A 288,358-nucleotide genomic window follows, 5' to 3' on the forward strand; every position below is an offset into this window, starting at 1 on the left:
GACAACATAGGACATTGGGGAGAAACTGATCTCACCAAGCTGTGGCATCGTAAGAAGCCTTTCCCACGGCCAGTCCACACCAGTTCAGGTGGTCCCCACTTGGGCTGAACGAACACAGACATGCTTCTACTTGGCATGAGACCTGAGGTGGCTGACGAGCTGTCAGCCCAAGGTGAGAGTGTATCCACTGTGCCTTCATTTGTCATTCTCTACCTTATTTGAAACAGGGTCTCTCGCTGAACTTATTGACAGATCAGGGAGCTCCAGGGATCCCCCTCCCTCACCCCATACTAAGGTTACAGTCATACACCGCTACACCACGGACACTGGGGATCTGAACTCAGGTCTTTGTGATTACGCCGCAGTCACCTTAGTAACTGAGCCACTTCCCCAGCCCCCACATTTTGGCATCTCCAAAGACACAAAAGGCTTACCAGCAACTGCTTTTCTTCATAAACCCAACTACGGCAGTCTCCAGAGGCACTCAAAAGACAGACATTACCCAGGCTTCTTAAGGGGTTTGAACTCGTGACATTCCTAAATCAAGGATATCATCTAACGAAAGCCACGAAAACGTCTGTTATGGAGGACACCACACGACATCGAGCCAGGTTACCTTACCTAGTTTCTCAGTTTAGTGGAAAGAGGTGGGACAAAAATGGGTGAGGCTGGGGCCCTAGGCCTTGTTTGTTTCTGGCAGGCATTTTCCCCCTACCATCTTCTGGCCTGGGTTTCTATAGCATCCTCCCAACTAGCAACCACAGCCTAACAGCCAGTTACACTGGCTCTCTGGACTGTGTGGCTGGCTTCTCCCTAAGTGAAAACACAATCCAGACTTCCCTTCAGCTGACTGTGTTCCGTCAGGATTCCTCTGATCTCCATTGCTTGGCCTGTCCCAGCACGGTCTCATAGCCTTTGTTCCAGCACACTTACATACTCAGGGCCCTGGCTCTTGATGCTTTCTCTGTGCGTAAAGATTTGCTGAGATTTTCCAGGGACCTGTTGAAAAGCCAAGTGTTCTCTATTGGCCATTGTCCTAATGGTCTTTGACATCCTTCATTTGTTCTTGTCTGTTCAAAGTGTTAGCTCATTGCTTTTGTATTTATTTATAGCCTGTTTTCCCATGTCTATATGGCTCCCCTGCTTTTCCCTCCACATTCACATATTTTATATGTGTATATGTGCTTGAGTGCAGGTGTGTTCGTATATGTGTGTGTGCATGTGTGCATTGTGTGTGTATGTGCATGTGTGTATGTGCATGTGTGTATGTGCATGTGTGTATGTGCATGTGTGTGTATGTGCATGTGTGTGTATGTGCATGTGTGTGTGTGTGCATGTGTTTGGCAGGGGTTGGGTGTGGGTGTGTGTACCTGGCATTACTACCACTTACTTATGCTCAGGGTTAGGGATGGAAATAAAGCTGAGGCCCTAAAGAGGAGCTGTAGTCTGAGCCCCAGACCATGAGGGACCGCAGGTTGGGCAGCTGACCCAGATGGCTTTGAGAAGCTGAAGGAAAAACTATCCCCAAGAAACAGGCCAGCATGAGGGATGGCCAGGAATCTGGGCAAGTTGACTGATGAAGCAGATGTTTACTGAGCATTGACATCCAAGGGGACACATATTTAGCTTTTCTCTTAACATCTAATTAATCAGCCAGAGAGCTGTGACCAGCTCTAGATATGGGGGACATCAGGACATCTAAGAAAAACAAAACCAGTTCTGGTGAACTTCCCAGTTTCCCAAGTGAGCGGAATTCTGGGGAGAGTTGCCCTTCACTCACTGTCAGTTCATGATCCTTCCATAATATTTGTCTTTCTGGTTTCCAGCGCGTCTGCCTCCTGATGGCACCTGCATGTTCCTTTAAGGTAAAGCTCAGATCTCCAGCATGGATGGCTGTGAACAGGCTCCTTCTCTGTCTCTTCTCTACCCTGAAGTATGGACAAGTTCTCCCTGGGAAAGCCTTACCAAGGGGACAGCCTGAGAGCTGGTCAGATGGAGGAGGGCTATGCATAGGCATCTGGAGGCAGCCCTCCTGTACATGGGCTGATGACTGATAAATCCATGAGGGTTCTTCCCTGTCGCTCCTCCAGCTGGGGAGAAGTGGGGGCTGCAGGCGCTGTCCCCACCACCTTTCCTCTTTGAAGTTGATGTCCACTGCGCTTTTGCCTTCCTCTGCACCAGCTGTGTTAGCTGTCTTTTGTCTAAGGGAATGTCTATTGCCCTGGGGTCTTTGCACAACCACTTGTTTATTTTGAAAGCTTCCCTCACTCCATTCCATGTCCCCAAGGATTACTCCTACCATGAAATTGTGACCTTCTAGAATCCCTTCTATGGTCACCCCTCAAACTTCTTTCTAAACACTCCTTACAGATGGGAATACCATTAGCCCCACAAACCCCTGCTGTGGGTTTCTTAGAATTTCTTTTCATCATGTGACTGCTGTGCATTTCTCTTTGATTTATTATTCCCTCCTCTTTTCCTACTAAAGACTATAGTCTTTTGTTCTTCATTGCTCTTCCTCTCTCCTCCTCCTCTCTCTCCCCTCCTTCCTTTCCTCTCTCCCTCCCTCCTTCCAGGATCTTGTGATATATCCCAGGCTAGCCCAAATTCACAATCTCTCAGCCTCCACCTGCCTAATAAAACCCCCCAGCAAAGAAGGGAAAAGAAAAGGTATGTCCATCTGTAAGGAGGGTTTAGGAGTTTGAGAGGTGACCATAGGATTGATAACTAGGTCACAATTACAGGGTAGGAGTAATCCTTGGAGACGTGGAATGGGGTGAGGGAAGGTTTCAAAATAAGCAAATGGCTGTCAAAGACCCCAGGGGGAGAAAAGTCCTTTGACTGTTCCCCAAGATCTGGAGAAGTGCCCGGAACTCTGAAGTCCTCAGGGAGACCTTACGAGTACAGGAGCTTTCAGCAGCTGCAGGAGGAAGAGATCCTGGGACATGTCTGCAGGAGAAGAGCAGTCCATCAGGTTTGTGTTTCTCACTGGCCACACGGTCACGTTTTTAATGGGGGAGGGAGGAGAGGATGCATCATGGCACGCATACACATGGAGAAGTCAGAGGACAACTTACCAGGGTTTGCTCCCTCCTGTACCATGTGTGTCCCAGGGATCTGACTAGGTTGTCAGGCGTGGCAGCAGGAACTTTCACCCATGGAGCCTTCTTGCCAGCCCCCAGAGCCGAGCGTCACAGCTGCCTGAGGAGTCTGATATTCATGAAGCCCTTCCAGCCTCCGTGACTGTGACTTTGGCAGTAACGAGATGTGAATCTCAAGTCTCTGTCATGTCTGTAGGGTGTTTGACTAGTCAGAGACCGGATGAAGGGAGCCATAGGGATGTGTGGGTGACCAGGGCACAGGGAGATGGCTGACATAGTGACAAGCCAGGTGGGGCCAGAGCAGCCACAGTAGATGGTGGAAGTCACCTCAGGCGGTGACCTTCATCTGCCTTCTTCTCCACAGGAACTGTCCTTGCGTGTCTTGGGGGGCTCTGCGCACACCTGGGCGACAGTCCACCTGCCAGTAATCTGCCTGGTACTGCAAAAGGAATCAAGCAAACTGCACATCAAATCTAAAATGCTAGAGGTGACATGGTCTGAGGAAGGGGTGTCCCAGAATATATACTTCCCTCTCTAAATTTCCATCCAGACCTCAGAATTACGTTAAAAAAATCTTTTTCCATTTGTTTCAGCTTTCCACCCTTGATAAGAAAGTTTATTTTTCTCTGGTGTAGAAGAGGATCTTTCATATGGAATTTTTATCTTACTGTTTTAAAAACAAAAAGCAAAGGTTGTGCTTAGTTTATTCTTTCATCTCCTTTATTTTTCCAGTGGCTTCAGTTCCAGGTAGTAAATATGTCACTGTAAGTGCTTTGAGGCCGTTCAATAACAAAGGTGGATCTGTTTAAACTTATGCCCAGTGATAGATGTTTGGTTATTTTATCTTATTTGGAAACGGTACAGCTAGCAATAAATTAATCTAACTTAGTATAAAGTATCAAAGATATTAGGGTTATTTTTTTTTTCTATTGCAGACTGAACCCAGGGCCTGGGACACGTTAAGGCAAGCTACATTCCCTAACTCTGAGAACTATTTTTAAGTGGATAATAACAAAACACAGTTTTAAAACATTTATTTTAAAACTTGTTTAGATATTTTTTTTATCGTGTATATAGTGTGTGACTGTGTGTGGGTGTGTGTACGTGACTCTGGGCACTTTAAGAGGACAGTGGCATCAGATCCTGGAGCTGATGTTCCAGATGGTTGTGAGTCAGTAGAACGGGTACTCAGATCAAACTCGGCCTCTGCAACAGCACTAAGTATTCTTAACTGATGAGCCGTCTCCTCGGCTCCCTGTTTTGAAATACTCATCTCACATCTATTTAGATTGTTTTTAACCATTTATGTTTGGTGTACTCTGGAAAATCCCAGGAGACACTGAACATCTAGTCATTACTTGATTCTTCTTTTTGATGGGTATTAAGTAGGAATGACAGAAATTTATCTTACTAATAAACCTAGATAGAAAAAATATAGCCTGGGTTATATTTAATGCCAACTACTCTGAAGATATTTCATGCCTTGCGTTTATTTTGGGCTTTAACATTGCGTTTGTTTTAACACTGAAACCCACTCATAAATGGTGGTAGTCCTTGACAGCCAGGAGTCTGAATAAAACGTGGGACCTTAGAGCATGGCACAGCAAGTTCAATTCAGGCTCTGCTTTCTGTTTCACAGGAAGGGAAGGATTCTTTCTGCCCACATATCGAGAAATCTTCTCTGTGTTTGGATGTTCCTTCATCATCCTTAAAATCTGACAGAAGAGACAAAAACCATCATGAATCCGAGGAAAGAAAAAAAAAATCCAAGAGAAGATGAGACAGCTAAACCCAGAGAGAACAGAAGAACCCAGGGCTGAACAGATAGCCTGGCATCTCCCACTCCTCCACAAAGAACCGCAGGGCAACTGTGTAGGTGCATCTGAGTGCCCACACTGGAGAGCTGGAAACTGTTAATAAAAGGACTAGGACCCAAAAATAAAGAGAAGACCCAAAGAAGAAGTTTCAAACAAAACAAAACAAAACAAAACAAAAAACAACTCAGAACTCGCCCCACAGAAACACAAAGGATCATAGGAATTACTAATGCACATTATTTGGAAACCTAAAAGAAACAAACGATATTGTGTAGATATAGGACCCACAAATTGAGCCATGAGGATGTAAGAATGCTGAATGATTCTAAAACAAGCAAAGAGACTGAAATCAGAAGTAAACGTTATTCAACAAAGAAACTCCAAGGCTTCCTGATGAATTTTGCTAAGCATTTGAAGAAAAGCTAATACTAATTATTCTCAAACTATTCTAAAGAATCAAAAAGGAATCATTCCAAACTCATTCTATGGGGCCAAGATTATTCTGTTAGCACAAATCAAAGCCAAGCCAGGATATAGCAAGAAAAGAAAACTGGAGATTAATATCCCTAGTAAAAAGATCCATGCAAAAATTTTCAGCAAAATACTAGCAAATCAAATTCAACAGCACACCAAAAGAAAAAAAAATCACTTAGCATGATTAAGTTGTTTTTATTCCAGGATGCAAGGGTGCCTTAACACGTGCAGCTAACAGACCTACCACATCAACTGAATGAAAGACAAAACTCTTGTATCATCTCAATAAAAGCAGTTAAAAACCAGTGCCCTTGGGCTGAAGCTGTAGCTCAGTTGGAAGAGTGCTTGCCTAGCATAAAACTTGGGGTTCAGTCCCCAGAACCACATGGACCAGATGCAATGATGTATGACAATGATCCTCGCTCTTAGGAGATGAAGGAAGCCAGAAGTTCAAGATCATCCTTGACTATCAGTGAGCTTGAGGCCAACCTGGGCTACATGAGACACTGTCTCAAAAAATAAATTCAAAATACCTTTATTCTTAAAGACCTGATGGAATTAAGTGTAAAAGGCTTACACCCCTATACAAATGCTCTACGAACTTGCACTCAAAATTATATTTTTTAAAAGATTTATTTATTATAGTTATATTAGTACACTGGAGCTGTCTTCAGACACACCAGAAGAGGGCGTCGAATCCCATTATACATGGTTGTGAGATACCATGTAGTTGCTGGGAATTGAACTCAGGAACTCTGGAAGAGCAGTCAATGCTCTTAACCGCTGAGCCATCTCTCCAGCCCCCTCAAAATTATATTGATCATGGAAAATATAAAGAACATAAAATAAAGAAATCTTTAAAAAAAGAACATTTTAAAAGATGGACAAGGAAAAGTATTTATTTTTTGTATACTATATAATATTGCAAGTTTTATCTAAAGCAATTAATCAGGAGAAATAAAAGACATTCAGATAGGAAGGAAAAAATACCTGTGCTTGTATATCATATATTCTGATATATAGAAAAAGCTAAAGTTTTTACTTAAAGACTTTTAAAAATCTGCATATAAAATACGGGTGCTTTTCTATACATAATAAATGTGGTGAGTGGGCTGGACTTGAGGAAGCTCGTCTTTCATTCTGGCTCGTGAGAGGCAGAGGCACATGGAGCTCCGTGATTCTGAGACCAGCCTGATTTGCATCACAAGTTCCAGGTCAGTCGTGGCTACATTCTGAGACCCAGTCTCTAAACGAACAAACAAACAAATAGTAATTTGCTGAGAAAGAAACTATGATGTAATCTCATTTACAATTGTTATAAAAAAAAAAAAACTTAGGAATAAAGCTAAGAAAGAAAGTGAGATGTTTCTATGACCAAAGTGACAAACACTGATAAGAGAGAGATATCGAAGAAAACCAAGACTGAACAAAGATCTGTGTTTATAGATGAAAAGAATCAATATTGTCGAGGTTGTCATACCTCTTCCAGCAGCCCACAGATATGATGAAATTGCTGCTGAAACACCAAATATGTTCTTCACAGAACTTGCAAAAAAAAAAAAAAAAAAACTCTAAAATTCATATGGAAGCACAAAACATGCCAATAGTTAAAGCGGTATGTGTAAACTGAGCATAGCTGTGGGGGAGGGGTCATAATCCTAATCTCAAGATGTACTGACAGGCAGAACAAAAGAACAGGTGGGGACCAGCTGACTAAGCCCACACGTCTGACTGATTGTTGACAATGGTGCATGTGCACACACACACACACACACACACACACACACACACACACATACGCATACATGGACTCATCCACAAAATCTGAAGGAAAAACCCATATGCAGAAGACTGATGTTTTATTCTTTTTAAATTTTTTTATAGTTTATTCTTATTTGTTATAAAACCTTAGTTTAAAATAGACCAGGCACCCAAATAAAAGACCCAAAACTGTGGTATATATATATATATATAAACCGCAAGGCAAAAGTCTTTGCCTTTGACTTGCACAGCCTGAGAGGTCATAGCAATGTCCAGCTCTTCCTGTAACCACTAGGTCCCTGTGAAGGACTTAGTATCATTAACAATAGTGAATTGCCCAACCAAAAGCTCTAGTCTGTGCTAATCATTAAGGGTGGCAAGAATTTGTATCCCTGTCTCTTTTGTTTAAAGAAGAAAATATTCTAACTGGATTCCACATCTTGTGTCTAAGAAAGCAAAAATGTAGCTTGACAGGAAGTTGCTAAGTAGTTCTAGTTTGTCAAAGATTCATCCTTTGGCCATAAGAATCCTGGAGATCATCTAAGGGCACCGTGAGATTTATTCATGGTGGTAAGAAGCTCTAGCTACAAACAGCACCTTGGCTCAGATGTCTAGAACGAAGCCTGTGAAATCAGCATCTATGACTTCACGGTTGACTTAGCCAGAGTCCTCCCAGATCCATGGAAGTTAGTGATAATCTTGTCATGAAAATAGAGAAAATGTTTTTTATAAAAGTCAAAACTGTAATCATTATTCTTTCTGAGTCCACCCTGGGGAAAATGGCTTAAGATGACATTTTTTGGCTTATGGGGTTTGGCCTCCAGAGGACTCGCTTGCTGCATGTCATCCCATTAGTGTAGACCAAACTACTCATCTCTTCTTCAAAGACACCAAGTAAACTTTCTGGTATGACTAGGCTGTGACCCAAGGCTGCTCTTTAACCATGGGAGCCCTTCACAAAAGAGCAAACCATGTCTTGGGAGTGAAAACCAAATGTTTTCTCCACAGTCTGTCTTCACTGTGGCCTGGATTCTGAGTCTCAAACGTATCAAGGGAGACAGGTTGGTCTTAGTATAAAAATCCTGGTAGGACGCAGGATCCTGAAGGGGCTATCCTCTGGCTTGTGAGGCATGCAGGCCCTAGCCTTCTAGTGATAGTCTCTAGGACAAGATGGTGTGTTACAGTGGCTGTTGTAGAAATGGGAGGACCCAATGTGAGTTCAGTTTTTGGAACAAGGTAGTCACTGAGATAAGCCAGCTGCCCCACGTTGGATGTAAGCCCTGTGAGTACTGTGAAATGCTGTAGCCAGAAGTTGGGCTGTCTGGGCTTGGTGGCAGTTTCACTTACCATTATTTCTGTGCAGTACATTCTGGCCCACCACCTCCAGTCAAGGTTGAGGTGACAGTCTTCTTGCTTTTCTTTGTGACAAGAAAAGACAGTCTGGAAGTTCCTCCACCTTGGGTTCTTGCTGATGCCATTTTGGGATTCACAAATGCAATTTCCTTGACGGAGAATCCCATGGGAAATTATTCACACCTATTCTAGAAATCCTAGGTCAAGACACCCTGTTTACTTACCTTAGCATCTATCAAATGGTGCAAACCTCCCCACTCCAGCTAACAGCCTACCTTATCTTTTATTAAACTGCTTGTTTGTGAAAACCTCCCCCTGTAGCTACTAAGAAGGATAACAGGATGTGGCTTTTGCCTTTAAAATCTCCATGCTCTAAATGCTCAGGGCTACACTTGGATCCCAAATACACATGTGTAGTCCCAGACGGCCGGAATAAAGACTTTCAATTGGCAATTAACTGTGTCTGAGTAGTCATCCCTGGTGGGCTAATCATGACATTTTAGAGGCCCCAGCAAGCTTCCCAGAGACTGGATCCCAATACTTAGGGTCCTTGGGATCCCCAGGAGAAGGTAAGAGTGTACCAGCTGGAGAAGACTATTGAGGGTGTTCAAGGACCCCAAAAAATCCTCTCTGGCCAATTTCTGCCAAACACTTTAGGGGCACCTCAACACTGCCACACAAAAGAAAAGAAAAAAGGTAAATCTAAAATCATCTGGTCTGAACACTTCTGGAGGCAAGTTTTGTCTTATGAGGCACCATTTGGTTAAGACACCAGGGGGGACATTGGGCACAACTGTAGATTCTGTGTCTGGGATCCAGGTGAGACATCACCAGACACCCCTGGTCTGTTTGGGTGTCTGAATGTGTGGTGGCCACCCCTGGTTGTTTTACTGCATCTCTCTGTATGACTCTGTCTCTTGTGTGTTCCTGACAGTTTGGTTTGTTGGAGAAACTGCTCTAAAATGGAAGTGGGAGTGAGCTTTCCTAGAGTATCTGGTTCATTAACCCACTGCCCCCAAGGCAGTGCATGGTTTCCTTGTGGGCTTCCCATAACACCCTCTCGAGTTCTTTTCTGTTCTGACACCTCTTGGTGCTGTCTAGGATTCCCATAACTATTCAGTCAGTTCCAGGGATCGAACACAAATGCTCAGAGTTGGTGGCAAGCCTCTTCATTCATTGAGCCATCTTTTTAGCCCACCAAGACTTGTTTTCCTTTAGAGCTCTGCCTTCCAACATTTTAACCCCAATATGTTTTCACCGTCTTCAGCTCAGACTACATCTGTGTTCCCTAACTCCTACAGCAGGTGTGGGGTCTGAGAAGATCGATTTTGAACACATTTCCCTTTCTTTTTCTAGGTAGAGTCTGTTTATTTCTCAAGCCTGAGGAGAAGCAGCTCCGTCTGGTAAGGAAGGGTGTGGTTGGATACACTGCCCCCCAAGGACAACAGCAGAGCCACCGCCACTCTGTCACTGGTTCTAACTACATGGCCATCGGCAATCGAGCAGTTCTCAAAGCAAAGCCGGCTGCTTCCTAGTCTTCCGTTCAACGCTTTCTGTTCTGGTCTACTTCACTTAGAATCAGAAATGTATTCCTTACATTTCTTTAAATAAAGATTCATGGGTCAGCAAAGATACCACAAGATGGGAAGGAAGCGGCCCGAGCACCACCCATATTTGACCCTTCGGGAACTAGGGAGGGTTCTTCGCTAGTCCCTGGCCTTGAGGCGATGGCAGCTGGTGCACTAACTTCACTAAGTGGCTTCCTGGCTTCACTAACACCTAACAGCTGGGAGGTGAAAAAGGTCCCAGCCATGTTCATTTCAGAAGCTATGGCTACTGGTCCCCATGCCAGTGTGGCACAATTGTGCCAGCACAATAACTCAGTAGGTGAAGGCACTTGTCACCAAGGTTGATGGCCCAGTTCAATGCCCAGGATCCACAGGTCGGAAGGAGAGAACTGGCTCCTGTTGGGGTTTGGTCTTTTGCTATGTATCATAACAAGGCTAAATACTGGCCCCAAGGCCTGGTCGCCCCCAGGGATGAGAGAATCTGCATGTGAACAAGTGATGCTTTGTAGTCTTGCCACTCAAGTTATCTCTGATTGGTGAATAAAGATGCCTGCAGCCTATAGCTGGGCAGAAGAGAGATAGGCAGGGCTTGGGTTCCTGGGCTTGGGGTCTGGAGAGAAACCACAAGGAGGAGAGAGAAGAAGGTGGAGAGAGAAGACACCATGGGGTAGGCGAGCTATGAAAACATGGCCGTGAGAGCCGGCCAACTGGAGTTAAGAGCAGCCCAGATGGAACATAGCAAGTAATAACTCGGGGTTATTGATTGGGAAGTAAAATAATAGCATGGTGGGTGAATATCTGCCCATCTCTAGTGCTGATCAAGGCTTATTATAAATATAAAAGTTGTGTGTCCTTTATCTGGGAACTGAATGACTTACGGTGGGGTAGAAACCCTGATCTCAGATTAAATAATTACAACAGGCTCCCATTAATTGTCTTTGGCCACCACACACACACACACACACACACACACACACACACACACTGTGGCACGGGAGCACACATTCATACAAATAAATAAGATGCAACAAAAGATTAACATATAAGATAAGCCAGTTACAGTGAGACTGACAACTCTTCCCCACCAGATCTACAAACCCGGCTCCGAGTGTCCATAAAGAAAGCTTGTGGGGTCCAAATGTAGGAGAGGTGGATGCTTGGTAAATGATCTGTCGGCTCCATGGCTCTCAACCTAGTGCTTCTGGGCTTTTCCCAGAGCTCACAATCGCCCCCCTTTACTGGAATGCTTCCATAATGACAAAGTGTCTTTATTTCTAAACAAGTGTCTCTGATCCAGTTCTTTGCTTTGGGCTAGAAGAACCTGCAAAGCCCATCAGATCATATCCAAACTATGGTGTGTGCCTATAACAGCCATGGAAAAGGTCTCCCACTAGACACATGTCCTTGGAATTGTGCTTACTGATGACCAAAGCACCTGTCCCATAATAACTCCAGGCTAGCAGCTGCTGTTAATAATGAGATTTACCAGAGGTGGGGGGAAACACTTCCAATATTTGCAGCCAAATTTAAAGCAAGATTTATTAAATATTAAATACTGACCAAGAGATGGACTTCAGTCAGGACTATTTCCTGGAACGTTCTAGCTGGAATGGCCCCAAACCTTGTGTTGCAGGAGTTTAATAAGGACAAACCTTTAGGCCACCATACTTTCCCATGAGGCTTTGTTATTTTTTTCCAAAGAACTACAATTCCCAGCATTCCAGAATGTTACCTGGCCCTTGGTCAGGTGGGGATTACAGGTTAATTTGAGGTATTTCCCGGTGCTACCTGTCCTCATCATGGGAAACTATGGTAAAGTCTCCACAGTCCATGGCCTTAAGCCTACAATCGCACATGCAAAAGCCCCAGAACTATCCAGGTAAAGGTCCCATCCACTCCCCAAGGCTCTACTATCAGGCTGACAACACTACACATCAGCGGTTGCCCCGCCTACTGTAGGAATATTCGAATTCATGGCCGGTTACTCGGGAACTTCAGATAACCAAGGCGAAAGCTTCAAGGCAAACTGGGACCGGTGCCACTGGGGCCTGGAACTACTGCCTACCGCTTCTACTGGAACAAACGGAGACAGGGACAGGTCAAGGGGGCAGGGCTGGGAAAATGGGGTACAGATAACACACCTCACAGAAAAGCACTCCCCATTTCAAAGTTGGAGATAGTCTCTGGGGCTTTTGCGGGGTGATGGGTGGAAGATTCTCACACTTGGAAACTTGGTCCCCAGGCTCGGAAAAGGACTGGCAGAGTGGACAGTCTCTCCACCTTGAGGTCTTCCTCTGACCTGACCTCCCACATCCCTGTTAGCACAGCAGCTTGACAAGTGGAAATGCTGAGAGGTAAAGGGAGGAAGGAGGGTGTCTCTGCCTGCCTCGCCCCGGGACAGAAGACGAGGCCAAGGCTTTGTTTACACTGGGTATCAAAGCCCAGCAGAGGGAGGGAGCTTCTCCTTCCTGTGAGGCTCAGCTCCTTCCTTATAGATTTACTTTTATTCTCTCTGTAATTAAAACAGCGTATGTTTTCCATGTACACTGAGTGTTGACTGTGTGGGTGCAGTACATGCAGAGGCCAAAGTTATTGGTTTCTCTCATCTTGGCCTTGTCTTGAGACACAGTTTTTCACGGAAACCTATCTAGACATTTCAATGGGGCTGCCAGGCCAAGGAGCTCTTGGGATTCAGTCAACTCCGTTCCTGATTGTTGGCCTCACAGGTAAGGGTCACACAAGTGCAGGGAATGTCTGGGCTTCTGGAGATACAGGCATGGCAGAGACCTTCCTGAGGTGTAACAGAACAGATAAACAGAGAGCTGGGAACTTAGTGCACTGGGAAGAGCCCTGGCCCTGCAAACATGGGGACCTGAGTTTAAGTCCCAGTACTGAGTAACACACACACACACACAACATACACACACAACACACACATACACACACAAACACACACATACACACACATACACACACATACACACACAACACACACATACACACACAACACACACATACACACACAAACACACACATACACACACAAACACACACACACACACAACACACACATACACAAACACACACATACACACACACAACATACACACACACATACACACACATACACACACAACACATACATACACACACAACACACACAACACACACATACACACATACACACACATATACACACAACACATACATACACACACAACACACACATACACACACAACACACACATACACACATACACACACATACACACACAACACACACATACACAAATACACACATACACACACAACACACATATACATACAACACACACATACATACACAACACACACATTCACACACAACATACACACACATATACACACAATACACAATACACACACAACACATACATACACACAACACATACATACACACACAAACACACACATACACACACATACACACACAACACACACATACACATACAACACATACACACAACATACACACACATATACACACAATACACAATATACACACAACACATATATACACACACAACACACAAACACACACATACACACACATACATAAACACAGTATACACACAACACACATATACACACAACACACACATACATACACAACACACACAACACACACATTCACACACAACATACACACACATATATACACAATACACAATACACACACAACACATACATACACACACAACACACAAACACACACATACACACAATACACACACAACACACACATACACACATACAACACACACATACATAAACACAGTATACACACAACACACATATACACACACAACACATACACACATCGTACATATACACAACACATACATCCATACACACATGCACACACATTCACATGCACACAAATACATACAGTACACACATATACACACAATACAAATACATACACATACAATACACAAACATGCATGTGTGTGAACACACACATATACACATTGCACATACACACATCTATACACACATATACATGCACACACATACACAAACATAAAAAATATACACACACAATATACACATTCTCACATACATGCAATACAAACACATACGCAGAATACACACACATGCATGCACGTGTGCGCACACATGCACACACACGACTTCGTGTGGTTGTACATGCCTAGAGAAGAGCTGTCCTACACAGTTGAACACATAGCTGTAGGTGGCAGCTTTTCTGAGTTTCTTGGCATTTGTACCTTGGGACTTGGGAGATGTACCCCATCTCACAGATCTGCATGAAGTGTCTCTGCTGTGACAGACACAGATGTCCCTTCCATGTAGCCCATCTGGCTCTGCTTGCCTCAAGGACCCTAACAAAAAGGCTGGGGCCACAGTTGGGTGTAGAATGCCGGATCCAGATAGAGTGGCCAGGGAACCCGCTGAGGGATTGATTTCCCCTGATCTGTCTTGCATTGCTCAGGATCGCAGGCCCTGGTCTAAGATCCTGAACAGTCCCCATTCCTTTCTTATGAAGGGCCACTCTGACCAAAGTCTAATGCCCTGAGGAGGTGGATGTGCCCTATCTGGTGACCCTTTCACTGTTGCTCATCGGGTTCCTCTGTTCACATGCATGGCTCCCTCAGTTTCAGTCCCAGCCAGTCATAGAGGACAGAGCAGTAACTCCTTCCCATCAGCTTCTTCCTTCCCTCCCCAGGGACTTCTCAGTACCCCCCCATCCTCTCTGCTCTGTAATCTCACTAAGACATCATCTGCAGACACTGGAGAGAAGCCTCCAGGTGGGCATGCCATTCTCCATGTGACCACCAGGGGCACTCAATGTCCTGACATGCCTGGTCATTGCCCACTCAGTAGCCATCTGGGGGCTGGAAATATTGAGGATCAAAATAGCCTTGTGGACAGTGTTTAGATCTAGAATTTTTAGAACAACATGTATGTATTAGGACCAAATTTATTTAACTGTCAAGACGCATGTATTACCTTTAAAGTGTTCACCAAATAGCAACAGGAACCGGTGTGGAACTGAAGTCTACAGCTGGAACAGGTGACATAGTCAGGGTGGCCAATATGAGTGCTGACCACCCCCCATCTTGGGATCACTTGGGCTCTCAAGTGAAAGGGACCAGAATGACTCAGTCTGGACAGAGTCCTGGCCTTGGATTTCTGAAGGTATCACCTCCTCATATCCTATGACCCCTCGTCTCCTATGACCTCTCACTTCCTATGACCCTTTCTCCTATGACCCCTCACCTCCTCTGACCTCTCACCTCCTATGACTCCCACCTTCTATGACCCCCACCTCCTATGACCCTTCACCTCCTATGACCCCTCACCTCCTATGACCCTTCACCTCCTATGACCCCTCACCTCCTATGACCCTTCACCTCCTATGACCTCTCACCTTCTATGACCCTGTCTCCTGTGACCCCTCACCTCCTATGACCCTTCACCTCCTATGACCCTTCACCTCCTATGACCCCTCACCTCCTATGACCCCTCACCTCCTATGACCCCTCACCTCCTATGACCCCTCACCTCCTATTAAGGGTCTCCTATGACCCCTCACCTCCTATGACCCTGTCTCCTGTGACCCCTCACCTCCTATGACCCCTCACCTCCTATGACCCTGTCTCCTGTGACCCCTCACCTCCTATGACCCCTCGTCCCCTAGCTTGTACCATCACCGAGTACACAGTGCCCACCTGATGCTCTCTCCTTTTTCAAAAACATTCCTATGTGCCTGGAGCTCTCCAAGTGCTTTGAGGACTTTGTTTCCACACTAACTGGTGTGGATTTGCGAAGATTCGCCATCCTCCACTAGACTAGGTACTTCCTTCTGGGAAAGTGTTCAATGGTTTTCCCTTTTCCCCTTTTGTATCTGGGCTGCTTTCCCCCATCTTTTATTTTATTTTGCCTAGAGGGCATCCCAAGCCGAGCTTCTGTTTAACTTGTCTCTTATTTTGATACCTCTGTCTCCTTTTGGATTTGCTCCTTAACCACCGTGTGTGCGTGCATTGTTGTGTACATGTGTGGACCTGTGTATGTAGATGTGTCTGCTGGTGCACATGCATGTGGGTACTGTCTTTTAGAACATCTTACTCACCTTGAAGTTCATCAGATTGATTGGCACCGCCCGGCCAGTGAGGATCCGTCTGCCTGTTACCCTAATGCAAAGGCTCCAGGAGCCACCTGCCATTCCTGTGCTTGCTTTTTAAATATAGTATTTTTATTTATCTCTGAGAGTTTTATGTATATTTAAGTATATTTAGCTATATTCGCCCCCCCCCGCCCCTTTCTGGACCTCACATATCCCCTCAGATCGAAAAACAATAACCTGAGCCCACATCCTGTATATTCATGGATGTGGACCTGTGACTGTTTTGGTGGGTTCTAGAACCCTTGTGCCACTGTGCTTGAGCAGTGGGCACTTTACCTACGGAGCAGTCTTCCCAGCCCTGCTTTGTTTTGAGACCGATTCTCACTAGGGCCCCTGCTAGTCCGTAACTCATAAAGTGGCTACTCCTGGTCCAGCCTCCCAAGCTCTGGATTGCGGGGCATGCTATCATGACTGGCTCCTGTGAGGTCTTTTTCCCTTGGCCTCTTAGCTTTCTCCACTCATCTCTCAATATCGGCGATTTACACTTTTGCTTTTTCTTGCTCTGTAAAATATGCTCGGGCCAGTGAGATGGCTCGGCAGTGAAGGTGACTGCCACCAAGCTTGATTGTCTGAGTTTGATTCCTGGGACCCACGTGGTGGAAGGAGAGAAAGAATTAAGTAAAGTTCCCTACGGTCTCTACATGGGTGTCATGGCATGTGTGTGTGTGCACTCATGCACACACACACACACACACACACACACTCACATAAAAATACTTTAAAATATTATAAAGCCCGATTTTAACTCTCAGAACAAAGAATGGTGCTTCACAAAGTGGTGTCCTGTTGTCTGGAGGATAATGACAGATTTTGTTTTTGACATGTTCTTCTTCCTTCACCTCCCTCCCTCCGCCAGCAACACCCCCCACCCCATCCCCTGCCACCAGTCTCTTTCCTGTTGGGCCCTGTCACATTGATGCTGTCTGGCTGGAAGAATGCACCTGTCAGCACTCCCACCGGGGTCTTACTGCAAAGATGTTCCATCCTGGCCTTAGGAAAGTCCCGGCTGAGGGAAGGGAAGGGTGTGACTATCAGTCAGTCCTCTGTCTACTGATAGCAGCTTCTGCTTCCAGCTCCGTTGCTCAGAACTCTGACCTCACCTCGATCCTCCCAAGGACTCACAAGACAGGTTCAAGTTCGGTCTTGAAGTTGACGCTGCTAGGATGCCAATAAACCCGAGAGATGCGCTAAGAAGGGGGCTTGTAAATCTCCTAAAATGACGGATGACTGGAGTCTGAGCAAAAATCCTAATGGGGGTGACTTTCCTGAATTTAGGCAAAGCTAAATGTTTGTAGAATGACTTCCATTTGACCTTTTCCTTAGGAGGTAAATGACTCCTTCCTCCCCTGATTCAAGCCACAATTCATAAACCATTCTCTGAAACAAACAGAAAACGAACAACCCCTCTTCTACAGCAGTCACGGAGTGAGGCAATGTTCCTTACATACTTTACATATGCTACCCAAAATTACTGAAAACTCATGCTTACAATAACTACGTAACTGGGATAGAAACCCAGGGCCTTAGCTATGATAAAAATGTGTCAGCATTCTTGTTTGTGTAACCAGACTTTTCCAACAGTTCTGGAACCTTCCTTTTCTCTTATAAATACAAACAGTGACTGTATGTATCTTCTTCCATAAGTACGATAGTAAAAAATGTTTTTAACTTCCTACTCCCCCCCCCCCCCACTTCCTCCATTCATAGCCTCCAAGTTCCAAAGTGCAGGACTTACCTCTCTATCTCTAAATTAAATAGTTACTGGGCATCTGTTAATCCAAATGTGAAGTTCTTTATTTTCTATGTTAAATACTTAGTAACAAAAACACCTAATAAGGAATACAAAGGACCTGGAGAAACATCAGGTGTTTCTGTGAGTGAGAAAGAGACTGTATTCCTTGGTGTAATGGTTTTAATTGTTAACCCAACACACTCTAGAATCACCTTGGGAGGGAGTTTCGGTGAGGAATTATCTAACTCAGGTTGACCCGTGGAGGTGTCTTAGGTTAATCGATGTGGGACGTTTCAACCCACTGTAGGCAACACCATTCCCTGTGGGGGTTGGGGTGGTGATGGTGTCCTAAATTGTATAAACACATCTTTGGAGACTTAATTCATGAATCAGGCAAGTACAATTAATAATAGAATTACAGTATGCTGTGATAAAGGTTATGTGAACATGGTCTCTCACAAAATGCTGTTTTATCTATTCAGTTAGAGCAGTGGTTTTTAACCTGTGGTTCAATATCCCCATTGGGATGCCGGACAATCCTCTCACAGGGCTTGCATACCAGATCTTTACATTATGATTCAAAACAGTAGCAAGACCAGTCAGGAAGTAGCAACAAAATATTTTATGTTTGGAGTCATTACAACACGAGAAACTGTATTAAAGGGTCACAGCATGAGGAAGGTCGAGAACTGCTGACTTAGAGGAATGCTTTTTAGCTTCGGTGGCATATATAATTGTCTGCATCATTGCTAATGTTCTTTTGGGTGGGGGGTGGATGGGGAAGCTCTGTGATGCTTTTTATTGAGGCACGTATGGTATAATTAATGGGTGGGTTCTCTGAGGGAGGAATCCCATCCATGTGCAGGGCAGAGCAGGTGATTGTGAGACTTACATGTATGGTGCTTAACTTTTATTGTTAATTTGACCGGATCTAGAATCACCAAAGAGAACAGGGCAGTGTGGGACTTTTCTAGATCAGGCTAATTGAAATGGGAGGGCCTAACGGAACCGTGGGAGGCACCATGCCATGGACTGGGATTCCAGATTAAGGTGAGCCCCAGCACTTGTTGCTCTCTGTCCTCCGGGTTTGGACACAACGCCACTTGTGCCCTCAAATGCTTTGCCAAGACAAACCCTTCTTTAAATGCTTTGGTGAGGTATTTTGTCAGAGAGACAAGAAAAGCAGCTGGTGCAGTGCATCTCGTAGCTCAGGAAGGCATGCAATTCAAAACTGACAGGCTCATTTCTGCAATTTTCCCTTTAGGATTTCAGGGTCATGGCTGATTCCGAGTGATTGAATCCACAGATAAGGTGGGCCTACTTTCTAAGAGGCCCAGACACCCTCTCCAAAAAAACTCAAATAGTTAAATTCCGAGTTAGGATTCTGCTTTTTCTCAAATGCTAGTCCCCCGATGCTAACAACAGTTTCCTGTTTTACACACATGGGTGGTTCAGGCGCGAAGGGCTCTGGAATCTTCCATTTGTTCATCTAGTGAAAACCCTCATGCTCAGAGCTATGTCCCCGAGCAACCCTGGTCCTCCTGCTCTGCTGCTCTGAGGCCTGTGCAACCCCCCAGTGTGTCTCGTGAGTGTTGCCACCTGCTCTGCAGAAATACACCAAACGGATTGTACCCATTGCTGTTTTCTAAAATTTTTTAACAGTATATTTTGTTCTCCCGTCTCCCTTCACACCTGTGAGATCCTTCCCATCTCCCCATCCACCCAACTTTCTCTCTGTATCAAAAAATGTAATGGGAAAAAAAAAAACCAAAACATTAAAAAACACAAGAAACAAACAAAATAACCAAACAAGAAAAAGACTTATTAGAACAAAATGTGCCCCAAACAACCCAATAAAATGAAATCAAAAAAGTCCACAAAAACACCACTGAGTTTGTGTTGGCCAACTACTCCTGGAGAAAACTGGCCTTATGTGTATCAGATGCAGGAACCTTCTTGGTTAGGGTGACACCCCGAGTGCTGGGGAGCCTATGTGACTTGAACCTGTACAGGTCTTGAGTGTGCTGCCAGAGTCTCTGGATTCGTATGTGCATCAGTCCATTTCCTTGCAGTCAGTCATCCATCCCCCCTAGCTCTTAGAATCTTCTGCTTCCTCTTCCGCACAGATCCCTGAGCCTTGATGGGAAGGGTTTGATAAAGATATTTAGGACTGAGCTCTCCCGCATCTCTCACTCTGCAGACTGGCCAGTGGTGGTTCTCTGTGTCAGTTCCCATCTACAAGAGGCTTCCCTGAAGAGGACGGAGTGAGGCACTGACCTATGGGTATTGTAGTATAGTACTCAGAGCCATTGCATTGCTAAGCTCCTTTGGCAGAATAGTAATAGGTTCCCCCTCAGAGTCCATGACCTCGATAGTGTCAGGCTCTTGACACACTAAGAGTATCAGGAATGTAGGTTCCATTTTATGGACTGGGTCTTGAACACAATCAAAGCTGGTTGGTTACTTCTGTAACATTTGTGCCACTATTGCTCCAGTGTATGTTGGAGGCAGGTCTCTGTTGTAGGTCCCAGGGTTTGTACCTGGGTAATACTGAGGGATCCCTTTCTCCTCCAGTAGTGAGCAGAGCACCTTCAGGCACTGTCTCCATGATCTATTACTTAAGTGAACACCGTCCTTTACTATTGGACCATACCATCACACTGTGGAGGACAACCAATAAATAGTCTGTGATGTTTGGGGGTTTTTATTGGACCCCTTTGATCAACAACTCAACAAGATGGAGCCCATTCCTGGCACTGGTGACATAAATATCTAGTTGTGGCCTTGTCTTCTTTATTATTTGTTGATTTTGTATGTATGTATGTGTGTATGTATGTATGTATGTATGTATGTATGTATGTATACACATATACATGAAGCTTTATAGTAGTTTCTATGTGCTTTTCAAATGGCCTTTAGTGTTAAGTGTTGCTCCACATTAATTTTAAAATTAATTGTTTTGCAGTGCTGTACACTAAACTCAGGGCCTCATACATCCTAGGTCAGCATTCTACCATGAAGCTATGTCTCCAGTCAGGGTGTTGTAAATTGCCTTGAGCTTTTACTTGTTAATAGGTTATGCAATGCTGGCTCGGCCTTTTCTCAAACCACTCTGAGACAGGATGCCAATGGCCAGTCAGTCACCCCGTACACGGTCCAAGTGGCCCCTTTCTGACTCTCAGGCAAGGTTCTCTCTCAGGGTCACTGCCACCAACCATACCAACTCTCCTGTATTTACCTTCCTGCTACCTTCTGCTAATGTTTCACTTTTAGATCTTGGACGGTTTCTACCCTCAGACTGAAACTCAAGTTCTCTCAGCATGCACACATGGGATTAGCCTGTGTCACAATGAGGTGACCTTGTCTCAAACCAAAACAAAAAAAAAAAAAAAGTGGACACGTGTTTGTGTGACTTTCCGTGTTTATATTTCCTGTAGTCTGTGGTCTAACTGGAAGACCTTTGCACCAGGATGTTATTTGAAATATTTTCTGGCCCCTCACCTCTCCTGAAACATCAGACTACTACACTCTTGCAGCTTTCCTTAGCACAACATAAAAAGTAACCGGGCTGCTGTTTCTGGTTAGGAATGAACAGAGGTGGGCACAGCTGTGCATATGAGCGTGAGGGGTGTGCCTGCCTTCTGCTGTCCCATCTCCCCAGAAAGTGAACATGAAAGAAGTTTCCAAAGGCTAAAATTACAGAACATACATATCTCATTAACAAAGCAGTCAATTCCCTTTATTTTTAAAATTTTATGTACACATATGAATGATCTGTATAATGTACAATATAGAAAGCTTTATATATTTGATAATGTATAGAACATTTCACAATTACACTAATCTCTTACATAACATTTTGACATCCATTTTTAGTTTTAATTTTTTTTTGCACAAGCTCCTTGTCGTTCAGTTTGGTGAAGTCTGCCATACACACCGATGTGCACCGAGCTCTCAGAGAGTTAATAATTGAGGATCTGGTCACAGGTGGAGGGACAGAAATCTAATATCTGACGATGAGAGGAAGACGGTCACGGAGACCTGGTGCAGGAGGAAAGGTGCCCTTTCTGGGGATAAGATTTAGCCCAATGTTTGTAGACTGCAGCTTTATCCCACAGTCACAGTAATTAAAAAAAAAAAAAACATTATAAAAACTAGGAAGAAAGTTTTGTCTTTTTGATTCACAGTCTTGTAAACAGATAAAGGAACAAAATGTGCTTACATACATCAAGAAGAAATTCTTGTGTACCCAGGTGGCTGCCCCACAGAGTGCTTTCTCAGAACGTGATATGTCAGAATCATGGACTCTTCTCCTAAATAACAATCTATTATAGAAAAAGGAATAACACTGTCGTGAAACTAGGAGAGAGGCAGCGGAGTCTGTCTCAGCATGTCGGCTGGAGGAATGTGGGCAGTACTGGCCTTTCGGCAGTCGCTGTCTCTGAGTGCTTCAAGTCTGATAGCCAAGGTCTCCTGCCTCATGGTCTACAGGAGGCGGCAGGTTAGACATGGCTGATGAGGATGTACCTGCAGTAAGGTAGCCAGCAACTCCAGGTCCTGCAAGAGACAGAGAAAAGCAGGTACTTTCCACATCAGTCAGGTGAGCATGGGGTCCAGTGCCAAGTGCAGGTCACTGGGAGCTCTAAATATTATCTACATGTGTAACTATCTCGACAGGCAGGGACACAGTGCCTATGTTCATGGCTTGCTTTTATTATATGACATGATTAGAAATTAGAAATAATTTCAAAATTCATGCAGCAACACCAGTGTAGAAACTGGGAATTTTCCCTCTTTTCACACCTTGGACGTTCAATTTTACAAAAAACAAAACAAAACAAAACAAAAACCCCAGGGTACTTGGGAACAAACAGACAGTAGACACCCTCCCACCCTGGCTCAGCCCATCTCAAAGTGCTGCACAACTGGATTCTCTAAGCAGCTTCCAGGTCATTCTAGGTAACCTGTTTTCACTTGGTGCAAAGAAAGGCCACTTCAATAAGCCACACCCAGTGAACACAGTTCACTAAGTAAGTTCTCTCAGAAGAGGAAGGCTCTGGACGTTCATTTCCAGGTCAAAAGAATGCTCCAATGGAGACGTTAGCACTTTAGTTGTAGTCTCCATGTGTTCTGTGACTGAAAGTCTCCCCTGCATGAAAAGGTGGCACTTGGAAGCAAGCTTGTCAGCAGTCCTAGGGCTTTGGTCTCTGGGGCTGACTTTGAGCACCACAGACATTTGCTTACACCACACAACGGAACAAGCTCTTGCAAGAGAAAACTGGTTTAGCGCTGCACAGGGGCAGTGCTTAGCTGAGTCAAAGGAAACATGGCAAATGTGTACACTGGAAGGTTAGGGCAGGAAAGGTGGTGTGAGCAGCATGCATTGAGCAAAAGGTTTCTCTACCTGCTTCAGAGAGCTACCCAGAAGTTAGCAAGCTGCCTGGCAGAGCAGCTCTAGAGCCCACTCCTGAGGTGAAGGGGGCTGCTGCCAGTTAGAAGGGAAGGAGAGACACCTGGGGGGAAAAAGAAATGTAAGCAGCAAGGGAGTCGTGAGGACATGCACACAGCAGAGCAATTTGATGCAGGGTAAGGCAACAGGGCTGATGTAGGACAGAGGCCATAATTCACTTCCGTCTCATTTCTCAGCTTCTGAGCACCTGACTGGATGGAAAATGGCTGTCACACACTGTGCAAGTGCTGGTGAGGCCACAGGTGACTGCCTGCATGAGCAGAGTGCCTGGGTCCTTGGAGTCATGTACTTTTAACCCTTACTAAAAGGAATTTCCCCTCCTTAGGTCTTGGGAGCCTACACTATCAACTCTCACCTTCCACTAATCAGCAAACCAGGCCTCTCACAGACTACTCAGGAAAAAGACCACCAAACAAACTGGTCCATCAGTGCAGCTCAGAGCCAAAGCACCACACCGCTCACCAACTTCAGATAGTCCCAGATGAGCAAAACCACAAACACTACAGAGGCACATAGTTCCTAAACAATTCAGACTGTGGGCTATGATGGTTAGGATTGTCCCCTCACATATGAACCTCTGAGCGTGCCTGTGGGGGACTGTCTCAATTCTGTTAACTGAGGTGGAAGACCTGTCCACTGTGGGTGGCACCATTCCCTCAGCAGGGCATCTGATGATATAAATGAGCACTAGTACGCATACACTCATCTCCTCTGTTGACTGGGTATATAATGTGACCAGCTGCTTCAGGCTCCTGTTGCCTTGATTTCTCTACCATGATGGACTGTGCCTTCAACAGCTAATATAAACCCTTTCTTCTTTAAGGGTATTTTTTCATGGCAATAGGAAGAGAAACCAAGGCATGGGCTCAATTTGATTCTTATCAAAATTGGAGGTTATGGCACCAAACTCTGAATGCTACCTATTAAAGTAGGCAACAATGAAGTCACTGGAGAGTCTTGGGCAAACTCACAAGGGTGATGGGGTACTGATACACAGTAATACTTGGTGATCACCATAGTCATGCAAACAAAAACTTTACAGTTGTATATGCATACAAATGCTTCCTAAACTTAACTATCTTACACAGGCAAAACAACGCAGAGACATGAAGGGCATTCTCGACTGAAAACAAACAAAAAACTGAAACTCCTAGACTATAATCAAAGTTGTAAACGATGAGCTTACAAAGACGCCAGCCATCTAATTACACTCCCATCCCTTATCCCAGGGAAAGTGAACTTGAGTCCCAGCAAATCTGAGATGATATCTGCTTTGTGCCTCTGGTTCCTAATGGCTTCCTTGAGTGAAAAGAACAGCTTGCATCTCAGAAGCAGACGCAGCAGTTGTGTTTTCTGGGGTTAAGTGGGAAAAGAGCGGAAGTCCCAGGGCTTCCGAGAACACTAAGTGTCAGGCAGTAGAGAAACTACGTGGACAGACTGGGGTTGTTGATATTATTTTTATTATTATATTTTGAGACAGGATTTGTAGCCCTAGCTATCCTGGAACTCACTCTGTAGAACAGGCTGGCCAGAAAGTCAAGAGATCCACCTACCTTTCTTTGCCTCCCTAGTACTGGAATTAAGGCATGTGCCACTACCACCTGGCAAAGATTGGGTTTTAATTAAATTCTGATTTAACATAGCATACATCAAAAGGCATTTGGCAGTCCAAATGATAAGGAAGCATCCCTCAACTGCAGGGCAACTCAGAGGCTGATTACCAGGTTAGGTAATCCTTTCAAAGGAGTCGTGTAGAATTTGTGGGAAAATCTCAAGTAACTAACATCTCAAAGGAGAACGTTACAGACTGGTGGATGAGGTGCATAGCTCACAGCCCAGCCTGTCCAGTATGAACATGCTCACAGGCTTCAGCACAACACAAGTCCCAGCCCTTTCTGGGGAGAGGGTTCTGTTATACCACTGCTACTTGGCTGTGCATGTCCCGACATGTGTCAGTTGCAGCTCCTACAGCAAGCATCCCTCACTCATCCAGGGATGTGGGTGAACGGAAAGGCACTGACAGGACTCATCTCTTCTTGCACTCTGCTCCCAACTCCAGGACCATAGCAGGTCAGGTCTCTGAAGAGAAATCCCATCTGCTCTAACTACAGCCCTGAATAAAGAAGCGGGGTCAGGGACACATCTGACTTGAACTTGATGAAGGCTGGGTATACAGGGAACAAGAAGCATCATGTGCTGCTCCTGAAGAGCCGCCCCCAATCTGAACAGTGCCACTGCTGCAACAAGCCCATTCTTGGCTAAGACACCTGGGCCCTGTTTCCCTAACTGCACCATACACTGAGACATGGGCTGCCAATTTATGAATTTAGGGCTCAGCCCAAGTCATGAGGAGCGACTGATAATAAAGTGGTCACAAGAGGGGAAACAGTAGTGCCCAGGCTAAGTAGGAAACTGAAAGAGGGGAACCATTTTCCAAATCTGCTGGATTCTATGAGAGCAATCAGGATTATTAAGCAGTGGAGCTGTGTGGGGAAAACTGGCTGTTAACATTTTTCATTCCTTTCTCTCCATTAGCAGCTATCTTCCTATATGCTACCAACTCCTATTCTTTAGGTTAAATTCACACTGAAGAGCCTTATAGGAGGTGGCATGCTTTGCCGTTAGTACAGCAACTCAATACTGTTTCTTTTCAGGCCAAAGCCAGTGATGAAAAGGATGGCTTTAAATGACCAGGCAGACAGCCTGTGTGTCAGATGAACACATGTCCTGAGCATCATGTAGTGTCTTCTGAGCCCCTGGCAGTCTTATTTGGAACAGCACTGACAGATTTTCCCATGGGAAAGACTCTGCACTGAGATGTTTAAGAAGAAATTCTGTACACAATTATTTGAAGCCTCTCTGTTTAGACGGGAAAGGGATGAGGCAATCAGGTTTCGGGTGCAGACATTCTTTCCCCACATTCAAATTAAACAGTTAAGCAGAGGCACACTGCACATCTAACCTACAGTGTGCCTAACTCACCGGATCCAAGCTACAAACACCAACAGCACACTCCAGCAGAGCTTATGACATGCTCACAGCGCCTTCACTCGCGGCAGCTGGATGCCTAGGTGATGGTGGGACTGCTACTGTGAGTCTGGGGGGCTTCTTCTTCTTAAGGTCTGACTTACCTGTGAGGTATCCTGCTGTTTGGGAGTCAGAAATGAACAAATCGTGTTTCTGGTCTTTGAAGGCACTCCAGACTGAAGATCGAGAGAGTATTTCATTCACCTGGAGAAGTAAAGCAACCCCTACTTAGTATGATTCTAGGATTACTAGGATTACTAGTCCCTAATTTCTTGGTTCAGAAAAGAGTGAATCTAATCAGGAAACTCGACTTCCAAAGCCAGAAGGCTTTGGAAAGAACCAGGACCTGGTGCCCATCACACACTGACTCCCAGGCACTGTGCAGGGCATACCCCACTGAACCTAGGAAGAGTTGGGGAGAAGATGCTGAAAATTGGAGTTACAACCTTCAATCAGCCTTTCAAAAGATGGGGTGTGACTTTTGAGGAGATCATGAACAACACACATGAGAAAATAAGAGACAAAACATCAGAATATCACACATGACAGAACTATGGTGTGTGTGTGTGTGTGTGTGTGTGTGTACACATGTACAAGACTGAGAAGGAAAGTAAAAGTGTACAGAAAACACCAACTGAAGAGGCTATCAGGGTTTAAGTATGTAGGTGCAGACCCAGAAAACACAATGAATCGTCTCTCAGTCAGATGGAAAGCTCACAGCCAGGTGTGTGCACTGAAGCACAGCTCTTCATACATCAACATCATGACAGGAAGCATTCCAGGCTGGACAGGAGGCAGCAGTGCACGGGGATCTGAGACAGCACGGAAAGAGTTCTGGCTTTAGAAGCTGGTGTCCATTTGTTCCCCTTTGAAGTGGAGGGTGGGTAGCAGGGCCACTTGGCTAATGTCGTTCCTGGACATGCCAGTGCAGGTCAAGGGAAGACAAGCGGAACACAGAGAGCACCACTTGCTGTTCAGAACACCCAGAGACACATCAGTTAAGGACTGAACTAACATCTGCTTCCTGTCTTTAGTGTCATTTTAAATGATGCCAATACGGAGAGAAAGCCAGAGGCATTAAAAAATGTCTTTTGGAGACATAGAAGCCTAATTTCAATAAGGGATAGTTAGTAAAATAAGCACAAAAAGAGCATTTAACAGAAAGGACCCAAACCCTCACTGGGATGAACGGGCAAAGAAACTGTAGCAATTATATACACAATGAAAAACTTAAATTAAAAAAATGAATACATCCCACAACATGGACGAACTCCAATGTTAAAACACCTATTTCCAGTGGTCTTAGGAACTCAAGACACTGCTCAGTAGCAAAATTATAAAGTAGCAATGAAAATACATTTATGGTGGGGGGTTGCTAAGACTATAGGAAATATGTTTTCTGATGGTTGTGACCCCCAGGTTGAGAACTGCTGATCTATACTAACCTGGGACGACTATTGGGGGTGGTGACTGTCTAAAATGCCTTACATGAATAGGAAAATCTGCTCTGAACATGTGGATTTCAGGCCTTTGGAAATGGCTTGCAGGAGGAATCTGAAGAGTTTGGAAGTGTGGATTAGGAAACCCCTGACTGCTGAAAAGAGAGCACAGTGGGATACTCTGGTGGGACAAGAGGGAAGACAAGAATGCGGAGAGAAATTAGGCAGTCGGAGCCGAGCACATGAGCTTTCTGAAGAGAACAAGGACTTTGTCAGGAGCTGGCTGGGGTATTTGTGTGATGTTTTGGCCAAGAATTTGGCCTAATCATCCTGCCCATGTCCTGAGAACTTGAGTGAAGCTTTGATTAAAGATAATAGACTAATTCATACGGCAGAGGAAATTCCCAAGTAGGAGAACTTTCAGGCTGACACTAAAGAGGTTAGTACCACTGAAAAGAAGTTTCCCCTGCTGGACTGGAACAACAGAACACGTCCCTGGGCAAAGCTCAGAGATCTATCTTGTGATGCTCCAGATTTATTTAAGGAGAGAGCCTACACTGGATGGGTTTCCTGTTCCTCAAGAACAACCCCTGCAAGTGTTTCCTCAGAGTCAATGCACAGAAGCTGAAGCAGTGTGTTCCTTGGGGAGGGACCATCCTGAGCTGGTGGCAGAACCTGGCAACATCATCTATATAGGACTGAATTTGAAGACACGAAAGAAACAAGATTTAAGGAGGTCATTAGAGTACCTATGGCCAGATAAGGTCCTTACGTGGGTGTCCCTACAGCATCCCTGGGAAGCCACTGCCATGAGGCTGTGAGGACAGAGCCTCAGATGCAGTGGAGCCTTGGATCCATGGGAAAGTTTCAGGAGCAGAGAAAGTGAAGCAACATAAGCTCTTTGGAGGCCAGAACATCTTACTACAAGCCTCTGAGGCTGCAATGGAACTGGGCGTTCTGGCTTACGATCTAGAATTTCAAATTGCTTTGCTCTCATCATTCCTTGCCAAGCTTGTGTCATCATATGCACAGCACTGGATTTTACCTTTATAGAAACAGAGCAGGTACTTTAGACTCTCAAAGTGTTAAAACTGTTCATGTAATAATGTGGTACTAAGTCTTTGTGGACAAACAGAGGAAGATTATGGCTTTAAAACGATGTATTTGCAGCAAGGTGACAAGGGGTAAAGTTGTGGTGGTTGGTGTTGTCAATTTCAATGCACACCCTGGAGATGGGCTCCTGGACATGTCTGTGGGAAACGGCCTGAAATGGCTTAACTGATGTGGAGAGACCTGCCCACCCCGAGTGCACCACTCCCTGGTGGGATCTTGGACTGAAGTAGGAAAAAGTTACCGAGCAGTAGCAGACACTCATGGTTCTGTTTCCTGACTTGTGAATACAATGTGCCCAGTTGCTTCAAGCTCCTGACACCCTGATTCTCAGCCACAATAAACCCCAAACTGTGAGCCAGAGTAAGCCTTTCTCCCCTAAAATTGCCAGAGGAGTTTATCAAAGCAACAGGAAAGCAAACTGACACACCATTCAGCGAAGAGGATGAAATCTTCAGATGCAACAGCAACAGAGGGGCTGGAGAGATGCTCGGTGGGTTAAGGTGTCCTCTGCTAAGCCTGACAACCTGAGTTCAATCTTCAGGAGCTTCATAGTGTAAGGAGAGAACAGACTCCTGCAAATTGTCCTCTGACTCCCACATGTAAGTTTTGGCACATATGTACTTGTGCAGCAAGCACACATAAACCCCTTGTTAAAATGAAATAAAAGTGAAGATGAAAAGTGAATCCTTCAAAGGCCTGAAATCACCGTATGTACGTGCAGCTGAAATAAATTAACACAGAGCTGTTCTGCAAAGGAAAAGCAACTAGCACTTTTAATGCAACCATTTAAAATGATGTTCAGATCTTTTAAATGGCACCTGATTCTATACTAAGTGTTTCAAATTCTTCCATACTAACACTTCTACTTGTTTTCTTCTTGAAAAGAAGAACATACTTTCACTGTGCACAAAAATAATCCCCTTGAAAGTCTTTTGGGGACAAGATTGTGATTTCCTGTAGCTGTGAAGTATTTATGCAAGACTAACACTGGCCACCCCTGTAAGTGACTTAAATACAGGGTCTTAGTTCACCGAGAGCCAAGCTCCTGACTTTTTCAGTCAGGAGCACCACGGTGCCTCTTGTAGACTCACCTGTTCTCCATACTGCAGACTTCGAGTCATGGCCTTAAGAGCTTTAACAATCTGGGCCTTGGTGGCAGCAGGACTGTCGAGGCTTTCAAGGCCCACGCCTTCAAGCAGCTTTAAGAGGTATGGGACCAACTCTGCTTTCAGAGCCTGGAATCAACAGTCAGCATTTATATGAGCACAATGAAGAAAATGTCCATCAGCTACCAAAGATGTAATATACCGCAGAGCTAGGCATAACAAGACCTTCATGTGGAACCAGGAGGGGCAGAAGCCACAGTAGTAGGGCTGCCTGCACTCAGAGAGTCACTGTAAACAGGCAGCAGCCCCTGAAGAACTCTATGACCCTTGGATCCTCCTGCAACACTCTCTGCAGTCATCACAGAGCTGTCAGCCTGTTAAGAGCTAAGTAACAACATGGTGTCCCATAGCTTTCTCAGAATCCAGCAAGGTGGGAGTAACTGGTGTGCTCCGAGAGATGGGTCTGACACTGGCTTCACTTCAGACAAGAAGGGTGAATAGAGTGCAGTCAGTGGTCAGGCCTGCGACCAGAGCCTTTGCAGCCGACTAGCTCATACCAGTCACCTCAGATCTATGCTGTTTACAGAGGGCGGAGGGCTGGGTTGGGGGAGAAGTTGAAGAAGAGGTCAGGGGAAGCAGAGGCCCATGTACAGATGTTGGGGTTTGTCTCCAGTTTAAGGACAGATGATACTTTGTCATCTGGCACGGTTTGCTGTCAAAGGTAGAAGATGAACGGTAACTGAGAAGATTTTTATTACTTTCATATTTTTCGTGGGGAAAGTGACATGACAGCGTATCTGCACTATGCAGAATGAGTGTATCAAACTAACTAGCAAAATTATGCTTCCAAGTGTCTTTCATGGTGGGGACATCTAACTGCACTCTCAGTGGTTTTGGCAATATGTGGCACACTATCTGCTGCAGTTGTCGTGGTGCAACAGACCCACAGACTGAAGCTTTCTACCTTTAACCAACACTAGCCCATTTCCCACCCTGGCCTCATGTCCAGGATCGTGATGGCGGCAAAGGCAAGGCTCTGTGGTATTCGTGCCCAGAGTAAGAAAGCTTGTTTTTTGCCTGACTTTACACTGCTCTTTCCTTTCAATGTCTGAGTACACTGATACCCATTAAGTCCATTTTCTCCTGAGTGAGGGGCTTCTTTAGGCTCAACCTGAGTCTAACAAAACAAGGAATGAGTGAACAGACCCAAAGAGAATAAAGTAATTCTTACAAAGAATCTAAGAGTGAATGCAAAGAGAAAAAAGAAAGGAAGTTGGTGAGCCTTTAACTTTTCTGTGTGAACAAAACACAAAGAAGCACCCACAAAGTCCTAAGGCCTCCCACACAGAACATCTGTCGGCCTGGCATGCCTACTTTTTTGAAACTGTTCATGGAGAGTCACTTACCTGTGCTACTAATTCACTCTGCTCCTTTTGGAACATTCGATTTATTGCTTCACAGGCCAGACCAACAGTATCTGCTCGCTTTTTCATTCCATTCATCAGTGGGCCAATGGTCTCCAAAGATGCCATAGCTCGAACACACAGCTAAGAGCCCGAAAGACAAGGATACTTGTAGAGCAGTCTATTATACAGAGCAAGGTAACTTCTACAGGAACAAAATGCAATTTAAAAACCTACTTTGCTATTTATGAGGGAATTAAGTTCCATCTCTACCAATCATCCCACTGAAGCTGACAGAAAAACTTGTGGTAGAATGAATGGGGTCTTAGACTCTGAAGTGCCATCAAAAGAGAGCACATAAACTGTGAAGCTCTAGGCTCCCGAGTGAACTCAATACCTCATTGTCAGACAGGACGTGAATAACCCGAATTGCACTCTTAGGAATGGCGTTGTTTCTGTGATTCATTGCCTGGATAACTTTAGGAAGATGGCCCAATGGCGGGACTTGATCTGCTAACTGAGGCTGTGCACTGAAGAGACAGACTGTGGCCATGGTCAGTGTTTCTAGAGTCTCTCCCTGGGAAGAACAAATAAAACAACAGAACCAATAAACCATAAAGCACTGAAAAAAATTCCTAAATTGCCTGAATACATTTGTTCCAAGCTAGGGCTCCAAAAGTGTCATGTGCTGACACCTGAAATCCAACTCACACATCCTAAGAGAGCAGCAAACTTTGTTTCTCTTTGATGAAAGGCACAAACCTAAGGACCTAAGAATGTGCCACTGCATTCTAAGAAGCCCTCACTGGGCCATGAATACTGTGTTTTTACAGCAGAGGTAAAAGATCACTCCTAAGTGGCTATGTGAGAACTGAAGAGCGAGTAACACACTTGCTACTGTGACACAGCAGCAAGAATTCATGAGAATGCAGAAGCAGCTGGTGTTTCTGAGTTCTATGAAAATTTCTACCACACGCCAACAACCCCTTGACTAAAATGCTTCAATCCAGAATTGCTTCAGATCTTAGAATATTTACATAAACATTACTACCTGGCTTTGGGAATCATTGTGATACTTAAGGGCTCTGGTTGTAGAGCATCTGAGATTTTCTATTTTCAGAATAAAAATGTCTGACCTATATTTAATAGATCTAGCTACCATTAAAAGTAGATCTTTTGATTGTTGATCATTCTCTCTCTCTCTCTGCCTCCCTCCCTCTCTCTAACACAGACACAGAGAGAAAGAGAAAGAGAGAGAGAAGGAGAGAGAGAGGGGGGGGGGGAGAGAACGCTTCTGAAAGGAACACAGAAATCAGAATACAGCCTAGAAAGTGACACAGGAGGACATTCTTACGTATGTTCCCTATCTGAGCTTTTGAGGGTCGCTACTCTGGCAGTGAGACTGGGGACTAAGCGCAGGACTTCCGACTAAGAGTTTCACAACCAAGTTACATCCCTAGTGCTGAGGATTTTCTGCTACAAGAAACCAGGCGACAACAAAACTACCAGCACCAGAGAGACTCAGCTATGAAGAGAAACCCTGGTAAATACTTGGCACGCTAATCCTAATGTTAGGCTGGTTTGTGTGTATAAGTGCTTTGCTTACATGCACGCCTGTATATCATGTGTGTCATGTGTGCAGTTCCTGCAGAGGCCAGAGAGGAATGAGATCACCAGGCCCTCTGCAAGAGAAGCAAGGGCTCTCTCTTAATGTAGAGCAATCTCTTAGGCCCATTTACAATTTTACTTTTAAGTTTTATTTCACTAAGCTAATGGTAGTTACAAATTCCAAGGACTTCCATGTGGCAGACATTAAGCCAGGTATTCCATGCACATGAACTCATTACAACCTCAGCCTCATGGGTAGGTATATTCATGGCAATTGAGGCAGATTCAAGAAACCACAGAGCCAATCCTGGTAGACTGGGGTGGTCCAGAACCATCTAACTAAATAGCCTAGGCTCTTAATTTAGCCTACTCTATGGCTAGTCTGATTAATTTAGCAATGACTGGTCTCTGTACTTTTTAATCTGTGTTGATTAGCAAATGTATTTTAATACTATCTGGAAGGCTGACCTGAACACCAAGTCCTGCTGACAGGTTCTTTGACAAAGGTTATGTTTGCCAGACACAAAAACTGCAGAAAGAGCCTTCAGCTATGTATAGGCAGAAAAACCTTTTAGAGTGTTGACAATTGTAAGAAATAGTATTTTCTCAATATATGCAGCTAACTTTGTTCCATCAACAGAAACTTACCGAAGGGTTTCATTACTCAACATCCCCCGCCCCCTCTCCCTCCCTCTCTCAACATGTGCATGTGGATTCAAATGCAGCTGTTCGCATGAGTTTTGCTTTGGACACCACCCTCAGAGCATGCATATGTGCATGCACATGCTAGGTAAATACTCCATCACTACAGACCCCTGGCCCAGGAGCTGCAATCTGAGAGGCAGCTGATGCTGCCTGGTTGGTGAGGATGAGGTTCTGAGGGAAACATAACTAGCATATTTAGCAACTATCCGTGGATGAAGCTTACATGTGGACTGTTCTTCTCCAGGAGCTCAGTTAATTTTTCTAACAGTGCAATAAGAAACTCTCTGGGTTTTCTCAGCACCCAAGCTGGCTGAGCAATAAAGATTCTCAAGAAAACTCCTCCAACAGCGAGTTCACCGTCTGCTTCTCCAAACACCACAGCAAAATCTTCAGGCAACTTTAAAGAGAGGAGAAAGAATCACTAGTAAGGCATCTTAAATTATCACTGACCTGTGAAATGAGAAATGTAAGACCATTAATGAAATCATCATACAATAAACTAGTATAATAGTAGCCATTAGTATTGTGTTTTAGACAGAATAAAATGATAGTAACTACAAGATTTCCTTTAAATGTAGCTGACAATGATGCCTTTAGTCATTTAGTTCAAATGTTAAGTATTACTACTTTTACTTGTGTTGGGAGCCTGGCTTTCCAATGGGCATTCCCAGTGTCTTAAGAACAGAGTAACTGGTAGCTACAGGCTGACAAACTGACTCTAGAGGAATTTAAAACAAACAAAACAAAGCAATAACAACAAAAACTATAAAAAGTGTGATTTACCTTCCAGTTCACATCAGGGTTGTCCCGCTGGTTTCTAAAGTGCCTTGGGGGAAAAGAGGGTAGGAACACTAAACTTTAGTAAACTAACCTTCAGAACACGCTGCAGGGGGACAGGTAGAGCAGGATCACGCCCACCCTGGGGATTCCATCTTTACTTACTCTAGCATCATCTCTCTCACAGTTGTAGAAACCTTATCTCTGGAGCTGTCGTTCCAGATCAACTCTGGATTTTCATGGGTTCCCTCAAATATATGCACAGCAGCTTCAGGGTTGTCTCTCATGGCATCCATGAACACACTGGGCAGAAATTTCATTAATATAATTCGAACCTAGAGGAGGAAGTTCAGAGTTTTAAGGGCTACTAGAAGCATCTCAGTATCTGACTCACTCCAAGTTGGCTACGACAAGGTAACAGTGTCATCTATGTCACAGGTTAGATCAGTAACAGCAAAAGACCTGAAGAGGGAGATAAATCTTGACCAATGCCAAGGTAACCTTAGCAAGATGAGCGCCATACTTATCCATCCAGTGAGTTACTTCTCTGCTCCCTGCAGTTAAGAAACCTAAAAACACTCCAGCCAGGCACGGACCTTATGCCTCGTGTGTGCTGAGGTCAGGGGACCGACAAGAGTTCAAGGAAGGTTAGGCTATGTAGGGAGCCCCAGGCCCACCTGAGCTACAGTGTCAACGACGGTCATAAAATAGAAGACTGACAACCAACCAAGACATCCACCCAAGAAAAAAAAAATCCAGAAGCCCTTGTGTGAAGTTCCAGAATACTCTCTCTGTACAGGTTCACGTATGTATGTGCAATACAACCATCAGTCTAGCAGTTGAATGAATGGCCCATTGTTTCATCGGTAAGCAGTGGTTTGAAGTTAGAGAACCTTTCTGGTGCAGAAAATTTAACTTGGTCCCTAACCTGTTGCGCATAGTTGATTGAAGATTGATGCACAGCAGACTGTACCTAATTCTCCAGTCTCTGTCTGTGCTCCTCGTGGCTTGGCCTACACACTGTTGTTGAGATCTCATCCTCAGCTCCTCCATGCTGGGCTTACAGGTACATAGGGCCTACACATCTTTTTATCAAGGTGCACAGTAGGCAACCTTACCCACTGAGCCATTTCCCCAGTTCAGCCCAATTCTTCTCTTGGAGAGGGTAGTAAGCAGCTATCACCCTGCTCCACACTCTCTTGAGCCCGAGTTTTAGCCCAGGCTTCCCTAAACCAGAGCAGCAAGTTCAGCTTCCACAGAAAAGCATTTCCTGTCCTTGTCATCCCAGGCACATGAAATCAAATTTCATGAAATAATTACCAGAGAAACTTGATATTTTGTGCTTACCTTTGGACCTATTAATTTATCTGCTGTCATTTTGGCAAAAAGTTCTGCTGTCTGGGATCGAACCTGGGGGTGTGTTGAATTGCAGAACATATCCAATAAATAAATCAAAGCTCCTATGAAAGAAAGAAAGAAAGAAAAAATCAATGCTCAAATGCAGAGTGACTTTCTTACCACTACAGCCTCCATTAATTTTCATTTAATTTCAACTCCTTACATCTCATACTTTTGATCTGTCTCTGTCTTTTGATAGGGTCTCATTATTTTGCCCAGTTTAACCCAAAGTCTTTGGCTCAAACAAGCCTCTTGCCTCAGCCTGTGTTGCTGGGAAACAGGGCCACCACAATGTCTAGCTAGTTGTTTGAATTTTTAGACATCTAACAACACTTTTATGTGTTCTACTTCATTAGACTGCAGAGCAACTCAAGAACTCCAGCGCACTGAGCCGGATGGATGAGAAAGAGTGACGTACATTACCTTTTGCTATGGCTTCTTTGATTATCTTTGTATTTGATGCTAAAGCATAGAGAGTCTCCAGAACAAGCTGACGGCCTGCAGAGCAAAGGACAAGTCACAGAATCCATCAACCGTCAGCTTACATTACAGAGCACCGTGTGTGTGGACTCAGCTTTATCACGGTCACATTATTACACCTCACCCTCATGTCAACCAGCAAGACAAGTGCACTCTGGCTGTGCTGTGACGAAACTGAGGCCCAGTCCATCCAGCCCAAGGTCTCATAGTGACCAGTTAGACTTAACTGTTCTTCCCACCGATGTCTGCGTCCCTCTCAAGTCCACACTCATGACCACTATGCCATGCTGTCATCCTACCTCTGTTTCCTGAAAGGTCCCAGTCACTACTTCCCAACATCCAGGACACCCAACAAGGCGCCTAAGATTTGTACCCGTTGTTACCATCGTAGGAGAAAGAAACACCTGTAACTCAGAGCTGAACTCTGAGGACACAACAGTGTCCTTCTCAACCACGGATGCATGATCTGTTCACAGTCAAGTGGGAATGACAGACAAGAGGCCAAAGGAATGAAGAGTTGACTGCGAGAGGCTGACAAGCACTGGCTGAGATTCAAGAGCTAACAATGCTCCTTAGAAAGTGAGGACAGGCCGAAATATCTAAACATCAGGATTTTACTTTTAAGAATAAAGTACAGTCCATGTTATGTTTTTGTCTCATATGTACTTTATGCTTATTGTAACTAGTAAGTTTTCAATGCATACTATCAAACCTTTAAAAAAAATTAAGTACTGACAAAAAATATATTCATATAGTTTATGCAAAAATGCTTTTAAAATCTTACATTTATCCCTGTTTATAAAAATAAAGTTGTTTAATTAAAAAAAAGAATAAAGTACAGGCTATGTCATATAAATGAAGCAGCAATAAATTTATATTTTGTCTTTTTAGAAATTTGAATGTGTATTAACGTTTTGCCTGCATGGTGTCTGTGCACTGTATTTGTGCCTGGTGCTCAGAGGTCAAAAGAGGGTGTTGGATGTCATGAAACTAGAGCTACGGGTTGTGAATTGCCGTGTGGGTGCTGGGAACTGAACCCAGGTCCTCTGCAAGAGCAGCCAGTGCTCTAAACTGTTGAGTCACCTCTCCAGCTCCTAAATTTGCATTTTAAAATTATGATGCTTTTACTTTACGTACTAGCTTGGTTTTAAGTCTTGCAAAGCTTGAAAAAGAAGAGAAAAAAACCACCTAAGCTTGTAGGTATGACAATAGTATCTGCAAATATTTTTTTTAAGGTTGCTATTTTATTGTTTTTCTTCTTCTTCTTCTTCTTTTTTTTTTTTTTTTTTTGAGACAGACTTTCACAGTGTAACCCTGATTTGCCTAGAACTCAGAGATCATTTGCTTCTGAGTGCTACCATTTTTAAAGCTATTCCTCAAAAGAAAACAGTATTTAAGAAAAATACAACTCCATTCAATGAACCGACCATGAAGAAACAACTAACACTACAAGACCCTGGAAGGCCCAGTTCTCAGATTGAACAGAGGTAGAATTAAAGTCCATACCCGATCCAGAAGTTACTGAAGCTGACTAATAATCTATCACAGTATTCATTTTGTGATTGGAGCTGTACTGCAAATGGCTGAAACCTCAATAACCTTCCACAAAGCTAGGGCTAGAACCAGCACAATGACCAACTATTGCGGTGGGCAACTGTCCTACTTTCAAGGAACCTGCATCAGTACAAGCTGGACTCAGGAAATCAGGCTGCCATATTCTACAATCTCCTTGGTGATATCGCTATGTGTATTAAATAAGCAAGCGATAATGGTCATAGGATTAAGTGTAAAGTAATCACTACCTAAAGCATACTTCCTAGTTTCAGTTACTCACACCTAGACCTGCTCAACAAACTGACACCCCAGGCTGCTTTCTTGAGGTTTTAGATTCTTTCACTCCTCAGATTCTACTTCTATATGGAAAATGTAATCTCATTCACTTACACAAATCTTAATTAGAAAGACAAATCTAGTATGGTGAACACTACTTCAAATATTCCAGAACTGAACATGGATGACATGTGTCTCATTCTGTATCAACTGTAAACTGCTGTCCCTATGAGCTATCATGTTGTAGTTTCCAAAACCACCTGTGCATGTACTTACTGGATGGCAAAGAATGTAGAAGAGCCAACAAATTGGACAAAACCATGGATTCTGCAATGTTATTGACACAGTCTTGGTTGGATGTCACTATATTCACAACCTGAAAATTAATTAACAGGACATTAAATAATTGTGATCCTAGATGAATGAAGTAACGGTTTTATAAAAGCAACAAACTTCTGTTTGGAAGACAAAACAATTTTTAGAAGAGTTTTATTTCAAAAGATTGGCTATTAATGTGATCATCTGAGAACAATTCTGTCTGACATTGAATGCCCCACTGCCCCCCGAACTGTGGTCACAGATGGGGAGCAGTTAGGGAGGACTGGTCTTTATTATGACTCTCTTGCTTTAGGAGGAAGTGTCCTTAGTAGTTAACACAACAAGCTGCTCTAATCTCCATTATAAAGAAATCGATGTATTTTCTTTCTCTAGCCACCGTTGTATATAACTAAAATGCCACCTGAACCACTTTTAGCACTTCAGAACACCGTGTTCCAAACCTAATAATGTTTGCTTAAAAATTACAAGATGTAGCAGAGGACTGCCTTGTCTAGCTTCAGTGGGAGGAGATGAACATGAGCCTAACCCTGTAGAGACCTGATGCCCCAGGAAAGGGGAATGGGGTGAAGAACTCTGGGAGGGAGGACTGGAAGGGGCTGACAACATTTGGGATTGTTTTAAAAGTTACAATATGGCTGGTGGTGGCACACACCTTTAATCCCAGTACTCAGGAGGCAGAGGCTGGTGGAGATTCTACAGAGTGAGTTCCAGGGCAGCCAGGGTGACACAATAAACCCTGCCTTGAATCCTCCCCCCCAACCAAAAACAAAATAAAACAAAAAACCCTGAAGGAAATAAACAGTAAAGCATGTTTTCAACATAAAGAAAATACTTGTTAATGCTTTATGACATGCTTAACAACTACTCTGTTAAAAATGTGATGAGATGAGATGAGAAAGGGAATCTCAGGACACATTATACAGTGTTGTTTGCTTGTTTTAAAAGCTATTTCTCTACCTGCTCCTGCAGGGTTGCAAGTGAGGTTTTCAATAATAAACCATGTGTCACAATGACACTGCCTCTTAGGATGACCTCAAGCCCTTACTCTGAGTTGCCTAGACAAACACTACCATGATCAGAAGCTTCCTGATCTTGTCAACCGATGCAACCTAAACCTATGGGACTAATGGTTTCATTTCTTCTCTGAGAGCCTTACCTCCCAAGGGCATGTGATACCCTCACTCGGAGGTGTCCTAGTCATAGTACATTCTTCTGTGGGCACCAAGACAGGAAACTGCCTTCTCCTCTTGTTGATCTGTTGCTACTAACACATGGCACATAACACTCTACAAGACACCCAGGCCATGTCAACTACAGACAGAACCACCCTGAATGACAGTGGCCAACATTTGCTCTTTAAAGCTATGCTCATAGTTATATTAATTCAATTTTAAAAATACGTGATTTTGGCCTAATAGACAAAAATGAATAACAGACAGGCTTTCATTAACTTTAGATAATGATTAATCAAGTCTCAAACCATTGACAGTGAGTGGTAGGAAATACAACATTCCCTGATACAAAACACTTTTACCTCCAATGCCAGCTGCTGCACGTGACCAGCTCCATGGACTCGGAGAAGAGAAAATATTAACTTAAAGTGCCCAATGCATTCACTTTCAGAACCTAGGAGATAAGAAGAAGCAGCTGTTTTATTTATAAGAATCACAATTGCAGGCCTTTGGCAAACACAGCCATTGACTATGAATTGTCTCTGAAAACTCTAAGGGCATCTGGAAGCTGTCCAGGGTGTTAAGCCACAAATAGCAGAACATTATAGTTTCTTGGGTTTGCTTCTATGCCTACCTCTAGCCCCTGATTGAAAATAAAAATTTCAAATAATCAGTTTAAATACAACTCACAAATGTTAAATAGAATATGGTGATTTTACTCATTCCTTCTACCCAGTGGTCCTTACCTACAGCCCACAGGCTGCATGAACCTCAGGACACACATAAATGCAGCCCAGCACAATGTAAAGTGAACCAAAGCACTGTGGGGCTTGTTGGTGGTGACTTTTGAGGAGAGGGGTGACAATGACGATGATGAGCCACTTATTTTCATGCATGTGCACTTTGAAGGAGATAATGATCAATGTTCAGACTGGGCACAGTTGTGTCTAGACCTTAGGATTATCCCCTCCCCCAACCTAGCTGAACTTCGGGAGAATCTGACATCATTTAGCCTTTAATTAAGACTGGAACAGAACTCTGCTTCATGAAGACAACGTAACAAACCATTTGATATGCACGCACCAAGGATTTCTCCTACGAGAACAATGATGTTTCCACTCTTACCCACTTCAGTCCCAATCCACACGCCTGCTGGCACCCTTACCAGGTAAGCAATCACACTGCCTGCTACCGCACAGCTATCAGTGTAATCATTTGAGATTCTAGATGTCTTTATCCCCCCCCCCAAAGTGTGTAAACATTCAATAAGCTGCTTTTATTCAGTTTCAAACCACTTGTCAATCGGTTAGAACAGTCACTACTAATCACTGGGACTCAGGAGAGTGCAGAGAGCAGAGATCCTAACACAAGCCAGAGGCGGGATCAGAGCTAAGATCCTGTGCTTGTCCTGCCTGGCTACCATTCCAGTGCAAAACACAAACTTCCTGTGCTCAAGTCTCACTGGGCCTTACAACACCAGTAGGATTTTATGATGTCAACCCTAAACAATACAGAATGATGCGCTCTTTGGATTTTAAAAGTCTTTAATTACATCTTAATGTACCTTGTGAATGAATAACTTTTCTAATATTGTTACTGGTTATTTGAAAAAAACTGGCAAATGCCAAAAAGCCAAAAATTTTAATATTCACTGAAGAAGGTAATACATTTTAACTGAATTTATGTTGTGTAGGGTCTCTTGTTGGCATGTTAGAAATGGAGGATCTGTTAAGACTGTAGCTTTAACCTGTACCGTACCCACCCAGAACCAGGTGCTTTAGTGGTTATCTGCAACCTTTTAAAGACATTCAAGAGAAGAACTCTGTCTTTTTTATTATTTCATTTTTTACACATAAAAAACTTGAGGCAACTTTAAAAAAATGAGTATCCATATGTTGAGGGCCAAAGAGGCAACATGGAGGTCATCTAATAAATAAATAAATCCAAGCATGTAAACATGACATGCCAAACTATAACTGCAGTTTATTCCTTCCTTTTCTTTCTTTTTTTAAATTTACTTTATTTATATGAGTACACAGTCCCTGTCTTCAGACACACCAGAAGAGGGTGTCAGATCCCATTACAGATGGTTGTGAGCCACCATGTGGTTGCTGGGAATTGAACTCAGGAACCTCTGGAAGAGCAGTTAATGCTCTTAACCACCGAGCCATCTCTCCAGCCCAGTTTATTCCTTCTTAAACATGAATTCTCAACATGGTTCCCGACGTCTCTCCCAACCTTATTTAGAGGTAGGAGACACTAAGAAGTCAACTTCCTTTATTATTATATCACAGGGATATATCACAGAACAGCCAGTGTGATTTTTCCCTGACTCTCCACAATAAAATTGAGAATGTTTTGGAACTCTCTGGCCGCTCTGTTATAATGGTGGTGCTATGAATCATGGGTACAGACAGCCACACACCTGGGTTGTATTTGATCACATTTCTCAGAGCCTCCAAAGCCATTTCCACTCTTGGTAAGCGGTCTCCGTGTTGCTCCGACTCCAGTTTTGCAGCATGAGTGATGGCCATGAACGTGTGGAGGTACTGGGCCTGAGAGCCTATGTAATCCAACAGACTTGCAGCAAATGATTTTGGAACCTAAGCCAAGCACATAAACATATAAGTGAGAGTGTCCTCACTAATAGCCCATACTGAAGGTTTTAAGACAAGAAGAAAGAACCTCAAGAAATGGAAAGGGTGTGATTAAACTGTAAATTCAAATCAACACAGCTAAGCATACAGCACTCCATCAAGGAGTGGGAAAAGGCAGAACCAAATAAAATGTACCTAACTTTCTGAGGATTTACACACTTTCACCTGTATCTTGGTACAAGTGATTAGAATATCTGTCCCCTTTACCAATCTAATAAGAGTATACATAATGAAATTCAGGGATTAACTCTCCAAGTTACTAACCACTTTAACTTATTTTTTTGGCTAGCTAGTTAAATATATTAATCCTGTCAATAATAATATATACATTACAATTTGGTAATTCCCATTTCAAGAACAAATTCTAAAACAAAGCATTATTTCTCATCCATCTTGGTGGTAAATGTCTGTAATCTTAGGTACTTGGGGGGCTGGGGTAGAAGGATTTTGAGTTCAAGGCTAGCCTGTGCCACAAAGCAAGAGCTATCTCACATATGTGCATACACACATCCATACACACATGCTATGATTTACTTCTCTCTTTACACGCTAACCAATTACAAAATTCTTGCTTTCCCCTCAAAGCAGCAAATAAAGAGTAGCTAAGATACAAGTGGCTAGTTATGAGCTTCTTAAAATCCAAGCATTCAACAGTCTGACCCATGGTTCTCAGCCTTCCTAATGCTGCAACCTTTTAATCCAGTTCCTCATGCTGTGCTGACCCAGCCATACAACTATTTCTTTGCTAGTTCATAACTAATTTTGCTATTACAAATCATAATGTAAATATCTAATATGCAATCCTGTGAAAGACTGTTCTGCCCACAGGTTGAGAACAACTGATCTCAATGAAGAGGCTCATTAGCTGTTAATAGTTCCATACCTACCCAGGACAACTCCTAGGAACTCAGCTAGTAAAGAGGTATTAATTCCAATCTGTAAGATATGAAATAGTCACTAGACCTCAGTAAGTATGAGCAACAGCATCAGACAAAATTAAAAGCCAAGCACTTACCTCTAGCTGGAAAGTTGGGACTTCATTATAGACTCTAACAAAAATCTCGCCCACAATAAGTTCTTTGGCATGTTCACTGTAGACAAATTCTGCCCCATAAGTTTTGTCACAATCACCCTTTTAAAAAAGAAAAACAAGACTGTTAGATGTAAGAATCTAATTTCCAGTTTGTAAATCTACCCTGCTTTGTCTAATAATGCACTGAATATGTCAAAAAGGACACTCACTTTGAGACAGGGCAAACATGGCTGGAACAGGGACAGTGACAGAGAGAGCACTTTACTCCTGCCAGACTATCAGGGCTCATCCTGAAGTCTCAGAAGAGTACTTTTATCAGAAGAAGATAAAGCAGACCAAGACTCTACTCTTCTCACTCCTCCAGTGGACACTTGGCTCAGCCATGCTACAGGTGTGTGTAAGTACTCGTGTGTGCAATGCAAGCACACTCAGATTGGGTGTTACAAGTAATAAATTGAATTAAAGTGCCCAATTCTCCCATTGCATTAATATCTTAAACAGATGTTTACTGTTTGGAAGTAGTGGCAATAAGGAAATCCTAATGTAGTATTTTAGAGATTTAATTCCATGTGTGTGCCTGTCTGTGTGGGTTTATACAGGTGAGTGTAGGTGCCTTTGAGGCAGATGTATCAGAGATCCCTGTGGTGCTGTAGTTACACAAATCATGAGCTGCTTATAGGGTTGGGAAAACAGTTCTGGTCCTCTGAGGAGCAGTGGGTGCTCCCAGCTGCTGAGTCATCCCTCATTCCCTAGAGGACAATTTCATACAACACCAGGCTATCCTTGAAATACCCGGGTAGCTAGAGCTGTTGACCAAACATCTAATTGGTGAATAGCATATTGCTTCATCAAGACTCATTCCACCAGAATAGTCACCTCAGAAAATATAAAACATTAACATACCTTTTTAATCATATTTTCTTGTTGTGACTCAAGAAACTCAAGCAGTTCTGCTCTTGTAGAGTTGTTCCACATCAAATATGGGTTCTCTGTGTTGCTGTTAAGCATCTTCAAGATCTAGGGAGACAATATTACTGTTCAGTAGGGGGCCTGAGGTAACAGACCTTGGTTAGTACCCCTGTAAGTCTGATGAGCTTCTGATGCTCTCCATCTTGCAGTTAAAAGAACAAGTCTACAAAAGCTGGCATTGTCACAGCTCTGTGACACTGGGAGGAGACCTGATCCCTCATCAGGTGTAATTCTCCCAGAGAAAGTACAGTATCTAAATATTTAGTTAGCAGTGCTTCTAAAACAGCCACATCATACTTCTTTCATACATATACTTGAAAACAACAGGGTGGGATGAGGGTGGCAGCTTGAACTGCCTGTCTCTGCCCTGACTCGAGGTTCCAGCGGAGCTCTGCAGGGTGATGTGCTCCCCTTTGGCTTTCTTCAACTCTAAGTATAAACACATATTCCACACCTCAAGTGACTGAATGAAAAGTGTTTTTATTTCTCATTTCCAAAGCTCTAGGTCAGGAAGACAGCAGTGGTGGGTTGAATGAGAATGGCTCCATAGGCTCATAGAGTTAATGTCTAGTTCCCAGCTATTGGAACTGTTTGGGAAGGGCTATAACCTATTCTAGGAAAATGCATGATTTTATAATAAACATCTCATTAAATATAGATATAAATTATAAAAGACTTGATTTTGAAATAAAACATTTTAAGGCTGCAGACAGTAATCATAAACTTGCTGGTATTTCTGAGGAGGATGTTTGCAGTCAGCAAAAAGCATCAAGCTAGAGTAAAAGATCCAGGGAAGAACACTGCTAGTTCCTCCATGTGGAACTGCACAGCACTCCCATACGTGGATAACTACACTCCCATACAGACCACCACGAACACAATAAACTACAAAACCAGTGAAGGCTTAAACTCTAAAAGTAATTAGAATTTTAGAAGCCTGAAGACCTTTTTCTCACAAAAGCAGTAGACAACAAAAATAAAGATTAAAAAGAAAAAAGAAAAACTGGTCCTCTGTTGTATGCTACCTGGATGCCCATACTAACATCTGTGCACCATCACCATTCTGTTAGTTTTCTAACACCAAACACAGGGTCTGACTGCTCATTTAATATCTTTTGTTGTTTTATTTTTGAGACAGGCCTCATTCTGTAGCTAAGGCTGGCCTCTATTTAATCTTTCTTTATGAACAACCTAAGTGATGCACTAAACCTTTTAAAGTCTTGCGGCGTCTTACCTAAAGCACTCAGCATGTACTTAGTGCACCTTTACAGTTTAATTCTTCAATGCTGTTTTCCTAGACTGCTTCCCAATGCTCTCACAGAGAGGACACACATGCTGTGAGGTCACTGAAGTAGTGTTTATTTTCATCATGAAATATGTATCAATACTGATGTAGAAATCCATTATGTAGCAGTAAGAATAAGCTATGGTCTATAAGAGACATCTAAACAAGCTTGATGCCTGACTGAAACATCATGGTAAACCCATTTTCTTGTCTGAGGCCCTTGTGACCCAAGGCTGGTAAGAATTATGGTAGGCTCTGTTACTGAGAAACATGAAGTTATTCTCTGTCCCAGAGGTTAGATTCTAAGGTTTGCTGTTACTGCCATACACCCACAAACACTGCTTTTTTTGGCCAAGAGGACAGCATGTGAATATTCAGTTCTCAGGTTTCCTAGAGCAATAGAGATCATCCTGGTCCTTTATGACCTAAGGACTTTCATTATTCACAAACCGGGTTAGTGCTAGTCCATACCTCAGTAGCACTAGCTACAGCTAGCTTCCGAGCAATGTAGGGGGTCAGCATGCCAGCTAAACTCTTCCTTACGGTTGGATTTTCTGGGGTTGCTTGGTCTTCAGGCAAATACCCACCAAGGCGACTCAGAGCATGGACACTGAGTTTGGCAAGACTGTTGGCTACTTCCTGTTATTAAAAAGATAAGACTAATTAAAGTACGCACATATGTCTCCTTACATTAGTGATACAACAGAAACATTTTAATTATGAAAATGGAAACAGCCAGCACAGGGGTATCAAATTAGCACTACAGAGCTGATACATTCAATATTTATTTTGTTTTCAAGCAGGAAAACCCTTAGCGCCAACATGTTCATCTGTACCCAATGCAGTGTCTTACAGAATCACTTGAAGGCAGGAGGAAGAGTTAGTATTAAGGTGTGTATATGCTCGGCCCAGGAAGTGGCACTACTATTAGAGTGTGTGGCCCGGTTGGAGTAGGTGTGTCACTGGGTGTGGGCTTTAAGACTCTTATCCTAGCTGCCTGGAAACCATGTGCTAGCAGCCTACAGATGAGAAAGGATGTAGAACTCTCAGCTCCTCCTACACCATTCCTGCCATGCTCCTGCCTTGAGAATAATAGACTGAACCTCTGAACCTGTAATCCAGCCCCAATTAAATGTCATCCTCATTAAGAGTTGCCTTGGTCATGATGTCTGTTCACAGCAGTATGACCCTAACTGAGACAGATGGTAAGGTAGGCCTGTCTGCTAGATTAACATGATGGAAATATATTCTGTGAATGACAACACATATAAACCAGGAAATAAAGATAAAAAAACAAAAGCAACTATGAAAATCAGACAAGTACAGATGTGGTGTGGAGAGCTAGTCCCAACACCCTGAGATATAATATCTCCCTATTATATAAACTGTATAAACATAACTCTGAGATTATAAAACTGAGATTATGACTCTGAGTAAGTGAGAAAATATTGTATTATCTCTGTTTCTTAGATACTTTTGCCTTAAATTAAATCCCTCAAGCACAAGTGGCTAAAACCAGAAGTGGTTGGCTATGGCAGTACATAGCTATAATCCCTGCACTGGAGAGCTGGAGGCAGGGGGACAGTCTGGGCTGTGCAGTGACTCTGAGGTCACTGCGGACTATTTTGTCATCTTCAGAAGCAGTCAACAGCCACCTTGAAACACAGCATCTCTGAATGGCTCAAGCTTTGCTTCCCAATGACTTACTAAAAGTCTACATGGGTTTGGGCTAAAGTTACCTGCTGGTTTGTTTCTTCATTTTTCTGAATGCCACTCTCTTCCAATGTATAGTCATAGTTAAACAGATAAACAAGCAGATACCACAAAATTCCAGCCTGAAATAGATGTGTCTGTAGCCAGAAATCCACAGCAAACGAGCTGACACATTCTACTGCCAGGGCGGCCACCCGCGGGATACACTGCAAGGAGAAGAAAGAATGACTTGCAGGGTGAAAACACTGCCAAGGGAAGCCAGCAATGGACACAGCCCGGCTAGCTATCTCTTTGTACAAAACATCATACAGTGTGCAGACTCAGAGTCTGCTTTGTTGACTTTCATCTAAAGGCAATAAAGCATCCACAGCAACACTCAGGTTTGAGCTTCACACCACCATCCTTGCTTCTACTGAACCTGAAGGCATCAAGCAGAAGCAGCTGAGGAACTCTCATCAGGTTTCCCAGTCCCAGCTGCCTCACTCCAAGTCTGTGCCTCCATCCCTTCTACTCAACAGAGCTGAAGTCTCTCTGTCCAGTCAACCACAGCATCTTCAGAGCTGGCTTCTCAGCAGTTTTCTGGAAATCAGCATGTTCTTAGATCTCCGAAGCCTTCATGGTCAGCAGTGACCACAATACAGGTTTTACAAAGTCCTGCCCTTCCTCTCTTTTCTCCTTTGAAAATTCAGTAGGACTCAGTTCTTCTAGTGTTATCTTTGTGTGCCAGAACAGGGACAAACCCATCGTGTACAGCAATGTTTCTACAAGAATACTTAGAGACACAGTGCTTTACTCTTTTTTAGGTAAGCACATGGCTGTAAATCAAGCACTGGCTGTTTGAAGGTCACTCGTGGTGACTGTACTCAGAGGGGACAGTGTGACAGATGTGAGCTATACCTTGCCAAAATACAGCACCCGGCAGAGGTCCTTGATGATTCCAGGCATCTCTGTGATCTTCTCCCGGCACTCTTCAAACTGGGCAGCCACGCTGTAGCATCTGCTTATGTGCCCACACACCTGTAGACAGCACAAGGACAGAAGCAGTTACATATGCAGGCAGCCTTATGTAAGACACGACAGAACTAATCAACACAGATGTGAGACTGATGCTTAATATTATATGTGATGCTATAGTATTAAACAGGACATTTTGGTTGAATTAGCAGAAATCTTAAGATTTCTTATAGGTACAGAAGTCAGCATACCATGGACAAACACATCATAGCCTATTTTTGTGCCACCACTAAGCCAAGAATACTTTTATTCTTTAAAAGTGTTATTTTTGAAAGTGTTATTTAAAAAAAAAAAAAACAGTATGTTGCAAAGGATTATATACCAGAAAATGAAAACCTAATGCCTTATTTACTTTTATTCTAAAAAGAGCTCCTGGGATTTTTTTTAAATTGAATATTCTCTGTTTTTACATTCTCCCCCTCCCCTTGCTTCCATGAGATGCTCCCTCTCCCAACCACCCTCTCCACCTCAGCTCATGGGGTTCTTAGTTAAGGTGTTTTTGTGCAATTATTAACAGGGCACCGTACTGTAAATTCCTTTCATATAAGCTCCTTCAGCATTGGAGCTGCAACTCAAAGCCAGTACGCAACTGATTTATAACCTAAGCCTAGAGAAACGAAGGGCCACACAAAAAGCCACTCTCTCTAATGGGCTATCTATCAAAGAACCAAGCTCTTTGAACCTCCACAAACGGTAGCCGGTCGATATTCTTGGTGGAGGCCCGGGGAGGAAACTGGAGTGGTGCAGAGTAAATGGAGAATGACAGAAAGGACGGGTGTGTGGAGCTGGTGATGGAGCCTGAGGTCAGCACGCTGCTCTCCTCCTTCTTTAAAAAGAGGAAGGTTATGCTGCAAGGACAGTTAGTGTTCCTGCCGCAAACCTGCTTGAATCACACCCACAGCCCACCCTATGGTGAGAAACTCATAGGGTGGGAGGCTAGAAGGCAGCAACCTGTGTTTTAAGAACAGCCAGCTGTCTGTCACAGAGCTTAGCCTCACCTGCACCGACATGTCACTCGGCTTACTGGAGCGATTCAGAACAGCCACACAGCGACTAAATGCCTCCTGTAACACCTGTCAAGAAAGAAGTAAGCCATTAATTCTCGGTGTGACTTGAAGCGTAAAAAAAGCCTTTTCTAGCAGGGATAAGAACCGTTACCCTTTTAATGTTACATGTTTGTAACTAAACACTAACTCAGTTGACATCTGTTAAATAAGCAGGTAAAAAAAAAATGGCCTCGGGGTTTGCTGCTTATTAAAAGCATTCCCAGGCACTACTTTCTACTTAACATTATCTTCACCCCTGTGAACTCAGTACTCTCTGACTCCTATAAAACAAGCTCTCTTTTTCCTTTGACTTTGGCACTAGAATATAGAGACTATGATGCCATGCTATCTGCTGGGATAAAGAAAAAGGAAAAATGGCACTAAATGCATTTGTACTGAGATTCTGTATTATCAAGAGCCACTTAATGTGCTTGGACAAGACCCGATTACCTCTAACCCGTTCTCTCTTCTGAGCTCTTCAGCGTTGAGGGCTGAGCAGTTGACTGTGTGGAAAGCCAGCTCTGCAGCCGCAGGCAACAGTGGTGACTCTTTTGAGAAGAGGAGGTCATCTGAAGTCTCCATTGTTATAGTCCTAATTAGCATGGGGTATCCTGCATATTTATAAGGCTGTAACTCTAAAGTAATAGAAAGACAGTGTTAAGGTCACACCACAGCTCAGTTATGCTACCTCAAAAAATGAACAATCCCCATATTAAATGTCTCGTAGTTTACCTTTGCTTTTCGGTGAGCTCGTAATAAATTACAATGTTTTCCAGTAAGTTAACTGCACTTTGGCATGGAAATGACTAATTTTGCATAATATCTGCTTCTGCCATCCAGTGGCCTTTTTGTTTCTCACCAGATTCCATGCTGCAAAACACAGCAGGTCCTGCGATCACACTGCCATGCAGCACACAACTCCCTCCCTTAAGAATGAGAGGCTGTGTGGGTGCTTGCTCGCACTCTGTGATCAGCTTCTGAGAACAGGCTCCCTGCCTTATTTTACTACTTGTTTTAAACATTCACAGACCCTGAAAGATGAACTGCTACTAGAAATACTAAATAGACAATGTGTTAGCCATTTGCCCAATTTGGTTTTGATCAGTAGTTAGAGGTGAAAGCTGTTATCCAGACACAGTGTTTGCAAAAAGAAAAAAAAAAAACTATTAAATGAGGCTAGGATGTGCAAATAATTAGTCATGACCTTTTTTAAATTAATTTTTATGTGTATGAGTTTTGTCTGCATTTACAAATGCATATTTATGCATGTCTGATGCTCTTGGAGGCCAGAGGTGGATTGGATCCCCTGGAACTAGAGGAACAAATGGTTGTGCCACGGGGGCTCTGGGAATTGAACCTGGGTCTTATGGAAGTGCAGCCAGTCTTAGTCACTGAGCCACTTTTCCAGCCTCCTGGGCCATGATAATTTTACGCACCTCTGTAATTTCACTTGTAATGAGAATAAAGTATTTCTGTATTTTTGAAGCTGATCAATAATTACCTGCCTTAAGTTATACTGTTTGAAGCTGACTTAAGAAGAAACAAAGTAAACATGTATGTATGTTTAAAACAAATTATTCAAGGTTTTGATGCAGATTTGTAACCCCATTCTTAGTTCTGGAAGCCATATAGCTAAGATGGTTTATGTACATGCTCTCCTCAAGACATGCAAAGTATATAGCAAGCTCTCCTCAATGATCCAATTGCTAAATTCTCAGAGGCCCCTTCCAAATTCCAATTGCAACTCCTCTCATCCTAAGTTCCCCAGACATCACATGCTGTCCTCAAATCCCTACCATGAAACTCTCACTTCCTTCTCTCTCCACATCATCTTACATTGTTCTTAAGCCAATAGACTGTAAGAAACTAAACAAAGAATCAAATATTTCAATATATCTTTAGATACTCTGGGCTTTAGACAATTCTGAAATGACACTTATTTCACTGAAACGAGTGTTTTTCTAACTATTCCAAAGGACACAGCATCTTGAAAATGATAGTATGAAGTTGGAGCTGTGCAATGGATAATCTCAAGTTCCTTCTGTGTTCTAATGCTCAAGCATACTTGGTATTCGTTCTCCACCATCTGAGGCTGCTGGAGCCAGGTCAGGCAGTCTTTACATGTAACTGAGGTCATTAAATGGTCTTTCAGTTTCTGATTCTAGTATCTTATATATAATTTAATGTACTTGCTGCTGGATGGTAAAACACAGAACTAACCATGTAGCACCACAGAAAAGAAGCGTCATTTGAGAAGAAATAATGAAACCTTGTTGGCAATGCAAAATATTGAAAACCACAGACAGGCGAGAAGGCCCACAGCAAGCATTGCTTGAGACCTTCCTCTGGAAGACAACTGCTTCCCTGATCCCAAAACTCAGTTCCAAGAGTCCTTTGTAACAGTAACCCCCAATCTGATAGAATATGTTGCAGAACAAGTAACTCAGTAAGATTAGCTAGAAAATAAGCCACAATCTATCACGACAGAGGATTTACCTTCTTTATGACGGTTGAAGAGGATGCTCTGTGTTTTCAGAATTAAAATTATATTCTCTGGGTCTGGCCCATCCACTATTTTTGTTGACTTGGTACATAAAAATTCATATGCCTTATTTACTTTTTCAAACATGTCCTGTATGTAATTACAGACAAATAGGTTTAATTGGATTTTTTCTAATTCAAACTTAAGAAATAGTTGGTACTTGGTTATTATAATTTACCAATTTCTTTGACTATTTTACCTTTGCACTAATGAATTCATCCCAAGTGCCATCTAGCTAGTACACTGTAAGAGGGCACTACATTTTCCCCCCAGAGTAAGTATCCAAGGATTTCAATTTTATGTAAGAAAAAAAGGTTGCATAAAAATTTAAATATTCCATTAAGTATGTGTGAACACACATACACTAAGGGCCTAGGCATGTACCATAGTTGGTAAGGCGCTTGCCAAGAATGCATGAAGCCCCTGGGTTTAAAGTCCAGGACTGGGTAAGCTGGGCCTGTGACCCCAGAGGACAGGAGCAACAGAAGTTTAAAGTCATCCCTGGCTATATGAGAGCTAGAGAGCACCCTAAAATGTCAGATCTTGTCTCAAAAAACAAACAAAAAACTCCCCCAAAACAAAAACAAAAAAATAAGAAAAACCCCAAAACTTAATATATACGAGACTGAACCAACGCAGGAAAATTATTGGTAAAAACTGCTGTTAATAGTTCCATTTTCATCTGTGAGGGAGGGGCAGGATGGAGGTGAGAGGGTGACTTGTGAGTTAATTCTTTTCACTTTCATGTCTCGGATTCTGTGGCAAGTACACTGACCTCCCAGACATTCTTGGTCTGGCCCCCAGTGCTCCTGTGTACTGAGTGTTATCCCAAGCACTGTTAAATTCTGCTGTCTTATTTAATCTGCAAAAGAGCTACTGCAGCGTGCACCCTCAGTGTCTTCATGAGGAGACAATAAATGGTTTACATAGAAAGAAAACACTGCCCCGCAGCAGTAGGAACCCTTATGTGAGGGCCATACAACTGTCAGTTTCTCTACAATAGTTTTATACAGCATTTAAATATCTAAAAAGTTAATAAGCCTAGCAATTTGATAATGTCAAACTTCCTATTTTATTTTTCTGAGATGAATTTGGATTGTTGTAAGTTCACAAAACAAACCAACAACAAAAACCCCTTCAACAAAACAAAACAAAACAAAAATGAACCTAAAAGCCAAGCAGGCCTTAACTTTTAAAATGTTTACATTCATACAAGCAGCATCTTTCAACATCAAGTCTTCCTTCTCAGAAATACTGTATATTTCCAATTTCCTAATTCTTCACTTAGGATAAGATATCGAGTATCAGCCAGGCAGTGGTGACACACACCTTTAATCCCAGCATTTGGGAGGCAGAGGCAGTCAAATCTACAAGTTAAAGGCCAGTCTAGTCTACAGAGTAAGTTCCAGAACAGCCAAGAGAAACCCTATCTCAGAAAAAAAAAAAAAAAAAAAAAAAAAAACAAAACACAACAACAACAACAAACAAACAAATTTTGGGTGTTACTAGGAATAAAAAAACCCAAAAAAACAAAAAACTAAACCTCACAAACATTACTTAAGCTATATGGTGATGACAGACCTTAAGACATCAGAGTTGAGTCTCAAACAGAAATGATTACGGCTGGAGAATAAATTTGCCCTAAACGTACTAGTCACAGGTGCAGCCCTTCCACCAGACGGAGGAGCCCACCCAGAGAGAACAGGCTGGGGCTAGAGGTACATAAGAGGCAGCACATACCCTTCCTTCTGGGTTCTTATCAGGGTGGTATTTCTGTGCCAGTCTAAAGTAAGCTTTTCTAATCTTGCTTTCATCATGCCTGGAAGGAGAGAAATTGTTTGTAAATACAGTAAGGCACATATAAAAGGACTTACACAACCATCTAATGTGATGTTTGTTAATACTCTCACCTCTATATGTCAGGAACTATATTATTGATCCCACATTTGAATTGATCATACATTAGGCATCTAATTAAATCCAGTAAGATTTAAGTTAGAGTATATTTGTATGTTATCTTTATAGGTGAAATAAAAGCTAAAAGTTCACTAAGCAAGATTCAACTTATTTTACAATAAAGTTTTAATATTATCTATTTTTAAAAATTACAGAATTATATTTGGGATTTAGTAAAATAAGAAGTATATTTTAAAATCCAACAATTTGTCAAATGCCACTGTGAACGATATAATTTTGGTACTGTATCAGTACTTAAGAAATCTTTACAGGACTTTATTCTGTTGTTTAAAAACATGCCTATTAGGCCACTTTCTTCTACTGTGTGCAGTCACCATAAACCTTCCCAGGATGCTCCTAACCCAATGTAGTGCCCTGGGCAGACTTCCAGCACACCTTCCCCAAGCACAGCACACACTGTGTGAGGAGGAAGTGGGATTCAAACGTGTGCATGACAGCCATGTACCAGGTGAAGGCTAGGCACACTGCACAGACAGTTCTAGTAACAAAATGCAACAGTTACCCACAAGAACAGAGAATGTAATCTAGTTAGTAAATCTGTAATGTCACAGTCAGTGCCTAGAGTTCCAGATGATTTTTATGTATCAGTAAGTATGGCTTTTTAAAATGGCATTTCATCTTTGATATTAATGTCTTAAGCTGAAGCAGACATCTACTACTATAATACTGAAATAACTCACAGCCCCTGGCCCACAGGCAGATTAAGCACTTCATAAGCATCATCTATGGACATCATAGGTGGCTTCTTTTCTACTTCCTTCTTCCAAGCGTCAAGGGAATCTTTCAGAAGCTTAACCTTAAAGACAAAGGAGTAAAATCTGTATCCAGTAAAATAATTCAGACTATAACTTCAGATTTACACAACATTTGTGCTGTACTTATTTAAATCCACGTGTCCAGGCTACCCAATCTTCACAATGTGGGCAGCCATGTTACTTATTACAGAATTTCCTTCTGTTTAAGTTAAGCCTCACAATTAGTAAAGGATAGACTGTACTAAGAAAGCAAGTACACTGTAGAAACTGTCCTTACAACTACAGATATGCAGACACTCAAACAAATGTAGGACAGCACTAACTGTGCTGCCCAGCGATGGGAAGACAATGGCTAACACCTATCTCACACCTGTACACTAAAGGAGCACACAGCCACAGCTTCACACAGTTGTAAGATTCCTTTTTTTTTTTTCCCTTGATGTAGGCCAGGCTGGTTGCAACCTTCTTGATTTAGCCTCCAAAAGACAAGGAAACACAGGGGGGGCCAAAAGCTAATTCTTTAAAATCTGAAAAACACTAAAATTCTGTAAGAACATTTCCCAGTGAATAAAGAATGGAGCTGACATTAAGCATCTGTTCCATTAACAAGCTTTAAGTTTCCCATCATTCCATGTAGACTTCTTTTCAACAAGTGCTGGGCTTGTCTTTATTTGGTCATGACACTGTGCAGAGGCAGTAACTTGTGGTACCAACGGCAAACATTCTCCTATCTTTTAGATGGTAAGTTCTGCTGCAGAAAAAGGAGCAGGCATGGCCATCCAGACCTATTTTATTCCAGCTTTTTACAGATGTGAGGACTCGGGTTAGAGGAATCCTAACGCCACCCCAGGACTGGTCTGAGCTGTCACACATACAGGAGCTATGTTTATGTGAACACTCAACTGTCAGAACCTCCTTTACAGACAGCAGCTAACATTTCTATCATCACCATGTTAAAAATGAATCAAGACTTGGTGAATTAACATCCCATAAAGGCAGGGAGTAAAACTTGCCTTAGGTCTGTCATAAAAGATAACAACTGTAAAATTTTAAATATCTTCCAGAGTTCAAAATCTACCCAAAATGTATACTGTACTAGCAAACTACTCAGTACCCATAGCTGAAAGACAGTGTTCCTCTGACTGTCTGTGTGTGTGTGTATGTGTGTGTGCTTGCGTGTCCTCCCGCCTCGCTCTCTCTGAGACAGAGTCTCACTGTTGTCTAGGCTTGCCATGAGCTTTGGTTTAGGCAACCTTCAGCCTGGTCCTCCCAAGCATCGGTTGGGACTGCAGGCCTGTAGCACCGTGAATACCTAAAGCCACTATCCTTTTTAATCACAGGAGGAAAACCCATTCAGAAGTGTTTAGAACTATTTTTGCAGTTTAAGAAGAAACAAACTGAACTTACTGGGTCTTTAATTGGCCAATCTGGAAACCGGAGTGTATCACAAAGTTGTTTGAGGTAATAAATATTACAAAATAATTCATTTTCTAGCTGTGGATAATTGATAACTGGGATAGGACAATATTGATAAAGTGCTCTTGTATTGCTTTGCAGGCGAGGTGTGAAGTCAGCAAGATGGGCAGCAATCTTCTCGATCATGAGGCGCCTACAATCACAGAAGCTTCGATTCAGACATTCTGAAGAATTATTTTACTTAAAAAGAAACATGGGTATTCATGCAAGAAAATTACATAAATATTCAGAACTACTCAACTATAAAGTGAGATTAAATGTTACTCAGAGTATTTAATCATACCGCACAAACTCAGTCACTCCTATTAAAAACTCAAGCCATTACAAGGTCAGATGGTGTTTGCATGTATATCAGGTGGCAGGATGGCCAGGGACTAAGGCTTGCTACTGCCTTCAAAGAAGCACATTATATGGTATTATTTATCTGGCCCTAAGCTAAGCAGACCTCAATTTGATAAGAAAAATCTTTCAGACAAAGGAACTCAGACAATTTAAAGAGAAAAATCTTATACATAAAAATTGCTTCTAATTTATTCATATACCTATATGTTTTTCCCAGTAAAAAATGACTGACACATAGACTGCCACCATTAAAAATGGTGGCCAGCATAAAACAAGCCTTAAGGTTAGCCTATCCCAGAAACCAATGGTAATAAATAGATGGCATGGAAAATGGAAGGCTGGCCTGGGAACTCAAAGACCAAATGTTATGTAGCTAAGAGGTGAGGGCTCCCAAAAGAAACCTATGAACAACCGTGTCCCCACGGACAGGTGAGGCGTGTACTCTATACTGCCATGCACTTCTGTGCCTTGCCCTCTTCTGTGTTTTCATAGGCTTCTCCCATGGAAAGTCTTTCCTTGTAATACATGCTTGCTAGAAAACAATCAAAATTCTTATGGGCATCTCTAGTTTGATCCATTCTATGTGTGTAGGCAAAATTTGTAGAGTACAGGCCTATTCCCAAGAATCGAAAAGCCGTGTCTTGATTGTATTGCCATTAGGGTAACAGGTCACACTCTTATACAGAAGCTCTACTAACAGTAATCTATCAACTCCCATCACTGACGACGCTTCAGGCCTTGGTAAAGCCTATTAGCTGAACTGGAACATAAGGACACTGGTAAGACTCCTCTTGTAACTGAAAGCAGGCCAGGTGAGCAGCAGCAAACACAGCATAACCACAGCCAGGACTCACTCACCTCATCTCACTGCTCCAGATTGCTTCTGGAGTGTCAAATTCACCAAGGAAAATCTCAGAAAACTTCTCGGGTTCATAATTTTCTAGGTAGCAAACCATTGCTTCAGGAAGGATATGTCCAAGTATACTTCTCTGAAAAATATCTTGTCCTTTAGTCTTAAAAAGCAACAACATCAAAAAAAAATGGACAAATGTAGTTAGAATAAAATCACCTTTAAAGACTTTGATAAGTCAATAACTTGAGCACTTCAAGAAAAGGAGCACAAGGCCAAGTATGGTGGGGCACAGTTTAATCCCAGCACTCACAGGGCTGAGGAAGGTAGATCCCTGTGAGTTCAAGGCCAGATAGCCAGGGCTATATAGAGAGACCTGTCTCAAAACTCAGGAACAAACATACAAAAACAGTGGCCCATCTAGAACAAACCACTTCTGTGCTCTAGGAAGTTGGAGGAGCACAGTGAAATGTGACACCAAGGGTAGTAGTAACAGGCAGCTTTGCAGTAGCCTTAATGGTCTCAGGGTCACCTGCATCACCACACAGGAGTATGGATGATGAGCCAACCTATGGCCATGGATAACCATGATGGACAAGGAAGAGCAATAGAGACATCTATCATCTACCTTGTACTATTCTAATAGTTACAGCTCCTACCTATACCTGCCATTTGCAAAACCAAGTAAGCCTAACACCTTTTGAAAATTATGTATTTAAGGTGTGTTTGTTCCCCATCTTTCCGTCCGTCTGTCCCAGTCTGCCTGTGAACGTCAGAGAACAACTTGTAGAAGTAGGCGCTTACCTTCCACATATGGGTCATGGAGACTCAGCTCAGATCTCCAGGTCTGGCAGCAAGCACTTTTACCTGCTCAGCCATCTCATCTCATCTCACTAGCCCTAAAATCCAGATCTTGAGAGGCTGCTCTCATACAATGTGCATAGAAGTTAAAGGGTGAAGGGGATTCATTTAAAGTAATTACGACTAACTGGATCAAGAAGTCCAAATCTGGCTCATAATTTAACATGCTACATTTTAAACTCTTTTCTCTTAGGATGGGTCTAATGAACACAAATGACTTTCTTCTATTCAGGTAACATGGTTTCCTTCTCCAGGACAGCAACAGAAATGGGAAGCAAGTGTATACCACTTGGTGTAGAAACAAATTCAAAAGGAGGCATTTTCAGACTTTTTGCCAACAATAATGATAAATTTACTGTTAAACTGCTGGAAAAAAACCTGCTGTTCTGCTTTCTAGAGTTCTATTATTTAGTAATCCCTATATATAAAATACTGCCGTAATTACTCAAGTATCTCAGTGAATAATTTCTGAAATAATAGTTTCAGAACCTTGGGAGACATCTCCAAAGGTTATGTGTGTCCTATACAAGCATGAGGATTTTAATTTAATGCTCAGAACCCATACCAAAGCCCAGCACGGGAATGGGGAGAGATGACACAAGGACGGACAGACAAATGAGGAGCCACTGAGGAGCCAGCCCAGGAAAAACATCAGCCTTCAGGTTCAGTGAGAAAGCTTGTCTCAAAACCCCAGGTGGCTAGACAAGACATCTCAGGTTGATCTCTGGCCTCCACATAGGTGCACAGGAGAGCACACACACAGGCACACATAACCCCCATTCCCAGTTGTTTTAAGATATTACCTATCTACTGATGCACAGAAGTAAAGGAGAAAGAATGACTAATACTTATTATGTATCACTATTTTCTATCTACTACTAAAGACAGATTCTATTCTACATTTCTATATTAGATATACCATTTAAGTATCATATTTCTATTCTGAATACTCAGTGTATCTATTTCTATTTGAAGTGAAAGGCTGCCACCATCTGTTTCCCTTTAATAGTGCTAGGCAAAACTGTTACTCTCGGGGCACCAGTGGCTATTCTGTGAAGCCCTCATTACCGTCCAGTGTCTAACACTCAAGTAGTGCAACAACCTTCAACAGTGGCTAGCTTTGGGTAAAATCTAAAAAGTAAATGCTCTAGCAAAAGCCTAGCAATTTTGAAACAGCTGCCAATAACTATGAGACAATGAAGTCTCTGTAAACTACAGTAATAGGTAAGGCAAGAGCACTGGCAGCCGTGAAGACAGTGCTGCTTCAAAAGAAAACCTCAAAGCACGTCTGCCATGGGGGCTGAACAAAAAAGCTCAAGCATTAATGAATCTTCAGAGATTTCAGTTTATGATTAAATGTTTATTAAAAAAAAAAAAAACACCAAAAGCAATCAAGGGGTAATTCACAGTTGTGATTTCAGTGTAAGTATAAAAAGGCTAAAGTATACTGCAAAACATGTCAATGAATTACTAAACGTGATGCCTACTCTCAAGACTGATTACCAGGACCTGCACACACCTATGAGTGCTGAGACAGCACACCCAGGGTCTGTGCTCAGGGGTCAGCTAATGTGCTTACCTCCTCAGACTTGAAAGCCTGTTTGGTATGTGTATATTTCAAAAACCTAGAAAGAAAAATAGAGTATCTTTCAGACAGAGAAGCTGATTAGTCTTTAGCTTTAAAGAAGTTCTAGTCTTTAGATTTATAAAGACTGGACAATTATTAAATTTTAAAATGGTTAAAAAAAGTTAAAAAGACAACTCATAAATCCATATTCCCAAATTAATTTCTGATTAATGGAAGGCCTAAAATGTGCCACAAAGATTTTGATGATCATCTTAAGGTTACATAGTAATATTAAAAATATTCATTTTAGACAACAAAATATAAAACTCCATGAATAACATAAATGTATATTAAGTATATACAGACATATAGTAAAGTGAATTTCTAATACTAGTTCTAATAAACTGGCATAATTCTGAGTAATTTCCCACCTTTTCTTCTACTTTCCAAATTTTTAGAAATTTTAATTAAGATAACGAAAATAATGAAAAGGCAATGCTACAAAAGTTCCTATTAAATGTACCCACACATAACTGAAGTAATGTAAGACAGTGTCTTCATGGTCTTACCGGGCAACAGGAAGCACATTGGAACCTGTATACATCATGATAAAGAAAAACACTCCACTGAGATAGAGGCGAGGTAACTGTGGGTTATCCTGCATAACGTGATGTAACAAGATAGCAACCTTCTCAACAAGGATAGGGTCAAAGGTCAGCAGTAACTGAAAAAGCAAATAAAATGTTTGGTGAGTTATGCTGAGGTTATCATTTCTTACATCCACGGGATTCAATAGACATGTACCAGATTGGAAACTGACTTTAAAAGGTCTCATTCTACATTCAGTGCAGATTGTAACACGGTAAACTGCTGGGAACTGGTCAAATATGGTCAGGGAAAAGCCTGAGGGTGTCCAAAGCTAGTTAGTTTTGTTCTGCTGTTACATGCAAAGCTGCTTGTTTGTGAGTATTTCTAAGGCACATGCATATGTTGTGTACATGTATGTTTATGTGCATACATCCATGTGCATGTGTGTCTGTGTTGCATTAGTTTCAAGTAAATCAAACTATGAAAACCTCTCTGAAGGACACTGGACTCGAGAAGACCAAAACTGAAAAGCAGGGCTAAAGTGTAACTCAGAGGCTCTGAAAGACAACAGGCTCTAAGACATGGTGGGGCCACCTCAGGCCACTGACTACATCCAGGCCGCTTTAATGTGTGCTAAGCCATTTGAGTTTTACTTATTATTTACATAATAAAGGTGACATTTTAATTTTCAATAAATACTTGCTATACTGGCTGGTTTTGTGTCAACTTGACACAAGCTGGAGCTATCATCAAGAAAGGAGCTTCAGTTGAGGAAAGGCCTCCATGAGATCCAGCTGTAAGGCATTTTCTCAACTAGTGATCAAGGGGGGAGGGCCCAGCCCATTGTGGGTGGTGCCATCCCTGAGCTGGTAGACCTGGGTTCTATAAGAAAGCAGGTTGAGCAAGCCAGGGGAAGCAAGCCAGTTAGTAACATCCCTCCATGGCCTCTGCATCAGCTCCTGCTTCCTGACCTGCTTGAGTTCTAGTCCTGCCTTCCTTTGGTGATGAATAGCAATGTGGAAGTGTAAGCTGAATAAACCCTTTCCTCCCCAACTTGCTTCTTGATCATGATGTTTTGTGCAGGAATACAAACCCTGACTAAGAAACTTGCTTCCAAACAATCCCAAATTTGGAGTCAATTGCTACTAGTAAAACAAAGCCAGCATATGCTGTAGGGTGTGGCACTGCCCCACTGACGGGAAGACAGTCTCAGTGAGATGGGGACAGAGCGCAAGGTAAGCACTGGCTCTTGGTGACAGGCCAATAGTCTAGACTCAGTTTGAGAAAGAACAACTGTTTGTCTTGTAAGTCACTATCTTAAACTTCTTGTTCTATGTCCTATCTGTTCAACAAGGCAGTCACACTGCTCTACTCTATGATGAGGTTTAGGAAGGAACAAGCAAGGACAGTCATCGAGGATTTTCTCAAATGTTAGGGACAGCTTGAGATTAGGGTTAGGGAAACAGCAAATCTTGAGTTTTGTCTTACATTATCAATCAACAACAGAGCATTTCAAGTTGTCCTGCACAAGAAAACCAAGACCATCCACTCACTGACTTAAGTTGTGTCGCCATGTGGTCAATACAATGAACATCCTACATGAAATAAGACATAGGACCCTACCTAAGCAGGATACAGTGCTTGGAAAACTGCCTGAGTTACCTGTGTTCCAGCAAGATAAAGTGCCCCTACAGAGGAAAAATCTAAGGGAAAATTACTTTTAAGAAATATTTTGAACCCAGTATAAAATAAACAGGCAGATATGCCGTCAGAAGACGCTAAATTTAGCAGGAAATGGTAGCACACACCTTAATCCCAGCACTCAGACAGCAGAGGCAGGCAGAGCTCTGGAAGTTCAGGACAAGCCAGGCTTACATAGTGAGTTCCAGATGAGAGCATTTCTTGTGAGGGATAGGAGCTAAATACACCACATTTTTCCTTTTTCTTCAGATACTACTAAAAGTTTTGATTAGTCAAAATAGTTTCCCTTCATTGACCAGGTTTTATTCTATACAATGCTTAAATATTTTTCAACCATCTTGATCTCAAGTTTAATGCTTCTTGCATTTACTTTTTAGCTTCCAGTATTAGGAGCCTTGGAAGAATGTTTGAGAGACTTTCTGGGTACTTCATCTTCATGCTGACAGGATCCAATGAACACAAACCCCTCTCTTTTGGTATTACCTCAGATATATATTCACTTAAGCTTCTGGGATTGGCTGGTAACAGTTACAAAAACTTAAAGTGCACTTTCACTTAGAAATATATACAGAAATATCCATAATAAGAAAGTATATGTACAGGCATACTGTGGTGGTTTGAATAAAAATGGCCTCCTATAGGCTCATAGATTTTAATGCTTAGTCACCAGGGAGTAAATTTTTTTAACAGAATTAGAAAATTAGGTGTGACTTTGCTGGAGGAAGGGTGTCAATAGGAATGGACTGTAAGGTTTCAAAAGCCCTTGGTAGGCCCAATTTCCTCTCTCTGCTTGTGGATCAGGATGTAGCTCTCAGCTGACTTTCTAGCACCAAGCCTGCCTGCTGCCATGCTCCCTGCCATGATGATAGTGGACTAAGCTTCTGACACTGTAGGCCAGCCTCAAACTAAATGGTCATGGTGTCTCTCCAGCAATAGAAAAGTAACTAAGACATATGCTGATGCTTAAATAACAAAAACTGGTCAAATAAATATAAAAGATGTTAATTATGTTCTCAAGTTCAGAAATCAGTGATTTCCACGTAATGTAACACATAAATGTAAGAACATATAAACTGTCACTCTCAGTGTAAAATGACAATTATTAGTTAATGGAAAAATGAATGCATACTTCTAAGAATGGAGTAATGAGTAGACAGGAAGTTTACCTAAAATCTCTAAAGTTTGTGCTAGTCTCAGGTGTAGATATTGTAAACTGGAAAAGAACATCACAATGCAGAAAGAAAGGAAAATTTAGGATACTCTATATTTCCAACTCTAAGCCTTGAAATGGTTACTTATAAACAAAACAAAACAAAAAACCCCACAAACAAACAAACAAACCCATCAACTAAAACCAGTCAAACTCTGAGGAAAACATTATTAGTAAGGTGTGCTGCGCCTGTTAGAGAAATGACCATGCACTCATCTGTGGGCTGCTGTATCCCCTGCAGCCCCAAGGCAATCTGCAGCACAAAGGAGAACAGCCTTGCAGTTCCCACAGTAATGTGACTTTGAAGAACAGATTCTAAGTAAAATCCCTCTTGGATGAATCTGGAATCTGAAGATATCACACATTTAGGTTCCTGGATAGACAATCTTCCCCAGTATACGCAGATTAAAAATCCAATTTAGAATGTAGAACCATGGCTACAGAGATGGCTCCACAGTTAAGAGCACAGACTGCTCTTTTAGGAGATCTGGATTTGGTTCCCGGCACAACCAGGTTTAAGTCCAATCCAAGGGACCTGATATGTTTTTCTGGTCTCTAGGCATACCATGGATGCACATGGCACACAGGCACATATGCAAGACATATGTGTAATATGTACATGTTACATATGTACAGACATACATGTAAAAATAAACAACTGGAAAAAATAATAAGTGAATAAATGAAACAAACAGAACTTGGGGTTCAGCTTTATGAAAACGGAATGGATTATACTGAAATAAAGACAAAGGTACAGTACAGTCATGTGATTTTTCCAATACTGTCTGGCTTGGTAGCACACGAGTGACCCACCTGGATGACATGGGGAAGGCAGGTGCTATCTGACAGCAGTCTTTTCACTCTGGGTAAAGGACGAATGATGGCATTGTCATGATCCCTAGAAAATATTTTCTGCAGTCAACATTTAATGTATTTACTGGAAATTGTATGTTCAGAGCATATGGCATTCTACTAGGCATGAAGCAAGTTACCTTCCTCTTTTGTAAATGAAGACTAAGCTCTCATACAGCTGGGAACATGATTAGGTATTTGGTTTAAATCTACTGGCTGTTTAATATGACTTCATTTCCTTCCATAAGATTTCCTTGAAAAACAGTACCCTAGAAGAGCCAAAGACTCTTATTTATTATTTAATTGATTAAACTTTGTGTTGCCTAACACACTGTCTGTGGACAGTCCCCCCAAAGATCTTATCAAGCTTTGTCAAATAAACTTAAACCTTAGCTGAATGATGGTCAGCACTCTTTAAATACAGCCTTAACTAATACACTACTATTTCTAAATATTAACTGCATGGTTTTGAATCTAATCTGATTTTTTAAAGATCTGTAGATGAACAGTGTTTTATGTATTTTTTAGTAATTTCTGTCTATCAGATATCTTTAGAATAGCACTAAACAAAATGATGTGTATACAGATATTTTATGAAGACTGAAATATTCTAGGTAAAGTTCACAAATGTGCGTGTTACAGGAAATAAATCCTCGCGTGGAATGGTCGTGTGGACTGAGCTGTGGGCTGATTATCCCATCTGCACTGCAGGCCTGGCTAGTCTGGCTCAGGAGGACCTGGTACCCACCCTGACATGGACTACAGTTAGCTGTTTCCTGCCACCCCTATCTAACCAGTATAAATACAATGGCTGTCATCACTGCTAGAGCCCAGATGGTAATACAAACTATGCAAGATTGTTTTCTGGCACCCTCCAGAAAAGGTTGTTTTCAGTTTTTACCACATCAATATTACTTGTCAAGTATTTCTTTATAACTGTTTCAATAAAGCAGTATTCCAAGTCACATAAAACACCTCTGTTAAACTGCTATAGTAACCCTGTAACATTACAGAGTACTTATCCACACAATGGGGAGGTGAGGAAATCAGAGAGTCCCTGTTAGTCATAAAAATATTAATGATATTGTACCTGCTCGGAAAATATCCACACATTGTGATCAACATGTTCAGTATTAAGGTAGCAAGGTCAGTTTCATTCAGAACAGCCTGCCCACTGGCTAACAGGCACCATTTAAGCTGAGGTATCGCCTGGAGAGGTCGCCATCCATCCATGCCTTGAGCCCAACATCTGGTTTTTGCATTCAACATTCCTTTGGCCCATAATTCTTGCATCTTAATTGATTGAAGGCATCATTATTACAAACACAATAGCAAGTGAAATGTTTGCCAATGTTTTCTAGATCAGTACAGTACATAAGAAGCATGGAAGACGGCACGTATGCATGTGTCAGCATACAAATACACTAGGAACACACAGCAGCTTTTCAGGAACTCAAAGTTGACTATTAATATAAGAATAAGCACTCAATTGGCCAAAAGAAGAGCACAAAGACCACCGGGAAACGCAGACATAATAAGCAGAGTGGACAGTAACCAAGAGAAGGCTTGGCTCTCTTAAAACTGTTTTGGTCAAATTCTGACTGAGCCTAAGAGAAAGGACAGGATCACTGTGAGGAAGGAGGATGCTCTTGCCTCCAGAATAAACAGATATTATCCACTGATCTTTGGTACATATTAAAAACTTGATCATACCATGTGAAGCCTGAAACTACAATGTTCCACATATTAAAGTTTTAGGGGCAGGGAACTGGGACTTCAGTAAGCAGACCAGATCAGAATAAAACATTAGTACAGGCAGGGTAAACACTTTCTGTCTCTTCCCCATATTGCTAAAAATCTATTTGGTACCAAACTTATTCAGTTAAAAATAAAATAGTATAGTAATCATTACTGTACATAATTCATTGAAAACATTGCCAACACTACCTCCTGAGAGGCAGTCCTATAATAATGACTGCCTTATAAGATCTGACATATCACTGTACACAGATGTACATTTCTAGAACCTTAAGTCACAGAGTTATATGACCACTGGCACTGAACACAGTAATCAGTTTAAAGACACTGCCCATCTGGGGACTGGAGAGATGACTCAGAAGATAAGAGCAATTCCTGCTCTGCCAGATGACCTGGTCCCAGCACACATGTTAGGTGGCTCATAAAAACATATCCCTCCAGTTCTGGGGCATCTGATGCCCCATTCGGGCCATCTTAGGAACCTGCACACACGTAGCATACATTTACAGACACTTACATATACATAAATACAAATAATATCTAAAGAAGCTACTGTACATCTGTATGAGTGCTAAATAAGGGGCCTGAGAAGGCAAAGACCTGCCAGATATGATGCTGCTCATCTGTGTGTTGGTATCAAGCCTGGGCCACATGGTAAAATCTGAAGGGTCTTTCTCAAAGAAAAAACAACAAAGTAGGGGTGACAAGAAGTCTGTACATGGCACACACCTCATGAAATCCATACGGCCCACTCCTTTCTTTGTCTGCATTGCCAAAATACCACTCCTTCTCACTCTCTCTCTTCATATCTGGAGAAGCTTCAATCACATTGCTCTATGTTAGAAGAAAGTCCAGTTATTCCTAAGGCAGATGCCATAAAACAACTTGCTTAGCATCAAACTTTGAATTCCTTCAGAAATAGGATCAAATGCCCAAGGAACAGCCAAAGTTATTTTTTTGTAAACAAACAAACAAACAAACAAACAAATTAATTCCTAAATTCACTCATCTATTTAAATTTAAGGATACCTATATTCCCTATGGTCATTAATAAATTCTCAGGGCTCTAAAATTTAAGTAGCAAAGAATACTGAATTACATAATCAACAAACATTAACCTAAAACTATGATGCCCAACATATTAAAGTTTTGGGGAAGGGGGGGCAAACTGAGCTTCAGTAAGCAGCTAGGATCAGAGTCAAAACACCAGCAAAGGTTTCAGCAGGTTAAACAGTTTCCATCCCTTCCCTGCACTGTAAACAGAGAGCTGCTGCTGCTGCACACACTTAGGTTCTACACAGAGAACTCTAACTTCACCAAGAGAAACACTTCCTAACCTACTCCCATGAAAAGCAGCGGAGTCTCAGCCCACTGCAGCTTTACTCAGCCATGGGTATCCAACTCCTCAAACATCCTCAAGTAAGGCAGGAGGGAAGCGATTGATTCCCTGTACCTTACCCACCTCCATCTTCTATGCTCCTTCCTTTCCTTTGATTATAGATATAAGCTGTCTACCTGGGGGTAGAGCATCATCAACTATTTTTTAGCTCAAACTGCTGCCAACTTCCAGAATCACAGACAAAACTAATTAAAATTTTTTCTCTTAGCAAGATAGACACTTCTTACAGTTTTTTTTTTTTTTTTTTAATATTTTGGGAGGTTAGAGTTTTTATATGTTTGTGTACCATGGTTTCTAAATACCCCTGCAACAATCAGCTTTCAGAATCAAAATGTAAATAAAACAAATGGCTAAATAAACTGTAAGTAAAGCAAAAATCACTTCTTGGCTCTAAGTGGTTCTGAGTTTTCAGGTGACTGACAATGTGCTTAGGCTTCTGCTCCTCAGGTTCTGTGCTGCCAAACAGAAAAGTGGTGGTCACCGCCGCCCAGGGCCACTGAGGGGTTAGAGCGTGAATATAGTCCAGATGTAGTTAGTAAACTGTAACGGTATTTAATAGGTGTTACGATTTTATTAGTCATACCTAAACCCCAAAATGCCCCATTCTAAAGTATTTAAAAGGCTTTTTTTTGGTCATAAATATCCTGAACCAGAAAAATGTACTAAACTGTATCTGAAAACATGAAACATCAAATAGGCTAAAATATAGATCTCTCTTTAAATCAAGTACCAAAGAATGCCTAGTGGCTTTGTCCTGTTCTGTGGTTTGAATAATGCTCCCAGTGGCCTTCGGGCAAAACATATTCTTGATGTTTGTCAATGATGATGTTCTAGTTACACATCCAATAAAATCAACGGAAAGGTCACACTGCATTAAAACCAAGCCACTTTATAGTGATACATTTACTTTACTATAAAAGACAAATATTATCAAGTAACAAAACTAATTCTGATGGTAATGATTCCTTTTCTGGCATTACTCTCCCAGCATTAATGCTACTGCAAGTGCTAGAGAAATGTTTTACTTGCTATGGACATAAACCCATTTGCAGATTTCAAAGAGTCTTGTGATTCTAAAATTGTATCTAAAGAACACAAAGCTTGTAGAAGCTAGAAAGCAAACATACTTGCAAGGGGACTGTCGCTCGGCTCACATGGAGATGTGCAAGAGTAAGCAAGTCCACAAGAATTCTAATGCCGTTTGAGTCCATGAGATCCTTAACATTTTTCTGAAAGAGGAGAGCATTTTTGCATCATCTAAAATCTTTCTCTTCAATAGGTGCTGTAACCTTGTGCATTCTCTAGGATGAGCACATGTAGGATTTCTTTAGACATGCTGGCATGCAACTATACTTACTTGGCACTTGTAGGATTAAAAAGGCAAAATTATACTATAAAGAGATCATGTAAGAATTTCCACTTAAATATGGTCTGAGTATGCACTTCCCTCTCTAAGACAAAGTAGCATGATAAACCCTACAGGTTATCCAACAGCCAGGAAGAAAATGGTACATTAAAAACTTCCATGTTCCACCTTATGTGGTGCTGCACACACACTGGGTAAGTGCTCTACCTCTGAGCCGCACCTCCAGCTCCTCCCATCAGTTTCTGTAAACCTAAAGGACTAGGCTTCATTTAGCACCTGGAACACCAGGACAGAACACTCAGGAACAATGGCAAACCGTTCCCTCTATAAACTCAGTTTTCTCATCTAAAGAACCACCTCTGGGTGATCTGACTGACAGGTTAGCAGTGCTTGGACACATGCCTTGCAAACGACAGTGTATTTGCAGAGAATACTGTACCTTATTAAGGATCAGCTTGTTCAGGAAGAGGATCAGTCTATCCCGTTCAAGTTTATCAGTACACTAATGAAATAAATTACAATTTAGTCAACAATGGATAAAAGATCCAGAGATAGCTTCCCAGAATCAACTGACAGCTCCTAAGAAATATCCGTTCTGAAATACTAAAGGAACAATTACAGCTGTCTGTCAATTACTCCAGTTCTTAAGTGTTTTACATTACATGCTGTTTTGTAGCACTAATTTCCCAGAGGGGAAGATATTCTCATGTCATTGCAGAGACTCCTATACCAGCTTTTGGAGACATCAAGTGAGACCCTCAGACTTGGCAAATGGTGTCCACTAAAATGAACATCAGTGAAAAGGAAAAGACGTCTGCTTAAAGCACAGTGTGCTCTGAGTCCTCCAGCACCCTGGAACGACAGTTAGAATTCTGGACCACACAACAGGCACAGTGGTGCCAGCTCTCATTCTAGCATTTTGGAAGGCCGAAACAAAAAGATCCCAAGTTTGAAGCCAGCCAGAGGTATACACTGAGTTTGCAGCCAGTGTAGGCCACTGAGAAAGATCCTGACCACCACACCCGTCCCCTACCACTGCACACACAAACCAAAGAGAACAAAGAGCTCAATGGTGTTGCTCAGGCTAGTGCTAGCAACAGGGTTTGCACCCTGGCTGTGCTGCTTGCTTCATGAACTTTCCAGAAAGCGATGGCTCAGAGTTGACAACAAACATGGACGGCTATTCTGAAAACTGGTGAAATGGCTCTGCTCCATACAGTTTGTTAAAACAGAAGAACATAAATACAAGAATACATCGAGTGTATCAGTCAGGTTCACCCCACCCCAATGCTCAAGTGTTGAATGGTAAGCTGCATAAATAAAATATAAGCTAACTTATTCCATTTCAAAAACCACTGGTGTTCTAAGCAACTTTATAGTCTTGACACTTTAAAATTTAATGTCAAAAACATTTATGATTTTTTTTCCAAAATGAAAAGCCAATGATCCAAAGATCTAGGAGTTACTATTTCTATTGTACACTTCTTGCTCTCACCCATACTTCAAGTTGGCAAGTACATCACCAAAGTTGCTCAAAATCAAGAGCTGAAAAAAACAAACCAGAACAGATACATTTTTAACCCCTTTGTTAATAGCTATAATAGATATTACAGAGAAACTCATGCAAAAGTCACAGTGACAATGCCATCTGCTTAGTTTTGACGCTCTCTACCAGCACCCTTCCCCCACAGTGTCCTTACCCTCTCTAACATCCCAATGATGTATTTCGTATCTGTGAAGGGCCCTATTTCTTCATAGCATCTGCCGTAAACAATAGCAAGGGCTTGTAAACACAAACATTTCATGTTAACTTTTGGAGTGAGCAGGAAGCGGTGGTAGAGCTCATTGAAAAATTCATACCTAGATTTAAAAAGAGATTCAATAGAAACAACCAAGAAACAAACAGTGACAACAAATCCATGAAGATACGAAAAGAGACTCACGATCTTTTTATTGATCCGCTTTCTTCATTTTCATCCTCCTCCAACAACAATCTCAAGTAATAGTCTCCTATTTTGATTTCCTCTGCCAGGCACTCATATTTAACCTTTATTAACAAATATAAACACCAGTTTAGATTATGAGATTTCCTTCTATTTATGGTTTAACTTTTTTTCTTTTCTTTTTTTTAGTATGGAGTTTATTTGAATTGAGGATAACATTTATTTTCTTTTTGATTTTTTGAGACAGGATTTCTTTGTGTAGCCCTGGCTGTTCTGGAATTCACTCACCCTGTAGACCAAAGCTGGCCTTGAACTCAAGAAATCCATCTGTCTCTGCCTCCTAAGCCCTGTTATTAAAGGCATGTTCCGCAATGCCTGGCTGAGTTTATCATTTAACCAACCAACCAAACAAACAAACAAACAAACAAAAACAAGTAATACACTGTGTGTGTGTGTGTGTGTGTGTGTGTGTGTGTGTGTGTATCTAAGCAGGTGTAATGGCCAGAGGTCAACATTGAGTATAACCCTCTATAGGCCTCCATCTTAAGTAATTTACCACCTTGTCTAGACTGGCTGTTCCTAGAGCTATGGGATCTGCCTGTCTCCACCTGTCCTGACCAACAGTGGAGGTGCACACGTGCACTGCCAGGCTTGCATTGCCCCTGGCCCCCTTATGTTTTATTATATGTATGAATATTTTGCTGACACGCATGTCTGTGTACATGTGTGCAGTGCCTGTGTAGGCCAGAAGGGGGCAATGAATCCCTCCAGACTAGAGGTACAGGTGGGAACTGTATGAGGTTCTAGAAGGACGGCCAGTGCCTTCTCTCTAGTGACACACTTAACATCTTAATGTGGGTGCTGGGAATCTGAACTCACCTCCTCATGCTTGCATGGCAAACACTTCCCACTGAGCCATCTCCCAAGCCTCCATTATTCCTATACTATGACAATTTCAGATAAATACTGGCATGTTCTGCATAGCTCTGCATCATCAGTTTGGGGTTTCACAGTTGTGCACAGATGGGGCAGTCTTCTCTACAGCACTGTCTGCCTGCCTGCCTCCCTCACAAAGCTGTTTCAGCTTGTCCTTCATGCCTGGTCAACATGTCAAGGCATGATATCAACATGGTAAGCACATCCCAATACCTCAGGAGCCCTTCTCTGACTGTCAGGGAAGGTGATGTGTGAGGACCAGGACCCCAAGACCAGAATCTGGAAGAACACCAGGACACTCACAACTTAGGCTGCTTATCACAAGGAAAGAATTATGGATAACTTAAAAATTAATTCCCTGATCACATTATCAAAATTCTCTATATAAAAAGCCTAAAACAACTGCTTTAAAAAATGTACATTAGTATTTTATATCCACTTTCCTTTTCTTCTGCAGATTCTGAATATTCATTCACTCTTCTGTATGCTGGGGACTTAGCAGCCGTAAAACAGAGTTCTGCTTATATTTAAGGCTGCTCCACAAGAGGAAACTCATGCCTGGTACAGTGGATCTAGCCAAGGATCTGAGGCTAGGCAGATCATAGGCCCCACACATGAGCCTACTATGATTCTTTTGCTACGTGGACACGGTACCAAACTGTCTTCTAAGTATGCAATTCCAGAAACTGAGTTCAGGTAACAGGGTATGGGGGGGGGGGGGGACAGAGATGGTGATACAGCCCAATGGACAAGGGAGCTCTAGACAATTCTCAAGGTCATACTGTAAGATTTGCTAAGATCAAAAGACTACAAGACAAGCAAGAAGTACAATAGCATAGCTCTGGAGAAAGACTGTCATATATCCAACCTGAGGATGAATATATGACGAAATCTAGGAAAGAAGGCCGAAGCCAGAGACAAAAATCTGACGAGCTTTCAGCAAATGGGGGATGGGAAAAAAATACAACAACAACAAAAATCACAAGATGATGAATCAAGGCAATGACTATAAATAAAAAGGCCCAAGAACTAATTAATCCCCAGGGGTGCTGGCTAGCTTTATGTCAACTTGATATAAACTGAAGGCATCTGAGAGGAAGGACCCTTAAAAAAAAGGTCTCTATAAGTTAGGGTTGCAGGCAAGTCTCTAGGGCATTTTATTCATTAGTGATTTTTGGGGGGTGGAGGTGGGAGGGAGCCAGCCCATTGCAGGTGGTCCCATTACTTGGCTTGGTAGTCATGGGGTCTATAGGAAAGCAGGCTGAGCAAGCCATAAGGAGCAAGCCAGTAGGCAGCACTCCTCCATGGTCTTTGCATCAACTCTTGACTCCAGGTTCTAGCCTCAGTTCCTGTCCTGACCTCCTTCCACGGTGGGCTGCAATGCGGAAGTGTAAGCCAGATCACTCTTTCCTCCCCAATGTGCTTCTGGTCATGGTGTTGTATTATAGCAACTGGAACCCCAACTAAGATACCAGACCAGCTTGTGGTCACAGAGATAGGAGAGAGGACTAAAGAAAACTGAAAAGATTCAACAGTGAAGGAAACTCAGGAGACTGCAAGTGGCTTGAACTGAAGTGCAGAAAATATTTTCCAGGAGGGGATGAGTACATTTAAATTCTACACTTTAGAAGCTGGATTCAAGGTCAAAGCCAGAAGGATTAAGTGTATCATCAATGAATCTGTTACACTGGTTTCAATTATATACAATCATGCATCACTTAGCAATGAGGATATGCTCTGAGAAGCATGTGGCTGGGTTATTCTACTTTTCTGCAAATAGCCCAGAACATGCATAATACCAAACAAAGATGGCTCTGATGCTGTGGGTCAGTGTTATGTTCCATGAAGAAGCAAAACAACATGCGGCACATGACTGCATGTGTCACACAGATCATACTCATTTAAATACTCAAACACAAGATTGAGTATTTTTTAATTTTTGTCTCAAAGATTAAAATTCCCCAATATTTCCTGGCATATTACAGGGAAAAAGTAATGACACGGCCATTCAGACACTGAAATCTCCTTTGGAAGACAGCACATGCTCGTACTTTTTTGGTTGTATGCTATGAAGACAAAGCTGTACCTCAAACTCATGGTGGTTCCAGGAGATGACACTGGCGCTGCCCAGCTCCCTGTCGATGTTAAATGTCCTCATCTCAGACTCAAGGGTATCTTTCAGTTCTTCTCGTGTTTTAAAATTCCAAATAAGGTTCGATCTAGCATGGTCTTGACTAAACCTAAACATACATGCAATCAGAAAATGGTAGGAAACAAGCATTTCTCAAAATCTATCAACAGCCTGTACTGCATCTTACAATAAGCAAGAAAAGCACAAGATTATTAAACCTTACCAAGAAAAAATAAAATCTGTATTAAGCAAGCAGAATAAAATGTCACTGGTAGAACCTTACAATAAGCACACATTCACTAAAAAATTCTTTTATTTTGGAAGTTTTCAATATAAATGGTGAAAAACATAAACTTAAAGATATTAGATAAAGTTGTATGAAATTTAAACATGGCTAACAAAAATTCAAATTAGAAAACAATATTGTCATATATCCAATTTCAGGCTGTGTGGAATGAGCAACCTATGTGGCACTCACAAATGACTCAAAGGGCCTCTGCAGAACGGCTGGCAAAGCCATTATAGCAGATGTGGACAAAATCTAAGCTGGGGTGAGTGGACTTTATATCTGCTACTTGTCAGTCAGCAGCCCCTTAGCAAGTGTCACTTCAGGGTTTCATGTTTTCGAGGAACAACAGAACCAAGGATTCCTGAGGAAGAAATCCAAAGCATACACTTAGGGAAAGCCTACAGCCAAGAGCTAAGATGAAAGTGGTGTGGGGTGTTTGCAAACCAAACACCTGTCTTAACTGGCCAAGATAAAGAGAACTTGCCACCTTCCGGGCTGACATTCTCAGTTACCCTAAAGAACTTTCACAGAGCATGCAATCGTCTCTGTGAATGAGCTTCTCTGGGTCAATGTTTGGAAGGCCACAGAGTATCCAAGGCTGTTGGCACGGATCATTTCTCACAAATCTTCTTGGGCTTTTATCATCCACCTTTTTTTTTTTAAACTTTTTGTTGATTCTTTATGAATTTTATATCCTGCACCTCAATCCCACTCATCTCCCTGTCCCTTTGAATCTGCCCTCTGCCTCTGCAATAGTGCCCCCCACACAAAGAAAAAAAAAAACCTTGCAATAGAAGTTGTAGTGTGCCAGTGTGTTACACAACACATCCTTCTGTACAAGCATCTTTCCATGCAATTGTTCACTGCCATGAGTTACTGGTCTGGTTTGAGGCCTCTGTTATCCACCTCTTTCAAGACTCCATTTCTAACAGCTGAAGGTAGGTATACAACTAATTCTATGCCACAGAAAAGTGCCTTGTGCAATCATCTCTAAGCGTTAATAAAATTCTCAAGATAACTTATCAACGCAGATGACTGGTTTAGCCTTCTCTCTATAAGAGCAGGTCAACAGACTGATCTCGACAGAGTAAGAGTGACATCAGGCTGACCAGTGCTGGAAGAGGCCTCAGGTTTACCTGTAATAGAAGAGATCCCAGTTTGCTTCTATTTTTATTCTTTGCCTTCTCTTTCTTAGAACTACTGGCTTTTGATTTATGTTCTGGAAAAGAAAACAAATATACTACGTAGCAGTCTCCATGCCACCACACAGACTCTTCAGAGCTGGCAGCAGAACCTCAACCTCACATGGAAGAAGCATTAATTTCATCAAACTCACAGAAGCTAGCTTAACAAAACAGTCCATAACATCAATTATACCAAATCATTTGTTAGCTTCTGTTCTTACAGATGCTCAAATAGCATCATATAACCAAAAATTACTGTTTCAACATCAAGGCTTGTAAACCTTTAAATTGCTCACCAGTAAAATTTACAAGTAAAAAACTAACTTGCTTCAAACAATTACATGCACCTAACAAAAATTCATGAAAAACATAACAGATGTAAAATTATGATATTAGACTCTCCCAAAGCCAAGAGGCAGGAGCACGCACCGAAGCGGCCAACAGGGAAGAAAGCAGCATTACGTCCGAGCAATGGAAAGTCAGGTGGAAACACTAAAGCAGGTCAAGACAACACCACACGCCAGTTCAGCACACTTCACACATGTAAAGGGCTTAACTCACCATATGGTTTTTGTCCTGAATTTAATTGTAAAAAGGAAAAAAATTAAGATGAAAATATAAAAAGGAGATTATGAATCTAAATCTGGCAAGCTGTGTCTATTACACAAATTCCACAAGAATGTCACTGATATAATGCATCTTCACAACAGAAGAGCTTGCCAGCCACTTGTGTTTCCAAGCTTACAACTCCAATTGTAGACAACTGTAGACCTCAAAACTTCCATAAAGCTCAGGGCCCTGATCCAGGGGTAGATACATATGTAAGATTTGCAATTGGAAGGTAGAGATAATCTCCAACAATCCTTAAAGGCTGTCATGGCCCTGGGAACTTGCTCTAAGTATAACCATACATATTTCAGACATTAAAACTAAAACCCTAATGCTCAATGTAACAAGCCCAGAGTACTGAATGGCTTAAATTAACAACTTGGAAGTCTAAACTTCATTAGTGTGGCAATTCAGATAAAGCAAGAAAACAGAATTCTAGTATTGAATGAATAAAAGAAAGATAAAAATTAATCTGTAACAAAATTTTATTTGAAATACAATTTACTAGCTATGTATGAAAATGTTTACAAATTTTAATTCCACACACCATCAACTAACACAAACTGACTTTAAATTCAAAATAATTTAAAGTTTAGTGTTTACAATAAATTAATTCTTAGAATTTCTCATTAGAAATCAGAGGCACTTCCAGTGGGCATGGTTGTGCTTGTCTGTAATTAGACTTTCAGGAGGCTGGAGAGTTAAGTAATAAGTTCCAGTAAGGCCACATCTTAAGAAGCAAAAACCAAACTAAAGCAACAATTCAGTACTTTCATTAAATTCACTCCTTTTATACAAATGGACAACAGTTTAGAATGGTAAAAATATAAATTTCATACTAGTACAGAATAATTTCTCATAAAAATGTATGTACAGAATTAGAAGGTAAAAAATCCTAGGTAAAAAGAAAATCCCTAAACTGAAAACAAAAATTTACATGTATCAAAACAACAATAAACTCAAAACTGGCCCCATAAACATCCTAGCAAGAGAGGCTTAGATAGGTCTCTTCAGGATTAGCCAGTCAGATCAACAAAGGCATAAGACCTCCATTGCTGATTTCATTTGTTTCTATGCATGGACAGCCACAAAGCTGAACCACTGTTTCCTTCATAAATAAATTATCATTATGCACACAAAACATATGCATTTACTAATAAAAAGTAATAATCTTCCCAACTCAAATATTTTTGATCATGTGCTCAAAATTTTAAGCAGCCTGTGCAGACAATGCTAACAGATCAGTAAGATAAAATTGATATTAAAATGCAAATTTTATCCTCTAAATCACTATTGTAACAACATTTTTCTAGATAAGTAGCTTTATGTTCAAGCTTATGTTGTGTAGATATTATATATGAAGTTAGATACTAAAAACTTATTTGATTGTATTACAATATGGTAATTGCATTTAAAAACTTGAAATAACTGTTACTTTAGAAATGGGCTTAATTAGCTGAAGCCAGAAACTTGTAATTTTCAAAACTAAAAAACAATCAAATCAATTGTCTATGTATGTCCCCTGCTCAATGCTGCAGAACTGTCATGAATAGCTGCTACAGTGCTTTAATCATCCAGTTTAAATGTTAAACTCTGTAAGACAGAGATGGGAAGTGATGCTATTCCAATTTTAAAGAGGAAAAGAACATTTCTGAAAAAAACCACAATTGAGTAAGTAGGTAGCAAGGTGAAGGGGGGTGAGGCTCCGACACTAGTTAGCAAGTCCAACCTCCATGTGCTCTGGCCTGAAGCCTGTGGGGCGGCTCTTCACACCGCCATCACTGAGGTGACTTAGCACTACCCTGCTACACTCAACTCCTAAATAACTTAGACTGATCCGCATTTTAGATTGATAGACAACATACTTATTCCCTTATATTCAGACAGACTGGAAATCTACTTGCGGGTAAAAATTAACTGGTTTTCTTTGAATAGTTAATAAAAGTAACCTCCATAAATAAAGACACTGTTAGATGTTGTTAGAAAGACTCAGAGTTGGTTTATTCTTAGCCCTACACATCCATGTTAGAAGTGTGTAGGCTGCAGGAACTTCTGTGGCACATGCTAGAAGAAACTAAAACTCCACATCTGACTTTGGCTCAAGGAATAATATCACAAAATGTATATATAATACATTTAATTAATAAATGTGTAAGTGGTATCTCTAAAACATATTTAGATCTAAATAAAACAGGCAAGCATACTGTATTTTTATACGTGCAAAGCAAAATACAAAAACTGGAATATGTAGGAAGAAACTTAAGAGAGTAATTTTATATTACCTAACTAAAATCTTAATCATTAGTTCCCCAAACTTGTGACTAATAAAAATATGAATTAGAACTGAGTGAGGTTAACTTTTTTAAGGTTTGAGTCATCTGTCAGAAATATCTGAATTAAAACTTGTAACTGCAACAAGTCTGACCTAGGATACATTCCCTTTTTACCTCTTTTTAAAAATAGTTTCTCCTTTCCTCCTCCAAACCCTCTCATGTACAATTTCTTGTTGGCACGCTCCCTCTCCTTCTCCCTCCCTCTCTCCCTCCCTCTCACTCTCTCTCTCCCCCCTAATACCCACATACCTCTTTCTGAGCAATGCCCATCCTATCCCTCCAGTGCATCAACACAAGATCAACCTTTTCTTTGGCAAACTTCTCAACTTCTTTGGCAGCTTTTCCAGCTAATCTTTGCCACTCCGGAACTTTATTAAATTTTCCATATTGATCCTGTAATATTAAAGTCATTACATAGCTACTTTCATATTTGTTTTAAAACTATATACAGCTAGATCACACTATTTCAAATAAAATAAAAAATGGCACGCAAGAGTTCAGTAAAGAAGCAGAAGTGAAAACCTGTATAATTAATTAATTTCCTAACATTCCCACTCAAGTTACACAATGATTTGTTTCGAAAAGATACAAATGGGGTGAACACAAATTCAGGAGTAGGGACTTCAGAAGACGATGTGAGAAATGTCACACAGCATCACGAGAAACGCTTATGTAATGTACTCAGGAACAAGGCATTAATATCTGCCTGCCTGCCTGTCTGTCTGTCCATCCATTTGTCTATCTAGAGACAATCCCACTCTGTAGCCCTGGCTGTTCTGGAATTCACTCTGTAGACCAGGCTGGCCTTGAAGTCATCGAGCTCTGCCTCTGCCTCTGCCTCCCAAATGCTGGGATTAAACCAAGTGCTGGGATTACACCAGCTCAGGACATTAATAACTAACAGAGATACTGAAAGATGAAAAGTTACAAGTAACCTTTATTCAGTATTTATCCCATTTATCAGTAGAGATCAACTTCGTATTCTTTATAAAATACCACAGACAGTCAAAATTTCTAAAGAAAGCCATTCTTGAATACAGTATCAGTAATGGATTAGAGAAAAACACACCACTATTAGTACAATTAGACTGTGGTGACAGTGATACAACTCTGCTGAGTTGTAAAGCTAATTAGCCATACAACTTGAAGCCATCAGCATCTTCGGAGATGCTCAGGGTGGCTCTGTTTCAGGCTTAGTGGTCCAGAGAAGAGGGCCGCACAGCAGCACCTCAGCCTGGCTGGAGCGTGCTTACCATTGCTATTTTCACATTGTCTCTGACATGCATTCGGTCTGCATCCTTCTCCGGAACTGGATCTGAACTGTCCAGGTATGCCAACAAGCCTGGTGGCTAACAACAATACAAAATCCATTTTCAAAATAAAAGAAAATTCAACCTTCAAAGCCCAAACTCAGAACTTTAGTGTTTTCAGAAACTACAGTTTGGCCATTGGGGCAACTCTGTGTGGATGTCCGAGAGTTCACACCTTTTCATTTACATGTAAATAACATCATTAAATTCTGTCAGATAGGCATTTTAAAAAGGCTTTTCATTTTCTCAGCAGACTCACCAAAATGCGTTTCAACAAGTTGGTGGAAGTTGTGTTATCAGCTGTCCAGAGTCCCACTAGGTGTCTACTTAGCTGTCTGAAAAAAGCAGACGTTGAGAAAGGTTTCTGCTTTAGCTCAGCTAGAACAGAAAGGAATTTTAAAGAACAAATTTCATAATTATAAGAAATATGTTACATATAAATAATTCATATAGTAGAAACTGTCAAAAATATATAATCAAGAGGAACCTGAGATACTCTTCTAAATATTAATGAATTTCCTCCAATTTAAAGTGCTTCCCTGATAGCTACACTACTTTGTTTTAAAGCATTACTCTCTTTTATTACATTGATTTACTGCCTCTGTGTGTGTTTGTATGCGCATGCGAGTGCATGTGTCAGAGGTCAGAGAACAATCTGTGGACTAGGTCTCACCTTTCATTATATGGGTCCAGAAGACGGGACTCAGCTTGGTAGACTTGCTGGCCACTGCCTTTTCCAGGTGAGCCATCTGACTGGCTTGAATTTTTAATGGTATGAATGTGACACAGGTTCTTACCCATTTAAAAAAAGCAAAAATTAAAATATGTGGATGCACACACACCAACTAATCTGACTCAATACAGTTGATTTGTGTAACAAATACTAACAAACCATGCATCAGTGGTTTATGCTACTACTTATAAAATGGAAACTAATTTCAGAATCAAGTGTGCTCTGGGTAGCTGAAAGGCCCATGTATCAGAAGCCATAGAGGTAAAATGGTGGACCTCAGACAGCCTGGAGTAAACAAGACAATTTACATTTACTGTCACCTAAGTGACAACTGGAAGAAAGGCGGTTCATACTTTAGGGTGGAATTATGTTTAAGATTTTTTTCGTCTTTTTCTTTCTTTCTTTATAAAGTAGAGTACCTAACTGACCATATTTACTTAAAAATTAACACTGTGAATGCTTCCCATGCAGGGCTGTGTGACACAGACAGTCACAGGAAATAAACAGCCTGGCCCATGATGAGGATGTATAAGCTTCTAGATAGTCTTTCCTACACTCCCATCCCACGACTGTGAGTCAAGACTCTAACAACAGAAACAGGAACCAGATCCTCCCACCACAACCCTATCAAAAATCATCCATGAAAAGGGACAATGGTCATTCTAGTGTAAGCCTTCATGGAGTTACATGGATCAAAGGAAAATGGAACTCTTATATAATCCCAGTGCTCTTGCTTTATACAATGTTCAAATCTGTTCTTAATAGAAAGCTAATTCATGGGGACTCTATCAACTTACCTATTCGTAAGCATGCGCTGATCTGAACTGATTGTAAACATCGCAGTGTGTAAGTGTCGAGGTAAGGCGCCCTCACTTAGGGCGAGCTCCTGCATCTTAGTAGCAATCTCTTTGTCACCTTCCTTTGGAAAAAGGGAAAGATGGTACCTAAAACAGTAATCTAGAACCATCTCTTTCAACTTTATTTTTTCAAAGATTATATTACAGATGGTTGTGAGCCACCATGTGGTTGCTGGGAATTAAACTCGGGACCTCTAGAAGAGCAGTCAGTGCTCTTAACCAGAGCTATCTCTCTGCCACCTTTTAACTTTATAACACCAAGCTTTCAACTTTACACACACACACACACAAAGAGAGAAAGAAGAAAAGTAACACCAGGGACTGCAGCTAATTTTAAAGATATTATTTGTCTTTAAAATGAAGTTTATTTTCCAGCTAAATTTACCTTATGAATTATACTTTGCTGAATTTAAGATTTAAAGTAGGGTGACTTCTAGAGTATTAACGAGCTAGTAGCAAAGAAAGGTGGCTTAGGGAGAATACCAATTCCTATCAAAGACACATACAAGTCAGGCTTGCTTTTGCTACAAGCATGTTTAGGTCAGTTATGTGGTTAAAGAACAGTGGTGTAGGAAAATTCTTTATTCCAATTCTTGTGCTCCCAACTTTTTTTTAAAGGTTTGTATATTGTTTGAGGTAATTGCCAAGACTAATAATTATATCTTTTTGAGACACCAGCTACAACCACTGGCTATACATTTAGGTGTGCTTTGTGTGTAAAGCCTGCTCAGTGCCTTGCTTCTAAGAATAAAGGTTCTAGTGCTGCAGTGGCAGAATGCTGGGAGAATGGCTGAGAGAACGCCATTTGACATCAGGGTGCTAACTGTGACTGTATGCCATAAGCTCTGCAGAAGTCCAAGACATGGTATGCATTTTTAGAAGCTAAAACTGTGCAAAGAACCTGTTAGCTCGAGAGGGAGACTTAGACATCAGCAACGTATAAATACACTACACACATGCACACACCAGAAACAAAAGTAACCTTTCATCCTGTAACTAGTGTGACATTTACATCTTTCTGTCTGTCTTGATTTTGCCTATAAAATACTTAAGGGTAAACTAATTCTTTGTTTTTTATCATTTTTTTATGCATGCCACAACAGCCATGTTTTGTTAAGAACAGAGCCTGTTACATTTTATCCAATTGCTAGTATGACATAGATACAAGCATTCACTTAGACTGATGTCACGATAAACATAGAATCAGCTACTGTTTAGTAACTTGGTTTTAGCTTTCAAATTTTTTTAAAAGATTGAATTTTATTTTATGTGTATGTGTGTTTTGCTTGCATGAGTATCCATGCACGTATGCATGGCAGAGGGTAAGAGATCCCTAGAACTGAACTGAACTATTTCTCTGAGCCACCATTTCTGTGCTGAGAACTGAACCACTCTCCTCTGTGACAACAGTCAGTGCTCTTAAGCACTGAGCATCTCTTCAGCTCATGGCTACCAACTCCGGTGGAGCGCCTTCTGCTGTGGCTCACAATGACATCCTTCCCCCATTAGCTCTTCCATAGCAGATCTCTGCAGTCTCAGTACCTCAAGCTCAGTGCCCCCACCAGCATCAAGGAAAGAAACAGGGATAAAAAGCTGACTTTATGTCACAGCAAATAAACAAGGTGTGAGTGCAGTAGCATCTGGAGATAACAGCACACATTCATTCTCACATTCATTCTCAGTGTGACCTCTCCCTCAAATGCTGAATAAAAATCTAAAACTATTCTTATCCAGAGAATAAGAAGTTTCCCCTCAAAAACTGACTGGCGACACTGTGAACTTCAATGAAAATAATCAATCAACGTTCCAGAAATGATTCTCTCACCTCTATTATTGCCTTCATAACCAATCCGGCTCCCTTTACAATCGCCATGGAAGGATGCTTTAAAAATGGAAGAAAGATCAGTGAATAGAAGAGTTTTATTCTGACACATTTAGCTGTTCTGCCTAAGGAACAAACACAATTTGTGCAAGGTGATAAGCCCCAAAGTTAGAGAAAGCAATTAACTAGGAAAACAGATTAGGAAAAGATACAGCTCAAACTCAGGTTGGAGTCTAGTTTTAAGCATGTCAGGTTTATGACAGCTTAGGAAACAGGCAACACCAACATGAATAACAATATATAATTAATAGCACGAGAAGCACACATATTTAATACAATAAGCTCTACAGTATCATAAAATAACAAATGTTTTTCAGTGCTTATAAACAATCTGGCAAAAACTCAACCTTGATTATGTGGACATTTGTAAAGAAAGAAAACTTTAAGCCTACCAAGGAAAAAAGTAAGCTTTTTACTCTATTTAAGCTAGCAAAGTATACACAACAATGGCCAATAGCATGAGAGCTCTACATAAAACACCAAGAAGCCTGTGGGTTAAAACTCTGACATGGTGATGCTCAAGGTTACACTGTCACAATGGAAGCATGCACATATACATGTGCAGCTGTGGGTGGAGCTCAGTAGCACAGTGCTTGCCTGACCACAGGGAAGGCCCTAAACTAATGATTCTGTAGTTTGAAGGGTAGGGAAGCAACAATTCTTAATGAAGTCTTTCAGACAGTGCAGCCATTAGACACAGGACATGCAAGCTCACCTGAAAGAGTTTAAAAAGGGTCCTTCCATTGGAGGCTACCATCTCTAAGAGCATATCAAACTGCTGCCCTTCGGTTGTCTCACTATATGGAGCACAGAGGGCAAAGGTAAGGAAGTCCAAGAGTGAACTAATTACTAGGGCACCAGTCCCATGATCCTGAAAGAAAGCATCACACTGCTTAGAAACAGACACAGGGAGCTTCAACCCCAACATAGCAACGACATGCTCCTTTTCTTCATTCTGGGTGTCAGACAGAAACAGTGACTCAAACTTTTCAACAGAGATTCAAATGTTCATGGTGTTTGAATACTTATTTATTAGTTAATATATTAAACCCACAGTTTATCATTTTCTAAAGAACATAATTAAACTTAAGATTAATTATTTAACATAGTTAAAAATCTCAAGAGAATAACCCAAATTTCTCAAATGTGCATTCTAAACTAAAGTTAATGTGTAACTGACTGGAGGGAGGCAGAGGGGGGAAGAAGACAGAGAAACAGACAAAGAAATTATGTATGAGGAAGAAAGGAAGGAAGGAAGGAAGGAAGGAAGGAAGGATGAAAGAAAGAAAGAAAGAAAGAAAGAGGGAGGGAGAGAGAGAAAAGGAGGGAGGGAGAAGGGAAGGGTCAATCAATCACAGGGCACAGAGCTGGCTCAGCAGTTAAGAACATAGGTTGTGCTTCCAGGCAACCTGGGTTCAATCCCCAGCACACACATGATGGGTAAGCTCAAAACTATTTACTCCAGTCCCAGGGGATCTGATGCCCTCTTCTGGCCTCCATGTGGCATAAACATACAGGCAGGCAAAAACACCCATACACATTTAATAAAAATGGGAAAAAAAGAAAAGCAATCTAACTATATTTGTAAAACTGTGGCAATTTGGTTGTGTTCATAAAATTGCTATACTTTAAGAAGTTCAATGCCTGAGGGACTGGTGGTCAGTTATAGTGAGACTTACTTTTAGAACAATTTATTTCACAACATTTTTTCTTAAGGAAGAAAAAAAAATCTGAAATATTCCTACAAAAGTCTGAGGACATTTCTGGTACCCGTTTCCATTTGCTAGTTAGCTGGATACTATTATTAGCAATCTTCAATTACTATATTAGCTAATAAGTTCAGGAGTATTTTGTTACTAGTTACAAAATGAACCATAACCGACTGAACACAGGGACCCCAATGAAGGTGCTAAAGAAAGGACTGAAGGAGATGGAAGGGGTTACAACCTCATGGGAAGAACAACACTATCAACCAACCAAACCCTCCAAAACTCCCATGGACTAAAACACCAACCACTGAGCACACAGTAAGAGACCTATGGCTTCAGGTGCATATGTAGCTGAAGATAGCAGTGTCTGGCATCAATGTGAGAAGAGGCCTTTGATCCAGGGAGGGCACATTTTCCCAATGTAGTGGAATGCCAGGGCAATGGAGTGGAGAGGGTGATTAGGAGGGAGAGCACCTTCATGAAGACAAGTGGAAGGGGAAGGGGGATGGGAGCGGGATGGGGGAAGGGGATAGCATTTCAAATGTAAATACAGAGAGTATCTAATTTTAAAAAATGGGGGAAAAAAGAAACAAGCTCAATGGAGCTAATTTCTATTTTATATATGTATACTTTACATAATCTAAAAAATCTTAAACTACAACTTCCCTAAAATAAAGATAAACTACATAAGACTGTTAACACTACATCAGTAAAGAAAACTTAGAAGAAATAAATGCTTACCCCCAACTACTACTTATTAAAAAAAAAAAAAGAACAATATCCATTTGAGGGATGGGCACTGTGACAAAAACAAGTTTACGCCATACTTCTAGGAAGTCTCTGTATGACATCTCCCATGAAGAAAAATTAATTACAACTTACCACATGGGAATTAAATTTCTCCAATAAGTTTTCCAGAAACTTCTTTGAAGAGAGAAGAGAAGCTTTGTTTAGCTGCTCTTGTCTTAAGTCATAGTCATCATGCATGGGCTGTTGATTAAAGAGTGAAATTCATAAGCAGTGTCCTGTGTTGGCGTCGCAGAAAAGGCATTTATGAAACATTCACTGCACATGGAAGTAATTAAAAACCACATCCTTTAAGTCCACACAGGAGGAAAACTTGTGATGAGCAGCAGATACAGCTCACAGCTTCTCGTGTCTCCTCAGCTGATAATGCCCCAACAAGTAACTGAACATGATCTTTCTATAACAATCACAGCACAAGCATGGCTTTCTCAGTCACAGGCCTTCTCACTAAGAGGAAGACAATTCCTCATCCCAAGACCTTTATAATTTAAATCTGAAATGGTGAAACTTAGAATGTAAAGTGCTAAAATTGGCAAAGTAGCAAATACTTTTCCCCCTTCAAGGTGACTGTCCTTTGGCTGCGAATGCCTGCATGGTGATCAGAGCAGAACTCAGATGCTAACCTGACTGAAGAAAAGGAAAGCAGGTGACTACCTCTGAGCCTCAACTTCCTCAGCTGTAAAACGGGACTTCTGGGACTAACCGTAGCCAGTCCTATACATAGCCAATGCATAAACTCTGTTGTTTCACAATATTTTTATGTTCTAGTTTAATTCTTTAACAGAATTATTTGGAATAGTTGAGATAATAACTTTAATTCATTTGGGGGAATAAATACATGGCATTACACATGTGATTGTGTATGTTTATCCTTTATCACTAAGACTGCCTATACAGCTTTACATACGGATCAATCCCAGATAGTACACAAAACCCTGAGATAAGTGAGGAACTTGGAAGCACTGAGTAGCTGTCACTCCCTCCACCCAGTGTCACTGAGCTAGATCTGTGTCACTTGGCTTTCACATGTCACTTCCTCAGGCACTGCCATTATCACAGCTCCCCAACTTTCTTTGCAGGACAAATGGGTCTACCAGCTCCAACCTTTCTCTCTCCTCTCTGTTCCACCAGAGTGGGTTTTCTAAAAGTCAAATCTGGTCGTGTAACTGTTTCTTGTTAAAAAATCTTTCAGCTGATGTTATAAAAAGGACAAACCCAGGTCTTTGTTCTGATTTAGAAGGTTTTTACACGATCGTTTCTGCATAAGTCTCTAGCTTCAAGTCCCAATTACCCACCCTCGCCATCCCACACACACCTACAATCACTGCCTGTTGTGTGTACTTCTCATGCATGTTTTTGGACATGCCATCTTCCATGCTAGGCAAAGCCTATCCAGAGCTAAAAGACCCCTACTCAAATTCTGAAACACAGACACACCAAGACTCCTCCCCATCACCACCAAAGACTAAGTGCTGCACCTCAGGGGTGCCATGGGCTCCGTTTCACACTGCACATGTGAGACTACCTCACTAGCCTGCCAGCAATTCAGATGAAAGGAACTGCATCCATAAAACACTAGTTAGTGCACAGGATATGCTAATAAATGTAAACTGCATAAACAAATGACCATGAGAACAATTTAGGAACTACTGTGGATTTATGGGAAGGGAAGCCTGCAGTCAACCTAAGAGTACTCACACACATGAGGGCACAGAGCATATCCACAGCCGCGTGGATGACTCCATTGTTGCTTCTCTTGAGTGCTTTCACTACCTTCATTCCCAGGCGCTCCCGAAACCTTCCACAACAAACACCAAGTACAGAACAGAATGTCATGCTTATTTTTATTTAAATTAGACATCATCTTATGTAGCATGTCTACATGCAACAGTGGACAGTGGCATGGTGTCAGTTACATGTTCTAAATCCCACCTCTGAAAGGCACTTTCCTAACCCTATCTGCTTTACCAGGAAACCGTTCTAGTGTTAATGAAAGGGCAAATCATTGATAGAATCCAGTAACACAGAAGCCAGTGGTGTTACCAGTGACTACAGAGCTGATATCCCACATCAGCCCTATCTACCTTCCTTTACCACTGCTGAAAGATAAAACTACTAAATCATCATATAGAAGAGATTTAGCCAGACATAAAAGAAATAACTCAGTATTTTCTATTTTTAGTTGTTCAAAATCTTTACATAAAGTTAGATTCTAAAAGCAACATGCAGTTTTTTTTGGTTTTTTGTAGTCATGAAGATTAAACCCAGAGCCCTAGTCATGAGACGGCAAGTCCTCTACCAGGGCTAACTTACTTTGGAAGCTGAGTAAAGGCCAGGAAACCAGCTTTGGAGGCTACAAGCCTCCTCACAGCTTGGAACTGGCTCTCAAGTTCTGCATTTGAAGCAACGACATCTCCTTCTTGAGACAACAGTGCTGTTATGGCATTATTGATTAGCTTTTCCTTGTTTTCTGAGAAGAGACCCTAGGTAAGCAAAGTAAATATTTGAGGTACAATTCCATAGCAGAAGCTAGTGCCAATGAACAGAGAAAATACAACTTATCTTACATCCTGTGTTACTGCATGCAGAACCCCACTATAGGAAATGTTAGCGTTGAACCTGAATACAGCATCTGCAAAGTTGCCATCTGCAAAGAGATGAGAAGGGTCAAAGGGGAGATTTAAAACTTTGTACTCCCAGTTTCTAAGCTACCACTCTGCGGTGTGTAAAAATACAATTACATTTCAAGCAAGTACTTACTGGGAGGTGCAGCTAGGAATCTGAGGTGAAGGCTCTCAACTTCCTCGTCTATAGGCATGCTGAGTAATCCCCATCGCTGGCCTTTGTGGGTCGGTGTCATCTTAACACAAACATCTCTGTTACCAGAGGCTCTTACTCCATCCAGCAAACTTGCTAACAAGGAATCTCTAAGCGAAGTCAAAAGCAAAAAGCTTTAAGTTTGATACTTGAAGAGACTTTGGGTCTAGAGTGCAGCACAGGCCTTTCTGTGGGTAATGTTCTAGGGGACTTACTGGGGGTCAGCATGAACGGCAGAGTTCCAGGCTCAGAGCAGCCCTTCACCCCACTACTGCTGTATGAGCTGGTATGAGGTAGAGAAAACCAAGGCTTCTGTGCTTCTTGGTTTAGCTTGTCTAAAGGTTATCTAACTTTAATAGCTTTCCTTGGGCCTGACATACAAATCACAAAACACACTCCATTAAAATCTTTCACAATTGTGTATAAATTAAAGCAGTTGGACAATCATCATAATTCAGTTTATACATATTCTGACCACCACAAAAAATGCCTCTGTAGCTATTTAGAAAAACCCAATCGCTGATGCAACACATTTACTTTTGATTTTGTTTTAAAACATCCAAAGAGCAGAACCATGCAGCATGTAGTCTCACATGTCATGTTCATTACTGCTTTAACAGTTCACCCATGTTGTTGTATATATTAGTGCCCAGGGTCTGCATTGCTGCAGACCACCCACTGTGCGGAAACATGACATTCTGAGTGCCCACTCAATGTTCATAATATACGCAATCTTCCTAGGTTTCGGCAATTCTGAAATGTTGCCATGATTATAAGTGTTTCTGCTAAGATGGTCAACGTGTCGATACCCAGAATCACAGATGAGACAAACCTCATCTGGGTTACATCCATTTCTGGATATGAACTTCAACACAGGCCAGATTACCTAAGGTCATTTAAAGTATGCAGTAATGTCTTCTCCCAAATTAAATAATTTCAAAGTTCTAGATTATCTTTGTTTCTATCCTTCATTGACCAATTTATTTGCCCTGCACATACTGTGATCTCAAAATTATAAAATAAAAAAGGTGCACACACATTCATGCATACACACATAGGTAACCTGACCCTACCTTTCTGTTGAGGAGTATTTCCGAACCTGCCCTTTTATAAACTCAATGGTAAAAAGTTGTGGATTTTCTGAGTCACAAACCAATGCAAATACCTAAGAAAAACAAAATTCAAATAAAAAGTTTACCCAAACCCCCAAATGTTTAGCTCTATAGTATTTCATTGTAAAAACCACACATCATTTTTTTTGTAAAGTCAAAATTCACAAAATGTAACCTGCTTATGATGTCAGAATTTAGGAATCGTTAAAAAGTTTCATTCAAATTTCATATGCAACTATGGAGATAAATGTTCCAGTCTTTGTATATCAGGAAGGTCATGTTTATATTCTCTATTTTTAAAAATTTTTTAAATTCAAATTATTTATTTTATGTATGTTAGTACACTGTAGATGTTTTCTTGACACTCAAGAACAGGGCATTGGATCCCATTACAGATGGTTGTGAGCCACCATGTGGTTGCTGAGAACTGAACTCAGGACCTCTGGGAGAGCAGCCAGTGCTCTTAACTACTAAGCTCCAGCCCTCTCCACTGTCTTCAAATTAATAAATAAAAGGTTAATAATAAAACACAGATCATGCCTGTTTCCCATTCACTTTTGTTGTTATAGCTAATTTTTGAAACAGGACCTCTTGTAGACCAGGCTAGCCTTGAACTTCATATGTAGCTGAAGCTGGCTTAGAACCCCTGGTCACCTGCATCAACCCCTTAAGCACTAAGCTCTCGAGTGTGAGCTACCATGCCAGCCTGTTTCTTATTCCTTAGAAAGGAGGAAATATTAAAACAGAAACTTAAATTTATCAATAGGAAGCTGGCTACTTAAGCCAAGCAGGCTTACTTACTTCTCCCAAGGGCTTCAATGTTGCAATGTTGTAGGTTGCTGGATCTCTTTCCACTAAACATGTTTCCGTGACTGCTAGAACTCTTTTCACAGGTTCCTGCACATAGTATATGGAAATATGTTTAAAAGTTATTAAAGAAAACTGTCAAAACACCAGAACAATGTTTTATATTTGACACACAGCTCTTACCGAATGTCTAGGAGATATTTTTTGGACCACGAACTCTGCCAAAGATGTGATAGATTCATCATTGCTGTATTTTCCAAAGCGTAGATTCAAATATTGCTCAAATTCCAGCGGTTCTTTCCTGACCCGCAGGGAGATGCCTATGTAGCTGCCAGCGTGTTCTATCGCACTTTTAATGATCTCTTCTCTTTGCTCTGATGCAAATAAATGCTGCACAGATTTTTAAATTTCTAAGTCAGAAATCAAACAACTAAAACAGGGCCACATTTACTTAATACACATGAAAGAGATTAATATAATTTTAAGAAAAAAGGCAAAAGAATATACAGGGTAAATAAACTGTATTCAGTTAAAAGGCAAATACTAAATTAAAAACACACAGTCTGCAATATGAAGCCATAAGCCAACTCGGCCAGCAGGCATTATCCTGTAACTTCTGAGTCTGGTTATCAATCACTCACTACTTGTGCCAAGCAGCATATCGCCTTCCAAGGAAGAACCCCAAGCCTATGTAGGTGGGTATTGTGGGGAAGCATATTATTTTCAAGCAAGGCAGCTCTGTGCTGAACTAAAAAGACAGTGGTTTTCTTGCCAAATTATGTTAAAGAATAGTTGAATGTTCATAATCACTGGGCAATGTTGCTACAAACCAACAGTCAGTACTATGTTACCCAGCTAAGGAAAGGAGTTGTACTGGGCGCCTGGAGATCAGAACTGCATTAGATACACTGCAAGGGCAGGGCAGAAATGACCCACTAAGATTTTTGTTTTAGCCAGAAAAGAAAGTACAGCTCTTTTTGCTGAGATACTCGGGTCAGATCATGTTTATGACTTTATTCCTACCAACTGAGCCATAGACACAAAGGAATTAATGGGATTAAAGATTGACTAACTAAATCTGTTACGGTATTACACTTGTAATAAATGATTCATTTTGGTTAGTAGCTTGTAAAAAACTATAGAACAATTCAGTATACGAGAAGGTCTGGGTCTAGGACCCCTACATTTGCAGATGCTGAAGTCCCTGAAGTGGTACAGTGCTTACTTGTAATCTGTATGTTCTCTGTACACTTTAAACCATCTCCAAATCCTTACACTATTAAGTACAAGTGTTACACTACAGTCGTGTGCTGTATTGTTTAGGATATGGCCACTGAAAAGTTCAATCAATGTCTAGTGCAGATACAAACTTTTCCTTAATATTCTGATCCCTCGTTGGTTGACGTGTGGTTGGAGAAACCAGGATACTGAGCTAACTGTACTTAGGAGATAATTTACATCAACTCTTCTTCCTGTCATTAAGCAATAAAATGTACTGGCAATAAAAGGAATGTCCTCACAGATATTAGTTCACTGTATGGCCTGGCTGAGTAACTGTGACAGGTTGTCACATGACTGAATTAGGTACACTTCCCACCAAGAGGTTAATCACAGCAAAGGTCTGCAGTTCAGAAAGGAGGCAGCATTTGGACAGGAAACCTTAACTTACTTTAAAATGGGGGGGGGGGGGGTTTTTCTCTTTGGGTTTTCATGTTTTGTGTCTATGCTCAAGTGTAAGAAAATATCCACCCTGTCTGTTCCTAGATGAGGGAAACCGGGATGGTAACCATCAACACAGAAGCCTGAGGCAGAAAGGTTAAAATGAGTTTGTCTGCATGACCATCTCCTTTTGCATCGAGGTGACCGCCTCTGCTCTGCTACCTGGGATACTGTAGCCACAAAACACTTAATCCTGGGAATGTGTTTCCTAGGCATGAAGATGGCTACAGGAACTAAGACTGTCAAGGGAATGTGTAATTGGCCTTTCCAGTTATAGACACTAGTGCTTACATGTGAGGTTGCCAGCTTAAATTTTATCAAGGAAAGGAAGATTCTGCAAAGATGATCCTATCCACATTACTATGTAAGAAACAGAATTTCAGCATCTCACACAGTGCCTGGTATCTTCCCTTTTCCTATTAACTCAAAATTACAAAACCATTCTGCCAGCTCCAGACATGAAGTGCCAATGCACACTCACATTTCAGAGTATAAGCAGCTCAACAGAGGACAGTCCCTATAACTAATATTTCTAAATTATAGTTTTCAAAGCTTAGAAACTTTCAGGTATGATATGATGCTGGTAAAAACTACAGCACCATTTATGGAATGCTACTAAGTATTGTATGGTGTGAACATCTTATATAAACTACCTCACAAGTCATCAGACAGGTACACATGCATACCTGCACACACATATTCTACATAATGTGCATATTATTCTTTTAATTTTAGAGACAGCAACGGGACTAACCTTAGGTATCTGTGACACCACAGCCTGCCAGACTCTTAACAATATACTCCCTCCCAGAAGATAAGCATACAATCAAGTGTGACAACAGTACTTTCTTCAGACTGTTATACAGTCATTTGTGTGGAGACCAGAGGACAACCTCATGTGTTGCTCCTCAAGCACAGTCCGATTAAGCCCCAGCCTGTCTGTCTCTCCAGTGCTGGGACAGATGTCCCACCACACCCAGCTATTATTTTTAAACTGTTCCCTGGAGATCTATCCCAGGTCCTTGAGTATTTCACTGGCTGAGTCATCTCCCCAGACTCCAGTTATATCTCTTTGAAAAAAATCTTCTTACAAAAACTACTTACCAGTCTACTAAATCCTCCATAGAGTATACAAAATCCTCCCTGATAGTCAGAAAGATCTACGAAGCCTTCAATATTCCTATAGTCATAGGAACACAGCACTCTGTTGGTTACAGGATTTATTTGGTCAAAACCTCCAGGAGTTACTTCCAAAATCACAGGTCTCCTTGTGTCACTCCAGTGATGCTTATAGCAGTTATATCTCTAGAAAGAAGCACAACATTGCCTTTAGGTTCAGATTTATGCATGCCATACAATCAAGTTACACTGACTGTGGAGTCACTGCTCAAAGAACCAACAATCTAACCAATGAAAGCTTTAACAGGTACTAGATGAGCTGTCAGGTTATGAAGCTGGGGAGACAGGGAAGAGCATAGGACTGTTGATTTCATTAAAAATGTTCATACTAATGGAGGACATTATATTCTTCCTTAATTAGCAAAGACCTAAGTTTACAATGTGTTGTGAAAGAATTTTAAACTACCCTTTAAGTGGAAAGAGGAAACGAGAAAATCTAGCTGGCAAAAGCATTGTGCCTGTGGTGCCAGACACTCAGAGGATGAGGCAGGAGGATTGCTTGGGCCCAGGAGTTCCAGGGCAGCAGAAACAACAGGACCAGACCCTGTTTCAAAAAATCAAACAGAGCAGAAAATACAAAACAAACAAATAAAAATGACCCAACCAATAAACCATACATAGCATAAAGCCCTGCCCCAAAAATGAGGTCCTAAAATCACACATAATATACAGCCATGCCCCCAAAAGAAACATTAAATAGAGAAATGTACTCTGAGTGAGTTTTCTAAGGAAAAGAATTTCAACTTTTGACTAGATCGAATTTCTGGGGAAGTCATAACATTAACTTTAAAGACTTTATGTTGGCCCAGTACATTAACATACAATTTATCTATACCCCCCCAAAATTTCTGAAGCCAAAATTTATTAGAGGTATGATTTCTTAACACAACTGAAAGGTTATCTTTGAGTTCTGATCACAACGGTAAGCACAGCACTCTGGGGATAGTGAGATCCCTTTGCAAATCGGACTGGCTATAGCGGCTACTCGCCATGGCACAGTCCTTTTACTCTTCAGTAGTTTTCTTTCTGTGCTCCTATCATTCCATCAGCATGTAATGTGTTTAGACATGCTTCAGTACAATGTTTGTGTTGCTCCTTCCCCCACGTCTACCTCATCTTCCAGAAAAGGTTTAATGAAGGTTACTAAGGAAAACGACGTGGCACAGAAGGAAACAGATGTGAATTAGATGAAGTGGAAGACAAGAGAAAGGGAAAACAACCTGCCAGTTGTAAAATGAATATCCTCCTCTACATTCTGACGCCAGTTCCCTACCCCATATGAAGAAGGCACTGCACCATTCTTAAAAGTAAAAATGAACTGGTTGGTTGCTCAAAAACACTGTTTTGATACCAAAAGAAATGGTCTTACAGGTGTTCAGCAAGAAGTAGGGCACTGCAGTCATGAACACTCCCACTGACATCTAACAACAACGACATTCCCGGGACCAGCTCACACCCATGGCCTCAGCATCCTGTTCTACAGTTTCATACACAGAACAGTTTCATAGAAAGAATTCTGTGAAAAGATAAAAGTGCCTACATCATTCAAGAAGATAGTCAGGACCCTGATGATGGTTGATAAAGGGCAGATCAAAATCATACTTCTCCAGCAGGAAGGGCAGTGAGAGAACACCAAATATGGTGGTGTTTGTCTTTTCTTGTGTGTGTCTGTATTTATATGCTTGATGGCTTCATGTGCAAGTGCTTGTGCCTGTATATATGCATGTGGAGGCAAGAGATCAGCATTGGCTGTTTTTGTCTCTGTCTACCTAATTTTGACATGGTCTCCCAATGAATCTGGAGCTTACAGACTGACTACCCTGGCTGGCCAGAAATCTCCAGAATGCCCCATCTTTACCTCCTAGTGTTGGGATTATAGGCACACACCTGGCTTGGCTTTTTAGGTATTGGTGGGGAAGGAGGATTCTGAATTCAGATCCTAGGGCTTGCACAGCAAAAACTTTTATCCACTGAGCCATCTTCCCAGCACAATGGTGCTTTTCAATTAGGCTTGTCAAAACACCCAAACTCACCCTACAGGATAGTCTCCATTTCTCTCAGCTGATAGCATCTGTTGTTGGAAATGTATCATTATCTCTAAGAACTATTGTTGAGGCCAAGCCTAAGGGAATTTGAAAGGCTATAATTTAGAGTATATCAAATGTGAAAGCAGGACACCAAATTTAACTTATGTAATGGAGCTGCTTAGCTCAGCATTTGAAGTGGAGGCCCTGCCCTGTTCTAGAAAGGTGCAGGTGTCATATCCTCTGGTAATGTTGTTTCTACCTCAATTGTATTCTACCGATACAAAAGGGAGCTAACAGATAAAACTGCTGAGTTTTGGAAGCAGTTGTGATCCAAAAAGAGACACAGAAAATTCACCTGAGATCATTACAATAGGCTCACCAAGTTGTGACTTACAGAAGCCCAACAGAAACTCCTCAATGACAATAAACAAGCAGCTGGTCAGCTGACATGAAACTATTTGAAATGGCTCCGGGACAACCAGCCATGGATTAGCATTAAAATGAGCAAAGTTTTGGGAGCTTAAACCAACAGAAAAATGCCCAGCAGGAGAATAAGGGTTTGACAGGAGAAGGCCAGCTCTATTAGCATATCAGAGTCCACTTCCTAAACCTTCAGCAAGAGGCAAAGGTTTCCACCGGTGCTAGAAGGTAAGGATTTCTTTTCCCCATTATAAAAGGAGAAATAGCCATGCTGTGGTACAGGTCTGTGATCTCCATTACCTGAAAGGTTGAGGAGGGAGATCATCTGTGTGGGCTACTGAGAAGTTCAAGGCCATTTGTGAACACTTAATTAGACCTTGTCTCAGTTTCAAACTTTAAAACCTGAGGACTGCAGCTGGAATAGGTGGTGGAGAAGGCCTTGGGTTTAATTTCCAATGCCAGGGAAAAGAAATAGAAATAAAGGTAAAGCCTGTACGTGGTTAAGAAATTTATTTAATATATCATGAGAAAACCCAAAAGTCCTCCTATCTCTGCTCCGTGGAAGTCTCTGGTTTAATGAAGAGGCCTGGCTGGGAAAGTCAGGACTCCATTAAGCAATATGGTTTTTCTCAAAGCTGCTAGCACCACACTGGGTTTTCATACAAACAGACAGAATGTGGGAGGATGCAGAAAGACAGGACAGGACCAAGCCTCCCAAACCGCAAACTGCTTCAAGGCTACCAGCACTGCCACTGTGTGGCGAGGACGATAAGAAGCACCGGAACGGCTGCACAGCTTGTAGACTTATTTATTCTGTGTGCGAACACCATCCCTGCATGTAAGCCTGTGCACCGCGTGTGTGCCTAGTGCCAGTGCACCTCAGAAGTAGGGTATCTGATCCCTTGGGACCTGGAACTGGAGTTTTGGATGGTTGAGAGTTGCTATGGAGGAGCTAGGAACTAAACCCTAGTGCTCTGTATGAGCGATGGTGTTCTCACCTGTTGAGCTAGCTCTCTAGCCCCTACACCATTTTTAATGCTCTGGGTTTTTAAGAGGATAGTTTTTTCTTATCTGACAAAAATAAATCTAAAATCTGTTTCTTGATATTTGATGGTTCCTTTTAAACCACATTCATGTCTTTCTCCTGTTGAGAGGCATTAAGGTTGTGTTTCCTTTTGTTTACTGTAACAGGAACACACAGGTTATAGAATGATTTCTACAATGAAAACAACATTTACTCACGTAAGAATACACCAATAAATGTCAAATCTTACCCTTCCTGTGATTTTTCCCTCTGCAAAGTCAGTTCTAAATCTCTAAAAGAGAAAACATAAGCACAGTTTGTGAGGACAGACTGGTTTTCCACCCAAACCAGGTAAAAACCACAACTCAGTGATTATGATACTAAACAGGATGTTTATAGTTTAATGATATCTAGTAAAGACTGTGACACTTTACTGATGAGCAAAACAAATTAAACAGACAGTGCTTCACCCTGCATATATATATTTGAAAGACTAATACACTTAAATATAAAGGATTTCCCTGTTTTAGTTTAAATGGGAAAGAACGTTTCAGTATCAAGTTAAAGGCTAATATAAAGCAGAGGGGTGGGCCCAGGGGCAGAACTCAGATCTAGACCTAAGGTAGCCAATGCACTTTCAGAAGAGGCCAAGTTTGTGACAAGGGTCTTCTCACCAAAGCTTCCGTAAGCAGCTCTGTTCTGTGCTCTGTAGAAAACTTCAACGTTTCTGACTTTTTTCCACTGCCTTTACGAAATGTGAGGTTGAACTCTGTTCCTTGTCCTTTCCCAACAGGGCTGATGCTGCAAATGTCTCCATAAGGCCACTGGCAAAAAGAAGGAAGCCTTTAACTTCTGCTCTGAGGTAGTGAGTGCACTGTTTGTTTTCATCGCTTGCGGTCCGTATTCTTGCTTTACAAACACGCAGTTTGAGGAGTGAGAAGCAGCACTCAGAGCAACTCTACAATTCAAGTTCTTAGGTTTTTAATGATCAGAGACAATAACAAAAATATCTATACTATGATGTTACTGTTAATATAAAACAATTTAAGTAAGTAAAAAAATTAGGGAATACATTTCATGACTGTACTCATTAAGAAAGACAATCTACAAATCATGCCAAATTTAGACTACATTTAAGCATGTTGACTTATTCATGTTCAATTAGTCTTGCCTTTACAGACAAGTAATTCTAGTTCTTTGGAAAGTCTGTGACATAACTAATATGATTAATAGTAACAACTTTAGAAAGGGACGAATTCATAGAGCAGATGGCTAGAAATAGTAACATGTGAAAGTCATTCCCTCGAGAGCCTAGCATGCACACACCACACACACACACACACACACACACACACACACACACACACACACACACACACTCTTTACTTCTAGTCCTGAACACAAGGCATCATGTATACACATTTGTCTTCAGACTAACATTTCTCTTCTGAACTGCTGATTTCATCAGGTAAAATGGGCTGCAATCTTGACTATTAAAGGTTCACGTAAACCCCCAACAACTTCTATTAACATTACCTGATTTGTTACTTCTAAGGTATTGGGATTATATGTAGTCACTGCATGGGTTCCAACTGAAAAGACTCGCTTATACCTACAAGGAAAGACATGCTTACATTTAGTTTTAAGCAACAATTTTTTATAAAAATACATATAATACTAACACAAAATGAATACATTTTTGAACATATTTCAATAAATAGAAACATGTTGGCTGACCAATAGTTCAATGGTGATTAAATATAGTTTACTTTTATATTTTCAAATTTAATGTCCTAAAATATTATCAGAATTAAAATCTATCCACCACTTATTTTAGTAGGAACTATTAATTATTCCTGCATAGAAAATATGACCTTGGGGCTGGAGAGATGGCTCAGTGGTTAAGAGTACTACTGGCTGCTCTTTCAGAGGACCCAGGTTTAATTCCTAGGATCCGGGTTCACTTCTTAGCACCCATGTGGCAGCTCACAGCTGTCTGTGTGACTCCAAATCCAGGGGATCTAACATGCTCACACAGACATATGTGTAGGCAAAACACTAATGCACATGAAATAGAAACAAAGGAAAGTTACATTTATTTTTGAGAGAAAGAAAGGAAGAGAGAAAGAAAGAGAGAACAAATGCCCAATGCACAGTGATGTTAGCACAGACTAAGTTGGTAAGCCAGGATGCTAAAAAATTCTAAATAGGACATTTCTCTTTAAACAGAACACTGTAAATGGCTAATTCTTTCAAAGTATCCTTTTATCAAAGCCATGATGGGAAGGAAGGGAAGTATGGCCAGCAACTGCTTGGCCCACACATAAGGAGCCGTTAATTCCTACTTAAGTAACTACCTGTTGAGTCTCTAAGCTGCAACTTTAAACACAGAGGAAGCAGCTTTCACTTCTCACTTCACTGCCTTTACTGAAAATAACACACCCAAACAAGAAAAGCTACTTCAATTATCATAACACTGATGAAGAGGAGCTTGTGCCAATAAAAGCAGAAATTTAACTAGGAAAAAAAACATTTAAAAATAAAAACAGCTCTTTAGATATAAAACATTACAATGAGTGACACATTAGTATAAGAAATGTAAGGGAAAAAAAACTAGGAACAAAAAATTTCCCTGCCATAGACATGGAATAAAGGGGAAAAAATCCTCTACATGCCTATGCAAATAAATGTCGAAATTAAGAACAATCACTGCAAAGAAGATCGTCAGAAGCTGTGAAGATGGACAACATCCAAGCCCCCACCCCTGACTCAGCAGTCTCCAGTGAGACCCAGCAACACTGGTTCTTTAAAAAGTGAAGGGTAATGGAAGCATCTTAACTCTGATACTGAAACTTGACAAGAAACACTGAGACACTGGCCTGTTTTTAAAGCAAAAGTGAGTAACAACCAAGTAGTTTCAGAGAAACAAAGTTCAACTAGGAAGGAAAAAATAAACCTCTTTATATGACTAATAACTATTGAAAATACTCATATTCAGTAATACTTGAACTGTAAAAATAGGCACTAAAATAAAGCAAATAGTTTCCAGAGCTCTAAGTCTTTCTGCTTTTAACTGCTTTTTACTTTTTAAAAAGTATACAAAGGCTGGAGATGACTCAGTGGTTAGAGCACTGACTGCTCTTCCAGAGGTCCTGAGTTCAATTCCCAGCAACCACATGGTGGCTCACAACCATCTGTAATGAGATCTGATGCCCTCTTCTGGTGTGTCTAAAGACAGAGTATTCCTTCACATAAAATAAAATCTTTTTTCAAAAGAGACAGTACATTAACCAAAAGCTACTACTAGACAAGAGGAACCCATTGTGTTCATTCATCAGAGAGAGTAAAGGAAGTGCACTGAAATCGCCTACAGTATTTAGAGTTCCGACAGTGACGCCCTATTGCTAAAAACACTATGAACTTGAGCCAACAGAACATGGAAATATCAAACTGGTACTGACCCAGAAGTTTCATGACTACTGACTAGCTTTCAAAGTGTTTAGAGGTGCCGCATACACCACAGAGGAGGAACAGTGAACATCACGCTTACCTAGCTGTGACTGTGTGAGCCACGGTGAGTGAGTGGCCTGGCAAGAAATGCCCACGGGCACAAGAGTAGCGCAACTGTCACAGGAGTAACCCAACTACCTTCTAACTGGATTTAAGACCCACTCCACAACATGAAACCAAGAACCTGAGATTTCACAAGTCATAGGCTCTAGAGGAGAACCTACTACTACTACTATTCTACTAAACAGGCAAAAGAGTAAATTGGTTTTTTTTTTTTAAGATTTATTTTATTATTTATTTTATGTATGTGAATACACTGTAGCTGTCTTCAGACACACAAGAGGGCATCTGATCCCATTACAGATGGTTGTGAGCCACCATGTGGTTGTTGGGAACTGAACTCTGGAAGAGCAGTCAGTGTTCCTAACCACTGAGCCATCTCTCCAGCCCTAATAAACTGATTCTTAACGATGAAATGTTACACATACAGATTAATGCCATCTCTCAACCCTCATGAGAGAAGCATCTATTTGAAGAAGATGATGATTAACACAGAACCCACAATGGATTATGGTGCTGAGAGCAGGAGACTGGAGCGTTCAGCCCCAAATGATACTTGTATATATCAAAGCCCCTTCTCCCAAGGTTCTGGGATTATTGTGGGATAGGGGGTGGAAAGAATGTAAGAGCCAAAGGTAGTGAATGGCTACAAGGAAATGGTGGTGTCTTGCAGACTCAACAGTCAGCTCCACATATAAACTCACAGCAATTGTAACATATACAAGATCTGTGTAAGCTCAAGCCATACCAATATGGAGAGCAGAGAGGGGCATCAAGTCACTCCATCCCCATCCAAAGAGACCACTGATAAGAAAATGAGTCAGTTTTCCTTAAGAGCATAGCCCCTGGTAATCAACCATACTTCAATGAAGGGCACACATCCAAGAATATATGAACAACACAAATTGAACTTGATGGGTATTAAAAACAAATAGTAACAGATTTGTTTCTTTATTGTCCATTTTTTCTAATTAGCACACCACATAATAACAATGCCAAAGTTATTCCCATATGGGCAAAAAGAAAATGATAGTATGTGAATTTTTTATCATGGATAAAATTTATACTAAATTTTCCCCCAAAATGTTAAGTCTAAATTAGAACAAGAAACTAAAGAATATTACTTTCTTCAAACAACATACTCTCCCTAAGGTGAAGTCAGGTGACTGGTGAAGTGGGCAAGGACTTATCCCCATAGCTAGTCATAAAACATCAAAGAATTAGTCAATTAGTGGGAACTGAAAGAAAGAAATATGTGGCTTCTAAAATTGATATTTGACCTGAAATATAAAATGAAATCATATGTTCAATAGAAATAATTCAAAACAGCTATTTTCTAGAATCACCTTTGGGTGTGAAAAATCAGAATCTCTGCAATCCAGAGGACAGCAGTGCCAGGGAGGTGGCTGTGGCTAAGCACTTGCCTTGTGAGCAAGTACTGGGTGGAGATGGCAATCTGCCTGTATGTCCAGTCCTGGAAGACAAGGGATCTGCAGAGCTGGCTAGAGAGACTAGTCCTAACAGCCTGGTCTGGGTCTGACTGAGAGACCAGACCCTGCCTCACTAAGATGAAAGAGAATTGGAAGCTGATTTCTGATATCAACCTTGGACCTCTACATGAATCCCGCCCCCCCCCCATGTGAATAAAAACAACCACTAAAACTACAGAATTGATTTCATTTTGTGAGTGAAAAAAATTGCAATTATAGGTCTAAAAATGTCCCAAGATTTAGCTTCTAGGTGCTTTATCTGAGATCAGTTAAAAATGCTTACTTCTATGTGGTCTTTTTCTCATCTTTCCTACCTTACCAAGCCCCTTCTAACATCTGCATTAACTTTAACTGAGCTCAGTTGTTTAAAAGCACTTTCTGGTGTGGTGGAAGCATTCTCTGTCTACACCATGCCTATTCAAGGAGGCAGGAGTTACAGGAAGCTACTGAGAACTTATCATGGATAAATGCAACTGACTTGTATGTGTAATTTAAACTTAATTCATAAATTCTGACTAAAAAAATATAATCCTGGGCTGGAGAGATGGCTCAGTGGTTAAGAGCAGTGACTGTTCTTCCAAAGGTCCTGAGTTCAATTCCCAACAAATGATGCCATAAACATAAGTTAAAGGAATATAAAAATATTTCCCTCAAGTGAAAAATTAATACTCATTACTGACTTGATCTATGGCACTTGTTTTCTTTTTATTTGGGAACTAAAAATATATACTATATAACTATATGCCTAAAGGGAACAGACATTTGGTTTTTATAATTCACGGACTAATATAACATAATAACTTATTTAAAAACAATTTCTGCTACCCATTAGTTATACTATTAAAAACCAGGAAACTAATGGCCAAGAAATAAAAGAATTTTTTTCATATACCTAGATTTTTAAAGGGAAAGCTTTATACGCTTACATAAAACATATTTGTGTATAATTTAACCTCTGTAAATAAAAATGCTATAATATCCCTAAATCTTCTAATATTTATAAATACTGTTATCAACTTCAAAACAACTTTAGTATCTGGGCAGTAGTGGCACACACCTTAATCCCAGCACTTGGGAGGAATGGACAGGCAGATCTCTGAGTTCAAGGCCAGCCTGGTCTATAGAGTGAGTTCCAGGACAGCCCAGGGCCACACAGAGAACCCATCTCAGAGCAAACAAACCAACCAACCAAGCAACAAACAAAACCAACTTCTATTATGACATGATTTCTCTATTCCTTTCTCTACCAGAGCAGGGCACTGTTTTACATCACCAAAGATGAGACACTGACCTGGGGTCAGTGACCTGAGAGTAAATATAAAAGACGGTTGGTCGTTTCCTCCAGAGAGGCAAGAATTTTGCCAGTCACTATCAGGAAGCTCATTTCAGCCTGGGTATTAATCTCCTCAAACCATTGTCTATGTCGATGCAGACAAACACTGGATGTCACTTAGTGTCAAACTGCCCCACGCAGAGAACTCCCAGCATCTAGTTTTGTCACAGTAGAGAAAACCCAACTTTCCTTTCTTAGGGAATCAGTATGGCAAAGGTTACTTGTCATAAAATAACAGCTCTCTTGAGACCTTTTGACCTGTGAATACTGCTTTTTAAAGAAAGATCTCTTTTAACTAGGTCCAAACCCATGTCTCTGTGTGGGTTTGTATGTTGTGGATTTATATACATGAGCGCTGGTATCTGTGGAGACAAGTGGCATCAGACTGCCTGGATACAGTGAGAGGTGGTTGTGAGCTGCCCAAGATGGTGCTGGGAATCAAACTTCCATCTTCTGCACAAACAGTGTATGCCCTATACCACTGAGCCATTACTGGAACCTTGTATACTTCTAAAGCTTAAAATATTTCTTTCACTGGCCTCAAAAAAAAAAAAAAAAAAAAAAAAAACAAACAAAAAACAAGCAGTCTTATTCATAGTTAAAATAAAGTAGTTTATGTCAATGAGAGTGGGGCCCATAATCTACATAATCTACAACATAACCTTTCATCCTACTATAAAAATGGTGGCAAACATGACTTGATGTGGAGGGAGGGGACTGACACCCTGAGGGGGACTCCACCTTGGCAAAGGAGAAAGAGAAGGTGGAATGGGGGGGAAGATCTGTGTAAGGGGGCACTGGAAGAAGAGGGGAGACATTGATATTGGAATGTAAAGTGAATAAATAAAATTTAATTTTTAAAAGGTACCAATTACAGCTATCTACTACTGGTGCAGGGAACTAACTCATCTTCCATCTAAGTACAGTAATTTCCCCATTCTGTAGATACTGACAATCGTTCCTCTCAAGTAAGCAAATACGTATTTACTCCGATTTTCAGTTTTGGTCCAAGTTCCTTCCATCTTTCAGCTTCACACAGAGCATGCCTAATTCTTCTCCCAGGGAGACTTTCACTGCAAGTTTTTGCCTGTTATACACTGAGCACTCAAGTCATCTTAGGATAGGCCTGAACACTAGTTTCTCAAGATCTACAGTATTCTCGCAGAATCTAGGATTTTTTTTCATTAGTAAATCCCACAGACTCCGGTTACCTGAACCAAAACATTAGTCCATCTAATAATAAAACTAAGGACAAGTGAACTAGAGAGCTCTGAAGTTAGAAGAGTGGGAGTGAGCACTGCTAAGTCCTTACACAACCCCAAGGAACTCGGAACTCACTTGGGGAGATGAAGGAATAAAGAAGAGATACACAAGACACACAGAAAGCTGGGAGCTGGGTGGTCTGGGCTTTCTGATAGAGAGAAGCCTCAGTACCTGAAAGCTCAGCAAGTTTATTGTACAAAGTTGAACAGAGAGGTGGGTACTGGATGCAATTGGACAAGGTGGTGGCCCTTTTATACAGATGTTAAGAGGTAAAATTTTATGGTACCTAGATGGATCAAGGAGACAGGTTTACATATTCTTGGCAAGAGCTGTCTTTGTAGAGAAGACTTCAGACTGTGAATACCCAGGGTAGAGAGGCATGCTGGACAGTTTCTGCATTCTGTCAACACTGCCCTGGGTTCTCCAAGGAGGCACTGCTATTCCTCCTCCATGTGTCTGGGGCTAGGACCACGGCATGGCAAGCTCACATAGACAGCACACATGCACTCAAGACTTCACACCGTCAGGATTTCCTCTGCTTCCCACAGAGCACTATTACAGGAGGCACCAGGTGCAACAGTGAAGCCACCAACTCTGCAGTCCAACTGCCTGCATTCAAACACTTCCTGGGCTACTCATCAGTCACGAGCCTTCTGATAACTCCCTAAGTCACAGTTTCCCCATCTGAAAATGTGGGTAACATATATATCTACCACATAACATAAGAATTAGAAGAAATATTGCATGTTAGGGACTTTAAACCTATGTGCCTGCCACGTAAGCAAATAACCACTGCTAGCTCTTCCTGCTGCTGGTTTTTTCTGCTAAAGAAATAAATATTAATTGGGAGGAGAATTTTAAAATTCCTAGAAAACAAAGTGATTATAATTCCATGCCTTAACTATTCCTTTACTGAGCATGACAACTTGACACACTCCTATTGTGCACACACAAATAAAAGGAGTGTGCAGATCGTTCATTCTGGTTATACCATCAAGGACGCTCAGTTTCTGCTAGAGATCCACCGGACCGAAGAGGGCTCATTCTCAGGAGCTGTATTCCCCAGAAGAGAAACAACAGATTAAGACAAACTACAATCTCTGCCCCAGTAACTCAGCAAGAGCCCTCCTCACTTATAAGGGCACCTCATGAAACATAGCATTTTAAAGGCCTTAGGTTCTGAGTCAGGATCTGTGGCCAGAGTCTTTCTCAGATCAGATGGTGCAAAATTCAGTACACTGTAAAGTATACGATTGTTGTAAAGATGTGATCCAGTTTATACTAAATTTCCTATTGCCTGGTCTCAGTTACAGGGAGTTCTACAACAAAACACAGGGAGAGTGCAGAATGGACTCATCTGGGGCGGAGGCCAGTAGCATCAAAGCTAGGATACAAGAGAAATAAGCCCCTCAGGACCTCTGCTCCTTACAACTGCCAGGTGTATAAATAAACACTGAGGAGCAAAGAAAACCTGTCTCCTCTCTTGTCCAGCGTGTCCTGAACAAAGAATAACCAGTTACCAGCTTCACTTTCCTCATCCCTCCCCCTCCACCCACACTGTTCTGGGGTCAGTCAATATGGCTATCTCTAATGTGAGCATCTGTCACTGAATTTCACAGACCAAGTGCCAATTTTCCTACTGTACTGTGCTTAAAATCCTGATGGATACTAAAGTCCCACTCACATTTACAGCACCTGCTCTACCACAAACAGTGGAGTGTTCCCTAAGCACTCCGCACTTGTAAACTCCATCTAGAAAACAACCCAACATATCACTTTGAAGTTTTCCACAGTGAGTCTGAACTTCCACTTTAGCTAAACATCTGTACCTTCCTTCCGGCCTAAAGCAGCTTGCTTAAGCCAAAGAGGAAATCTTGTTTTCATGGAAGAAAAGTGCTTTTTACTCCCTGTAATTTTCCTTCCTTGCTCTCAGAAGAAACATGTAATTAAGTTGTGTGTGGACGTCCCAAGTGGGAGCAGCAAGCAGAGGAGAAAAGCTGCTTTGCCAGCCCCGGAGTCTATGATCACAACCAACAACCCTCTCCTGATAAAAGCAGGAAGCATCTGGAAGTGAGGCACAGTGGGAACAACATAAAGGGACAAAAACGGGTCACACGGCATCTCTGAGGCTTGATCTGGAAGGTTATCTCTAAGTGAGGCATGTGAAGAGAAAGGAAAGGAATGTGTTCATTTGACTGCCACAATCAGTACATTTCCCTGGGTGGCAGAGCTGGATAGCAATGTGTATGGGTCTAAAATCTCCTAAAACAAGCCCAACTCTAACAAAGAAAAGAGAAAGAAAAAATAAGAAAAGAAACAAAGAATAGAAAAAAAAATCACATAGAGAATGTGGTTTTTAAATACATTTTTAGAGAAAAGGTTCAACAAGCAACTAAAAATAGAATTTTTGAATCAAGTTTTTATTTATTTATTTTTTAATGGTAAGAGTGTTGAAGAATAATTTAAACCCAGATTCAACTTGGTCAGAAAAAAAATAAGTATAATGGATTTCCATGCTGCACAATGCACACAGCAAACTGAAACCACTAACTGAGGAAAGGAGATTGAAGATAAAGCCCTGATGAAAGGAACCCCAAGCAAGCGGAGGTCTTCTGATCATGGCTGGAAAAGCATCAACACTGCCGAGGACTGGAGCCCTCCAACGGACAGACACTCAGCACCACGCCACTAAAACCCCAGCCACTTGCTGAAAAATTGATACAACAATACAAGAAATGAGAATAATCAACACAATACTGAAGTTGCAGCCTCATCCCTCCCAGTCTCAAAGGGTACCAAGCTACAGTAAATCAAACTAACATGTTAGGGACTTTATCACAGATGGGTATCCAAATCAATGGAATCAAATTGAGAATTCACATATGGTCAAATGACTTTTGACAAGGGTGTTAAACACTAAATGGGCAAAGAATGGTCTTTTCTTTTCAACGAGTGATTCAGGTACCAGTAGATCTTCCTTCAGTGCACACCATATAAAATTAATTCAAAATTAAAGTTATAAAAGTCATAGAAGGAAACGGGGGGGGGGGTGCCAACATTGTAACTTTAGACTAAGCAACAGCTTCTTATAAATGACAAAAAGAACAAGAGACAGAAAAGGAGACAAGCTGGGTTTCATCAAAATTAAAAACTATACATTATAGAACAGCAGCGGGGGAGTTGGAAGGCGTCCCTCAGAACTGGAACAATGCATGCCAACTACTTATCTAGTATAGAATTTGTATTTAAAGTAAACAATTTCTACAGCTGAGCAATCAGAGACAATATAATTTTTAAAATGGGTGAATGAGATTCACACTACCTTTTATACACCAATTTTCTCTAGCTTTGCTCAACAAAACTATGAGAGGAGACATACACTATATTCTACAGGGTAGAAATTATGCTCCCTAGCATGTAAGTTCATAGAGCAAGAAATTAACAGAAAACAAGTCCACGCAATCAAATCTTTCAAAATTAGTGAGTTTGCTAAGGTAAGTCAGAAACACTAGTGTTCAAACATTGGGCTACCCAAGAGACCACAACACCATCAACCAAAACATAAAAATCGAGGAGTAAGAACAAAAGCTATGTGCACCTGCTGCATTTTACTCAGGACACACCTCGGAAAACTGTGGTCTGTAGTCACCTGACTGTTAAAGTGAGACACTCAGACTCACTAGCCAATGTGTCTCAGAATGAGCAGACTATGCTGCTTTCCTAACAGTCAAGGAGCTCCAGTCAGTGAAGATCAATGTACTTAAGGCATAATTTCAAAGCCTTCATTCATTCTACATCACCTCATTAAATCTTCATAATAACCTATGAGGAATGAATTACCATCATCCTATAGGGAGGGAACCCAAGGACATCTAAAATAAATATAAACATGAAATGATAATATTTTCATCCAGAAAAAAGTTCTAATAAAAATTTTATTCAAATAATTTAATAAATACAGTTTCTAAAAGCTCCAAACTTCAGCAGAGGCAAACGGTTGCTTCCCAGGCCAGACTCTGGCACTGAAGTTGACAACACTGTAGCACATGCTGGATGACAGCCACACCCAAGCTCACAATCCTTGACTTTCTCTTGTTCCTTTTCAATTTTTTAAAAAGAAAAATCTAGAAAGATCAAAAGAAAAGGGGGCAGCAATGCATTTCCAGCATGGCATGTGCATTTAAGATGTGCACATAGCTTTCCAGAGGAGAAAACCCAAGAGCACTGCTGGGTTGTGCTCACCATTGAAGAACTGACACTGGACTGAAAGGATTCTTTATGGAGTTCAGAAAAGTAAAAGCAAAGAATACTTACTTTCCTCTCCACGAGTGCTTGGTTGTGTAGAAACACGCCAGATCCTTATTTTCCCTAATTATGTTCATTTTGTGCTGAAACCTGGAAGACAGAGGTGTGGGTTCCCTTAGTACAGTGTTATACAGTCTTAATTTTTCCTGAATCCCTCATAGCAAGGGACAGCATTTCTCAGTTCCCTAACTCTGCACTGCTGTAAGGTTTAAGGACACAGGACTGCCCAATGCTACGTTCAGCACTGTATCTTGTCTTCCCAAATGATTGTCTTCCCAAACATTTCTTTTTCCCTGGACCCACTGACTTTGCTGCTCAAGAACAAAAGGTGTCCTTGGTCAACATCCTGAGTACAAGTAATCTAGTGAAGGTTTTCAGATAAAGAAACTTCATTCAATACTGTTAAATCGTCAGACAGTGCCTTGATATGTGATGAGCACCTAAAATTATCAAACTCAAACCAATTATAGATGGTTTCTGTTGCACAGCTAAGGGTGGCCACACTGCTATCCTTGGCACTTTAGGGAGCAGTTTTTCCTAAGTAAGAATTTACAAATAAGAACTCTTTAAATTAGGAAAGTAATACATGTCCATGATAATAAATCTAAACTGTTCAAAAGGTTATCTTTCATTCTAGAATCTAAAAGCATGCACTGTGGCCTCCCTTCTTATATTTAGAAAAATCATCTTTTCAAAACAAACAAACAAGCTGAACATGGTGGTGCAAACCTTTGATCTCAGCATTCAGGAAGTTGAGACTGGCAGATCTCTGTGAGTTCCAAGTTAGCCAGAGGTATACAGTGAGACCATGTGTCAAAACAAAACAACCCACCACAAGAGTGTCATACACCTCCAAAGAAGGAGGTGCCTTTCCCCATAGAATTAAAATTGAGAAAATATTTAAGGCTGCATAGCATTCCATTTCCTAACTATGTAAGAATAGCATTACCAAAGCATCGTTATAAACTGTTTATAACCAGACTGTATCAAAGCAATAAAGAGAATGAAGCTGAGAGTTCAGAGACGTTTATAGCATCTGATTAGGGTTACTGGATCTGTGGTGATCCAGTGCATGCACTGAGAAGGCAACAGTGCTGTATTTTATTGTAATCTAACAGCACACAAACCCAGAAACCACTTATTCCATAGAGCATGGAAACAACAACTGAATCCAGGTAACTTTGAAAGACGGTATCTAGGCAATTCCTCACGGAAGGCTGGTGATATTTGAAGACACAGCACAATTTATTTATACAAAAGCTAAGTTCTGTGGAGACTGGTTTCTCAGCTGTGATGTGGGTCCTTCTCTCTGACCTTATTAAAAATTACTGTAGGATACTTACCAAAATGTAAATAATTCAAACAGGAATTATAGTTTGCTTAGGCTTGCTCTACATCTTTATGTATGGCAATTCCTTTTTTGAAATTCATGAATTCACCCTTAAGTATAGGATTCTGTTAGTCTAGTCACAAACCTCGAACGGCCATCACCAACTCACAGTCCTTCTCATCATCCCAACAAAAAAGCAGTCAGTATTCTCAGCACTTAGAACACAGGAGATCTCTAAGTGTGAGGATCTACAGTGAGTTCCAAGTGGCAATCACTCAAACAAACACCAAAACAGATACCACTGACAGGCACACCCTGGATCTCCTCGTCCCCAGCACCAGCAGTGGGAAATAGACTTTCTGCTAGTAAAAGGGGCCTATACAAGGGGCCTTTCCCTATATAAGGGGCCTTGCCAAGCAATGCTCTACTGTGTGGATATGTATTTTGTTCACTTATCCACTGAGGGACGCTGGTGTTGTTTATACCTTCTAGTTATTATACACAATGCTACTATGACACGTGTGAGTTGTTGTGGGAATGTTTTCATTTTTGTGAGTATATAGTGCAGGGACAAAGAGTCTTTACTCTTCCTCTTTGTTTTACACCACCAATGATTTGACCCTCTACATCTTACGCTTCATCTCTTTCCTCTAACCACTGTTCTGGACTGCTCCCGCCCTCCCTTCTCTATACTCCCTATTCCTTTAGTCCCTGCTTTCCCCTCAGTACTCTTTATAGTCTAAAGTCTAGTTTGTTATTTAATAATCCCATTAGTTCACTAATATATCTCTGGAGTCTACAAGAGACTCCGACACAAAACAGTCACACTGTACAAGTGTTGGTATCAAGAACTGGCTTTATAGTTTCAGATCATTCCCAAATCCAGTGATGATGGTGATGTCACCCATAAGGGGACAGGGACCACGCATCTGTTGCCATGGCAATCACCATGTATTCCCAGCATCCACCTGGCTCACCTCCCACCCTGACCTTCCAGAGGTTATGTCACTGCCCAAATAAATAATAGACCCTTCCTGACCTTCGCCCCTTCTCTCTCCTCCCCCTTTGTCTTCATCACCCCCTTTGCCCCCTCCCCCCATAAACCCCTCTCACATGGAAATGTACTGGCCTGTTGTGGTTTGTCTGGTATGAGCAGCAATTCCAACACAGATTCCAGATTGGTGCTGAAATCTGGGAATCACACATGGACCACAGCTGCCACCACTACAGCTGCCACCACCACAGCTGCCTTTACCATAGCTGCCTCAGCCACTGCTGCCACCACCACAGCTGCCTCTGCCACTGTTGCCTCCGCCACAGCTGCCTCCGCCACTGATGCTTCCACCACAGCTGCCTCTGCCACTGCTAAATACACTAGCCACGGGGACATGACCCACCTGCCACAGTACAGCACTGCTGTTGCAGCCACTGATGCTGCCACGTGGATTTCTGCCACCACAGCTAGACCACTGCCACCCGCCGCTGCAGGACTCACAGACTTCTAGAAACCTCAAGGGCTAGTTTCTGCCTCGTGGGTTACTCAGTCTGACCGGCCCATACCAACCATACAGTTCTACCTTTCCTGCTATCAGACTGCAAAAATTCTTGTAGATTGGTAAGGTTTTTCTCCAGTTGGCAGGAAGTGCCCTGATTTCCCAAATAGGGCCTGGCCAGCCTATTTGGGCTAATGAGTTGGCGTTCTATGCTCACAGTCCTTATGACCAGCCTCCTAGCTGAGGTACAAGATAGTACTTTGACTGTTGTGTGGCCACACCCTCTTTTGGACACACACCAAGCTCTTGCAGTCATTCAGGGGTCCAGGTGATGACGTGGACATCTGGCCTAGCTGAAATTTCGTTACTGGATTATTCTCACTGGTACGAGTAACTCCCCAATGGGTGCTTCATTGTATTCTAATATACCTTCAGGCTCCCCATTGGGATGTCTCCTGGAAAATCTCAAATCTCTGAAGTTAATGCCTGACTTGCTGAAGAAAAAAAAAACTGAGATATTATCTCTAAGGACTCAAACAAACAAACAAACAAATAAAAACCGCCCTAGACCACACATATGGTAGTTTCCCTTAAGTACACTACAGATAAAGACTGGAATGATAAAGGAGAATGATGGACAGAAAGGAAAATGGCTGACACTGAAGAATGAGGTTTGGATTCTTGGTCCGCGTTCGGGTTAACAGAATGTCTGAGTCCATAACAAAGCCCTATTTTGGACAAACTGAAAAGGAAAAAAAAATGTGTTTGAGGAGAAATTGGTATCATTTTTGTATAAAGTAAAAACCGGAACAAAACCCTTAAAGACCTAATAACAGGCGCACACTGGAAACTCAGCACTTGGGTGCCCAAAACTAGAGGATAATGAGACCAGGCTGGCTACCTAGTTTCCAGGTAAGCCAGTACCACATAGCTAGCTCCATCTCAAAACTAACCAATAAAAAAAAAAGAAGAATATTTAAATTATTAACCCCATAAAACTTAGGGTATGAGCCATGAGTAAAAGACACGATCCCTAATAAATCTACAAGAGACCAAAGGCAAAATAATCTTGCAATTAATGACAACAGAGATTTATGAACTCTTAAACATCTAAAAAATGAGTGTCATTGACATTGGCTGGTCCATATTGTGCAGTGGAATGAAATTTCAGGAAGGGTGAGAACACATGGGGAGGATTTTTGAGACAAGGACAGATAAGACAGGTCTAACATGTGCTATAAAAAATAAAAACAAAAGCTACCAGGATTGCTTGTTAAAGGAAAACTACATTCCTAATGCAGATTAGCATGCTGGCAGAAAAGAGCAACAGACTAGAAAAGTACTTGATTCCTCTAGCTGGGTCCAGAGAGATGGCTCAGAGGTTTAGAGTACTGGCTGTTCTTGCAGAGGGCAACCTAAGCTGTTTTCTGTAGAGGACCTAAGTTCAATTCCCAGAACCCCAAGATGGCTCACAACTATCTGTAACTCCAGCCTCAGGGTCTAATGTCCTCTCTGACCTCCATAGGCACCAGACACACAAATAAAAAGAGAAACAGATAAAAATAAATCAATCTAAAAAACTTAAAATCTGATAACTAATTTCACAACATCTCAACATTCTCTGGGCAATATTCTGGGAGCAACTGCTCCTGCTGCTGAACTGTCCTCAAAGCCAATAAAGCAAAGATGATCTTTATGAACAGGAACTGCTCTTGGCACCAAAGGCTATGCTCACGTAAGTATGTTTGAGCAATAAGAAGGCAGGCAGGAGACAGGGACCCATACAGTCAAGTCGACTTATAAATAACATAATTCAGTGCTGATATCAGTCTCTGCACGGCTTCAAAATGGAATCATAATATCCACTAAAGGACATCTGAAAGCCAGGGAGAGTGTGATGTCTTAAGATTCATTCCGAAGTGGCCCTTACCAAGTACCCAGTTGTTAGTGATTACACTAAGCATCTACCACACATTTATCAAATCCTGTTGCCCTGATGTCTCCCATTTTGTTGACAACTAAATGAGAGTTGGAGAAATTCAATTACATCCTAAGGTTACACAGCTAATTACATGGATCGATCAGGCTCTGGCCCAGTCTCTTAACTCTTTATCCTATACACTCAATCCAAGCTTTCCTGAATCCCCTCATCCTCAGGAAACCCATTTTCACCATGTAATCATGTTATAATTTGACAGCATATACCTGGGGTAACTCAAAACTTACTTCAAGTATTATCTTTACCTGGAAAGAATCAAACACATGTATGAAATAACGTTTCAAAGTACCAGTTCAAACAGAGAAGACAGAGGCTCCAGAGCTGCTGTTATACCACCTGTGAATACAAACCATGAAGCTCTTCCACCTAAACTAGCTACCCTTGGAACTGTCCTCAAAGTATTCCAAACAAGCATGTGACAGCAATCTACCAGAGCATGACGTCAGGTACTTCTTAAGGAGATTTCAGAAAAAGAGTAGTTTAACTTGAACCTTGAAAAAAATAACCATATTTTGGTCTGAGGCTGGGACCTGCCTACAAGAAGGATGACTTTAACTTTTCTAAATTTTCAAGTTTATTTATGCTCTCAGGAAAATCTTTTTAAAGACACTTTATCCAATGAATAACAGGTGGCCTGAAGATAGCATTAACTCTTTCAGACTATCAACATACTTCTAAACAAAGAACTCAAAATACAGTAATACCAATTGACTAAAAGCAGAAATATACAGACACTTCACTCAGATATAATGGTAGGAAGATCACCTCAGCCGAGGCTTTTAAAAAGAGAAAAGAGGTGAAGAGGATGTGTTGACTATTTTCTATCCAGGGGAAAGTTAGAAAAACTTCAATCAAACCACAGAAATTGAGTGGCAGCAAGTCTGGGGCTGCTCAGAGCACTGTGGTCAGGTGATTTATCTGAGAACCTTGGCGGCTGTGGCACAGATCCCATGCAGGTCCATGTTCATAACATAAGCACCACGTCAGCACACATCTACCACCAAGGTACTGCCAAAGGTAGATGAAGTAGCTATCCCTCAATGGCTGTGTGACCTTGAACTACTCTGAACAAATGTCAATTTCTCTGCGTTACAGCCATCTATAAAACAGGATGAATACCTGTCCCAAAGGGCTGTGGTATGGACTAAAGGAGACAACGTGGATACTTAGAACAAAAACTCAGGAATATTAATTATCAATTATCATGCTTTAAATACACCACTCCAGGTACACAAGTTCTTGTGCATTTCTATTTTCTCCTTTATTTCTAAGTATCTAATAGCACTTGTGTACATTAAGGCATTAGGGGCAGGAGTATGTATGGTTCTCCCTCTACCTCTTATTAATTCCAAACTTCCTGTGATTCAATGTAGAGCAACTCAACCTATCTGCTGTGTCAGTTACAGAACCAAACAATTCACAAGTTTTAAACTGCACTGTCTCAGTCATGTGATGAGATCTTTTAACTCTCTCTGTCCTACAAATTTATGCTGTACACGATACAGGGGACTTTAGTCACCCAGCCTCTGCTTATCAGATTGCCTGCTGTGATGTGGCAGTGTGCTGTCAGGTAACCCTTACTTCACAATGAACTGGACACCCAGGAGTAGAGAATGCTAGCAATGCGGACGCTCCCTCCACTGAAAGGAGAGGAAGAGTGTACGCTAAGGATCATCCTTAAGCCTATGGTGAGAAGAAACCTTCCACCAAAGACTGAAGGAACCATCAAGAGCTTTGCTGCCGTATCAATTTCAAAAGCCACAGTCACACTGAGAAGTGACCAGGTGAGATGGAAAAGGGATCACGTGGATGTGTGTCAGCATAAGAAAAACACAGCTGGGTGTCTGGGAGCCTTATTCCCAATAAAGAAATCAATATGTATCACCCAGAATTTCTAACTTCAAAAGTACACTGTTCTGTTAACTTAATCAGCATTCATAATTCTTAGTTAACCATTTGTAAACTTTTGAGGGGAAAAAAAGAAATTTCATGAACAAATTTAATGTCCAGTAATTATCTCTTTTCTATTTTTAATAAGCTCTAAGGAGTTTAAATATTAGTTAATGGGTGGAAACATTTAAGCAATCATTATTTATTATTCATGAAGAAAACTGCAGAGCTCCTGGTACTTGAGGCTGAAGCATCAAGCAGCATCGGTAAGAGTCATTTATAGGCTTGAGCTATAAATAACTGCCCAGCTTACAGGATGACAAACAGTAGGAGGGGAGCCTGTCTGGTCAGCCTTTGCCCATTAGGCGGGCCATCTGCTAACTATCAGCTAAATTCATTCCTTCAAGAATTTCATATCAGGGCTGGAGAGATGGCTCAGTTAAGAGCAGCACTGACTGCTCTTCCAGAGGTCCTGAGTTCAATTCCCAAAAACCACATGGTGGCTCACAACCATCTGTAATGGGATCAGATGCCCTCTTCTCTTCTGGTGTGTCTGAAGACAGCTACAGTGTACTCATATAGATAAAATAAAGAAAGCAGTCTTAAAAAAAAAAAAAAAGAATTTCAAATCAAGTCTTACACTTGCCTTTGATGAGTTTATCTGTATGTCCCCTGTAATTAAACTACGCTGAGGTGTCTCCACTGACTGACAGATTAGCTTCAATGTTTTTCACTATATACCCGGGCATAACACTACTAGAACTTTTTGCATAATCTCAGGCAATTATTTGGATAGAAATGTAATAAAGGTTAAAATGCCAAGGGCAAATTCAGGCTTGGCAGACATGGTGGTATGTACTTGTAAGCCTGAAACTTGGGATACTGAGGCAGGAGAATGAGTCTGAATAAGTAAAAGATAAAAGTAAGATCTTGCCCTAAAATTGATACAAAATAAAAAAGGGTTGGGACTGTCAAGGACACAGCATGCCCTAGGTTCAACTCTAATGGCGTTTTGGCTGAAATCACTCTTTTCTATGAATTCTCTGCTTCACGATTTCGAACAACAATCTTGCACTTTAAGTTATTACTGGCAGTAAGGTTGGCACCTGTTTACAATCATCTATGAATAAAATTAGAATGGTCCTAAGATAATGACTGGCACAGACACACACAGATAAAGACACAGACAGACAGGCAGGCGCATGCACGCACACACGTGCACACACACAAAAACCAACAAAAACCAAAACAACTGAGTCCATTTATCAGGCCCCTGAAGCGACCATCACAGGTGGAGCCTGAAGCAGACAGTGAGTGGAAAAGGCTGCGTGTACAGCAAAATTAAGAACGTGTGCATGGCTTGTGTCAAATAAACTCAAAGGACTAAGTAGCTAAGGATGATGACTCCGTACATTAAAATTACAATTAATGAACAAAGGAGTAAAAAGGTTTTTCACCTGTTAAAATCATATATTTTACACAACTATCTGAAAGTAGTTTTATTATATAAATATTTATATTGAAAATGTAAATGTATGTTTAAATATTTATATTTAAATTTTATATAAATATTTGTATAAAAATTTATATTAAAAATTATATTGTATAAATATATAAATATGACAATTTGAAATAATCCGGGAAGAGACTAATTTCCTCATTCTGAGTTTATGAAATGTAAGTACAGAGTTTACTTTCAGGTAATGAACTGCAAGTATGAGTTTGTTTTAAAATGCATCAAAAATTAGGACGTATTGATGGATGGACAGAAAGAACTGTGATAAAGCAATGACAGGAAGATATCAACTGCATCAGCTGGAGGGAGACATGACAATGTCTGATACAAAGCTCACCAAGATGGCTGGAGTGAGACATGCAGTGTGCTGAGGGGAAGCTTCGAGTCTGCCTTACTCTCCTGAGTAAGCTTTCCTACAGTGGAGTGGCCATCATTCCCACCAAACACATCGTACATGGCAGACAGCCACAGCACCGAAGCGAACTTGTAAAGGTGACACTTCAGCTTGTCTCATGAGTGTGTCCACTGCCACTCAGGTAGCAACTAACTAAAGGGAGAATCTCATACACTGGCTTCTTAAAAATCAAATTTTCACAATTGGATTTGAAATTTGCATTAATTATAATTAGCTTAGTAGTTTGAAAACAGAAGTTAAAAAATGGCTAACAACATTAATTTTTACCCAGATTAAAAGGCTACATCTAAGCTGTTTTAGATAAAATGTGCTGCTGTACTCAGGAAACTTGCCATGTGACCTTTAATCCCAGTTTTGCTTTGCTGTTCTTGTGTTTAGTCAGGGTCTCTCATTAAGTTCCTAGGCTGCCTTCAAACTTAGAATCAGGTGATCCTCCAGTCTCAGTCATCCCTACAGCTGGGACATAAGTACTACACCCAGGTCATTTTTGTTTTGTTTTAATGTGTGCCTAAGTCCAAGTTAAAGTATTTTCTTCAGAAAGAACCAATCAGTATGTGTAACATGTATGTTACCTACAATAACCATAAAATAGCAAGAAACGCATTGCTATGGTTTCAGGATTCCTCACTTCACGCCCCTTGACTTGAAGAGCTTAAACCCCTAGAGAAAAATGCTGTCACATAATAGGGAAGCAAGTAGTAATGTCTTGTTTGACAGACAGTCATATACCCCAATAACTGTCCAGAAGTTACAGTATGCTATTGTATTATTTGCCACATCAATATTAATAATCTTAGTTCTGCCCCATTCCCTCTTAAAAAGTCAAAATAACTAGAAATTTCTTCATGAAATAAAAGGGGTTAAAATACACCCCAAATCTAAGTTAATCTCATTGGGGGAGGTAGTGGCGAAAGCAGTTAATAGTGTGTGGGTACACAAGTGGGGAGACGAAGGTCAATCTCCATAGATTACTCAGAAACTGCCTCCCTTTTAAATTGAGACAGGGTTTCTCAGTGGCCTGAAACCCACAGGTTACTCTAAGCTGCTCTGTGAGAAAGCCCAGGAACCCACTTGTCTCCAGCATTGAGATTATAGGAGCTACCACACCTGACTTTTTAAAATAGGTTCTGGGTATTGAACTTGGGACCTCATGCTGTGCTGAGCTACCTCACAACCCCACCACAGCAGCTGATTTCATAGCCTTTCCTACTCAGCAATATAAAGGAGCTGATGGAGAGCTGTTCTAATCATGCATATGTTGATTGCAACTGAAGCATCTATCTCTTGTATTTTAATCAGACATATGTTGGTTCCATCTGAGAAAACACTTCATTTCTAGATAATGTATCTATTATTTAAAAAAAAATAAATTTTCATGTAAGATGTATTGTGACTTTGCCCTCTCCAAACTGAAAATTTTCATCTGAAATATCCATCTTTTCAGAAATGTGCCCAATTCTTCTCAAATCTGTGCTAATCATTTATATTCTAGTTCCTACATACTTTTTAGACTTTTTTCAGACCGTTTCTAATTCATTGTTTCTCAAATGAGAATATTAATTTTGCAAGAACAACACACTCTAGATGAGAAAGCTCTTCTTTATCTCAGCTAGCAGGCACTTTAAAGTTTAGCTCTACCATGCTAAGAAGGCCCTAGTGGGCAATGGAGAGCTTTACTGGCTAGGATTCAACTTGTTTTCCCTTTTTCCAAAAGGGGCTAATTTCTAATTTCCTTAATTCTGCAGCAAACACGGTTTGAATTATGTTTTAGTTAGTATCCCATACCTAATAAACACTACTAAAACACAGTGTTTAAGTGGCAAAAATTTCCTTTCACCCAACACTAAGCAACAGTAACAATTTTTAAGTTTGTTCTTTCTGAAATGTCTGTATTATTTCTACCTCTGTCAAGGGGTTTATAACTTGCACAGCTCCTTTAAATTACAATTTAAAATAGGAATATTCCACTTTAAAAAATAAAAGTCAGTGACTTAAAGGTCTGGGAGAAATGTGGCTTATCTGCCCTAAAATTTGATAAATATTCAAAATATATTCTGAATCATGACTTACAAGTTTGAGGGAGAGGAATTCCACAGCAAAAACTCCAAAGGAACACCTATAAAAGTATAACTTTCAATAAAGTGGGTATAGAATTTTAGATCTATTAGAGAAAGCCTGCTCCATGCAAAATCTGAGTAGTTCTTTAAGTTCTGATAACTATAGTTAAAAGCAGAGCATTAGAATAATCACTATAGAATGCGTTCGGTGTTTTCTTTCCTACCTGTTAGTCAGGCGCAAACCAGTCCTCACCCAGGACATCAGTTAAATACATGAGCTACTTACTACTCAGGGGATGTGATCTACCAAAGTCAAAACAAGGAAACCCACTGCTTTCTGACCCTGTTTTACAAATCACATTTCATGAGTAGTCCATATGGCAGTATATGGGCTGCTGATAAAGTTAAGAGCACACGGAAATTAGTGTAAGTATGCCACACTGAATGCACCTCTTCACAGGTAATTGTGTCTTCAGTCAATGAACATGACCATTACCATACCCTGGCTTCAGCTAGTTGCTGAAAGAATATTCCCTGTATCCGTGACTTGGGAATTCCCATGACTATGAATCAGCTTCTATAAGAGGGATTGCAGCTGGCACGTACTTAGCAGAAGTACACTGCTCAGAAGGAAATGTATTGAAGATATTGATTAAAATTTTGAACTAGTGGCTGGAGAAATGGTTCAGTGGTAATCTAGAATAGTGGTTCTCAACCTCCCTAAGGCTTCAACCCTTTAAAACTGTTCACCCTTCCCCCCCAGCAACCATAAATTATTTCTTTGCTACTCCATAACTCTAATTTTGCTACTGTTATAAATGGTAACATAGTATCTGTGTTTTCTGATGGTCTTAAGTGGCCCCTGCGAAATGGTCAAGACCTTTTGACCAGATTGAGAACTACTGGTCTAGAAGTCTGGATTGAGTTCAGCTTCATGTACCTGTATCAAGGAATTCACGACTGCCCCAAGCTCCAAATCCAGGGGATCCAATACTCTCTTCTGGCCTCTAAGGCACTTCCAGTCAACTGCTTCACAGTCACAGACACACACAAAGTTGAAAACCTGTCCTCAATGTCTAAGTGCTCATAGGGGAAAGCCTAGTCATAATAAACTACCCACAACTTAACCAATTTAAATGTAAGAAACAAAATATCTTCTACAGGGCTTAATTTCCCAGCACTAGAGCTGCTATAAAGTGAGAGATTATACTTACCTTCTTCAGTTTGGAAAACAATACTAACAATGATTCCACTTGTGGTATTTAAGTCACCAAGATGACAAATTTGTACCTTTCCATGTTCCTGTCACAAACTGATCCTATACAAAAGTGCATATCTCTGACAACGTTGTTGCTTAGTGTGGTGTGACCATACTTATTTGTATATTGAAACGCATACAGTCAGTTCTGCCACACTGCCATTTTGATAATTTATTACTAACTTATTCCAATATGGCTGGCACACTGGGCTGGGGCTATAGTTTGGAAGCAGAGAATCTGCCTGGCATATACTGAACACTTGGAGGAGCATGATTCCAATTCCACATTGACTGATGTGCTATTTCATAAATCTCTGGGAAACATAAGGTAAAACATAGATAAGTACTCAGCTGAACAGCTACTAAGAAATTCTCAAAGCATGTACACGAATGTCACAAACCCAAGAGCTACAACCCATGTGTGTACCACAGAACTTCACACCCCATCTCATTTCCTTTCAAAAACTTCACAGAAACTTCACTGTGACTCCCTCCAATGTTCATGTCCACAAGCAACTAACAAAATGCTGGAGTACGGATCCGTGCCAAACAGTGCCACTCCCAAGTTCCCACTGCTTTAGATGTTACTGTAAAGCTCACAGTTCTGTGGCCCTAACCTATTTTTCATCAAAGTCCTGTTTTTATTCAATTTTACATAGCAAAGTGACTTTTGGGAAAGCTCGCAGAGTGCCTTTTGACTTTATATACCAGAGAGGTGTGGCTCTTTTCTTAACATACAATGTTTGTGTCTTTTTTTTTTTCCAAATCTGTATTATAGAGAGAATATCTTATGTACTGTATGGATGAATCACCTGTCGATTAAAAAGCCTATACCCTATGGATTAGGGAGGAAATAGAGGAGAGACATTCAGGAGAAAGGATTCTGGGATAGAGCCAGGCAGATCTGCCCAGGAAGATGTGACGAGATGGATGCATGATGCCTGAGCACAGGTGACTAGACACATGGCCGAACGCAGGCTGGAATAAATAAGATATTTCAAGTCATATCTGTCAGAGAAGAGCCTAGATATATGGCCAAGGTATCTGTAAATATGTTTTGAGTCTGAGTCTTTTTTTGGGGGGGTGGGGCACGGGGCTGGGAGGCAGAACCAGGTCTAACTTCAACACTGTACTTTTTCCTTTATGAATATTTTTGGTATCCTATTTAAATACTAAAGTTCCAATATGTGTTTTCCTGTCCTCAACAAATGTTTTAGATTTATGTTTTATAACTAGGTCTATTTTTGTGGAGAACTGGCCTGTAATAATCAACACAATGTTCCATAAAGTGAGTTTTGTCTATTAATGTGTCATCTTTTGGTTTCATGTATATCTTTCTCCCTCTTATTTTTAATCTTTCAGAGAGGAGCTCTTGCATACTATATATCTCTGTCTATATCTTATAGACAATATAGATGTCTGTATGTAAATAAGTATACTTGTGTGTACATATGTGCATGCATACATACATACATACACATACAAAATGTACTAGAACTCTTATAGAGCTTTGACCATTCCACCTTGAAATAAAGGTAGGGATTAAAGGTGTGCACCACCATGGCCTGGCTACCCAAACGCTTTTTAAATGTTATTTTTGTTGTTTTTAAATGTACGTGTGGGGATATTTGCAAGCAGATGTAGGTACGGAGACCAGAAGAAAGAGCTGGTTACAGGTGGTTGTAACCTAGCCTGAGTCCTGAGAGCCAAATTGAGGTCTCCACCAGCACAAGTTCACTGAGTTACCTCTCCATCCATATCTCCAGTGTTTTAGTGAAACAGAATGGGTAACTTTGACTGACAGTACATACAGCTCTGCTGTTTTCTCCTTGAAGCCACACATCTGGTAAGCCAAAGGGCATGCCGCATCTCTGCTGTGCTTGTTCCTAGCACTTCTGTTCCATTCCTTCAGTGCCTACTTTGAAATTATTCATCACATCAGGCATTTGAGTATTCCCTGCTGGTAACATCATCCACCTCCATCAATCTGAGTCGCTATAACTGCTTTCTCAGGAATTTCCTCCTTTTAGCTTTTCATCTGCATTTTTTTTTCACTGAAAGCCAGACATGTATAGAGTAGTGGAAACTAAGGTGAGTAATCCCATGACCAGATGAGTATCCCTTTCCTTTGTGAGGTCAAGTGCAGAGGTTATAGTAACCTTATTAGGAATAGAGGTTCTTGTAACATTTAACTGCAGGGCACCACTGGCTTCATTCTTTTGCAAAATGATGTGTATCTGTGGAGAGAGGTGATTTAACTAGAGAAATGTTGGCCTAACCCTCTGTGTGACTTTTTGCTTTGGGGGATGCAGTCTCTGTTCTGAGCATTATATTCTTACCTTCTCCATATTCCACTAAACTCAGTATATTTTATTATCAGTCATGCTGGTAATATGGCCCCACACATACATTAATCCTTGTTATCCCAAGGAGAGAGAAAATCAGAGTAATTTCTCAACCTTCTTAAAAGTTCAGCTGCTCCCCTCCACCAGGTCTGAATGGCAGACACTCAGCAAGGCTTTTTCCATGTCTCCTAGGAGCATCCCCAGTGAAATTAGTGTGTAAACAGCTTCTAAGTTGGCACACTGGCTTTCATCCATTTCTTAGCTGTTCTAGATGAACTCTTACCACTGTAGAAACCCCTCCTCTGGTTTTCACCCCTCCCTCTCCAACTCCTCCTTCAAGTCTGAGCTGAGCTCTGTGTCCTCAGTCCTAAGCTGTCTCTGAAGTGATAAACTTAAGTTAGTCTAGGTTTTTTGTTTGATTGGTTACATACACACACCCCCTATGCTGTAAAGGTTAGAGCAAAGCTTTCAGTCTTAGAATCAAAGCTAAATGGTATAAATGATTTCAGGATAGCAAAGGGCATGTTAAGAATTATTTTATATAAAAAGGCTGAGGAGAAGGTTTTAAACCTCCGGATGAACCTAACAACCTGAGCTCAATCCTGTCCCACGTGATGGAGACACCCATTACAACTAACTACTAATGAAGAACACATTGCACTCCTCCGACCTCCACACATGCTATATGCACATGGCCTCAAACACAGAAAATAAATACAAACTTTTTAAGCGCAAAAAAGTATCCTAATATATAAAAACTAAAACAAACATAATGAAGTAAAAACTGCACTTTAACCCCTGCCAGACATTAGACCAAAGCCTTAGCAACAAACAAAAGTGGGCTGCCATGTACCTACCTAACTTTGTTTACACTTTCCTCAGAGAAGCAGCAGAAAAGTCTGAAACGGACTCACCCCTGTAATTACAAGTGCTGGGGAATGGGGCCAATGTAGGTATAACTTACTCTTTTGATTTCAACTCTACTTTAGTATTTATTGGGAACTAGGTTCCACTATTAACCTTTCTTCGAAGTTTAAGAAACACAAATTATTACCATCTACCTGGGTAACCAAATAATTCATGCTTTCAACCACTGCATAGCTTTTTTTTTTACTGAAGACATTCATGTTTTAGTAAATTTTACCTTAAGAACAAATTAAGAACTTGATTTGTTTGTAGTTAGGCTTGCTAGTCTGACTTAAACTACTTAGACCACATTAGGAAAAAAAAAAAAAAAAGAATATCTTCTTGGGGGAATCCGAATGCTCATTACTGGCCCAGGACTCTGAAGAACCCTGTTTCTTAACTCTGACTCCTTTTTCTCCTTTAATTTGCTGTACTTCCCGTTTTCAAACAAATGTAAACTCAGTGTTTTCTCAAGGAGGACTGGCAGTCCCTGAATGTAATGTGGCATTAGTAGCCAGAGCCACCATTTGCGATATTGCAACTTAAACATTGTTTTACATACACTGTGTGTGAAAAATTAAAAGCAGTTTATGCAGTAAGCTAAATTAAGTTAAACGAGACACTAGAAACAAAAAAACTAAAGTAGAATAAAAGGGAAAAGCTGATCGCGGAAGTGAGAAATCGCTCCTTTGGGAGTTCATCTCTATCTTGGGGGGGGGGGGGGAGTTTATTTACATCATCCTTCCACAAAGAGTGGCTAATTTAGCATCTTACAATAGGGGTTTTTTTTTTGGGGGGGAGGGCACGCAGGTGTACTCATTGAGCGTCCAAGTGCAGCTTCACCTACACCAAAAGCCGCGTTCAGAAGTGAAATCACAGTCCAGCACGGGCAACAGTGAACAGGCCAGGCTACTTTGAACAGGCCAGGCTACTTTGAACAGGCCAGGCTACTTTGCATGAAGGAAAAAAGCCTTGGGGAAAAAACTTGGTGTTTGATAAAGGACCTGGAGGAAGAGAAGAGCAGCTGCTCCCTCTTTCTCATCAAATCGAAACAAAACTGAGACGAAGGGGGGAAAAAAACCAAAATCAAAACAAACAAAAAACCAAGCAAGTCTACGCGGGACCCCAGAGGAAGGAAGGAGGACCGCTAACCTAAGAAAACCGGAGGCGCCGGCATCCAGGAGGGAATCCCGAGGGCGGAGCCCACAGGGGAAGGAGGTGTGGAGTCGAGTCGGGGAGAGTTGAGAAGTGGGGGACAGGAATAGTGATGGGAGAAAAGACTGTCAGGCAGAGAGAGGGGTGGGGCTGACAGGGCAATGCCCCGGACAAATGTCACTCAGAGCCGGGGGAGGGGAGGGTCCGAGCGCAGGAACCGACGGGCGGAGGATCACTGCTTTAGCAGCTTCGAGTCACAGCTTAACGCCGCCGGCCCTGTGGTCTCTTCCCGGAGCCCCCGGGTCCCCGAAGGTGGGAAGCGGCATCGCAGAAACCCAAAGCCGGAGGCGGCTTTACCTTCGCAGGAGGCTGGAGGCGCTCCAGCCCGAGCTCCGCCCGCCGCCGGCTCCACGTCTTGAGTGGGATGAGGCGCCGCCGGCCCCGTCCCCTCTCGCTTTCCGTTTCCCCGCCGGGGCCTGTCGCCGCGGGTTCCTGCGCCGCGGCCCCCACCCCTCCGCTCCTCCCTCTGCCTCTCAGAGGCTCGCTCTGGACGCCGCCATCTTCGACCAGGTTGCGAGCGCTGAACACCAACGCGCGTGCGTGGCTGCCGCCCCGGCCGTCACGAGACCCTATCAGCTGACCTCAGCGCTTCCGCCTCGTGCCCCGCCCTCGGGCGCACTTTATTCCCTCCCTCTGCGGCCCATTCGCCGTCTTCCGGGAAGCGCCGTGTGCGCGCCGCCCGCCGTTCCGCCTCTCGGGAAGTACGCGTGCGCATAGCGAAAGAGAGCCTAGGGCCAAGCAGGAGGGCGAGGCGCCACGCCCCCTGGAGCGTCCCGGGAGGCCACGCCTTCTGAATCGAGGGAGACACGCCTCTCAGCCTGTGTTCTGCCAGCCAGCGGCATTGGCTACTGTAACTCTGGAAAGGAGTGTCTCTGTTGCCTATCCCTAGACTTCAGTGTCCTGGCACATCTTTGGTATAGCTGCATTGTGGACATAACTTTACTTGCTATTGGCACATCCTGAGCTTTAAGTTTTGAGTGTTCAGGGAGATAATGGAGACCGAAGCCTCAGAGGTAGGTCAAAGGTCTTTGCGGGTGGAGTGCTGGACAGGTAACACGGATGGCTTTCTTGTTTTCTGATCCCAGGACCAAGATTTAATTGGCCAGCTACTTAAGGCCAATTAACCTTCAGCCGTCTGAGTTAGGGATTAACCTCTATTTGCAGATAATAAGTTGAGGTCTAGTCATACAGTAGTAGACTTAGTATTTGAGCTCAAGTAAGTTGATTAAACAACTTCTGCTCTCTGGATAGGGACTCACTGAAACTGTATGTAAAGGGGGAGTCTAGAGAGTGGGAGTATCAGAATGAAACAAAGTTGCAGATGGCAATTGTGTCGGAACTATGAGCCTGTCGATGTCTCATCTCAGATGTGAGAGGGCTACCCTCTAAAACGTTGATTCTATGGGGGGAAAACTTGTATGGAAAACACAGTTCTAGGTTTAAATGCCCTGGCGAGCTCAATATTCTTCTTGTGTACTAACCCTGAAAATGTAATTTCTCACAGACCCTGTCTGCGGTTGGATCGTTTCATAGACGGTGGCTATGAGATGAAAAACATGTAAAATGATCTTTAGAGACTTTACTCCTTGACCGATTGACCCATTTTTGTTACTGGAGACTATTGCATTTTTTTCCTTAGGTAAGCTTTCCCACATCTTCTGTAAGATAAAGTGCACTTGAGCAACCAGAAATGGCTAGTTTGGAAAGATGGGACTGAAGTATAGTGGGAAGGGGAAAAAAAAACAAAACAAGAAGCCCGAGTTAAGAGGCCCCTTGACTTATCCCATGGGAATAAAAGCATGTGCTTATCTGACTTTTTATATGTTTTAGGCCCTTAGAGTATCACTGGAACTAGATGTGGGCTGCCCTATTTCTATTTGGTAGAGGAAACTGACCCACAGCGCCCAAGTGACTAATTCATCCAAAAGGTTAAGCCCAGATTTGGCCACATAGTGTAACACCCAGGCCATCAAACTACTAAACCTCTCTATTTAGTATTTGGAACCAATTAAATGGATTTGCAGAGGTGAAAGGAACTTAGGTAACATGAACTGCCTCCCTCCCCAGTAGTGGAAAATTCCATGCCTCTGAACACAGCCTGAGGTTGGAAACTGTATTCTTCCCACAAGCCTTCTCTTGCAGGAATCATTTTGGGGTTTTGGTGGTTGGTTTTGCTCTTCTCTCCTCCTCCTCCTCCTCCCAGCCTTTCATTATCTGCCAGTCCACCTGCCCGTATCATTTTATCCCAACCTTACCTGAGTTCTCACTTACCAGTCTCTGTACAGCTCCCTCATTTCCCTTAGCTGAGTTTACACAAAGGTATCACTCTTCTGAAGATGATAGAACTAGAGACAAGAATCAGGCAAGTAGGAGGACTTGACTCGTCTTTCCTGAGACTTCTGTTACCTTGCTCCCCACCCCCTGAACATTTTGAAAGGGGTGTCAACTTCAAGGTAGACCTTCAAACTTCTCTTTCTGTGTTTATCTTTTTTCTTCAAAGCCCACGATCACAAATATGATTGCAAATACTTTTTCATAATGCATGCCTATCAAATTTTCAGACCAAATTTGTGTGATATAATATTTCAAAGCTTTTAAAATTTACCCCTCACTGCTTTCTAGACAGCAGTAATTTTAGCTGTGTTCTAAGTTGGCATTCAACACAGGAGAGGTTCAAGATCTTAAAAGATCTACAGGGCAAAGCCTGTTTATTGAATTCTCTGCTACTGCTGAAATGGCCTGCCTTATTACATCAATGCCCAGACCCAAAATAATCACTAAGAACTCTACACCCTGCCACAGTGTTTTGAGCTGTATCTTGTTTGTTCACTGCTCCCTTTGTCTTGTTTTGCCATTTGAGGCATGGTTTCTTACTTTGTTTCCCATGCTGGCCTTGAATTTTCAATCCTCCTTTGTCATTGTCTGGAGTTCCTTGGGTTTAATTCATTTTAAATGTTATTAGATTTATTTATTTTAGTTTATGAGTGTTTTGCCCACGTTTCTCTATGTGTACCTCTTGCATGTCTGGTGTGTGCAGAGGCCAGAAGTGTGCCTTGGAACTAGAGTCATGAATGGTTTTGAGCCACCGCCGCCATGTGGGTGCTAGGAATTGAATCCAGCTCCTTTGCAAGAGCAACAAGTACTTTAAACAGCCAAGCCATCTCTCTAGCTCCTGGAATGCTTGGACCACCGACAGTCATGACCACACCCAGATAAACTTTTAAATACATTAACCACCATCCCCATGTGGCTACTGAACATGAAATAAAATTGCTTTGAGAGTAAAAAGCCTCTAGTTTGCTTTCTGCTTATGGTAAAGGGTGTGAGCGCTCAGCATCTTGCTAGGGCTGCCGTACCCATGCCTGCTGCTCAGTGTCATGCTCTCCCACCATGGCAGCCTTTGTTCCTGTTAGAACCATAATCCCACATAAACGCACGGTCTCTAAGTTGCCTTGGTCATGGCGTTCTATCACAAAAACAGAACAGCAGCTAATATAATATGTGTTGAACTAGATATTAGTTGAGCTAGATGTCCAGTTGGAGATCTCTTACCAGAAAATCTGAGATATTCCAAAATTTAACATTGATGTCAGCACCTAAGAAATTTCAGATTTTGGTACACTTTGTAGTTTTCAATTATGGGTGTCCACCTACGAGAATCTACACACTCACATTCTAGCCCCCTTTTAAGAATGAGATCTAGAAGACTTCTGACAAAAGTGTTGCAGGAAAAATAAAACATGGTTCTGTAACAACCAGTCCCGTGGGCTCTCACTCTGAGGGAGCCGCTCTAGCGTGGATCTGGGCGCTGGTCTCTCCACCACACAGTACCCTAAGCGGAACCAAGCCTTGCATACATACATCTCAAGCCGTGGCACCACACTGGATCCTCACGCTCCTGAAGCCTCTCGGCCATTGCTTTCACACGCTGTCCTCCACAGCCCGGTAAAATCATGACTCAACAATCAATAATCCACAGTCCCTCCACACAATAAACTTACAAAAAGTTGACAAAGATATAAACCGCCCACCTAGATAAGATAAACTGACCTATAGAAATCCATCCCTCAGAAAGTATATACAACCTATGGCTACTCAGAGCCGGGCAGACAGAGATCCACCTACACAAAAGCGTTTCAAAGAAAGGACGCTTACCCTGCACTCCTTAAAGCCCGATAAGAAACTTTATTCTGGAACATTTCGGTGGATTATCTATGCACACAGAGACCAGGCTCAACTCCAAATGCAGAAATAATTATATAGTCTCCGATGTTTTTAAAAGGGTCATTCCAATGAAGGATTATCTTTATTTGGTTAATTGATGTGGCTGGCACCATTCCCTGGTCTGGGATTATGAACTGTAGACAAAGGAGGAATGAGCTGAACACATTTCATTCATCAGCGTCTGCTTCTTTGTGGGTTCAAGGTCACCAGTTGCCTTGACTTTCCCTCCTTGACTGTACCTAGAATTATGGGCCAAAATAAAGCCCTCTTTTCTTTCCTCGAGTTACTTACAGCAACAGGAAGAAAGGTAACTAAGACAGCAACTAAGTAAATTGGGTCGACTAGGGTCAGGTCTGGCAAAGATGTTGCCAGTCACTATAGTACGGGCAGCATGGAGTGGGCTGCCACTCTCTGGGGCTTTAGGTAGGCAAAAAGTGAAATATTGTGAGGCCTTTTTTGGGGCCCTTTCCTAGTAAATAAGTAACTTGTTAGTTTTCTGTATTGCCTCGGGTGGTCAAGGAAAAGGTAGTTCCAGTTTTGTATCAGCCTGTCTTTGACTGAGCAATTACTTTGTACCTCAGGAAGAAGTGTATCAGCTCCTTTTTCCACACTCTCTGCTCTCCTTGTTCCTGGCAGGAGATACATGTTTGCCCATGTACATACAGGCCAGAGGCCAGCCTCAGGGGCTGTTTCCCAGGGGCCTGTCCATCCACCTGACCAGGTCTCTTCTAAGGGAGTCTAACTGGCAGGAGAGCCTCCCCAATGATGGATTTGCGAATGCACTCCACCAAGGCCAGGTGTTTCTGTGCTGCAGATTTAGTTCAGTTCCTCCTGCTTGCACTGGGTATAGTACTGAGCAAGCTCTCTCTCCACGTACTGGCTTCATTTCATTTTTTTCGCTTATTTTTACTTTATGTGTGAGTGTTTTGCCTGCGTGTTTGTATGTGCACCATTTGCATTCTGGGTGCCTGATGAGGCCAAAGTCCATCAGACCACCTAGAACAAGAGGTAGAGTAGGGTGTGAGCCACCACATGGTTCAGGGAACCAACCCCCATCTTGTATGAGGGAGACTCGGCTTCTTTACAGATGAGTCACCTCTCTATTCTCCTGATTTAATTTTTATAAAACACACAAAAAATGACCCTGGCACTTTTCTCATGTTTCAGGTTAGGAACCCAACACTTCCAGGAAGGTGTGCAAGTTTTTCTAGCATCGGGTCACTGGAGAACAGTAATGTCTCTAAGCAGGACTCTTGGATTTCAACATCCATGTTCTGTGCCACTGTACTCAGGTAAACATAAACTACAATAGCCATGACCTCCTCTCCATTGGTCAGGTGTAACCACTAGGAATCATCTTCAGAAAAGTTTACATGAGAGAGTTAAGGTAGAAACAGCGTGGTCATGTTTTCCGGCATTTCCCCAGAATGGCATGCAAGGCCTGCAATTTGAATTTCTTTTTTATCAAGATCAGTTTCATAACACATTTAATAATTTTAAAAAAGCATTTTATTTTATCATTTTATTCTGTAGATATTTTGCCTGCATGTATGTCTTCATAGCCTGTGTTTGGCTTGTACCCATCAAGGGCCAAAAAGGGCATTGGATCCCCTGGAACTGGAATTATGAACTAGTATGTGGGTGCTGGGGATTGAACCTGGGTCCTCTAGAAGAGCAGCCTGTGCTCTTATCTGGGGAGACAGCCCCTTCAGCCCCAACCTTTGATCTTGTTGAAATGACTGCTAGGTAAATCAACCCTCACAGCCATCAGGTATCTGCCATCAGGCAAATACAGAATTTCAATAAAAAGCATCTTCAAGTACAGAAAACGTGGCCTTCCTACATCTGTAGTCTACTTTGCTTCATCCCATCTGGAGCCTCAGTTAGGATGAAAAGAAAGTGCAATCAGCGACAAGGGGAAGTAAAACTGTAGAATAAGCTAAAAATCAAAGGAGACAGAACTGTGTGTGGTCGAAGTTGGCAGACCGAGAACAGGAGTTTTATATTCTCTCTCTCTCTCTCTCTCTCTCTCTCTCTCTCTCTCTCTCTCTCTCTCTCTCTCTCTCTCTCTCTCCTACACACCACTGTATCTCGATGTCAGAGTTAATTTTTCGTGATGACAGCTGTTGTGAAGCTGGAATCCAAGACTATGGCAGCAGATTAACAGGTCAGGCCACGGAGGCTGCTCAGCCAGGGGAGCTGCCCGGTCTTTCTTTTGTTCCCCTGAGTCCCGACCCTGACCCCACCTCTTCTCTCCCTCTGCTCAGTGTGTCTTGAGGAAAACATGAAGCTCCACGCCACACCCAACACCGGGCTGAGTCTCCAAGTATTTTAAGAAAGGAGCAGATGGTTGTGTGATGTTACTGCATTTGCTAATAATAGAGGTGGTGGCTTACACGAAACGTGGGCAGGGATTACTGCTTTCATCTTCAAAAGTGTTTAATTGATCTCTTTCTTTTTTTCTTTTCTTTCTCACTAGCTTCATTTTTTTCTTTCTTCCTCTCTCTCTCTCTATATATATATATATGTGTGTGTGTCTGTCTGTGTGTGTGTGTGTGTGTGTGTGTGTGTGTGTGTGTATTCGATATACCAGTTAGTTTCTGTGAGCTTGACATAATAAACCTGACGTACCTCAGAAGAAGAATCTCAGCTGAAGAATTGTCTCTGTCGGATTGGTGTGTGGGCGTGTTTGTGAGCCATTTTCTTGCCTGTTGATTGATGTAGGAGTAGCCCGCTGGGGGATGGTGTCACAGCTGAGCAGGTAGGCTTGGGCTGCTTAAGAAAGATAGCTGGACAAGCCAGAGATCAGCACTCCTCCATGCCTGCTGCTTCAGTTCCTGCCTTGAGTTCCTGCCTTGAGTTCCTGCCTTGCCTTTCCTTGCTGAGCTGTAAACTGTAAACGGAAGTAAACCTTTCCTCCCCAAATGACTCTTGCTCATGATGTTTATCACATCAAGAAAGTGCATGAGGACAACCCCTAACCTCAAAGGAAAACCTGAACTTACAGTCAGTCAGTCATTCAACTACCAGGAGAGTTGAAGGGTGCTCACGGAGTCCACCCATTGCTACTCTCCGGGATCTGCTGGTTTCAACAGCATTGTGTTGCCACAACATTAGATTGCTGTAGCTTTCACTGAGAACTGCAACCAGCCACCTCTGCTGCCTGCCCTCTGTCACTGGGTGCTTAAACATCCTTCACTGCAGACTTTCTGGAAGATGGGAGGGAATGTTGACCTAAACATGCTCAGAGGAATCCCAGCTCAGTAGGTGAGTGTCTGTGGTGATTTGAATGAGAATGTCCTCCGTAGGCTCAAATGTTTGAATTCAGGTACATGATTGAAGTAACAACCCCCTCACCCCCACCCCATAGATGTTGGAGGTGTAGCCTCGGGGTGAACTCTGAGGTTTCAAAGCCTAGGGCCATCCTCAATGCACTCTTTCTCCTTCTTAGTTGCAGTTCAAGATGTGAGCGTGTAGCTTGCTGTTCCATGCCTGTCACCATGCCTGTCCCTTCCTGGTGATGGTAATGGACTCTTAGCTAGCAGAAACCATAAGTCCAAATAAACCATTTCTTCTGTAGGTCGCCTTGGTTGTAGTGTTTTATCGCAGCAATAGGAAAGCAACTAATGGGAGAGTGATTGAAGCAATGTGTCTCTAGCCATCATCACGATCATTACAGTGACACCACTTCCTTCTGCAACCCTGGCCTCTCACCCTAGTCCACAGCACCTCTGATGGAGGGACAACATGCAGCCCTGCTTCCTGAAGGGCCCAAATGAACCACATGGCTCCCCAAACTTCACAAGCCCCTGGAATTGAAGGTTGCTCTTTGGAGCTTTCATTAAAACTTGATTGTGCTTCTTGGGTAAGGCTGTCACAGTTTAAGAATCAGTGAATTTCCTAGTATGGTTGCTCCCACCCTTAACCCTGTTCCCAGTGCTCAGGATGCTGAGGCAAGCAGATTATCATGGGTTCAAGGCCAACCTCAACTTACAAAAAGATTATCATGGGACTATTAAGAACACTGGCTATTCTTCCAGAGGACCCAAGTACAATTCCCAGCACCCACATGGCAATTTATAACTCCACTCCCAGGGAATCCGATGAACACCCTTTTCATGTCTCTGTGGACACTACATGTGTGTGGTACATGCAAGCAAAGCACACATACACATAAAATAAAAATATATCATAATTCCTAGGGAAGAAGAGATCTCAGAAGGACTTACTGAGAGTGGGTGATGGTCTCTGTCCAATGAGAAAGATGGAGATTTTTACAGAGAATTACTCCCCCTGCCCTTGCAACATGAAAAAAAATCACCAAACACCTTTGCAGGAAGCTAACAGTCCCTGGTGGAGATGCCTGGTGTGATACCAGCCCAGCAAGCCTTCGAAAGACTTAGTTCCTGCCTGGTCCTGCTTTCTGGCATACCTCTTCTTCCATGTGACCCACTGCAGCAAACAGAAACTGTCTGTGGCCATTAAACAAGCGCTTGCAGAAACAAGGCTGTAGATTCAGCATTTGGCAGAAGAATGAGCTCTTCTGTGAAAGCCTAGGTTTCATTTCTGTTGGGCCAGCACACAATAGTTCCACAATGGCTTTCCTGGTATAAAGGATTGCTGACATTTCAGACTCTGCTTTTGAGTGTGTGTGTGTGTGTGTGTGTGTGTGTGTGTGATTTCTACCTTTCCAAGTTCTTGTATCATCAAGTACCTAGAATAGTCTGTGATGGAAAAAAATAAAACCCCAAGTAGATGATCGATGGACCCCCACCCTGTTCTGTTCCTCTTTTCTCCCCACCCTTCTTTATAGCACTATATTCGGTATTACTGTTTTGTAAATCATCTCACTTACAGGGGGAAACAGTCAACTGTTCTGTATTCTCTGTGCTGCTGAAAGCAGTGGTTCAGCTCCCATCCAGAGCTGATTTGCTGGGGAAAGGCCTTCCATAAAATAAGTCTCTCTGCTCTTTTACGGCATAGCCCACTGTCTTATGGCTTGTGCCTGCCTAAATTGTCAGTGCTAACATTTTCACAAAGCCAGTTTTCTTTAGGAGAGAATTGGAGTCCAAAATCAAAGGGCTGACGTTTCTCTCTGCTTTTGTGGATGATACTCTGGGCAGGAGGCTTTCTTTAGAGAATAGCAGGTTGTCAGCTCACCATTTTGGGATAAATTGTTCTGATTGTGTAAGGGACACAGTGTCTCTAGTACTGTGTTGGTGGTGGTGGTAGGTTTTGGTTTGATTATTTCAAGACAGGGTTTCTTTGTTTAGCCTTGGCTGTCCTAGAACTCACTCTGTAGACCAGGCTAGCTTTGAACTCACAGAGATCCACCGGCCTCAACACCACAAGTGCTGGGATTAGAGGTGTGTGCTGCCACCTCCTGGCTCTGGACTGTGCTTTATAATGGACAGCGGGCAAGTTTATCTTTCACACTGCCACCCCTTCCGCCCTGGTTTGAGTTCCTGTCCTCTGTGTCACCCCCATGCTTCCATTAGGAATCCCTGCTTACATTCTCCTTCCAGTAGGGATTTCTCTTAAATTGCTTGGGAAGGAAAGTAGCTTACCTCAAAATGCATGCGATTCAAAGAGAAAAGGGACTTTTTTTTGTAGGTTAGTGACGAGGTTGCCTGAGTTGAGGTTTGTGAAGAGCCAGCCTCTCGGTCCATGTTAGTGCTTCGAAGGAGGAAAGGCAAGCATTTTAAGTGTTTTCAGTCAGGATGACTGAGTTCCCATTGGCAGGATGTCAACTGAATCAGAGCAAAAATTTGATGACAAAGGTCGGGCTCCCACCACCTTTGATGAGCAAAGAACACAGTCCACTCTCCACTTAAGAGAAAGTTGCCCCTCCCCAGTCTCTCTTTGCTTAGTTTCATCAACTTAAAATGAGGATAGAGAAATTCACACTTAGTGCATAGAGAAGTGTCTTAAACATATCTTGAGCTGGGGGCTGACCATATAGCTCAGTGTGTACTCTCTCCAAGCTATCTCTTCGGCCTCATCAAAATAAGTCTCAAAAGCACGGAGCTTGAGCCGAGTAAATGCTATTTCTGTTACCAGCGCTGTTTTTATCATTATAATCTGTTTGTTTGAAGGGGCAGTAAAATTAAACTCAGATTTTTGCGGGGAGCGGAGGAAGCTACATGTTTGAAAAAAAATCTGAGACTGGTGCTGGAGGGGTGGCTCAGTGGTTTAGAACGAGTGCAGACTCCAGTTTCAGGGGGGTCTGACCCCCGTGGGCTCTTCATACCTCTGTACTCATGTGGACATAGCCTTAAACACATAAGCATAGCTAAAAATAATAAATACATCTTTTTTAAAAAAACAACAGCCAGATGCCATTTGGGCTGGGAAGATGGCTCAGTTGGTAAAAGGCGTGCTGTGTAAGAACCTGAGTCCCATCCAGCACCCATATAAAAAGGGGTGCCTGTCACCCCAGAGCTGGGCAGTAAGGGCTGAGATGGAGAATCCTTGGGGCGTGCTGACCAGCTAGTCCAGCCAGAGAGCTCCAGGTTCAGCAAGAGACCTTGTCTCAGAAGCTGGGATACAAAACAATAGAGGAAGGGTCTTAATTTCGACCTCTGACCTCCACACACAGGCAACCAAACGCGTACACCATGCACACACACATACACTTGGTAAACTGATTCCATGTAAAGTTTTATAATAGAGGAATATGTGTATACTATATATGTGTCTTCTAACTTTTCTTCAAATAGTGTCAAACAGGTCCCGTGTCTCTGGTTCTTCCAGTTTAACCACAGGTCTTCAGTGGCAGAGGATAACATTTGCTTCATTGTTGATGGAAGCTGAATACTACTCCACTTTGCACATGAACCAAATTTAATTTCTCCCCTATTTGTGGACATGCAGGCTGCTTCTGGTCTAGTCCTCTCACTAACAAGGATGATAGGAACATCCTTGTAGCGGGTCACTTTAAATACCACGCAGGGTCCACTCTTTAACCTTTTATTTGTCTGCTTATTTTATTATTCCTGCAGTTATCTTAATTTTGCCATTTGTATATTCAATGTATTTAATATGCATGCCATATATTGCATATACTCACACACAGCAAAAATAAAGTATGTGAGCATAGTTACGTATGTATGTGAGTGTGTGTGATTGTGTGTGTGAACACAGGTCTGTGCATGTCACAGTGTCCGTGCGGAGGACTGAGGATAACCTCGAGTGGCTGTCTTAGCCTGCCATCATGTTTGTATCAGGACCTCTTGTTTAGAACTGCACAGGCCAGGCTGGGTGGAGGCTTTCCCGCCTCCCCACTCTGATCTCATCACAGGAGCCCTGGAATGGCAAATGTGCATGCCACCTTATCCAGCTTTACATGGGTTCTGAGAATCTGTATTCACACCTGCAAGTAGCAGCCACTTAGACCTGCATCTCCTATCAGGTTTTTATGTTACTCACGTGTGCACTCATCAAATTTGTATTATAAAAACCCTTTAAGTTTAAGCCGCGGTGTCCTAGTTAGTTTTTTGGTTTGGTTTCATTAGGTTTGGGTCGGGTCAACTTCACACAGGTACAGTCATTTGAGAAGGCGGAATCCAATGGAGTAGGCTCCTCCATCAGATTGGCCTGGAGGCATGCCTATGGGGCATTTTCTTAATTGGTGACTGCTGTAGCCGGGTGCAGCCCATTGTGAGTCCTGCTGTCCCTGGGCAGTGAAAAAAAAAAAAAAAAAAAAAAAAAAAAGCTTGGCTTCTGCTTCAGTTCCTGCCTCAGGTTCCTGCACTGACTTCCCTTCATGATGAACTAGAAGACCGAAGACGACAGTTTTCTGGTGTGAGCCTAGTCTTTAAAGCGGCTGCGCCATCTCTCCATTCCTGTAAGCTGTAAGGTGAAGTAAACCCTTTCCTTCTCCAAGCTGCTTTTGGTCATGGTAACAGAAGCATGGGTGGAAGCAGAGTGAAACCCACTTTAAAGAAAGAAGGGTATCTGAACCAAAACAGGGAAAAGAATACTCAAAACTCTGCCTTGTCACCAAGGAGTCTGACTTTTGTCTTTTCTTTTCTCTAGTTAGAATACTGTGGCATCCAAACGCAATGGCCAGTTGATTGCTGTGTGGTCGCCTACTCCAGTTTTGTTTAACATGAGAGTCTACAGGGGGGGGACCTAGGTGGCTTGTGAAAGCATCCCCACCTTTTAGACAGACTAGAAGGTGGGCTTGCTTGTTTTTGTTTGGTTGGTTTGGTTTGGTTTTTTTTTTTTTGAACACTGCAGGGGGTGTGGGAGGCGCAGCGTAGAAAAGCCAGTGCATTGTGCTGGAATATGCCTGTGTGGTTGGGGTGCAGGGATGTGGGTTAAAGACAACAAAACCTATTTGCATTTTGAATCATGTAATGATCACACATGAACACTAGGTGGCAGAACATACCCACAAACCTGTGTCTGAAACCCCAGCGAGCCCTTGGATCCAGTAATGCTTTGTTTGATGACAGGAGAATTCTGAGAAGCACGTCCTTAGGTGAACTCATCCCTGTGGGCATATCCCAGACTGTGCTTGCATGAACCCAGATGAATATCTCCCCTCAGACCACAAGACATCTTGTCCCCACAGTGTGAAGAGTAACACACAGCTCCTCCAGAGTCCTATATGTGCCTGGAGTTTGTCAACGCAGATACAGCCACCGCAGATCCATGACATAGCTCTGGTCAGACAGACTTCCTGAGTGTTCCCTTCCAGATGGTGTTCATACTTCCTTAGGGACATCATGCCTAGGCCACTCAAGGATGTGGTCAGAGATGCTCTAACTCTTCTAGAATTCCACCAGTGTCTTCATCGGTGGCAATAGTCTCCTCAGGTAAAGGCCTTAAAAGCTGTCATAATTTCTTGACCCTTTGGAGAAAGAAGCACTATTTGACATGGGGATTAAGATCACTAACCCAAGGCTGTGTGGGGCCATTATCCACAGCAAACAAACCTAGAATGGAGATCTATTCTCCAAGAGGCCTTTCTGTTTCGTAGCTGGGTCGTTTTACTGTTTCTGGCCAAGAGTGCTGGTCTTTGCTTTGGTACAGTGAAGACATCTGGCCTGCACCTTTTCCTCCCAAGAAGACTTCAGTCACAAGGCCTTGCAGTCTCTCACTGACTTGGCTTTATGAGTGGACAGCCAGGCATTCGTGTTTACACTGCAAAGATTTTCACCTATACTGACGGTTTTCTCTAGGAAGTAACTTTCCCCCAACAAGCAGGGTTTGTGGGGTCTTCATCAATCCCCCCACCCCTGCCTTCCCAGCGCATGCACAAGCTTCCAAGTATGTTCTGAATCATTTGAGCTTCAGAGCTAAGAGGCAAAAGAACAGCACGGTCAGTTTCAAAAACTCTTCCCGGCAAACTGATTGCCTCAGCTAGACTGTCGAGTTTCTACATCTGCTCTTCAATCCAGCTCATTCAAAGGGTTTCAAAGCTGATACAGGCTGTCCTTGGGCGTTCCCTAGCCTCTTCCTCTTCAGCGAAGATCTTTAACCATATCTATCTTCATTCTTGTTCCATGATGTTGGCTACGGCACGGTTACATTCTCCGGGCAAACCCTGCAGTTGTAGGTCTTGGGCATTAAGGGAGGTAGGGCCGTTGGTTGCCTCCCTCTCTTGGAAGCTTGTGTGATATCTTCCATTTCATGTCAGATCCAGCTTGGGTCCCCCAAGCCCTGTCCAAAATGCATGGTGTCTTTAACAATAGGACTTACCTTCAGCCTCTGGGAGGCAGCCTAAGGCAACAGCAATAATCTAGATTGTTTTAGGAGTCTCTCGGACTCCCCCTGACCCACTGGAAAGGGAGTCCATCTGTCATGCCTGAGGGTGTTTTGTCAGTCTGTGGCTTTTGGGAGGAGCACTGTCAGCCCAAGTGATATAAGTCATTGAAACTGTGTGAAAGTGTGTGTGTGTGTGTGTGTGTGTGTGTGTGAGAGAGAGAGAGAGAGAGAGAGAGAGAGAGACGGGGAGGGGGGGTGACGACACATACTTTTGTGTGTGCTATGGCTTCACCCCTAGACAAAGAACTATAAGCAACTAAAAAATACCAGGACTGGGAGAAATGGACTTTTCCAGGGATGAGCCCCATAATGAGTTATTCAATACTAAGTGGCCAGCCCCAGAGCCATCTATATACACACAGACAATGCTAAACAAACCGAGCAGGCTGTATTCCTCTCTGCACGCATATATGATGTAAATGCAGCAAATACAACGTAACAATAACAGTTAAGGAAAAAGAGGGAGAAAGGCAGGGTCATGTGCAGTGTCCGAAGGAAGAAGGGGAAGAGGGAAATGATCTCCCCCTCCTCACTGAAAAGAAGTCAGTGGTGAGCGGTTGCATTGATATGACTCCATTTGAATGGGTTTCTTGAGAGTCTAAATGGAAGTTGGAGACCAGAGTGGCTGTTGGAAGCCACAGACAGGGACATGGGACTAGGAAGGTGGCTTTTCGTGACTGACAGAAGCTAACAAAGAGTGGTACATACATGAATCTGTACATGTGTCATAACACACACACACATAAGTGAGAAAAGCCAATTTCCTAAAAACAAAGTCAGAATAACAGTGAATAGTTTTCTTAATAACAATGTCCCTTCCTTTTAAGAGCCTGGGGTGACATGGAGAGGTTGAAGCCAAATTGCCTTTCCTCATAGTCAGAATCATCGACTCCTGCTCGGTTCTCTACCCCTTTCTGCATAAAGAAAAACAGGCAGGGGGGGGGGGTGCGCTGCCAGCAAGCAGAGCCTACTGTCTGGAAGCTGAAGGTGCCCATCCATATCACCTACAACTGGGCCCGGAGGGATGCCAGGTGAAGAGGAAAGGCTGTCATTGCAATTCTTCAAAAATTTAATTAACAAATGAATGTAATAATGGGCCACTTAATTAATGCATATGTAATGAGTTTCTGTACACTCTGCATTCGGCCAACCCATTTATCTACATGACTTGAACTTGTAACTAAATTTGACCTGCGGTTACTAAAAGTCACATGGCTCCCTCTTTCTCTGATAAGTTCCCAAGTTTATCAAAATGACCAAGCCGATCAATGAAACTCCAACTGGATCTTCCTGGTGGCAATTGTTCTTTCTCTGATATTACTCAAGCCTTCCTGTTTTGTGCTTTGTATTTAAGACATTTTTTTTTTTCTGTTACCCACATGGATATGAAAACAGATTTCCCTCTGTCTATATTCATTTTGAGAGGTGTTGGGTTTTACTTTCCCTTAAATGGAACTTTGCTGCCCATAACCAACCAACTGCAGTGTTGAGAATAACCAACCAACTCCAGTGTTGAGAATAACCAACCAACTCCAGTGTTGAGAATAACCAACCAACTCCAGTGTTGAGAATAAGGAACCAGTTTCAGAAGGATCACCTATCACAGAATGGTGACTTAATTCAGTAAGTCCCTTAGTCTATTTGCTATGACCTTATCCTGAATGCAGATAGGATTACGTATATGTTTGCTTTCCTCCTAAACTCAGGAGTTTAGGGCAAAGTGAATCATACTAAAATACAATACCACCTCGTAGCACACTGGGCTCCTCCTCTATGTCATCTTACTGAACTGCCACACACACACACACACACACACACACACACATATTAAATTGGTATCATAAGTAGAGACGTTAACTGTGTGTACATTACCTTTCATACTGTGACAAAATGCCCTAGGATGGAGGGTTTGCTTAGGCTCACAGCTTGAGGCCGAAGCCCATAGGATCCCCCTGAACCCCCACCCCCCCAGTGTCCTCAAATCTAGATGGACTTGCTACTTGGGTTTCTGTTGCCATGATAAATGCTATGATCAAAAGCAGTAGAAGAAGAAGGGGCTTGATTGGCCTATGCTTCTAGGTCACACACAGTTTCTCACTGAGGGAAGTCAGAGCAGGAACTCAAGCAAGAAGAGGCAAGAGGGACTGGAGCCTCTGCCCAGAGGCCGCACTGCTCACAGTATGCTGGGCTCTCCCTCATGAATCAATCAAGAAAACACCCCACAGGACATGCCCCACAGGACATGCCTACAGGACAGGGCGTCTTCTCAACTGAGGTCAGCTTTTGTTTGTGTCAAGTTGACAAAAATCTAACCAGCACAGTGGATTAGGAAGCCAAGTAGCCAGGAAGTAGGGCTGGGCTATTAGACCTCAGTGACCAGCTCTCGTGACTCATGCTTCCTAGTGAGGCAGTCCCTCTCTGGGTTTTTATAACCTTCCCAAACAGCAGCACCAGCTGGGCAGATACCGAAACACATGACCTTGCAGGGTGTGTGTTTGTTCACGTTCAAACCACAACATCCGGAAACTTGAAATCTACAGCTAAATCTACAGCTGTAACACCCCAGACACCCTACCCTGATAAACTGTCCTCATCTCTGCTCCGCTCCAAGCCAGTCTGCCTTGAAAGCAAGGCTGCCTCGGCTGGGTCATTTCTTTGTGTTCGAATCCCCTGGTAAACACCACAGACTTAGTCCCAATTCAAACTTAGATTTAGATGAATTCATTCTTACTGCTAGCAGAAAGAAGCAGCCTTAAAGTCAGACAGGATTCCCCACAGAAGGGAGCTAAAGAAGGGTTTGTAATGGTGGATATTAAAGGTGGACATTATAATTATTTATGGAATCCATGGCTAGGCAAGAAAATGATTTCCAGTCTGTTCCCATTTCCTGTTGTATAGTAATGAAAACATCTTTCGTCCTGGTCCCAAGTCAGTAAGCAACTTTACAAACTCAGAAAGCAATCTGTTAAATACCTCCCAGCAGGAACGCCATTGTTCCACGCCTCCTAACTCACCTACAGGCCACCAGGATCAGTGCCAATCCAGGGCAAAGGTCAGCAGACCTTAAGGGATGCCTTGTACCATATTAACTGTCTTTATCCATCACTGGGGAGTTATGTGTAAATTATTAGAGGACTGAGCAAGCACTCTGGAGGAAGTATCACTAATTAGGACAGAACAAGCAGTGACACAGTGCCATCAGCTTAGGGCTGGCTGCCACATCCTCACAAACTTTAGGCCTTGCCGGGGAGGGGGGGGGTGGTGGTGTAAGTAGCTGGGTCCCTTACGCTCCTCACTTCTGCCAACTTTCCTACTAACCATTGATGGTCTTATAGATGATTGACTCAGAATATTATTCTCACTTGAATTCAGTCCCAGTGACTACATGGGATTATGCTTTATAATCAGGAAGTGTGTGCTCCATTTTAGAAAGTCGAAGTCTAAATTAGCCAAAGACAGCCGGCTCTATCTACTGAGCTCCAGGCTAGCCAGGACTACAAAGTGAGACTGTCTCCCAAAAAAAAAAAAAACATCCGCTTGTCTTTCTTTGTATCTGTCTCTCTTTGTATCTTTGTATCTTTCTTTGTATCACTTTCTGTCCTTCCCACTTTACATTTTCCTTATCAGGCTCAAAACTTTTTTTGTCATTGTTGTTTTGAGACAGAGTTTCTCTTTGTCGCCTTGACTGTCCTGGAACTCACTTTGTGAACCGGGCTAGCCTCGAACTCAGAGATTTGCCTGCTTCTTCCTCTTGAGTGCTGGGATTGAAGGTGTGCATCACCACTATGCAAATGGCCCACAATTCTCAATCACTTGATTTTCTTAACCTTTCTGTTTTGTTTTGTGTTTGGGTTGGTTTTCTATATACAATTTTGTTTGAAAACATGAATACGTAATTCCTTAAACAATAGAAATGTATGGTTTTTCTTAAAACAATTTTTGAAAGATCCAGCTTATCCTTTTAAATATATTAACTCCATTTTTCCCCAAAAATAAAACTCTTATTATATGTTAATTTTCATATGATTTATACATAGTCCTAAATTTTTTTTTTCTCCATGGTCTGTCTTTTCACGAACCCTGAGCCAGCTGTCCAGCCTGTATCTTATACTTGATCTATTACAAAGGGAGGCAAAAGGTAACCATACAACGGAGAACGGGTGAAGTTTGGCAATAGAACTCCTAGATACCACGATGTTTCAATGTTCTCACCCTAGATGCTATAAACCTAACATTGTATTTACTCAGTGAAAGTGTCAGCCAAGTGGGAAAAATAAAGTGCCTTTTACCTCCTTGACCTGAACCTGGAGAGACCAGGCAGTCTATGTAGGAAGCAAGAAGGATGAGCCCACAGGCCTGGGAAGAAGGACCATTGATCAGACAGACAATGCCTGTCTTCTGTTATGGAAAATCCACTTTCCTTCCACCCTTGTTGGTCAGGACCTGATTGAAATGTCATTCCTGAAGACTCCCTGGTCATAGCAGCCTGTTTGACTTCTCTCTGTCAGCCTCAAGATCAATGAAATGTGTGCCTGGGGGTGACAAGTGTCTTCTGTAATTGTAGGAAAGAAGTTGATATGTACCAAATGACTACAGAAAATAAAAATGATCCCCACTGCCAGCGTTCCCAGGATGCCTTGTCACTCTGTTAGACATCACCCCTTTATGTTAGCAAAATAACAAAGCTTTCTATAGTCAACCATGGTTTTCCATTCTTCTTACATCAGCTCCATGGAGCTGTCGTGATGTACTTGCTCTGTAGACTCTTCACAGGTTAATGAACTACCTTTGAAGCAGTTGACTTCCTGCTGAAATATACTTACTCTTTCAGGTTGTGTTCCACTCTCTCAGAAGCAGATCCTCAATCAAAACAATGGTTTTAATGAGATCTCTGGTGTTCCCACAGCTCCTTCAAGGGAAACTCTATCATTTTAATAACGGTTGTCACTTTAAGATGTGGGATAAGACTGAAACCCACTCTTGAGAGTGTATGGAGAGCTAATGAAAAATCACATCTCGTGTTTGTTGAGTAATAAAATTCAGAATGATAATGTTTTTGGCAGACAAAGATAAATTCCTGACATCCTCCACTGAATATTTAATAAAATATTATTACTTTAATAATAATAATATACTGCTTACTAGGGCCCAGAGCTATTCCTGGTATTTGTAAGCACTAGCTTGTGTATTCCTCATAAAACTCTGAATATGAATTATTACTGTCTGCAATTTATAGACAAGAAGACTTGGATGGAACATTTAAGTAACTCTCTTAGGGTCATATGGACAGTAAGAGTCCAAGCTGGGATGTCTTCATGCATTTGGCTCAACTACCTTTTTCTCTTCTGTTCTCCTTCTAAGTTTCTTTTATTTGTTTTTGTGTTGGCAAAACAAAACACTCGAGGCAGAACAACTCATAGTTTACTTAGTTCACAGTTCTGAAAGTTTAAGATCATGTGCCAACATCTGCTCTAGTGAGGACCACTGGAGGGTTTTCCGGTAGATGTAGAAGAGCAAGAAGAAGAGGGGAATGGGGAAAGGGGGGAAGGGAGAGGGAGACATAACGACACGAGAGAGACTGTTTATAATAAGAACCCATCATCACGGTGTCCAACCCAGTCCTGCAAAAGCAAGAACTCACAAGGGGAAACTCCGACTCCTTTGGTCTTAATGTTTTCCCCTGTTGCTATGGTGCAACACTCGGAGACAAGTCATATAAGTGACAAAGGGCTTGTTGTGGCTCAAGGGCAAAGCCCTTTGTGGCGAGGTAGAGAGAGGTTGAGGTAGCTCGTCACATCCGCAGTCAGGAAGCAGGGAGACATGATGGAGTGCACGTTAGTGCTCAGCTCATTTTCCACAGTTTACGAGATCCCTGCCCAAGGAATGGTCCCAACCGCCACCGAGATGCTCTCTCTCTCCATCAGTTCACATCGCCTGCATATGTAACTCCCCTGCATACATGCCCAGAGGCCCATCTCCAAGGTGATTCTAGATTGTGAGGAGGTGACAACACAGCAACCATCACACCTTTTAACCTAGTCATCTCTGAAAGGCTCTAGCTCCTGTCAGCATGGTTACGCTGGGAGCCAAGTTTCTCGACAATCTTAAATGTGACAGATGATAGTCAAGTCACAGCTGCAAAATTAATTAATGCTTTAGCAACCTAGAGATCCAAGCGTTGAAAAGAACGGCCTCTCCGGACCCAGTGAGCCGGTCAGTGGGAAGAAGCACAAGCCTGGTGACAGAAACCATGCTTTAAGAAGAGCCAGATGGGGGGTCAGGGTCTGTAATCCCAGGACTCCCAAGGCGACATGCGAGATGGAGACAGAAGAATCACCCAGAAGCTCAGGGGCTACGGAAGGACAGAGACCCTACCTCAGCATGGCACAAGGAGAGAACCAAAACCAGAAAGTTTTTATTGGCCTCCATATGTGCTGTGGCAGTGTGCACCTGCATGTGTTTGTGTGCACACACACACATACATACACACACCAGGCACACACACATACACACACACCAGGCACACACATATACACACACAGACACACATATATACACAGGCACACACACATACACACAGGTACACACATTCATACATACACACACACACACACACACACACACACACACACACACACACACAGTTTTTAAAAGAAGAATCCATTCTCCACCCATCATTTCACCAAGAACAGTTACAGAAGTACTTGGCAATAAATCTTTATTAAATTCAAAGAAGGTAGGAGATGTGCAGATTTTATTTTCCCCTTCAATGTATGTATTTATTTTGTACCTCTTTTCTAACACATGAGACCTGGAAAGTAATGTCAATAACAAACTGTTTGGAAGATGTAACAACCAAGGGGTCACATATTGAAGCTTGATTTTTGGTTTTATGGGAGATGCCAAAGTTATTACCTGCTTTAAGATTTTTGGAGACATTTGTTGTTTTAAACATTTTATTATGTCATAAATTTATTTTTTCATGTGTTTGGGCCCAGAAACCATCATCGTAAACATATTTCTGTTCATCTAGTTACAAAATGAATCGTGTGGGAAGTCATGACTTGTGACTGATGGGTTTTCTCGAGACCTCCTTGTTCTTTGTTCTCAGAACCATTTTACCTTTAAAAAGCATCCCCTCTGCTTCTGTTCTTGGTTTCCTTACTAAGACAAGAAGGGGAATTAGTTCATGTATGGGATAAGTTGGAAGAGGTGTTGACTATTATCTGTTGTGGTGGCAATTCCTGGTTGTCTACTTGACTATATCTGGAATGAACTACAGTCCAGAGTTGGAGGGCATACTTGTGATCCAGATCTTGAAGCTGGAAGACACGAGTTACTGACCTGGATTTTGGCATGGAGATTTTGAGGCATAGTGGTCACAAAAAGTTTAGGCCTAGGCAAGGTAGTATGTTCCTTTAATCCCAGGAAACTGAGGTAAGGAGATCTCTGAGTTCAAGGTCAGCCTGGGACAAAGCAAGTTTTAGATCCTTTAATCTGGGCCATACCTGTTGAGAGTAAAAATTAAGAAAAAACAACCCACACTGTCACTGGCTACACTCTAGTAATATGGTCTCCATACCCCCATGGTCCCCATGTGGCTGCCACCCAACTCTAGGAGGTTCGCTTGCCTGGAACCCCTCATATCTTCCCCCTGAGACTAGCTGTCACAAATCCCCATAGCCCAGTAAAATCAAAACTCTAGAGGCTTGTAATGTATCAGTTAGATTTGACAGTAAATTTTCAACTCACAAAACACCCACACAATGAACTCAGAGTCAATTGATATTGATACAAGCTGCCACCTAGACAGGACCAATCGTCCTATACAATTCTATCCCTTCTATGATATTCATAGCTACCTGTGGCTATTTAAAGCCACGTGAATCGGGTTTGCTCTTTCCTTCCTCCATCTTCCTCATCCTTCTGTCTTCTCTGTTCCTCTCTGTTCCATCTCTAAAGCTCTCAGCCCCCTTCTTTTCTCACTGCCCAATCACAGACTCCAGTCTTATATGTCACCTGCCCTCACCTGTGTTTGACAGCAATACATACACACACACACACACACACACACACACACACACACACACACACACACACCTCTGCTGGGGGCCTACATGAGGACAATAGAAGAAAAGATTCTTCTTCATTGACTACACTTACTTGCTAGCGTATCTGTTGGAACCCACATCTACAGAAGACCAGCTTAAACAACTAGCCTCGTAGGATTGAGAAACGACAAAATTCTTGGTCTTCCCATCCACAGCTGCCCATTGTTGGGTTAGTTGGACTACGGACTGTAAGTCCTCACAATAAACTCCCTTAATAGATAGAGACATTCTAAAAGTTCTGTGACTCTAGTGAACCTGACTGATACACCTTTAATAAAGGCTTACAAATGAAACATTTCACACAATCTTTCCTCAGTTTGACCAAAGATAAAAAACAACGAAGACACAGGATAAAGGGCATCTGCTGTTTGTTTTACTGTAGTTTATGGTGATACCTGGGATGGAACTGAGGGCTTGCCTGTGTTAGGAAAGCACTTTGTGGGTGAGTCGTTCCAATCCTAAAGATGTTGTCTATTTCTTCACAATAACTAACCAAAGACTGTCGTCTAATGGCCTAGGCCAGAACTATTCAGTATGGGAGCTGCTAGAGACTCCCAAGTCCTCAAAGGTGGCTACTCCAACTTGAAACAAGATGTACATCACATTTTCAATTCTCGGTATGAAAATCGCCTTTAAAATATTCCATAAACACTTTTGGTTGAAATGTTATTTTATATATGCATTATGTTAAATAAATTTTTATATTAGAATTCATCTCATTTAAAAAAAACTTTCCTGTTACAAATGTGGCTGTGGACTATTTAAGACCACGAGTGTGAGTTTATGCGTCTCAGTCCTACCTAGGGTGCCAACACCAACATTTCACTATTGCTCGAATAGTCTTTTTTTTTTTTTTTTTTTCTTACTCAGAAGCCTCCACAACTGTGAGGAATGAGTGTTAACAATATTAGAACCAGATAGAAAAGGGAGTTGAGAAAACGGGAAGCAAGTAAATCCGGGGGAGAAATGTCAGTTTCCGTATAAAAAGCTGCGGAAGGAATGCGGGTCAGAGCCTCATGTAGCCATTTCTTAAGTAGTAGGACTTTTTCACAAGTTCCCTAACACTCTGTCCATACTATGCCACTAAAGCACTGGATAACTTAATGCTCATCCCCCCTCCCCCAGTGCTTTCCTGTATACAAATGCTAACAATTGCTTCGTGGAAATTCTACACAAAGGCTTCTCAAATGACAAGGAACACACATCACAACAGTGATGATCACAGCTCTAACGATGCTCTTGCCACAATGTCACCATGACAACCGGAATGGTCACATCTGTCTCATCTACCAAGCAGTTGTCAGGAACAGGACGTCATGCCCCCTGTTGTTGAAGTTGCTTATTTTCTGAGACACCCTAGAGTTCATTTGTGTTCTTTGCATGACTCCTGTAGATCATTCTTCACTTGGGATTCTGCCGTGGTGTATGGAAGCCGACTATCTTACTCACCAATATGATAGATAAAGGACACAGTGATGTTGAGCCTGAGAGCTTTCTATACAGTAATCAGAGGTGGCAGGTACTGGGGATTGGCAGATGGGTAGGTGAGTAAGAGCCCTTGATGTCCTAGCATGAGGACCTGAGTTCAAGTCCCAAGCACCTATGTCAAAAGCTGAGTGTGGCCCCTGTGTTCCTGTAACCCCAGTGTTGTGGAGACAAGCTGGGACCACTGGGGCTTGCTGGATGTCGGAATAGCTTTGGGTTCAGTGAGAGGTAAGAAAAATAATAGAGCAGAACATGTGACATCCTTTGTTCTCTGAGCATTTGTGAGATGACAGCACATACCACATGCATACTCACATAAACACACATATGAGAGAGGGAGGGCCCTTTGCGTTTTGTTTTCAATGACTTTGGGTCACTGAGAATGATATTAAAAGTACAGAGTATAGCCGTGAGCGGGTGATATTTAACAGGAGGACCTTGTGGGGCTTGAGGGATGGGGTGCGGATCTGCACCGAGGGCAGAGTTCCGTGCTGGGGGCCAAAGGTCCCGGCATCCCACATCTAGGCAGTTCTGCAAGGTGAATTCTGAGTATAGCCCTGAGCATTGAACATCTCAGCTTATCTCCAGAAGAGCGCATGTGCTTGCAGAGGCCTGATCCCTCCCACCAGGTTTATTCTGAGACCTTTAGGCAACCCCAAGGAAGTAGGGCAACCTACCAAGGAACGAGGTCAAGTTTATCACCAGCTGAATGCTTGTGTGCCCAGAACACATTGCCAGTCTTTTTCCTAATGACTTCATGGGTGGTGCCAGGCATGGAGGTGTCTGATGGGGACCATGACTCATATGTAGTAAAAGCAGAATAAAATTGTTCACAGAAAGGGAAATCCGGATGTGACGTCTGCGCTCATCTTGTCTAGAGTTTTCTACTTTGGAATGAGAAATAGGATTTAAGCCAGTAGGTTGTCACCCCCCCCCCCAGGAGTATTCTCTTTTCTGTGTTGGCACTTACAAAAGTCAGAGAGGACTAAGGGCGCAGTTCATATGGAGTATTCTCTGAGCTTGCGTGAGACCCAGGGTTTTCACATTCCAGCACTACAGTAAAAATTAAATAAGTAAAAAACTAAACAAAACAAAACCCTTAAGTATAAGATATCATAATTTTAAAGTGAATATAATACCAACTGCATAAAAGTAAGGCAGTGGGGCGCAAGGGGATGACCTTATCTCAGGGTTACTTCTCTGTGTGGGAACTGAGCGAGAATGACGTGAGCTGAGCTTAAAGTGAATGATGTCACGGCTTCCGAGAATCAAACACTTCACCCAGAGACATTGTGAATAAGGATATGTGTGTGTGCACCAGAGTTTGTCAGTTATGAAGCTTTGGGTCTGAATTGCTTTTGAGAGAGAAAGACAAACAGACACATACACACACACACAGACAGATAGACAGACAGAGAGAGAAGCATGTTGAATAACTAAAGACATTTTTCTGCAGAGTCTCCACTTCTAGTCTTACATCCCGAGTTACCTGGATTCTAACCTACATCTTGGTCCTACTTTCTCTCCCTTTCTTCTTCAGAGTCACAAGGTGGGTTGGAATCTGGCTTCTTATTTCTTTTGGGACCTCTGTGTGAGACAGCAGAGGCATCCCTTGCCAAAGAGTCCTATCCTAGCCCTGTGAACCACCCACACCACAGCTCAGCGGTCAGAAGACATAGCTAACCAGCCAGCTCTGCACTCTCCCCCAGGGCAGTGAGCTCACACCAACTCTAGGCAAGTTCTAAAGGGCGGGCACGGGCAGGAGAGAGCCCGTGTGGCGTGGCTGTGGACCTTCTGTGGCGGAGGAGCTTCCTGCCACTGCTGCTTCATTGAGAGGCGTTGCTGGAGGTGAGCTGTCTGTTCAGATGTTTCGATACACGTCTCTCTGCCAGCAGGGCCCGTGTCGGATGAGGGCAAGCAGCAGTATCACCAGGATCCCGGATACCAGGCAAAACGTGGTGGCCAGGATGACCCTCAGCACTTTGGAACAAGAAATACACGTGAAATTAATACGTTACAAACACATGAAGATCAAGACTTCAAACTCTAAAGAAGATGAAAATCATACACCATTGTTGACTTTGGGCCTTAATTTAAAGATTAAAAAATGCTTTATTTCACGCACAGAAATATAGTTTATGTAACTTTTGTCTTCTTTGTTCTTCTGGGAGTTTGTTTGTTCTTTCCTTCCTTCCTTTCTTTATTTCTTTCTGTCTTTTCAGAAACAGGGTCTCATATAGCCCAGAGGGGCCTTGAACTACTTATGTAGCCAAAGATGAGCTAGCTTCAACTCGTGATCTTCCTACCTCAACCTCCCAAGTGCTGGGATTACGGGCATGTGCCATCCTGCCCACTGTTCCTGCCTTAATTGTAAATTCCAGAGGAATTTTTGAAGTAGCTTTGGATTCAGTAACGTGTGGGGGACAGATCACAGGGCTAGGGGTCAGGAGGTGACCTAAGCTCTAGTTTCAGCGTGACCTTTGACATTTGACCTCAGCTCTATACTACAAAGGGAAGGAAACTGACAGAAGTATCTCCAAGGTCATCTCATAATGATAACTTCTTTCATAACTCCCTCCCTCTTCTCCTTCCCTCCCCTCCACCCCTTTCCTCCCCCCTCACCTCCATGGAGTGGACTCAAACTTGCAATCCTACTGCCTCAACTTCCTCGCTGAATTTTATGCATTTTTGCATGGCTAAATTATCAATAGAATCTGATCACAAGTTCAGAGGAAAATCTGAATAATTCAAGCAATTAACTAAAAGAGGTGGCATCATCCCATTTTTTTAAAATTGATTTTTTAGAAATCATGTTTTATGGAGAAACTGAGCATAGGTTGGCTTTGGGAAACATTTTTTTTTTTTTTTTTTTTTTTTTTTTTTTTTTTGGCATAAGCACGTAGTAGTATGGATCTATAATTGTTGAAAAAGATCCCTTGATAAGATAATGATTCCGTAGGACACTAGTGCTTCAGTAGTTGGGACAAAAATCACTGATTTAGCCTAACCTTAGCCCAGAGGGAGGAAGGGTTAAAGCTCAGCAGATACTCTTTTTCTTTTTAGATGTATTTATTTTATGTATATGAGTACACTGTCACTCTCTTCAGACACACCAGAAGAGGACATCAGATCCCATTACAGATGGTTGTGAGCCACCGTGTGGTTGCTGGGACCTCTGGAAGAGCAGTCAGTGCTTTTAACCCCTGAGCCATCTCTCCAGCCCGTCAACAGATAAGTTTATGGTCCTAGAAACACAGGATCTTATCAGTCTCATGATTCAGAATCCATCTACATGCATATGACTCCTGAATCTACCCTCGCCTCCAGCTATGATGTTTTGCTTAAGCCTGACCCATATCCAGTGTGTACTTGGCATGTAGTAGCCTCTCCTATCTATGGACTCGCTTTCTGTCGGTTACTTGTGGTAGTCAACCATTGTATGGATATATTAGTAGAAAAGTCCAGAAATGAGTGACTCATACATTTTAAACCCTACAGCTTTTTGAGAAGCATGACGGTATCTCATACTGTCCCATCCTATCCCAGCCATGATAGGGTGCAAGTCATCTTTTGTCAATCAAGTCTACGGTCCATGTCCTGCCCGCCAATCACACCACAGCACTTGGCTTACCAGGCGTTTGTCATGCGTTTCAGTGCCTGTGTTCAAGTAACCCTTATTTTACTCAATACTGCTTAACGATACAAGAGTTGTAAAGCTGGAAATTGGATCCAATGAAGAGAAGCTGTAGTGTGTTTTCCTTGAGTGAAGAATGAAAAATATGAGAGAGAGGGAGGGAGAGAAAGAAGAGTCCATTTAGACATTTTATTGGATTCACTAGTTTCTAATTCGTTTGGATAATTGTTCTATTCTTTGTTTTGTTTTTGAAACCACGTCTCATGTGGCCCAGGTGGGTAGGGACTCTCTATGGAGCTGCCAAGGACAATTGTGAACTTCCGATGTTCTTCCCTCCATCTTCCAAGTACTGAGATTATAGAAGTGCATCCTCACACTGGGCTTTCTGAGGTCCTGGGGATTGAATCCTCAAGTGTTTAATCTATAAATTAAACTTTAACGTTGATGTATATGGACAGGGGGAAAGCGTTGTATGTACAGGTCGAGTATTCTCTGCTACGTCAAGCGTCTGCTGGGATCGTGGCACACAGGCTCTTGGAGAACAGATGCTACGAATCCTCTGGACATGCAATAGGTATTTCAACTTTGAGTGCAAGTTTGAATGCCTAAGCCTCCTCCTCCCAGATCTGTTTTCTCATAGCCACCCTCTCCTTGGACGATGAAAACTTCCTTCTGTTGGCTCAGAGAAGGGTGGGGGGCGTAAAATGAGTCTTCCGTGATTCCTTTATTTTCCAAATAATCTATGCCTGACCTGTCAGGAAAGCCTGTCAGTTCTACTGGGGGGAAAAATCCAGAGACCAGTGGCTCTCTCCATCTCTACCTCTATCTGCTTTGAGCTGCCCCCATCTGCCAGGAGCACAGTAATAGACTTGTTACCTAGCCCCAGCTTCTATTCTTGCTATTCTAATCACAGTCTGTCTTAAACACGGCAGCAAGACGCTTACAAGGCAAATGCTATCATTCAGCTCCTTCAGGTGAGCTGGGCTATGGATGGATGCTCATGTCTGTCAGAGCAGAAGCCAGGTCCTAACGGTGACTCTTCCAGCCTCTCTTCAAACACCCCTTAGCATCCTTGCTTGGTGCTGTTGCTTCAGCTTTTAGCATTGCTGGAAGGCTCATCCCATAGACCCCCAGATAGCGGACACCTTTCCTGTCTTTGTGCAAGTCTGCTCTTTCCAATGAAGTCTTCCCATTTCAAAGTTCATACATCATCCTCCACTCCCTTCTGCCAACAAGTGCTTATAATCCAAATCTTTTTTAAAATGCTTACTGTGGTTATTATTTTTCATTTGTCTCTCATTTCTTCTGACTGTACATTTCCAGGTACAAGAACTGTATCTATTGGTGTCTATGCATCACAGATCAGTACCTGGGACAAAAATGTTGATGTATTAACACTAAAATGAGTGACTAAAATGAGTGTGTGGCCCAAGTGGTAGAATGCTCAGCTATCATGAGGAATGCCTGGTTTGAGTCCCAATACTGCATACATTGGGTAGGGGTAGAGAGGCATCCACAGTCTCATATGTCAGGCGGTAGGGTCAGGAGGGTCAGAAGTTCAAGGACTTTCCTCAGTTACACAGGGGATTTGAGGCCACCCTAAGATACATAAACCATGTCTCAGACACAAAACAACCTCCCCTCTGCCCGTAAACCACCAAAAATAATGACTTAGAACTCATGAACTGTCAACTTTTATGTCAGCTTTTTCCCTCATGTTCAGGAGGCCACAAAAAAAAAAAAAAAATCTAATTTTAGGAAAGTTAAATCCTAACAGACAGTTTATTAGAACTGTGCATGGAGCTAGGTTAAAGTTAGAGAGAACCAAATAGAATTGAAGAACAGAAAGAAGAGGCTGGATGGAAATAAGAGAGACAGATAATGATTTGCACCTCACTACACACATGCACATCCATGTATGCATGCGTGCACACATGCACACACACACAGATACACTTACACACACATGCACATCTTAGATATCTTAAAAGACTATTTTCATGGGGCCGGGAGTGAGGATACCCGCCTGTAATCCTATCATTAGGAATGCTAACTTAGAAGCTCCCTTCCAGCCTGGGCTATTATAGTGAGTCCTACTATATTATATATAAAGTTATATTAATTTATTTTTTAATTATTAAAATTTTTAATTAACCCATTAATTTTGCTTATACTACCAGAGCAGTTCCACAAAATAATTGTCCCCATGCAGTGAGCACACGTCCTGTGCCAGGTAGGCTTTGGAAGGTGCTTAGACCCCATAAGCTCTGCTCCTGAGAAACCCAATATGTAACAGAAGACCCAGATAGACAAGTATGTGATCACGTGACACACTGAAGTGGAGATTTTACCAACGCCAATCCAGCAGAGAAAGTGCAACCAGCAGAGTGTATACTATTTGCAAAAAGGAGGAAATGGAAAGCTTATGAGCTTTGAGATAGATGGCCTGTGAGAGGAATAGGATTTCACATGAGAAACTGTCACACAGGGTGTGTTTGGGACACAGTGAGTGGCTATGTATGGGTGGCACACAGGAGTCAGGGTTGGGGTTAACACTTGATGTGCCTGCTGGGGCCCAGTTTTTATGTTTCCCATTTAGTCTTGTTGTGAAGCACACGGAAGTGATTAGCAATTAAGATGCCTGGAAGCCAGATGCTCTAGTCTGTGTTTAAGGACATGAACTAGGGATGTCATGATGGTGGGGACATGGCAGGTTTGGTAGGGAGCTATTGAACTCTCAGGCAAGATACTTGAGGCTCTGAACTGGAGTTGCAGAGGTGGTGGGGACATGAAGGAGGGAACTAGAAAGCTCATCAATCTGACTTGAAAAGTGTTGGTGACAGACTAGACACCCTGGTCAAGAGGAAAAAGATGCGGGTGAGCTAATCTCATGGGTTTGCACTGTGACTGGAGGTAGACACCGCAAAATCGAACTGGTACAGATGCTCAGAGGAAATGACCTTTATTTTCAAAGTGGGTCGAGATGGGCTCTTCTGCGGATAGATGTGACCAGGAGGTAGCTGCAAACGACAGGCCTGTGATTCTTCACTTAGATGTGTCAGTAAGGGTTGTAGATGAAGGAGAAGGAGGCTGTGGGTAAGCCTGGGGTGAGGACAGCAGCTACGGGATGTCATTGTGTAAAGGGATGGTGGACGGATTGTATCAGAAAGAAACTAGACAAGGGGCTCAAGAGAGCAAACACCAAAACAACCAGCCAACCAACCAAACAAACAAACAAACAACCCACCAAGCCAAAAACAGACAGACAAAATCCCTCAGGAAAGACACCCAGCTTTGTCCCTTATCATTCCATCATTCAGTACTGAGTCTTGAACCCAGGGCCTTCCTTACACATGCTAGCCAAGCGCTCTGCCAATGAGGTACATTTCCACCCTTGAACTCAAGATCATCCTGCCTCTGAGTGCTGAGATTTTAGGCGTGCACCACCATACCAACCTTTCTGCAAAACTTTACGTTTTTTTTTTTTAAATTATAAATTATCTGTTCATTCAAACTATAGACAACTTTAGGAATTTGGCAGAGTTCCGTTCTAGAAGCTGAGAAATGGCAGTGATCAATGTTTCTTATTGCAAACAGGTCTGGTGCGAGCCAGGGCTACAGAGACTCCATCCCTTGGGAACCCACGGAAGCTGCTAAAGGAAATGTGCCGCACAGTCTTTCTCTAGCTGGCTTATAGCCTAGGATGGCCTTGAATTCCACCTCCCGAGTGCTGGGACTACAGGCATGTACCATCACATCTAGTATTTTGGCCACTCATCATCTGATCTATACCCCTAGCCTGCTCTTTCTCTCATTCTAGGCCTAAGTCACTATAGTAGCCTCTTATTCTCCATGGCCCCAGCCTCCTTCTTGCCCGAACCAGTCTTTCTCTGTAGCCGGGCTCTTCCTAAAACAAGAATGGCATCATTCCTTTGTCCAAAACCTTTCAATCACCAGAACAGCACAGCTTGATCTAGGAAGTACTCTGCACCCGCCTCTTCCCATAATGCCCCGCTCTGTCTTCAACTTTCTGACTTGTGTACTTTTCTCCCCTTTCATTAGGACATTTTCCCTTCCTGCTCAGCTCCATTTGCCTGGCTGGTTCCTTTTCTCCCTCGGGCTTCTATGCAAACTTTACCCGATTGGAGAAACCTCTAGGATCCCTTAGACTTAGCTAATTGTTTCTCTGCTGTGTCTTCAGTGCTGCCTGTGTGTCCTTCGTCATGGTGCTAGTGATGGCCTGTATGGCTAGGCCCCGTTTCTTAACCCATTCCCTGCTGGTCGGTCTTGGGTGTAGACTTGGTTGGCAGGGCACAGGCTAGATCATCGTTGCCAATGCCACAGTTTCCTCCACTGAGGACAGAAATAGGCATGGAGTTGAATTACTTCAAGGATTTTATCTGCTGTGTCCTCAATGCCTCTGGGAGCCAGTGCAGGCTGTTAGTCCGCCAGTGAGAAAAGATTTCTTGAGCTCCAAACAAAGCCTGCACTGGCTCTCTGAGGCATTGAGGACACAGCAGATAAAATTCTTGCTTTGTAGAACTGATATTTTATCTTATAATCCTTCTATCCCATAATCCTTGCTCACACCATAAGCCACAGAGTTGCAAAACACGTTCTTGTTCCGAGTAAGCCACATCACTTCTGTGACACACTGTAACCTTCGTAAGGACCCGTTCTTGCCAAACTGTATGTTGAGCAGACGAGATATAGCTAGCTACTGATTACCCTTTATCGGATAAAACTCAAACTACATTTTAATGTAAAGTATTAACTTTAAAACCCAGCTGAGTAATTTTATATTAACAGCCACTTTTATAACAACTTCTGCCCCCAACCCCGAAGTGAAAGGAGAGCCCCATCGTTTGATTGCAGAAATTTTATTCTAATGAAATAAACACAAGCTTTTCAAAGTTCACTATTAAAGTGCATCCCTTTGAACTTCCTAATATGATGCTTATATTTACTGCTTTTTACTTGCCTCACTGCCAGAAGATAGTTATTTACACGGGGAAGTAACACAAAGAAGCCTCTCACCCCATGACTTGGGTTAGTCATGAAATGGTCTAGGTCTGGCTTCCAGTGGAGGCCACTTCTGGGAGCCATGTCATCTTTGTCCACCTTAGAAACACAGGTCTGTCCTGCCACATGACCCGTCAATCTAAAGAGCCGCATAGAACACAGCTTCGTGCATACTTGGCGCATGGCTTCGAAAGGTGCCGGAATCAAATCCTTGAACATTGCTTGTCCTCTGAGCAGATTTTGGTAGCTACACTCACTGTAACAATATGTTTTGTACTTGGAAGCATCTAGAATATTCTCATTTTGTTTCAGTGGCGTATGTGCGTGTGTGCGTGCGTGTGTGCATGTCCCCTCATATCTCCTCTTGTATATCAGCTTTAGATTCTGTATCCCAGGCACTGGAGTTTTGGGAGACCCTCGGTGGAGCACTCTCACCTTTGAGGTGCTGTGTCTGAATATCTTGTCAGGTTATTTATTGACTACAAAGTGCCTTCCAGGAGCTGCCGTATGGATACTATATATGGAACTTTCTGGAAAGCTCGATTTTTTGTTTCTTTGAAAGGAACATGAATGGACACATAGAGGCTTTTATTTTTCAGTTCATCTCCCCAGTATGTTTTAACACACATATAAAATCTGATCGTTTTAGGCTGGGTATGGAAAACTCTTCCCGGTGTCCTCCTGTCTCATCTTTTTGCCTTTTGAGAGAAGCAGGAACAGATGAGCGCTGCTGTTGGGGAAATCAGTCCTTGGCACATTAGCCTGGGATAAAGTGTCTTCTTTTTCATGCTTGTACGCTAACTGGAAGGCTTCATTTGAAACCTGTTTTACATCAGACATTTCCAGTGTGGCTTTAATCCACACCGCTCAAGCCAGACCTCGGAAATCCTTCAACAACAGAGTTCTTTGTGCTAATCACGGATCCCACGGCAGCCCCACAGCTTTGACCTAACTCTTATTCCTGATTACACTGGCAACTGTGGTTTTCTTTTGCAGCAACACTGAAAGAAAGACCAACCAAGTTAGGGATTACGGCAGGTAGAAGTAAGGCTAGATAGATAAGTGTGGCTTACAGTGAGAGGTTCCTAAAAGATACAGCGATCAACCCAAACCCCTTTCCTTCCAAGCAGGGGACAAAGGCTAAAGAACTTTTTGGAAACCCCAGGTGCTTGAGAAGGCACCCTGCACTTCCGGCTGAGCTCTGTAAGCTCACTAACCGGAAGCGTCCTCAGTACCTTGGTGGTTGCTTGTGCTCATGCATTCCGTGGCCCAGTCCTGGGGGATCACGGGATCCAGTAGCTCTGCAAACTTCTCCAGAGGGCAGCTGTGGGTGCAGCCCGGCAGCGTGAGTGGGTAGGGCTCGTTCTGGGTCTCATTCCGATAGTACATCTCCACAAAGTGCCCCCTGGTGCGACAGGCAGAGGACAGAGCTGTTAATTCTGCAATGCTGAGTTGTCCTGTGAATTTGTCCTCCCAGCTGTAGCATATCCATAAGGACCAATGGAAGCGCTCCTGAGAAAGCAGGGATGCCAGCCAGTTTGTGTGGGGATGGAGGAGGGTGGGGGATGTAGAGATTAAGACAGGCTCAACAGGCTTGAGGAGCGGAATTGGGAGGGCTGACTTGTTAGATAAACAGGGCAGAGGATGAGGACCAGCATCCTTCATCAGAGAAGATGCTGATTAGTAGAGCTGAGTGTGACTTTGAATAAGAAAGTGGATCTACTGTTCTTTTTTTATAGAAGACTTATTTTATTTTGTGTGTGTGTGTGTGTGTGTGTGTGTGTGTATCCATGGAGAAAAGAGGAGGGCTCATATCTCCTGGAGCAGTTGTGGACTGCTCGATGTGATGCTGAGAACCAAATCCAAGTCAGAATGTGCTCTTAACTGCAGAGATCTCTCTCAAGACAGGTTCTGTTGTTGTATTTTTAATTTATTAATTAATTAGCTAATTAATTAATTATGAGTACCCCCTAGTTCCTTTGAATCTGCACTTAATCCTTGGTGTAACTTTCTTCACTTCTGTATTGAGGGAATGAACTGTCCTAATTCCTTAGCTCTCATGTATTGAACCGGCCTCATATGAGGTTCTAAGCAACAAGTGGGGGGCTTCATCTAAGACAGGTATTCCCAACTCATCGGTCGAGACCTCTTTGTGATTGAACTAGCCTTTCATAGGGGTTGTCAAGGAACATTGGAAAACACAGGTATTTACATTACTATTTATAACAGTACCAGCATGACAGTTATAAAATAGCAACAAAAATAATTCTATGGCTGGGGGGGGGGGCGCACCACAACATGAGGAACAGTCAGCATTAGGACAGTTGAGAACCATTGCTCCACAGGACAAAGGTTAGCTCAGGGAAGAGGGGCGGGGCTATCTTCATCCTTGTTCCCATTTGGTCTCTGGGTAAGGAGAATGCTTATCTTTGTAAACAAGAGAAAGTTTTGCTTTCCCGTTTTCTGTTAATGACAAACTATAGAAATGGGTAAAGTGTTATTCATTTCTAAAGAGGGGGGAAATGTGGGGGTCTGCTGAGATGCTGGGGCTCACTTTCACCTTCTGTTCCTTCAGTGGTTTTCAGTCACTCTTCTCTTCTTTTTCTCTTCTCGGGGATTATTTCAATATTCTCAGTATGCCCTCTCCATCAGCCGTAAACAGAAGTGAACGACATAGACAAGTGGGGACAGGCCAAGACATCAAAGTTCTCTCGGAGAGAACGTGGATGTGGATTCAATTCCTGAGTTGTTCTAAGTAGGGCTCTCACCAGATCTTACTTCTAAAAGCAAACAGCTAGAAAGTCGAATGGCCTGTTTGTGGAAGTAACTCGCCAATGAAAGAGTCAGGAGAGAAATTCAAGTAGGATTTGATGATCTGTCCCATTGTAATAGCCTCAGATTTCAACTTGTGGATGTCATTGTATGAAATCCTTTAAAGCAGCACTTTAAAGAATGAACACAGTACTGAAAATGCTCATTCATGAGCTATGTTTCTGTTTGTGTGTATATGCGTGTGATGTGCCTTAATCACCAGTAGTCCACCAGAATCTTGATTATCTTTCCAGAGACTAGCATTTTGAAGACTTCCTTGCAGCTTGGTGGGATCAAGTATGTCATTTTAACCAATAAAGGATGAACAAAAAAGGACATGTTTCTTTGGGGCTGAGACACTTGATAAAAGCCTTTTCCACTCACTAGCTACTTTGTATAAGCTGCCTGCAGGTGGGAGTCTCACCAAGCTGTAGGTCAACCAGGAAACAGCAGCCTTGACCTCATGACCAGCTGCAGAGCTTAGAAGCACGAGAGCTTAGTTTCCACTCCAAAGGCTCTAAGAGCCCGATCCGATAGGTAGCCATATCCCTACAGTTTCTTTCATTCTTTCTTCATTCCTTCCTTTCTTTCTAGATTTATTTTAGTTATATGAATATACTGTTGCCATCTTCAGTCACACCAGAAGAGGGCATCAGATCCCATTACAGATGGTTGTGAGCTACCATGTAGTTAATGGGAATTGAACTCAGGACCTCTGGAAGAGCAGTCAGTGCTCTTAACCACTGAGTCATCTCTCCAGCCCCTCACCTACAGTTTCAACAGCTTACATATTACAAACGGCGAGGAACTGGAAACAGCCTCCCTTTGTGATATTATCTTTTCTTCTTTCAGGAGAAAGTCTAGGATGACTTTGGAGTCAGGATCAGGTAATAAACAACTAAAGCCTATGTTAACTTGGACACCCTCCCTACTCCCCCTCCCCCCCATTCTAACTTAAAGCAAGCAATCAGTTTTAACCTTTGATTCTTCCCTGGAGTACAGAGAAGGTTATCCTATTGTAACAACCAGGTTAACACCTTTCTCTCTCTCTCTCTCTCTCTCTCTCTCTCTCTCTCTCTCTCTCTGTGTGTGTGTGTGTATGTGTGTATGTGTATGTGTGTGTGTGTCTGTCTGCCTGTCTGCCTTTGATAAAGTTTGTGTGTGTGTAGGTTTTTTCATGGAAAAGTTAGTAACAGGGGTTTGATTGAGGCTGTTAGAGCAAGTGAGCTGGTGAGAATACTATAGTAACCCAGTAAAATGTCTGACTTTACACCACAATAAGCAAGCTCAGGACTGCACACCCCAGTAAAGCAAGTTCAGGACCACATACCCAATAAATCAAGTTTAGAAGTACACACCCCAATAAGCTAGCCCAGGACTTCACTCCCCAGTAAGCTCAGGACTGTGGTGTAGACACCAGAGAGGAGAGAGGACTGAAGAAAGCTGACAATGCTCTTGTCTTAGATCTGAAGAGACAGCCGACTCCTAGAGCTGATGCTATGATTTTAGTCAAATTTCTCAAGTACATGCTCAGAGTGGCTTTCAGACTCTTCTGTTAATGAGAGAACATTTTCCAAGTTTTTATTGATCTGTTCTCTAGCTTCCTCTGTGGGGTCTTCGCTCCATTGACTTGAGGTATTTGAGAGCAAGAGTAGCTAAATTGACATTTTAGTTCTCCTTTTTCATGCCTGGAGCCCAGTCAGAGGTTCAGGACAGAAAGTGTCTACCTTCTCCTGACCACAATGGACCTACTTTCTTTGTAAATAGTTAAGAGATTGGTTGAGGATAAAGTCTGGATAGTGTTTTAGTATTTCCTTACAGGAAAGAGTCTACCTGCTAAGAGACTCTGAACAGCCTGCATATACATCAAGAGAAGTATGTGGACCAATCTCAGTACATCTCATATGCAAATGAAGGCACGGAATTGGACCAATCAGAGCGTATACCTCATGCAGAAATGGAGAGTTTGTATTTCATCAGTTAGTCTTGCCTTGTAGCAGTTACAATGGTCACTCCGCTGTGCCACCAGGGAGGTGATCTGCCTTTGGCCTAGGTTGACATGGTAGTAAGTTCATATCTAACCAACCTTGTGTTAGCAAAATGTCTGACTTAAACTATGTGAAACTGTCCTAGCTGACACTGCACCCAAGGAGCTGGTACAGAAACTGACCATTACGCGTCTTTCAAGGTATCCATAGAATGTTTAAAATGGCCGAAGTCCCTCTGTCCCGGGTAAACTAGGACATTTGAAATCTCTAACCTGACTTTTCTTTGCTCTTTCTTCTTTCAGAAGCTAAGCTAGTCATCGATGGAGGATCATGCCAGGCCGCCAGTGGACTAATACTGCTAGGCAGTGGATATGAGTCACAAGAGCTGAGGTTTGCGCTGGTTAATTGAAAGATATTTTATATATGCATCAAGCATCTGTCTGCCTACTCATTATATTGCCTTCATTTAAAAAAATTAATTTCCTTCACTTTGGATGTTTCCCTCAATCTATCTTCTGTGTATACATTATTTCCCAATAAAAGGCTCACAGAATCGAAAGAACCCAAAGTATTGTTACTGTAATCCCGGCCTTCGGAGTATAAAGCCCAACCAAGTAGGAACTGATACAATGACCTTAAGCCAGCAAGAAAGCAGTGATAGCAGACTGGTGTGGTAGCACATGCCGGCATCCCCAGCACTCTGAAGGTTGAGGAGGGAGGCTTGTATGCAAAGTGAGTTCAAGACCGGCTGACCCCAGCTATGTAGTGAGACACTGTCTGAACAAACAAGTCAAGAAGGAAATGCCTAGCTGAGCACTATAGGAGGTTGATGGCATAGACAGTTTACTTTAGAGGTGTGGTCCTGGGACGTGGACATTCTCCAGCAGATAGCCCATGAATATATGACCATCACAAATTGTTACAAATTGAACTTAGTGGGGACATGAAGGTGTGAAAGACTGTGTGTGTGTGTGTGTGTGTGTGTGTGTGTAGGATTCAGGAGTGCAGGGGAAGATGGAGACGAACATTTTCAAAATACATTAATACATTGTTTTATAAAATTCTCCAAAGATTAATACAAAGTATGCTTTAAAACATCTCTATGAGTTCCAGATAGGCAGATTTGTGGAACTGGTCCCAGGGAAGCCAAGGATAGATTGTAGGACCCTGTCTCAAACACAAACAGACCCAAACTGAGAAGAGCAAAGCAGACACTTACCCATCATCATGGTACAATTCCATTATGTGGCAAGAAGCATAGGGAGGGAGAAGTCCATTATAAACGTCTAGCGCCATCTGCAGGCCACTCACAGTAGTGTCGTGCTGCAGAGATTGAAAACAAGGAATTTTACTGTTTGCTTCCTGATTCAGATTTCCAGGCCTCAGCCTGATTCCTCCATCCTCTCAATGACGATGTGGAAAAGGGGAAAAAGTGAGCTTCTCTTGCGTGTCTGGGCATGTAGGTTTTCTCATCTATTGTTTTTGTTTAAAAGATGAAAGAAAAAGATATTCAGAGAGATTAGGCACCTTTCTTACTTTCCTAAGTAGAATAAATGTGAAGCCCATCTTCTTATTTTAAGTTCCATGCCTGTAGAGGGTCTCCCTGCTTCTGCATGATATATTGATTTTCAACACATTAAAAAGAAGTCTTGGACACCCTAAGTTACATTTCCCATGTATTTGCAACATCTTTGATTTTAAAGTCAAAGAAGAGTATTCGAGACCGGGGATGTTTAGGGAGGCTAAAGATGTAAGGAAGTGGAGAGCGTAAGACTTTAAAAAGTGAAGGATGAATGCAATGGTTATTTACCTTAGGGTGGGTTTTAGTCTTTTGGCATGGATGGGCTTCTGTAACCTGTGCCTTCCATTTCTACAAAATGGGAGAACACTTGAACTGTCTGGGGCTGGGGCTATACCTCGGTTGGTACAGTGCACAAATCCCTGGGTTCAGTCCCGGTACTGGGGAAGGGGACACACATGCACGCACGCACACACACACACACACACACACACACACACACACACACACACATTGCATACATCTGGGTGCCTAAGCTGTTAGAACCAGTCCAGTGAGACAAGAGGACACATGGCTGAGATGTGGTAGAAGCTACATAAGTTAGGCCTGGAACCCCATTCAGAAACTTTACACAGCTGACATTGTCTAATCTCAGGCCTACCTCTCTCTCAGAAGCACTTCCTCATCTTCCTGTGTGGGCTATTTCTCCAGTCATTTCCTTCCAGAGTCCCTGATGGGGATACCTTCCCCATGTCTTCAGCACCTTTCACATAACCCATCTAACCCTTCCCTCTCCTCTTACCACCCTAGTTTTGTGCTGCACCCCCATTTCCCCCTCAGCATGCACAATCTTCTATACCAACAGATCTTGTCCTCAGCTTCCAGTCACCACTGGAGGGTACACTTCCAGAGTGCTGCCCCCATTCTACCTCCCCGGATCAGTGTTCCCCGGTGAGTGACTTTCTGTAGCTGTTCACACATTACTACGACGGGCATAGCATGTAGGACAAGATGGCCCTTAAGAGCCTTCTAACTCAAACGTCTGCATTGTTTGAAGGCTGCCTAACAGAACAGTGATGCTAAGAGGGCGCCGTGTCTGAGCTGTCCAGCCCAACAGACGCTGGCTGCAAGAACTCTATAAATGTGGACAGTGCAATTGAGGTCGTTAAGCTTTCTTTTCTTCTTCCTTTCCTTAATTCCTCCCCCTCTCTCCCTCCCTCCCTCTATATCTCTCCCTCCTCCTTCCCCCCTCTCTCTGTCTTTCTGTTTTAAACAGGGTGTCAGTATACAGCCCAGACAAGCTTGGAACTCTCTGTCAGTGATTCTCTACTTTCCTAACAGTACAACCCTTTATTACAGTTCCTCGTGTTGTTTTGACCCCACAATAACAAACTTATTTCATTACTATTTCATAGCCATAACTTTGCTGTTATTAATTGTAATGTAAATATAGGATATGCAGGATGTATGATGTGCAGCCCCCCACCCCCCGCAGAAAGACCGTTCATCCCCAAAGGGATCTCGACCCACAGGTTAAGAAATGCTGCCCTGTGGGGTTCAGATTTGCCTTGGGCTCAGCAATCTTCCTGTCTCAGCCTTCCAGGTAAATGCTGAAATTACAGGCAGGAATTGCCACATTCAGCCTGACACTTTGTTCCATGTAATTATAATCAATTTTGGTTTAAACAGTTGCATGTAGCTACAAAGCTCTATAGCATGTAGACGAGTTATTTGTTATCTTTTAATTTGATACCAGAGTCTCGACAAAAAACGTTCCCAGCTGTTCACTGTTCTGGAAGTTCTTCTCACAAGCCCTGCGTACCAGTGAGGAAGTGCCTACTATCCCTGTGTACCAGTGAGGAAGCACTTGCTATCCCCTTCTCTTATGATTCTGTTTAATTCAGAATGCCTGGCATCTCTTTCCCATGCCCTGCAGCAGAAGGATGGCTGCCTCTTTGGAAATGCAAAACCACTTGCTACTAGTGGATTTCCTGTTCCGTCACCTGGTATGTGTGACTGTCTTGCTGACGGTATTACTATTACGCGATGTAAATTCCTCAAGGGCAGAACAATGTATTTAATTCTAGATGCTTTGTGATGGAGGCACCAAGACACACTAGCACATGTATGTCTATGCTAACTGCACACAGAGATACTTACTGCAGAATACATGACCAGCTTTCTGAACTTCTGTGGCTGAGTTGCAAGCTTCATGTTCTTGAGGATTTCATTGACCAGGACACCTTGAAGAAGACAAGATCAACAACAAAGCTGAATCAAACATACAGTGCTCTGTGGGCTTCTTGCCTAATCACAGTTGACAGTTCGGTTTTGAGTTCACAGACTAAGCAAAGACTTAATCTTGGTTCATAATCTGCCCCCTATCAAGCAGTGTGACTTAGGTCTTATGGAAGCTGAAGCTCAGAGGCAGGCGTTTACACAGTTTGCAGAGGAGAAGCTGAGTGGGCCCCGCCCTCTCCTATCCTTCATTAAAGCCCAAGTTAGGAGGCTGATACTCTTGGATGTTTCTATGCTTTTCGGATTATAGATAGTCTGTTGTTAGCCAACGATCTTTTTCAAAGAGATGATGGCATGACAAATATTTGAATCTTCACCTTTGGCTTCTACTCACTGGTAGTCAGACCTGTGGGAGGCCATGGGAGAAAGCAACTCTCCATATATACAGATCATGGTCTGTCTCCTGTGGACCATTTCTTTAGCTTAGCCAGGGTGTGTGGAGATAGGGAGGAAGGGAAGGAAGCAGGGAGAGAGGGAGAAAGAGAGAGAGACAGAGACACTGACATGGGGTCAGCTAGCATTGTTAGATTTCACATAACACTTCTGTATGCCATGTACAGAGTTGATCTTCATTTCCTTTATATCCCAAATCTGGACCCTTCTCCTGAGGTATTGAGGAAAGTAGACAAAAAACTGCCATCAGCAGTTTGTCCATAGACAGTGAAAGCTAGGGATGGGGTAGAGGGTAGACACCCAGCATTGCCAGAGTCTATTTTGAAGACATACTGCCTCAGAGACCCACCCCCTCCCTCCCCTCCCAACCTTCTCTTTTGAGGCGTCTCAAGAGAGTTGAGTCCTTGAAGACCTGTTGGTTTATGTGCTCTGGCTCAGGAGTGGGTCGTGGTGATGTCTATTTTTGGTAATGAGCAAAACTGAAGGCTCTGGCAGTAATTCCACAGTCTGTAGGACTTCCAGGAATGCATGTCAAGCAGTTATAACAGGCCAGGAACCATGCTAAACAAACCAGTTCAGTCCCTGGTCCTCAAAAGGCTCATGAAGTAGTTACACTTAGGCATGTGGTGATCTCTTCTCTTTGTGGATGCTGGAATTTCCTGGCTGTGAGTGGAAGAAGCTGAATGCTGACCCCTGACCCCTGGAGGGCTGTCCCATACTTAGGGGGACGTCATATTGTTCTTCAAGGCTCATCAATCCTAAACTCAATTGCTAAGTTTCTGAGAATCATGAAAACTACCTTCAAGGAGCCTTTGGCCCTCTGTCAACAGGGGCCTTTGTGGCAGGCTGTAGGCCTGGCAAGAAAAATGGTACCCCCTTTTAGTTTTGGGAAAGTTCTTCTCTTGTTCTGACTACTGTTAAGTACCCTTAGGCCCTGGAATTCTAATATACTGATGTTTATGCGTGGGAATGAGACTAGGCAAGACTTAGCAACATGCCCAACATTGGGTAGTTTGTGAACAGAGAGGCTGGGCTTTGAAGCCAGGGTAGCATGATTCTCACTTCTAGGTTCCTTGTGTCCCTTCTCTTCCAAATCAATAAAATCAGACAAAACATCACAGATTAGGAGACATAAACTCTACTTCTTAGACTCCAGATCTACATACAGCAAAGATTAGCAACCCCCCCAACCCCCCATACAAGGCAAGATAGTAAATACTTTAGATTTTATGAGGCATAGGTCTGTTGCCACTGCTCCGTTTTATAGTGGCACCAGGGACACAGCCATAGGCAAAACAGAGTATGACTGTGGCTGTTTCAATAAAACCTTATTAGGACCCCCTTTGTAGCCATTGCTGGAACATCAATCCCTTTGTGACTCCTGACTCCCCTGTGTCTTCTCCATTCAGAGGAATGCTGACTTCTGTCTCTCCAAAGGGCTAGGCACAAGTACCGGGTTCCATCTTTGCCCGCCAGAAAGGATGATGATGTTCAGTTTGTACCTTTTTATGGCAATAAAGGTCAGGTGATTGGCAGGTTTTCAGGGAGGAATGGGTGTGGTGCCCGGCACTTATGAAGAGGCTAAAACTGAACAAAGGTCTGAAACAGTCCTGGAAACAGAAAGCCAGATCTTGCCAAGTAGGAGTAGAAGTGGGAAAGCACCAGGAAGAAGCAGTGGGGTAAACCCAGGGCTAGAGTAACAGTGTAGACAGCCTTCACCAAAAGCTAGGTGAATGGAACGTAACGGGAACTGATTTACAAAACCAGGCACAGGGCCAAGTTCATCTCCTAGGCAGCTTTTTACCAGTTCCTCACCTATGGCAAGAATAGACAAATGTTCCTGAACTACACTTGGGGGTTTGGGAGGTACACATGGGTACATCTTACTAGACACTGTCATCCACAAGACCAAATACAAAAGAAAAGTCTCAGCAAAGGTGAGATGACACAGGTCACCACCCAGGTGTTCTGGTACTGCTGTGTCACGGAGGCAATGGATGCTTTCTACTTACGGCTGTGTCTAGCTGCCTTATCATTCAGTCACCATGCAGTTGACAAGCCCCACCCCTCCTCCCCTAACAGGATTGTAACAACAGGCTGAGAGAATGTTTTGTAAAACACTATGCAGGAAGCTGAACAGCTGTGGCACAGGCCTTTAATCCCAGCATTCAGGAGACAGAGGCACCCATATCTCTGTGAGTTCAAGGGCAGCCTGGTCTACATAGACTTCAACGCTATCCAGAAATGCACAGTGAGAGCCTACCTCAAAACAATAATGACCACAACTAAAGCAACAGAAAACCCATACAGGAAACAAGTTTTCTAGCTAATCAAGGGCAATGAATTTGTCCCAGAAAACAGGTCAGGTGTGTTCACATAAATGCCTGCCTTTATAATCCAAGACCAGGCATCATGGAGAAGGACTATTCTGTTCAGAATCTAGTTTAATCCTCTCTTCAAATGGAGAATTAATACCCCCAGAGAGGAAGTGCCCTCCCTCTGAAATCCTCTAGGAGCCTAAGGGGGATGAAGTGGGAAAGAATAAAACACTAAGATGAACCCCACTTCTGTTCCTAGAAAGAAATCTGTGCAAATCAGCGTTAGATTTCTGTCTGATGTAAAGCACATTGGAATTTAATTAGAATGTAGACTTTCATTCCACAGGTCCTGGATGGGGCCTGAGAGTCTCCTAACCACAGGGGGTGTAATGATGCTTCAGCCTATACTCTGAACAGTGCACCCCTGAATCCATTGCTGATGTAGTCGTGGTCTGAGTCTAGGAGTCTACCTTCACTTTATGATGGGGCTTGGAACTGAAGCATACTATTGGTGTCTGCTGGATCAGAAATGAAGCCTGCCACTTGTGTGGCCAGCAAGGTCCTCTGCATCCCTTACTGTGAAGCACGGAGCCTCTTCCCTGTTTCTCCTCCCGGTCTGTACCCTACTCCTTACACTTCTCAGCACACCGGTTTCCATCTAAGACCCCTCTCTGGTGTGAAGCACTGCCTCCCTCGAAGGCCGGAGCTTGCTGCTTTGGCTGTCAGTGTGGACAAAAGACTTGAATACTTCCTTTAGCTCTGCCTCTGTACCGTGCAATGGGGACTTCTTCCACAGCAGCCAAGTGACACCCTCAAATCATCGGTGGCTGTTGTCCTAAGCCATCAGCCCCAACCTACTTTATTCATCTTATTCAAGTTTACTCTGGACCCTCCTGATTACACGCCTCTGATGCTGTTCTCCTGGCCAGTTTTCTAGCTGCTGTTGCCTCCTCTTCTGGTGGATGATTTGAGTGCTTTATCTAGTGATCCAGTTCCTGTGTGGGTATCCTCCCAGCCTGGTCTGGTTCCCAGAGCACTTTGCCTCTGCATTTTCTCTAAGGGACTTGTCTTGATTCAGTAGTGAACATCTACTAGTGGCCAAATACCTGATAGAATTATACCACAGTCCTCAAAACATTTAGAACACGCCAGCCTGAGAGATCTTCTCCACTGTGTCAGCAGTTAACACCGCTGGACTTGCTTGCCCTCAATGCTAATGACTACGTTAACCACATCAGAAGCTGACTCTCCCTAATTTGTATCTTGGCCTGCTTACATCAGCATCCTTGTGGGTCCCGTATCCACCTATCTGGGTCTTCTTCTTCTACTCCCCTATCCTGATTTTAAGGGCACAGCACCCTCCCTTACTGGCTTTGCCTTCATAATGGAAGGGTGAAGTGGGGTCACTGCTCAATGTCTCGATGCCTTTCAATGCCAGCGGAAGTCATATAAACTTGTCGATTGCAATACTTGTCAACTGTTGGCAAAACATATCCAGCTTTTGCCAAACTTCACCCTTGTACTTCATCTTCTCAGATACCAGACACACTCCACTCTCCTGGAACCCGGACTCAGGTCCTTAATTATCTCGTCTGGAAGAAATGGGAAAAGACCATTTGTCTTCAGCCCCAAACTTGCATTTCCAGTAGTAAAACGTACACCCAGAGTGGGTGATGTCAACGCAATGTTGACGGACAGTGTTAGGGTGTTAGGTACCCGGGGCTGTTTGTTCCAAGTCTCTTAAGCATACATTCATTTTCATAGTCAGTGTCCCCTGCACAATGTTCATATCATATCCACTCTGCAGAAGGAAAACTGTAAGATGATAAGTGACCTAGGTAAAGCCAATCAGTGGGTGGGTGACGGGACTAGAGCTCAGACCCAGATTGTCCAACCCCAAACCCAACGTTCTTTTCTTTTTTTTTTTAAATACTCACCCCCCTGGAGTCTAGATTTCTCTTTCTGCTTATGAATTCCATAAAGAGATAGCAGAGACAATTCTGATAACTCTTTCAACTTTGTCATGGCGTCTTCCGTGGCCCAGGAGGGCAAAGTGAAATTGTGAACACTCTGCAGAAGAGGGAACAGAGGAAAATGTGTACGTGTGGTTGTGAGTTATGACTTCCTTTGTTGACCTCCATTTCCCCTTTCATCCTACAAGTAGAACCAGTAGGCCAGGCAGCCTCAACCAAGGAACGACCCCCTTCAAATTGGATTGGCCTTAGGTAGGTAGGTCTATGGGGCATTTTCTTAATTGGGAATTGATACAAGAGGAGTCAGCCCACTGTGGGCAACACCACCCTAGCAAGTGGTCTTGGGTTGTATAAGAAAGCTGGCTAAGTGCGAGTCGGAGGGAGAAAGGCAGGAAGCTGCTTTCCTCTGTGGTCTGTCTCTAAGACAAAGGCAAAAAAGGAATATAGAGTCAGATGCTGCATCCTAAATGTCAGAAGGACTGGCTTAAGGGGCCAGTTATAAAAGTCCACATTTCTGGAATTTTCACAAGTATACTAAAAGCTTCTAGTTCGCTGGTTGGGAGAGCATCTGTTCCCCATGCACAGACAGTAGTAGTAAATGTTTGCTAATTATGTGGTGGAGCTGCAAGCAATAAAGATACAGACCTTGTGCAGATGTTTATCATCTATTAGGAAGAGTTGTTAGGGTTTCTTTGGTTTCAAAAGTTGGAGAATGGGAAGGAGGAGAAGGAAGAAGAAGAAGGGGAAGAAGAAGAAAGAGAGAGAGATTGGGGAGAGCAAGGGAGAGAAGAGGTTATAAGAAGAGCAGAGAGAAGTAAAGAAATGCAAAAGGAAGATTCGGGGAATGTGACAATGACCCCAGGTAACATGGCCTCATCACAGAATAGCTCAGGTCGAACAATATGAAGTCCCTGGGGTGTGACTCAGTGTGGAGTTTGCAGGTATCGTGGCCCTGCCCTGGCCTTAATCTCTAGGCCAAGCAAATGAACAAATAGAAAACTATAGTGAAGAAGGAGAAGAAACAGGAAGGAAGAAGGGGAGGAGGGGGAGGAGGAAGAAGAGGAGGAGAGGAAGCAGCAGCTGCCGAGAATAAAACGAGGAGCCTTAAAATACTAAAGATAAAGAGAAATGATGGGAGAATGCGTGGTTGGGTCACCTGACTGTCACAGAGATGGACAGATAGTGTCATCTCTCATGGAGACAGATGTAGGGAGGTAATTCCTGCCCCATACATTCACGGTGGCCTCCATGTCAGAAGTGGGTATGAGGTATGCAGTGGTCAGAACTTTGCTCCAAGATACAGGAATAAAAATTACTCCATCTGGCCAGAAGATGGAGCTCGGTGGATGAAGAGCATCGCATGGTGGAGTAACTAGTGTTTAATCCAGTTAGGAGTATGATTTCAGTTGCACTCACAGGGGAGTTCTTTCCTCGGAAGCCACGTCCGATAGCCTGGCTTACACTTGTCTGGATTATTTTAATACCCAGAAAGCTGGCAAATTTCCTCTGCCATATATAACATATATATAATAACTATTTTCCCCATTAAAAACCAACGACAGGAACCTGGCACCCCAGTGTGACTGCAGAGTAAGTGACTGGAAATGTTTTGAAGCAAAGCAATTCTGTTTGCAGTTTCCTAAAGGGCAAACACACACGTAATGGGAAAAGAGAAATACCGGTTTTCAAGTTTGTACGTGGAAATTTAGAGCTATGCTGCACTATCAAAGGTCATCTAAGCAGCACATTTTTTTTTTCTTTTAGAAAGAGAAAGAAATGCATTTACCAGATTGAATATATGTATCAAATCACAACACCAGATTGCAAATGAATCTTTGATAAGTTCTTTTACCTCGCAATATAAAGGGTCGTAAATCTTACTCCAGATTTCAAAGAGATCCTCCTGGTCATCGAATCCTGACAGCGATCGCAAGGTGTCCATGAAGCCCTGCAACACAGATCATTGTGACTGAGGAATTTGACGTGAGCTTATTTCTCATCGTACGTTAGAGTTGCAGACACAGGCTGGGTTACGGCCACGTGTTCCTGGTTTGGGTTGGCGGCTGACCGAAGCACTCTGCCTGGGACTCTTAGAAGTGGGTAAGTATAACATATGCAAAGGAATGTCCCGGAGCAAGAAGAGAAAGGCTAGGCAAAGCATCCGGGAGTCTCTGGTGATGAGATTGAGCTCTGGACGGAGTGCAAGCGTTTCACTCACTGGAAGGTTCCATGTTATCCTCACATGACTTTGTTGGACTGTGAGGTTGTCAGCTGTTTCTAGGAAGTCAGTTTAATGGATGAAATTTCCAAAAGACTATCCTTTATCAATGTTAACCTCAATAGTCTTCCATCAAATAAACAGAAATAATTGTTAAAAACATATCCCATTGCTGTGGCTGGAAAGATAGCTTGGTTTCTAGCACCTATGTAAAAAGCCACACTTGGTGGGCATGAGCTAGCTTATAACCACAGCATTGAGGGGGTGGAGACTGAGGATCCCTGGGGGTTTCTAACCAGCCTGTGTAGGCAAAGGGTGAGCCCCAGTTTCCAGTGAGAGACGCTGTTTCAGAAAACAAAGTGGATGGCCCTGAGGACTCACACTTGAGCGTGACTCTGGGCTCTACATATAAGTGTACACACATGGGCATAGAAGAACACACATGCATTATGCAGCACACTTATACAAACACACAGATGCTCTCTCTTTCTCTCTCTCACACACAGGCATAGAACATATATGTCTGCACATGCGCTCACACACCTACCCCCTAGATATAAAAGAGGGTTCCTATTCTTCCTGCCTCAAACACAAAACTCCAGAGTGCATGATTTCTCAGAGGAACTCTGTCAAGCTCTGCTAGGGCAAATTATTCTAATGCTATTTTAATGGCTCTGGACCACTAAAGAGAGAGAGAGAACTTTCAAAGTGTTTAATGTGTTAGTTCTGATACCAATGCTAACAGAGACTGCCCAGAAAATAAAACGAGTTCAACGTCACTTGAAAATATCAACTCAAAGCACATAACATTAGCAAGCATTACAATTTCACATGAAAGGAGAAAGGCTTGATTTGAGAAATTTAAAGATAGTTCGATTCTAGGAAATCTCAGCACAGTTAATATAGTCATTGATCCAAATGGGGTGATGATCACATTGAAAAATCTTTAGAAAAATTAAGAAATTAATTTATTAAAACACTCATGATATCAGAGAAGACAAATACATTTTGTTTAGTTTTAGTTTTGAGACAGGCTGGTCATGTTTACCCTGGCTTACCTAGAATTCTCTGGGTAGTCGAGGCTAGCCTGAAACATACGGGTTTTCTTCCTGCCTCTGCCTCCTATGAGCTGAGATTATAGATGTGTTATTACCATGTTGAGGGATTGGATAAACTTAATAATAATAATAATAAACTGCTATATTTTGACTCAAAAGTTAGTGCACTTAATGGTAGAAAACAAATAAATAGAAATTAAAAATAAGACAAGTGGTGTCCAGTACAGCCCTGCTGTGTAACATTGTGCTGTAAATACTGGCCGTTACAAGCAGGTTGAGAGAAACAACCAGAGAGGCAGATACTGGAAAACTAGAGATAAACCATTGCTATGTACAGCTATTGTAAACTGGAACCAAACGTATAAAGATGGGCTGGAGAGATGATAATTAGTGATTAAGAACACTTGTTGCTCTTACAGAGGACCCATCTTTAGTTCTCAGCATCCACACGGTTGTTTACAATCATCAGTAACCCTAGTTCCAAGGAAGTGGATGTCTCTCTGACCTCTGTGGGCAGCAGGCATGCATGTGGTACACGTTCATATACGTAGGCAAAACAGTCATACACATAAAACTAAAAAATCTCTTTTAATATATTTAAAAAATTTTAAATTATGCAAAAACACATGGCAAGAGACTAAAATGATCTTTAAGAGAGGTACAAAGATACTATATTAAAAAAAAAAGTTCCACATTAAATGGTTATAAATCCTCCCGAATTTAACATAAATTTAGTATTATCTCAATAAAACCACTAAAAAACTTAATATTTTTGAAATTGGGAGAACACAGATATTTGGTACAGAGTAAATCTCTTTTCCAGTCTATGATTCTCCAACATCCTTGGCTTCCCTTTTCCCTTTAATGTATGTTATTATATTGTACTGGATGATTCTACCGTTTAAAAAGAAGCTAAAAGTACACACATGAAAATTCAGAAAAGGGAGGAGCTGTGTGTGGAGGTGTGTGCCTTTAATCGTGGCACTTGGGAGGCAGAGGCAGGCAGATCTGTGAGTCTGAGGCCAGCCTGGTCTGTGTAATGAATTCAAGACAGTCACCCTATGTGGAAAGATCCTGTTTCAGAAAAAAAGGAAGAAAAGTAAAACCAAACAAACGGACAACAGAGGGATGACAGGTGACTTTAGCTCTAAGACAGTTCCTTTGGTTCTAATAAACCATGGTCCGGTTGATCGGAATAAGAAATAAAACTTAAGTTCTTGAACCAGCCTCCACCCATAAGGAGATTTAAATACATACGAGCTGAAATTAGTGGGAAAAGATGAACCAGTTAACAGAGAATGACAAACCACAAAGTGGATCACGGGTGAGCCACACTTCCAGGAAATAAATAAAAATGAGTTACGGTAAATCGGTAGATTAAGGTACTGCACATTTGGGGAAACCTGAGGAGTACTTTGCCTACGATTATAAACTATTTTCCAGGTATTTTATTAAATGATGATGATGGGCTTCATCACTGTATTCCTGTGCTCAGGAAACCAGAAGTCTCCACAGAAAACGATGTCATGTGTCACCTGCGTGGGGTCACTGAGAGACCACCACATTCCACTGTACTTTCAATGCTTCCTAAGTCTGGGACCACAGAGATGTACAACTGACTCAAAAGGTTACTTTTTAAAAATCTAAGGGATCATGTCTACCTTTTGTGCCATCCTGAGAAGCGAGCTATTTCACAAAAGGGAACGACACCCTCCTCACGGCAAGGGACACTTGGGTTTGCTCTCACACACCAGATACCTGTCAAGGACATGGGCAAAGCATCTGGAAGGGACTGGCCTCTTTACCGGCTGGTGACCTCCACATAGGAAAAAGAAAATCAGGTAGGATAATTTTCCTAGTTAAATATCCTAAGCTAAGGTCATAATGAGCAGCCGCTGATAGACACATCCACCCCACACTTCCTGGAGGAAGGTCGAGATTCGTCCTTTGTCTTGACTTCACAACCCAGCATATACTATATGACACTACTAACTTTGTATGGATGAAGCCTCTTCTGGAATTCCTCAGATTTTAAAGTCTCGCTCTTGAGTTCTTGAAAACGAGGGCAGTCCCTGAAAGGCAGGTACAGTAACTGCAGAGAAAAGAAAAACAAAACAAAAGACCTTGATTAGTCCGAGGAGCACCGGCAGACACTCGGTACCAGGCTTTTAAGCCTCATTATAAAGCAAGCTTAAAAGATCCAGGTGTCCTTTGAACAGAAATTCCAAAATTAGGACAACGAGGTAAATGGTCTCCAGGTCCCCATACTAAAGGGGTGTCCCTCCATGCGGAAAGTGATTTATTTTCTTTTCATGACCTTGCTACTGGTAAATGTCCACAGTTGCTCATTTTCCGTGTGGATGACTGTTATCTTGTGCTAAGTGCACATCTGTGTGTGCCCTCGCTTCCCCAGGAGTAAGGCGAAGTAAATTAAAGTTTCACAATCGCCCTGAGCTTGAGCCATGACTCATGACTTGTTTTGTGGCTCTAAGGTGCCTCCCCCCCATCTCTGCTTCGGAAGCCCTTGCTGGAGAGCGCTGTCTGAAGGCTCCTCTTGGCTCACTGAAGTCCTGAAACTCGGTGTATATCAACCTCATCTTCTATCATTTCCTTTTGCTAGTTTCTCTCCTTCTGCCTGTGATAAAGTTTGTAAACCTGCTTTGTAGGCAGTCAGGAGAATCTGTCTGACTTGCAAACTAGATCTAAAACAGACCCTTCCTTCATCTCTGCAGTCCATCCTGTCTAGACACAGGCTCCGTGTTTCAGCCACTGTCCGTGTTTCCTGTCTGGTCATCTGTGGTCCATTCCACTGACTTCCCTGTCCCTTGTCCCCCCGAAGCCATACTCCTCCTTAAAGAAACCACCAAAGACCAAATCATTCGGGTGGGTCTTAACTTCCATGGGCTTTTCGTTTTACCTGTAGTCAGATCCAAGCACGCCATAGCTTCTAAGTTGTGAGGTGACTGATGAAAGACAGCAGTTGTGTACCCTGCTTCCCCACAGCCTAACTTCTCACACTCTCCTGTCAAGAACTACCGAGGCCTTCTTGCTTGGGGCCGAGGCCCACCTTATGTTTCCAAGCCATCCCGCCTCAGCCCTTACAGCAACTTATTCCCTTCTTCCAAGGGACTTAACAGTCTGGAAGCACTTTACAGCCCTTCTTCTTTATTGTCTACTTCCAATAAGATATTAATCTCAAGTGAGCTACACCCCCTCTGTCACACTCTCCACTGAATTGTCTACAACTAGCACAAGGGTGTCATATTAATCGATGCTCAGAAAGTTTTTACGTTGTGTCCCGTCTGTCCTCTCTGACTCTGTGTCACCTGGTTTTATTTTTGTTTCCTTCCATTTTATGGCCATGTGATCTCAGACGTTCACGTCATCATCCCTGAATGGCATCAACAGTTATCCTCTGAGGCTCCCACGTTGTTCCTTTCTAAGCACTGTCAGGACAGTGGCTCAGTACATAGCACATCACACCCAGGCAGTTCTGAGAGATGCAATGCTGTCACAGCTCTCCTACCTCTAGTTCAGTCTCACCCTCTGAGGATCTGAATCCCTGCCCCGTGCCCCTTCTCTGAACTCCTTCAGCATATGCACCTTGTGTTGAAATCATCACCCATCCTCCTCAGGATACTGACCCGATCCTCAGAGAGAGAAACGGTGTGCACTGGGATGGGCTGCCAGAGCAGTCTGGGATTCCAGATGCTGATCCCCTCGGGGGGAAACAGGGCTGCAAGGTTTGTCATAGCACTCATCAAAGTCCTGTCAACATCTGTGCTTCGGACATAAACCTAGAGTGGGGGAAATCAAAGTAGATGGGAAATTAGAGAAAATGCGAGGTTGTCTTTCTGTAGGGTTGATGGTGTCAGGGAAAGAGCTGGAAAGGGGAATACGATAGCAGCAGTCACCATGGGGACAGTGTAATCATATGTGTCATGGGGTGGATAGTACAATGGGATGAGGCAATCTGTAGGTCAACTGTTGACCCATGACACTAAAGCAAATTATTTATACAGGTACCCATAAAAACTTGAACTAAGATTCACAAATTTTAAGGAAAAATAATCCCACCAAAAGAAGTACAACGATAAACAAGACCTCTGACTTGTCTAAATTCTCTAGAAAATAGGCAAAGGTATAAATTTTTCATATTCATGAAGAATTGTTTTAAGTTTGTTCAAGAGTTAAGATTCAAAGTTCTGCTTCCCCAACTTGCCTGATCATGTTTATAGGAGTCATTCAAGAATCTTCCATATCTTCTCCTTATGAAACTTCCAAGTTCGTAGTGCTGTTCCATGCCCCACTATGGGGAAAGAAGATAAAAATAAAGGTTAGGAAAAGTACACATTAGCATAGAATGTGTCTCTTTCCGTTATATATCACATGAAGATGGTGTACATCAGAGTTCCACAGTAAAGCCACCTACTTATTTAAACTAAGGCAAGAGAGAACAGTTGCTGTTGTCAGGACTCCCTGAGAATACTTACTCATCCTTGCCAGCACACAATATAGGCTTGTGTATAGCACATGCTCAGTTCATAGTTGGTGATTTATCTAGGTAAATACTTCATCTCAAGTGTGGTAGAGGAGGAATCCATATAAGCAGAACATTCAAAGTGATTGGATGAACACTTTGTAGGGACTTTTTTTGAACAAAATCCAGCCACCTGATGAAGTTGAGCTTACTTAATCTTTCAACCTTATAGTAAATAGACTGATTTATTACAATCGCTGTTGGTCTATTGCTGGCTCATTAAAAAAAAAGAAAATAGAGCTTGTTACTCAAAGTGTGGTTTCTGGATCTGCAGGATTGGTATCACTTGGGAGTGTGTTAGAAATAAAATTCTTGGGTTCTACTTTTGATGTATTGAGCTAGAAACGTTGGGAGTGGGACTCAGAAATCTTTTAAAAAATATTTATTATTTTATGTGTTTAAGTGCTTTGTTTGCATGTGTGCAGGGCATGTGTATAGCACACGTGTGCCTGGCACCCATAGAGATCATGGGATCAGATTCCCCTGGAGTTAAAGATGGTTGTAAGCCATCATGTGGCTGTCACTGATTAGATCTGAATCATCTCCCAGAACAGCAAGTGGTCTTAACCACTGAACCATCCCTCCAGCCCCAGGAATCTGTCTTTAACCGTCTCTCTCAGAGTCTGATGGGTCACCAAGATCAGCCTTAGCTCTGTGGTCCTTATGCATTGGCATGCAATAAAAGTATCCAGAGTACCTACCTTTCGAACTTAGATTCCTCAGCACCTCCCCAGAAGATTCTAGCTCCCTGTATCTTTGATGTGGCTAGGAATCTGCTTTTAACAGAGACCCCAAATGATTCAGGCTCAGGGAACAATGTGCCATGCTTTGAGAAGCACCGCATTTAGGTTCGTTGTTAATCCAGCACCTCAACAGTGATTCACAAACCAGGGAAGTTGTGGTCACCCCAAAGCTACTGCTTGCCAGACTTGCTCATTTGCTTATTACTTGGAAACATCTCTCCCATCACCTCTCATCAAAGATAACGATAACTGTTGGGCAGGAACAATATACCACAACCTGAGTAGATGACGAAGCAGGGGCTTTGGGTCCAACTGCCTTCTAACTTACAGCTCACTTTTGGAATCTGATTGCTACTTAAGAGACTTCTAGGGTTGAATCTGGATCTCATAATCTTCAAAAAAATTCTTTTGGTTTCACTGGAAAAGGATAGCAAGGAAACAGAAGCTTTGTGCTAAGGAAATTCTATATGAATCTTTGTGATGTTCTTTCATTAGAGAGAAAGATGGTCAGGCTATGGTAGGAAGGGCTCTGACTTTCTGAAGTGGTAGATACTGGCTTCCCATTGCTTCTCTGAGTTTTAATCTCTACAAAACCTGATAGTTGGTGACTCTTGGCTTTGGCTGAGCATTAAAATGAGACAGTCAGGTAAGGCCGTTCCAAACTTCCTAATGTCCAGGCCATACCCTGTGCCAACTAAGTAAGATGTTGTTGCTATTTTAAACATGTTTCTAGACAATCTCCATGGAAACCTCTTACACTTAAATACAGTCAGCAGGATAAATACATCAAAGTGGAAAATTAGTACATATTTCTTTTTCACTCAAAAATTTAAGCAAAGCTGTGACTCACACCTGAAATTCCTGTTCTTGGGAGGTGGAGGAAGGAGGAGGAGTTTCAAGGTCACTCTTAGACATAGAGAATTCAAGGTCAGCCTGTGTGCTATGAATTTGGCTTTAAAAAAATACAGCAAAATAGATCAAACTAACCTGGGTGAGTTGGCCAAATCCTTGTGGCCACGAGGATTCTGTAATGGGGTCATTAGGAAAGGTCTCGATGGGACCTCGGTCTCCGTGCCGAAACACCTAAGAAAAGACATGTAGCAACAACATTATACACCTCACTCATGTGTTTTGCTTCTACTCTAATGACAAAGTGCTTCCTTCCCAGTGACCTTGGTTTTGTTAGTTGGCTTATGACCAAGGGCAACAGTCTTCTAAAATTCTGTTCAGAAAAAGCTCAAGCAAAGAACCACTGACTTTGAACTTGAGGTAATAAATCACAACATCAAGATGATTGGCCATTGGGATGCAAATATATATATATATATATATATATATATATATATACATATATATATATATATACATACATACACATACATACATACATATGTGTATATACATATATATAATATATACACATATATACATATATGTATATATATATATCTGTCTATCTATATCTATCTGATAGATAGAGTCATGTATTCAAGACAATAGACTGTTGCATGAGCATACAAGATCCCTTGGTGCAGACAGACTGAATGGAAATATTTTTTTCTGGGGCTGGGGCAATGGCTCAGCGGTTAAGAGCACAGACTGCTCTTCCAGAGGTCCTGAGTTCAAATCCTAGCAACCACATGGTGGCTTACAACCATCTGTAATGGGATCTGATGCCTTCTTGTGTGCCTAAAGAGAGTGACAGTGTACTCACATTCATAAATAAATAAATGAATCTTTTTTTCAAGAAGAAATACTTTCTCTTAATTACAGTGATAGCAACAATGTTCTTTAAAATTTATGTCTAATAGTTTTGAAATGACAGGCTTGATGTGGACATTTTGGCCTAGCGTTTAGTTTTAGGAGATTCGGGGCAGATAAATTACAGACAGGGAGATTAGGAAATCCAGATCTCAACACTTTCACAATACGATTTGGGATCTGTATAGACACCTTGCTAGTCTCACGGTTGTTTTTGGAGAGAGAGGTTTAAACTTCTGAAACCTTGGTACTTTGATCTTAAAACACCTTTAGAGTATCTTGCCAGGCCAAACTCCATGCGGTTTTATAATCAAAACAGAAGGAAAGAAAAGCTCCCAAGAAGGAAAAGAGGAAGCCTAACACGCAGAATATATTTAGTAACAGAGAGGATGGTCACATAGCACTTTCTTTGATCTGAAGTCACCTTCACCATCCCTTGGATTACCTGCAGGGAAACACCCTTGTACGTAAGCCAGTTTCAGAACAGTTCAGTAGACACCGAGGGAGGAGCAAGCTCAAACTTCAGTTACCCTTAGGTGGGAATTCCGGGACAGCAGGGAAGGCTTCCCAATCCCATGCTACGCCTCCGGTTTCTGAATAAAGTGAGTCTTTGCTACTCCAAACCAGTGGAACATTAAAAGCTCACAGAACAGCCTACAGAATGTAGAGGGGAACAAGGCAGAGCATGCTCAGGCCTTGGGGCAGGTAGAGAAATATAGCTTGGTAGGTCCCCTTTTTGGCAGGAAGAACAGCTGCCGGTTGCCAGTCTGTAGGAGTGACTTGCTCATGCGCAGGAACCACCAAGATTAGCCATCAGTGACTCTGTGTCTACATCCAGGCACGTCTTAGGAGGGTTGGGATCCCACTCACTGTACAACAAACCTTCTTAGGTCTGAGGAACTGAAATTGTGACGTGGTGTCCGTAGATTTGCAGCCTCAGGTTTGTTAAATCTCAGCCCCATACATTTTCAGGGGTAGACAATTCTCCAGTGTAGGGAGCTATCATGTGCACTGGCCTCTTGCTCACTAGCTGTCCTTGTTGTTATGGCAACTGGAAAGACCGAACACCTCACCGGTGAGCTTGCCAAAGAGAAAGGCTGATAAAGGGCATTCTATCAAAACAATGAACAGCCAGCCCTGCCTGCCAGGGCAGAGCACTTCCTACAGCATCCAAAGAAAACAATCCTTCCTTCATGTCTTCCACACTTGCTTTGGCTTGAGAAGCTGCTAAGTGCTTCTCATGTTTCATCCCTCCAACCAGTTCTGCAACTTAGCCACAATTCTTCATATCTACATTTCCCAGCTCATTTTTAATAAGCTGTGAGTCCAGACTCTCAGGCCTGCAGTGGTAGAACTAACCAGGCATTGGCCATGTGTCTTTCACAACAGTATCTTGTGTGTTGTGTGTGTGTGTGTGTGTGTGTGTGTCTGTATATTTCTACAGGCATGTGTACAGATGTCCTGTCCCTATGTGTGCTTGGACCCATGTACCCATGCCTGTGTATGCAGATGACATGCTTTGAACTCAGAGCTTCTCGATTCACTTGGACTATGTCTAGGCATTCTGAAGCCTACAGTCACTCAAGTCCACTACATCATTGCTTCTAACCTCAGGCAAGTCATTCCACTTTATCAAAACCTCTAGAAAACTAAGAACATGTTATTAGCGGAGCAAAGTTTCTACCAAACTAGTGGGGATAGCAACAGGAAGAGCCCTGAGACACTGAGAACCCCTGAAATATACGTCCCTCCATGTTTTAAAGAGCCCTTCTTGGTACTCATGTTGATTGTTTGCTTTCGATAGTCTTCCTCGATTTATCTGAATCTAACTGGGTAGCCCAGGCTGGTTTGAACTTGCAATGATCCTGCTACTTCAGCCTTCTCAAATTCTGGGGTTGCAGGCACGAGCCACCATATCTAGAGTTCCCACTACCTCTCATTCTTACACCTCCCTGCAGGGCAGCTTGGCATTATCTCAGCATAGACCAAATCAGCAAACCGGGCTCAGAGAGATTTGGTGAGCGGTTCAGATCTCCTGATTCCCAGGAAGGCTGGTCCTCCATCACTGCCCCCTCCCCCTCCCCCACTCCACCCCCACTCCATTCAGTTACTCTCTTGTGAATTACATGAACTTTCCTTTATTTAGGGCTTCACTCTATTTCTCACATTGCCCAGTGGCTTTGAATCCTCCTGCCCCAGCCTCACATGTGCTGGGATTCGAGGAGAATACTAGATACCTGTTCTAAGTTTTTAAAGGATTTTAGGAGTTTTGAGAGTCGTGTGTGTACCAAGCGTATTGTGGTCACACTCTTCATCCCTTCCTCTCGCTCCTCCCCCAGTCTTGCTAATGTTCTTGAGATTTTTACAAAAAGTTCCTGTAGGTCTTGCCGGCTCCAGTGGTCATCGTTAGGGGCTTTACTGACAACTTCATCACGCTTAGAAATTATCTCATGCTTCACTGTTCTTACCATTCCCTCCTCTCCCCAGTTCAAAGTCCCTATTAGACTCCTTATCCCCAAACCTTACCTGATCAGGTCTCTCTTCCACCCCAGGGTCCTAAGCCCACATTCTTGCTAAATGTGCTTAGCCAGTGGAGCCCCACCACCAGCCCAGCCTTCCCACTGACCCAGCCCTTCCACCGGCCCAGCCCCAGTGCCTTTGCCTTTCTGTCCGCTTTGAAAGCCCAGTGTCTGCTTCTCCTGATGCACACACACACCATTCTTTACATCCAGATTTGTCCAGGGAAATTCCAGGGCCCTTTTACACTAAGTAACCCCTGTGCAGTCTCTACCTTTTCTTACTCTTTGGTTTCCATCTCTAACATTTTCTGGTTGTATTCATCAGAAATGAAAATGACCTGGCTCCTTTTCTATACTAGTTAATTTTCTCCTTGCTGTGACAAAATCCTTGACAGGAACACTTCAGGAGAGAAGGGAGGCTTGACTTCGGTTCAAGTGGGAACATGAAGCAGACGGTCACGCTGTATATGTCGTCAAGAAGTAAAGGTGGGTGGGGGATGCTGGTGCTCAGTCAGATTTTTCTCTCTCACTCTCTCTCTCTCTTTTTTTTTTCTCATTTTTTTAAGCCCTCCATTTTATCCAATCTGAGGCAGTGGGCTATAGGCTGGAGCTGCTGGCATTAGAGTGTGTCTTCTTCCCTCAGTTAAATCTCTCAGGAAACACTCTCGAACATTCCCAGAGTGTCCCTAGGTGAAGCTGGAGCTAGTCAAATTGATACTGGAGATTAATACTGTGCCTTCCAAGGATGTCCTTGGAAGTAGAATCCCTGTGGCAATGGCCACCGTCCAGATTAGAGCAACACACAGAAGACTGGCCTGGAAGAGCAAATGGACCCTGTGCTGGGTATCCTTCCACTAGGCTGGTGATAACATCTCTGCCCTCCGGATCCACAAGAGCCTTTGCTTTTCATCATCATGTGTCAACAAGCAATGTCAAGTAACCCTGTTTTCTTCCTTCCTCCCCTGCCCTCAACTCCCCCTTCTATCAGAATAGTGAGTTTTCCCTTGGAATATGCTGGAGCCTAACAAACCGCCATGTTGCCTTTTCAGATTTAGAACTCAAGACAGCAGAAAAACTTTGGAATGGCCTTGGATCCAAACTCCAGCGCTCACACTCATAAACGGGCATTTTAAAACCGAGCTACCCCCCCTAGTCCTATTTTCCTCTTTTTAAAGAACAGAGAAATAAACCCACTGCCAGATCATTGGAACATAAGACAGTTTGGGCGAAAAGGAGGATTTCTATAGACAGATGCTGAAAGAGTTAAGATGGACAGTCAGCTGTGAAAAGAGTCAGTCTGCAGCTACATCCTGCACTGGCCAAGAGGAACATGTAAGAGACCTAGAAAGCTCTTCCTCCAGGGCCCAGGAAGAACAAGAAGCCAGAAGGAAAGGGAAGTGGTGTAAACCGTGTGTTACATTGCGTGCGAGCTATAAGCGGCGATGTCTGACACTCCTTTGGTTACCCAGGGCAAGTGTTGAACACCAGCTTTGTCAACCACTGCCCGAGTGACCCTGAGAACACCAGCATCAGAGGTCGGTATGGCTCAATTTCTCTCTCCAGCTAACAGCAAAATCATTTTCTGCTAGGCAAGAGCAACGTAAAAAATCACATGTGTAGTGTGTGTGAGAAACGAGCACACAGGAGGCATCCAGCCAACAGAACTTATTATCATGTTACTCACGTTAGTCACACATGTAACTGTCCCATATGTTCACTTTCTTGCTGAAAGTAGTTTGCAGTATCCAGGGCATTACCCACTGAGCTTGGGAAAACAGTGTCCTCTTTCAAGAAACATCTCTATTAATATATAATTCTCTCCCCTGACTTGCATTTACCTAAGAGCCATAATGCTTTTTGCCTCTGCATTTGAGCCACTCTGCAATCTTGATATGTCTGGAGAGGCGACCTGAAATGTTTTGAGCCAAGTACAGGCTCTCTAATGTGTTCAGCGCCCTGGAAATTTGCAAAGTGTGTGGACAAACCGGCAGAGACAACTTCCTAAGCTCACAAGCTTTAATGGGTGACCTTTTGCCTGGCCAACACCACCTCTCGGGACCATCAGCTCCCAGCACACCTCTCTGCAGAACCTGCTGGTCTCCAGAGACACCTGCTGCTCCTGGATGCTCATGACTGGGGAGTCACACGTGAAGGAGAAACAACAGAAGGCCGTGTGAGCCGAAGACCCTGAATTCCTTTCCTGATGGGGCATTTTTATGTGGTAGCTCTCATCACAAGCTGAGCCAAAAGTTCTAGATGATCTTCAAGAACAGGATTTATTGAATCCTAGGCTGTGAAAGACAAGGCCTGGGTCTTAAAGAAGTAAAATACAAAGAAACAAGAGAAACTCTGACTCTCATGTGACACTAAGATCATATTAAATGCCTTTAGGGTAATTGGGAAGATTTGGTATAAAAAGTAAAGTGCCTGGCATCCATCTGGTAAATGTTTACAATCTATTAGTTACACTTGTGATTCTACATCAGTTGGAGTTCAAAAGAAAAAGGGGAACAGGTCTTGGAACGTTTATTGCCTGTGGCCAAAGGCATAACCTGAACACGATCAGTGGAGATGAAGGCAAATCAAAGATGTCTTCCAACAAAAAGCCACCTGATGGGTCAGTCCACTGAGTAAAACAGCAATAGGTTTTGTGATTCTGAGTCAATACATGCTTCTCTTGTTTTAATTGGGCCAAAGCCTGAAGCTAGGAAGAAAAAAAAAAAAAAGACTGAACTTAAAAGATATGTAAATCCTTACTTGACCTTTTTGAGAATAAAATTAACCACTAGAAAAAAAAATAAAACAAGGCCTGGCAGTGCAGGGATCTGGTCACTGCTTGTCACAAGGATCTGTAGACTCACCAGAGGGGCTGAAGGACTTTCCATGCATACCCTTGAGCATCACAACAACTCCACGAGGCGTTATTGGCCCCATTTCCAGTGATGAGTCACAGGCTGGTTAGGTGGCTCACTAGAACCACACAGCTAGCACTGGCTTGAGCTGGCATTGCTCAACCAGTGGTCTGACTCTTGGGTCTGCATTGCTATGGTGATATGTAGGGTTCTGCCCAGAACTGTATCAATTACTTTCTGATGCTCTCTACACACTCTATCTTCATGGCACCCTCATCTCTCCAGTAACCCAAATCAGAAATCATAGGGTCACCATTTCCTGTAATATTCACCCCCAACCCATTGGCTTCTGTTTGCATGAGTTAAAACATTACCCGTGCTTTCCCATTCTGGTGGTGATCACCAACTTTAAGTTTGGGGAACTTGAAACTCAACTGTTTTCCTTAAATGGCCTGGCTCTGCTCCTAGACCTGGTCAACAATAGTGGAACTGAGTTAATAAACATTCTGGGTTCTAGGTATCACTTTCAACACCTATTCTAGCGAAATGCATTAGGAAACTAACTATGGGGTTGACTGCTAACCCTTGAGGAGAGCCAGTGAAGAAGATGGGTAGGTCCTGGAGATATGCAATGGCTAGCATCATGCCCAACCTTGATCGGTAGGTTACTCAGCCCTCTGAAGAGACAATGTGCACAAGGCTTGGAGGCCCTCTGAGCCAAGAATATACTATGACTCAGGTAAAACCTTGTAGAAATAAGGCCATCCTTGAAGAATAAAAGGATGCTTCATACTGTGAGTCATTATCCCTTTCTTTATAAAGGCCCAGAAGAACGACATAGAATTTTTGTCTGTCTGAGATCACCTGACTTGTGGCTTTTCTCTGGCTGAAGGAGGAGATGCTTTATGACGGCATTCTCTCTTTCTCGTGGGGTAATATGATACAGGAAAGTATTGTAAAAAGCAGGGCAAGTGAACATGTGCAGAAACTGAGTAGGTCTGCAGGGAGGGGTGGGGTGGGGTAAGCAAGATTGACCCTGAGGGATAATTACCAAAGCTGGCTGACGCATACACTGAGACCCTCAGCCTTACTATCTTCTCTCTACAAGGTTAAAAATACCAGTTCTCTACAGGCAGTCTGGGGAAGTGGATGCAACCCAGAAAGCAGTTTCCAAGTAAATTCATTCCTTGAAATCTATAGTATCTGTTAAAGATGCACTTTATTAAACACTTTAAAAAGACCTTTCAGCACAATTACACCCATAATAGAGGGTTTTTTTTAAATCTAACTATTAATAAGAGGTCAAAACACAATTTCATACTTTTTTTTGGTCTGATTTTGTTTTAAAAGGTCATGTGGCTTAGCAGAGTGATGGTTGCTCACGCCTTTAATCCCAGCACTTGGGAGGCAGAGGCAGGTGGAGCTCTGAGTTCAAAGGTCATCCTGGTCTACAGAGTGAGTTCTAGGACAGCCAGGACTATACAAAGAAATTCCGTCTTAAAAAATAAAAACAAACAAACAAACAAACAAAAACCCCCAAAATCAATTAGTCAATCAACCAACCAACCAACCAATCAATCAATCAAATAAACAAAACAACCCACAAGAGACCCTGTAGGGTTGGTAAATGGTGAACAGCTCAATGTACTCAATGTGCAAACCTGATGCTTGACTTCAGTCTCTGGAACTCAGTGTGAGAAGGAGAGATCAATTCCCAGAAGTGGTCCCTGACTTCTACGTATGCTCTGTGGTATATGTGTGTCCGATGTAGTGCTGGGCAGAGGATATATGCTTTTTGGCTGCTTCCCTGGTGTGTATGAGCCTTGGACTGATGCCTAAGACCTTGGGTTCAGTGCCCAGCACTACAGAAAACAACCAACCAACCAAAATAAAATAACCATTAAAATAATCATAGTTGATGGATTGTTCACAGGCAAGACTAAGAACCAGAGGCAGTCTCCCTTCCTTTCGGCCACAAAATAGCTTTTCAGAATTAGAGATTTATTTTTCTTGAACTATGAAGGAAAACAAGGAAATGATTTACAACATCTGAGTCAGGGTGTATCTCAGACTAGCTGCAGGTTCTAGGGTATATACACTCAACAAAAACATGATCGGGACAATGTAGGTTCAAGACTTTTTCTACCTGTGTGAATGCCATCGAATTACCTAATCACTTTTACTTAAGTCTCCATCTTGAAAGTAGGAACAAGTTTGGTGGGTTTGTTTGTTTGTTTGTTTTTGTTTCTGTTGTCTGAGATAGCATCTCATGTGGGCCAGGTTGACTGTCTGGCACTAGCTATGAAGAAATTCTGCTCCTTCTGCCTCCACCTCCTGAGAAATACGGTCATTAGATTTTCGGGTATGTATTACCTGGAACTCACAATGTAGACCTGGCTGGCCTGGGATTAAAGGCATGCACCACCATGCCAGACTAGACATTTCTTTTACTTGTTCTCTTAATCTTCCGAGGATTTCTCTGAATGTTCAGGGTAACTATATATGGTAGTCACTGTGATCAATCAAAAGAAGAAAATGAGACCCTCTGGCTGACATCATCAGAGAGAAGTTGTTTTGTTAGAGGCCAAGGAAGATGTATTAAATTGCCCATCATTTAACACTCACAGAAGGAAGCCACAGTAGAAAACATAGTTAATGTTTGCTTTATGCAATATCGGTTAACTTTTGAGTTGTAACTTTGTAGCCCGGTTTTTCCTTAAGGAAAAATATAACTGCTAGTTTCTGACCATACTTTAGCTGAGAGTGAAGAGGCAGAAAGGAGAGAAAGAAAACCCACAACCTTTGGCAGCCAAGGCAAGTTACCTGGGCTGTGGCTGTCGGGGGTGGGGGTGGGGTGAGGGGGAGCACTCTAGTGTCTGAGAGAAGGTTACCGTTCAGCCAGCAGAGTTTCGGAGCACAGCAATCAGCAAGGATAGGACCAACAGAACACAGCACAATTCCACGGTCCCTGTCCCGTCTAATGGGCTTGTTGGAAGAGGAAGACTACCTCTGTTCCTGCAGAAGGTACGGAGTGTCAAGTCTCATAATCAACACAAAAGCCACACAGCTGGCCAGTGGTTTGCCAGAAAGAGGATTTGATGGTTCTTTGGCTTTTTTCCTACTTCCTTCCTGACTCCTCATGACTGGTAAAGATTTACTGGGCAAAGAATCCTAATTTATGTGAAATGAAAGATTTTCTGTAGAAGGAAAAGAATCTCCTGAGTACCTCACGCTGGCAGGAAAGGGATGTTGTGTTTAAATGCAAACTAAGTGGCATCCTTTCTCTAAGCCATGAAAATAGCTTCTGAGGATTCTTTTGCACAAAAGGGGTAACTCCTTTTAACTTTGAAAATGTTCTTTCTATATGTTTTTCTAAAAAAGATTTATTTATTTACTTTATGTATGTGAGTACACTGTAGCTGTCTTTAGACACATTAGAAAAGGGCATAGGATCCCATTACAGATGGCTGTGAGTCACCATGTGGTTGCCGGGAATTGAACTCAGGACCTCTGGAAGAGCAGTCAGTGCTCTTAACCACTGAACCATCTCTCCAGCCCCTTAACATATGTTTTTTTAACACCCAACTGTATATATTTTTTTCCTTGACAACAGGCAACACACAGCCCTTTCTTCCTTTTCATGGCTTGTCACAGTTACCATACATAAGGAAAATCATGGTCTTAATGCTCAACTACATCTTTTATCTGGTAGTCACTCTGAAATTCTGTGTTCAATTTCTCTTTTGTGCTACCAAACATACAACTACAAACATATGCTCCAGAGTCAGGATAGACACGAGAAACTTAGCTTCGGAAAGTGACTGCTCTTTGGTTTGCAGGCTAATGATCACTGAATGGAAAGAGGTCAGGCTAGCTCCTGGCATCTGAACAGTGCGCTATGCTGCAAGTTCTCCTGACCTGACCTGTCAGTCAAAAGGCATCAGACCAGAGGGGAGCTGTAAAGAAACAGCACCATCAACAGCAAGTGAGACTGTTGTCTTCATTAAAACAAACTTGTGTGACTCTTAACCTTCTGAATCTGAACAGTGCCTGCTCTCAGAGAGGAAACAGGAACGGTGACATTTGGTTTCTCTGACTGTCTGGTAACAGAAAACAAAACAAAAAAACCACAATGAGAAAAAGTGTACTTACCAATGTCACAAACTTCAACACCTTGGCTTGTCCTGGGTCCAGACAGAGAGAGAGCAGGAGCAAGAAGCCAAGGCTGAGGCTTGCTGTCCGGGTCAGGTGCGGAGGGACAGCTCTCATGGTGGGGGAGAGAGCTGCTTCTGGCAGCCGTAGGAGGTGCTGCACTTCAGAAGCTTTCTGGAGGGAAGTGCCTATTTAATCAAGAGATTGACAGGAAGGCGGAGCCACATTCTTCCCTAGTAGGATTGCAAGAAGGGTGGGGCAGGGCTTGGCATGCAAATAATGCCAGGTCATTTGTGAGCCTCAGATCAGCCTCCTCCTCTTCACTTAGGACCTGAGGCCCAGAGCTGGCATAGCTCAAGGCCTTGGTCCTGCCCAGCCTTCTCTTTTGCTTTCGGCTCATCTTTATCTCTTCCTTGGCTGGATGGTGGCGCTAGGCGGGCGGCCTTTGGGAAGACATCCTCCCTGTCTCTGGAAGGTTTAGGATTCAGCTCAGTGTCTGAGGAAGCCTCAGTTGTGGGCATGTATTGACAGGATGAGGCTCATTCTCCTGCCAAACGTGGTGTCTGGCCTTAAACCCTTATGTAGCCAATAAAGGTGTTTTAAAGTGGCAGGAAAGGGAGAGAGAGGGTATAAGGAAGACTACTCTTCACGCCTTAAGGCATTTGGGATTATGAGGGTCATTTGCAGCCAAGTAAAGCTGCATTTACAGGCCCTTTAGAAAGAATACAAAGAAGCAATAACCAAAAAAAAAAAAAAAAAAAAGTCTCTCACCCCTACTCCCAGCTCCTGTGAACAGTTGACTGAACTCCTTGGGTGACTCACAAAGCCAAATAGCAACAAAGGGAGACTCAATCAGTCTGACAATCGGGATTAAGGCGAGCTGGAGGAGGGTAAGGTAGGTGTGGAAGTGAATCCGATAGAAATACATTATGTCCCAGGATGAAAAAATCGAGACCCATTGTGATGTGTAATTAACAATGAACATTAAAAACCCAAACCAGAAAACAAACAAGCGAGCGAATCCAGAGAAGCCTACACTGCTTTGCTGTGTCGATAATCAGGAACTTTGGTGATGAACCTTTCAATCTGGGGGAGACACACCCTTGACTCTCTAGCTATGATCTCACTGGGACTCCGTGGAAGAGGACTGTATGCACTGAAGAAATTTGGCTTTCTGTTTGCTTGTTTGTTTCACCTTTGTCAGTCCCGTCACTACAGGAAATATCAGCGGGAGAGGCACAGTGAGGATCTGCAGGTGATGAGGGCGGAGCGACCTGCTGTGCTGTTTCCGCCCCAAGGATAGAGGGAGAACAATGGTTTGCCCACAGCATCCCCAGCAGTTCATCCAATTTACCTGGGCGGCCGTTCGCGTCGCCCTGTGGTCATAGGAAGCCCTGGAAGGCGGTGTGTGGGAGAGCCGTGGTTCTTCTGGTATGGGGAAGTAAGAATTTGTGTCTGTGGATTATGCATTGAGAGGGACGCGTGGTCTTCTTTTTGCTGGTTGTATTCTCCACTAGGTAGTTCCATGATGCTCTTCCCTGAGCGCGAGGCTGAGAAGATGGGTGCACGGCACAGGGGGTATTGTGGTTTGCGATGTCTTCCATAACATGAGTTTGGACACCTGCTACCCAGCTCGTGTCGCGTCGCCGTTTTCGAATATTTGTGAAACCCTGGGGAAGTGAAGCCTCGCTGCAAGAAATAGGTCACTAGGGACAAGCCTTGAGGTTTTATAGCTGGGCACCACTCCCGGCTCACTCTCGGCTTCCTGTAACGTCAGTAGAGTCATAGTTATCGTCCAGCCACGGTGATGGAGCAGCTCCTTACCACTTAAGCCCGTACCAGGCATTTGTGTCTTGGATTGCTTCCTGTTGGGTAACTCTAGAACAAAAGCAACTAGAACATGCAAACCAGGGCTGACTTGCCATATTGTATCAATCCCTGCCGTGTTCACGTGGTGACGGAAGGAATCTCCACCAGTTAACAGTTCACACAGGCTCAGTTAGCTCCCAACCCTTGACTAGTTCTGGATCCCCTGTTCCGTGGAGCATCCTAGATTCTCAGATTTCAGCTCAGTTTTCCTTCTGACTCCTTCCTTGTTCCACATTCGAGACAAGTGTTTGGAACCACTGTAGTAATGACCTTTGCCCTTCCTGGTAAAGGTTGTGGTTCAGTGAGCTGTCTGCTTCATAAACTGGGTAAACATTTCTAATCCTTAGAAACTCCTTTGGAGTTTTCTAACCTTCCCCAAACAATAACATTTTAAGAAACATCAAATATTAGCTCTTTTGGGGGTCAGAAACTACAAAACTTCCATTTACCACAAGGGATAAAAATGTGTTTCTTCTCTTCCTTACTTTGTCAAACCTTTATGCAAATGTTCTAATCTCTCCACCCCCAACAAGTAAGACTTTTGCTTACACAAAGGCCCTGCTGCACCCCCAAACTCAGTCCCTCCTCCCTCTGCTTTCTTTCCTTTTCTTCCCACGGATTCTTTTGAGATGAGGCAATCAAGGAGAACTGTGAGGTTGGACTCCAAACAACGGGGAAAAGATAGTCATCCTATGTGTTCAAATAACAACCAAAGGAACCTCAGGTCCCATGTACTTGCTTTCATGCCAGTGGCGCACCCTCTCTTCACAAGTACACCGTTAAAAGACAGAACCAGGGAAAGGGCTGCTCTAACCAAAACGTCTCAAATGCAACGTCTGTTGACTTCAATATTTTTCACCTCCATCATAGTCTTTGTTAATCTTAGGCTTTGATCACCAAGCTATGAGGGGAGAACAGTTGCATTATACTTGTAGAGGGCTGGAGTCCATGATGAGTGTTTGGTGTTCTTTCAGAAAACCTCCGGTCCATCCCAGTATCCCCGCTCCATAATCATTTGTAACTCCAGCTTCAGAGGACCTGATGCCCTCGTCTGGTCTCCACAGGTATTCCCACATACATGGTAAAGACAGACAGACAGACAAACACACATACAACCAATAAATAAACAAATTTAAAAATAAGTAAAATAATCATTGGGCTAGAGAGATGGATCCGTGTGGGAAGGTACATGTACTGCTCTTACAAAAGACCCAAGTTCAATTCCAGTCTTCAGGGGATCCCGCATGACTAGCCTTCAAGGGTGTCTTCCCCTTCATTCGGAAGCCTATACATGTACAGAAATATACAATTTGGACATTCTTTGAAACTTGAAAAGATTGTACATGTAGAGTCTTAAAAATTCTAAACTCATGAACTTGAGTCTGAAAGAACATCAAGTAAGAAACAAACAAACAAACAAACAGAGCTTAGACAGTGCTGGGGAGAAGTTGGAAAAAAATCAGGCCTAATGGGGTCTAGTAATAAGAGTGAAAATTTTCCGGAAAGAAGCTGTGACTTCAAATTGACTGCTTAGAACTTCCCTGATGTGTAGAGGTTGGAATGTTGCAGATCCAAAGCAGGACTGTCTTGCATTAACTTTAGCCCCCTTAGCAATTACTTAGTTCCGACCTCTCTATGTAAGGTTACATTCGTTGACTGTCAGGTAAGCCCTTTGGAATGTATAAACAGACCCTCACATCCACTAAAGTAAGTGCTAAGACTGTCATCAGATAGCATCTGACGCCCACAGTGGAAGCCATTCAGTTCCACTCTACCGTCAACTTCATCTTCCCACCAATGTGTCTGGAAAGTGTCTTTATTCATGGCTTCCTTCATTCTGTCTTTATAAAGCTTCAAGAAACTGTTGCCATGTTGGAACCTGGACTTTGGGGTGATCTAAAACTCTTCGCAGGCCAGGGCCACTCATACTCAACTCCAGAATCTCTTATCCTTTTGGAGATGAGAACTGCGGTTTCATAAGTAAGGCCTTAAAAAAAAAAAAAATAGATGCTTTTCTATAAGCCAAAGCAAGCAGTGGTTTCCCATGATTTGAATGTAATGCAGTCTGACTCATGTGTTCTATACTACTGTTTATTTCTTCATCTGTTGATAGCCAACCTCTGGGTAATGTGGCACTAAAAAGTCCCAGCACTGGACAAGTTGGGACTTTTGGGAAAACCTACACTCAGATATACATTTGCATGCAGCTTGCTTCGTTGGCAAGCGCTCTCTAGATCAACAAGAAGAGGGGGAAGAAAAACAACCCAGACGGCAATGCAATGTTAATGAAAGCCAAGCTGCCCTGCTGGGTATTTTCATGACCTTTGAGTTGTCCTGAATCAGGAAGGGAGTCAAGGCTGTTTTTACCTCTGAACTAGCCAGGTTTCTAGTGTGGTCCTGATAAGGAAGATGGCCAAGGTAAGGTGAAGGTAGCTCTTCTCACCAGGCTAGCCTCAGGTATGTTAGGAATTGAAGGAGGTGAGTTGACTTCTCTCCCCCACCCCCACTTTTTTTTCAAAAAAATTTTTTATTAGTACTCTCTGTATTTACATTTGAAATGTTATCCCCTTTGCCCATCCCGCTCCCATCCCCCCTCCCCTCTACTTGTCTTCACAAAGGTGCACTAGCTCCCAATCACCCTCTCCACCTCAGTGCCTTGGCATATGAAATGACTTCTTAAGATCTGAAGAGGATGGGCTGAGAAGATGGTTCAGGGAGTAAAGGTGCTCGCTGCCAATTCTGACGACTTGAGTTTGGTTCCCACAACTCACACGACAACGGAAAGAAGTACTCTGGCCTCCACACAACAAGGTGTGGTATACACAAAAATTAAATAAACAAACCAATATATAAAAGGTCTTCGAAGAATTAACCTAGACTATGGTGGGGAGTGGCATCTGGATGATGAAACACAAATATGTGGCCATGAATAAAAATTTATAGGAGAAACTGTGATGGTCCTAGTTAGATGAAGGGCCGTTAGAGCTTTGAATGCGGGCTGGAGAGGTGGCTCAGTGGTTAGAAGCACTGACTGCTCATCCAGAGGTCCTGAGTTCAAATCCCAGCAACCACATGGTGGCTCACAACCATCTGTAATGAGATCCAATGCCCTCTTCTGGTGTGTCTGAAGACAGCTGCAGTGTACTTATATATAATATATATAATAAATAAATCTTTAAAAAAAAGACCTTTGAATGATCCCATAGGATGGGGTGGGGGTTCCCAGAACAAGTAGGAATGCTGCCTAACCTCTTTACAATATTATTGGACTCTCAGCACATTACAGACTTCTAGCCAATGGGAATATTGATTAACAAACTGCGATTATAAAGGCTCTTAGGCAACATTTAATGTAGGGTGGGTTTAACAAAGATGTTCTGCCTTTAATCTAGCTGTGAGTATGAGTGCATAGGAATGTGTGTGAGCAGACATATGTGTGTTTGGGTGTGACTACAGGTGTGAGTATGTGTGAGTGATTGTGGGTATGTGTCTTTTCTCCTGTCCATGACATAACATACATTTTAAAAAATCATTTAGTGTTCTCAAGTGTCCCCACATATGACATCATCAAAGTAAGGAATATATACCTCAGGGAGCTCATTACATAGGCAAGCACATTCAAAGAAAAGAAACTAGTAAGAATTTTATTATATTTTTTAAAAATTAAATTTAAAGGGGGATTGCCAGTGGAAATTGGATTTATAACAGATCGTTCTTGAATTTGGTAGTTTTGGCCATATGTGGTATAAAGCTTCAATACATGTTACAGCATAGTTGGAACTTAAAACTCTCTGAGAAAGCAGCCGCCAAAGGCCACATACTGCACGATTCTACTTTCATTAAATGTCTCAAATGAGAAAGTCTTAGGGGACAGCAAGTAGTTTATTAGTCTTGTGTGGGGGAAGAGAGGGATGTGTCAGATATTAGGATAAGAGCCAAAGGTCTCCTGGACACTGTGACAATTCTCTGGTGCTTGCACAACTCTGAATGTCCTAAAACAATCCATTTCAAATGGGTAAATTGGATGGTATGTATATTGTATGCCAATAAAATGGCCATGAAAAGGATCCAGGACACAAGCAATAAAGATGGGCTTGTGAAAAGAATCGGATATACCACTAATATTCTACTATTTCAGAAAGAGATGATAGTGGGAGCATGTGTTAATAAATATACATATTTTGTAGAGATTGAGTATTGACGGAAAATCACAATTGGATGAGTTGAAAAAAACAGTGATCCACACTGGTACATGACAACCTAAGATCTTAAGATTGTCTATTGCTTTGAAGCAAATAAACTTAGTGGCTTAAACCGACCTGAAATTATCATCTGACATATCCCCTGGGCCAAGAGTTCAGAAAAAGCTTAAAAGGGGACTTTGCTTAAGGCCTCTCACAAAGACACAATTCGGTGTCAGCCAGGCCTGGGGTCACCTCCCAGGTCATGTCGTTGTAGGTGAGGTTCTCTGGGTGCACCAGTCCAGAAGGCAGGAAAGGATCATCAGTGGTCATCTTTCCGGTAATTCTTAAACATGATCATAAGCAAAAATCACCTGGAAAGCTTGCTAAAGCAGGCTCATGACTCTCCTGGGAGTTCTGAAATGGTACGTTCAGGAGAAAAACTGCTGGGGCTTAGGAGTGCCTGAGACAAAACGAGAGATGTCAGTACTATCCTGTCTTCACTTAAAATGGAGGCTTGTTTCTCCTGGATTGTTTAAAACTATCTTTACAAAGTTTGTTCAGAGGATGACTTGCAGAAATAGGTTCTCTCCTTCCACCAGGGATTGAACGCCTCAGGTTTTCAGGCTTAGTGGCAGGAGTCTTTGCCCATTGAGCCATCCCACCAACTCTAAAATGCTCACCCCTATTATTATTATTGTTGTTGTTGTTGTTATATATTCAGAGTCTGTTCATCTATTAGTCCCTCTTGAAAACTTGTTTTTGATTCAGACTGGGCTCAGACTAAGAAGTAGAAGCTCTCAGAGAGGACAGCCGACATCTCTTGTGAATCTGTTCCTCCTGTTTTGCTTCAGCTTCCTTCATTCTCAGGCCTGTAAGTTTAATGGATTCTGCAGCCTCCTTGTTTCCTTTAGTGAGTTTTTTTTTTTTTTTTTTTTTTTTTTTCCCTTCAGAACAATATGTAGGCGTTCGCATTGCAGGACACATGGAGAAACAAGACTCTGACTCATGAATGCCTTGATTCTCCCCTTTTTGGTTTAAGGGCTTTCTGACAGCACACTTGTGGACATCATCTTTAGAGAGACTGAAGAGCTTTGGGGCTTGGCTAACTCTTTTGGACCCTCAAACTGTTGAGGCACAGTAGCATCTGCCAGTCTGGGGATTTGTGTCTGCTTTTACAATAACCAACTTGAGGATACTCAGATCGGCATTCACAATGCATCCACTTCCCCCATCTCTTGATAACAAGGGTCCTCCTTACTCCACAGTAAGTCCACACTCTGTCTGCCATTCATCAAGATGTCTTGTTTCATGGGGAAGCCTTGTCTGTTATTCTCGCCACCGATTCTGACCACATAACCCTCCCACGCCTCACCCGGAGCATCAGCAGCTACCGTGGTCCTGTGTTCTTCCACGAAAGCTCATCACTCACTTCAGTGAGCCTCTGATCGCCAGTGGCTAGGAGGAGATAGGTAGCTTCACCTGGACATGGCTGAGCACCACAAGAAAGAGGACTCATTCATTTAAAAAACAAATTGTTAGAACAGTCACGTTGATATTAGAGACTTTTGACGTCCGCTGAACGTGGTGCCCGAAGTGAATGGCTCACTGGCCTCCCCTGATCCCCAGCTATGACTATAATGTTTGAAAGACTGGCCATAACTGCTTCTGTTCCCCTTTGAGATGAGATGATCTAACTTTTCCTGGTTTTCCTCAACAAGGAGAAGTAGGTTTGGGTGAGACGAAGCAGGTGTTTGATAATTGTTCTGAGGCTCCCAAATGGAAAGGAGCCATCAGCTTTGATCTCTGAGGCTGAGCAAAGCTGACTTCAAATCACCCCCATGGACTTTGCCTACAGACAGCCGTCCTCATAAATTTTCCTGTTCATAATAAAAGGGTCCCAAGTACATTCTAGACCTTATCACTATATAGGCCCATAGATAACTGTAGCTACCTGACTGCCAATCAAAGAAGCCTCTCTTTACAGCAAATAGAGCTCCTCACAGGGAACTATAACTGGATACAGTGCAGGGATCATTGGATCATGGGGAGCCCGGAACCAACTAATACATCTACTACATCACAGCTCCTGCACTTATGGTTCAGGGAACACTGGTAAAGAGGACTGGAAAGACCAAGGCCTGATCCGAAAAGTCTCTCATAGAAATGGCTGTATAACCAACACCACATCAGATAGAGGCCTAATATCCAAGGTGTACAAGGAACTCAAAAAGCTAGACACCAGAGAATCAAATAACCCTATTAAAAAATGGGGTACAGAGCTAAACAAAACATTTTCAGTTGAGGAACACCGAATGGCCAAGAAACACCTGAGGAAGTGCTCGACATCCTTAGCCATCAGGGAAATGCAAATCAAAACAACCCTGAGATACCACCTCACACCAGTCAGATTGGCCAAGATCCAAAACTCAGATGACAGCAGATGCTGGCGAGGCTGCGGAGAAAGAGGAACACTTCTCCACTGTTGGTGGGGTTGCAAGCTAATACAACCACTCTGGAAATCTGTCTGGCGATACCTCAGAAAATTGGATATAGTACTACCTGAAGACCCAGCTATTCCACTTCTGGGCATATACCCCAGAGACACTTTAATACACAACAAAGATATATGCACCACAATGTTCATAGTGGCTCTATTTATAATAGCCAGAAGCTGGAAGGAACCCAGATGTCCTTCAGAAGATGAATGGATACAAAAATTGTGGTACATATACACAATGGAATACTACTCAGCCACCAGAAACAATGACTTAACCAAATTCTTAAAAAAAAATGGCTGCATCTAGAGAAGATCATCCTGAGTGAGATAACCCAGTCACAAAAGAACAGACATAATATGCAGTCACTGATAGTGGGATGCTAACCCCAGAGGCTTGCACTCCCCCAGAAACAACTCACAGACTGTATGAAGTCCAAGAAATAAAGAAAACAAAAAAATATACATATATTTACAAAACAAGAAGACTTTGACTATTTCCATGTTGCGTTTTGTTTTGCATGTACTTTACGCTTATTGTAACTATTAGGTTTTCAATGCATACTGTCAAGCCCTTGAAAAAAATCAAGTACTGACTAAAAAAATATATTCACATGGTTTTGTGTAAAAATTATTTCAATGTCTGAAAAAACAGTACTGACAAAAATGTATAATTTTAAGCAAAAAATGTTTAAAATCTGTACATTTATCTTTGTTTTGTAAAATAAAGTCGTTTAAAAAAAAAAAGAAATGGCTGTATATGCTACAGTGACATCAACAGACAAGCTAAGAGGGAAGGGGAAAACTCACTATGTCCCACCCCAGACAAAGAACTATAGGCAACTGCTGACTGCTGAGAGGAGAATTAGCCTTTCCCAGGGATGAGCTGCTATTTGGCTCTCCAATACAGACTGGTCCTCTGCATACACATTAACAACAAAATGGAGCCAGCAGGTTGTATTTATATATTTGTGGATTTTGATATGTATATATAAACACAATACTAACAAAAGAAAGAGAGGCTATCAGTCTGAGAATGGGGAGATATGAGGAGAGTTGGGTGGGGAGTTGGGAGGAGATGAAGGGAGGAGATAGAAGGGAGAAAGCATAATGTAATTACATTTTAATTAAAAGTGTATGAGAAGGGGTCTTAGTAACCTGAGGTAGCTCACGCTGACATCATGGAGGAGTTCTGGAGACATGGAGGGAGTTCTGCAGCTCTGGAGTTGTCATGCAGGAACAAACATGATTCGTTCGCTACTGGGTGGAAAAGCAAAGCCCTTACGTTTTGCTACAGTAACAAAGCCCTACAAACCTCAACAAAGTCAGAAAACTTAAAATGTCTAGCAATTTTTTAGCGTCACACGTAGCAGTGGGCTTTGAACTCACTCTGTGGCCAAGAGTGACTTTGAACATCTGATCCTCCTGCTTCTGCCGCCCCAAATGTTACGACTATAGGGGTGAGCCTCCACACCCAGTTTACACTATGCTGAGGATTGAACCCAGGGCTTCACATATGCTAGGCACGTGCTCTACCCACTGAGCTACAATTCTACCCCTAAAGCATCAGCGTTTACTACCTGCTAGTTCTCATTTGGTTGTTGGAAACCCATGGGCGTCAGAATCTAGATAGGATTTCCAGAACCCTTCTGTTACATTGAAAGACCTCCGAAGGGAGACCCTCACTCAAATCTCAGGAGAGGCGCGCACCCAGCGAGGCACCGAGACCAGACTTGCTGCAATCGCATGAGGAAGTTTATTGAAAGTGAAAGAGTGAGATCTCAGGCCAGCATGCTGGGGTCGAGACTCATACACCACGCAGGGGTAGAGGAGTTCGACCCCGGCCTGAACTTGTAACAGGCTTATAAAGGCAAAAATCACAAAGGAGGGGGAGGACAGGGGGAATGAGGAAATTCATAAGGGGAAGAGTCATACATTTTTTATCAGTACACCCCCAGGCACACCTAGGGCGTTGGAACATTCCACAGAGGTCATCCGGACCTTCTGTGGTATTTTGGGAACTCAAATCTCAAGAAAGTGGGATTTCCTGGGAGCGGCAGAGGAAATCCCTAGGGCAAGGAATCAGTGTCCTTTGACAACCTTTTACTCTTCATTCCCCCGTTTTTCTTTTTGTAAAAAGCTCTAATCTTAGAGCGATCCCTCAGCTTCTTGTAATATCTGGTATTGTTGTCTTAGGACCATTACCTGTACAGCACTCACCCTTTCTTTTATAAAAGTCACCAGTCTATTGAGGATGCATGGCCCAAAGGTTAGGATTAGCATTAAAATGAGTAAAGGCGGGACCAAAGCAGAGACTAGCTTAGAGAACCAGGGTGACCGGTTAAACCAATTTTCATACCATCCTTGGTATGTTTCTCTTTCTTTTTTTCTGTTTTCTAGTCTTTCTCTAAGCTTTGCCATAGAATCTCTTATGACACCAGAATGATCTACGTAAAAGCAACATTCTTCTTTTAGGGCAGCACAGAGCCCTCCTTCCTTTAGAAAAAGCAGATCTAATCCCCTCCTGTTCTGTAGCACTACCTCTGATAATGAAGTCAATGACTCTTCTAGTTTGGTTATGGACTGTTCTAATGCTCCCAGGTCCGCGTCCATAGCTGCTCTGAGTTCATTATAGTAGTAAGGTTGTTGGATGAGGGCAGCTGCTCCTGTTCCAATTCCTGCTGCCACTCCAAGTCCTAACAAGACAGCTAAGGTCAAAGTAGCGGCAGTTTAAAACAACAAATGCACTATCAAGCAGATTGAACAGGCGGTCCTCAGTTCTCATAGGGAGATAGGAGGGTGTGGTCACAAGGGGATAAGAGTCCTCCTTTGGTGACAGAGTGAGACAAGGAGGTCTCTCAGGCCTGGGTGCAGGGTTATCAAGCACCGAATTGGGGCCTACGGGTCATGTGGGCGGACTCTCTATCTTTATCTTAATAACAAAAATGAATCTAGGGTCCCCTCTGCCAGTATAGACTCTCCATCCCCAACGGTTTCCTCTTACCCACTGACGATCTTGTTTTCCCTATGGGGTGAAGCTGATATTTAGAGGGTTACAATAACTGTCTTTGCACGGTCCCTGAGGGCTAGCGGAGCTTTCAGAGGCACACCCAGTCCTATAAGCCAGGTATTTGGATGGATCTCTTTCCCCTTTCTCTGGCTCCCCTGGCCTACGACCCTTTTTAACTATAATTAGATCCCAAGCGGAGGAAGGGTTCCAGTAGGCTTCTCCCGTGGTCTCACATCCCCATTTACTACAAAAATAGTCTGAGGCCCCTCCACACCTTCTCTTCATTTCCCTGGTGTGTCCCTGTCCGGGGCAGACATAGAAGTCTGCTGCCTGAAGGTTGGCTCGGTAAAACTGTCCTGAACACCCCAATGTGATCCCTATGCCATGAGGGACACACTGTTCTTCTGGGGGTGGCTTTTCTAAATTGGTATAACTGGAAAGATCCCAGGCCATAGAGCCGGCTGCTAACTTACAGACATTGGGTGCAAGATCAGGCCACCAAGTCCAAGGGGGGTGCACTGCGGTAGTTGACCACACGACGTCGCCCACTTCATTAAGCACTTCCCAGGTTAATTTTTGAGGGGCATGGGGGTTATTACCCAAGGTTGGGGCTACGACGAAGGTGCAGCTTAAGAGAATTGTCACCAGCAGCCACTGTACCCAAGCAGCAATCCTGTTGACCTTGACTGTCAAGGGGGTAGTCAACAGCACCAGGTAGTGTCCCTTCCACCGGGGCTCAAGCGTGCCAGCGCGATGTCATCTGACCAGGACTGAGTCTCCGACCTGGAACCCGTGGGGCACCGCGGTGGTTCCTGGAGTGTAGGCTTCTTTGATTTGACTCCAGATCTGTGTTTTAATAACTTCTAAGGCCTTCTACAGAGTTGTAATCCTAGTCAGGGCGGATCAAGGGAAAAGCTGCATCTGCAAAAGCTGCTGGCAGTCGTCCCAAGTGGGCTGATGAGAAAACATCAGGGACTCAAGGAGTCCCGTCAGGCCCGAGGGGTTCTCTGAAAAAGAGGGGTGGTTAGTTTTCCAGTTATACATATCGGCTGATGAAAACAGCCAATACTGTAGCGGGACTACTTCTCCCGGAGCTGGGGCGGGTCCATAAGCCCGTAATGGTAGGGCAATAGCAGAGCCAAGCCCCGCGCCATTTCCCCCTGGGCTTCGAACCCGGGGGCTTCGGGTCCCGGCCGCTGGTCCTGTTTCAGAGGCCGTCTGGGAGTCAGTGGGAGTCGGCGCCTGTGGGGGACTTGCATGAGAAGCCAGTTGAGGGTATGGGGGTGGAGGGTTGTCGAGGAGAAGAAAACCATCATCAATTTCAGGATAGATCTGCGTGGGGGCCGATGGCGCAGGTGCCAGCTTGTTCGAGGCCACGGCCACCGTTGCCGTTTCTGCCCCCACTGTCCAGGGTCTCACCCAGGATGTCGGGTTTTGGACCAGGTCCTCCCACACGATGATGTATGGAACCTGATCGGGGTGTCCCCCTGAAGCCTGAAAAACAATTCGCTTAACAGCGGAGATAAGAGATAGATTAAAAGTTCCCTCCGAAGGCCATCCTACGCCAAAACTCGGCCATTCGGAGGAGCAGAAAGTTTGCCACGGTCCTTTCCTAACTTCAACAGAAAGATTATGGGCCCTTGTCTTAACGTCCGTCCAATGGTTCAAAGTCAGTGTTAGTGGGGTTGTCACAGTCTGGCCCATTTCTAGTTCTGACACACACACACAAAACACTCACAGATACTACAAAACAGAGAGACAAAGTCAGTCGCCGACCTCGAGTCGACCTGAAATCCCGAAAAGAGCCAGATGGCCCACAATTGGCCCTCTGACACAGATCGTCAAGGAGAAAAACTGATCTCCCGACTTTTCCCGTGGGGGTCCACCAGGCGTCCCTGGTCCTCCCCCTGTCCTCCTGGGACGTCTCCCAGGGCGAGCAAACGGTGGACCCTGGACATGTCTATCCCAGTCCACTCCACTCCTCCCTTGGAAGAGCAGACTCGGTTAGAGCGTTTGCGAATACCGAACTGCGATCGCACCAGACCTCTGAACAAATCACAAACACAGAATCACAATCTGGACAATCCACAAACACAGAATCACAATCTGGACAATCCACAAACACAGAGTCACAACAGGACAACAAAGAAAGAAAGGAAAGAAAATCCTTACCTCCAAGTAGGTCTAGGGCCCCTGGGTGGTTGCGCAAATCCAGGACGAGCCCCCAAATGAAAGACCTCCGAAGGGAGACCCTCACTCAAATCTCAGGAGAGGCGCGCACCCAGCGAGGCACCGAGACCAGACTTGCTGCAATCGCATGAGGAAGTTTATTGAAAGTGAAAGAGTGAGATCTCAGGCCAGCATGCTGGGGTCGAGACTCATACACCACGCAGGGGTAGAGGAGTTCGACCCCGGCCTGAACTTGTAACAGGCTTATAAAGGCAAAAATCACAAAGGAGGGGGAGGACAGGGGGAATGAGGAAATTCATAAGGGGAAGAGTCATACATTTTTTATCAGTACACCCCCAGGCACACCTAGGGCGTTGGAACATTCCACAGAGGTCATCCGGACCTTCTGTGGTATTTTGGGAACTCAAATCTCAAGAAAGTGGGATTTCCTGGGAGCGGCAGAGGAAATCCCTAGGGCAAGGAATCAGTGTCCTTTGACAACCTTTTACTCTTCAACATCAGAAGCCTCTACAGCCATTTCCATTACACAGCTTGGTTCATTCCCCATCCTCCCGGCTTGGTGGGACAGAAGAATGGGGACTCAGCACAGGTTAACTAGCTCCAGAGCAAAGCTTCCCTTCTGAAACAGCTGATGCTGAAACGTGGGATGGTATGAGAAACACATCTAATGTGATAATCTTAAGTGGATGTTGTGGTGTGAATGAGAAATGTCCCCGCTAGGCTCCTGCGTTTGAAGATTTGGTTCCTAACTAGCGGTGCTTTTAGATTTGGTTCCTAACTAGCGGTGCTTTTAGGCAATCAAGCTGGAGGCAGTCCATAATGATTTCACGGCCTGGCCTCCACCTCCTGCAGTCTTTCGGTTCAGTGAATGAGGTAGTGCGAGCAGGGCTCCTCAGCCCTCCCTGCCCTGATGGACTGTACCCTTGAACTAGGAGCCAAGGAAACATTCTGTAAGCTGCTTCTTTGTCAGGTTTTTGGTCACAGCCAAAAGAAAAGCAGCTGGAGGGGGATTAGAAAAGAGATAAAGGGAGGGAGGGGTGGGGGTGGGGGGAGGGCGCAGGGGATCAAGAAGGAGGTGGGGAAAGGAAGTAGTGGTGGCTACAATCAAAACACACCATTGAAGTGGATGAAGTCCTCAAAGAATAAAGAATTAAAAGAAAGAAAGAAAGAAAGAAAGAGGAAAGGAAGGGAGGAAGGAAGGAAGGAAGGAAGGTAGGAAGGAAGGAAGGAAGAAAGAAAGAAAGAAAGAAAGAAAGAAAGAAAGAAAGAAAGAAAGAAAGAAAGAACCGCTAGAGCGACATTTCGGGCGTCAAGAGCACTTGCTGTTACAGAAGACTCAGGCTTGGTTTCCAGCACCCGCACGTGGCTCACATCATCCAGAACTCTGGTTTTAGGGAATCTAATGCCCTTAATGACCCGGACAGTCATTAAGCATGGAAGTGATATACATACATACAACGAAAAGGAAAAATGCTCACGCGTGCCAAATAAAATATTTTTTAAAAAATTAAAAGAAGAAAAGCAACTAATACAGTAAGCAAGAAAATCCTTTCTGTAATAGCGCAAAGGGAAGAAGAGGGTCAGTGAAGAGTGTAACCAGAGTACAGGACATGTCATGGGCTTCCTTCTGCAGTCTCCTTTCTCCAGCTCTACGTGTTTCCAAGGGAAACAACCAGCACTTGTCCAATCTTGATGTAAGAATGGCTTCTTCTCCAGTTAAAAGCCTTCCGGGAAGAGTCTTCATTTCTATGCCTTTGCTACCTGCTCCTGCCGCATGTCCCCTGACTGTCCCCCCCACGCCCCTCCCCCACCCTCCTGAGGAACATTCACTGAGTGCTTACATGAGCCAGGCTCTGGTCTCAGTGTTCTGAGTACTGAGGCGAACAAACCCTTCTGGGAAGCTCACATTCCTGTCGGGAGAGACAGGGAATAAAGTGTGCCAGAACTACCCTAAGTACAATGACACCAGGAGACGAGACAAGTCACAGGGTGAGGGACGCCAGGAAGTTAGATTACTTTAGTTGGGTGGCCAGAGAGGGTTTCTCTGAGTAGGCCTTTGAGATCTGAATGAATAAAAATCAGCAGCCACTTGGAGCCTGTGGTGTGTGTGGGGGGGGGGGGGAGGGGGGGAGGGGGCAAGAAGTGTAGCACCTGAGGGGAATTGCGCAGGCTGTGTGGCTGGAGACCCCTAAGCTTGGAGAAGAGTAGGAGGAAATGAGACTTTACACTCATTCTGCATGCAGCGTAATGGAGAATTCTAATTGAGGGAGTTCCATGAGTTAAAATGGCATTGCTACTTAGGGAGGAAATACTAGAAACGAGATCACAGATAGCCAGGAAGTGCTTACAGTGGCCTGGGGGACAAATAGTTGTAGCTGGGACTGAAGTGGACCTAAATGAGAAAAGTTGAAAAAAAAATGCTTGGAAGGAGGAGCTGACCAATATTAGGTGTGAGAGGAGAGTGGGGCGGGAGTAATGTCTAGGACGAAGTTACATGTTGGGACCATGGGTTTTGACGAACCTTCTCCATTTTCACATAACAAATAGTCCAGAACTAGGATATTCTAGGGTTAATGTAGAGATTCTAGCATGCCAATAAAAAACCTGGGCATTTTTCTATCACCTTAGAACAGTTTTGTTCATGTTCTCAAGATAGCCACCACCAGGCTAGATTTGTAAGACCCAAATTGAGTCTTATCTATTTGAGGATCCCATGAGTAAGACAAGAGATCGGGGATCGATGCAAAAACAAGAGACTTATTAGTCCAGTGCACTGGGGTGGCCTACATCCAGAGGAGAGGTGACCTCGAAAGGCTGTTACAAGCAGTTTTAATACTTTTTAGGGGTACAGGTTACATCAGCAAGGTTATAATTTAAATTCATTGGCTAAGCATATTGACCTTTAAGCCTATTGGTTAGTGAGCATATGTGTCAGGACCCTAACTGGGACTCTCTAGAGGGTCAGATGGTTATCAGTCAGCACATTTTATGATTCTCCTGAGAACTGTTTACTCAAGGAAGTCTCTTAGGCCTAGGTAGGGTGGGCAGCTAGGTCATTGTTTCTGTGAGGATCAGGGGTAGAGAATTTCTCACTTCCTTCAGTTTGAGCTCCACTCTTAGAGCACGTGTCCTTTGTCCTATAAAGTTCTTTTTCTGGTCCTCTGAAATGGTAAACCAATAAATGTCAACAAACTTCCACAGAGTTCTACCTTCTAGAGCAACACCATGGGAACCAAGGATAGGAGTGTTGAGATTCCAGTTTATATCCCAACTGCAGGGCTTGTAGCCAACATTGGAAGGGGGGAGGGGAAGTCTTTTGGCAACTAAGACCCCCAATGTACAGGGTCTGGTACTGCCTATAGAAAGGCCAGCTGGTGCCCACTTGGAACGATTGCATTTTTGCCAACCATGGTGGTCATGACTGTTCCTTGTTTGCAGTGGCTTAACAACAGGGAACAGCTGTTGGCCTTTTCCACTCCATGTCTATCTAGTATCTAGATACAGTGTCAGCACATCTCCCCCCCCCCCCCCGCCATCTCCCTGCCACACACATAGCTTAAGAGCCCAGTTCCACCAGACTGCCCTTTACTTCAGATGCTGATCAGGAGTTACAGATTGTGATCTGTACTTCTGACCAACCTGCTATTACAGTCTTTCCATGGCTCTTTCCTTCAGTCCAATTATTTTTGCTAGCATGGCTCAGAGAATTTGGGGAAATGGTTCTGTTGAGCCATGTATTAAAAGGGATGTTAAGAAAGACCGTGCAAACAGCCAGCTGGAGAAGGTTAGGTGTGATTGAAGGCGTGCAAACAGGGCTTTCATGTCCCCTCTGGGTGCATTAACTACTAACTGCAGTTCAATGGTTCGCCAAATTATGACCTTTTCCATTGTTTTGCTTTATGAAGCTTTCATTACACTGGGGTGGTTGATTTCAGCACTAACCATCAGTGATCAGCCAGCCCAATCTTCAGTCCCTCTTCCTTCTCCGGGTCTAGGGGACCAGGACCTGAGCATCACAATCTTGTTGCTTTTCTGGCTCGTTAGCCCCCACCTTTGTGTATTCTGGGAAACTTCACGGATTATAAGAGCTTCCTGTCAGGCACTCCTAATGGGATTTAGAAAATCACAAAGGCCCTGTGATAGCCAATGGATCCAGTGATCAACTATTGGAACGGAAGATTTACCTAATGCTAGGGAGCTTTGCCTCAAGATCTGAGGCCAGAGCCAAAGCAGTTCTTACTCTACTACATGGCAGAGCTGCTGTGCCCATAGGGAAATGAGGTATTTCCTTCTGTCTTGCTTTATTCAGTGAGAACACTTTTCCCAGAGTGCCACGCTGTCTTCCTCTCATACTTCATTGACCCAAATCATATCCCAGCATCACACCTGAGCAAATCATTATAGGCTGGAGAGCCAGTAGTAGCCACTAATAGATTGGTGTACACCCACCATGATTGAACCTTAGGAGACGAGGAGGCTCCTGTGGTTTTGTCTGGTATTATAGCATAGTAAAATGAAACTTCCTCATCCTCCTCCGTCTTTCTCTCTCTACCTCTCTGGCTATTTCTCCCTATGTCCCTCTGTTCCTCCCTCCCAATCTTGTCTGTCCTCCTTCCTTTCTCTCTCTCTCTTCCTTCATCTTTCTTTCCTCCCTTCTTTCTTTTTCTTCCTTTTCTCCCATCTTTATTTTCTCTCTTCTTCCTTCATTCCTTCCTCCATCTCTCCCTTTGTTCCTGGCTCTTTAAGAAAGGCTTTTTAACTCTGAATCCTATATCATTCTTGAACGCATCAGGGGTCCCTTGCTTCAGCATCCTGAGTATTGAGATTCCATGTCCGATCCATGCCCAGCTAAAGTTTAGATTTTTATCAAGGAAAAAAACAACATGAAGTAATTTGGCACCGTAGCACATATGTCAGACACAGGAGACACAAGTCGGTCATATTTATTACACACTGGAACCAATCTTACTACCCTGATTCTCAACCTTAGCCTCACACTGATATTATATGTCAGAATTTTTAAAACACATCTCTATGTTTAAGTAGGCTCTAACCAATTTTTAGGAGTTTTGAGTTAATTAGTGTGGGCTGGGCACCCAGATATGTAAACATGCAACTTATTCTTACGTGCCTTGAGTTTTGAGAACCATTGGTTTACTATGAGGTTTGCTCAGTTAAAAGCTCCCTAGGCAAGAGGTTGATTTATTTAATAGCTACACAAATCCTGCAAGACAGGTGCTGCAGACACTCTATCTGGGATGCTTCCACGTAGGGCTTTTAAATTTATAATCACGTGCCTAGGGTTCCGAATTTTGATCTTTCTTAGGTTGGTGCTGTATTGTACTGATGTCTGTGGTAGCTAGATAGGGCTGAGGGCAGGAACTCAGCCAGGTAGCAGGAATTACAAGCACCAGGCTTAGTAGAAGTATCTCTGTTTTTAACCCTCATTTTATAGAAGAGGGAATCCTGGGGTAGGTTAGGTTTCTTATTCAAATCGCACACATAATAAGCAAGAGGAAAGATTCTGGTCCCTAAGCTTGCTGCAGACTCTGCTCTTCATGGGGCTTTGGGGAGAAAAGCAACAGTAACATTATTAGTGTCTCAGGTGCTACTGGGAAGGAGAATGGCACTGGTACATGAGTCTGGAGGGGGAGAGGTAATTGGCCGTAAGGACACACATCTGTTATACTGGACATAGGGCTAGTGTACGAAGTCACAGGACAGGATGAAGTCGTCTATACAGAGTGTGGCAACGGTGAAAATGGAGAGAAACGTGATTGGCAGGTGCCTGGGGCTTAGTGTGGGGACCAAACTTCTTAGCTGTGAATGAGCAGGAAAGATATTAGGGTAAGGGAGTGTTCAAAAACTGGATTGTGGGAATCACAAGTCAATGTCATACACTTATTAAAAAAAAAAAAAAAGAATTGTGCACTTAAAATGGGAGAATTGATGTTTTGGAATTTTAAAAAGTCCAGAGTAGGGCCCCAAGGAACTCCAGTATGAGACTCAGAGGAGGAGGGGACCTGAATGAGGTAAGGCGAACAACCCCATGGAGCAGGACAAAAGGGAAGAGAGATTTCATGGAAGCGTTGGTTTTAAAAGTCCCGAGCGTTTGCAGAAAGGCTGTGGTGGAAAAGTAGCCTCTGAATTTGGCCAGAGGCTGTCATGTCCACCATAATGGAGGCAGGAATAAAGTCAGAAGCATTTGAGAGGGAGGTGGGAGATGGCAACCCTGGAGAGCTCTTTGCAGGAATTTAGCTACAGACAAAACAGGACATAGGGAGATTGATGGAGCAGTGAAAAAGCTATGTATGCATCAAGGTTTCCTGACAACTCAATAAAGAGGACAGAGAAGGGCCATTGAGTAGGGCAAGGCACTGGGACACAGAACACGGTGAAATGGATGGTTTTCCAATAGAGGAAGTCCCCAATTCAGCCACTGTATTAAGTATACCAGGCTGGCCTTGAACTCATGATTCTGTAGGCTAGTCTCTCGGGTTCTGGGGTAACAGGTATATCGTACTATAACCAAGTAATTAATCTTTCATTTTACTGGGAGGGGAGGTGGAAGTCCAGAAGTACCATTTTCAGCACTGTTATAGTTTCAGTTAAAAAAAAAGATAAATGAAAAAGAAACAAGGTCATCTATGGAAATAGAATGAAGGGAGTATGAAATGTTTTAAAACTTCCAGGATGTAGTGTCTGGGAAGCACAGCCTAGAAAGTCGAGAATTAGGTCTGTAGTGCTGAGGGCGCCCTGACATCTGGTCCTTAATACTGCAGCATTTTATATATATATATATATATATATATATATAAATAAAATTTATATATATAAATATATTATATATAATATATATTAATATATTTTTATCTGCATCTCTTATCCAGCCTGACATTTCTAAGAGTAGCTTTCCACTTCCTGTGTCTTTTATTGCTCTTTCTTTTTAAAATTAAGAAAATGTATTTACCTTATGCATGTGAACGTTTTATTTGAATGCACATATGTGCACCATGTGTGCCTGTTTCCCGTGGAACTGGGATTATGGATGGTTGAGAGCCTTTACGTGGGTGGTGGGAATCGAATCCAGGTCCTTTGCAAGAGCAACAAACACTCTTAACCACTGGCAGATCTCTCCAGACCTCGTCCTCCCTTTTATTTCTTTGTCTTAAAAATATGCTAAAGTTAACTTGATAGTCATGATACAGAGACATATTAAATCCAGTTCTGATTCTAAAAACCAACTTGTGGGCTGGAGAGATGGCTCAGTGGTTAAGAGCACTGACTGCTCTCATAAAGAGTTTGGTTTTCCATATCCAACTAGCAGCCAATAGCCATCTGTAAGTAAGTCCAGTTCCAGGGGGCTCAACGCCCTCTTATGGCTTCTGAGTGCACCAGGCAGGCACAAGGTGTACATATATACGTGCAGACAGAACACCCATACAAATAAAAAATTATCTCAAAATAATGGTTTTTCTTTGTTTCAGAGACACAAATATAGACAGACCCACGCACTTGTGAATGAAAGATGCTGCTGCTCCGGTCCTGGTTCTTAAGTCTCTGAACATGTGCCAAGTAGATGCTGAGAATTTTTCTTTTCTTTTTCTTTCTTTTTACAAATTCCCTTTTAATATCTATGGTAAAGATGATACATCTTTTTCACCTTTGATCTTTTATTTATGTATTTGAAAACTTCCCATGTGTATACATTGCATTTTGGTTATAACATGTTTCATCTCTCTCCCAACTTCATGTTTCTTGGAGTTAATAAGCCACCAAAGGGTCTGGGGCTGGAAGAGATGGCTCAGCAGGTAAAGGCACAGGCTGCAAAGCCTGGCGACAGGAGCTGACTCCTGAGAAAGAAAGATGTTTCTGACCTTGTCATGTGTGCCACACAATACCTGGACACATACATGCACAGTCACACATAGACATACACACAGAAACACAGACACAGACATACACACACACACACATACACACAGACACACACAGACATACAGACACAAACATATACACAGACATACAGACACAGACACACACACACATTACACACGTGAGCACACACATGTATGTACACATGCAGATTGTAAACAACAGACTCCACATTGACCACCCCCTCAAAGAAAATTGTCCTTCCTGCCTAAGTCACCAACTGCCCTTTGATCTTTAATGTACTGAATCGTAAGGTCAAAACCCTTCAATGACTCTCCCTTAATGGAGTTACATTTTTATCTTACTTCCTGCCTAGGGTCTCTATCATCTTATTTTAGATTTCTTAAATAGTCCTTACAAACTATGAAACCGAAGTTTCTCTTCTGCATTCTTGTTTTCCCATTTTAGAGTCAAGCTTACTCTGCCTTTGTAAATACCATGTGGGTGCATTTCTCTCTTCTTAATGTTTTCAATTTCAATCAAATGGGAACACTTTGTTCTTTGAGGGCTTTTTTTTTAGGTCTGGCAAACCATCTAGATTATTCTTAGCTTCCCTGGTATTACTGGGTGTACCTGGGTCTTCATGCATACCAGGAAAACATTCCAGCCCTCATCTGTAGGCCCAGTCTCAATTTTAAATAAACAACCCCTATCCCGCTTTCTTCTATGTTGTAGGTATGTGTGTCTGCATGTGGATATGTGCATGAAGAGGCCAGGGGTCTCAGATGCCCTGGAGCTAAAGCTACAGATGGTTGTGAGCCACCTGACTTAGGTACTAGGAACCAAACTCAGGTTCTCTTAATCAGTGAGCTGTCTTTCCAGCCTTCCAATTTTGCTTTTTAAAAGGTGACCTTGACAACATTCTTAGGTTCCCGTGTTCTCTTGAGCTTTTCCCATCATGCCAGGCAAGCACTTAGCCCTTGTGAGCAGCGCAGTTTATCTGGAAGGAATCCCCACTTTCCTGCATCCTCCCTGCCAAAGAGGCAACATTTTCCCCAACCGTTACCTAGTCAACAATATGTGCTTGTCTTAGTCAGTGTTCTAATGCCGTGAAGAGACACCATGACCAAGGCAACTCTTACAAAGGAAAACATTCAGTTGCTATGTTGAATGAATTCAGTTGGTATGAACCTTACAGGTTCAGAGATTTGGGCCATTCTCATGGCAGGTAGCATGGTGGCATACAGGCAGACATGGTGCTGGAGAGGAACTGAGAATTCTATATTTGGCAGCAGGAAGAGAGAGTTAACCATTGGGTGTGGTTTGAGCTTCTGAAACCTCAAAGCCCCACCCTCAGTGACCTACTTCCTTCAGCAAGGCCACACGTACTCCAAGGTCCCACACATTCTAAGCCTTCCAAATAATGCCACGCCCTATGAGCCCCACTAGGGATGTTTTCATTCAAACCACAACTGTAGTATGCACTCCATAGCAGACACTCATATTAAGATATATTTTTAACTCCCATATTGAGTTCATCCACCAGATCCCATAATAAAGAACAGATAAACTCCTGACTTTGTCATTTTGATCCATGACTTCATTGTAGTGTTGGATGGTTAATCTTGGTTGTTAGTTTTCTGGGATTTCGGATCACCATGGTAACAAACACGTGGGCACGGTTGTGAAGGGTTTTCTAGATTAGGCTCATTGGGGTAGGAACACCAATCGTAAATGTGGAAAGTCCCATTTCAAGGATAGGGTCCTGGGTTGAATAAAAATTAGAAAATTAATGGTACGTGAGCATGCATCTACCTTATAAACATCATGTGATAACTAGTTACACCACTGGATCTCTGAGGATTCATGTCTCTCTGCTTCCTGACCTGGATTTAATGGGATTCGCTATCTCAAGCTCTTGTTACAATGCCTTCCCCACTAGGAAGGACCCTCAAAACACCTACCCAATTGTAAGCCAACAGAAGTCCTTCTTTAAATCACCCTTGCCAGGCGTTTTGTTACTGAAAAGAGAAAAGGCACTAACACACATCGCTGGAGATCCAGATAGTCCTGTTACCTTAGCACAGAGAAACTGTACAACATGTTGGGATGCCTTCTGCACAAAATCCAACCAATCCAAGACACAGAGCTAGAGCTCACACATGGAGGGAACACATGGTACCTGGGCCTTCCTTGTTTCTTATCATCTGGAGCCTGGGAAAATATTTCTGCTCTGGCCTCTGCCCCCAGAGACTCTGATTCTCACAACTTGGAGGGATGGAAATGAGGACTGTAAATAATTACCCCCAAGGGATGTTAGCCAAGATGATCTGTGAATATCCTTCCTGCCACCAGGGCTGGCAGGATTGCTCAGCAAGTAAGAGTGTGTGCACGACTCTCAGAGCAGGCAGCTCACACCTGTGAGCCCAGTTTGGGGGATCCAGCACTCTCCTCTCTTCTGTTCTATTCACACCGGATTCACACGTGTGCATATCTCACCCTCACACATGTATGTAACATTAAAAAAGATTACAACAGCACCTATAATTGAAAATATTTAAAAAAAAAAAAGCCACCCACTGTCAAAGAGAAGGACTCTGGTAAGAGACAAAGGACTCTCGGTGTGATACATCCGCCATTACTGATTCATCTTGCCCGTCAGCTTGAAGGGATTGGGAAATTCCTGGGGAGAAGTATAGCACAGCTCTGAGTGCATTTATTCATCAGGACGTTTCCAGAGAGGATTGAGTAAGTGGGGAAGGCACATTCTGAACAAGGGTGAGCGGCTGCCCTGTGCTTTTCCTGCCGCGATTGGCGGAATTCTCTGACCAACATAAACTTTGCTTCCCTTAAGAACCTTTGTCCCACTACTGGGTCACAGAGATGAAAGAAACCAATGAGCTGGGAGAATTGTAATGCTGCCCTTGCTCTGTTTGCCTGGTTGAGTTTTTCAAGGGAGCTGCAATCCGGCGTCTTTTCCTCCCGGGTTCCACAGCCTCGCAAGCTTCCTGGGCGTGGAGCTACAGGGAGACATAGCTCCGGCGTGGAGCTACAGGGAGACATAGCTCTGTGTGCTCACGCCCTCTGCAAAGGCTCAGCATTCGGGCTCCTTCTCCGCTCTTTGAAATGTCAGTTACTTTATCCTCACCTCAACACCGAAGTGTGTCTCCCATGCAGAGAAGGAGACCCAGTCTCTTCCTCGGAATGAAGCACACTGGTAAACACTTCAGCAGCTTTAGAAACGTCCCAGGGTTATCGCAGCTATTTTAAAGTAACAATGACCCTTCATCAGGCAGTCCCTCCCGAGGCTTGGTTATTAGGGTGTTTTTTTCTTTTCTCCCACCCTCTCCCCTCTGCGCTTATTCGTTATATTCATTTCCTGAGGCTGTTATGACAAAATGCTCCAAACTGGGAAGCTTAGAAAACAAGATCTAATGATATTGTAGCTGGAGAGATGGCTCAGTGGCTAAGAGCACTAGTTGCTCTTGAAGACGACCTGAGTTCAGTTTCTAGACCCTACATGGTGGCTCACAGTCATTTGTAATTCTTCTGACCATCAGGGACACTGGGCACACATGTGATCTGCACACACACACAACATTCATACATTAAATTATTATAAATTAATTATACCATAATTTAAAATAAATAGATGTAAGAAAGTTAACATATATAACAGTATCATACATACACACCATTTAACTGACTCAAGACTTTATTTAGGACTGGAGCTGTGGTTCTCTTGGTAGAGTTCCCACCTAATGTGCACAAGATCCTAGATTCAATAGGCAGAACCGAAAGAGAAAAAAATACATTATTTATTTTAGAATGATTGTAGTTTCAAAGTATGAAAGATAAATACTTTGGAATTAATTAGAGTGTATATATATATGTGTGTGTGTGTGTGTGTGTGTGTGTGTATGTAGGACTACATATGCACATATTCTATATCATATGTACACATAAAACATACCAGGAATACACACACATATATGTATATATATACAAACATATGCACACACATATATACATACATATATCTATACATATCCATATTTGGAAACACAAAATTTTATGAAAGTGTCTCAACTTCAAAGTATATGTTATATTCCCATATTTTATCTATATGAGAGCTTAATATTTTCTTAAGATATTATGTCTTTTAAAATCATTTAGTAATTTTTTTTAAGATTTATTTATTTATTTTATGTATGTGAATACACTGTTCCTGTCTTCAGACACAACAGAAGAGGGCATTGAATCCTATTACAGATGGTTGTAACCCATCATGTGGTTGCTGGGAATTGAACTCAGGACCTCTGGAAGAGCAGCCAGTGCTCTTAACTGCTGAGCCATCTCTCCAGCCCAGTAATTTTTTTTAACACTGTAGTAATTTAACATTTGTATATCTTCCTTCTATGTCAAATTCACTGAGATGAATATCATTTTATATAAATGTTCTATAGTTCTAGGTGGTTGCCCAAAGATAGATTATAGATCTGTAGCTACCGAATCAAATGATATATGTCTCAGATATGTTCTTCACTATATTAACAAATTACATTCTAGGAAGTTTATATTATCATTGACCATTCTACAACTAGAACCTCATTTGGAAATGTGCAGTTTCCACACTGTAGTGCCTTTCCTTCTCTCTCCTTTCTTTCCATCTTTCTTCCTTCTTCCTTCCTCTTCTCATTCTTTTGTGCGATATATATATATATATATATATATAGTTATTGTTTTTTACGAAGTCTTCCATTTTGGCAAATATGAAAATGTTATTTCAAATTTCTCTTTTCTATTCTAAATGTCTTCTCTGATGAATAGTCTCTCAATGGCATTTACCCATTTTACAATGTTTGGACAACTTTTATATTTATTGTCTGTCCTCCCTAAATAATCTTTAATTTATTGCAAAACCCTTTTCTATCTCGTTTGTCTCAGTTGACTGATACTGTTTCTGACATGCTCAAGTATTAATAAATTCTTTTTATTTATTTGTTGTGTCTGTGTTTTAGTTGAAGCTTGTTAACTTTGGAAAATGGCTCGTGAATTATTTACTAGGGCTTCAGCATGGATCAGTGGGCAGAGGTTAAACTCAGAATCAAGCAGACACACTCTCCAAAGGGAACACCCGTTGTTTGCTGAGACCTTTCTAAATATTGTCAGGATTCCTCAAAACAAGCTTGAGAGATTATTTCTAAACTGATCAAAATCTGGAGTTTCCTAAGCATCGTGGTTGGCTCTGGTAAGAGAGAGAAAGACATAATATATTCACTCTTGGGAAACACTGCAGAGTGAAATGGGTGTAATCAGATAAGCTAGCAATTGCCTAACAGGTGCCTCAGCCGAGGAACTCAGAAACACAGTCCTGGTGCCTTGCACTTAAAGACAAGCCTACCCCTGCCCTGGAGGCGGCTCTCCTACCATAGCACGTGCCTGCCTCCTCACGCAGGGGCAGCTGCTCTCCTCTTAACCTCTCCTGCTATTGCTTGTTCTCTACGTTCTCACTTGTTCTCCCATGCTCGCAGAATGAATCCATCCCACCCAGGCCCCTCATCAATAATCCACAGTTTGCATCATGGACAGAAACACGGCCTGTGGCTCTGAGCAGAGGGCGGTTCTTGTTACCAAATGAGCCCTAACAGTGTGTGTTGGCTGATGGTCTTGTCAAAAGAATATTGTTCTTTATAGAATGTGTCTGTTTTTTGCATTTGTGCTTGGATTATGTATCTGTTGCTTTCTGAGGCTTTAGCAAGAGGCTGGGAAACTTGACACTGAGTTAGAATGCTTCGTGCTTTCATTTGTATGGCCAAGGATGGTAATAAATGAGGTCCAGTACAAAACTGTAAACTCACTTACAGTGCTGTGTGTGTGTGTGTGTGTGTGTGTGCGCGCGTGTGTGTGTGTACACATGTTCATGTTCTCTCTGTGTGTCCTGGGTAAGTACCTCATGACTGTTTCCTCCTCAACAGCATGAGGCTGCTGAAAGACTGCTTATTCACAGGATTGTTCAGTATGATAATCATGGACGGAACATCTGCCTTCAAACCTTCAGCTCACAAAAATGCACTGAGCATCTGTTACCCGGCAGATCAATTTTATGTGGCAGGAATACAGCGGTGAACTAGGTGCAAAACCATTCTAACAGGCAGAGAAAGACTTTGCCTTCCTCACATTTGTGTGGGAATAGAAGGAACAGTCAGTACTTCCACACATGTAAACTGTATGAAGAAAATTAATCAGGAGGAAAGAGGGCATGAAGACCAGGTGAAGAAGACATGGGAGACCTCTTTGAATAAGCATGTGGTTTTAAAGGCTGTCAAGATTTTGATTTCATTTAATCTCCCTGCCCTCTGTGTGTGTGTGTGTGTGTGTGTGTGTGTGTGTGTGTATGCAACATTCACTCACCACAGCACACATATCGAAGTCAGAGAATAATTTTTCTTTCTGTTGTGTGGGTCTCAGAAATCAAATTGAGGTCATCTGGTTTGGTAGTAAGTGCCTTCTTTTTTGTTGTTGTTTGTTTGTTTTGTGAGACAGGGTTTCTCTGTGTAGCCCTGGCTGTTCCGGAACTCACTATGTAGACCAGGCTGCCCTCCAACTTGGAGCTGCACCTGTCTCTGCCTCCCCAGTGCTGGGAATCAAAGGCATGTGACATCACTGCGGGCTGGTGCTGAGAGCCTTAGTCAATGACATCTCAACACTCCAGGGCTTTATTCGAGTCAGGTATTTTAAAGACGTCATTGTGTGGCCAAGGCTGGCCTCAACACTGCCTTCTTCCTGGCTCTGATTTCAGAGTGCTGGGATTTCAGGTGTGTATTGTTACGCCAGCAAAATATGTGGCTTTTTGAGAAAAGGCCATAGTTTGTAAACATAGAAGGATATTAACCTAGAAAGGGAGGGAAACGGTGGATGTCTCCACCTTGGGTTTCCAGGCGAACCATACCTCCTCTTAGTCCAGACGTCGACTGAACCACGGCATGTATTGGGATGCTGTAGGATTCTTGGCTTTTCCCTTCTTACTGTAGAGTTTTCAACTTGAGTGTATCTCATATAACTAACACTTACATTCTCTGCTTTGCAAGCGAGGACGGGACGCCCAGCGAGCACATAGGTGGTATCCAGCAGAAGCAGGATCTTGCCAAAGCAAAGCCGGTGAAATATCAACATTGTTTTCCCGGCTGGTGTGACTTTGTGGCGGTTTTGTTTTTTACCAGCAGGGTTGCTTGTTCCTGTATTGTTCTGTGAATTAAAGAAGAAAGACCTAGAGATGTTTCATAAGCAGGTGTTTTAAAAGCTGACTTTTAGCAAAGTGTAATGTAGGAGAGAAATGAGTAACCGAACCGATTCTCATACCACTAGGAAGATCTTGAAGGATAAGCTGGGTCTGGTAGCACAGAAAGGCCGATAATTCCAGCTACTCCCGAGTGAGGCAGGAGGATCATAAATTTATGGCCAATGAGGCCTGCAAAGTTCAAGGTCAGCCTGGGTAGCTAAGTGAGACCCTGTCTCTAGATAACATTACATTAAAGGGCTGGGGACCCAGCTCAGTGGTCGAGTGCTTACGTAATATTCACAGGTCCTGGGTTCCCCTCCAACACTGAACAAAGTCTCCCCGCACCGCATGCACGGCGGAACTTTCCCCTAATGAATGAAGATTACAAGGGACCAATCACTGGGCGAGTGGGCGGAACTTCCGGGTCGGGACAGGAAGAGAGAAGGCCAGAGAAAGGACTGTGTTTTGGACTGCGGAGAGTGATGGAAGCAGACTGGATGTAGGAAGCCAGAGGCTGTCTGCGGTTCCACCACCAGAGGCGTTCTAACAGAATAGTTTTTGAAATCAGGATGCTAGGTTCGCGCCCAGTGATTGTGTTACCTGTTGATTCTAAAGTAATTTTGTGTGGTGCTTTTTTCTCACCCAGCGACTCAACTGGTTCCTGAGGAAGGTATGGCGGCAGAGCGTGGTGTGCAAGCGTGCATCCCAGCCAGCCATGGGGGTTTAGTGAGACGAGGGAAGAGATCTTCAGAAGGGGCCGAGCCAGCGTGGGTGAGACAGGACCAGGAAGGATAAAAGGAAAGAGAACAGTCTCAGCCTCCGCCAGGCTAGCAACAGACCGAGGCCACCTGCCAGTGCCTAGCGGGTAATAGCATGGGATGATACATATTTTATGCAATACCACGCGCCCATCTCCCACGTTGGTCCCCTTGAACTTGAATGGGGAGCCATAGTTAAGACCATCTTCTTCATGAAGAAGCATCTCTGCCTTCTAAAGAGGAGCCATCAGTGTTTGGCCTGACAACTGGCTGAGTCTGAATTTGAGAATGGACATTAAATACAAGTGTATTTTCACTCTCTGACATAAGATCCAATTGCTTATCTGCTGCTTCTGGTCCTGTCAGTAAATAATGGAGAGATGTCATTTCTCCAGCAATAGGGTAAACTAGAAAACCCCTGTGTTACCCTCGATTTCCCTTCCTTTGCCTCTCCTGGTCTTTCCTCCTCCCTCCTGTATTCTTCATCCCGCTCCCCCTCCTCCTCTTTCCTCTCCTCTGGTTATTTTAGTTTTGAGGACACTACCCTCCTACCTTATAACTACCAAGTAGCTGGGGTTATAGTCTGTGCTGACACTGAGTCTAGATTTCGTTTCCTGAATCTGTGCACATCGAGTTGTCACGGAATCCTACCGGGTCTTTTTTGTTAAATCCAGATGCTTACTATAAGATGTCAAGTACATCAACTAATGCCAAGCACATCAGAGTCCAGGCTCCAAATTAGGCATTTACTTACTACCAAGAAACTTTGGGCATCCATTTTCTTGGTCTCAAAGGATACTGTATTAGTTTCCATGACTCCTATAATAAATTCCTGACATCTCGGTGACTTAAAATGATTGACATTTGTCATCTTATGGCTTGGGGTCCTAAGTAGCTAAAATGAAGACTGTCAGGGCTGTCTGTCTTCTGGGGGATTTAGGGGGAGAATGCACACTCTTCTATTCCCTGAGACTGCTTAGTTTCTGAAACTTGCTCCTGTTTGCAAACCCCAAAACGGCTGGCTGAACCTATTTTGTTGTTGCCTATGGCTAAGTTACAACTGTTCAGAGAATCCAAGATGGTCTCTCTCTAGCTTAGGGTCACATGGTAACATTTACTCGGCAAGCTCTTAATTTTCCTCTGCCATATTTGTAATAGACCCAGGACAGGCATTCTGAAAGGTGCAGTTCTGTCTGCCACAGTCACCTATGTCAAAAGGCTATTGAGGGAACTCAGCTGGCTGTGTCTATAGAATGCTTTGTGCTTGCTCAGCATGATGTAGGTACTCCATAAATATTAGATTATTACCTGTATCTTTATCTCCCTCACTTCTAGACTGCCCTTTACATTAGACAGCGGTCATGTTCCAAAAACCTGATTTCAACACACTTGCCCCACTTTTGTTCTGGGTCCTTCTCTCTTAAAATTTTTACTTTTTAAAAGTTTAAAACTATATTTATTCACTTATTTTGTGTGTACATGTGGGTATGTTGGAATGGTGGTAGTGCAAGTCAAAGCAAGCACGTGATAGCCATAAGGTAAACTTGCCTAACGTTGGTTTCTTCCTCTACCACGTGAGGTCCCAAGGAGCAAGTTTGGTAGCAACCCAGGTCAGCAGGCTTGGTAGCAAATGCCTTTATCTGCTAAGTCATCTCACAGGCCCTACCCTGTGTTTTCCATTACTGTTATGTAACTGCCAATTACCTGACTTCCATCAGAAGGTGGTTGTATCAGCGAGTGGTCCACGGACCAGCAACATTGGCCCCACTTCAAGAGCCCATTATAAAAAACGGAACCTGGGACTTTGGGGACACCTTAGGCAGAAAAGTGCTTGCTGTGAGGCCATGAAGACCAGAGTTTGATTTCCAGCACTCATTTAAAAAGCCAGGAGTTGCTGAGTATAGCATCCTGAATACTTAAAGGCAGGGCCAGGTGCTTCTATTAGCTCAGTGCCAATCCAGGCCAGCCAAGTGAGACCCTGTCTTAAAACAAGAAAAGAAAGCATGCCGGTTGGGATCTGAAACATTTTATTGCAAATTTCTAATTCCAGCGCTAGGTCAGAGACAGCAAGATGGTTGGCCTCAATGCACAGGTTGTCCAGCCTTGTAGGTGAACTTAGGTCCTAGTGAGAAACCTTGCCTCAAAACTTAGGGTGAACAGCTCCTGAGGAACAATGTCTGAGATTGACTTCTGGCCTCCACACACTTTCACACATATGTGCAAATGCTGGTCCACACAAGGACATACCCATACAAGTTTAAGTTTTATACACACACACACACAAAACGAGGCCTAAGCTTTCCCCATTCTTAAAAGACACGAGACCTCTCCATCCTTGTTTCACTCTGGGAGATTCTAATCCCTGAGGACACACAGGCAGATAGATGATCCAGAAATAGTCTTCACATCATGGAGAAGGAGAGAAAGCTGCCAAACATGGTTGCTGAAGAGAGGTTTATCGGCTGGAGAAGTCTTCATGGTAAATGATTTTTGAAGTTTCAATTACAAAAGTAGCCAGTGAGGACATGCTGAGACAGGCGCTGGAAGTGAAGTTCTTGAGCCTCCAAAAAATAAAAAAAAAAAAACAGCTGGACGCACGGTGGCAGAGGTGGAGATTCAGGAGAAACGCATCACCTGATGCTCCTTAGCGGGAGTGACCCGAGCAGGAATACCAGTGGCTAAGTACCAGGTTCCAGTTCCTTTGTGGTGAGAGGTAGGAAATCGATTCCAGCTGTTCCTGGGTAGATCAGGAGCTTGTTACCATGCCCCTAATTTCTAGCAAATGCTACTAATCTCAGTTTGGGTTCAGCTATTCTAATGGTAGGCAGCAGTCCTCAAGCCCTGGGCTAAACAGTATACCAGTTAACAGTGTAAACAGCTGTTTGTACCGCTGGACATGAGAGAGGTACTCAGAGCCGGCACAGCAGGTACTTGTCCTTTCGCAACTGTCATAAAACTGCTTTTCTATGATAGGGCTCTTGTTAGACCTGCACATGCCTCCAGAATGCACAGTGGCCTGCCTCCTGCTCTGGGTCTCCCTACCTCATCTCTTCCTTCCTTCCTTCCTTCCTTCCTCCCTCCCTCCCTCCCTCCCTTCCTTCCTTCCTTTTCCTCCTCTTCTTTCTTTGACAGGGTCTCACTATGAACCCCTGGCTGCCTAGAAGCTGTTATGTAGACCAGTCAGGCCTCAAATTCACAAGGGATCCACCTGCTTCTGCTTCCCAAGTGCTGGGATTGAAGGCAGGTGCTACCATGACTGACCACCTCCACCCCTAGCTCCTTTTTTGAGACAAGGCCTTGCCATAACCTAAGCGAGTCTCACACTCAAGGCAATCCTCCTGCATCAGCATGCCTCCTGGGTGCCAGCATGGTGCTGCTATGCTCAGCTTCTGAGATAGCTTTTACATACATCCTTTAAGAACCAATATGAACATCCCTGAGTCTCCCAAGAGTGTTACTATCCTCTCTATCCCATAGCCTCTGTTCAGGTGTTGTAACATAAAGCTACTGTACCTGCTTCACTCTCCAGAAAAATTGTGACCTGCAGGTATAGGCTACACTTAAGTGCCCTGTAACCCCCGAACTGACTCCCAGAAATCATGAGCACATAGTAGGTTCCCAGCACATAGCAGGTCACTGTAAAGATCTGTAGCATTGGATCTCATCAGGAAAGGAAGCCTGACCAGCCAATTATTGAGCTAAGAGACAACCGACCTGCTGGTGGCAGGTGACTTAGCTAGGACAGTTTCTGTGTCTATAGGACAGGTCAGTCCTTCTGATATGTCAAGTGAGTAGCAGGAAATAGAATGTTCTGTGTCTGGAGGAACAGACCTAGCCACACTCTTCCCGGAAACCTGGTTGCCAGATTCCTTGTGTCAGCCAACAAGCACTATTGTAACAGTTGGCTTTTAAGTTTTATCCTTCTTATTAAGATACTTGATTATCACTAAAAGGGCTTCGTTGGTAGTAAAGACCTAACTAAAGTTATAGAACAACCTTCTTCCTTTAGCAAAGTATTTTACATTGGTAACAAACTACAATGGGGAGGTAAATGCTCCCCCTTTCTTCCACCTTCCTCCAGCATTCACCAACTGTTTGCATTTGGACAGGTCTTGGTGTAAGAGATGCAAAGGGAAGGGGTTATCCACGTCCCTGTATCCTAGCTTTTTTCTTTCTAGAGCTTGTCACTTGTAAAAGGGAAAGGTGAGAGAAGAGAGAGTCCTTGGAACACATAAGCATGAACTGATGGCAAGATTTGGCATGTGCTGGTTAGCTACATGGTAGCTGAGACAGAAAGTACTGCGGAACGCTGCCACCAGGTGATAGAGCTTATTACTTATTTGCCATAAATCTACTTGGCGTGAAGTGATCTTGATGTATCCACACTGGGTTGAGTGAATACAAGATGAAGCCCTGGCTTTGAGAATTTCACGGAGGGAGGGGCAGTCGTAGTTCTCTCCCAAAGGTAAGGAAGGGCTGCCTTTAATATGCCTAGGTAGGCTGGAGGCTTGAGAGTCTAGACAAGTAATTCCCAAAGTGGGATCCCCAGAGGAGGAGCATATGGCCACTTAGGGACCAGTTGGAAGGGCAGCAGTAGCTGCATCTCTCTGACTCGGAAGCAAGCCGAAAGCATTCATGGTTTCTTCCCGTGTGGGCTTTGGATCATAACCACTACCAGCAGCAGACCTCAGGAGCTTGTTACATAGCCCCAGCCCCACGCCCACCCTACTGTATCAGAATTCACACTTTCCCAAACATTTCCAGGACACCACGGTTTTGGTTTTCAAAGCTCTGATTGGAACATGCTGTACCCATAAAGAGCCTCAAGCTAGGGCTAGCACGATGGTAGTCACCAGATCCCTGAAACATCTACAGGCTGAATAACTTTATTGCCTTGTGCCCTCATGTGAAACTGTCAGAAAAACAGCCTTTGAAGTTGAACAGCACCAGGCCTCCTTGCAGAGCCATCTCTGCTCTTGTCTTTGAAGATAGAGTGGTATCACTCGAAACCCAGTTTGCCAGTAGCTACCAGCTTGTCAAGAGAGTCCCTGTTTTAAAGGTATAATTAATTAACTTTTCTGTCTGAAGGAGAATGCATGAAACAAATATGTTTATAAAATATTAAATAATAGAGATTTTAGGTTTCTCAGCCCCCCCCCCCCTTTAATGTGGCACCAAGAAACCTAGTACAGCCCAAGGGGTTGGCGCCAGAGTTGCCTCTCTTGTCATCTTGGGTGCCCAGGTCTTGCCTTGGGCTCTTCTTAGGGTATCTGTGACTCAGCCCCAAGCAATCGGAGTGCTGTTGTTCAGCCTGGCAGGGATCTCTAGGGCTGTAAATGATGTGGTTGGCATCTCTTCTGATTTGCAAACATTCCTGCCATTTACAAGATGGACCAAATCCCCACTACTCATAGATTCCAATTTTATGAGTGTATTGTTTTGAACGAGAGGGTTCTCTCATAGCCTCTAGCTGTGTACTTTTGAATACTTGGTTCTCAGTGGTGGTGTTATTTGGGTAGTTTAGGAAGGCTGCCTTGCTGGAGGAAGTATGTCACTGGAGTGGGGAGGAGCTTTGAAGTTTAAAAGCCAGGCGCCATTCCTAGATCACTCTCTGCTTTTTCCTTCTGGTTTAAATGTGAGCTCTCAGCTTCCAACTTCCTCTGCCACGTCGATGCCACAGTGTTTCATCTTAGCAGTAGACGAGTAACTAATATAAGAGTACATTCAGGCCAGGCATGATGGCACACACCTTTAGTCCCAGTGCTTAGGAGGCAGAGGCAGGCAGATCTCTGTGAGTTCAAGGCCAGCCTGGTGTACAAAGTGAGTGGCTGAGGCTAGTCCAAGCTGCATGGTGAAACCCTGTCTCGAACAACAACAAAAACAATGAGTATGTTCACGTAATATCATTTACTTGTAATCCTCCAATAAAAGCTATGGTGCCTCCATGATCATCTGTGGACATGTACCGAGAAAAAGTGTGTCATTCAACACACACAGTCAGAATTAAAGAGTAATAAAGCAATTCCAGTATTACACAGTGTTAGGGGAAGGATGAAGAGAGTGGGGGGCATATGGCCCATGGAGGTGTGGCAAGGCCTGGGGGCAAGAAAGATGCCTCTGGGGGGCCCATGTTGGGAATCCCTTCCCCCTGAGGGACCAGCCACACGAGGGCATAGTATAGAATAGAGTTTATTCTGGTCACGAGAGAGTTAAGAGAGTGGTAGAGGCAGAGAGAGAGAGAGAGAGAGAGAGAGAGAGAGAGGAGGGGGCAAGCAGCCCCTTTTATAGTGTCAGGTCATTGGGGTGGAGCATACCTGGCTACTTCCAGGTAACTGAGGGGTGGGGTTTACAGAATCCCAACACACAGTGTCTTTCAGGTAATCAGAAAATTATTTAATAATGTAATGGAACTTTCATGTCCAATATGACAAAATAGGAACAAGAAAAAAAAAAATCACAGGAAAATCTCAACTATTCCTGCAGAAGACAAAAAAGCAACAAGGCAAATCTAGTAATGGGAAGAAAACAGAAAAGTAACAAAATCAATTTCCCCAAGAACTACAAGGATGACAACATACAAGACCTCTTACTGGGGCTCTCCAACTTAACCATTGTGATCATCTCAGTGGAATGAAAAAAGACGTTGATGAACCTCTGAAATATTCCTAATTTATTTTTTTAAAGATGAAGAGGAAACTCCTTATAAGATATGAAGTATAAAAAAATTTCAGGTTTACAGGCCTGGTGAAACAACTACAAGTACAACAAAGCAGCAAAACTCCACGTAAAAAGCCTTTTTAAAAAAGCTGTATTTTTCTCGGTTCTTGCAGATGGGAGCTCGTCCTAGCCTGTGCATGCTCAGCCAAATTGTTTTCCAGAGGTTTCAGTGCCTGGTCTCTTTGGTCAGAATCTCACAGCAGTTCTCCATGGCAAAGCAAATTTAAGACTAACCTGGGCTACAAGGGACCTTGGCTTAAAGACAGAGAGATAGAAATAGATGATAGATAGATGATAGATAGATGATAGATGTAGATGATAGATACAGACAGTAGATACAGATATAGATATAGAAAGTAGATACAGACAGACAGACAGAATAAATTAACCTAATGAGGGCTATCTCTTCAAAGCCCCAGTGGTAAAGATCTTGGGGCCAGAAGGTTGTAGGCATCAAACTCTTGTGACTTGCAAATTAATAGGTTGAGTTAAATCTAGGAAACCAACTACCATAGATAACAACAGTTGACTGTATTTGGACAATCACCTAAGGGACATGGATTATGGGTATTTTAACTTCTTCCTTTTCTCTCAAAGGCCTTGCCAGATAAGTAAGGGACTCTATCACCTACTTTCCCCCTTGAATGTGGCTGGGTGGGAATGAAGGGGAACTGTATTCCTAAGGGAGTGCCGCCTATGTGTGGTTATTTAATTTTTGCATTGTTGAGAAGAGCCAGTTCATACACATCTTTATCCTGAGCTAGGGATGACTGGGGGTAGAGGCTCTAGTTAGTGTCCTGGTCAAGTGTCCTTGGAAAATTCATCATTCCCTTGGCTGAAGAGAAGACAGGAGATGCCAAAGATAAGCCACAGGAGTGAGACATGGACCTTGTCTGCAACAACATAAAGACAAGAGCAAGACAGAAGCATAAACACCACTCCCTACGCTGTAACCACAGCTATATTTAAACTCACAGGAGGAGCAATGGTGAAAGAAACATCTGGCCTTACCAGAAGGGTCAGTGGGGAGGATAACTAAGTTCAGTCCTGAATCAGGTAAGGAATTCTAACTCCAAAGCTGAGAGACAGCCGGATTATAGGCAAAGAGAAGCGAGTTAGTGGAAACGTGATGGTGTGCCTCAGTTTCTGTGTGTAGGTATGCAGTGTGGCATGTATGTGATATGGTATGTATAGTACATGGTGTGTGTGTGGGGGAGTGTTTATGATGTGCGGTGTGTATACATACTGTGAAATAGATATGGTATGCGCATGTTGGAGTCATGTAAGGAATTTGGACAGGACACTGGTGACTGGTAACAGTGTATCTGCAACACAATCCAGTATACATTGGGAAGGCACGCAGAGCCATTGACCACGTAGGGTAGACAGAGAAGGGGGCTCCGGAGACCAGGGAGGAGAGCAGCAGTTGCTTTCTCCTGGGATGGCTCCTCGGGTTGGAATGAGGCTGATAACATGAAATTCCTGTCCACCTTGCCTCTAAGTGCTGAGATCCCCGGGTTCCCTGACTGCCTACGGATGGTAGCTTCATTTGCCAGTCTTCATTTTGAAAGAGCAAAGAACAGAACTGTTTGTCTAGGTTCTTGGGTCTTCTCCAGGAAACCTTCTCTCCCTGCCTTCAAGGCTTATTGTAGCCTAGATACTGACTTTAAATTACCCCCTTGAGAATGGCGCCAGCTACCTTCTCCCACGCTATATTTTGCAATGAGCCTTGTTATTTCACACACGTTATTTTCTTCTCCGTGCCTTAAAATGCTAGCTAGCACCCAGTGAGATGCAGGGCAGAGGTAGTGAAAGGAAGTGGGTGCCCTCGAGTTGTTTGTGAGCACACAAGAAATGTCTCCAATGGGTCACCCCACTGGTTCTTTTTTCACAGTAAGAGTGAAAGGGAGTGTGCTTTGGAGCTGGCTCAGCCATGCAAGGCTAGGCTCACAACCAGAAATGTAAGAGAAAAGATTGCAGAGCTGGAGATTTTATCAGGGTCAAGAACTTTTCTTCTAGTCTTTTGTTGGTAAGGAGGGTGGGTCATCCTCTTGGAGGTGGGAGAGGAGGTATGGGATGGGGAGTGGTGAAGAGGGGGCAGTGCTGTTAATTAGATTTCTCGGCTTGTGCCCGGACAAACCACACCAAACCAACATGGTTCCATGTGGAGAGGTTTTAATAGAACAACGGGACAGGGGGTGGGGTCGAGAGAAAAGAGGAGAGAAAAGAGGGGGGTTCACTCTTTTATGGAGGTAGTGACGTCATTTGCTCCCAGCCATATGAGTCTGTCCTATGCTGTCAACACAAAGATCTGATACTCCAGTATTGGACTATTCCCCCCCCCCCCCCCCCCCCCCGCCCATCTAGTTGGGTGTTGATCTGGCGATCACTTCAGTGTTTCTGTTCATTTCCTGAGCTTGCTTCTGATGACGGAACCTGTAGCTCCCTCTGGTGGGAACATTTCCCCCTTTCGCCCCGTCATCCTGATAAACCTGAAGTTCTCATTTTGTTTGTTTCGTCTTCCTAGATGCTTTCCCTCCCCCACCTCAGGGTGGAGCAGGCCTCCGCTTCTGTTTAGCATCCCCCTTGTTTCCTCTGAGTCACTTCCACACTCTTTCGTTTTGTAATCTGACGTGTCCAGGTGACCAATTTCACACCTGTGTCCTTCCTTAGAGATCCACAGTGGCAGGGGAGTTGTTCTTGGTGGCCCAATGTTGTGTCCATACTGCCTGAGGTGGTCTTGGAAATGAGGAGGGCTTGGAAAAAATCTGATGATAAATGGGAAGTGTGGAGACTGACACTGTAAAGACAATGGTCCATCAGTTCAATGGGGGATGTGGTTGTCAACAACTGTGATGGCTCACTGACACTTGTCAGTCCTTGACTCATGCCTGTGAGGCTGTTCCCAGGGAGTTTTAACAGACCATGGGAGACCCACCGTGAGCATGGGCCTCACCAACCCTATGGGCTGGGGTCCTAGACTGCAAAGGAGGAAGTAAAGACTGTTTCCTGGCAGGATGGATGCAACCAGCTCCTGCTCCTGCCAAGATGCCTGAAACTTTGAACACAAGCCTTTCTCTAGCAGCTTTTGTTAGGCAGTTAATCATAGAAATTAAAAAAAAATGGTAGCTGATACAGTTCCTACCAGGAACTGGAGTGCTTAAACAGTGGGTACAGACTCTTAACAACTCTGGGAGCTGTAAGTACAAGGTCAAAATCTTGGCAGGATTGGGGCCTTCCAGGGCCACCTGAACAGGGTCTATCCCACGGCCCTCTCTTTAGCTTCTTTCCAGATGACTGCTCTCCCTCCATTTCTTCACAACGCCCCAACTCTCTGCACGTTTCTGTAGCCACATTTCCATTTTGTCTAGAGGCAGTGGTCATGTGACTACATCTTGAAAGACTGTCTCTAAATAGATTATTGCTCTGAGGTGCTGGATGTTAGTGTGTTAATACACGTGGGGTTTGTGTGTCTAACATTGTAAAATTCAGCACACAGATGGTTAAAGCCTCTTCCTTTATGACAACCAGACTTCGAGGCTGAGAGGGGTAGAAAGTTTTTGGCTTCTGGTGTGTTTTAAGGGGACAGGAATAGCACCTGGCTGGAAAGCAATGGGCTCACACAAAAATTTCCTCACATAGAAGATGGCTGTTTCTCAGGCTGGAGAGACGGCTCAGCGGTTAAGAGCATTGCCTGTTCTTCCCGAGGTCCTGAGTTCAATTCCCAGCAACCACGTGGTGGCTCACAACCATCTGTAATGGGATCTAATCACCTCTTCTGGTGTGTCTGAAGACAGCCACAGTGTACTTATATACATAAAATAAATACATAATTCTTAGAAAAAAAATGGCTGTTTCTCTCAGATTTGAATGTTACCCATTACCTCTGAGGAACAACGTAAGACCTTGAAAAACAGGGTTTAAAAAACAAAATAGCTACAGGAGTGTCACGTGCCTCTAATCCTGACTTGTGGCTTGCGAGGGAGGATGATGACACTCTAGGTGTTAGGCTTGGTTAGGATTCATAGCCTGAGCTATATAGCTTGGTTAGGATTCATAGCCTGAGCTACATAGTTAGTAAGACCCTGCCCCCCTGAAACAAAACAGAATATTCATCCCAAACTAAAAACAAGCAAATGAAAACGACAATTAAACAAGAGAGGAATTTTTCTCTTGTCTCACCTAACTCATTATATCTGGGAAATACTTCAGACCTTTCTCCCATCTTTGCCATATCCTAAGTTATAAAACTATGCAAACCACCGAGAAATCTTGCAGTAAGTGACCCCATGTTTTAAACCTATTTAAGTGTATTTTGGGGTAATAATTATTGACATACCATATCATTTTTTAAAAAATCTTTAAATGAAAATCGAGGTCTCACTGTGTAGCTCGGGCTGGCCTCCAATGTGCAGTTTCTCCGCATTCCTAGCGCTGAGGTGACAGATGTCACCATTCCCGTCTAGCATATAATTTATTAACATACCACATTGGTCAGTTGGGTTTGGGAAACAGTGGGTATCCTCTGTGGCAGGGAAAAAGGTGACTACCTCGGTAACTCCTTTCTTTCCTCGCCTTCTTACCTCCATCTCTCCATTTTCAGTGCATGCTTCTTTGATGCTGAGACCTGCCTGCCACATCTGGGTTTTCTTTGAATAGCCAAAGCCCTGACTGTGGATACTGTCATGCAAGACACAAAATGGCTTGGGTTGGCTGGAGTATTTACAGGGAACGTCACAGGGAATTTGGGAAGAAACCTTCGTCCTTCACCATACCTCACTTAGAACACTTAGAGCCAAACACGGGACTTTTCCCGTGTTTGAGTCTCCACGTGCCTCGGCGGTGACCTGTGTGGCAGTCACATGTGAGTGCCACAAGCCTTTCCTATTTTAAGAGGTTGATTTAAAATGACAGAGGCTGTGATAGGTTCTTAATTTTCCTTGCAGCGAATCCCACAGGAGACTGTGAGAACTGCATCCGGACTTATTCTAAGGCACCTGCCCATTCCCTGTCCCTCCCACTTGAGAATGAGGAGGCTAAATGCTGGGGGAAATCCCCAGACAGACAGCTGTAGCTTCCTGCAGATGGATGGAGTAACATTAGCAGCAGCCTGTGAGTCACTGCACCCCAGCATCTTAACTCATTATCATTGGCCACAGAACAACAATAATTGTTTTCTTTAAGCAACATCTGGATTGACTGCTCATAGGTATTAGTGGATGACGAGAAGGTTGAAGAATGGACCAGAATTCCCCAAGCATCAGCCAGGAGATAGATCATCTTCCCTTTGTAGGTTCAGGACAGGTATCCTGGGAAGAACACACTGGCCAAGGAGCCATAGGGAAGGATGTAGAGTTCTGGAATGAGTTTATTGTTGGCATAGAGGATGCTGTCCTAAGAAAAGGTCCATTAGTTTGAAGTCCCTCCCAACCTAGAACCTGACTGAGCTCTCTGGTAACCGCTTTCAGTGCGTGTACCTTTTGATCTAAAATCACCCCATGACATAGGTTCTATGGTTGTGTCAGAGCTGTCGAAACTGAGGAAAGATGGTCACCCGCTGAAGGTCACACATGGAGGGACTCACATCCAGATCTGATTGACGGAACCCACCCATCCTTCGCCTCTGCTATGGTTGTGTTTGACAGGGTGAGTGAGCATGAGGATTCATTCTTCGAGTGCAGAAAAGGAAACTGAGGCACAGAGTTGCCGAGGCACTGCTGAGATCCTGTGGTGATAGGAATGGAAGACTCCAAGTCTGTATCCTTTGAAGACTCAGGATAATCTTTGAGTGCTGCGGCTCTCCACACCGAGCTGCTTCTTCATCCCGAAGGTGTGTGTAGTCAGGGCTTGAGGTGAGAATGAGGTAGCATCAGAACTCTCTTAATTAGGGAGGGCACACCATAAAACTTTCAGGATGTTGCTATGGTTTCTAAAGACAAGGCCCCCCCTATGACCTTCCCATGGACACAAACCCATCATCTCAGTTTGAAATACAATTGTTCACTGACCTATTTCTTAAGGCCCTTCCTCATGAACAACAAACTCGATGTAATGAAGCTTCGTCCAAGCTATGAGTTGTCTAAATAGCACCAGCCAGTTTTCACGGTGTGGTCACTTGTGGGCTGAGTACATATGCAAATGTTTGATGAAGAGCGGGTATGTGGGTGCTGGGTGAGGGAGAGATTGTGTGTGTGTGTGTGTGTGTGTGTGTGTGTGTGTGTGTGTGTTTGTGTGTATACATGTGTTGGTATGGGCACCCTTGTAAGCAAGTGTGGAAGGTAGAGGTTGGATACTGGATATCTTCTTTTATCTCTGGCTACCTTGTTTTGGAAGACAGGATTTCTAACTGAGGCTAGAGTTTATCGACTGGCTAGACCAGTGAGCCCCCAGGATGCTCCCAACACAGCCTCCCAGCAATGAGATTTTAGGTACACAGTGCCATGACCAGATCTTTACATGGGTCCAGGCATCCCAGCTCAGATCCTCACGTTTTCTTAGCAAGCACTTTACCCACTGAACCATCTCCCCAACCACTGAATAGTTCCTTTAAAAATTTTTAAACATTCTTTGTGAGCTCAGTGGTTTAGAGCTCACAGGCTACTCTTGTAGAAGACCCAAGTTCAATTCTCAGCACAGGGATTAGGCAGCTCACAGTGGCCTGTAGTTCTAGTTACAGAGGATCTGATGCTTTTGGCCTCCTCCTGTACATGTGTGCACATATGTGTACCTCCAACAGACACGCATGATATATAATTAAAAATAATATAGATAAATCTTTAAAAGATCCTTTGTGAATTAACAGGTTTAAAAAATAAATAAAACATAAAATATTTTTATATATCTTTGTTTATATATATTAAAAACAAATATTCTGATACATTGTGGCCTGGTAAGGTACTCTCTTTGCCTTCAACTCCTATCTGTACACACCAGAGTGCTTTTTAATCCATGATATAATGTCTGAGATTTGATTAAAAAATCATCTATTAGGTATATGCTCATGGATTTGTAAAAATAAGTTTTTTCTTAAAACATTCATCACCACCTAAAGCAGTCTACAGATTCAGTGACGTTTCTATCACAATCCTAGTGACATTCTTCATAAAGACAGAAAAAGTTTATACAGTCTGTTTGAAATCATTAAAAGACTCCCAAGTAGCTGTGTAATCTCAAGTAAAAGGAAAATGCTAGAAGCATTAGACTCCTTGACTTTAAAAGATGCTCAAAGTATATAAATCATGCTGCATAGTAACCCACATTGACAATATCAACATGAAACACACATAGACTAATGGACCATAGTAGAGGGCCTAGAAATTATTTCATGTGTTCATAGACGACTAGTTTTTCAGAGAACTGGTTCCCATTAGGAACGCCTAATGGGAAAAGAATTTTTTTTTAAAACATAGATGGTTCTAGAAAACCTGAATATCCATGGCAGGGAGTGGGGACTGGGGAGAAGACTCATCAGTTAAATAGTGTTATAACCCCAATTGGATCACACATGTATATGTAAGATTTAAAACTTTGCACTTGAAGAAAACATGGGGAGCTGCTGACTGGTGATAGCCCCCTGGCAAACACTTTTTATAAGGACCCCAAACCGTGAGCAACTAAAGCAGAGATAAGCAAGAGTTATGCTAAACTGAAGAGCTTCTGCCGGGTAACAAGAGAAGCCTATAGAATGGGAGATATTCACAAACAAACATGGTCATAAAGTCTCCAAAAGAATGCTGTTGATAACCACGAGAAGATGAAAATCAAAACCTCAAACAGACTCATCACCCCAGTTTCGTTAGAGCAGCTCTTTTCAAAATGACAGAAGAGAGATGATGTTTGCAAAAGGTGTAGAGAAAAGGTAGGTATGCAGGCCTTTAATCCCAGCGTTCTAGGAAGCAGAGGTAGGCAGACCGCTGTGAGTTCAAGGCCAGCCTGGTCTAGTGATTCAGCAATCTTTCTACTAGAAAAAGAAAATAAACCACAATGTTCATAGCAGCTCTATTTATAATAGCCAGAAGCTGGAAAGAACCCAGATGTCCTTCAGAAGATTAATGGATACAAAAATTGTGGTACATTTACACAATGGAATACTACTCAGCCACCAGAAATAATGACTTGACCAAATTCTTAAGAAAATGGCTGCATCTAGAGAATATCATTCTGAGTGAGATAACCCAGTCACAAAAGAACAGACATAATATGCAGTCACTGATAGTGGGATGCTAACCCCAGAGGCTCGCACTGCCCCAGAAACAACTCACAGACTGTATGAAGTTCAAGAAATAAAGAAAACAAAATAAAACAAAACAAAAAAAATCTTTATACAACAAGCAAACTTTGACTATTTCTATGTTACATTTTGTTTTACATGTACTTTATGCTCATTGTAACTATTAAGTTTTCAATGCATACTATCAAACCTTTAAAAAATCAAGTACTGACTAAAAAATATATTCATACAGTTTTATGTAAAAATTATTTTAAAATCTGAAAAAAAGTACTGACAAAAATGTATTGTATAATTTTATGCAAAAATGCTTAAAATCTGTACATTTATCTTTGTTTTGTAAATAAAGTTGTTAAAAAAAGAAAAGAAAAAGAAAATAAAACCCTCACTTTTAAATGGACCTCTCCCTGCACTCCCATGTTATGGGAAATTCACAAAAGCCAATATGAAAAACAACCCCCAATATGTTATCAACAGAGTGGCTAAAGGAAAACCAATATCTGTCTGTGTTCATACCATAATATACAATTCAGCTGTAAACGGGAAATTCTGTCATTTTTGGTGACTTGGATAATCTTGAAAAGTGTTAGGCTACACGAAATAAACTCACATGTAAATATGATTATTGCACGATTCTTTTCATGTGAGGAATCTAAAAGATGTTCTTCTTGTAGAATGTGAGGATGCAGTGTTGGATGTCAGAGGCCAGGACGGTAGAGGGAAGGGTGAGATGGGATGGTAATGGATAGAGCGGCACAGTTAGATAGGAGCACTGCTAATACCTCATTTCGGACTGTAGCTAATGGACGTGTGCCGTGTGTTTCACGAAGCTCGAGGGAAGGACTCCAAGTGCCTTTGTAGCTGCTGCTACTGCTGCCGCACGCCCTCAGCACTCCGATCCGTGTATAATGTGTACATATATCGGAATACGAAGCTTCATCCCAGAAATACACAAGGAATTGTTTCCTACAGCCCACGAGCGCCATCTGCGGGTCAACCGCGAGCACCGCCCTTTTGCAAAGGATTACAGTTCCAAAGCAATTGCTCTAAAGCCCAAAAGTGAGATGCCAGGAAACTCAGTTACTTTAGAAAACTGACACCAGGGCAAATTGTCAAGTGTCCTCAGCCTTTGGAAGCAGGAAGACGAGCTTCTGCTGTCTCAGAGCTGACAGTCAGTTCTCACTGTGTGCTAACGAATGAAGAACAAGTGGTTTTCTAGGTAAAGAGACATTTTTTTCCACATAGAGTTAGATGGCAAAGCTTATGGGCCTTGGTTAAGCATTAATTTAGTCACATATGTTGGCGTGATTTAAAAGTTAAGACTTATTGATCCACAGAAACAAATAGTACACAGTGTCTTTGAAAGAATTTATAAAAAAAGACAATTTAGAGAATTCTAAAACTTGTAGGGGTTGAGAGATGGCTCAATGCTTGATTTGCAGTCATGGGAACCAGAGTTTCTATCCCAGCATCAGTGTGACAAACACTTGTGATTCCAGATCCAAGGAAACAGATAGATACCTTCTTCCAGCCTCACACCTGTACAGGTACACACATCTGCACAGTCACTCACACGTGCACAAGTGCACAGATCTGCACAGGTGCACACACCGGTACAGGAACTCACACCTGTACATGTACTCACACCTGCACAGGTTCACACATCTGCACAGGCACTCACACCTGCACAGGCACTCTCACCTGCACAGGTGCACACACCTACACAGCACTCACACCTGCACAGGTACACATACCTGCACAGGTACACATACCTGCACAGGTACACATACCTGCACAGGTACACATACCTGCACAGGTACTCACATTTGCACAGGTGCACACAGTTGCATAGGTACTCACACCTGCACATGTACTCACACCTGCATAGGTACACATACATCTGCATAGGTACTCATATCTGCACAGGTACCCATACCTATACAGGTACGAGCACCTGTACTCACATGTATGCATACACCTACACAGATACACACACATAAATAACTAAATAAATAATAGATATGTAAATATTCCTAACATGTTCTAATTCTAACTTCTAACACTGGGAGGTAGTTCTGTGAAATTGCCATCACATGACCAGATCTGTGTTTCTTAGGTTACCCAGAATCTGTGGCCCTGTCAGTTTTCTGAAGCTCAGCAGCTTTGGGTTTTGAATTTCTTTGCAAAGCCATCTCTTATATAGTTGACCCTCTTCTGCCCATCTGGAGGCTGGGCACCATTTTAATCAGGAGATAAAAATGACTGGCATTAAATATCTGCCTTCTCTTGCTTTCTTTTTCCATTTGACCTTCATAGAGACTCTGGTATCATTTGCATGTAAATTAATTTCTAGACTAGTCCCAAGCAAGAGTTGATTGCTTAAACAAGAAAACTGGGTGTCCCCATAGTCCTAGAGGCTAAGAATAAGGCACCAAAGGCTTGGGGACCTGGTTTCATCTAAAGGCCTTTTCTCTTGCCACTACAATGACTTCTTTCTCCATGTGTCTCCATCTTCAGTTCCTTTGTCCTCTGGGATTTGGTCCTACCATTATGACCTCATTCAATCTTAATTACTGTCTTAAATGCCACATTATGAGGCTTGGGGGTTGGGATTTCAAATAAGCATTTGGGATAGAGGGTATAACTTATCTCTTAGTGTTTTTAATCCACGTTTTGCCCATGATGAAGCCAAATCTTGGAGTCTTTCAGTAGCTCCCTCAAATCTCTCAACTCCTGGACTTGGCTCTGTTCCTGTCACCCGCTCACATGACATGGCAGGCTGGAATACTGTCACCCTCTCTTTATGCCAGGACATACTCACCCTGTGTCACTGTGGTTTGAATGAGAATGGTGCTCATAGACTCATATGTTTGAATGCTTAGTCTTCAGTTGGTGGAACTGTTTGGGAAGGAGTAGGAGGTGTGGCCTTGTTGGAAGAGTGTGTCACTAAAGGTGGGCTTTCAGGTTTCAAATGCCTATGTTATTTTCGATTAGCACTCTCCCTGACTCTTGTTTATAGATTTTGATGTAAGCCCTTAGCTATTGGTCCAGTGCTATACCTGCCTGCTTGCCTGCCTACATATCCCTGTCATAATGGTCATGGTCTCTACTACCCTTCAGAACTATGAGACACAAATTAACCATTTATAAACCAACTAGTAACTAAGACACCTGACTTTGACTTTCTGACATCCCTCAACTCACCTGTCCTTTGCTGCTTTTGAGAATAACAACCAACTTCTATTTCTTTTTATCCCCATACCAAAGTTTGTTTTAATCTATATTGTATTTAATTCAGTATTAGGTGAAGGTTTTGACTGCTCACCCCTCTGGAGAAAATGACGCAGGCCATGACAAACTCAAGTGGTATAATTTTTACCCTTATTTCTTGTCCTTGGATGACCCTCAGTAACTAGTGCTTCAGGAGCTTCAAGCTTTCTTATCTTCTACTTTTAACCTATATGCAATCCATTATATACAATCCATACAAATATCCCCCTCCTTTTATTAATTCTCTCCATCAACTGCTCTCTTAGGTTTGAAGGCCCACTTTCAGCAAACCAACAGCGGTGAGTCAAAAGAAGTTTAAACACTTCCCATGTGGCAATTTCCATCAGTGGGGAACCCTAGGTAGGTATATCCTGTCTCATTATTGATGTGCTTGGTACAGGAAATGTTTAATTACTATTAGTAACACCATGGATCATGAAGTTTCCTGTTCACTTTGGCTGATATGGCAGATATTTATTTATATTATATATATTTAAATATTATATATTTATCTGTGCTCTTTCCCAGTTCCTTTAGAGAATAAACCCGAGTATAATAATAGAACATTTCTATTTTTACATAAATACTTTAGCAGTCATAGTAAGCCTGGGAGATTAGTAGTGACGTCTACATTTTAAGTCAGGAGACGAGGTCTCTGAGATCACACCCAGCTTGCCCAGTCTCTCCCAGTGGAAGAACCAGTGTGTCAACTTGGTGCTGGAGTTGCCTCATCCAGCACTGGAGTGTGCTGAGATTGTTTTGTCATGCAAGTCCAGTCATCCACTGGGGCAGGCTTGCTTTCTAATTACCTCGACTTGTATCTATGGTGAAACTATTTCATACCGCATTGAAAATCCAGGTCGGCTTTCATTTGCATTCACCTCGATCTGTTTTGTAGGAGGTATCTGAGTGTACTGTCCCATCCTGAAACCAGGCTCTCCCCAGATGTCTAGACTTGCCAGTGTGTCTGAACCTGCTGTTCTTTAGTGCATTCAGCACCGTGAATCTAGTATCTATGTTTGGTTTGGAGTCCGAACAATGATTCGCTGTTAGTACCTACTTTTTATACAGTTGGGATTTTGTATTAAACAGTTTTTGATTAAACTCAGAGCCTTGCATGTACCAGGCAAGCAGATGACACATTCGGCCATTACCTATTAAAAAAAAAAAAAAAAAAACTTCACCTTCCTGGAGTCTAGCTAAAAGCACTGCCAAGTGGTGGGAAGCTCACACAAGCAAGATAAGTGTTTATGGAGACCTTGCTTTTGTTCTTGAATTAAAAAATTGCTAGCATGGTTTTATATCGATAACCAAGGCTTTAGACCACCTAAAAAGTCAAGATTCCAGAGCAGTTATGTAGAGGGAGACATATCTGATTCATGGGTTAACTGACATCGTTAAGCAAGTGTATAAGGACCAAAAGCTGTTTAAAAGGAAGCTGAACTTGGATTTTTTATACTGGCCAAAGATAAACCACTTATTGCTGTAACTACTGGATATAAGGGAGGGTTCTATATATCAATTTAAATAGGTCCAAAGAGAGAGAGAGATAGAGAGATAGAGAGATAGAGAGATAGATAGATAGAGATAGATAGATAGATAGATAGAGAGAGAGAGAGAGAGAGAGAGAGAGAGAGAGAGAGAGAGAGAGAGAAGAAAGAAAGCCCAATGCCTAACTCAGACTTTGAAAGCTGTCAGGTAGGATCTTGGCACCTGATGTCTAAAAGATATGACTGCTGACGGTTAAAGTGGTGGGGTTTTGTTGTTGCTTTTTATTTGCTCTATGCTTCTCTGTGGAATATTTCTTACATACTTGTATCTTTACTATAGTTGGTTTTTAATCTCAGTACACAGATACAACCCTCACCACTCTTTGCTTGCAGTCTTTCAAGGTCTTGTACTCTGGATATGTATAGATAAATATATTAAACATTCACACACATTATGTAGTGACACCACACACACACACACACACACACACACACACACACACACACCTGTGTATGCTTTGAATTGTATTATACATCCTCTGCTATAAGGTATCTCCTTCCCTTAACACAAAAATCAGTTTATTTCTATGACAACCAGTAGGCACACATTAAATGGTGCTATATTTTCAAAGACACACAGGTTTTTTTCCTAAGTGCAGGTTACTGTAAAAGATGAGCTCAATGTCAGTATTAAATTCCTGCTACAAATATTATCTAAATATTCAGTTTACCAGTTCCATCTGGTGTGTTTGGATCTATGTAACTGGTTGACAGATGCACATCAGTATGGCCTATTTAAGCATGAAGTGAGTGTCTGAATCTGGGAGGCCACTTGGATAATCAAAGATGATTAGGGCCTGGTGTAGGATAAATTCTTTGGGTTTTCTCACACTGCTTAACTCTGGGTTCTTTATAACACACTTTGAGTTAGGGCACAAATTAGGTCAAAACACCTCTAAGCTTCTCTCTCTCTCTCTCTCTCTCTCTCTCTCTCTCTCTCTCTCTCTCTCTGTGTGTGTGTCTGTCTGTCTCTCTGTTTGTTTCTGTCCGTCTCTCGCTGTCTCTGTCTGTCTCTCTGTCTTTCTCTCTGTCTCTGTCTCTGGTTATTCCCCCCAGGCTGCAGTGAGGAAGTGAGACTTCTCCACATAAATACTCTTTACCCATCTCTCTCTGAAGGCATCCTCAGAGATGACAGGTTTTAATGCCCAGTTGCCTTCCTGCCTCCCTTGAGCCTCTTTCAGCATTGCTACTTGAAATTTCTCATTATCCATTGTGGGTCAGAAATGCTTACTGAAATGGGACACGGGGACAGGAAAGACACAGTGACAGGAAAGAACAACTCAGCGAAGGTCGCGTTGGAAGCTCTACCCATGGCAAAGACAAGCGGGTGTGCTGTTCCTCAAGAGCTTTAAAATAATGGATGAAAACCCACCAGGCTGCTTGTTACTGTCATGCACCAGTGATTCTTAACATCTTCAGTAAAACCTTTCTCCATTCCTCAGCCGACCACTCCCCTTGGGAACAGGGGGTGGGGCTGGGGGTTGGGGGAACTGCTGGGCTCTGTGCGCAGTGAAGATAGCAGCACCTTGGTGTGTCACTTCCTCCTGGATGAGGGCATCAGCACACTGCAGGTCTGCTGTCCACAGGGGAGCCTCTAGCCCCTATATGGCTTTTTGCTTTAAATTGATCAAAATTCAACATAAAATTCTCTTCACATTATAAAAGGTCTTTTTATTTTCTTCTGTGTTGGTAGTGACCATTATCTTAAACAGTGCAGACATAGAATAATCCTGCCATCCCAGAAAAATTCTATTAATTTTTTTTTAGATTCTATTGACACGAGTGTCATAAAAAAACTACGTTGTCATCATCGCTCGGCTATGACATATATATGACGTATATATGGGAAACACCATATATGTGTAACATGTAATGACATCTCTGAGAACAAGTAGCGGCAGAACAAATCTTAAGTAGATAATATCAGCTCATAACAATCCGAGAAATCCATCCAACCTACACATTGCTGAGTGCCCACTCTGCCAGATGATAGCTGAGTGTTAGGATTGCAAAGTAATTCGACAGATTCCTGCCTAGGTTTCTAGGTGTTCCTTCTCTAGTTGAGGGAACAGACAGGGATACAAATGCCACAATGCAGCGTGACAGGTACAATTACAGACGTGTGTTTAAAGTGTGGACCCAATACAAAGGGAGGCTTAATAAGCTGTTTCTTCCTGGAAGGTGGCAGTTGACATTTGAAGTCTGTGCTGGGGCAAACAGTATAGATGCTTGGCTGGAGAAACGAAGGGCAGATGATTTAACAAGGGTCAGTTTATTTCAGGCCACTGCAAAAAGGAACACACGGCTGGTTACCAACCCTGAGGAAAGGAGGCGGGCTGCAGCCCCCCCACCCCCCCCGTTACCTCCAGCACAAATGTTCCCTAAACTTGAAGGTGAATCAGGCTGGCAGGATCAGGAATACCAAGCTGGGTTAGTGTCACGGGAGTCACATTTCTTTAGAAGTAATGATCTGTTGGAGATCCAAGTTGGGTAACAAGAAATGGTACCAGGGTTTTGACTCAAAGTTTGAAAAAAAAAAAGAAAGAAAGAAGGATGTATTTCGTGACCCAGAGATCACGGCGTGGGCTTGTGGGGAGCGGAGGGGAGGCAGTATGTGGTAAATATAGGAGAAGAAAGGGGAGATGCCTTCTAGCTCTACTGGTAAGTTTCACTTCGTCAAATGCTTGTGGGTTCTTTCCTGCGTTAAATCAGTGGACTAGCTGGGGCCCTAGAAAGGAGTGGTTGTGTTAAACCATTATCTATTGTAACCACACATGGGCACCTGCAGGAAGGTACTTACTGATTACAATCATTATACTGGTTTTCAAAAACTGGTGAACATAATCATCCCCTCTTGGGGCTGGAGTTCAGCAGTTGAGAGAGCACAGTGCTTTTGCAGAGGATACAGGTTCAATTCCCAGCACCCACAAATGTTGCCTCATAACTCCCTGTAAGTTCAGCTCCAGGGGGTGTGAGGTCCTTTTGGCTTCTTTAGGTGCTGCACTAACACAATATACACAGACTGTCAAACTCAGATGCTCATGACTAAAATAAAATAAACCCAGAAAGCAGGCATTTCAGAGGCTAGTTAGAAATGGAGATTCTCCCATAGGTTCCCAGTGAACCCAGATATTCCAGATGTTCCTTACATAACTGGTTCCAGTGAACACAGATCCAGAAATACTTAAAAAAAATCAGAATAACAGATTAGGGAAAAGATGTCACTAGAATACTTCTTGGAACCTCCTTTTTCAAAGGAAGAAAATAACTTTGTACAGCAAATATTGATGTCCAGGGAAATCTTCATTAGGAGAAAATGGCCAATGGATCCCAGAAATTAGTCACTTTATACATGGACAGTGGCTGATCACATTAGGAATGCCGAAGAAAAGAATTGCTTGGATTCTCAGATTCATTCAATTTGCTATATGCATTTAGTGGTGACAATCTGTTCAGTTCTACGAATCAGGAAAGTGGGTAGGGCTTGTCTAGCCATAGCTTTGAATGAAATGCCAAGCAGCAACCAAGTGGAAACCAAAGTCTGTGATGAAACCAATATCCCCCCTTAAGTTCCTAGAGGAATGCTTTATGGAGACTGAAGAGGGTGATCATCGACTTAGATCACCTTTGTGGATCTGCCCCCAAATGACCATAACAAAGCCCCTGCTTTGCGGGATCCTTAAGAGAAGAGCTCCTCATGGCCAGAGATGGATGAGAGAACAGACTGTAGATAATGTTCTGAATCCTGAGGAAAGCATTGAGGAATTCTGCATTTCCTGGAATAGATGGTGCATACCGGGCAGTGTGACCCTCTGGGTTTCCTTATGTTTGATCATGGTTGGCCCTATAGCGTCATTTAATTTACTGGTTGTCTTACATGAATAATGTTTGGATCTTATTCGAAGCTCCCAAAGGGCTTGAGGGAAGACAGGAAATCAAAAGAGCTCTAGAGAGGCATGGGCCACACAGGGCCCTGCAGAAATCTTTTGGGAAGAATGGCTGAAGGCAAAGGTCAAGATACCAAGCCTCAGGAGAAGGTAGAAAATCAGAATGCCCTTGACAAATGCTGAAAACCTCACTAAATATAACCATTATTGCTCTGGTGAGGATCTCTGTGTTCTTCATTTGCTAGGGAATGAAGGACCCGTGTGTTATCTTTCTGACAGGATAGTAACTCTCTGCTTAGCCCCAGGAAGGGAAGACATTGCTCTCAACTAAGTCCCTTAACTCCAAGCTACTGGGACATAGAACTTGGAAGATTTTTATTCACAGAACTGATCTTTCTGACAGCAGACTTGAGAGGGTTGAATGGGGGAAGATATCGTCCCATGGCTAGAGAAGTAGCTGGAGCCTGAAGCAGATTATAGACCAGAGAAGTTCATAAAACCTTAGAGGGAAGGAGTGGAGGGGGCTGTGGTAACCAGGGAGTAGGAAAAGTCTCCTTGAGGTATCTATTCTCGAAGCATCACCTTTGATTCATTTCCTCCAGCCTCCTTTGCAGACGGACCATCTGACTCGTGATGTAGAAACTCCACATTGTTCAAGCACGTGCTCATCAGCAACAGCACCCAGGCTGTGGTCTTTGGGTTTCTACTCTAAAGACATGCTAACAAGAAGCAGAGCAAAATGTCTTAACAGGGACTGTGTATGACTCTGAGGAAACTCTCACCAGGAAATGGTCCAAGTGTGGCCTCAGAACCAGCATCGGCAGCATCACCGTGGAAACCGTGAGAGATGCAAATTGTGTACTTACTTGGAACTTTAGCCACTATCACCACCTCCTCCTCTACCCCACCCCCATCACCACCACAATCATCATACACCGCCTCTGCCACCTGCTGCCACCCCCACCCCATAGTTTTGTCATTTTACTGCCCGAGAGTCCAGAATTGTACAGGTTGAGAAATTTTAGGTATTTGAGGAAATTTGTGGATGCACACCTCCCCTCTCACTTGAAGACACACTTGGAAAATGGAACAAATTCAGTGTTTCTCTCTTTACTCATCGTAATAGCATATGATGTAAAAAATAGAAAGAAGAGCTTTTGCTGTCTTCACGTCCTGCCTTCTCTGAGACAGGGAATGTAACTCTGGCTGGACCAGGATTTATGGTTTATACTAGGTAGTCCTAGAACTCACAAAGATCTGCTTGCCTCTGTCTTCCAAGTGCTGGGATTAAAAGGCATGTGCCACCAGGTCAGGCTGCTTTTTAGTTTTTACTTTTTGACATTTATTTATTTATTCATTTATTCGTTTATTTATTTATTTATTTGTTTGTTTGTTCATTCATTCATTTATTTATTCATTTATTTGTTTATTCATTTATTTACTTATTTATTTATTTATTTATTTATTCATTTATTCGTTTATTCATTCATTCATTCATTCATTCATTTATAAGATAGTCTGGATGCATAGCTCAGTCTGCCCTTGATCCTGCCTCTGCCTCCCAGTTATATTAGAGTTACAGTTGCGTGCCAGCAGGCCTGACACCACCTTGAAATGTTTTTGTTAGGCAGGAGAAACTATAGTAAATTGCAACACTACAGAAGACACACAGATACCAAGGCTTTGATTGCCAGAGGTAGTGGTACAACCCTGCAATGAGGCAGGAGGATTGCATGCTTCGAGCCAGCCTGAGCTACACAGTGAGACCTTGATTCAAAGTCTAGGATGTACTGACATCCTGGTGAATTCATAGAATGGAAGATGAAAACCTAGAGAGTGGGTACAAGCCTTCCTGCCTTCCTCATTTGTCATCAGTAATGGCGGTTCTCCTTAGAAAAACACAGGCTTGCTCTGTAGGCCAGGTTCTCCCTTCCTCTGTGCCTTTTCATCCCGTGCCTTGAGCTGCTGTTGGGATCTCTCCCTTTATCATCATGTCTGGCTTCTTTCTTTGAAGAGGTGCCCAGTATGTTACTATTTCTGCCAGAGGTATACCAGTTGGCCTTTTCCAGCTTGGCCAGCTGTGTGAAATTTCACCTGTACTTCTACATGCTTCCGGACTCCCCTTTAGATGAAGACAGCCCAACTCAGTTGAATTAAATAGAACTGGTAGAGTTATTAAACTGATCTAAGGAAAGTACAGAAACCCTAGTTAAATTTGAATTTTTGATAAATAGTGCATAATTTTACAGAATTAATAAATCTCACTTAAAAATTATTTATTTGGAACTCAAATTTAACTGACCTCCTATAATTTTATTTATTTATTTTTGTTTGTTTGTTAACTTGCTTACTTGTTTTGTTTTTCTGAGATAGGGTCTTACTGCATAGCCTAGGCTGTTCTTAAACTCCTGATCCTCTTGTCTCAGTCGCCTGAGTACTGAAACTACAGATGTGTGCTGCCAGACCTGGCAGGTGTTGGGTGCTTTACCCCAAATGATTACTCTCACGAACAAGGGTTTGTGTCCAATTGTCTCATCTGGGAGATAGCCACTTGTTCATTGTTTTTTGCTTATGAGTACATGTATGCATGTGTATGTCTGTTCACATTTACATGGGTGCATGGGGTGAAGAGCACAGATGTACAAGTGTGCTTCTCTATGTGGAGGCAAGAGGCTAACATTGGATAACTTCCTCAGTTGCTCTCTGACTTACTGAGGCAGAGCCTCCAGTTGAACCCGGAGTGCACTAATATGGCTAGTTTACCTAGGCAGCTCACTCTACCTTCAGAACACCAGAGTTATAGATAGGAATGTCCCTATACCCATCGGGCACTGGGTTTTACACATCTGAACTCTGGTCTTCATTCTTGTGTGGCAGATGCTTTGACCACGGAGCCATCCACAGCTCTGAGCTTCGTTCAGAAAGGAGAATACTAGCCAGAGGAATTAGGGTAGGCTTCATTGTAGACCTTGGGTACAAAAGGACATGTAGGTAGCTAGCCACAAGGGATATTCCAAGCACCAGAATGGGGCTAGCTTAAATTGTGTAAATACACAGCTTACTGTAAAGCCTTTGTATGAAGAAGAGGGTGTAGGATATATCACTAACAACTTTTATACATTTTTTTTTTTACTTGCTGGAATGATTTGGGATACAGTGGGTTAAAGAGTATTGTTAAGATTAATTTATCCTGTCTGTACTGCTGCAATATAACATAGCTACCAGAAAGTTTAGGTCGATTTCTATTTTTCCCATACTTCCACTTGATTGGATGACACTGGTCTAGAGCAGTAGCCAAGACAAGGGAGACTCAGTGACTGTCAGGCCAGAAGCCAGGGGCCAGCCTGCCCAGCAAGCATCAGACTCTCCTCATTATAAGCTTATGGCTGAAATAAATGGAGCATTCAGAATCCCCGAAGGCAGCTTTCACTGTTTGAATTTTCTGGGTTGAAAGCTTACATAAGAATTGTGGATTCTGCATGTTCAGCTATTGCAAGATGGTATTACCTTGGAAGTGATGGGAGAGAGCAGCATGGGGAGATGGAGGAGAGGACTGTGTTAGGAAAGGCCCTGGCTGCGTCAAGTTGTTTGTTTGGTACATCTTACTTTTTTCTTCCTCTGAGTATGAAGCAGATTGGCAGTGGCCGGCAGCTCTGTATCTGCTGGAAGCAGATGCCCACAGTAGTTTGAAGTTTGGGGCTTGAAATGACACAGACAGTGGTCAGGAAGTATGGAAGAGATGCATGAAAATGTTGTCAAACAAATTAAATCTCTGCCAGTCCCCATCCCTGGGCACTATTTATAGAACAGGTTCTGAAAGGGAAGCATCCGTTCAGAGTTGAACATGTTTTAGGGTTTCAAAGTTCAGATCTAGAGTTTGAAGTTTCGTGATCTTCAGCCCTCTTCCCTCTGTGATCACCTTGGGTTCCTGGAAAATGAGGAGAAATTGAAAGTGAAGCAAAGAGAAATGTAAGGGTTCTGGAGGCACAGGGTACCCTCCCTACCCACCCCATAAGTGGTAAAATGACTTAATCCTTTACTGAGCTTCACAATAAAGTGCACCAATCATATCAGATTAAAGAACCAGGCCCCAGATACACTGTCTCCTGCATCTGTCAATTTCAGGGTTCTTTCTTGATCAGGATATCACATTGTCCTCCACAGATGTCATGCCTGTGGATTTTAGGATATGACATTTGCTGTTGCTGGTCATGGTGGTGACACATGCCTTTAATCCCAACATTCAGGATGCAGAGGCTGACATCTCTGAGTTTGAGGCCAGCCTGGTCTACACAGCAAGTTCCAGGACAGCCAGAACTATACGGAGAAACCCTGTCTCAAAATACACACCCAGACAGAGAGACAGTGAAGATGGAAGGCAGGTGGAAAGAGGTTCCTGCCATTCCCCTAAATCAGCACTGAATCAGGGGACATTTCATCTGTTCCTGCAGCCCTCCCCACCCTAACCTTGCCCCAACACACTTAGGGGTGCTGCTATTGCAGTTCTGTGTGATACACTACTTCTCAGGAAGTATTGATCAGGAAGCACTGATGAGCCACAAATACACATGGGTTGTGGGCTATTGATATTTTGGAAGAGGAAGAATATCTTAATTTTGGGGTGCCTTGACATTACAGGCTTATGGGACTCTGAGCACTTCGGAGAAGTGGTAGGCTCTGACCAGGATGTCAGAGCTGGTAGGAAGGTACAGTTTCTGGTTTGATTAGAGAGGAGTCTAATGCAGTGGTATTTACCTTGGAGTTCTATCAAGCAAAGCTTGAGATCTGCCAGGAGCTTATCATCTATTGGTCATCAATTCCAGGAAGTTTATGTAATGTCACTTGCTAGATGGAGATGCCAGGACAAATGACAACAACATGATGAGTCTTAGGCTTGGCACAGCCGGTCATATGCCAAGGGCCCAATATTAGACACCGATTTCCTTACTGCCTAATCTTAGTCATGCCAATATGACTGTGAGGGTATGTACCATAATTAAATGTAGTGTGTGTGTGTGTGTGTTTGGGGTGGGGAATAACACATGAACCATAGCATGAATTTGGAGGCCAGAGGACAATTTGAAAGAGTTGGTATAGAAGCCCCAACCTAGACTGGGTACATGGTTCACATGGCGGAGTACCTGTCTAGCGCACAGGAAATCCTGACCTTAATCTCCAAGCACTGTGTAATTCTGAAAGGGTGGTGCATGCCTGCAATTCCAGGACTTTGTGGGTGAAGGCAGGAAGTTCAAGGTATTATTTAGCAAAACAATGAGTTCTAGGCCAGCCTGGGATATAGGAGATACTGTTGTAAACAAAATACTAAACAAACAAAAGCATGAAAAACTCATTTAAGAAGGACTATTTTAATAGAACGGAAGAGTCTTTTAACTATTTAAGTTATAATTTTTCCAGCTTTGAAATATAATTGACAATTGTATCTAAGGTATGTGTCTTAGGGTTTTATTGCTGTAAAGAGACACCATGACCACTGCAACTCTAATAAAGACAAACATTTAACTGTGTTGGCTTACAGTTTTGGAGGTTTAGTCTATTTCAAAATGGTGAAAGCCTGGCAAAGTACAGGCAGACATGGTGCTGGAGAAGAAGCCAAGAGGTCTATATCTTGAACCACAGGCAGAAGAAGGAGACTGTGTGCCAAATTGGGTGTAGATTGAGTCTAGGAGACCTCAAAGCTCAACTCCACAATGACACACTTCCTCCAACAAGGCCACACCTCCTAATAATGCCACTCCTTGTAGCCAACCATTCAAACACATGAGTCTATGAGGGTCATACCTATTCAAACCACCACAATGTACTATATATATGTATATATATGTATGCATGTGTATATACATATATATATTAAAATGATTACCACAATTTATTTAGTATATCTATCACCTTACATAGTTGCAATGTATATGTGTGACTGTGCATATGTGTGTGTTTGTGTGTCTTATGTATGTGTGCATTCATGTAACTGTGTGCATGTATGGTGAGAACATTTGGGATCTGCTTTGTTAGCAAATCTTTAGTACACAATATAGCATTATTTATAATCCTGAACGTGCTGTTCATTAGATGCCCAGGAATAGTTTTTCATGGAATTGGCATCACATACTCTGATGAGCATCTCTCCAATTCCTCCACACCTCAGCCTTTTTGTTAGATTCCACAGTAAGCGAGGTAGTATGGTACTTCAATTTCTCTTTCCAACATCTTACACTTAGTGTAATGGCCTCAAGTTTCATCTGTGTTGTTGCAAATAGCAGAATTGCCTTAGTTTTATAGCTGAAAGCTCTTCCACTGTGTGTGTGTGTGCAAGCGAGTATTCCTCTTCCTACCGCTTTACCTGTTGATGGGTGGTAAGAGTTGTTCCTGTGTCCTGGGTATTTATGAGTGATGCTAAGATGACCACGGGTACAGAGATCACCAAGATGCTGATTTCCTTTCCTATTAGAAGGAAGATTTCCAGGCTGGGGAGATGGCTCAGAGGTTAAGAGCACTGGCTGTTCTTCCAGAGGTCCTGAGTTCAATTTCTGGCAACCACATGGCGATTCATAACCATCTATAATTCTATCTGGTGCCCTCTTCTGGTGTGCAGGCACAGATGCAGGCAGAATACCATACATAAATAATAAACAAATCTTTAGAAAACAAAACAAAACAAAAAAAGTAAGATTTCGGATTATGCAATAGTTCTCTCTGCAGACTTTTGAGAAACTCACTGTTTTCTACAATGGTTTCAGCGTTGTACAGTTCTACCAACAATGCATCAACTTCTTTTTTATAAAAAAATATTTATTTACTTTATGTATGTGAGTGCTGTAGCTGTCTTCAGACACACCAGAAGAGGGCATCAGATCCCATTACAGATGCGTGTGAGCCACCATGTGCTTGCTGGGCTTTGCTTCTGGAAGAGCAGTCATGGAGCCATTTCTCTAGCCCCCCATAGGCTCCTTCGTAGTCTGTAGCCTTACTCACATGTAAGTTTGTTTTTAGCTTATATTTCCAATACTCCCTTATGCTGAACATATGTGTGTGTGTGTGTGTGTTTAATGGGAGCTTTTATGATTATACATACTTATTAGTTTAATCTATAATAGTTAGGAACTAAAAAGGACTTTTAATAGGATTATAACTCCTCCTATCAGATACAGGTTTGAGAACTTCTTTCATTCTGTAGTTTTTTTTCTACATTATACCCATTGTTTCCTTGCTGTGTAGAAGTTCTGAAAACTGAATTCTAGTTTTCCTTATAAAATAGTTCTTAGGGAACTGGTAACACCAAGATGATTCAGTTCCCCAAACACTGTGCTTGATCATATTTTGAGCAACAGCCACAATTTCCCCCACATTCCTGCAAACCTTGTTGTGTTCTCTTGCAGTTCTAATCCTTGAGTGTTAGGATTTGGAACTCAGAACAGACAGACTGGCCTGCGTTTATTTTGATTAGGACACATGTTACTTTTGACTTTTGCCTATATTTTGACTCTGAGATCAGATTCTTATGTGTGATGTCACTGTGGCAGAGTTAAGACTGTGGAAAATGGTTGAACACGTCAGTTCAATGTCTCTCTGTAGCAAGTCTTGTTCTGAAGTTTACTGAATATATATATATACAAGCACTCACACACATGTACACACACACATATATATACACATATGTTATACCTGCACATACACAAACACACACATATATATAGACACATATATGTATATGTACACACACATATATATATGTACACACATTATACCTACACATACAAACACACACACAAACACACACATATACACACATTCACACACATATATATACACACACACATATATACACACATACATTATACCTACACACACATACACACACAAATATATATATATATACACACACATACACACACAAATATATATATATACACACACATATACACACAAATATATATATATATACACACACACATACACACACAAGTTTATATATATATATATATATATATATATATATATACCTGACAAAATAGAGGCACTAGTAGGAGTTCTCTAGTAGAATAGAGGGAGCAGGGAGAGAGGGAGGTTGGGAAAAGGGGTTGGAGTTGACTCTAACAGTTACCAATACTGAAAACCCCAGTGTCTACAGCTACTAAACTGGACACCCATGAGAGCTGACGGTGCACTGAATTCAAGAAGAGCTGAGCTTTCAGTTGAGTCTGGAAATCAGGGAAGGTGGATGTCTCCAGCACATGGCAGCTAGGCTTGCTTTCACTTTCCTCTTACTCAGCAATTTTGTTCTAACCGAGTCTTTATGAGGCCCACACATTAAGGAGAATAATTTGCTTTACTCAGTTTCCTGGTGGCAATGCTAATCTCATGTAATCCCCCCCACCCCCAGTACCACCAGCACCCCCAGCACCCCCAGCACCACCATTATCACCATTATCACCAGCACCCCCAGCACCCCCAGCACCACCATTATCACCATTGTCACCAGCACCCCCAGCACCCCCAGCACCACCGTCACCACCAGCACACATATACCCAGAATGAAGTTAACACAATTCCAGGGCTTCCCATGACCCACTCAAGTTGAAACAAAATGAAGGTTCAAGTTGAGTGATCACACCTGGCTACAGTGAGGGTTTCTAAGATGACAGTGGGCTCTGTGTGTACACGTTTGCCAGCTGCTGTTAGCCTTGGCAAAGTTATTTAACTTGACCATGTTTTGATTTCATCACTTGTGAGATAAAGGCAGAAATAGCCCCTCCTACATTGCTTGTTTTGAGGACTAGTAGATTAACCGTTTAAAAGTGTTAAGAGGAGCATTCACAGCAAGATGTAAATGCTGTGTGTGTATAACACAATTTTACATGCATTCCAATAGTTATGCATTTATTTTGATGTGCACACGAACAAAATACAATTGGAATGCTTTTGAGGATATTTTTGCTTATTATGAGGCTAGCTTAAAAATAAAAGCCAACAGTGGGCTGATTTCATAACAAAAATTAAGTAAACACTAGTGTGGTAGGTTCCAGAGGCTCCAGGAAAGCCAACAGCAAGGCAGCCAGAGGCTGATACAGCCTCAAAGTTGTCTGACAGACAATAGGACATCTTGAGACCACATAAGTGGTAAAAAGTAATAAATAAATAAATATATAGATAAATAAATAAATAAATAAACAATTAATTAAATACTATCTCAAACCATTGGGGTCAACATGGCCAACCAAGACATCTGCTAATTACCTTTTACTTCAGTGTAACAAAGTTTCTGTATCATTAGCATTACAAATTACCTCCTCCTATAATCATCTGATGGCATGGCACATCGAGAAAGCCCCTAGAATGACAGAAACATTTCTGGGGAAAAATCCTGGTTGACTCTAGTAGTTCTCCACCTATTCCCTGTTGTATCTCTTATCTGCTGGAGTTTGTCGAGAAGAGTCTATCCAGAGGGCTGGGCAGTGAAGGCTCCCCCCCCCCCCCCCCGCCTTGGGTGTACTTTTAGCCTGTAAGTAAACTTCCCTTACTTTATCTTCTTCCTGCATTCTTGACTAGGACCAGGAAGCAGTGGCTGTGGAAAGGTCTCTGTCTGTACTGGGGCCTCCCTAGTCATCAGCACCAGCAACGTTAGTACAGGGGACATGTTATGGAAATAGTTACAAATTATGACAGGGAAAAGTGAGTGATCAGGTTTGGGAAGTAGTGGGTATGATGGTGTGTGTGTGTGTGTGTGTGTGTGTGTGTGTGTGTGTGTGTGTGTGCGCGCGCGCGCACTCGCGTGTGATGCTATTTAGGATGATAATGGATCTACTTCTCTGAAGGTTTCCCTGAGTTGCAGGATGCTTACTCCTAAAATCTGGGAAATCTCTAGAAAACCTGGATCATTGGTGAGCACAATCCAGCAAATATATTTTTGAGTTCCAACATCATTCCTGGACATAGGAATCTTCCAAGGGGCATCGCCCCACCCCCATGTGAGGAACCTTGAGCAGAGTAGACTGTACTTCAGATCCTAGCCACAGTGCACTAGTGCAAGGGCATTTGTCATTTCTCATTGTGTAGTTTTAAAAAAAGTGATTGGGATGATTTTTAAATCTCTTCCAGCCCTGGGGGCCTTGGGTGTGAAGCACACGGTTCCCTGTCATTGCTAACATCTCAGGTCCCACTGATGCCCACAGTGAGAAAGGAACAATGGCTAGATGAAGCATGCACCTTCTTCTTGGCTCTTCACAGCTTAGTGCTTTGAACAAATATTCCCTAACCTGTGGGATCCGGTCTTTTCAAATGCATTCCGTGTTTTCTAAACCAATGACAGTCTTGGTGTTGCACAAGGGAACATACAAACATAGAGTCACTCAGCAAAGCAATTCCTTTTTACCAAAAGGCTACACCCAAAACAAGACCCAGCTATCAAACACACAAAGACGAGACATTCACTTGGTTTTTATTTTAATGCCCATAGTGAATGTGTCTACTTCTCACTGGATAGCATCTGACCTCACAGTCTTTCACAGCTGACTAGCTGAAAAAGAATTGGTGAGAAGAAAAGAAAGATGTCCGAGGTCATTGGGTTCTGAGGATGCAGCTGCACCTTTATGTAAACAAAGGTTTGTCAGGTTGGGGAGATCCAAAGGTTTGCATAAAAGTCTTACAAAGGCAAGGGAGGCTTATGGAATATTGGCAGGCAGAACAAAAATGGGTAGAATAAACTCAGGCTGGAGAGATGGCTCAGCGGTTAAGAGCACTGACAGCTCTTCCAGAGGTCTTGAGTTCAATTCTCAGCAACCACATGGTGGCTCACAACCATCTGTAATGGGATCTGGTGCTCTCTTCTGGTGTGTCTGAAGAGAGTGACAGTGTGTTCATACACAAGACAAATAAATCTTAAAAAAAGAATAAACTTCTCACCATGTGAACAGTCTTCAGCACACACTGCCTCTGCCACAGACTTGCATTCTGTCCTGTCTTGCCTTCTACTATAGACCAACAGTCTCTAAGGTCATCCGATAAGGTACATCTTTCTTCCTGTGTTTGTCAGCCAGTCCATTTTGTTATAATGGTCCAAAGTAACTATTGCACAGTGTGAGGTAGGACATTCAAGAACGAGATGCTATCTCTCCCCACTGCAAAGATTCTGACCATCACAGCCTTCGTACTGATTGGCCATTCCGCAAACTAAGATGCTTGGAAAGACCTAAATAATATGTATGGTCTGGGAAATTGAGAAATACTTCCAATAACTACATACATCAGATTTCCATGGGATGCTCTTGTGAATGTTACTAGAAGAAGAGAAAAATGTTTACAAGGCCATGAAACACAGGCTGCTGGAATAGTAGGCACATTTGGAAGTTAAGAAGAAACTTTGACATTGGGACTGGGGTCGAGAATTTAGTTAGCTGATTACGAGCCTCTAGCATCCATTTCTGCTTCTTAAATCAAATGACCTTCCAGAATAGACAATATTGCAAGTTTCAGACGAGTTATGTTATATATAACCTAATCATTATGTTACACAGGAGTGCCACGGACCATCTGTTTTTCAGCGGACAGAAATCAACTTAGAGTTATGGCTCTGGACAGCTGTCTCTCACCAACCATTATTGGGACAACTTAATGCTACAATTATCTCTGAGGTGCCAACCTGGAGCTGTGTTCTGGGAGGCCACGGAGAGCAATAAGGATCCCTGTAAGCGGGAGCTGAGGCGGTCATGATGGAAATCCATCCAATTTCTTATATTTATATGAATGTTCTCAGTTGTGGCAAAACCGGTGATTTTTTTTCCCTTGGAAGTGAGGTTTTGCTTTATAGGAAACACAATAGGCAGAAATGGAGCGATGAATCCTGGCCAGTCTAAGGGAGATTTGCTTGGCCCTGTGAACTCAGTTCTTCAGATCCCTGTCTTGTTTCATTATAAATCTCCTTTAGAATGTCTAATGGCCAGACTCCCTTCCAGGCAGCACTCCTAATTATAGCTCCCCTGAGTCACTGGAGGCTTTAAGAACCAGAATGTGGAGAGACAGATACACTTTAAAAACTAACTCATCTCACTGGGGGTATAGCTCAGGGGTAGAGCATTTGACTGCAGATCAAGAGGTCCCTGGTTCAAATCCAGGTGCCCCCTATGCATCCTTGTTTTTTTTTTTTTTTTTTTTTTTTTTTCTTTTCCTTTAGAGTATGGACTTGAGTTTGCATTATGTTATGCTCTGTGATTCTTCGTTGACTGAATCCTAACAGCTTCTATTGAGCTCTTTGGACATTGCAAAGACCTGTCTAGTTGCTTTCACTGTCTTTTGCATTTCTTCCAGTTGTTTTACCAGTGTGAATACTGTGTGGATTTTTTTTTTCATGGAGACTGAGACTCGGGGATGATCAGTAACATGTAAAAGTCAAAAGCTGCAAAGGGCAAGTCAGGATTTGAACTCAGAACATGCCCTCAGGGACCTCACTATACCACTTAATGTCACCGTTCTGATGGAAAACTCTGTCAGCCCTTGGGAAGCAGCGATGGGAAGATCGGGAGTTCTAGGCCAACTTTGACTTTATAATGAGTTTGAGGTCAGCCTAGGCTATGTGATTCCCTGTCTCAAGAACCAAACCAAACCAAACAACTTGTGATAAAATCCTTTCATGGGAGGTTTCCAAAGTCCCTTGATCCTTACTACATTGTGGCTGCAAGGAAATTAAAAAAATTTAGTGACTATGCCCTGAGAGAAGCCAAGAAAGAAATCCTGAGAGACAGAGACAGATAGTGTGCAAGAGAGGGGAGAGTACTAATGGGTTAGACATGACTATCCACAGAGCACTGCTGGGGAGAAATAGAAACTAGCCTAAAGTTAAGGAATGTATACTTTCCACACCAGCAGGTCTCAATTTGTGGGTCATGCCCTCTCAGGGTTGAGGGACCCTTTCACAGGGGTCCCCGTAGACCACTGGAAAACACAGATATTTGCATTATGATTCCTAACTGTAGCAAAATTACAGTTATGAAGTAGAAACAAGAACAATGTTATGGTTGGAGTCAGCACACGATGAGGAGCTGTATTACAGGCTCACAGCATTAGGAAGAGTGGGTACCACTGTTCCATACTCTAAAGTTTGACGATGTCTATTACCTTCCATCCACCCATCTTCAGTGGCCAACATTCTTACCTCAGCTGCCTTCACTTAGGACCTAGACACTAAGCCGGGGTCAGGCGGGTGCACTGAATAGGCAAGGCTGTGTTAAGTCAGTTCAGGAACCACCAGTGTGGCAGGAATGAGTGTGTTCTAAAGAGACACTTATTACCCCGTCTTTGACTATTAGCCTATTGAAAACATGAACGGTAGAATTTCCCCAGGATTTCCTACTGTGGGGAAAAATATATGATACTCTGCAGACAGCCAGAGGAGGAACTTGTCCCCTGGGGAAAGAGTTACATTCGTCAGATGACCTTGCTGGAGAGACTTGGGGTTGCAGCCATTGTAGGCAGGGATCCATGCCTTAGCCAGGGTGCTCAGTTGTGCATATATGTCTTGTTTTTCAGCTAAACCCTCCCCTCAAGTCGGGTCCCAGAAGATGGAGTTGGAAGGTGTGCGGGGGTCGCAGGATCTCTTTGTCTTTCTTCCAATGTGGCCCATACTGGATAGATCCTGTTTTTCTGATTTTCCCTATTAATTTGGTTCTTTTCATTGGCTTATGGTAAAAGCAGGGGGCTGGAAGAAGCTGTGGGGAGTGAGAAGTTGAAGAAAATAGAGATCAAGGGTGAAGACCACGGGAGTGTTGGTTTGGGAGTTTATTGAGAAGGCATTTATTTGCAAGGGGCGTGTAAACAGACTTGGTTTTCTGATAGGCCCTGGGAGCAGCGTGGATGGAGGCAGGGACAGGGAATAAGGGCGGTGATTGATGGGGGCAACCGGAAAAGCCAACAGCACTCAGTGATTCTCCCAGAGCCGGAGGGGGGGGGTGGGGGAATGGGGGAATGGGGGTGGGGTGGGGTGGGGGGTGGAGTGATGGGCGTGGCCCTGAGATGTCTGAAATATTTGGCCTAGATGACAGTGGTATCAACAGCAAGCAAGGTAGGAAGGAGGAAGGTTGTCCTATGGGTGAGTACGCTGGACCAGCGCTGAGCCCTGAGCCTACACTAGAATCCCCGCCCCATAACTTACTAATTATGGAACCTTGGACTAGATACTTCAACTATGACGCGCCTCCATTTCCCACTTGCAAAACAAACACACTGTGACTAACACTGATTTGATTTTGTTCTTTTGGTGGGGGTGGATGTTCAGTACATTGTGGGGCCCATTGAGTTTGAGTCTTGAGCTAATGTTAGGAAAGAGCAAACTACTTACAGAGTTGAACATGACTCTTGAAGTCCATTTGTAGATAGACACCAAGTCCAGATCCTTTCCTAGTCCCAACTCATTGGTGGTAACTCTGAGCAGGACACTGATTTACCTGGTGATGTGTGTGCAGTTGATGACAAGATTATTAGACCGAGGAGACAGGTCTGAGCTTTAGGTGGCAGGAGGAAAAATAAATATTTAAGCTCCGGGGAAAGCAGGAGGCAATGTGGTGAGGAGATAATTAAGGGTGTTTTGTAATCCTACAGGAATCTCAAACATGAGAGTAATTTATGAGGTGTGATGTAGGTCATAAAGGCAGGACAATGTTTACATGAGGTCTGTGATAGCCATGGGGGTATAGCTCAGTGGTAGAGCATTTGACTGCAGATCAAGAGGTCCCTGGTTCAAATCCAGGTGCCCCCTGTCTTGGGTTTTGTTTCAGTTGGCAGCTTCATGCTTGACTAGGATGCAGCAAACACTTGTCTAGAGCTTCAGACTGAAAGAAGCATTTTCTCTCTGGTTCATGCAAATATCTTGGCTCATTGGTTCCTTGGCCTGTTGCTCATAAACCAATCCTTTTTGTAACACCAAAACTCAAGTATATTGAGACATATATTGAGACTATATACACACTTTGTGTACACACATACATATGCACACACGTACATACACACACATACACACAAACACATACACACCTACACACATATACACACATACACACAAATACATATGCAGACATATACACACATACACATACATATACCTGTACACACATACACATACATACACATGTACACACAAACACATATACACATACACACACAAACACACACACATATACACACAAATACACACACATATACACACCTTATGTGTGCCTCTAGCTTTCTTTTCTTTCTTTTTCTTTTTTTTTTTTTTGTAGGGTTAATTTAATTAACCGTACTCTTTGCAACTCCTTTTTTTCTAAGCTTAAAACAACTTTTAATCCTTCAATAAAGAGTTGTAAAGATTGTTTAGAGAAGTCCCTGCCTTTTCCACTAACCTTAATTATTTCCATTCTTTTTTTGTTGTTCAAGGACTCAATCTGGGCCACTATATTACATTTATTCTCTTATGCACTGAATGGTGGCTATTCCAAAACTCACAACTGGTCAATGTGCAGAGAGTAAGTAACAATGGGATGTGCAGCCCATGTTATCAAGACATGTGTGTCACACACCCTCTCCAAGGCTCAGGAACCACAAAGAAAGCAAGATTTAAGACCCAGATGTCAGAAAAGACAGAACACAAGACTTTGAGTTAACAGCAGCCTGTGGTTGCCTGCACAAGATCAAGGCAGTCAACATTTTAGGATGGTTTGAATGAGAATACTCCCCATATGCACTCTATTTGCAGGATTGGCCCCCAATTTGTAGAACTGTTTGGGAAGGATTTGGAGGTGTGGCTTTGTTGTAGGAGGTGTGCCACTGGGGACAGGCTTTGAGGTTTCAAAAGCCATGCCATTTCTAATTAGCTTCCCCTCTCTCTTGGATCAGGAAATAAGCTCAGCTACTGCTCTGGCACCATGCTTGCCTGCCTGCTGTCACGATCCCTGCCGTGATGGTTCAAATGGTTTTATAATTTACCTTGGTCATGGTGTTTTAATTACAGCAATAGAAAAGTAATTAGGAAAAACGGAAGGGGCTAAGGTGTCTCCTCCACCCTTTGCCCCAACTGAGGAGCTAAGGGCACTTAATGGCTTCTTAAGGTGGGAGAGTCAGTTTTGCTTAAGGTTACTGTCTCTGGTGCAGCAATTGAGGGGTGCATTCTTCTCCTTAGGACAGGTGGTCCTGGGATGCAGTGCCTACTATATCTTGACAGACAACTTTGAGATCAAGCCATCCTTGCACAAGCTTCCATGTGATGGCCATCTTGGAAATACACGCTTGAGCCTATGTAACTTTCCTTTGCAGCCACAGTTCCTTCTCATACTTGCTTCTTGGGATGCACTCTGGAAAATTAATACTGTGTACGCTTCCTCCTCCAGTTCTAGTGTGTAGAGGTCCTCGGTGTAGCAGACAATATAGATACCCTCTCAGTTTCTCTTTTAGCCTCTATCTCAGTCGTCCATCTTGGCCTGATTCCCATGGTCAGCCTCTGCATGAGTCTTCTTAAGGGTTTTTCTAGCAGCCTTTTATGCACATGGCCAATGGAAGTTCGGACACAAAGGTCATTCTTGTCTTTCTGTGAGGCACTTGGGAGCCGCTATGCCTTTTGATTGGCTCCAGAACCCCCTGGTGGAGTTGCTGTTAATTCCTCACAAGGGTAACTTTGGCGATGATGCGCCTTTTCTGGCTACTTCCCTTTCCTGTTCCTCATTCCCTATTCTCTCCCAGGATACCCTAGAGTCACCTCCTATATAAACCTGCACTTGAACTTATTTGTCTTATTTTATTGATGGACACAAAGTCTCATATAGTTCAGGATAGACTTGAACTTACCAACTTCCTGTCTCTGCCTCCTGACTTCTAGCATCACAGATATGTAATATGTGTGTGTGTGTGTGTGTGTGTGTGTGAGAGAGAGAGAGAGAGAGAGAGAGAGAGAGAGAGAGAGAGAGAGAAAGAGAGAGAGAGAGAGAGAGAGAGAGAGAGAGAGAGAGAGAGAGAGAGAGAGAGAGACAGGGTCTTAATGTATAGATCTTGCTTGACCCGGAACACGATATGTAGATCAGGTTGACCTCAGTCTCCCAAGTGCTAAAATTAAAGTCAAGAACCACCATGTCTGGTTTGAACTCTTTCAAAAATGCTGACATTTATTTATGTGTGTGTGCGCACAAGTGCATATGCAGTATGTGTCGTGGGCAAATGGCATTGAACCCAAGAAGTTGGGGTGAGGTGAAAGGGAAAGCTAAGTGAGTTCAAGGGTGTATTTCTGAGCTGGGCACCTCTCGGAAGCTAGAGTGAGATGACTTGGTCTTCAATTTGTTTGTCAAGATGTAAGAACGACTGTACCCCAGGACCATCTAAGGACAGGGATGCACCCTTCAACCAACCACGGCATCGCTTCCCCATGGCCAACAAACTCGACTTGTGGGTCCTGCCACAAGCACATGTGTGACACACACACACACACACACACACACACACGTCAGAGGACGACTTGCAGGAGTCAGTTTTCTCCCTTTATGCTGTGGCTCCCAGGGGCTGACCTCAGGCTGCCAGGCTTGGCGGCAGGTGACTATCAGCTGAGCCACTTTGTAGGTATGTATTCAACCTGTGAGAGCCAAACTCAGACACCAAAACTGACACAATGCTAAAGAGTATTGTGTTGTGTATCATCAACTTTATTAAACATTCTCCCAAAATTCTAAAATGTATCAGTTTTCTGTGTGTGTCTCTCTCTCTCTGTGTGTGTTTGTCTCTGTCTCTCTCTCTCTGTGTATGTATGTATCTGTGTGTTTCTCTGGGTGTGTCTCTGTTATGTGTGTCTGTCTGTGTGTATGTATGTTTGTGTGTGTCTCTGCATGTATGTATGTTTGTGTATATCTCTGTGTGTATGTATGTGTGTGTATGTATGTATGTATGTGTGTGTCTCTGTGTGTGTTTGTGTCTCTCTGTGTATGTATTTGTGTGTGTCTCTCTGTTCCCTGCCCCACTGTGTGTGTCTCCGAGTCTATCTGTGTCTCTGTGTATGTATGTGTATGTATTTCTGTCTCTGTTTCCCCCACATGTGTATGTCTGTTTGTATGTGTATGACACACTATTTGCAAGATAACTTCACGTGTCATCCTTAGGAAGTCCATTCGCCTCCTTTGAGACAGAGCCTTTGATTGGTCCAGAGCGCACCAGCTAGGATAGATTGGCTGGCAGGAAGCGCCCGGGATCCTCTTGCCTGTCTACACAGCGCTGGGATTACAAGTACTTCAACACACTTGGCATCTTTATTAGGGTTCTGAAGGTTAAACTCAGGTCATCATGCTTGCAAGAGAAGCACTTGGTTAACAGAACTACCCTCCCTTGGAATATGTCAGTATTAATTGTATGTGCTGTTTGTCATATGAAGACTCAAACTGCACGTAAGGAGAGCACGTTGGTCCCTTCAGTCTGACCTAACTCTCCCATGCAACGGTAACCAGCCAGTCTGGTGGAGCTGGGTCAGAGTGATCCCTTGTGCCTGTGGAAGGAAGGATGGGAGGAACATGGAGCTTTCCCTAGTTTCTGTTTGATGGTTCCTTGAAGGTTGCTGTGTTACAGGGGTCCCTAGAGAGAAAAATCAAAAGGCTCTTGATTATATGCCACTTTAGAAGGAAAGGAATTGCACCCGAGCTTTCATTAAACGGGACACAGGCTGGTCTCATCTTTCTTTGAACAGAAAATGACAAGTCAGACTCATTATGTGGCACTTGATAGATTTTGTTTCACTCTAGGGCAAATTGGGTTTTGAAAGGACGGTCCCTTTCTCATTGTAATGCAATAAGGGAGGCTTCGGATGGTTTTGTTCCAGCTCTGGGCACTGGTTTCAGGTGTCAGCTAACTCACTGGACTCTCATTTCTTTTTATATGTGTGTCAGGGTAACAATAGTTCCTTCTTTACCAAGTTCGGTGTCAGGACTGAAGATGTCAACTGAGTTTACAGAGTACAGTAATTACCCTATAAGACACAGCAATTCTGCCATTTATTCCCCCCACCCCGTGTGTGTGTGTGTGTGTGTGTGTGTGTGTGTGTGTGTGTGTGTGAGTGTGTGAGTGTGTGTGTGTGTGTGTGTGTGTGAGTGCTGAGCATCTATAGAGAAGCTCCAGACAACTCACGATGATACACTTGATTGGTGGGAGAGTCCAGTAAAGTACAGGTCAACGCTGATCTGCATCGTTCCCTCAGAGCTCTGGAGGCACAAGTTTCAGCTCCATTCCAGGGGGCTAAAGGCAAAAAAAAAAAAATTAAAAAACCGTTATCTGGACTTCTTTACACTCTCAGAAGCCTCTCGGGAGAATCTGTCCACAGTGCCTGTTTCCATCTTCTTTGGCTCGTTGCCCTTTCTTCTGTCGTTAAAGCCAGCAGCAGAGTGTCACCAGATCTCTGTCGCAGTCCCTTCTCTATCTCTACTATGCGAGCAGCTGGAGAGAGCTGGGGATGGCGGAGACCTGTGTAAGAGGCCAGAATAGGTGCAAGTGGGCGGGGAAAAGCTGGGGTCACGTGTTGAATAAGGGGGCGGTTTCCACCAACCAGGAATCTCCCAGCCGTGCCGTTCATTTTCACCACGGCTGCTAGCCAGAGTAGGCGGGTCATAAAGGGGGCAGGCAGGATTATAAAGGCGACAGCCACCCCGGAGCAGAAGCTGAAAGCCAGTCTTGCTGTTAAACACGTGATTAGCTGCAACCTGCACAGCCTGCCTGCCAGTCCCGAAAGAGTTTTACTGGGTGGCTCAGGCTTGTAAATGAAGCTACTCGGGAATCTGAGGCTGGACGATGGTGTATTAGGGCTTGCTCCTGTTACAGAGTTCAAAGTCAGCCTGGGGAACTTAGTGAGCCACTGTCTCAACATAAAAAAAAAAAAAAAAAAAAAAAAATTAAAGGAAGCCAGGATGAAGGTCAGTACTGGAGTGCTTACCTATCAAGTGTGGGGCCCTGGGTTCAATCCCAAACACTACAAATACTAATTAATACATGTGCGGTACAAAAAAATACTCCAAGTGAATAAGAAAAAGTGGCAACAATGAAGTGGACTTCCCAAGAGAGTTTGTTGTGTGAGAGCTTGTTCTTTTTCCTTATTATTTTTAAAGACAGCGCGGGCTTTGAATTGGCCGGCCGAGAACTGTGCAAAAGTGCTCAGCTAAAGAGTTCACATATTCATTGGAAGATTCAGCTAAAGAACTCTTGGGGCCCAACTAAAGATCTCGCGTTCCCACACCGGGAGTCGAACCCGGGCCGCCTGGGTGAAAACCAGGAATCCTAACCGCTAGACCATGTGGGAACTGATACTGGTAGTACCTTCTTGAAGAAGTCACTTGTGAAGCTGGGGCAGGAAGCCTCAGATCCGCCTCTCGGAGGAAACAGTGTAGGGGTACTTAGAGGTTAAAGCGGCAGTGTGGTCTGGAATGTGGGGAAAGGCGACTGAAGGCTGGGAAAGCGAAGTGTGGTCTGTGTTCCTGCTCAGCCAAATCGGCTTGCTCTTCCTAGGGCGCATGCTCAGAGAACAGCTCCGAGCCAAGTTCTGGCCTCTGACGTTTGGAAGTCCGCGCAACCCAACTTGTCTCTGAAAGCCAAATTAGGGCGACCATCACCACGGTGACCAATTTGCCAACTGTGAAAAAAACTCTTGGAATGCGCTGTCTAGATAGAGCAGCCAGAAAACCGACGGTAATAGCAGCCAAGGAAGGGCAGGTGAGCGAGCGAGCGGGCAGGCACGCTCTAGTTTTCACCGGAACTCACAGAAACCACAGAATCTGGTATGCAAGCTAGACCTGAAAACGAACCTACATCTCAACAACGATCTAAGAGCGTGTTCAGGCTGCACAAGCGCCAATACCGTGCACCACCGTTGACATGAAGAAAAGTCAGTTTTAGCAACCACCACACTTGCAGAAGTTTCTTTCTGCCTAAACAGTTATTAAGAAATCAGGTTGGTCTGGCGCCTCTTCATTTGCTTAAGCAAACCACTGAAATCAAACAAAACGTCCTCGAGACCTTACCTCTAGGCCCGGTGAAGTGCGCCACGATGCATTTTGAATGTTTGTTGGATGCTTAACCGTTCACCTATTTAGTGGCTCGGTGTGATGCGAGGTCTCGTGTGGTAAATTATGGAACGGAATGTTATTAAATTGTCATATTCCCTTGTATCAGATGCTGTCCTTAGGCATATTTTGGGCACTGCAATGGTCACACTGCAAAGGAGAGGGCATTTCTGATAGCTGTACTTAGATGTTTTCTCGGAGAAGCGCGTCCCCCTTCCCCTCCCCCAACTTCTGCGGTTTCTAAACCCCAAATTACTTGGCCATGGCCCGAATCAAGGAATGGATTCATGGGGGAAGAAAATGGTTAGGAGACTAATGTCTGCCACAGTTTGTCCAGTTAATTACCTGGCACCCGTTAAAACTGAATCTCTGGGCCCCGCTTAGAAAATTAGATTCTCGTGGGAGATGCTAAGGACTTTTAGTTTTCGACAGGCTTCTCAGACTGTGAGAGACAACATAGGATATTCACCTCTCATGTGATATTAAAGTGGGTTTTTTTTTGTTTGTTTGTTGCCATTAGCACTACCCACCCCCATCTACAGGGTGCATCTAGAATTTGAAGCTGCAAGGCTGAGTTCCCTGAAAGATTTGACGCAGTGTCATCATATGGCCACAAGGGAGCAGCAGAGAGCTACCCAATGGCTCCGAGAGGAGTTGTGCTCCGAGGTTATCAACCAGGCAGATGTTAACTTTGCAGAGCAGGCTACCCGGGAGTGTTTGCAAAGAACACTTCTACCTAAGCGTCTCTAAGCCAGGAGAGCTGAGGCCGAGGAATGGCGGCTGTCTCTTAGGAGAAAACACAATGAATGCCCTGCTAGTGGGCGGAGAGAGGAACTACAGTTGGGGACCGGGATGCTAGCTGGCAAATCGGGAGCTGGGTCAGGGGTGAGTGTTAAGAGTGGGTTTATCAGGCAGCTCTAGCTTTCAGGACTCAGTGTTCCAGTGCTGTGGTAAGAGCAGGAAACAGTGGGCTTCCATCAATGTACCATATAGTTTAAAAATGGGAAAGCCTAGAGCCCAATCCCTTAATGAGAAACCCTACGGCAGTGAGGTCTTCCAGCTCTTATTGGAAAATGCCTTTGCATTTAAAAACGAGTGTAAGGAATACAAGACAGTATGTGATTAAATACTGCAATTACAGTACAATCAATACTCGCTCTAGAAGTTTCTGTGAAGGAGAGATCAATGGAGGCTTGAGTAGCCAGGGGAGGTTTCTTTAAGGAAGTGAAGTTTGATCTGAGCCTTAATGGATGAGGATGATTCAGAAAAGCCAGGAGGACATGAAATGAGCCCAGAGATACCGTGTGTGTGTGTGTGTGTGTGTGTGTGTGTGTGTGTGTGTTTAATGCCTGCCAGGATGCTACTGTACCTGTGCTTAATGTGCTGGGGGATAAAACCCACCTTTTGGCCTTAGTGAGCTTTGTTTTTCCTGGATGGTTTCCCACATGTTCTGAGGAAGAATGCAGTTCACTTTCTTTCAGAATGGTGTGTGTCCTTCATTTTGAAGAGGTAAATCTGGATGCCATACACATAGGACACAGTGGCTCACAGTGAGACAATTTGCAGGGCACAGATGCCCAATTTTTTTTTCCTATCGACAGCTGGGGCATTATAATATTGAGACAGTGAATATGGTATGGTTTGCTTAGTTTCTGTCTGGATAAATACGTATATGCCTAGATCTTTATGGCGAAGATAACAGGGTTAGCTGAGAACTCTACAATGTGAACTCGGTCCAGTTAGTTGGGCAGTTAGCAAAAGACAGAAGTACATCTTCCAACCACTCATGGGCTTGTAATCAGCTCTCATAAACAGCCCAGGGGGGAGTTATGACTCAGTGTGTAGGCTTTTTTTGTATACACTGTCCCTCTGGACACGGTTGCTTTTTGCTTTTTATGCATAATTACCTGTAGGCCTCCCCTCCCCCGTCCCTGCTCTCCTGTACTTACTTACATAACTGTCTAAAATATCATGCCTTTTTCAAGTAATCTTTGTAAAAGGTTTCCTATTTTCCCGGGACATTTGCAAAACATTAGCTCGAATTTGGGTTAGAGGCACCACAGAGCATGCGCGCCCAGTGTAAGAAGGTTCTGTTTTAATGTTTTCTTGCTTTGTGTATATGCATGTGTGCATGTGTACGCACGAGCAGCCATTTGTATATGCAGGTGCACACGATGTGTGGGCATGCATGTAGAGGCCAGAAAATGGCCTTGGGAGTCCACCTCTTTTTTTTGAGACAGAGCCTGAGGCTCTTTGATTATGCTGGGCTGGCTGGCCAATGAACCCCAAGGTATCTGCCTGTTTCTGCCAACTCAGCACTTTGTTACAAAATCAGCCCTCCTCCCCCTTTTAAATGTGACCTCTGGGGATTGAACACAGGTCCTTGTGTTTGCAAGCACTTTGCTGACTGAACTATCTCATATTTCTTTCTCCTCTCCCTCTCCTCCTCCCCTCCTTTCTCTTTTCTTCTCTCTCCCCTCCCTTCCTCCTTCCTCTCTTTCCTCCTCTTCTACCTTCTTCTAATTAAGTTCTTCTGAGCAACTTGAGAGAAAAATGGCTCCCCACTTGTTGAGAGCCGTTTGTGCTGCACCCAAAGATGGCACCGGCATCCCACCGATGACTCAGCAAACAGAGCTGTTGCCCAGCCCGAGAGACATAGTGAGCATGTACCACAGACGTCACAGCCCACTCTCGGGGCATACTAATGAGTTACTGGAGGGCGCACCAATCAGGTAGTGACACGAGTCTCCTGGGCATATATAAGCAGTGCATTTTTCTTTCACATGGTCCCCTGCTCAGAGTATTGTACAATAAAGGTTGTTCGCAGAAGAATCCTGTTGTCGCACGTCATTCCTGCCGGCGGGACGTGGGGCGTGCAACACCCACTGGTCCTAGTAAATCTCTGGGGGAATGAGGATGAAGGTGGAGTCGGAACGCACACGTACATCACCACGGGATGAAGTGTGAGAATATGGGAGACACCAGAGACATCACGGAGATCCTGGGAAGTCCTCTTCACTCTCTGAGGTGCTTTCACTGAGAGGCACGGCTGTAATGTCAGAACTTTTATCTTTCCATCCCCCTCTCTGCAGGCATTTGTGACAACACCATCTCTCTCTCTGCTCTTAGATCAGAAGGGATGCTATAAAATCTACCTGTGAATCCTATTGGCAGGTCACTTCCCATTTGGGACCCAAGAGCAAACATGTTACTCATTGGACAGGACCAGCATTGCACCAGGGAGGCTCTCAGATAACACCTCTACATTTCTTTCTGACAGCATGAGTTTGCAGAGAGCTCAGAGGGAGCATTATTGAATTACCCAGAGTCTCCTAGTGTGTTAGGCATTCTTTTAAGAAGGCATTTATTTCCCTTAGACATCTGTCAGTGTGTGAGAACACACAGCCATAAAATTATTGGTGGAAGAGAAAAGCGAAATTACAGCTAATTAACTGAAGCTCCACAAAACAAGAGAAAGTTTAGATGTGAGGAAATGTATTCCTTTCCAGTGCTACTGTCCTCAAATGTGAGTAATTACAAGCAGTTATAAACTTGCAGCCAGTCGCAGCTGAACCCAGCTTTACTGAACACAGGCCAGCAAGTTTAATCATCTTTATAGGACTATGTATCTTTTCTTCTGAATAGAACACACCCATGATTCTTGTCTTCAGTCACTGCCTGTCTTCCATGTGGTGGTGGTGGTAGAGGGTGTGGCTGTGTGACCTTGCTCACTGTGTTAGGAGTGGGATTCTTGGGCCATAATGGTTTTCTAGAACCATCCTGGTGTCTGTGGCAGAGGGGCTGTGCTGGGACGCTGTGTGGGTTAGGGAAGTCCAAGGTCAACTAGTTCCGTGTGGGGAGTGTTCAGGGGGTGACATCTTCTGCATCTGTGTCCACTAGTCTAGTCTCTCTGGCTACACTAGGTTTCCCCATTAACTTTGTTACTAGGTTTCTGGGGTGCCGTTGGTGCCCCTGTGGTGCAATGGGTACACCCTTCTGTAGTTGCCTCCGTGAGACTCCCCTGATTGACTTTCAGAAGACTTGGGAAACTGCTGAGGTCATCTTTGGGGGCAGGAGGCAGCTTTGAAGAGTTTGCAGAAGACCATATAACCATCCAGTTTGATTTGGGGCTAAGAGCTCACCCCGGAATGGAGGCAAGCGAAGAGAATGCATTCCAAACACTGACAGTCCCACGGGGACAGAGTCTTTTCTCCTCAGGGCATTTCCTCCACCCCTTAACACACTCATGATGTCTGCTCCGAAATCTAAAGAAGGGAACTTGAGGTACATCTTACTGCACACTGGCTCTCTGTTCATCCCACTAGTCCACCACTGAGATGGGAGATACTTGTTTTTTCTTTACTTTCTCAGCACTGAGTGAAGAGAGCCTTATGATGAGCCACCAAATACCCAAAGGTAATCTGCCATGGTGTTTCACTGAACAAATGGTCCCTGGATGCACAGAGGCATCATCTGGGGATCCATAAGAGATGCAGTCTCAGGCTCTATAAGGTTTTCATGGACCCCAGGTGACTTCCGTGCACATAAAGACGTGGGAAGCAAGAGGTGGAGGGACACGCATGATTAGCTGACTTAGCTTTACTAAGTTGAGGAGTTAAAGAGATTTAGGAAATCCCCTTTCTCCCAAAAAAGCTTGCTTCTATAAGCCATTAAGTTGCTACAAAATCCCATCTTGGAGCCGTGAAGCCGAGTGTTAACTGTTTTTCTTTTTATATTCTTGGTGTACCCACCAGTCACTTGCTCAGGGGAAATAAATGTTTCAGATCGATCATGGCAACACCCGTGCAGGGAAATAGGGGGAAGATGCTCAGTCATGGTAAAATCACCTGTTTTACGTTTGGGAAATAAAGAGAAGAAACAGTGAGAGAAGAGATGAGGAAAGTCCTAAAGTCTATGGCTGTATAACTAGTCATATTTGGACTTTTTTTGTTTACCTTTACCATGGCACTGAGCAGCTTGTAAGTTGGAAGCATCATTTGTTGTTGTTTTTTTTTTTTTTTTTTTTTTTTTTTTTTTTTTTTTTTTTTTTTTTTACAAAATCTCAAATATTGGATTTTACCAATAAAGACTTGGGAGCCAGATGCTGGGATGAGAAAGCCTGCTAGCTTGGAGAGGTAGAGAAAGCACTGAGCTGACCTGCCTCCTCAGCTGACACCCCAAGAGGAAAAGCCAGCTCTTCTCCTCAAAATCCCTTCAAATCGAATGTCCCCCCTTTCTACTTTCTGTGCATTTGTCTGTCCTGAGTTCCCCTCATTTTGTTTTTTTTCCTATGTTCACTCCCTGTCAACTGGTTTCTTGCTCTGCCTCTTGACCCATGGTTGACTTTATTTAATCCTGTTAACAATACACAGTAAGCTCTTGGATTAAAGGTGTGTGCTAGGGCTGAGTCCCACCACAACTAGAGACAGTCTCTCCCCCCCCCCCCCAAGTAACACAGTCCCATGAGTCACAGTGTGATCAAATATTCTGCAACAATAGTTAATTTTATTGCTGTTTCCCATACTTCTTAAAGATGCTCTAAAGTAGGGCTATTTCACTGAAAAATTAGTTTTGAAAATGCAGTGAACCACATAACCCTTTTGCATATACACCATAGATATTGTCATGATGGAGTTTCAAAATCCTACCAAGAAGTTCCTCTAGAATGTTCTAGAGTCAATCTCTTCTACATAATCATCAAGTCTGTCTGTGGTGTCTCCAAGCTCCACTTGGTGGATCTTCCCTGATACAAATTGACTAGTGTTCTTTTCATGGCTCAGCTGATGTGCCTTAGCTGTATCCAGTGATTGTTTTCTGCCAACCGGAAGAGCCAATTCAGAGGATGCTACAGATTCACTTTCCTCTCATGTTACCACTTAGATCTCCTTCATAGCTAGTTCCACTGGATGAGAAAGAAGCTGTCACCTCTCACTCACAGCCTAGTCTGGGCTTTCAAGCTAGATCCCTGAAATTCTGACTGACCAGAAGAGGGTTGGATAGCTACCAGTGTAAATCTACTCACTAGGTTGGTTGCAGTCTCCCAGCAAGAGGCAAAGGCATGGTCCTACAACCAAGAAGAACATGTAGTCTGTAGACCTGCCACATCATTTCTTGGTGTGGTTTTGCAAATGTTTTCTAAGTCTATATGATATGTAGATGAGGCACATGGATGCTCAGATTGATTGAGGTCTGGGAGGTTCTCTCCATTGTGTGTGTGTGTGGTGTGTGTGTGTGTGTTTCTGCTTGTGGGAATACTCAGAGAACAAGCTTCATTTTGTGGCAATACACCTAGCTTAGAAGAGCTTGATGCATTTTCCATGGAACTAATATCTGGTGGTTATTAGAAGAAATTATTAGTTTTGCCTGTGGTCAAAGGAGTTGAGAGCTTCTGAAGATGGTAGTGGGAATATGGGTGGGGCCAAGGTAGAATAAAGTGAAGAAGGCCAGTGGATTGTCAGAGGCAGCAAGTTACATTCCCATGGACATGTCATGACCTTGGTGTAGGTGAGTGTTTGCTCAGTTCTGGACTTGACTTGTCCGTGATCTGACCAATGAGGTGTTAGGAAGTCTGCTAGGAGCTGAAGCTTGAACATGTTCAAGATCTTCCCTTGAAGTGGATGTCTGTGCTTCTTTGTTTAGCTCATGTTAAGGTGATATATGATTGGACTTTAGAGAAATAGGCGGAGAAAGGTCTAGGAGAGGAAGAGGAGGCAGGAGGTAAAGATTGGGAGAGAGGAGATTCCGGGAGGAAAGAAGATGGAGGAAGATGTGTATGTTTCTGTCGGCGCATCTATAGCTTGATGAGGTTGTTATTATTTCTAAGTCTTTCTATAGGCCTATGTATCTCATATAGAAGAGCAATTTATATCTTTTGTCTGTTGGTTGTAAGCTTATTGTGTAGAGGGTTTGAGGATTGAGACTTTAATATTTAAACCTATTTGATAAGTTACTGGACTGTGGAGTCACGTTTGTACCAGGCAGTGGAGGAAAACAACACGCCAGGGCAGTCATATCCACCCAGGACAGAAGCAGCAGGAGTGATAGAGTGAACCATGCCTGAGTTCCTAGAGGCAGCATAGAGCGCCGAGTTAGAGACCCCTGCAGTGCCAGATGACCCCAAGGGAGTGGCAATGTACGGGATAAAAGGTTAAAGCCATCTTTTCTAATATTATCGCAATACCTTTCTTTAGTGTTGACTCTGGCAGGAACAAAATGACAGGTTAAAGTTAAACCCAGGTAACCTTTATCTTAAATCAAGGTACTCAGAAGCTCAGCTCAGGTCAGTTAAATTATAGTTAAAACAGGACTCCAGACCTTAGCAAGTCTCAGACCTTAGCATAACTGACCCCATGATGGAAGCACCATTCAAGATGTAAAGCCCAGCTCACAGGCACCACCATCTGCCAAAACTAAAACAAAGGCCCAATCCATCAAAATCCATAGCTATGGGAAAGTCTCAAAATGCACTAACCTTGCTTTTTAGCTTCTGCAGTTCTGCATTTGCCCAACTGTTCTTGTTAACTGACGTATGTCAACTTGGAACATGGTTTTTGTCCTTAAAAGTTCACCATGAGAAAGGTTCAAGGCTACACTGGGATCCTGAGCACACAGTATAGTCACTGGCCAGTTAATAAAGACATTCTATTGGCTGAGACTCATGTCTGAGTAGCCTTCTCTTGTGGATACCCCACAACGCAGTCAAATTTCAGATCTTCCAGTGTGAGAGTAAGTGATCTCTGGAAGCCAGCTGAGAGCTTGGTTGTTAGGCAACATTACTGGGTCAACAGCTGCCTAACACACCAGGTTAAACAGATTTCTCCAGTGCATTATCCCCAGAGTCCCTAGACTGCTTGGCACGTGGCAATTCTTGAAGCTGATCAGAGTGAACAGCGTTTCCCACAGTACCCTATTTTTGTTTTTGTTTTTTTGTTTTTTTTTCTTCAGAACATGATATGATATCCAGGCAGGTGGATATATAACTCATTCCTGGCCATGGGTCTCTCTATGGAAATAGTAATTAAACCTCTCCTCTCCCCTCCCCCACAGCTCAGTGAAAATAGGGAAGTCCATCCTAAGGAAGGTTGCTCATAGGTTGGGCTACAGACCAGATGGTTACTGGGTCAGGATATTAGGAAGATAAATTGGGTACGAGAAGGTGCACATAACTATTAATCAATTTTCAGCAACTATGTCTTCTTTGGGGAATGGCTATAAAGGGCAGTATTAAAGGGAGGGGTCAAAGTCTGTCTGAGGTAGTGGAAACACATGCTGTGGGGACTATTAGAATGGGAGTATGAGCCACTGGAGAGATGGCTCAACAGTAAAGACTGTGTTCTACTCTTGCGGTACCCTCGTTGGGTAGTTTATAACCTCGTATAACTCCAGCTTGAGGATAACTGGTGTCCTGACCTCGGTAGGCATCTACACCCACCCCCCCACACACACAGCTTAAAAATTCAGTCTTTAAAAACAAACCAAAGGGAGAGAGTATGAGACGATACTCATCCAGTGGTCCAGCAGTCATGGGACCCAATACTCGTCATTTTGAACTTCCTTTCTGGGTCTGTCCCGTGTGTCAGCTCTTAAGAGGGAGAGCCTAGGACAGTGAGGCTATACCTGCTTTCCACCTCGGTGCATCTGTACTTGGATTTCCCGATTGCTGGATTGTCTAGCCACCCACGTAAAGACTCAGAGACCTTTCATTAGTTATGAAAGCTCGCCCTTAGTTTAGACTGGCCGTTGTACTTAACTTGGCCCATTCTGCCACGGGGCTTGTTCTATCCTAAATACCAGCACTTGCTTTCTCCTTGTCTGGCTGGCAACTCTGCCCCTGACTCTTTCCCAGATTTCCTAACTCTGCCTGAAGTCCAGCCTTCCCTTTCCTGACTTGTTATGGGTTGTTCAGCTCTTTATTAGGCCAATCAGAAGGCAAGGGAGAAGATTACAAAACACAAAGGTAGATGATGCTTTATACAAGATATTATCCTAACACTTTCCTTGCCACTGGAGTGATGGAATCCAGACACTAAGACAGGCACTATAGAGGCCTTTGGGACAGTGACTGGGAAAACCTTCCTTATTTGTCTAGGACCAGGTGATAGCCTGTATGACAACCACTTATTATTGACACTATAGTGTGAAGATAGCTGGGGGCAAACTAAAATAAACTAGTGAGACTATGTTCACACCAACTTGAGTTATAGAGCCAGGTGTGGGCTTGGCCCCTTGGGCTATAGTTTGCTGCTCTATGGCTAATGGCTTCTTTATTTTATCAAATATGTGTGTGTGTGTGTGTGTGTGTGTGTGTGTCTGTGTGTGATTGTGTATATATATATATGTGTGTGTGTGTGTGTATGTGTGTGCATGTGTGTGTATAAGTAAATATATATGAGCATGTGTGTTGTGTGTTTGTCTAAGTGTATGATATATGTAAATGTGGGTATGCATGTGGCACAACATTCATGTGGAGGTCATAGTGCACATAGTATAACTGTTGGGAATAGTCTCTCCTTCCACTGTGAGATTCAGGGATCCACCAGGTCATCAGGTTTGAACAGCAAGTGCCTTTACCCAGTAAGCCATCTTGCCAGCCCATAGTTTTTTATACTGACATACAGGGATGCTTTTAAGCCACTGAAAGTGCACTTTAAAAATATTGTATGTTTTTGAGATGTCCCCTCTACAAAGCTACTCACCAACCTATGACAAAAAGTACTAAATTTTCATATTTCTCATTAATGTCATATCTTCTCATCGTCGTCATTCTTTACAGGCAGGACAAAAAGAAATCGATGCCACTGTTGGTAAATTGGACCCATAATAAATTTGCCTCTCTTTTTCAGTGTCCTATTTTTTCCAATTTCTATAAAAGACAGTATGTTGAGGAAAACAGGTAAGTCAAATGAACTGCAGCAAATTAGATGCTGTAACTTGTTTACTTGCAAAAACAGTACATTAAATTTCCAAGGTCAAGGCTGGAGAGACAGCTCAGATGGTAAAGTGCTATGGAGGTGGGATGATCTGAGTGTGGTCCTCAGATCCCATATAAAGTAAAAAAAAAAAAAAAAAAAAAAAAAAAAACCCTGGGAACAGCAAGGCACACTTCTAATCTCAGTGCTGGCGCAGGGCCAGAGATGGGAAGGTGCCTATGGCTCACTGGTGAGCAAGCATAGCCTACTTGTTGAGTTCCGGGCCAACGAGGCCTTGACTCAAAAACCAAGATAGACAGCAACTGGGAAACAACAGCTGGGGTTGACCTCTGACCTCTAACTCTCCCCCCACCCCCAATTCCCTGCCCCAGGTACCAGCATATACAGGAATGTGCACACGTACCTGCCCAAATTTGTAAGGTCGCTGAAGCAGAGACCTAAGCCACTGCTGTGTGGTTGGTGTGTTGTTGAGGCAGTCCATTCCGACAGCATGGATGTAACTCTTCACTAATGAACCCCACACCACCTGCACGGAGCCTTCCAGGTTTCTGTGCATCTGAGCATTTACCGGCCTTCCCTCCAAACACGGCCCAGGTTCTATTCATTTCTTGACTAAGTTTTGTGTCAGTAGCCTTTCTTATGGAGTCACTGTAGGTGATGCATTAGAGTAATCTGGAAGGGTGGCACATGACATCTCTCCTGCTGGTCACAATCTATTTTTGCTGTCAGTTTTATAAGATTCCCCATCACCGGACTCTGAAACTCTCCTAAACGAACAGCCAGAACGACAGCAGAAACTTGGCCAACTCCTCAGGCTCGCAATCCTAACAGTGAGTGAAACTTCTCTTTCTCCAGAGACCAGGGATCTATGAGGAATGCAAGTGGAAAAGCCTGGCTGCTGATGTAAAAACCCCTGTCTTTAATTCTACCCCGTTGGCTCTCCTCAACTATAAAACATTTTATAAAACAATTCTGTCTGATTTTTTCCCCCCCAGATTGTGTGTACCTTTGAGTCTTCTCATGGTGGTATCTAAAAGGGGAGGAGGGTTGTTGCGGTAAATAAAAAGGAAAGTACAGAGCCTGGTTCCTGTGGGGTCCACTGGGAGCCAGGGCTGTGCAGCAGACCCCGGCTTCCTCTGACCCCGGCGATGGGAGCCAGGGCTGTGCAGCAGACCCCGGCTTCCTCTGACCCCGGCGATCTGCTCCGCCTGCCCTGGCTGCTTCTGTCCCAGGTGGCCCACGACCGCCCCAGCGTGTTATTTTCACTCACTTTCCCTTGGTGTTATTACCACGCCTGGCACACACACAACCCAACTCCATGGCGGGCTTTGTGCGTCCTGCCACTACACCTTCTTTGAACTCAATTAAGTCACCACATTAATGAACACACCAAAATACTCATAACAACCGTATTTATGTGCAGAGAGTATTTACATCCGCTGCCATGTTGGCTTCCAGCTCCTTCCCCTTCTACCTCTTCCTCTGGCTTCCTTGATTCTCCTCACTTCCTCTCCTCCTCTCCCTCCTTCCTAGACTTCCTCCCCCCCCACCTACCCTTCCTTCTCATCCAGTGATAGGCTGAACCCGCCAACTGCATAATGACATCATCCTACAGAGGGTAGATTATCTGCTGGTACTCTTGAGGTCTTCAAGGAAAAAATATCACAAGCCACAGTCTCAATTTGCGGTGGTGGGGGTGGGGGTGGGAAAGCATCTTTCTAAGGCAGAATCGGAGGTTTGTTTTCTTTCTTTGGAGGCACAGGAATGAGATGGAGCTTACTGAATATGTTATGAGCGACCCAAACACAGGGTAGATTATCATGATTCTTGAATATGGTTTCTTAAGGGTAACTCACATGAGACTGTCACAGGGAAAAGTTTTTAAAAATAATTTACATATTATATCTCTATCCCTCTATTTTTCTATTTTCTATCTGTCCATCTGTCTGTCTGTCTGTCTGTCTGTCTGTCTATCCATCTATTTCTCTATTTTCTATATGCCCACCTATCTGTCCATCTGTCTGTCTATCTATCTACTTACATACTTATATCTATAACACACATGAAATACACTTACACGGCCAGGTTCTATTTGCCTGCTTTTATTTGGACATTTCCATGTGTTTTTACTGATGGTCGTGATTTCATTGATTACTCTTGCTCTCAAGCTCCAGTGTGGAAGGTTGCACAAGCCATTCAAGTCACTGAGGTGAGTTTTCTATGACTAAACCAGTGAAGCATCTTTAGGCCGTCATGGAGTATGGAGTAGACACAGGAGTTCTTTCCTCTGACTTGGAACTGGAGATGTTTGCATCATTGAAGCAATGTTTCTCTCATGTGTGTTTACACTGAGGTTGACGTCAGAGTGAAGAAACAGAGGGAAAGGACGCTTGAAAGGAATGCCCTTAAAGCACCGACTTACAAATATAAACTCCCGCTAAGGAGTTTCGGTTACACAGGACGGTCGATTCCTTTTGGGTTATGTTTTTCTTCCCTGATTCTTGCTTCCTTCCCTCTTGGCCTCACTTCTCACTCCTTTCCCTCCTTCTAATTTTTTTTTTTCTGAGACAAGGTCTCATGTAGCTCAGGCTCCCCTCCAATTTTCTATGTAGTTGATGACTTTTGAACTCCTAATCCTCCTGCCTCCACATTCCACTTGTTGGGATTACAAGTGTATAGCACTGTGCCTGGCTCTTGGGTTGTGCTTTCTGTTGCCTGCAATCAAACCAGGCCAGCCTATTCTTATCATGCTGTTAATGCTGGAAGGAACCGTAGGAACAATTCTCCCCTGACCCAGCATGCTATCACACAGAATGAGTCAGCCTGGGTAGGACGCTGGCTTAGCACATCCCACATAGCTTGGTGGTGAAGAGCACCTCGCCTCTGGATGTCTTTCTTTTATTGCCTTTAAATGGAGACTTTCTGTTATTAGGAGATGAAACCCAGTCAAGGATGTTTCAACGTCATCTTAACATCTTAACATCTTATCCTTTAGATGCTCCAGTTCTGACGTTGGCTCTTAGTTTTCTTGTCTAAAATAAAATCCCAACAGTATTGTCAGCCAAGACAAAGGCAAGACTTAAGTCAGGTGTGGTGGTGGTTTTACGCAGTGGGTTCTAGAATGGGACTGTCTATGTAGTTCCAGTTTGTGTGGACCTGGGGGTTTGCTTCATCCTCTTGAATGTGGGATTACAGGTGGATGTCCCCATTCCTGACTTTCATCTTAGTTATAAGGACAGAGCCAATAGTTGTGCCTAAAATACCTGAAATATTTATTCTGTTACATCCTTTTATCTTGGCCACAGACACTTGGTATAGGACAAACACGATGGGAAGTGTCTTTCTCTGCAGGAGTTTTCACGGTGTCTGTGAGGTACAGGGGAGGAGAGGAAGGGGGATGGGAATGAAATTAGCAGCGAGGACATGTTCCTGTTCAGGATTTCACAAATGAGGAGACTTTGCCTCATTTGACTTAGGCTTAGGTTACAGTAATCTCCTGGATCACAACTGAGAGAGTTTCCAGTCTGGGCAGGTGTTTCTCTCCCCTTTTCAGGATGGGAACCAAGGAGATCCAAGATTATTATTTTCTTAATAAAGATTTATTTATTTATTATATATAAGTACACTCTAGCTGTCTTCAGACACACCAGAAGAGGGCACCAGATCTCATTACAGATGGTTGTGAGCCACCATGTGGTTGCTGGAATTTGAACCAAAGACCTTTGAAAGGGCAGTCAGGGCTCCTAACCACTGAGGCATCTCTCCAGCCCAGATTATTTTTTTCTGATGTGATGTTATCATGAGAAGAACCAACATATTTATACTATTACTCCTCATGTAACAGAGGAAAAGAGGGTAGCTGGTTCCATTCCTCTTGTGACTAAACAGGGTATGTGAAATAAAGGATTTGGGGTACTGGGAATCCTAAGGCTTATGCTAGAGAGAATTGGGGCAGAGAGCTCCGAGGACCCATTGCTCAAAGTCTCCATAGAGAGAGACAAACACATCAGCGGGAAGGGAGCCAGCTAACGTGTACATTTAGAACCATTAAGCCCTCCTGAGCCTGTTCATTCCAGGGAAGTGTGTGCTGCTTTATTGCCCACTTAAAACAGGCAGTTTCTATAACAACAGCACCATCTTAAATGGATGCATGCTCGTCCCTTTGTTATGAGGGAAAACAATGTTTCAAAGACTTTGTTCTGCTCTGTTGATGCACTTTCAAGACTGGAAATAATGTTCTGACTCATAGTGGACTGAACCTGTCTCACTAAGCCAGCTTCAAGGGTTTTGAATGACTATTTTGGACCAGAACTCAGCTACCTCCGGAGACCAGAAACTCATTCCCCTCTGAGTATCAGGGTCATTAAATGCATTTGAAATCTCAGGTCTGGGATGAGATAGGTAAAGATGTTAAGACTTTCTGAGGATGGTTGGGGCAGAGGAAGGGAGGTTTGGGCTGAGATGTAAGTATGCATCCCAAATCATAACCAAAGACCACAGGCATCAGAATCACTTGAAGAATTTGGCTTTTCAAGAAGATTTAGAGTTCATGAGAATGGGATCCAGGAGTGCAGGCTTCACAGACACAGCCACTTACTTGTGTGATTCTGGGGCCCATACTCCTTGCAACAACTTAAGCTCATCAGCTTGGTTTCTTTCTGCTTACTGTAATAAAATGCTCTGACAAATGAAACTTAATGGAGAAAGGTCTTATTTTTACCTCTCAGTTCAAGGTACAGCCCATGATGAATGTGAAATGAAGGTAGCAGGTAGTTGAAGCATCTGTTTACAACATAGCCATAGTCAGGAGACAGAGGGATGAATGCATGCCTGTGCTCAGCTTGCTTTCTTCACCCTTTTCAATCCAGGATCCCCAGCCTAGAGAATGGTCCTACCCACAGTGGTCCAGCCTAGAGAATGGTCCTACCCACAGTAGTCATTCTTCTCACCCCAGTTCATGTAATCAAATAATCCTCAGACATGCCCAGAGCCCATCTCCTATGTAGCTGGATTCTGCCAAGTTGATAACACCAAGTACCACATTTATCTTTTGCCTCATTGCTGATAACTCCAGTCAGGGGAAAACTCGTTCATATGTTCATCAAGAACAATTCTAGGCAGAGGAAAAAACCCATAGTGAGTGATTTGAGTTCTGGTGGGTTTGGCAAGTTAGAGAAGTGGTAATGATGCTGACTAAGCTTATGCTTTTGTGCCTCTGAACTTGCAGGCATTTTGGAAATTTACCCAACATACATTTGAACACTTATCAAGTACCCACTATGTTGTAGGCAATACAGTAGGGCCTGTAAGGTACCAGTCAATAGACAAAATAATTATACATGTGGGTGGTTTTAGTCTGACAGATTTTTTTTTCTGTTTCACAGATGAATTAAGTAGTTTACACAGAAAGGAAGTAGGGAAATCCAGAACTGGGTGTCAGTCCTCAACTCCTGACTCTGTCTGTTATCTGTCTGCCTGCCTGTCTTCCTGCCTGCCTGCCTATCTATCATCTATCTATCTATCTATCTATCTATCTATCTATCCATCTATCTATCTATTTTCCTTCCTTCCTTCCTTCCTTCCTTCCTTCCTTCCTTCCTCCCTGCCTCCCTCCCTCCCTTCCTCCTTCTTTCTTTCTTTCTTTCTTTCTTTCTTTCTTTCTTTCTTTCTTCCTTCCTTCCTTCCTTCCTTCCTTCCTTTCTTTCTTTCTTTCTTTCTTTCTTTCTTTCTTTCTCCCATATATTACATACTGAGAGCAATTTTCCCTCCCTCAACCCCTCCCAGTACGTCCACCCAACCTCACCCTTTTCCTAGATCCACTTCTCCTGTTTCCCTTCAGAAAAGAGCAAGACTCCTAGAGATATCAATTAAAGGTGCCACAACAAGCTACAATAAAACTAGGCACAAATCCTCATATTCAGGTTGGATGAGGACCTAGTTGGAGGAAAAGGGTCCCAAAATTAGGTAAAAGAGTCAGAGACAACCATTTTTCCCACTGTTAGGAGTCTCACAAGAATCCTAAGCTACACAACCATAGCATGTACACAGAGGACCTGGGTCAGACCTATAAAGGATCCCTGATTGTGAGTTCAGTCTCTGTGAGTCCCACAGAGCCTTGCTTAGTTGATTCTGTGGGCCACGTTCTTGTAGTGTTCCTGAAAGCCCAAAACAGCCAAACAAAATAAAAAAAGAACCAAACAACTCACATTTTGCATATTACAGCAGCCATCTCTTTGGAAAAGGATGCACCATTTTCTTTAGAGAGGATTCTGATGGTGCAAGTCCTTTGTGATGCTCACGTTCAAGCCTTGAGACTTTTTTGAATAAAAGATCTAAAACAAGATCATAAGTAAGCCCTCTTAAGTCACAGAGAAGTGTCAAGTACTAAAGTAATGTTGACTAAGAAGAAACTAGATATGAGGCCATTCAACACAGGACCTAAGAGGCCATTAGTGGCCCTGAGCGAACAGTCCCTGTACAGTGTGTGGACAGGGGTCAGAAAGCAAGGAAGTGAACAGGACCAGGAGGAAGAGGCAGAGACCTCTTCTGAGCTCTCTCAGATCAAGCATGTCAGCCTGAGCAGGTGGGTGGTGGGAACTGAGCTAGTGGGTGAGACCTGAACCCGGGACAAGCAGTGGCGTCTTAGGGGTGGAGTTCCTTCCAAAGGTGGGAGAAGGGCTTCTGTATGCGTGGGGTCTGGTATTCAAGGCCTTCCTGATGCAGCAGGCAGGCTGCATGGGTGGGCGGTGCAGAATCTCTGTCTAGGATGGACCTTTGCATTTGTCAGGGTGGCTCAGAAGCCAAATGTGTTGTTTCCCTGGCATCGTCTTCCTCCACCACTAGAATAGACGACGAAATACTCTCCACAGAGATTTGCTGCATTGGGAGCCATGTGGAAATTTTGTGGTTTAGATTTGCCACCACTGATTTAATTCCTTATCCTGGGGGTTGGAGGTGTAGACCTAGGCTCAGGCACACACTCATATCCACTTAGGAGTCAGGAAGTGCTGCGGAGTCTGAATTAATTCTGGGTGTTGCCTGAGATGTGGTGGGGACTGGACCATTTTGTAACAAAAGAATAGTGTGTGTGTGTGTGTGTGTGTGTGTGTGTGTGTGTCTGTGTGTGTGTGTGTGTGTGTGTGTGCGCGCGCGCGCTCGTGTAAGATCAAGATTATCTTGTTAAAGTATACAACTGATAGAGATCTGAAAACCCCTCCAGACACAGGCTGCACACAACAAAAGAAAACAAGTGTGGATTTCTGACACCTCCCAGGGAAGACACTGGCAAGCCCCTTGCAGGTCACAGGACTAGCCTGGCTCTCTAGTTCACTTTCATTCTCAAGAGCATCTTTCTGTTCTCTGACCAACTGTTTTTACTCCTGTCATCCACGAGTCCCTGGTTCAGTTAGTTGGTCCAGACATTAGAACTCTCAGCACACACCCTCTCTGGACTCCGATCCATATCTATAACAGTATGGTTTTGTTAATCTGCAGGCTAGCCTGGGCTTCTTATTTGCATGGTAGCGGGTATAGTTCCAAGAAAAAAATTCAAGGTCTCTTCAAGTACTGGTCTCATGTTGCTGCAGTAACATTCCCCTGGCCAAAGCAAAGCACGAAACCAGGTCAGACACCGGAGGTAGGACAATAGATGTTAATGGAAGAAGTGCAGAACCGCTCTGCAGACAGGTATAGATATGTGGGGAGAAGAATTGAAGCCACTCTCTGCAAACAATCTGTCCATTTGCTGTCTTTCCTCTATGAGAAGGCAGAGGCAAAACATCAGAATCTAAGTCACATTATAGTTTATATAGAAAGTCAGCTCTTCTGCCCATGGGGCCACGCCTGCTCAGGCATCCACTGAGTGAACTGGAGAACACACAGTGATTACTGCCCCACTGTTTGGTCTTGAGGTCCCGGAGAGCAAGCTTCTTGGTTCTGATTGCTTTGGACATACCCCACAGTCCTTCATATTTGAAAAGCTTTCGGTAATTGCTTGCTACCCGAGGGGACCATTTTGGTGAGGGATGTAGAATGCTAGTAGAAGGAAGAATTCAAAAAAGGCAATCAAGCCCCATGGCTTCTGGGACTGTTCAACACAAAAATGTCTTCCCAGCGTGATTCCATCGTCTTCTTGGGGAATGACCAATAGTCCCACAAAACTAAGGTGATTAAGCAGTCAGCTCCCTGGGCAAATGCCTTGGCAAACTTAAGTCTGTAAAGACTTCTGCCTTTCTCCTTCACTGTGCTGATGGGGGCCATCTTCAGGATTTTCTGTAGACACACAAAGCTGAAGGTATCCCAAAGTGTGTTCCACGGATGCCTTCCCTGGGCCAGCCATTTAATATGAAATATGCCATGGCCTATTTGTGTGGCACACGGCCACCATTTAACATTCTTCAGGTGCCTTCTGTGAGAGTTACAAATACAAATTAATTACAGGATGCATAATGAAGTGCTCCATCCTTCAAATACCTGAAAAACAAAACAAAACAAACAAACAAACAAAAAGAATCCAAGAAAACCAAAAAAAAAAAAAAAAAAAAAAAAAAAAAAAAACAAAAACCAAACTAAGTGTTCTTTCCTTTGAACTAGATTTTACTGCTGGCAATTGAGGACTCGAGAAGGGTATGTTTTGAAGCAGACAGTTTTCTTTTCACACATAATAAAAGGTTAGGACTTCAGGCCAGGCTTAACATTTCCTTTCATGAAAGCAGGGCTTGAGTAGAGCAGAACCTTCTTCTCCTTTAGTTGATAAAGCAGATCTTACTCACTGGCCAAGGTTTAGGTATCGATCCACGAAGCAGATAGTGATGACTAATATTCATGTGATGTTTTACAGCTGGTGGAAATGTGTTTACACCTGGTGCTAGTTTTTGCCCCTGTTCACAAATATATGAAATAAATGATAAGGTGGAAACATTAATTTTGGTGTATGGGCATTGAGATTCAGTCTACAGTTAGCTAACACCATCATTTCTAGGCCTGCGGTGAGGCAGAACATCATGGTGGAAGGGTTGTGGTGGAGCAAGGATGCTCACTAAGTGGTGACCAAGATGCAAGGCACAGGTATGAAAGGACTTGGACAAGGTACATCTTTCTGAGACATAATCACCTTACCCATTGTGACCCGCTTTCTCCAACTGGGAGAAAGCAGCATCTCCCAATAATAGCATATTATGAGTTCACCAGAGGAGTAATTTATTGATTAGGTCAGAGCCGTCAGGATCTGAACACTTCTTACTTGTTCAATACAACTAAATTGGACCAAGCCTTCAACATATACAGAAACCAGCACTCTCCATATCTCAGAACTTACAACAAGCCCCTTAGGAAGGTATTTTCATCCCGTTTTATGGTTAGGGATTCTGAAGCTTAATGTATTTACCTAACTTGGGGTAATGTGGCTAGTAAAAGGAGAGGTGGGGGTCTTGGGTGAGGACCAGTATGAATCTGGAATTCTGCATATGTCTTCCTGCAGGTCTGTGGAGGAGCAAGTCAGCTGGATAACTTCTACTTGGAGCATCCTTTGAGGCATCCCTTTCATCCTTGCCATCCTTCTGTGTTTGATACAGTCCAGAATTTCTCCTTGTGATACTTGATGGTTCTCATCACTCTGCGGACCGCAGGACAATAACAGCAGCACCAGGTAAAGCATGTTCATGGAGTATTGCATCTTGGGATTGGAATCAACTTTGGGTCCAGTCCTGTAAGATGATTTTTCCTTGCAATAGTAAGAACATGCCTGTTGTACTTAGGTATTTAGGAATGAATTTTTTCTACACACACACACACACACACACACACATACACACACACAGATATGTATATAACAGTAATTGATGAAAAAGAGGCATGCATTTGAAAAAGAGCAAGGTGGGGTATATGGGAAGGTTTGGAGAGAAGAAAGGGAAGGGGGATTTTATAATTATATTATAAAAGAAGTTATATAAAACATAGCAAAGATGTGTAGAGCAGTCCTCTGTCGACCTGGATGCTTCGAAGCATTGTACTAGCCAGCCTGTTGGAAGCTCCTCTCTCCTCTCTGCCATGCTGCCATTTTGTGAGGTTTTACAATAATCCTACATTTAGATCCCAAACTGGACAGCACACACACATTTTATATGTGGAGCAATGAAGAGTTCTTTTTGCTTGGTTCTGGAAAGTATTATCTTTCCCATTGATATACAGATGATATCATCACATGCCTTCTTCACCTGAAGACCATCTCTGGCCACCCATCTGCTGTTATGTACCAGACAAGCTAGAAGCACATCCCCAAGCTAGAAACAGTCCCCACAGTGACCCATGACAATCATGGGACAAAACTTTCAGCTCCCACAATCTTTGAGACCTACTGTGGCCAGAGATGTTCCAGAAAGACAGAGTTCTAGTTATTCATTGTGTGACAGTTGCTTGGAGAATGGACTTTCTATCCTGCCTGCTCCACTCCCCTACTCTCTGTTCTGACATTCTTTTCACTTCCTAAAACACTTATATTTGGTTCTGCTTGGAGACCTTCAGAGTTTGCTTCCAAGAGGATCTGGACCTAGAAAAGTTTGTTTTCAGGCACCAGAACCCTTCTCTCCAAGTCTCTCCAGGCTTACAGAGTGCTGATTTCTTCACGAGCACCATGTGTAGAGAACAGTTTCTCATGTGGGCGTGCCCAAAGTAGCCTGGGAAACACTGTATGCCCATTTCCCATGAACACAGTTGCACAGTAAAAGGTTATAAGAAGCTTTGCAGCAAAGACAAGCCCATCTTTGTATACATCAGGATTTCATAAACCTTTAGGCAAAGAACTCACTTTGTTTTCTACAGTAGCTCTTCTTTTTCTTACAGTGTGATGAGAAATCTTTATGAAGACAGACTTTCAAATGGGTTGTTGCAATTTTCTTTTGGTTCTTCTTTTTAAAGTTCCTTATATATTCTGGATATTAATCCTTTGTCAGATGTGTAACTAGCAAGATTCTTTCACATTCCATGGGCTTCCTCTTCATGTGATTACTTCCTTGGCTGTGCAGAAGCTTCTTAGTTTTATGAGGTTCCTTGTAAGTGGTTGGTCTCTATTCCTAGGCAAATGCAGTTCTATTGGGAAAGTCTTTCTCACACCTGTACCTTGTTGGGTGCCACCTGAGGTTCCTTTTAGTGGTTTTAGTTAAATCACATCTTTGAGCAGATTTTCCTTCAGCATGACACCAGATGGTCTTTTTCATTGGTCTCTTCATGTATTCACATGGATAAACAGGTTTATTCATAGTTTTATATTTATCCCATTATATATCCATTTATGTACATTCATCATTCATTTATTCATTCATCCATCCATGACCTTATTCATTCCATTAATATCTGAGGAGTTGTATCATACCAAGGCACCATGCTGGATACTAGGAGACCCACTGCATAAAGAGATGAAACTTTCTATCTTCCCAGAGCACAAAGTTATAGTGAATCATTCTGAGTCTTATATAAAAGCTAAGAATTCAGGCTGGAGAGGTGACTTAGGAGCTAAGAGCACATATTGTTTTTCTGGAGGATATGAGTTTAGTTCCCAGCACCTATGACTGTTGGCTCACAACCATGTGTAACTCCAGCTTGCGGCACAGGGCAGGAGTGTCCAATTCCCTCTTCTGGTCCCATTGGTACCTTCACTGATATGCAAATTCACACACACACACACACACACACACACACACTGGAAATCACACTTTAGGAATAAGATAAAAGCTAAAATTCATCTTATCACCTATTGATTTTAGGGAAATATTTTAAAAGTTAATTATGTACAAGTTATATTTATTGAAGGTAATGGAATTAAATTAGAAAAACTTTAAAATGCTATCATAATTCCAATATCTTGAATTTAGAGATTTATAAGCTGAGTCTAAAGTTATATGGACATTTATAGGACCCAGAATAATGAAAAACATAAGAGTAGGTTGCTATGATATTAGATTAGAAAGTGGCTTCATAAATATGACACCTAAATCACCATTAACAGAAGAAAAAAATTAAAATTTAAAGCTATATTTGAGGAGAATTGCAATCAAGAAATACAAGTAATCTTTCCAACTCAACAACAAGAAGACATCCTGATCAAAGACACAGATAAAGAAAGAGGCCTGGAGATTTAGCTCAGTTGGTAGAATGCTTGCCTAGACTATGGGAGGAACTGAGTCCCTTCCAAGCACTGCACTGAACTGGGCATGGTGGTGTGCACAGTAATTCTAGCACTTGGGGTCAGGAGTTCAAGGTCATCCTCAGCTACATAACAAGTTTGGGACCACCCTGGAATACGTGAGATTCTGTCTCCAAATAAACAAGTTGATAAAGGCTTTGAATACAATAGCCATTTATCTGAAGAGTACGTTGGCTAGAAAAGAAGACCCGGCATGATCCTAGATGTCATTAGTCATTGCTAATGTAATCAATCTGAATAGAAACCAAATATCAATCCAAACCACAATGAGATGCAACCTCACACCTACTAGAACAGATACAATAAAAAATAAAATGAGCGTTCAAGATGTGGAAGGTGGGAGCTTTAGCACACTTCCTGTGGGAAGACAAAATGCCGTATCTTTGACATTGAACAGATGTTGTGCTAAGTATTAAAAAGATGGGTGAATGGTCCACGGCACCACTCCACAATATCCCCAGCTACTCTCTGGCTCCAGCGGTGGCTGCCCTCTGTGACTCTCTGTTGTGAACTTGGCTCTCATTTCCTGCAACTGTCCCCCTGTGGTTATTGTCACAATTCCTAATAGCCCAACAAGATTAAAACTCTAGAAGCTTGTAATTCATTAATTATATTTATATCAGTAAATTTTCACTCCACAAAATATCCATACAATAAACTCAGAGCCAATCGATATGATACAATCTGCCCACCTATACAAGACAAATCGCCCCATAATGATTCATCCTTAAGACATTTATAGCTACTTGTGGTTATGCAAAGCCACACGGAGATGAGCCATCCTCTTCCTCCTCCATCTTGGCTTCTCTTCTCTCTTTCCTTGTTTCCTCTGCCTTTCCAAAACTCTGTCCCCACCTATCTTTTTCACTGCCCAATCACAGGCCTTGCCTTATCTTATGCCTGTCCTCATCTGCATATCAACCACAACAAACAGAGACTTACCATGTGACCAGAAATTCTTCTATATATAGTCAAGGGAAATCACCCCATGTAAAGACACTAACCCTTCTGACTTCAGCCTCCACACAGTAGGCTGTGGGGCAAGGGGCCTGCCATGACTTCTTTGATATTCAGCTCTAGGATGATCAGGAGAGGACTAGAGTCCTGGACAATAGGAGATGAGGAAAGGAGTGCTAAATAGCTTGAAAGTCAAGTGTACACTCTCAGGTAAGCTGTTTGTGGTCCCCAGAGATTAGCTCAACCTGGGAGAGATGATCTCTCCTAGGTCTACAAGATACTGAGGCATCATAATGCATAGAAAACAAAAAACATCTCACTGGCAGATTTTTTGCATGTCTGAGGTTTTGCATTCAATCTTCAACATTTGTAAATAAAATACTGTGAATATAATCTCAGACTCACAAATCTAGTGCCTTGTGGATACTGCATACCTCACATCCTGGCTTGCAATTCATGACCCACAAGTGCAGTTTGACT

The 288,358-nt window shown here is 42.8% G+C and overlaps 2 protein-coding genes across 5 annotated transcripts; both read right to left on the reverse strand.

The window, feature by feature from the left end:
* Window positions 1–21,733: 21,733 nt before the first annotated feature.
* On the reverse strand, window positions 21,734–125,463 carry DNAJC13 (DnaJ heat shock protein family (Hsp40) member C13). Of its 4 annotated transcripts, none has more exons than XM_080934359.1 (57): window positions 125,332–125,463; window positions 108,620–108,700; window positions 98,186–98,261; window positions 97,324–97,473; window positions 96,900–96,941; window positions 93,104–93,304; window positions 90,464–90,670; window positions 90,275–90,370; window positions 89,435–89,526; window positions 88,305–88,471; window positions 88,112–88,191; window positions 87,858–88,027; window positions 87,243–87,342; window positions 85,620–85,727; window positions 83,744–83,899; window positions 82,972–83,028; window positions 81,087–81,208; window positions 79,816–79,891; window positions 79,500–79,595; window positions 78,496–78,639; window positions 75,866–75,880; window positions 75,257–75,339; window positions 73,787–73,940; window positions 70,765–70,868; window positions 70,522–70,681; window positions 69,261–69,323; window positions 68,583–68,684; window positions 66,786–66,890; window positions 65,389–65,591; window positions 64,260–64,344; window positions 60,517–60,671; window positions 59,960–60,005; window positions 57,528–57,682; window positions 56,259–56,460; window positions 54,777–54,892; window positions 53,860–53,938; window positions 52,074–52,209; window positions 50,028–50,212; window positions 49,530–49,604; window positions 48,415–48,534; window positions 47,544–47,723; window positions 46,276–46,443; window positions 44,454–44,567; window positions 43,533–43,649; window positions 42,286–42,463; window positions 40,223–40,314; window positions 38,626–38,725; window positions 36,463–36,537; window positions 35,989–36,101; window positions 34,807–34,976; window positions 34,648–34,681; window positions 34,088–34,261; window positions 31,949–32,128; window positions 31,555–31,695; window positions 30,134–30,277; window positions 26,595–26,694; window positions 21,734–22,550 (listed from the first exon to the last, which is right to left on the reverse strand). In XM_080934359.1, the coding sequence occupies exons 2-57, from the start codon at window positions 108,685–108,687 to the stop codon at window positions 22,444–22,446; spliced, it is 6,738 nt and encodes a 2,245-aa protein (XP_080790485.1). In that variant the 5' UTR covers window positions 108,688–108,700; window positions 125,332–125,463; the 3' UTR covers window positions 21,734–22,443. The 4 variants fall into 4 exon arrangements, 3 of the variants coding, with proteins under 3 accessions (XP_080790485.1, XP_080790484.1, XP_080790486.1); XM_080934358.1 differs by having other exon boundaries at window positions 34,648–34,690; XM_080934360.1 differs by lacking the exon at window positions 75,866–75,880 and having other exon boundaries at window positions 34,648–34,690.
* Window positions 125,464–150,489: 25,026 nt separating this feature from the next.
* On the reverse strand, window positions 150,490–190,544 carry ACP3 (acid phosphatase 3; the record flags this gene model as incomplete). Its single annotated transcript, XM_080934099.1, has 11 exons — window positions 150,490–150,608; window positions 158,520–158,689; window positions 163,303–163,406; window positions 165,763–165,845; window positions 170,549–170,681; window positions 172,437–172,532; window positions 175,854–175,952; window positions 177,505–177,657; window positions 178,083–178,169; window positions 180,131–180,226; window positions 190,428–190,544. The coding sequence occupies 11 exons, from the start codon at window positions 190,542–190,544 to the stop codon at window positions 150,490–150,492; spliced, it is 1,257 nt and encodes a 418-aa protein (XP_080790225.1).
* Window positions 190,545–288,358: the final 97,814 nt, after the last annotated feature.

The sequence above is a fragment of the Micromys minutus genome, assembly GCF_963924665.1.
Source record: "Micromys minutus genome assembly, chromosome: 21".
In the NCBI taxonomy this organism is placed as follows: domain Eukaryota; kingdom Metazoa; phylum Chordata; class Mammalia; order Rodentia; family Muridae; genus Micromys; species Micromys minutus.

Bases quoted from the DNA above. Each gene is read 5' to 3' on its own strand.
- DNAJC13 (XM_080934358.1), bottom strand. From the start codon at position 108,687: ATGAACATAATTAGGGAAAATAAGGATCTGGCGTGTTTCTACACAACC. The intron at 78,640-79,499 runs GTAAGCACGCTC...TTAATATTACAG, and splicing joins ACAATGTGAAAATAGCAATG to GATCAATATGGAAAATTTAA. The intron at 68,685-69,260 runs GTACAGTATTCT...CTCCTCTTTCAG, and splicing joins ACAAGCTGATCCTTAATAAG to AAAAATGTTAAGGATCTCAT.